This window comes from Melanotaenia boesemani, chromosome 4 (assembly GCF_017639745.1).
Source record: "Melanotaenia boesemani isolate fMelBoe1 chromosome 4, fMelBoe1.pri, whole genome shotgun sequence".
NCBI lineage: Eukaryota > Metazoa > Chordata > Actinopteri > Atheriniformes > Melanotaeniidae > Melanotaenia > Melanotaenia boesemani.
This window is the reverse complement of record NC_055685.1, coordinates 27,901,781-28,145,573: the sequence shown is the minus strand read 5'-3', so window position 1 is coordinate 28,145,573 and position 243,793 is coordinate 27,901,781. Positions and strand designations below refer to the sequence as shown.

At 38.8% G+C, this 243,793-nt stretch overlaps 5 protein-coding genes and 3 long non-coding RNA genes across 13 annotated transcripts; 4 read left to right on the top strand and 4 right to left on the bottom strand.

The window, feature by feature from the left end:
• The first annotated feature begins 378 nt into the window (after positions 1–378).
• Positions 379–2,555, top strand: si:dkey-246e1.3. The gene is made up of 3 exons (XM_041982248.1): positions 379–502; positions 591–687; positions 1,992–2,555. Exons 1-3 carry the CDS (start codon positions 397–399, stop codon positions 2,329–2,331), a joined length of 543 nt encoding a protein of 180 aa, XP_041838182.1. The 5' UTR covers positions 379–396; the 3' UTR covers positions 2,332–2,555.
• A 522-nt stretch (positions 2,556–3,077) lies between these two features.
• xpnpep1 (X-prolyl aminopeptidase (aminopeptidase P) 1, soluble) lies at positions 3,078–12,921 on the bottom strand. Of its 3 annotated transcripts, none has more exons than XM_041982180.1 (20): positions 12,791–12,921; positions 11,518–11,642; positions 11,144–11,207; positions 10,654–10,758; positions 10,291–10,383; positions 9,981–10,124; positions 9,705–9,800; positions 9,213–9,294; positions 8,376–8,586; positions 7,421–7,510; positions 7,266–7,316; positions 6,817–6,875; positions 6,115–6,192; positions 5,942–6,013; positions 5,729–5,789; positions 5,486–5,555; positions 4,437–4,610; positions 3,888–3,964; positions 3,611–3,709; positions 3,078–3,382 (listed from the first exon to the last, which is right to left on the bottom strand). In XM_041982180.1, the coding sequence occupies exons 2-20, from the start codon at positions 11,632–11,634 to the stop codon at positions 3,263–3,265; spliced, it is 1,863 nt and encodes a 620-aa protein (XP_041838114.1). In that variant the 5' UTR covers positions 11,635–11,642; positions 12,791–12,921; the 3' UTR covers positions 3,078–3,262. The 3 variants fall into 3 exon arrangements, with proteins under 3 accessions (XP_041838114.1, XP_041838115.1, XP_041838112.1); XM_041982181.1 differs by having other exon boundaries at positions 12,851–12,873; XM_041982178.1 differs by lacking the exon at positions 12,791–12,921 and adding an exon at positions 11,818–12,556.
• An 887-nt stretch (positions 12,922–13,808) lies between these two features.
• Positions 13,809–28,893, bottom strand: cusr (Copper-only SOD repeat protein). The gene is made up of 10 exons (XM_041982151.1): positions 28,692–28,893; positions 23,355–25,428; positions 22,607–22,706; positions 21,974–22,051; positions 21,301–21,405; positions 19,653–19,785; positions 19,392–19,506; positions 16,654–16,778; positions 15,406–15,486; positions 13,809–14,204 (listed from the first exon to the last, which is right to left on the bottom strand). Exons 1-10 carry the CDS (start codon positions 28,774–28,776, stop codon positions 14,113–14,115), a joined length of 2,988 nt encoding a protein of 995 aa, XP_041838085.1. The 5' UTR covers positions 28,777–28,893; the 3' UTR covers positions 13,809–14,112.
• Positions 28,894–33,969: 5,076 nt separating this feature from the next.
• add3a (adducin 3 (gamma) a) lies at positions 33,970–138,781 on the top strand. 3 transcript variants are annotated; one of them, XM_041982172.1, is made up of 16 exons: positions 33,970–34,129; positions 55,846–55,884; positions 109,617–109,861; positions 119,038–119,176; positions 119,780–119,931; positions 120,104–120,184; positions 124,494–124,643; positions 124,960–125,103; positions 126,200–126,298; positions 127,235–127,411; positions 128,884–129,135; positions 129,367–129,471; positions 129,765–129,851; positions 131,179–131,302; positions 133,446–133,538; positions 135,747–138,781. In XM_041982172.1, exons 3-16 carry the CDS (start codon positions 109,667–109,669, stop codon positions 135,986–135,988), a joined length of 2,040 nt encoding a protein of 679 aa, XP_041838106.1. In that variant the 5' UTR covers positions 33,970–34,129; positions 55,846–55,884; positions 109,617–109,666; the 3' UTR covers positions 135,989–138,781. The 3 variants fall into 3 exon arrangements, with proteins under 3 accessions (XP_041838106.1, XP_041838107.1, XP_041838108.1); XM_041982173.1 differs by lacking the exons at positions 33,970–34,129; positions 55,846–55,884 and adding an exon at positions 72,383–72,486; XM_041982174.1 differs by lacking the exons at positions 33,970–34,129; positions 55,846–55,884; positions 133,446–133,538 and adding an exon at positions 103,042–103,434.
• Positions 37,909–61,458, bottom strand: LOC121637910. Its single transcript, XR_006009962.1, has 3 exons — positions 61,384–61,458; positions 53,526–53,529; positions 37,909–37,921 (listed from the first exon to the last, which is right to left on the bottom strand). It is a non-coding gene; the product is annotated as an uncharacterized LOC121637910 (long non-coding RNA).
• Positions 138,782–138,958: 177 nt separating the features above from the next.
• On the top strand, positions 138,959–140,759 carry LOC121637909. The gene is made up of 2 exons (XR_006009961.1): positions 138,959–139,563; positions 139,595–140,759. It is a non-coding gene; the product is annotated as an uncharacterized LOC121637909 (long non-coding RNA).
• LOC121637916 lies at positions 139,287–157,282 on the bottom strand. Its single transcript, XR_006009968.1, has 3 exons — positions 157,193–157,282; positions 142,056–142,058; positions 139,287–139,299 (listed from the first exon to the last, which is right to left on the bottom strand). It is a non-coding gene; the product is annotated as an uncharacterized LOC121637916 (long non-coding RNA).
• A 13,065-nt stretch (positions 157,283–170,347) lies between these two features.
• mxi1 (max interactor 1, dimerization protein) lies at positions 170,348–197,534 on the top strand. Of its 2 annotated transcripts, none has more exons than XM_041982228.1 (6): positions 170,348–170,721; positions 173,028–173,130; positions 176,615–176,644; positions 190,963–191,077; positions 193,007–193,205; positions 193,672–197,534. In XM_041982228.1, exons 1-6 carry the CDS (start codon positions 170,373–170,375, stop codon positions 193,833–193,835), a joined length of 960 nt encoding a protein of 319 aa, XP_041838162.1. In that variant the 5' UTR covers positions 170,348–170,372; the 3' UTR covers positions 193,836–197,534. The 2 variants fall into 2 exon arrangements, with proteins under 2 accessions (XP_041838162.1, XP_041838163.1); XM_041982229.1 differs by lacking the exon at positions 170,348–170,721 and adding an exon at positions 172,357–172,813.
• The last annotated feature ends 46,259 nt before the right edge of the window (positions 197,535–243,793 follow it).

Genomic DNA, 243,793 nt, shown 5'->3' with positions numbered 1-243,793 from the left:
CAATACATATGAAATTAAAGATCTAGTATTTTCATTGCACACTATATTTTAAGTCTCTTGTTGTTAAAGCCCACTTGAAAGATAGAAGCATGCAAACTTGCTGGTTTTGGGTCACCACTCAGTTCTTATTACAAACAACATAAAAAGGCCCAACATCTCCCTCCCCTCAGTGTACCCCCAGAAAGCTGCACAGAATAATGAGCAGTAAACAAGGGAGGCAGCAGATAGGCAGAAAAGAGGGTGTCCAACTTGAACTAAGAACTGACAAAAGATGGAGGGTGTCTCCATGGCAACGGTCAAGCTGTTTGAGTCACATGGCCAGAATTTCTCTTGAAAACAGCAAGAAGAGGCTTGAAACAGCCTTTAGTGGATGTTTTGGATACCGATGGGAGCACCATGAGTGGATACCAGCAGGACCAAACTCAGATGGCGGACAGCCACCGTCTGAATGGAACCGCAACTCTGGAACTGCAAGACGGGGAGATGAACGGACCTCTGTTTGGTAGGTAATATTTGTACATGGGTTAATCTAGCAGTACAGTCATTATACAATTACAGAGCTCTTTATTTTCTTTTTTCCTGTTACCCAGAATCCAGAGTATTTAATATCGTCATCATTACCCTGGCCTTGTGTGTCCTTATTATCACTGGCCTGTACTGCGTTTCTGTTTGCTACAGCCGCACCAGGTGAGGATGAAACTTCACACATGCTTTGATATGGGACATGTAAAGTAGTTGGACTGTTACATTCACAATAAACCATAAACACCATCACAAACCATCACAATAAACCAGAATCAGCCACACAGCCCTGTGACTGATTCTCTGACAGAAAACAGAAATACTTGACATTAGTTCAAAGACTCAGAAACAGGAAGTGATGTGAAAATGCACAATGAGCAAAAAAAAACCAAAAAAAAACAGGTTAAGAGGGACTTTTTTCTGAGATTGTAGAAAGGTACATAAACAGCTTTTTTTTTTTTTATCAATAAACAGCAGAATAAGGCCATTTCTCTCTCTGGGCAAAGCAGGGAAAATGCACTCACAAGTTTTAATAAGTTTAGTAGTGAAATGCACTTTTTCCTGATCTACTTAAGTACTATAAACACCTCACATCTAGCACACATCATGCATCATTTTTAATACTGTTTGTTCTGTAGTAACTTTATTGATTTTGAAATTCCTTTATTATCAGCAAAGCTTGACCTTACATCCCTCTGATCTTCATTTATGAGCCAAAGCAGTCCCACACTGTTCAACTTCTTCTTTTATAGCTGTTTCATAAACCAGAAATAGAAAAAGTCAAACATTTGATGATGCTGTTTTTAGCCATTAGATTCTGAACTGTGGGATATCTTTCCAGAGGATATGAACACTGACCCTGAATTAAAAAAAAAAAAAAAAAAAAACACAACCAAAACACAGAAATTTCTTAAATAGAGAAAAAAGGGGAAAAAAAACAAGTCTCAGTATTTGGAAGAAACATAAAAAACATGATATACTACAGCAGAAAACCCAACATTTCAGGAAATGTAAAACAATTACAAAACACACAAGAAAATCCAAAATTTCAGAAATAAAACGAAGCAACAACTAAAATAAAAATTATTTGTTTCTAGTTGTGTTTTGCAAAATACTGATTGCCTCTGCTTTTATAAAAATGTGTTTTCCTTTTTTTAGTTGATGTTCTTCAATTTCATTGCATTTTTCATTTCCAAGTAAAGCCCAAGTTTATAGCACATTTAAAAGCACCCACAATAAAAACACTGAACAATCTCTAAAGCATCAATAAATACAAGTTAAAAATAAGGGTTGACCAGTTATTGATACTTTAAATAATTCATTCTCTAACATGGACTTATACATGTGTTTAAGAAAATATTTTAATGAGGGCTAGTTTCACAAAGTGACTAATTCAAATAAAGAGTGACATTATGTAAACTTAAATACCATCAATTCGTATGTTTTATTTTTGTTTGTTTTTCCATCAGGCAGTCAAAGAGAGCCCATGTATATGAGAGTGCTGTGACCCGTGGGGAGCCAGCAGACCCAGTGGCGGTCAAAGCCGTGAAGAGGTCAACCAGTTTCATCAACCCTCTCGCCTTCTTCAAGAAACCAGAGACAACCAAGGACAACTCCAGGATCTACTACATCTACAGTAACCCGCTGCCTGTAGGACTGAAGGAGGAAGAAGAGGAGGGCCGAAATAGGGCCAGATGTGAAATGGAGGAGCAGAGCACTCTGTCAACACCTCTGTCTCTGAGAGAGTATGCCAAAGACCCCTACAGCGGCCTTGTCCTGGACCCTCCGATATTTTACATGCAGCTTTAGAGGGCTGACGGGAAAAGTTGTAATGAGGTTAGTTAGGGACAGCTGTCTGTGTGGTCTGTGGTTTGACCGCTGAGGCTCTGGCTTTCAAAAGATATCAGCAAGTACAGCTTATTAAAGGGTAGTAAATCAGTTTTTCTGTTTTAAATCAGTTTGATGGTAGTGTCTTCTGTAGCTCTGGATGGGTCTGAAAATGAACTCTGATAAACAAACATAATGACAATATGTCAGTTAAATAATGCTGCATTCAAACTGAATTTATGTAAACCATATGTTTACTTGTGGGTAACTGAGGTTTCTCAACTGGACATCCACATTTTACATGATTCCTTAATTTGCTTACACAGTCAGTACAAAATCTTTCTTTTTATTCCTGCATGAGGCCTTACAGTGAACTTGTTTAACACATTTCTGCTGTAAAGTGCAAAACGTTGTCTGAATGCTGATTGCAAAGTAAACCTGAAGCCGGCCATGTTTTTATTTTCCCATTTGGAACAAAATCAATGAATGTCTGTTTTCATTGAAAATGTACAACGGAACTGGATTGCTTCCTTTCCAGTGCTGGCAGCAAAGGTGGACGCAGCTTTGAACACGGTTTAAATCATAGATGGTTTAATAGCTTTGCATTTAAGTATTCCATCAGATTTTATATTATAATTATTCTATTGATGGGAGAGATTTAAAAAAGCTTTTTGAATATATTACTAGGAAAGAAATTGTTTTTTGAGACAACAGAGAAAAAGTGTTTCACATTTAACCATCTTTATTAAAACTGCTAATGCTGTGAGTTTTACAAAAAGAAGCCGAGTGTGAGACACAGAAAGAGAGAGAAAGAGAGAGAGAGAGAGAGATAGAGAGAGAGGAGAAAAGTACAAATGATTATCACTGCAGAACAATCAGTAGGTAGTTCTGGACAATGTGACTGGATCAGTCTTCAGTTAATAGGCTGAGTTTCTCTGATCAACCACTGCAATGCATCCATCCTCCCCTGCCTCTCCAGCTCTGCTCCAACCACCTCCCGGCACTTCCTGTGGTACTCATTCACCCAGTCACGCTGCAGGAAAGAGAAAAGGAAAAAAGGTTGAAAGCTGTCAAACCATGAGAGGGATTATATTTAAGAGGTGAACAGTGTAACAAAAAGAATATTAAGAAGCACTCAAAGGCACAATTTAACTGTAAATAAACATGACTACGTTTGATGTGCTGGTGGATTTGAGGCAAGTAGAGACACATCTTACATTACTGAAAATATTAAAGATTAAAGTGGATGGGTATGTCTCACCTCCTTCTGCGTGAGCAGCTCTGTGTTCATCATTTTGACTTGGATAGGGACCAGAGTGAGAGGCTCAAACGTCACACTGCCTCTGTTTCTGTAGTTGTACTGCACACACACACACACAAGAATGAATCTTGAATGAATCTTTTAATACATTAATTAAATGACATAAAAAGATGTTTCACTCAATAACCAATTTTGGACTCTAAACAATCTTTACATGTATGTGATGCTTTTTAAATATTTATCATTAATACACATGCTTTGAAGCATGGATACCTACTTTGGGCTTAGCTGGTACAACAAGGACCACATTTTCAATACGAATGCCGAAAGATCCATCTTCATAGTACCCAGGCTCTGAACAGCAAATTAACACAGAGAGATGTGAGAAAGGAGCTTTTCTAGACCTACATTTATTTAATTTAAATGTAATAGCAAAGTGTGTCCAAACTTTTGACTGGTAACTTTTAAAGTGCTAATAAAACCACAAAAGGTTAACTATCTGGGACTAACTACCCAGTTAGTTAGAACTAAGGAACCCTCTAGTATCAAAGTCAGCACCTTAAATAACACGTCCAGCTACTCTCCACTTATGCTCTTAGGATTTCCAACACTCGGACGATTTCAAATGTTTTCATTTCTGAAAAGATGATGGTTTCCTCTCTAAGCTATTCTATTTCCAGAAGAACATTATGTAATGTTTGCAGCAGATGCAGTTTGTCTTTGTCTTTCGTGCAAAAGAACTACTTTAAATGGTTTTTCCTTTTCTGTCACACAGATTAAAACATGTTTCGATTCAGTAATGCTGCCTTGCAGCCTCTTGCCGTACCATCACTGACGATCATGCCAGCTTCCAGAGGTTCGTCTGCAAAGGTTTTATAGCTGATGCCGCAGGGTCCCTCATGGACGTTGAGGAAGCAACCCACGCCATGACCAGTACCATGAAGATAGTCCAATCCTGACTCCCACAGGGACGCACGAGCAAACGAATCCAAAAGGTGGCCTGGAAGAGGAAGGAAGATTCACAGCGGGAGGATAAAATAAAGCAAACCATCAGATTGAAACAGAGATGCACACAGAAATCTATTTAGAGGGACAAATTCAAAGGAGAAAGAATATGGCAATAAATACATTTCTAACATGAATGAATTAATTGGAAAATATTGAAGAATTAAAATATGTATAGAAATAAATAAATTAAAATGTAAATAGTAAGAAATGAATCCATCAACACATTAAACAGAACAATAAATGACAAAGTAAATAGGAGTGTGTATTTGTTAGTATTAAAACATATTTAATGAAACCAGATAAAATTTAATTTATTTATTATTATCAAAATAATTTTTATATTATTTTTGTTTAATTAATTTGGGTATTTTTCAGATTTGAAATGAAACCAATTTTACATGGTGAGCACCATCCAATGAGCTCCCTTTCAGCACCACATCATATTATTTAAATTATTTAACGCATTAAAGGAAAAAATACCATCTCCATTATCTTTTATTTTTATTTTTTTTTTTAAACCAAAACCAGATTTACTTGATGGTAGTGTCATATATTTATGAATATATGTAATCTTGTGTTTCTGTTGTTAAAAATCTTTTGTCCTTTATATATAAATATACTTCATCTCGTGTCACTGCTTAACTCCCTAACAGATTTCTAACAACTCAACATAAATCACAGCTGTGTAAACATAAAGAAAGAGAGAAGACCTCTCTTCATTACACAGAATACATAGTACAAGTACAGAAACTATGAATCACTTTCATGTTTTAATTCAATGTTTTTTTTTTTTTTTACTTGAGATTTGTGTTTAATTTTCAATATTCAGGCTTTAAAAATAATCTTCTATGATAAAGTTTTGGGTACCTTTTGTTCCATTGGGGAAAATGGCAGCACTGACCGCTATGTGTCCCTTCAGTACGTAAGTAAAGCACTCCTGCAGGAAAAGGACAGAATTTAACAAAATAAGTAAAGAGAATGTTAAAATAAATAATAAAGAAATGATAGTTAGATAAGTTGATGTCAAAAATATTAATAACTCAATAAATTTAAATAGTAAAACCCAAACTTGCAGTTAGATTTATATGTAAACTAAATAAATAAATGTACCTTCTCAAAAGCAGACGGCGTCCCAAAGTGCAGCGTTCGTGTGACGTCTGTGGTTCCATCGCTGCCAACACAGAATACATTTGTGTTGATTGATCACGAAAAAAACTTTCCTTTGTTGTCGTGTTTGTTTTACATCAATCATACCAACACATCCCTGGACATAACTGTTATACTGATTATCAATAATGCGCATACGTCACAGCAGATATTTACATGTACTGAGCTCCGGAGTCGATCAGGTAAACTTCATTCACTGTGAGGGTTCTGTTGGTTTCAGGCAGTGGTCTACAAAGAAAAAACAAAGAAAATGGGCCAAATGAACAAGTCATAAAGGCAAAAACAATAGAATTATGGCACAGTCACGTCTGTTCTATCTGCTAACTCACGTGTAATGTATGATTGCTCCATTTGGACCCACGCTGGATATTGTTGGAAAACTGAGGCCAACAAAATCTTTCTGTTGACTGAAAAAGACACATGAAGGGTCAAAAAGGTGAATCTTTTGCCTTTTTAGTGTTTTCTGAAGAGTTGAATAATACTGAAAATATCAATAAATGTGCCCAAACATGTGAAATTATGGAGCAACAAAAATACAAGTAAATTTATAGAATGTTAGAGAAAAAAGTGAGAAAGGAAAATGTAAAATATTAATGGGTGAGAAGGCTCGTTTTCCAAGGAAAACATGATTCTACAAAACAAAAGAGAAAATCATATTTAATTTTTTTTTTTTTTTTAAATATAATTCTGGTTACAAATTTTACTTAAACTTGTGTAATAAATGCAGTGATTCAGACTACGCTGTTTCACTCTCTCATCCAGTAGAGGGAGCTATAACTCCAGATCAGTGACTATGGCCGCGCTCCATCCCTCAAAGCAGCCATTCGCTAAACACTTATTCCAGTGAAGGGTCACAGGTGGCTGGAGCCTATCCCAGCTGCTATCAGGCGGGAGGAAGGGTAAACACCAGTCCATCACAGAAGAACACGTCATACAGCACCTCTCCAATTCAGCCTTTTTAAGCATTTAAGCTGGCATGAAGTTTAACTGTGTGTGTGTGTGTGTGTTAATAAAAAAAGAAAAGGACCCACCTGCGTAATTCTTCGGCCTTATCAGCAGTAGAGATCTCAGTCACGTTGCCTTTAGGAATCTAGAAAAACAACCGAAGCAGAGCCAAGTTAATGGGACCTAAAACAGCTGCCACACTCCAAAGCTTAAGTGCACGTTGAAAGCGTCTCCAACTAAACATAAAGTGTCAATTACATATGCACACACACACACACACAATTATAGCAGCCTGTAGAGTTTTTTCCTGGGACAACCTGTGTACAGTGATGGGAATGGAGGATAATTGTATTTGAAAAGGCTAAAACAAACTTATGTGTACTGTACATGAAGTATTACTACAGCATGGAGATCCTCAAAAAAATTTAAGTTAATGTGAGATTTAAAAATATAATCAAAAATGCTCATTTTTTGCCCAGTTTTTACTGAACTTGCATAAATATTGGACCTAAAAAGAAAGAAAAACAAAACATACCTCCTTTTCCAGCCAAGCGAAGAGCTCGCAAAGAGCAACTGCATCTTTGATCTGTTGGTAAAAGACCAGAGGAGCACGTTTGAGCTAAACAGGACACAATTTCTGATTAAATATCTTGGTGTGCACAGACTATTGCAAGGTCCAACTGTCCTTACATGAGCCATTTTCATGCCTTGAATCTCAGTAGGGTTCTTCACAGCCTTAGACAGACAGAGTGGAGTGTAGGGTATTGGACTCCTGTTGGTCTACAAAAACAAACAGAAGAAAAAGAAACACTGAGGGGGAAATGCTAATGTTAAAAAAGGCAGCATAATAAATGCACAGCCATTGCCAGGCAATATCTTGACTACAAATACCAGGAGAACACACGGAGACCATCAAAATGCCTGCTGTCCTTCAGTAAGGTTTCAGTGTAAAACTTAGGTGGTTCTTCTGGTAAAGATATGGATATTTTACTTCCTTTAGTTTAGAGTTGAGTCTAAATTAAATTAGTATTAAATCAATGTAGAGTTATTTATATCTTCTGATGAATAGGAATATAAATAAATAAATATAAAATAAAAGAAGAGTTTAAAGAACAAACAAATAACACTAAAAACTTCTGGAGGTGACCAACATCACCATAAAACTCCCCCAATGAGTTGCTTCAATTAAAACATTATTTTAAATAATGTGTTCTAATATTTTTGTTTAAGCTGATAAAGATTTATTTGCATGAAGTGACTGTTAAAAAATAAATATCAAATGTGTTTTTGAAAATAATTTTCCTCTTTGTGTAGAAGATGTGCTGTTATTTCTTTAAGACTTGTAGCTCAAGCCCAACCGTGCAGCTCACCTACAACCACTCAACCTGAATTCATGTTATTCCACAGAGATCCAACATCCAGCAATACGAGTTCAATCAATACAAAATAATCAGAATTTCCAACACACATATGATATGTCACTGGGGTATAAGGAAGTAGATACTGAGCATATGTTTCCTGCTCGGAGAGGAGAATGAAGGTCAGAAGGTTGTCATCAAATGTTACACCTTCTTTTGCTGGAAAAACAAAATGATAACCATCTTCTAAAAGCTGACTACGCATGGTTATGTTGCTGTTTCCGTACCTTGGGGATGACCTGTGTGAGCGCACAACTGGCCTTGTCACAGATCCACACTTTGTCCTTGTGGCCAAGTGCAGCACAGATCGCTTGGAGCTCAGTGTACACCGACTCGTACGGGAACGTCTGGATGCTGAGCTCAGGCTTACTGGGACAGTCTAGCTGCAGATGGTCTCGCAATGCAGGGTCACAAAGACGCTTTAGGTCCACAAAAAGCCTGCAGGGAGGGAGCGGGATTTGATTGGAGAAGCAAAAATGTGAATTCAAGTAAAAAAAAAAACTAATTATATCCATAAATTACCAGGTGAATACAGTTAAAGAGGGAACTGTTATTAGTGTGTTGACAGAAATGTATAGATTTATATCCAGTTTTCTTTCTTGCAAATTGTTTTTTTTCTTCATTATACACGCCCAGTTATGCTGGTGATTTTGTCACATTTGGATCTGAATATCATTTAGGTATCCCCAGGTAACAAGATTTTAGGATCTGAACAAACTTGCTTAACATGTCTTAGACAGCTTTTCTGAAAGTGAATCAAAGCAGTTAAAAAAAACCCAGAGCCATTACTGTCTTTTTTAACTGCATTATTTAAAACTATGCTGAAGGTTATGGGTGTTTTCATGATGATTCATAAGATTACACAAGGAATCGGATCAATATCATTTTATAAAAACTTGGTTTAACAAAAAAATTTTCCAATATCACTGCTTTAATTTTTTATCTATGGACGTTAGCCCTTTGAATACAATAATGTTGAATGTCCTCAGTCAACTGCATTAAATTAATAATAAAAATATATAGATTTTAGACCAGTATTCCTGTTGCATCACACCTGCCTTTACCTTATTGAATTCATTCCCACAATGGCGTATGCAAAGAAAACAGGGTTGTACTCGATGTCTGCACCACGGAGGTTAAAAAGCCCTGAAAAAAAAACATAATACATTCAATTGTATAAGCTAAACTGAAAGAAAAGGGAAACATTTCTTTGTCACATAATATTAATTCTCCTCACTCATGTTTTCATGCATCATGCTCATCTAAAGCCTATGTACTTACTGGTTTAAATATCACTCCTTTTTTTTGCAAAACTGTCATTGAACGCAACCCTTTTAATTACAATCTGCCCATTTTGTCTACATGCAACTTAATGACAATCAAAATCTGCATTTTTTGACAGATTCAAATCCTCAGTGGGAATAACTAGAAAGCATCCTGCTAAACAAGTTGGTCAAAAATGCAGGATTATCAAAATTGACCTGTGCAACAGTTGTGACATTAGCCACCGCTAACTAAAACAGCTAAAAGCAAATGTATCTGAAAACTGAACATACATGCAATCTCATCCAGCGCTGTGGCAACAAACCAGGCAATTTTCCTCTCTGTCATCTTGACTCGCAGTGTGTTGATCTTGTCCTGCCAGGAAATACCTAAAAGTGGTATGTATCAAACTTTCATACTCAAACGTATCAAATTTTATTCAGCCAGACAACAATAAACCAAGAGAACTAAACAGAAGTGAAATTAAAGGCAATGTTTTCATTGTTCTTTTCACAACATTCAACAGATGCCACAAATAAAATAATGGTGTGGCCATGCTTGGCACTGACCGGTGTAGTCTAACCCCAGGGTGCGGAGTTGTGTGCTTGGTCTTTCTGGCCGGTCCGTCCAGACAATATCGATCAGGTTGTCCTGCACCGCCACCAGCGAGTGGCCAGCACTGGTCAGTGCCTTGGACATGTTCTTCCACTGGTCTGAAACACAACATCACAAGATCACCACCACTGACACCTTGTATTGCTTTTTATTCACATTTGAAACCTGCAAAATAAACCAAGATTTTTATTCATCTTCTCACATGTTGTCTTCTTTTGCAGGATGTACTGTGTTCTCGGTCAATCTGAGAGGAAAATAACCTACCAGCAGCAATGATCCAGGGATCTACTCCCACTTTGGAATTTTCTGGTAAGACGCTGATCAGCCAGTCCTCCTGAGAGGGTGTCTCTTTCAGTCCTTTATAAAAATTATTTAAAAAAAAAATACTCCATCACATTATGAAGACATACATTTCTAATCTAAATCCGACTTATACTGTAACACTGTGGATTATGCAGTCATTAATTTTTGGATTATTTTTTACTGATCCCATATTTTACCGGGGTCAAAAAATGACATTTAAGATGTTTGTTTTCCATTATTAAATCCTTCAGAAACTATCTAATGAAACCTCCACAACATAAAGTTTAATCATGCACAACTAAAAAACACAAATGAGGACATTACCCATCTTCATAAGAGTCCAGTTGTTGTCCATCTGCTGGCTGGCCTGGAGGAAATATCGGCCATCAGTCCACATTGCAGCATGCTGCTCCGTGACGATGGCTGTACCTGAACATTGAAGCAAGAAAATGTGTTTAATCATTTTCTATCTGTTACATTGCCAACATATTTGCTGAGTCTATATAGGAACTTGGCTCTGTGAAGCAGCAACACTTAACACTACATCTGAAACTAAAGCAGCAAACAAACAGTCTGAGAACATTTACAAAGAAAGAAGGCAAGATGTGCACTACAGAAGGAGGCCTCTCATAATTTAGTATGAAAGTAATATTATCTCCTGCAATAAATTCATATATGATGAGATACACTTGGATGTGGGGGATATTTCTGAATACAATTTGGATGTCACAGCCAGTGTGGGACATTGTCCCAGGTTTTGTCATTAGATCTTGGTTTGTATATTGACTTAAATTGACACACTGGCAAAACATACCTGCAGAGCCATTGAATCCACAAATAAATTCACGCCTGCAGTCACACGGTGCAATGTATTCACTCTGACAAAGAAGAAATGAGAGGTCAGCTTCCTTTACAATCAGTGTGAAAAAACATCAAGTCACCACTTGTTTTTAACACCACCTTTGCTACTCTTTTTACACCATATCCCTAACAGATGAAGAAAGGGAGTGTGTGCAGGAAAAGGACTATAAGGTCTGGGGACGGTATTAATACACGAGAATTAAGAAAGGCAAAACATGAAGCTTTGTCTCTTGAAGATTGCGCCTGTGTGTTGTGTCTTTCTTTAGGGGCAGATTTAATTATTTAAACATACATGGTGTATTTGGTGTGTGTTTGAATTGAACTCACCTGATGTGCATCTCCAGATGGGATTATGTAGGCCTGTATAGGCTCTGCAAAGTATTTACAATTTTTCATGGCTTGTCGAAGAAGCCGAAGAAGCTCCCCTGTGATCTTTGGAGACATGGCTGCGTCTGCATGGACAAAGAACACAACCTATTTCATTTAGATGTTTGGTAATGCTGTAATGTGAAGGGAATCTATATAAACTTGACAAATACAGATCTAAAACTTTTTAATAAAAAATTTCACAAACAAACCTATAATCCACAAGTATATTAAATCACATCCTAATTATTATTATATTACCTGACTTTTGGGAAGTCATGTTGACTTCAGGTGACAGGAGTTTGAAGATGACTGACGAAAAGTCTACTTGTGACTATACGTGGCGCTCAAAGTCAGTCCACACCTGTATCTTTAACCTGCTGACTAAGCAGCTGTTACAACACTCATGGTTGAATATTAAAAGAAAAGTGATACTGATTAAACTCCGCATTTACGTCACCCATTCCGTCCGCAACAACCCCATAAAACAATTATCAGGTGAAACTGTGCAGCAGGAGTCAATATCATTAGTCTCATCCACTGACCAATCACGTCACAGTATTTAACATCGACGAGCTCTCCTATTGGCTAATGGCTGCCCAGACGATTGTTGTTTACAAGTTGGCATCAGATGAATGAGTTATATTTACTTGCTAGCTAGCTACTATTAAAGTGAATCATTTTTATGTTTTTAATAAGAAACTACAAAATAACAGAGCTTGACGTTAATTTCTACTGAAGCGTAGAACTGTCGCCCTAATAACAAAAATAATTGTGAGACTATCGCGTTAAAACTTGATACGTGCCACGTTTTTACAATAAAACTATCACGTTATTTCATGATAAGGTCCCTTTTCGTAGGAGTGAGCTCTACGCTTCCGTAGTTATCTTTTCTAAACAGGTATGACTTTTTTTCAACAGGCCAACAGTAACGCGGTGATTGATTGATTCGGTGTGTAGCCTAGTGGGTGTGGTAGCAAGCCGATAAGACAAAGTTAGTGGCTTTTCACCTACATTACCTAGGTGAAGACTTTTCTTACTGCATCGATCATGGACAGTAGGCTAGAGACACAGGCGTGGGCTGACCGACCGTGTGCTTCACTTCAAAACAGTCAACATCCCTCGGTACACGCTCCTTTGAGCCACAGGGAGACGAAACGTTTTACTTTCCAAACCATCGCTAGCTAATGAAAAAGTGCCCCTGCATACAGTCAGAGAAACACTGAATACAAACCCGCACGTTCGCCACTGAAATATGCCCCTTGGATCAAAAATCGAATCTCTTTTTGTTTACCAGCTTGGACCTTGTGTCAATTTACAAAACAGGAGGCTGCCATTTCGCTGTTGACGTCACTGGTCACATGACTGCAGTTTCTTCCAGTAGATGCGGAGGGATCCGGACTCGCCTCTTCCTCAATGTCTCAAGCACGGAAAATCGCAAAATAACAGAAAACATTTTTTAAATAGTAAATTTAAGACTCCTGTACATTATTCTTCTTTTTCATCTGCTGATATGTTCGTTTGTTTTTATTATATATATTTTTTATAAATGGCTTAAAAGTGATCACTTTGGGTCATTCTTTCTTTCTTGCTTGCTTGCTTCATTGTGTAGATTTGCATGTTCTGTCTGTGTCTGCATGGGTTTTCTCTAATGCGTTCCTACAGTCCATTGACATCCATGTTAGGGTGGTGATTCTGAATTGGCTTTTGGTGGAAGTATTACTTTGTATATTTTATGATAGCCCTCTGATGGACTGATGTCCAGAGACTCCATGCCTCAGTGAACCTGACCAGTATGAAGCCAGTATAAAAAAACATAGATAAAAGGGATCCCATATTTTGTGAATAATAAAGGGTGTTATTCTATTCTTAAACAGATTAAACATAAATATATTTCTTTTAAAAGTTACATAGAATTTCTCTGTTTCATCAGTGGACATATTCCTTTGTAATATTTTCAAATATATGCTTTCATAATTTACTATTTTTTCTGTTTTTATCATAGTAGATTTACCAATGCTGACAAATAGGAAACCAGGCTTTAGAATTTAAGTTCTTGCTGTACCATATGGAATTACTGTCCTAAAAAAGTTTTTAACTAGCTTGTTCATGTGCTGAGATATTTAAAAGACTCAAAACAATAATAAAATTCAATTGAATAAAAGAAGAAAGAAACACTTTTAATAAATATTTTATCAGCAGTTTCTTTAATTGAGTACTTACTCATAATTTACATGAAGTGATAATGCATACAACAAGAAGAAAAATGTCTGGAGTCTTAAAAACACACATTAAATTCCAAACAAATTAATAAACATAAGAACAATAGTTAAAAAAAGATTTTATAGAAAAAGAACACAATCAACAGGTGCTTGTCACATAAATTGGTAAACATAAAAAGTTTAATATAAATTTGGAAGATTTTTGTGTGTTCATTAATTTATTTTTACAGAGTATCATCATTATTTGCTTTAATGGGCAATATTTCATGAACATATTCACAGTTTTACAACAGGAGGATCAACTGATGGTGCACAGCATGGCTGAGCCTCTGAACTATAAAGACGTTATGGATGGCAGCAGGCAAGTGGCAGCAAACATCAAGCCTAGAAGGAAAGTTCTTGGCACGACCAGCAGCCCTGCATTTCCTGGGGGCATCAGATCAGACAGGTTATTCAAGATAGGACTAAAACTAAAACTGAAGAGTTTCTGGTTGAATATAAGGTACTTTTAGACACTAAGATTATCCAGACCCCCTCTAAAGATATTTAACTGGTAAAAAGTGCTCATGTAAGGTACTCTTAAGAACCAGAAATGGATTGTATTTTTATTTATTGTAAATTGGGACTTATATTATTATTGGATTTGCAACATACAAACTTGTGTGAAATTATATGAATTAAATGACAAATAATTCACGAGTCTCCTGATGGGAATTACGATGTTGAATCCAAAAAAACATACAAGCATGAATAATGCATGCATATTCTTATATTTCTTAAACAATGTGACCCCACACAAACTGCCTTATGAGGAATAAGTGGTTTAATGAAGCAAGTGCAATTCAAATTGAGTTGTAGTTACTGCTGTTTATTTAGATCTGGGATGTCCGTACAACTAAAGAGTGCTCGTTTAGAGAAGGCTCATATGATTCATTTTTAATGTTATAAACAAACAACATTGTTTAAGTTAAAGGGCATGCTGACTTTCCTTGCCTGGGTGTTAACAGTTCATGTTTAAATGTGAAATGATGTATGAGAGGTGGAGTAAAAGGAAACAGGAATCTCACACAAGAGTCAAAAGTACAATATTTATAAGATCAAATGCAACACATACCTTTAACTCTAGATTTGGGGAAATATTTATGTGCTTTCTTCTATATTATTCATACATTCCAACCTAAACAGAGTTTTGTTAGATGTTGTTTGTAGTTATTATTTTAAGCAATGAAAATATGTATGACCATGTCATTGATGGTGATTTTGGATTTTGAACTTATAAACTCAGACTGCAAATAGCACTCCAGCAGCTTGTACTGGGTGGAAAGGCATATAAATCTGCATTTGTTTTCTTTTTTTCCTACTATTGACCCAATCAAGATCAAAGCTGAAAAACAAATGTCAGTTAAGAAATAATATTATATTATATTATAATCAACTGACCAGCAGGTTTTTTGACAGTCTAGTGTAAATATCTGTAACAAGTCTCTATCTCTCCAAAACACTGTTGTCTGCTGAGTCATAAAAAGTCTAAACATTTTCTCACCAAACTGTGTCTAAATCTTGTCCTTCTTTAACTCAGTATATGAGCAGCTGACCATGATATGAGTACGTGATGGAGTAAACTTACTTGTACAGGAGGTAGACTCTTTGAATTTGCCCATCGTCTCATTGGTTTTCACACACCTCAGCATTTCCGTGCTGACATTCCCTTTAAGATACAATGTGGCAATTTTTAATTACAGGCTGACTGAGTCAGTACTTTCTGCAAATGCTGATGTTTTTCTATTTGCTAAAGTGGCAAGATAAAAGACTATTTGAACTTTTTATCTGTCAAAACCCTGATTACTCTCCCTTGTTGCACAGAAAGATGTGCAACTGTTTAAATGCTAGTATTTGAATTTCAAGCAGACTGAATATGAAGAACCTATAAAGTAGGAGCTTTTTAATTAAATCTACCTACATCAAAAGCTTTCAGATGCACTCTGCATGTGACTGATTGTACCTTTCTCTGTGTTCCTCTCATTTATAGGATCCTTCTGAGGTAACATTGCAGCAGTAGTACACTTTTCACCTTGTGGGAGGCGTCTGAGGATATAATTGCCTCCCCTGTGCTAAATTATGTGAAACCTTTCTATAGATACCTCTCTGTTTCCCCCCTGGGAAAGAGGAAGGGACAGAACGTGAGACGAGCAGACACTCAACTCTGGCATCAGGTTACTGAGCAATTTTTCAGGTTTTCTAAAGATTTTCAATGCCTGTAATTGTTCATTGTCCTGAGTCACAACTTGCCCAGTTCTGCACTAAAGGCCTGGAGGCATTTATAGACTTACAGCATAAAATGTGATACTTTTGTATTTTTTCAGACAGAAAAACTTTTATACGTTGGTGATTTCAACACAACCTGTTTTCTGACATTTATTTGTTTTTCTTCCCTTTCACCCATCCAAGTCTTTGTTGATATTTTCCTAGGAGTTTAGACTTACAACATTATATCTATTGTTATGGACAGGGATCCATAACAGTTAAATGATTTTTAAAAGACCTGAATATGAGACCTTCTATTCTGAGGTAAAATGAGTTAACACATGCCTCCAAACTTACGTCACTTAACCAAAGTAAATTCAGTGAATTAAGCTAAATTGTTGCCAGTAGTCCCACAATGCACAATGACCATAAAAAACTTTATTATAACTCCTCTGCATTGTAGTTGAGTTATGTTGTTGAGTTATGTTATATTACTATAAACAATGTAAACCACAAATAGAAAATGGAAGATGAATGCTAGCTTCTGTCTTCCTCAGTTCAACATTCTCATATTTCTTGTTGTTGTGAATTACATTGTGTTCATAAGGGATATAACTTTTTTCTGCTTTACCTGACACTGCAAAGTTGACTTGCTGGCATTTTCCACCTGCTACAGAACGGGGAGAGCCGGGCAAGATGGTAATTCTTGCCATTTCCATCTGCAGGACTTCGGCAACCCTCCGACGGAAGTCAAATCTGTACATAAAGAAACAAAGAGTTTGCATTGGCTTCACACAACAGAAAATACCTACGGATAACTACTCAAACCAAGATGATAGGGATTATGGTGGATCATTTGGCTCAGCTCAGCCATTAGAGCTGTTTTTTCTAGCAATAAAACAGCTCATCATTTACTGTTACTCAATTCTGCCATATTCAGCAATGATTTAAGCTGTAATTGGTGCCAATGTTATACATTACATTAAGTCTTAACTTCCAAGAATACTATTAAGTATCATTATATTTGGTATAAAAACACTATTGCACATACATTTTAAACTCCACCTGTCTCTACTCTTCAGACTGTCGGATCATGTCTGCTTCTTGTCTGCTATTGCACATGATTGGTTGCAAGTCACCCATATCACCACAGTCCGAGAAAATCACTTAAGCTAAAATTAAAATAATGTGTCAGCAGTTGTTATGCCTACTTTAAAACTTTTTAGATTGATGGCATAATTATCTTTCAACAATGTACAGTAGCATGCGCAGGGAGAATGATTTATTGTATGAATTTAATACTGGATGCATTACATGGTAATAACAATACATGTTGATTATATGTTGATAGTAATTTTTTTCATTACAATTTCAGTTCCTCTGAAACTGCTGTCTAATACCCCACTAACTGAGTATTGGGCAAGGCAAGGTTGTTTGTATAGTACAATTCAATGCAATGGTGATTCAAAGTAGGGCTGGGCAACACATCAAGATTTTCAAATATATCGAGACTTTATCAGACGCGATATAGAATGAGGGAATATTGTTTATATCGAGATTTTTTCTTTTGCATTTTGCACAGCTGTAGTTTTGTTATGGTCATTGAAAAGTATTTTTCATTAATTTTGTTTTAGGAGCATTTCATTTGCTATAAAGCTATGTTAATTTTCTGTCAACTGTTTTAATTTTAACGAGGTCTTGTTCACGAGTGAGGGAAGGATGGAGCGGGAGATCGACAGGCGGATTGGTGCGGCGTCTGCAATTATGCAGATGCTGCATCGGTCTGTCGTGGTGAAGAGGGAGCTGAGCCAAAAGACAAAGTTCTCGATTTACCGGTCGATCTACGTTCCTACCCTCACCTATGGTCACGAGCTGTGGTTAGTGACTGAAAGAATAACATCACAAATACAAGCGGCCGAAATTAATTTTCTCTGCTGGGTAGCCGGGCTCTCCCTTAGAGATAGGGCGAGAAGCTTGGTGATCCTGGAGGAGCTCAGAGTAGAGTCGCTGCTCCTCCGCATTGAGAGGAGCCAGATGAGGTGGCTAGGGCATCTGGTCAGGATGCCTCCTGGACGCCTCCCTGGTGAGGTGTTTCGGGCACGTCCCACCGGAAAGAGGCCCCGGGGAAGACCCAGGACACATTGCATGGACTACATCTCTTGGCTGGCCTGGGAAAGCCTTGGGATCCCCCTGGATGAGCTGGTGAATGTGGCCGGGGAGAGGGAAGTTTGGTTTTCCCTACTTAGGCAGCTGCCCCCGCGACCCGACTCCGGATAAGCGGCAGATAATGGATGGATGGATGGATGGATGGATGGATGGATGGATGGATACATGGATGTTTTAATTTTAGTTAAAGGCTGAAGGCTGTAAATTAGAACTGTCTCTTTGGTTACTTGACAAAAACAAATATATTGAGATATATATTGTATATCGTGATTCAGGTAAAAAAAAATATTAAGATATAAAATTTGGTTCATATCGTCCAGCACTAATTCAAAATGCTTTACAGAAAATAAGAAGCATAATTTAACGTTAAAAACAAAAGAAAAAGAAAAAAGAAAGAACATTGGATAAAACTGTATTAAAACATGATAAAGTTTTAAAATTCAAACTTAAAAGAAACAGATGCAGACTTTATTATAATAAAAATTATTGAATGCAGCAGAGAACAGGTGGGTCTTTAACCTAGATTTTAATAAACTGGGTGTTTCGGCTGATCTGAGGCTTTCTGGGAGTTTATTCCAGACATGTGGAGCATAGAAGCTGAATGCAGCTTCTCCATGTCTGGTTCTGACTCTGGGAACTGATAAGAAACTAGATCCAGATGACCTGAGGGGTCTGGTAGGTTCATACTGGGTAAAGAGGTCACTGATGTATTTTGGTCCTAAAACATTCAGAGCTTTTTAGACCAGCAGCAGAACTTTGAAGTCTATTCTCTGACGAACAGGCAGCCAGTGTAAAGACCTCAGAGCTGGACTGATGTGGTCCACTTTCTTGGTCTTAGTGAGGACTCGAGCAGCAGAGTTCTGAATAAGTTGCAGGTGTCTAATTGACTTTTAGGTAGACCTGTAAAAACACTGTTACAATAATCAAGCTGACTAAAGATGAAATCATGGACTAGTTTTTCCAGGTCCTGTTGAGAAATCAGATCTTTTGATATATTCTTAAGGTGATAGTAGGCTGATTTTGTAATTCCCTTCATGTGTTTTTCAAAGTTAAGGTCTGAGTTCATCAATACACCCAGATTTCTGGCCTGGTTGGTGGTTTGTAGGTGTATAGACTGAAGCTCTGTAGTGACCTTTAATGGACAGGTCCACTTAAGATGAGATTGAGATAAAAATTGAATCATGCATTTTTCATTATACTCACCGGTTGAAATTAGTCACACTGGGAAACAGCTGCTCTGCTGACGGGGATTCTGGGAGGATTGTAGCACATGCTGTGGTGTTGTTGCCATTTTTTAACACGAGCGATCTGTGAACAACTAAAAACACAGAACAGACAAACTATCAACTACAAGCTTAAAACATAAGGACTTCTTCTTTTTGTTTAGTGGAGGAAGGAATGAGGCTTAACTGGAGTTGATAAAGTTTTATTCAATCTTTACCACTGCCATTCACCTGTATTTACCTGTGTTGTCTCCAGAGAGCTGGATAATGCTGTCAGTGTAAAGATGTCTTTCAGTGAGGCTGACAGCGCCATGTCGTGTTGATATTTCACCCACAACACAACTCAGGGGGGTTTCTAATGAACAACTGGAGCTCTGAGGAGAGAAAGACAAGAAAGTGTGTTCTAAATCCATAAATCATAATATTGGTCTAATAATTATAACTGCTCATGCATGTCATCTGATCAGGGGTGTGCTCCATGAGTTAGAAATATGAGCTCAAAGAATAATTTATATTTTCCGTTTATACAGAATTAAAATTGAGTTCCAGATTTGTTCATGTAGCAATGAAGCATATTGATGGAATAAGCAGTATTGCCACAGTATACATAATATCTATAATGAATTGATTAACTGAATGATTTAAAAAAAAAACAAAAAAAAAACATTTAAAAAAATCACAACTGGTCACATAAAAAGTCAACAAAAGTCTTGTTTATACCCATAGAAGTTTCCATACCTTGAACAGGTTTTCTCTTATATTAACTCTAGTGCATACGCTAGATGACAATTTATAATCATAAAATCAAAAATTTATTTGGATTACAACATATTCTTCTTGATAAAAGCTAATAAAAGATCATTTTTCCTATTTTTCAACACTGTTGTGACTCTTTTAGACAGTGTACTTAGTTAATCTGATCCTGCCTTTCTTAAAGGTATTTGAAGTCAAGCAGCTGCAATCCAAGTTTTAGCACTTTGCAAGTATTTACTTTGGCTCAGTTGTACAGAACCTGAGTAAATGAAACGTAAAACAGTACAAAATGTATGAAAAAACAATAAAACTTAATAATGATAGGATTAAAGTAGCATGTAAAAAGTACTTTGATTGTGCTTTACTCCATTACACCTATTGCGAATATTTAAAAAGGACATTTTTTAAGGTTTTTATCTTAGCTACCTTCCACTCTCATATCCATTGTCAGTATTTCTTCATTAGATAATATATTGGCTTGGATGGCATTAACCTTGAGGCTTGTTCTCAAATGAAGCAAGACATCTAATATCAAATAACATTTTAAGGGTTTAACATCCTAGATATAAAGTCTTCTCCATCACTTGGAGTCTGTCCTCATTGTGTGTGTACTGCACACCACATCACTCCAGTGTATGTTGGTTATAGAGTGCTTTCAAGATCGACACATAAATGCTGCCTTTTACTTCTTTCAGTCCCAGGAGGCTCCATAGCACAAAAAAAACTTTTACACAGTAAACAAAAACAATCAAACAGACAAAAAAAAAAAAAAACAAACAAAAAAAAAAACTTAGAAAGCAAGCCAGAAAAGCACTTTGTAAATGCAGTCCATTAATATACAAATAAAACAGAACGATAACCAGTTAGAAGAAAAGTCACATGCTACAGATTCACAACTGAGAACTAATATGCCAAAATATTTAAGACTAAAATGTGAATCAGCTACCATCATACGTTTCTTCTGTTTATTTAAAATTTTACCACAATATCAATATTTTTTTTCTCTGCTGTTTGGCTCATTTCTTTTTAATACTTTATGTTATGGCATCCCAATGGGAAATTTGTATCTATAGATGTATCAACATCTTTCAGAAAAACCAGCAACAACAAAACCAAATGACAACAGCTGGTCTCACCACTGATTCCATGTTGAAGGGATTAAATGTGCTTCCCACATCATTGCACAGGCTGTCATTGGCATCCACTCTGTTGTTTGTGATGAACAAGGATACCGCAGATATCTGCAAGCCAGTGTAAAATACAAGTATGAGCATGAATGTTTTTCTGCATCCTTAAATGTGATTATTGGTTTGTCCCACATGGAAATGCTAAGACAATCACATAATAACAGAGATCATTTTCACAATCCTCATCTTACTGTATTTAGTAATAAATATTTATTTTGTTAGATGTAAATTAATATTTGGGTTCTCAAATCAGTTTGTACCATAATAATTTGTCTCTTTGTGTGATAATGAAACTACTTCATGCCACCAGCTTGTCACTTAAATGCTGTGTTTCTATGTGAGGTACTCTCTTACTTCCTGATTATTTTCCGTGTTATTCTCCATTATATTTTCCTCCCTGCACACTTAGCTAATCAGTTGTGTCATCTATCACATGAAATTTCATCATAGGTTTTCTTTCCAGGTTTCGCTGCCACATGCAACATGAAAATTAATCTTGATTTGAAGTTAATGACGACCCATCTCTGATTTATTATTTTGTCACTGTTTTCCTTTTTTATATTTTAAGATTCCTTTGTGTCAATAATCATTCTTTTATTATGCTGTCTGGAGCTGCACTTACATTTTCACTTGCAGATGACTGGAGATTCACCTCAAGTGAAACATCACTTCTACTTCCATCAGGAAACATCTGCTGGCGCTGGAAGTAGGAAAAATCAAAGTGTTTAATGTTGCTAGGAAAATAAGGCAGACTGAGCTGAATGCTTGTTGTCAAACCCTTGTAGTAGTTTCAAACATTCTTTTATGAGTCTCTTCCTTAGTTTGCCTGAGCAAAATTAGTCATATTGTTGACCGGCAACAAATTAGTATGTTTTTTTCTCATTGATGGTTTGTAAGATATTTTATAAGCTCACAATCTTTCATCCATAGATGTGGAGCAGGGCTCAGTATGGGGGCGTCTGGAGGGGAGCTGACAGAGACAGCTGTTCCTATGGAGAGCCTCATAGATCAGGGAGCATGCATGTACCATTAGCAAGCAGATGAATGCTAAGCTAAGCTGATGATTTCTTCCCTTCTTCCTACAGCCATCATACTGTCTGCCCAGCAAAAATACGCTGTCATGTTTTTGTGGCAGCTTGGTTTCAAATTAGTTAGCAAGAAAGACTCGATTCATGTGCAATTCATCTACAACATTGTATACAGTATGCAGGATATAATTCAGTGATTGTGCGAAGTGAATAAATTGGTTGGTTACCAGCCAGACCGTCCCAGTCACCCCACCACTGAAAACAGCTTTAGCAGTGGTCCATTGACCATCAGGATTGGTTTCTGCTGAGATGTCAGCACACCTTATTCTGGAGAGAAAACACAAATACACACAGACATACAGACTCAAGATGAGCAAACACATCCAAATCCTGCAGATTTAACACTAATGGATTTTTCCATCACCCCATTTTTGCTGAGTCACTGTCTCTGAATGAAGAATATTATATGTGTCTTACAACACAAAACGTTGGGAGGACTTGACTTAATCTGTGATACTCTACACTGTTGCCCTGGATAGACTCACAATGTCTGCAGCTGTTAAACTGCTCAGGTTCAGGCGTGGCCATTTGCTTTATACATTTCCTTCTATTTTGTAAGATGTATTGTTAAAAAGACAAAAGCTCCCACTTTTGTTTTGGAAGAGTATTGTTTGTGAACTATTTTATTGCCTTTCCACTTTCATTTTGACAAATTGTTATCTTTGTTTATTTCTTTCTAACATAAAAAATAACGTGATTTAAAATTAATATGCCTCTAAGTAGTCTGAACTGATTTCACCTGAAACCTTCCGCTCAATCTGAAATGACAAACAATGTGAAAGCATTTGGCACTCTTTTTGTTTGAGGTTTTCAGGTGGTTGTCTATGTCTATGTATACACACACATTTGTATATGTATATGTATATGTATATACAGTATGTGTGTGTTTGTGTGTATGTGTGTGCGCATTCTCACCTAGATCCATTGGCATGATGAACTACCAGAGACCTTCCCACAATGCTGTAGGGTCCAGTAAGTGACATGTCTGAGTCCTCGTAGACTGCTTTAAAGTCATTTCTTCCAGTAAGCATTCCAAACTTTCCACTGATGTCTCCTATCTCATACTGGTCCACAGTGCCTTCTCCAGGTGAGGGGGACTTTGATGTGTTCCACATTAATGGGTTGAAGTGGCCTAGGATGTCTGCATTTGAGCAGGGTTCAGTGCTGCCAGATTTGAGGGGCAACATGTGAACATGGTAACCTCCAGATGAGGAATGCAGGTTTATCAGGTCTACATTTATAGTTATGGGGCCTTGTGGGACAACTTGGGAGAATTTTACCTGACCACTGCACGACCCGGGACCAAACCAGTTTCTTAAGCTAGCTTTGGTGGCTCGAACCATAGTCACATTAGCACAAGCAATCCTTGGCTCTCCCTTTGCTGATTCATGGATGACCACAGAACGGCCAATAATGCCTGGCATGAGCAACCAAGAGGTCACATCAGTGAAAAACTTTTTTGCATCCACTCCTCCTACTCTAGTATCAATATTAATGGTACTGTGTTTGCCTGAGAGGTCTCCTGCCTCACAACACAAGGGACTAGATGGGCTGCACTGCATGGCATAGCTGCTGTCACTTGTGCTGATGTTATAGGGGTTCCAATGACTTCCTGTTGTGCTGCAGCGCCCTTTATCATCATCCCTCTCCGAGCTAATGGGGTACATGTGAACATGCCAGTTGTGGTTTCTGGTTGGTGACATTGTTGAATTTCCGTATGACAGATCTACAAAAATGGATACATCTGACAGAGGATTGTTCACCAGCTGGGTAAACCTGATCTCACCAACAACCAGGCCCTGAAATATCGCTCTGCCTGTCATCACTTCACCGGGATAACCAATGCGGGCGCATACAAACCTTGCACCATCTGGTTGGTGAATCACAACCGAGCGGCCTACAATGCTGTTTTGTCCAAACAGAGGGAGATTGAAGTCAGTGAACGAGACATTCACCTCATTTCTATCTGCCAGAGACATATGCTTGGCACTGAGGTCACCCATTTCATACTTGTCATGCGATGAGCCAGGCACTTTTGGATATGCTAAGTCATTTTTGTTGATTGCAAATGGATTCCAGTGGCCCCCCACATTATCATTTGAACACAGGTTTGACCTGACTGCAGGGACAGGATATTCATGGACATGGTAAGGGCCAACTCTGCTTTGTAAGTTTGCAAGATTCATGCTAAACGTTGTCACATCAAAAGGAGAAGCCTGATGAAAACTGAAGTAACCTTTGATTCCTCTCATGTTCACAACAGCTCCCACCAGTTTCTCAGATACGTTATATATCTGAGCGCACATGTAACTTGATCTGATGCTGAAGAGAAGAAACCTATATGTCTCATTAACGGTATCAAGGTCTAAACGAGACTTCTGAAGATGAATTGGATGTCCAACCTTTATGACACCCAGACTTGTCAAGGCTGAGGGCTCTAAGTGTTTAAGAAGAGCATTACAGCTTGCAGCTGTACTTGTTGATCCATAGAGAGTGATGTTGGTTTGTGAGACACTTGTCTGACCGACTGTCATTACATCAGCAAGAATCCTGGGGTTGGTATTCTCTTGGTTCAAACGTATATAGATGTTACCTACAATGGATTCTGTGAACCTGGCCTGTTGAGTCAGTGTCGTCTGACCTTGACTTACAGTTGTGCATACTTTGGTCCCATTACATGTCTGCAAAGACAGAGAGAAATCATCCAGGTTTGCTCTGTGTTTGTAAAGGTGTGGCGTGTTTATGGTGGATATTGAGGTAGGATCTGCCGTGAACGTGAAGATGCTTGAGCCGATGTTTGCTTCTGAACAGGGCTGGGCAAAGTGGCCGTACATAACAGGGAACTCGCTTAGGGAAAAGTTAACTGCCCCACAGGATCCAGCACCAGACACTTGGACAGTGGTTGTTTGGGATATAGAATCAAACTGCACCTCCCCTATGACCCCTCCCATGTTCAGAGACGCCAGAAACGAAGCACATGAAATAGAATCTGAAAAGAAAAACAAGGAGGAGCCAAACTGTCAATGAACACGGCTGATATTGAATAAGATAAGAATTTGAGTTTCTGCATATTTGCAGATTTCCTCAGAACTCTTGTGCAAGTTGAAAACTGGCCCACAGCTGATTTCCAAAGTAGCATACACTTATGCTTGTACCTACATGTATGTTAATGAGTTTTTAACAAGTCAGGGAGTTTCTCAGATGAATGTGATAACAGCTTTTTTTTGTCAAACATTCATGAAGAAAGTAATAAAAAGCATGCACCACAAAATCTAAACTGTACTGTTTTACATATATGTTACTTATAAACATTATTCCTATAGGCTTGTCTTTTGTTTCCACTCAGAAATCACACTTGAGCACATGACAAATGACCATTTATTCTCTACTACAAAATAAATGTCTATGCAGTAATGCTCTTATAGGTATTCACATCAGTTTACTCATATTTGTATTTGCACTACCCTCTTTGATAAATATTTTTTACAAATTACAGAGTAAGACAGCCTCCAGAATGGCTTTTTTTTCTTTTGTAAACTCAACTGACAAACAAGCAGCTCTCAATTAAACACTAGATTCACATTGCCAAGGCAGTATCACTAACACCTCAGCTATCTGGCCTAAGGAGAAACATCCAGGCTTTAGACGACATAAAACTCGCTCATTTTGCCCAAACAAAGAAAAACATAGTGATATAAAAGACTATAAAACAAATGACACACAGGTACAGAAATGCAGCTTTCAAAACTTTTGTGACCAAAAGGAAACTACTTCACGTGAGTTGAGTTTTCGATGAAACAGATGCTGCTTCAGTAAAACAACTCTGCTATATGCGACAGTTGAGTTGTTTATTTCTAAAGTAATCAACAGACTTTTCTTTGTGTTCAGGATCAGACGTTCCCAATTTTGTTATCATTGTTTAGCTTCATACTGTGAGATGCTAATACCTTGAGACATACAACACACATTACCTTTACATTACTCTTCATTAACCATTACTTATTGTTAGCATTACTTGACCTGGTCATGCCAAGGGCAAGATATGCCTCATATTTTCTTTTTTGGTAGCTGAAATCTCTGTTGTTAATCTCTATTTGCTTTTTGGTACTTTCACAAATGTGTTCATGTTTTGCCAGCAATGCAAAACCCAGAAGTTTTATTTAGCCTAGCTTTGTGGTTCAGTGGAACTCATCCAAATATTCCAACTTTGACAGCCAAATTCATTTTGGCCTTTGTGGCTGTAAAAGATAAAAGAAAACTTGTATGAAAAAACTTTAAGATATTAAATGAACCACTTTCCAAGTGTCACTTTAAAATATAAGGTTTTAGGTTTTAGCAAAAAAATAACAGAAAATTGGTTCACTCGCTGAGAACAAGCTTTTGACAAGTATTTAAAGCAAAGTTGCAGTAACAACTAGGTGTGGTGGGATTTCAAGCGCAAGTTAAATAAAAAGGTCAGAAATGAGCACACAACAAAGACCCATTGGACATAACAAAGGAATTTAAAAAGCTATTTTATATATATTTAAAAAGGATTATAGCAGACCTACAAAAGATAAAGCAATGAAAGTGAACACAAAAAGAGCATCAAGAAAATCAAAAACAGCATTTTCAATCTCAGTAATTGAAAGTTATTTTCCCAGGAACCTTTAGAAAAGTGTCAAATCAATTACAAGAAAAAATGATAAACCACATAATAATAATAAAATAGAAGAATAGGAAAATACAGAAGCAGTTCAAAGTGAATTCCCATGGCTTGTTTTAACCAGTTATAACTGATTCTTTTATTTATTTGGTGTGAATGTTTTATTTTTGCTAAAAATTTGTGACCATTGGCAGATAAAAGAAAAATGACACCATGGATGATTTGTTGCTACAGGGGTCTTGTGTTGGTGCAACAATCTTTTCCTATTTTAGCTCCAAAAACCTTTTGGTTTATAAACCTAGAAAGGAAACTGCATTGTGTAAATAACCAAGTAGCTGCAGTAGCTGATGAATCCTCTCAACTGATTCTCCACAGTTTAAAGTGCAGCATGGCCTCCTTTCCACTCCACATACTGTTCAGAGGCAGTTGTTATATTTCATCAACTTCTTAACATTATATTTTACTATTTGCATTCTATAGCTGTAGTCTGCAAACAAAATGCTAGTCATAATCTGGTGCAAACAACCTGAAATCTGATGCTACTACTAAATCCCATCTGATCATTTAATGTTTTATGGTATCTTGTGCAAAACTTTATTAAAGTGTGTGAACAGGATTTCTGCTGGTGCAAACTACAAATAAACCACCTCAACTTGTCTAATAATATTGACAAAATATATTCATATTGCCTACAACATGGCACAGTTGCTTAAAAATAAAACAAATACTGTTAAAATGGGGTTGCACCTCATAGTTCCTGTTCTTGCTAAAAATATTCTAGCTGCAACTTACCATCTGCAGAACATTTAAGGTGTGAATGAAAATGGAAATTGTGGAAATTTTACTTTCACCTCATGACTACCCACCTGGATAACTATCATTTATATGGTGGCAAGCATTGTGGTGTAATGATTGAGTTTTTTCTTTTTTTTATAGTAGAATTTCAACTTCAGGAAAATAAAATGAAAATCAATTTTTAGTCAAGAATTTATGGCTATGTTTTAATACAGTGGAGGACTGAGGACTGGGATTAAATTAAAAGAAAACCAGATATTTGAAGCTCAGATGTTGCTGTCAAAGAAGACAACCCCCATTCATGAGAACAGAGGCTTAGCAGCTCCTGTGTTGTTTTGGTATAATGTTATTTTCCAGTATTTCCCAAATCTCTTGATTGGTTGTGCAAAACAAGAGTCAATAACAAGTGCTGACAAATCCAGAGGTTTATGAATAATTGCTTTTTATGCAGCTGCAACATGTTAGAAATGGTGTTCTATGTTATATTACAAATAAGTTTCAAACCTTTTCTCAATTTACTAGAGTCACAGGGAAAGATGCGCCCTGCTTGGCTTTCATCAGGAAAACTGAGCCAATGATTTACGAGATGTCAGTTAAACATTATGGTAACCTGTTTGTTTTAAACCACAAGTTTCTGATTGTGACCAAAGTGAAAAATGACAGTCATTCTTAATAAACGATTAAATTGTTAACCAGAGTGGTAAAAACTCAGAGGGTTTAAAATCAAATTATAAACATTTTAGACAGTTGAGACCATAGCTTATGCATGGTGTCTGTGACTTGACAAGAAAACAACAACAAAAAATACTCACCAATTGCAAGAAGCAGAAGGGTAGCTGTGAGAAGGCACATGTTGGCAGATGTGTGCAAGACACACGGCAAAAATAAAAGGTGCATTTCAATCAGATTTCCTCTACAGTTATAAAAATCCTGAGTAGGGAGGAGGGAAACAAGTCAGCTGCAGCATAAGATGCTCAGAGGAGCAAAATGTCTAAGAGGTTGTGTGTTTGTGCCTGAGAGTGTCCTCCAACAGTAAAGCATGTGTGACGGGTTTTTAAGTAGTGTGCAGCCTCCCTGTCCCCCCCCCCCCCCCCCCCCCCCCCCCCCCCATTCTTCTGTGACTGCTTGTGATTGGCCAGCAGGGTAACAGTGTCACACATGTGGAAGAAAGGGGGTGAGAAGAAAAGAAATAGCCTGGATTTGGAGAGGTGATTACAACCTGCTCAGCTGAAATGGAATCTTTCAAGAAAAGCAGGTGTTGATCGGAGAGTTTATCTTCTCCTTTCCTATTATTCTCTCTCTGTAGCGAGTTCTGATAACTCCTTGTAGTTAATATTCAGATTGGATCAAGAAAAATCAAACTTCTTCTGTTGGTTGAGCTGAAGATGAACTTATATCCTCTAGATTTACTTATTAGCTTCATCTTGGCCAGATACAATTAGACTTCAACAACAGCAGGTTTAAAATGACAAACACCAGAAAATACAACATTTTTAAATCAAATAATTCAACTCCCTCTAAATACACCTGTTAGAAAATCAGACTGATAAACACCCAATGACCAATGAAGATCTTGAGCAAAAGAAGCATAAATAAAACATTACATGTTTACAACTGAAAATAATTAAACTGTAAAAAATTTGCTAAATGAAAAGAAGCAATCAGAGTTCTCCTGTTACATTAAAATAACCAACTTTTCAGTGGTGGCATAAATAAGCTGAGAGAAACAAAGAAGTTTAAAAGAATAGAAGTGGGCAACCAGAGGAATCTCTCAGGCTCACTATTTTCCAGCTGGTGGCCATGGTTCCTCATTTGATGTTTTTTTTTTTACCTCCTTTTAGACTTTACTCTGACTTGGCTTCCTCTTTGTCTTCACAAAGTATTTTTCAGCTGTGCTCATGACGAAGGTGAGGAGGTTTTAAAAAAAGAATGGGGGAAAATAGTAACTGCTCTAAGAATACCGGTGATTATATTGTCTGTTTGTGGTAGGCCACAATGCTATTCAGATGGTCCTGCAGGGCCTGTGAAGGGCTGAGGTCCTTCACGTGGCATGTGTTGCTGCATGACTTGTCCTTGTCACACAAAAAAGATTCATTGCTCTTTTAGATGATTGTTTTTTTATGAGTTGCTATCCATGTCACAGAGTACACTTTAAAAATGGATCCCTTTTCCGTCCTTGACACCGTTAATTATATTTCTGTGTTTTTTTTTAAGTCAACACATGCTTCTTCCATCAGAATGGATAATTTTAGTTGAGTGGATGTAAAAGTTTGGGACACCTGGCGCCATGCAGATTACTTTCCATGACATTACACTGGCATCCATATCCATGAGTTTTCAGATGAATATATCATAAAATATTTCATGTTTAAGCTTCTATGTTGATAGGTACCACCTCTCAGCTTACTGTACAATATTTGTGTGCTTTCCACTTACGTTTTTGAAGGAGCAGCCAAACGTGGTTCAAATCATGGCAAGATTTTTAATTGTAGTGTTGCGGTAATTTAGTTGCCTTATGCAAGTAAACAGACTTTCCACCAGTCCCCCCTCAACTACCACTAAATAAGGATAGATAAATAAATGAATAAATAAATGGACCAGGGCTTTTACCACATAGTCATCAAAAGAGACCATGTACTGACATTGTACTCAGATGTAAAAACCTTCTTTCTTCTGTTTCAGATCTGTGATTCATCTGGTTTTGAAATGTGGTTGTATGAAGGCTGAAGGGGATTTAGAGAGATTCCCAATAACAAAGACTTTTTGTGAATAGCTATGTTTGAACACATATTTAAAAAAAGAAAAGATCACACTAGGACCATTTCTCTGGTTCTGTCTGTAGTTCTACTTCTTGCATTTCTTTGTAACTGTGAGTTGCATGTTTGAAACAAAGATTCTTGTGGTTAGACTTGCGCAGAATTCTGTAAAAGTCTTACGCCTTTTAAAAATTTTCTTTAGACATTTTTTACTTTTTTGCTCCTTGTCATTCCAGTACTATTTTTAAATGAATAGGTGTGCTTGTGAATTGGTTTATAACAACTAACTCAGTATGTCTACACAACTGACATCTTAGCAATAAACCAACTGAAGAAACATTTGTTGAGTTGCATTGATGGGAAATACCAAAGTTATTACAGCGTGATATATATAAATTAGTAAGCAATGTGCAAATATTCAGCAAAGGCCCGAAACAGGTCCGGAGAGATACATCTGACCTTAAGTTTATCGATCCAATTTTCACAGAAGCCTCATCAGAAATGGTCTCCATTAAAAAAATGTTCCTGTCAAGAAGCCATTATTAAGTGAGCTAAACATGGAGAAAATGTTGAGATATACTAAATCAGTGGTACTCAAACTTTTTGAGCCACGAGCCCCAAGATAACATACGTTGGTGTTCACGACCCCAACCCCACACGATGACTTAGTGATTAATTGTGTGACGATCAAATAGGTCATCTTGGTGCCATCCTATAAATGTAAGGAGGATAAAGGGGTTTTTGGCAGTTTACCGCTGTGACAAGGTACTTACATGCCCAAATTCAGCTTCTCTTGTGTAGATAATGTCAAATTCGGATTAATAATATGGCTTGTGTACTAACTTTGCTGTTTATGAGTTAATGTATTAAAAAATTAAGGGGCTAATTTCAAAAACTTGTCTCTTCATTAATAGTTTATTTTGAAAGCCCTGGTAAAAATCCCAAATTTATTTGATAAATGTAGGCCTTTTTTTTTTTTTTTTAGAATTATCTGGTGACCCCCGTGAGGGTCCCGACCTCCAGTCTGAGAACCACCATGCTAAATGATACAAGAACTGGACTGAAAATCAGTGGCAACAGGTCTTATGGTGTAATGAATTCTAATGAAGTCCAGACCTCAACTTTTCTGAAGCAGTGTGGGATCATCTTGACAGAGAATGTAACAAAAGCCAGCTTACACCCAAAAAAGAGCTTTGGACAGACCTACATTGTGTTGAGCAGTCACGCTCTACATGCCTGTGTATATATATATATATATATATATATATATATATATATATATATATATATATATATATATATATATATATACACACACACAGGAGAACTAATAGGGAGCAGGTGGAGCAAGTAGCTAATTAAACCAGATATACAAATGAACAGGAAACAGAAAGCAAATCAGAATATACAAGAGAAAAACTCTACAAAATAAAAAAGACTGAATCTTGGCTACAGCTAAACAAACCCAAACCAGAAACCCACAAGGCATGACACACGGTAGCGGCATCTAGAAGGCATCATCAGTCATTATGTGGCTGATGATGATGGTGGCCTTCTTTTTTACCTGAGACTCCCCAAGTGAACTCAGATCTCTGAGTTTGACTCCAACTATCTTTGAAAAGCTCCTAACAATGTTATTTAGGCTGTTCCTATCCTAATAGAGAGTCCATAAAACCAAGAGACTTAGACATGTTAAAAGAGTCTAATTGTCTCAGTAAATAAATTTCCCGCTGACTTCTTTTGACCACAGACACGTTCACAGAAAAATTTCAATTAAGAGTCAATCACAGTACCCACATATTTATAGGACCCAAAAACCTGAGTGTCTTCTCCATGAATGATGCTTACTTTGTATTTACTGCTCTATGTTTAAAATCAACAATCATGTCTTTTTTTGCTTTTTTTTTTTTTTTGGTTGTCTATATCTAGACAATTATACCAGCCAGCAAATTTATTTAAAACTGTGCAGTCCTGTTTGGAGTAAACAACTTTCTAATTTCCCCTTCCTGTTAAATCACATTATTCAAAAAGAAAGCTCTCCCCTTAAAGAAGATCCAGTTACCTTTCTGCTGGTGCTAGGTGCAAACAAGCTGCTTTTGTATGTATTTATTCAGGCCCGAGGTTCTGCTGCTCTTGTGTGACACCCAGTGGCTTTCTAAGCTATTTCCTTCACACTTTCTGCACATAGTAGATGCTTTTATCAAAAGCAGTCTAGCAGTGAGGAACACACCAGAGCAATGTGGGGTTCAGAAACTTGCTTAAAGACACTGTTAGATGAACTCATGTTTGCTTAACACAGCTCAGTGCTCTAACCATTTGTTTCTGTTCTGTTAGACAACACACATTACAAAGATTATAACGATTATAACACACATTACAAAAATTATAATGATTAATGCTCACTCCACCCCAAAAGGAACATCTATTAGAGTGTCTGGGTGTCAATACACTGCAACATCAGTACAGAAACACCTGCTTGGAGTTGCAGAATGGAGAGTGAGTAACAGAGAAATATTCACAGTGCAATTTTAAAACCATACCTGGAATAAACCTTTTGTAAAGAGCTATCATTCAGAATTTAAGGCAGGGATTTCAAGGGCCGAGGACCACTGTCTTGCAAGTTTTAGATGTTTTCCTGCTCCAACACACCTGTTTAAATTAATCCAACAGCTTGTTGTCAAATTCTGCACAATGACCCATTCATTTGAGTCAGATGTATTAAAGCAGGAAAATGTCTAAAACCTAAGGTAGAGTAACCCTCAAGGATCAGAGTTTGACATCTGCTGATTAAAGAACTTTAGTTGATCTGTAGTTTTATTTTACTCGGGGACCTCCATGGCCACTAGATGGAGGCAGTGCGTGTAATGTGGCAAACGTTCAACCAGCTTCTCTGGCTGATTATGTTTGTTGATAGATACGTTATACACACCTGACTTTAGTGATACCACCTCAGTGTTGAAATGAAAGGAAGAACAACACACCTGTATGATATAGTCTATAGGTCGAGCAGCAACTCATGTTATAGAATATTTGTTGACTTATCTCAATAAAGTATGTTTACTTTCCCTTTGAAAACATTCCCATGTGGTAATGAAATAGCAACAATGCCAGTCTGTTTAAAGTGTCCAACAATATACTGTATTATTAACTGATTTAAGCATGAACCAGAATCCGGACAAACATAGATAATACACAACAACTCTATCACGTGTGCTCCCCGTCAAGCGAGGGATTTGCAAAATAGTGCGCCACCGCTTTTTGTGAATGATTCTCCTTCCTGCCACATAGTGAGCCACTGTTTCCGTGTGTGCCGGTATATGAGATCTCCACAGCATGTCTGCTGCCTGCACAGCCCGCTAGTAGCGGGTGAACTCCATCCATCGTGTCGACTGAACGTCAGTGAAAGTTGTCAGACTCGCCGTGTTGGAGCGGAACCATTGACTTCAAACAGCGGAGCAGAGACAGCAAAGGTCCAGGACACGAGGCGTCTGCAGGTAGCAGGAGGATTTTATTCATTTATACATAGATACATAGAGTATATAGTGTAGCCTATATAATGCGTGTGTTTGAGGTGAAGGGCTGTTAAAACTGCATTTTGACACTATAAATATTTTTTCTTTAACAATCATACTGAAAACATTTTCAGTATGATTGTCCTGAGACACAAAGATTTATCCACAGTACAGAAGTATTGAAAGGGGGAAAAATACTCTCTCATACTATCCAGCTCATCTTTTTATTATTCTTTTAAATGCAGGTTGTTTAATAATTTTAAAAATTGATTTTATCCGCTTTTATTATCATTGTTATTGTTATTATTATTATTTATTCCTATTACCAAGTGATGTCAAAGATCAGCATTGGCTGTAGCATGCACCTCTTGAAGATGATGGAATAACTTTGACTTATATTGACATAGTGCATCTTTATAGTGCCATAGAAATGTGCTCATTATATCCTATAGAGTACATCCAGATCACAAGTGTTGCTGATTTAGCAGGTTCTGTACTTTTTATGCTGTGATTTAAGGAAAAGTGTCATGGAAAACTATGCTTTGGGACTGGTCACACAGTGGCAAGCCGTGCAGGAAGCTTTAGTTTTTGGGAGTATTATATTCCCTTATAACAAAGCTTTTCAGAAATGTAGATGATGAAGTACCTCAAGCTGGTAAAAGTGTTTTGATAGCAGGCTCAGCCTTTTGTACATGCATCCTCTTCATTTTAACTAACCCTAACCCCCCTTCCACTCTTTTTTTTATCCCCCTCTTGTTTCATGTTGCTTCTTCACTGATGTTTTTGGACACCACGGTTGTTGCACTGGTTTAGAGAGTGTGTGTGTGTGTGTGTGTGTGTGTGTGTGTGTGTGTGTGTGTGTGTGTGTGTGTGTGTGTGTGTGTGTGTGTGTGTTTTAGCCAAAGAAATGCCTGTGAGCCAGGAAAACTGGTGCTAGAGTAGCACAAACGTTTTGCTGGTCTAGATCAAAGAACTACTTGCGTCAAAATCAGGGGGTGTGTTTAGGATGGCCAGTCAGACGGAGTGAAACAATCAGCTGAGGAAGTCAGCAAAAACAGCCGGCTGTTTTCTTAAGCATGTTCAAATGCTAAGACACCAGTTTGCAGGGAAAGTAAGAAAAACTCTGTAATTGCATGAGGAGACAAACTAACCCTACACCCTGGCCCTCAACAGAAATTCTATAGACTGTTAATGCAGTGGTGAGCATTAAGCAGTGTGTGCTGGCTGATATTTTTTGTAAAATGATGTACCTCATTCAAAACTTCTGGGACAAGTGAAAAGTTCCTAAAGTCTGAGTACTTTTGCCCTCCTTTCCTCTTATCAGAAATATGGCATTTTCCCCCCACCTTTAGTTTGCATCTCACTCCCACAACCTCCTCTGCGCCTCTGGCCATTAGTTATTCTTCAGTCTGTAATGGCTGTCAGATGAAATCCATTTCCCCACCAAAACGTGGCCACCTCAGCTGAAAAAGGGCCTGGACAAATATGATCATTTTTTCCAACAGAACTGCAATTTTTCACCTAATTATCCTCTTCTTTTTTTCTTTATTTTGCTCTGGTGAGCTCCATGAAAAAGCTGTCAGTGTTCACCATAAAGATCTAAAACCCAACACGATTTTCCCATCATTTTCTGATACACTCTGATAGAAGGGGCCCTAGTTCACAGTCCTTAAGAGACTTTAAGTAAGATATTTAACTCTGAATTGATGATGGAGCATATGGAAAACATGCTCTTTTTTTTTTTTTTTTTTTTTTTTTTTTTAATTCAACTGCCTTACGTCGGTTTTGATGTAAACTTTATTTTCTCTTTTGATTTTCCTCCCAAGTGTTTTGCAAGGTATTTGTGAATATTGAAAGTGATTGAAAGTTTTCTAGGTTTTTGTGATTATACTGCAACTTTGTCTTCTCTTCTTATGAGAACAACTGGGTTTTTATAAAAGGCTGAAACCACATCAAGTGGGTGTACAAAAAAAAAAAAACAGTGATGGAAACACGGCTGTTTCTCTTTCTTTTGGTCACTACCAACAGCGCGTGACCATAGGTGAGGGTAGGAACGTAGATCCACCAGTAAATCAAAAGCTTCGCCTTTTGGTTCAGCTCAAGGGGGATCCAGTACTCCATTCTTCCAGAGCACACCTGACAGAACTCCCTAGGGGACATGGTCCAACACCTTCTCCAAGTCCACAAAGCACATGTATGGCTAGGCGAATTCCCATGCCCCATCCAGGACAGACAAGGCAGAGGGTGTAGAGCTGGTCCACTGTTCCACAACTGGGACAAAAACCACACTGCTCCTCCTCAATCCGAGGTTTGACTATCCAACGGACCCTGAATAGACCTTACTAGGGAGGCTAAAGAGTGTGATCCCCCTGTAGTTGGACCATACTCTCCATTCTCCCCTTCTTGAGGACGGGGACCACCACCCCAGTCTGCTAGTCTAGAGGCATTGTCCTTGATGTCCATACGATGCATACCAACAAAGACAGCCTCACAGCATCCAGAGCCTGAAGGAACTCCAGATGGATCTCATCCACCCCGGGGCGCTGCCGCAGAGGAGCTTTTAAACCACCTCAGCAACCTCAGCACTGGGGATAGGAGAGCCCACCCCGGGTCCCCAGACTGCTTCCTCATTGGAAGATGTGTTGTTGGGATTACTATTACTATCATTTTTATTTGTTTATTTTTTTATACATTTTTTTTACAATATTTGCACCACATAGAGCTAGGCAAAAAGAAAAGCATGTGTTGGTGAGCCTGAAGCTATTTAAAATGGACACAGCCCAGTGAATTTGAACCTGTCCAGAGGACACAGATGACTTCATCATTACCTCACTCTGCTCTGTTAAAGGACTTATCAAAAACATGTGGCTCTGCTCTCCCAGCACACTGCATATTGATAGAGCCTTGGACTCCAGTGTTTTTCCTTTGTTACGGGACGTGTGTGTTTGCACACAAGTGGGTTTCATTTTATTATCTCGGATTTTCTTGTCTCTCTCACTGGGTTTCAACTTCAGTCATTCACTAGGCATGCATGGGCGAGTAACCTTGGGCTTGTTCTGAGGGCCGCTGAGTTGGACAGGATTAAACTCTATTCCTTATAGCTTGTTTATGTTTCTGCTTCACCTAAAGACTATTGCAAACTAATCAGTTGTAAATGTATTATTACTGTAATGGTACACAATCACACATTGAAGTTTGATATTTATGTTTTCTGGTACTTTTTTTTTTTTTTTTTTTTTGCTATGGTTCCCTTTAAGGAGTTTGGCAAAGCTGAGCGATCTCTTGTCTCAAGCTTCTTCTTTTTTTCATCCGCAGAGAACTGTGTGATGTAATACGTATGTGTTTATATTCCACAGTTGTTTGGTTGCCAGACCCAGGGGTCCCAGCGGGGTGGGGTTAGAATAACCCTATTATTGGCTGGATAAATTACTGAAACCATCTGACACCGTGTGGAGTACAGCTAACTTCTGTCCTGCTCGGGAAAGTCTGTATGTTCATGCTGTCATGAGTTCAAATGTATGTGGTTTTGCATTATCTGTGTTTGTGTGTGTGTGTGTACACAAGCCTTTCTTTCTCCATCCACCAGTGTCAGCAGTGGGTCTTCCCAAGCAGCTAAAAGGCTTTTGCATAGATATTAGAGTGAAGTAACCATGACAACGGGGTCAGGCTCTGACCATGGGAGAAGGAGAAGTGCCAGGTTTTGGGCCAAATGAGCTTCTGAGACAGCCAGCGGCTTTTTTGATCCCCTCTGGTCGTCACCTTATTAAAATGTCTCTCTAAGAGTCAAATGTTTCTCATCATGAATGTTTGGAGCTGACCTGGTAGCGTCGACCCCATCAGACATCAGTTCTTTAATCTTTTGGTGTGTTCGTGGTTGAGTGTATCTTATCTGAAATCATAGTTATTATCAAGTCACACACTTTATTAACTTGAGGTAACATGAGCTGAAAGTCAATGTGTTTCATATTAAAACTCAGGCAATCTGGTCTTTCAACGTCTGATGGTTGGGATTATACAATCAAAACAGTCTAAATTCTTTGTGAACTCAGATCCGTGAAGACTTTTATTTTTCATTAGTAACAAAAGTACTCAGTAAGTACAAGGAATGTTACTGACTTGGTATGTTTCTCTTTTTTTTATTTTGCCTGGGCTGTGTAAGTCACATAGAGAGTGTGCATCCATAAAGGGGAGGGGGATACCTCCTCATTACTGCGCCTTAGGGTCCGCATTAATATGGAGATTAGATGGGAATTCTTCCAGGTCACCAAATCTATTCAATTAACCAAGTGTCATCTCACATATTTACTGGCAGAGGAAAATGCAGCATGTACAGTTAGACATGAGACTCATTAGTCTACGTGAATTTATGTCATATGCGAGTCTGTGTGAGGTTAATTTATAGCCACAGTGTGTATGTGTGTTTCTGTGCATGTGTGTCGCTTCTATGAGTGGCTTCACATGCTCCAAGCTGTGTGGGGATCAGGAAAGGATGTACTGCTGCTATTTTAGATTGTGATGGAAAGCTCTATGTTTAAATGCACTTTTTTTATTTTGTTGCAGCTTTTCTTGTTGTGCCTTGTAAACTAGAAGTTGAAAAAAAATCTTGGCAAAGAGCTACAAAAACTTGTCTGGTGCAACAGCAAAAATGGTGATCTCCCATAAGGCTCACCAGGAATAGTTGTAAACACATCGTCAAAAGATGTGTGCAGAAAAGGAAGCTACTTTGGATCAAAATTAGCTAAAACATTCTTTATGGGAGTTGAAAACAACTTAAGACTGTCAGGCCAATAATAACCTTGTGCTCATGAAGGCAGCTGACTTCATTATTGGTGCAGTTGTTCACGTAAGCCTCTTTTCCACCAGTGGGTGCGGGTTGTGACGGGACATTCGGATAGCGATATGCCTCGGCTACGTAATAGCATGACACCATCACTCAGAAACATGGCGGTCATCCAACAGTTTGCATGCTTTCTACTTGGTGGTGCGTCATAACGCCATTTTTGAACTGAGATTTTATCAACAAAAAAAAAAAAAACTGTTGTTTCAAACTAGGAGCCATTCCTGCTTTTTTATGCCAGGTCGCATGTGAAGTGACTTTTTTTCTCAACCAATCAATAAACTGCAGTGTGTCAGACTCCACCCCTTTAGGATTGGGTCAATTAGACGAACCAAATCCAACAAAAAAACACTTGATCCTCCTTGTTTATGAAGTTTCTGACAGTTACCAAACCCTACACTTATCATTTTTAACATCAAATGTCCATAAACGAAGTTATTAAAGATGCTATTTTAAAAATCCAAATTTGGCATTAATTCAGCAAGAAAAGCTGATTTTGAACATATAGTTGCTATGTCACAGCTGTGAACATAATCCACCAAAAACCACTTGATCTTCTTGTTTATGAAGTTTCTAACAGTTATCAAGTCTTACATTAGGAGGATGGCTGCAGGATGACCCATTTGCACTCATTAGCTGTGCCACCCCTGTCATTACTGCGGGCCCCTCCTAGGGGGCGGGCCCACCAGTTTGGGAGTCACTGGCCTATCAGAACTTTATATTCAATGGGTGGTCTGTGGTCAACGTAATGTTCCGCTGCTCCTTCAGTTGTGGATGATGTGGTGGCTGAATTCCCCACCCTTCTTACCTGGTTTGCTGGTTGTAACCTCAACCACATCCAGCTCTACCGTTGCCCATTATTTATTTATTTATGTGTTTTTTAACTGTTGTGGTATTCTTTCTCCATGTTCTTAAGCTTATTGATTATTTGGTCCAACATTCTTATTTTTATTTTATTGAATTTTTTTACTGAAATGGTGTGTAATACAGCACGTGTGTGAATACTGACAGCCAATCAGCACATTGGTCTGCTGTTTGCCAGCTGATGACATCATGGTTCATGAAGAAGAGACATAATTTCTTTGGTTCCAGTTGAAAACAGTCTTTTCAGATCAACTTCTTTTGGTCTTAAAGTGCCAGCTGATTCAAATTTTGGTTCAGGACCCGACTTGGAGCCCTACTGGTGGGAAAGGGCTGTAAGTGGCTTTTCAGAGTGGTGAATTAAATTTGTGGTACATTAACATGATGTTAACGGAGTTTATTTATTTATTTATTAGTGCAGGAAGCTTTAAATGTTTAATTAAGCCATGCATGTATAAAATAATCCATATGATGAGTTTGATTAAATGAAACTCATTTTTTTTGTTTAAACATTATAACTTGCCTTCCTGTGGTGGAAATACTGTATGCTGTATACTAAAAACTGAACTAATAATGAACTTACTAACTTATTCATTATGTAAATTACTGTTTAATTGTCCTCCTGCTCAGGCGCAGGTTGCAGGTTGTTGCATAGCAGTTGGAGGTTGTCTTTACCGTATGTTCAAATGCAGTTTTTTCCTAGATGGTGCGGAAACCAGGAGGCACAGCAGAGGTCATGTTGACACTTTTTGTTTCTTGACGTGTAAAGGACTGAATAGAAATTTACAATGTGAAGAAATTAAACGATGAACATGGAGACAATAAAAAAGATAGTGTCAGGATAGCAACAGCTGAAAAAGTACAGACGGCATTTAAAACCCCTAAATCAAGCACAATTGTTTCTCGATGCCTCCCTAAATCACCTCTATATTGCATCTTTTGTACACTCAGTGTTATTTACAGTCGACGTGCACAAATGAAACTCAAGACAAACATTGAACATTTGAAGTAGCGATTACAAACATGAAAACATGTCATTTAAAGCAAGTATATTCTCTGCCTTACACAGCCCCTGCAAGTCCAGTAGGGATGCGGACGGGCTTAACTTATTGCTCCGCTGTTTTTATCACCCTGCTTTAAAAGTTCAACATAATTCTTTTTCTTCTTCTTCTAATGTGCTCACATAGAAGTACACAGCTGAGGCATCGAGTCCTGCTGTGACATTCAGCTCTAATGGTGCTTTGTTCATTCTCTTTTGTTTGGTCATAAATCACTTTGGTTACTGACCTTCTGTTTAATTAATGTTTAACTTTAGATGAGTCTTGGTAGAGGGACCCTCATTGGAATTTTACTTGCCGTTGACATAATTTAGATACTCAGGCACATTATTTAGATAAAATTAAATACCAACATACTTTCATGGTTGTTTGAGAAGTCGGTCATTTTTTGGTATATGTGGATGTATTGGTTTCTGTTCCCTCAAACCACTACATTTTAAAGTGGATGTAAAGTTACGTTACTATTGGTTGTTGATTGAAGGTAGTAGTTGTGTGCATCAGATCAGATCAAGCCCAAAATATATCAGTTTTAATAACAAATGATATTGTCACAAGTGTTGTGTTATACAGGTCAATAGTTTTTCTGTTTATATTATCAACATATTTCATACACATGCTGTCTCTTATTTAGAAAATGTGGTTTATTGTCCAATTGTGCAAAAAAAGATTTTATTAAAGATTAGTGGAAAGACGTCAGTTACAGTCATACAGCAAGAGGAAATGAAAATGTGTTTGTTTATGAACTTTTGTTGGCCTTGTGTGTCCAGGAAACACCCTTTATTGCCTTTGTGACCAAACAGCTACATTTACCACATCATCTGCCAGGCACACCCATGCCTCGGTTCCTGCTTACGCACACACACACACATACACACATGCACAGGTCTGTATGCTGTGCTGTATATAAATCACACACTGTGACAAATCCCAGTTGGCAGCACTGAGCTCAGCGGGCGGCTGAACCCTGGTGTCAGCGTGGGCTTGTACTGTGCTGCGCTCCTCTGTTGTCTCACCTCTAACTGGGTCAGCTTGTTTACTAAACAATGTTTCTCACCCACACTCACCCGACTCACATGCTGTGTCAGCATTTCTGAGACTTGATGTTTTGTCGTTTATTTGTTGCCCTGGCAAACTGAGTCAAGGTTTTAATCTGTTTATTTAGTCTTATTAGATATGTGAAGTGGAAGGGACACAAGACATGATGTGATTTTTTTAAGTGCCACCTTACAAAACAGTTCTTTATGTTTTGGTTGCTGTCAGGCTTGTTTTGATTTTATAGCGTGCTGATGTTCTTGGACTTATGATTATAAGATGTCATGTGTCAGTATGTGTGTGTATTACAATAAACAGAAAGCGGTAGGCGTGTAAGATTAATAGAATTGCTAAATTTTGTTATTGGTGCTAAGTTTTAAAAAAGCACAATTTAATTTATCCATTTTGGTTTAGGAAAAATGTTTCATATCTTTTAACAACGCATTATTTCTTGTTATGTATTATCCTAAATGAGTTTATTTTTGTGCCAGAAGCGGCAGACAGATGTTTTAAAAGGGCAAATACTTTCCAATTACTGTAATCTAACTCATAGCTTTTTGCAGGACATTACACATCTACAATCACCTCCTCCGTATACATTAATATTTTAAAGAGCAACATAAAATTACAAATAACCCCAGTAGTTTTACTTTTTTATCTTGTTGAGGTATGTGATGTCTAAAGCTGTTGTTTTCTTCTTGTGATTATATAAACAAAATAAAATGATTATTGAGCTACAATCTGCTTTGCAAATATGCTATTTTCAGTGACTTTCTCAGCGCACCATGAGGCCAAAGTCACAGAAAACTTTGGTTTTATAATTTCTTACATCTAGATCTTTGAAGAAAAATGTAAACCTTAACAGGGCCTCTCTTCTTCATGTTTCCAACCCCTTATTGGGGGATGGGCTCAGCTCGCTGTGGTTGTTTTCCTTGTAGCTTCTATGGAGGCTAGTCTCCTGCTAGCTGGGCTTCTCCTGCGCCCTCTGCACCTGTGCAATCTGCTCCCATTAAGGAAAAACTTAATGCGTTGTGGTTAAAAACACACTGTAGTCTTAGCTTTGCTCTTGACCAGACAACTTTCTAGCATCTGTTTTTTTTCTGCATTTGTTTATCTGTTTAAATATATTTGAACTTCTTAGCTTTTTCTTTCTCAACTTACTTAAGAAAATAATCAATAGCAGTCATGAATAATAATGACAGCAGATTAATAGCTTAAATAATTGTGACTGTGGACGTCCTAATCCAATCTCAAGTATTTGATTTGGGTTCTGATCAATGTGATTTGACTAATTTAATCAAGGTCACTGTTGACATCTCACTGTAAGGAGTTGGTAAAAAAAATATGTTTTTTGTTTTGTTTTTAGAAAAACTTGAAAAAATTACTTAGGACAATTATTTTTATTGGGCCTATTTTATTAATACATACCTTACAGAAGTCATTTCCCAACTGCTGTACATATAATAACAGGCAATTTATAATAAACACACAGCATGTAAATTTCTGACATGAATAAAGACATTACCACTCACTAATGTCATTTACTCGGCGTAGAATTGTCCCTTTTTGAATTTAGTAGCACTTTCTTAAAAGACATTTTTTAGGTAAATTCTTACATATTTTAATGACAGAAATCTTAACTTAATGTCTTCTTGTCGTGTAATTTACAGCTGGGTGCTTTAGTAAAACAAAGTGTCATTGAGACTTAAAATCAGCAGATCCCAAATAACTCCTACTGGTATCAGAAAATAAAAATTCCTAATACTGACGATCCTAGTTGTGATGCCAGTATTTTGCCACTTTGTGACATTGACATCAGCGTTATGTCTTGTTGAGGTGAAACAAACTTTGCGGCAGTCTTTCGTAAGAAAAATTAAAATGCTGCTTTTCAGTATGTCTGAAATTTGGTAGGTGTGGACATTTCAGCCATGCTGCATCCAATCGTAAAAGTATGTGTAGTGCAAATTTACTGAATGACTGAGCTTGAGCAGAAACTAATATTTGGTTACTCAAGGCAGGTAATAAATCCTGGTGACTTGATAAGATAAAGATGACAGTACCATGAAAATTTCATGCTTCACACTAGTTTATGGTCCCATCTGAAGATGCCTTCAAAAACATTAGCAGAGGAGAAGAGACGTCAAGCATTTATTGCTACAATTTAATGTATAATATTTGAGTCTGTGTCTTTAGTGGTTTGATGTGATATGAAGCTGTACCTCATATCGCCTTGTGTACTCACCCCGGTCTCATATTGAGGTCAGTGGTTCTGCAGGTCGACTGTATGTACATAAACTATGTCTGTTCACTGTGCTATTATTACTGTGCATCTTTGCTGGAGGGTTGATGCAGGCAGTCAGTGGTGCATGCTGTAAACTGTTCAGGGGCCTCATGGGTGTCATTGAGTATGTGTTAGTCTGCAGTCTGTGTGTGCATAGTACACATTTATGTCTCTTTGTATTTGAAATGTTAACATTCTAATGTGTGACTAAGTGTATTTTCCCCTTGGGTTTGTTTGAACTCCTGCATTTTATGTACAGTGTAAATATTCCTCTTCTTACAGTTAGAGCTTCTTTTAGTTGTAATCTTGGCTTCACATCTTGACTTCTTTTAGTTGTAATTTTGACATAAAGACTTTATTATAAAGACATAATTATGTTTTCAGTGGCGTACGTTTGTCCGTCTGTCTCACTGTTAGTAACATAACTCAAGAAGTCATAGACAGATTTCAATCAATTTTTCAGGAAATGTCAGAAATGGAATAAAGGAACATGTGATTATATTTTGGGAGTGATCCAAACCAGCGTCTGGATCCAGGATTCTTCACTATCGGGAGATAGGAATCATTTTGCCATTACAGCTGCTAACTCATCAGATAATGCCCACAATCATTGGCAAAAAACAAAACAAAACAAGTTACAACATGATAGAAGGTGATCCAGAAGGTTCAAAATATAGGGGGTACTGGGTTGGTTGTTGAAGTTGTTCTCAGGTGAGTGACCGACCATATGACTTGGCGGAGGTCTGTACTCTGAGTAATTGTAGTTACCATCTTCATTCTTTTTCATCATCTAAAATTCTCTAAGTAAAACTCCGAAGACTGAAAACCTGAGCAAATTAACATGTGTTATGTTGCAGCACAGGCACAGCACATAGTCTCTCCATCTGTTGGAGCTCCCTCAGGCCGCCACTCATCCCCCTCATCTTGTCCTCATATCAACATCTCTGTCATGATGAAGCAAAACCTGCAGTGCCTGAGCAGAAATGAACAAGCAGCAGCAGATTGCATCCTGTCACACCCAGTGTTCCCTGTGTGTTACACGTTTCAGTTATTTAAATAGCAATGTTGCATTACATCCTGTGTATTCATATGGCAACAAAGAAGTTCTTTAAAGTAAAGATCCACCCTGAAACGGTTAAGTAAAGGCAGGAAAGCAACACTTTGTGCAGTATATCTGCCACCCAGATTCGAACTTGTAGCCAGTGCTTCCTCTCACCATGTCAGCACACATTGATGCAGGACTGAGTTGCCTCCGTTGGAGTGTGTAAAATTCTGAGGCGTCACAATGGCGGGTTAACACAGATGTACTTTTTATTTTCTCTTCAGATGTATAGTTGACATGTGGAAAGAGTTTTAATTTCACTGTTAATTCCTGCTGGAGCTTTAAAGGTAACTTGCAATACACACTGCTGCTTTACAACTCATGCTTTAGTCAACAGAGAAGCTGAGTCCCCTTATTATGAGTGACCTTTTTTAAGAACAGATCACTTGATTTGGGCTTTTTTGTTTCAATCTCAAGATCTGGAAGAACTGACTCCAGCAGAGTTCAGCACTTTTTGAGGGATGAGCAAACATAGTGTTGGAATCAGTCTGATTCAGTGATTCTTTTCATTAACAAACTTGTTTAGACATAAACAATGTTGGTGTAAATCAGACATTATGCTGTGTAATATGTAAATAGGCATATGCATGGGAATATGCAAGGAAGTTTAATCAAATTACTTTTAGATCTGGTTTTACATAAATCATTTAAGCAGCAGAGTCACACAACAAATACACTTAATGCTTTATCAGTTCCCCTTCTGAGGGTTGGACGCCCACACACACATACACACACATGCAGAGTTTCCATTGAGGATGTGTCTGGTTGGAGTCAAGGAGAGATACACTGTCACATGTTTATGGTGATGTGTCACATGTCTTAGACCCTTGTCGCAGGATGGTGTATGGGAAGGCAATATTTCCTTTACCCCAACAGAGGAAATTACTGGATACAACATGTCTTTTGTTCTGTCTTTTTAGGATGGTTACTGAGACATTTTAGGTTGGAGATTAGACAAAAGCACAAACACACATAAGGCCATATGATATCCTACATACCATGTTTCTATACCCTACATAGGCTACGGTTACCATAGTGTTTTTCACGTACTTGTTTTTAACTTGCTCGAATGATGTCATTGGATTTAGCCTAAATGTGATGTTATGCTCTGGAACAAAATCTGTTTCATGACCTCTGGGACGTGATAGTTAGTGGGAAAAAATTACAGATTGGCTTGTGTTTTGAGTGTTTCTTGTAGGTTAGTTGTTTTTCCCATCAACTATGTTTCCATTATGGTCTAAAGTAGTGTCCATTTATTAATCAGACCTTTTCACATGCAGGAATGTTAACCATTTATTTTATGCACTTTAATTCACTGCAAATTGCTGCATAAGTTGGAGGAAGGAATGAAAAAAAAAAAGGTTTTTAAACCTTTGAGTCCTGTGTTTGTCTTTTAGGCCTTGGAAATGACATACCCATTATAAAATGTGTATATCTCTGCAGCCACAAGGTCTATTTGAATACTTTTGGAGGCTGCTGCCCTGCATTTTTTAGAGGTTTGAAGACTTGAAGACACTTGACTTAAATAACTCATTGACAGAATTGCATAGAACTTGATGAGCAGTTCAATTAATCTGAATCTGGTGTGCTGGAGTTGAAAAGAATTAAAACATGAAGGACAGATCTAAGATTGAGAGACACTGTTCTAAGGGTTGGATGAGAATATAGAAATCACTCTAATATCTGTCCATGAAATATCAAGTTGAAACCAACAACTTTTGTGTTTAGTGAATGGTGTAGCATTATCTTTGTTGTCATAGTACATGCACAATCAAATTATAATGTGGTTATTGTTGTGCAAAAGAACAGAAAATAAGTTTTAGTGTTGCACACAGTGCATAGGCTGCATATGTTATGTATGTGAGAAATCAAGTATTGGCAGTATTTAGTTACGATTCTGATATAGAAACAGTAGTTTAGCCTCTTTTAGCTTGTTTTTATTATTATCCAGCATCTGACTGAAGGCAGCACTTCAAGTGGAAAGTATCTTTTGTTGGGCTGGATCATTAAGGATGCACTGGGCTTTCTGGACACAACAGAAACTGTAGATATCTCCTAGGAAGCAATGTCTAATCACTGTCTCTGATTCCCTCTAACTAGTAAGTTTTGTCCTGTTTATTCCCTTTGACCAGAAAGAAAAGTGCAGCCCTTGCAGTGAAAGTAAGTGCAACTCTGGCTTGTGTGGCTTTCAGCAAGTTTACGCCAAGCTTTAAGTTTGCAGACTCAGAATGGTGACTGAACAAGAAGAATGTTACAGGATCAACAGTTGAACACGTTTTCAAGCTGTTATTATAAATGAATTATAACAATACTGTGTTAAAGTGTTTGATGAGGCTGTATCCAGGCTTGTTGTGTCATGTACTGCTTGATCTCATCCCTCAGCGAGGCTCTCTTCCTGTTACTACAGCTGTCTGATGGATCTGCTCAGAAAGGCTTTGTAAGGACAGGAAAATCAAACTAAGAAGAAGAGCAGAAAAAACAATAGTCTGCGTTTAATGTTTTTACTCTTAAATGTTTTTTTTTCTTTCAGGTGGGCAGAATATGATCAATGGACTAGATTGATTTTTTTGTCATGTCTTGTTAACACTAATGAAAAAAATGTATTAGTTCAACACTGAGTAGCTGCAGTAAGGCTCAAATTAGTGACCCGTTGGTCACAGTGTCGTCCTTCTACCGACATTTCTGCATGGCCTTGGTTTTCTCTGGAGCTCTGTGGTGGTGGTGCTCTCTAAACAGTTAATTTTCAGTTAATCCAAATTGGATTATCATATTTTTTTGGTCTGGGATGGAGAGGTTCCAGCTGGGCAGGGGTCTGTGTTTGTGTATTGATGCGCATGTCTCAGCAGGTGACCTTGTAATCCTAATAGAGATTTTTTTTTTCACAGCAGACAGTCCACTTTGGGATGGACCTGCTTTTGTGACTGGTCTACTGTCATGTTCATTGTGACACCCAGTGGAAGGGTTAAAGAGTCCTTATTGGGTCGAAAACAATTCTACACTTTCCTGCATCCACAATACCGAAGTGAGTGAAAAGCAGTAGAAAGATAGCAGTAGACTCACCACCATACATGCATACAGTGACAGCTCATTTTTAGGGGCTGGCACATACATGCATTGTCTCACTCACTGATTATCTGGAGATTTTACTCCGAGCCTGTGTGGAAATTTTCCACAAAGTTTAGGGCAAATGGTGTAGACATTTTCTTTCTACTGCTCAAGAACTTCTATAGAACATTTTAGGTGCAAAACAAATTGTGCATCTTCATGTTGCACAAACAAAAGGTATCAACTCTTTAAAGGCTGTAGTGTGTGCTTGTGTTTCTCTTTGAATAAATGATTTATTGAGCTATGTATAATAAACACCTCTTATATTTGACGGGGGCATTTCCTAATAGGACTCATTTTCAGGATTAGTTTCAGATGTTGGAGACCATGAGATCACTATGAGAAAAGGGACTGAAATAGGCCAATCTCATTAGAAATTTTAAAATATAATCTATTGTTCCCACAATATACTTTTAGGCAATTTTTTTGTGTGGATTAGCCTCATGTCATGATAGGATCCAGGAACGATGAGTATAAAACTTTGTGGTCTAGTTTATGTTTCTGACCCTGGCCAACATGTTTTTTTAAACTTTCAACAATTTCTTAGTTGAAGATTGCAGGGTTATTCACATCCACCACCCCAAACACACCTAACGAGGCATTTAAAAGTGATTGACAACAGTAACTGTTCAAGTCATCACATCACAAATGTGAACTTGTAGAAACGTCATCAGTAACACAACTATGCACAATAAAAGACTGAAGTTGTTAGTGTGTCATTTTGGAGCCTTGATTATAAATTTGTTAAGTATTTTTCCTTGGACGGATGTAGGCATATTAGATTTTGGGAAACTGCATTTGGAAAATTCTTTTTTTTTGCTGGGACGATGGGGAATAGGTGAGTTTGATTTTTTTTTTTTTTAAATGATTTGCACACAGCATATCATTATCGCAGACCCAGGCTCCACCAAGGTGGAGGTTCTGTTTTCGGTGGCATTGACTTGACTGTCTGTTTGCAACATAATTCAAAAAGTTATGGACAGATTTTGATTAAATTTTCAGGAAACCTCAGAAATGGAATAAGGAGCAAATGATTGGATTTTGTGGTGTGATCTAAATCACCAGGATATTTTTAAAGATTCTTCACTATTGGGAGGTAGTGATAATTTTGCCATTAGAGCTTCTAACTAAAAAATAACGCCCACAATTATTAGCAAAAAAATTACAATAGCTTTGCAGAGGTCTGTGCTCTCTGAGTGCTTTTAGTGGATTATGAAATTACTTGCATAACACATTTTTAATTTATTAAACTAGCTTTGCTTTAATCTTGTATTATGATAATTAGCAGCTCCAAATAATTCACTTCAGATTGTTTACTATAAACAACCTTTTGTGTACAGCAGGACTTTTCTTAAATTAGTATCTCCATCTGGTTGTTTGCACAAACTGTGTGCATGAATGTGCTTTTTTTCTGGACGTCACTCCTGAGCAGCTGTGTTTAGCCTTATTACGTATTACTGACCTGCCTGTGTCCTTACTGTCTGCAGTGATAATACTATAAGAAAGAGTCTTCAAACACACCTGGGGATTACATCAGGTGCTGTCACTGCAGGTTTGGCAGGCAGTCTGCTGTAGACCAGTTTCTGCTGCCAAGCAGGTTGGGAAATGATGAATCATGGGTTTGAAATCAGGTCCAACATTTAAGTATGGCTTATGAGCTAAACACAATTTTAGGTATATTGTATCCTATTATTTTTAAGTTATATGTTACTTGATAGTCAATTATTTGCTGATTTACACACGAGTTAGGTTAAGCAATTACATGGAACTAATCAAATCTACTTATGCAGTTTGTGAGGTTACATGACCTGAAATTTACTTCATGGGCAATAAATATCGTGACGGTGGAAGCCTGTACATAAATACTAAGAGAATGTACTATGATGCAGTGAAGAAGATGTCTTTGTTATGCTGCTGCTGCTTGCCTTTGTTTATACTGACCAAATAGAAGCAGTGTTGCAGAACATCATTGTGTGCTTGCAAATAGCACACTGGTGTACTGGGATCAACCCAGTCTGTGTTTAGAGCAGCATGTGCTCCCTTCAGCTCCACAGAAATTTAACTGTGACTATCTTAGCTGTTGGCTCGAAGGTTCAACTTTGACCCCCAGCCATTGAGCTTTATACCTTACAAACAGAACAAAAGGAGTAATGAAGGCAAACCAGTCCTGCCTTGAATAGGCAATGGGGGAAACACATTCTTCAAGCACTGTAACAACTCGGAATTTATTAAATATTAAATCCGACCTGTCAAGATCGATGTGCAGCCTTATTGGCTTATGATTACATAAACACTGCCCTGTGTGTATTTGATCAATTAGGTAAATGAGTGGATTTTTTACACCTTAGTAACATTTTACAAAATATCATCTGTCATTTTTTCTTGGAGACTAAACACAGTCCAACAGGCTGTCCTATCTGATGTCTGCTCTGAGACTGATGGTGAAGATAGACAAATTTAGCTCACCAGTGGTGTCTCTTCAGGTTAATCTGAGTTGTTTTGCTCTGTAGCAACAAGCTTTTGTTTTATGTGTCCTGATCTGTGGCTGTCTTCTTCTCTTTGTCACAGTGTAGACAAATAGGCTGAAATGAATGGCTCACCTGTCCTCTCATTTATAGCTTTAAATAAAAACAAGTCTAGAACCACCACATTGTCAAAGAATAATAGGCCTGAACAATATGGACATAACCGCTTTTACAGCATCTCACAAAACCTGATAGAACCTGATTAATGAGGTAGTTGTTCAGCTGTCAGAAAACTCAAAAGACAAGGCGAAGAGCCGACCCTTATCTTGTCCCTGACTTTAATCAACATAAATAAGTCAAAGGTCTGAGCAGTTAAAAAATAACACTTTGAATTTGTGCAGATTTTATGTAATGAGGTTAAAGGGGGCCATGCTGTGTTGCTGGACAGTCATATCTGCCAGATCACTAAGGCCACCGCAGTGGTCAGCAGAAACCGTTGTTATGTAACTGTGCTGGTTTTCTCATCTCTGCGTCTCCAACAGGCTAAATGAGTAGTTGTCAAGTGCAGATTGTGGCTTTGTTAATGACTTGAAGCAGAGTTCAGTCTGGTTAATTCAGTTCAAATAGTTATTTCTGCTGGCAGTGTGAACCTAAGCCACCAGCTATTGTGCAAGGGGGCAAAGTCCTTACAGTGTTGCCCAGAATCGTGTAAATCCATAGCAGTAGTGTCTGGCTTGACTTAATAAAAACTGTTCATAAGTTCAGAGGAAGTTGTAATAGAGAGATGGGACTAGTCTTAACTTTTTCTATATTGTTTGGTCAGCCTCATACAGGCGCTGGTGCTAGGCTGCTCCTTGTGCCAGTACATGGTTTGCTGGAGGTGCTAGCTGTTTATAAAATGGCGTTCTTTACCAAAAATCAGAGAACCAACATGGTACCATGTCTTTAAGTAACTGTATATGTCTGTCTGGACACCATTTTTGTTTTAAACAAGGCTCCCTCTAAGTTACGTTCATCTTCTTTAGAGGACAACAGTATAAGGAGACCATTTGTTTCTTCTGTGGTCCATATTGTCTGTCTCATTTTGGGACACATAGGCAAGAATATTACTGATAGTTCCTTTCATTCTCATGCCACCGAAACAGGTTAGTGTCATCCAAACACTGTTGTGCATCTGCATTTAAAGCTATTCTGTGCCATTGGTTTAATGTTAAATTGATTCTTGCTTTGTGGCTTCATTTGAATGCCAAAACATCTTAATTAATATTAATAAAAAAAAAATTTGTCCCTTTCAGTTTCATAATCATTAACTGTAAAAGAGATTTATAAAAAAGGGTGTTTCTTTAGGAATAAATATTCTATATTTTTCATTTAGTGCCAGGTAACTGGTTTGTGGCGACATTGTTTACATGGACACCTCTGTCAGACACTCCAGACACTTTTTTTAATCTTTGTTTATCATGAAGCAGTAAGGTTCACAAGAGGCTACAACGCTCTGGTCTCTGGTCAGCTGCTTATCATTTTCCATACAGGTAGTTTTGCTATTGGTTAACCTGACTGATAACTGTTCCTTTGGGTGTCGAAATACACAGAGCCATGAAACTGCCATGATCACCTTGACACCAGGTGTCACCTTGAGTATTATCACAAAGTATTATCACAGATGGTGCGTTAAGGCTCATGTGAGTTTTGGTCCATTCCACCTGGACATCAGCAAAGATTTATTAAATCTCATTGCAAACAAATGTGGTCTGAGGATGTGGTTACTTAGATAAACAAACTCACACCATAGCTGAGTCTTTGGTCTACATCTGTAATGATGCTGAAATCCATTTTAGTGGAATCCACTCAGCCAATGAAATCTGCAATATGCTTTAAGATAAATTTAAACTATGACTGAATAAACTTTTTGTTCAAGAGCTTTTTGCTTCTCACAGTTCTCATTATTCTACACCTGAGAACTGAAGGAAAATCCATTTCTCCACCCTCACTAGCACAAAACACCCACTCCTACCAGATTTAGCAGGTGGTTTTGATTCCTTTTCATTCAGCCAACCTGGAGAGACGCATGTTTCCACAACTGCTATGCCATCTGGAGCTTTTTAGGGTTTGTGGAACCCCTCGTTCACGCTCACACGTATCCTCGAGAGGGGGCCAACACATCGAGTCACTGTGCCCACACTCACATAATTTAAACCTTAAAAACTCCTCTGCAGAAATTTCTTAAACTGAAAATCCAGCTTTCACCTCAGGCAGGGATTGGCCGACTCTGTGGAAGGAGCCCAGATTTATTTATTTATTAGAAATTACACAACCTTCACTTTCAGTGTGAATGCACCGTCCCAATATTTCCACAGTGGGACCACCTCCTCCTTTCTGGTCCTTCAGCAGCGATTTACTCCTTTAAGTGTTTGAATGAGGATAAACCCATCTCCATGACAGTTAACATGAAGCAGTGTTAATGGTCGTGGGGGTTATTCTCTCACCAGATTGTTTTATTAATGTTTTGGATGTGCTGAGGTTTTGTAATATTTTTGATGTGTTATTCTGGGACAATCCCAAGACTCCCACTTACCCGTTATCATTATGATGGAATTATAATGGAATGATTCGTGGCACAGCACTCTCAGAAATAACACATCTCACATGACATCAATCAGCTTTTGAGTTCTCCTACGGTGAACCGTGCTCCCTGGTGTTGACACAGTTGGTGTTTGTGCAGATGACATTGATGGTTATCGAGGGCAAACTGAGTCCCTCAGGCCTCCGCTATAATACACAGGGAAGGCCCACTCTCCACTGTGGAAACTGCTGACCTTTGTGACTGAGAACACACACATAGAGGCATAAAGACTCACATGAGAATTTACCAGTGTAAATGTACACACATATGCATTATGAACTGAGCAGCATATAGAATCGTCTGGTGAGACCTAGTGTTAATTTTATCAGCCGTTTTTAAAATTAGTCTCAGTTTTAGTCCAGTTTCAATCGCACTTATTAGTTTTTATTACATTTAGTCAATTTCATCCTGTTTTTATTTAGTCAAGTTTTAGTCGACTATAAGTCGAGCATTTTAGTCTTTATTTTAGTCCAAGAATACATATTTTTATTTTATTTTTGGTCAACAAAAACTGTCAACATTTTAGTCTAGTTTTAGTCAAGACAATCATTTTACGCTTTTACTTTTTTTTTGTCAGCAGATAATATTGAACATTGTTAGTAGTATATTACATTGTTAGTTAGGAGTTAGTAGAACATTGTTAAATGAAGTTTAACATTGTTAAACTACATTTAACAATCCATTTAAAACTCATACTTAAAACATTCTATCCTATTTTATGCAGAAATAATTGCAGGCATTTTTATGTTTACACGCATTTATTTATATTAATATTAATGCAAATTCAAATCAAATGTCCTTGTGATGGTAACCTGAAGACCAAAACAGCATTTTATGTCACCAAATAAATAAATACCTTTTTTAGCTTGGAACCCCATTTTGATATCACAAAACTCTGGCGACCCCAAACATTCAAAACACAGAGAATTTTACTTACTTTTATACCACATTTAGGCTATTTCATGTATGAAAATGTAGGTTAAAGTTGTTTTGAACTAAGTGTGGCATATTATTTTATTTTATTTAGATGATTAGTTTTAGTACGTTTTAGTTTTTAGTTTGCATCCATGTGTAGCTGCTCAGGTGTTTTGTGTTCACTATAGTTTACTTGCAGCTCCTAGTTTAGCTCATACTTCTGTCTGCTTTAATTAAACTTGCAATCCAACTGAAAACATAGTTGCCCGACCAGTATAACTCAACTTCACACACACAATATTAACAAGTGGCTACTATCGCTACAATCTACGAAGCTAGAACGTTAGCCAGATGTTTGCGGTTGGTTTAACGGTATTGTTGGAACATTACAGCCGTTGGTTTAATATTACGTTATAAACACAGCTACCAAACTTTTTAACTTACCACCATGTCTTTGTGGGGAACTGCAACGTGTTTCTCCATGTTTGTTGTGTTTTTTTCCAGCTATATTTCCAGACCACATTCTTCCCTTTAACTAAAGTCAAGCATAAGGTTTTTTTTCTCCACTTCAATGTAGCGAAAATGGATGCATATATCCCGTCTTCTCTTTCTCTTGGGCCCCGTGCAAAGCATGGCCATTAATGTTTTACTTTTAACCTTGAATCTGTCCCCTGTGTTTGTAAACCTGCCCGCTGCAGGTTTGAAAGGGTGTATGTGTGTGTGAGTGGTGGAAGAGCCGAGGAGGCGGAGGAGATAGGATTTGACAAAATCATATCATATAATAATATAATTTTCGTCTCGTCTTTGTTCATGAACTAAAATGTCCATAGATTGTAGCCCAGTTTCGTAGTGAACTACATTTTCGTCTCGTCTTTATTAGTCCACGAAAATGCATTCTGATTTAGTCCCAGTTGTTACACTAGTGAGACCATAGAGATGCTTAACACTAAAACACATTTTAGACTTCCTCTGATGTGAAGCAGGACTGCTGAATACCAACATAAGAATGCTGGTTAGTAGCTTGGTGAAGACAATTAAAAGACACCTGAAGTATAGTTTTACCTTTATATTGGTTTTACCTAAACGCTTCACTTTCGATGCAAATCGCATTTTTTTTGGAGAAGAAGAAGTTAGTCTGTAGAATTATAGAGCACACTGAGACCTCAAGGACAATGAAAAGGCTTCAAGATGTAGACTTTATTATTAGAGCTGACTTCCTTTGGCTTTAGCTACATATTTCACTCAGACATAATTTGTGTTTCTTTGTACCTCAGGATGACAGACCTCAAAAACACACTGACTGAACAATATTTAAACTAAATACACGTCTGCTTCTAATTGTGTCTAATTGCTTAATCAAAGACCCCAGAAACCTGGAATCACAAAGTAATAATATGTTTGTGTCTGTTTTTCTCTTAGTTGAGGAGACGTCATCTACTTGAACGGTCCCGCAGAGAGGTAAGAATTTCAAACCTCAAACCTTTAATACACCTGTTGATTGTAAGAACAGCATAGCTCTGTTTTCAGTATTATTTTTACACCACAAGAAGCATAGTGGATGGGAATGAAATTAGGGTGGGGAGGGTGAGGGGGGTGAAATGCTGCACTGAATGAAATGGAAAGTTGTGGTCTGTTGTCCAGAAGCCTCTGCCCTCCTCTATGGTTTTACCAAGGACACAGAGTCTGCAGCAATGAGCACTTTCTTGACAACCTTGAAATAAATAACAGTTTTTGTGAGTGGTAAACTTACAAACTGCTTTGGGTTTTTATGTACACAAAGTTATTCTGTAATGGAACTACATTTTTTTTCCTCCGCAGTACTTTTGACCAGATAAACCATAAAGAGTTTGTACTTGTTAGTTTAGAATTTTGCCGCAGATGAAGTGCATGATGACAGGAAAGTATGCAAAGTGCTCTTTCTGTGCACCACGCTCTAAAGCAGCTTTGCTGTTCAGAAGGTTTTCCTATTCCTATTATTTGTTAAAACACCATTCATGTCTCGGAGCTGTTAAAGTAAACTTCACTGCCACTTTTAAAAGTTAAAGTGGGGCTTCTAATTATGTTTCCTCTGTCTATTACTTGCATTTAGTCCATTTTTGCATTTTCTTAACTGCCGAGTTTCTTTTGTTCATAAATTGAATAATGACATCTATCAGACACATTTCTAACAGATTACAGCAGAAAAGGGTGTAACAGAGGTAGATGTCTGGGACAAGGGTAGTTTATGTCCAAAACCAACTAAAACATTCCTGGATTGTTGAAATATTGCAGGAAATGCTATTATATATATAGAATAATGTCTCTCTCACCAGCAAGCTTTAATGATTGTGACACACGCGTGTAACAGGTGTTTCAGCTCCTATTTAAACTTTCCTTTCAAAAACTGTAGTTTTGTTCATTTTTGGAGACACGGCCTGAGGTTGGTGGGTCGGGGGATTGTTGTCTTTCTTTCCTTTCAACCCTTTATGGGCAGTTATGTTTGCTGTTAGCTTGCTGAGATAACCAATGAACCTCTCAACTTCTTAAATGAGATCTTAACTGTCCCTGAAAATTTCAACTTCTCCCTGCACAACTGACCTTCACTGTGCAGAATGAACAAGATTCAGAGAGTGATATTTGGACTGTTGGAGTGTATTGAGGTAAAAAATTGATTGTTTTTCTGTACTTTTTACTTGTAATCTGAGTTTATGACATGTATCTGTAAAGCTATTACAACTGGTATAGACGCTACTCATAGTCCCAGACACACCTTAAACAAGACATCAGAGCAACTGCAAACAATAATTTTCTGTAACACAACCAAAGTATGACTGGTTGAACACTTGAATGCAGCACCAGAACCCTCCACTACAAGATAAAGTTTTATAGACACTGGCCTTTGAAAATTTAACCAGAAACAGAAATGGACCCTCAGTTAAGCTTAGGGTTTATTGAGCCCATATATGTGACAAAGACATTGTAACATGATATTTGACTTGCCTGTCAGCATCTGGCTGGCTGTTACTTAAACCGAGTCCTCCACACAGAATAAAAGCCCTTCAAAGTATGTTGTCATTCAGATCTCCCCAGTCAGACTGTCCATTAGCAGGACATCAGAAGTCTTCAATATTAGTTTCAATATAATATGTTGAATACTTCTTTGAGGCCTGTTGCAGACTTATGATCGATTCATGGTTCTGTGTCTGCATTTTGTTGGTGCTTTGCAGACATTTGCCTGCATGTCTTAACCTGTTGTTGGGATATTTCTCTGAAATGTGCAGACCAGTCTGAGAGAGGGGCTGCTCTTGCTTGTGTTGGGACTGTTATTGGTTCTTTTGCTTTGCGCTGCCATGCTTAAGCTAACTTTCAGCTGATAAGCATTCAGCTAATGTGTCATCTCCAAGGTGTCAGCTTTTTGGAGGGTTTGCATGCAAGCTCATCTGCTCCAGTTGTACATACAAAAATGACCATACAGCTCAGATTGCTGCTTGATTTTCTGGCTGCTTGATCACATTGTGCTGTACTCCCATCAGCCACTACATTAAAACAACTGACATGTAAAGTAAATAACACTATTCAAACACTTACTCACCAGCCACCAAACCCCCCAGATACAGTACTGAACCAATCTGAAAGCATCTGGAGGAAGCTAATCCAATCCACTAAGGTCCCATTTCCCAAAGGACCTAAAAGATCTGTTGCTAACATTTTGGTGTCAGACACTTCAGGACACCCTCAAATCTTCGTTGTCACAACCTGATTTGTCAGAAGTCTTTTGGCGACATACACACATGGACAAAATTGTTGTTACCCTTCGGTTAATGAAAGAAAAACTTACAATGGTCACAGAAATAACTTCAATCTGACAAAAGTAAAATAAAAATTCTATGAAATTGAACCAATGAAAGTCAGACATTAATTTTCAACCATGCTTCAACAGAATTATTAAATAAAATAAACTCATGAAACAGGCCTGGACAAAAATGATGGTACCCTAAACTTAATAATTGGTTGCACAACATTTTGAGGCAATTACTGCAATCAAACATTTCCTGTAACTGTCAGTGAGACTTCTGGACCTCTCAGCAGGTATTTTGGCCCACTCCTCATAAGCAAACTGCTCCAGTTGTCTCAGGTTTGAAGGAAGCCTTTTCTAGACGGCATGTTTCAGCTCCTTTCAAAGATGCTCAATAGGATTCAGGTCAGGGCTCATAGAAGGCCACTTTAGAATAGTCCAGTGTTTTCCTCTTAGCCATTCTTGGGTGATTTTAGCTGTGTTTTGGGTCATTGTCCTGTTGCAAGACCCATGACCTGCGACTGAGACCAAGCTTCCTGACACTGGCCAGCACATTTCTCTCTAGAATCCCTTGATAGTCTTGATATTTCATTGTACCTGCACAGACTGAAGACACCTTGTGCCAGATGCAGCAAAGCAGCCCCAGAACATAACAGAGCCTCCTCCATGTTTCAGAGTAGGGACAGTGTTCTTTTCTTCATATGCTTCATTTTTCCGTCTGAAAACATAGAGCTAATGTGTCTTGGCAAAAAGTTCCATTTTTGTCTCATCTGTCCATAGGACATTCTCCCAGAACCTTTGTGGCTTGTCAACATGTAGTTTAGCAAATTCCAGTTTGGCTTTTTTAGGATTTGTTTTCAACAATGGTGTCCTCCTTAGTCGTCTCCCATTAAGTCCACTTTGGCTCAAACGACTGATGATACAATCTGACACTGATGTTCCTTCAGCTTGAAGTTCACCTTTAATCTCTTTAGAAGTTTTTCTGGGCTCTTTTGTTATTCGTTCGTATTATCCGTCTCTTTGATTTGTCATCACTTTTCCTGCTGCGGCCACGTCCAGGGAGGTTGGCTACAGTCCCATGGATCTTAAATTTCTGAATAATATGTGCAACTGTAGTCACAGGAACATCAAGCTGCTTGGAGACGGTCTTATAGCCTTTACCTTTAACATGCTTGTCTATAATTTTCTTTCTAATCTCCTGAGACAACTCTTTCCTTTGCTTCCTCTGGTCCATGTTGAGTGTGGTACACACCATGACACCAAACAGCACAATGACTACCTGTAGCCCTATATATAGGCCCACTGACTGATTACATGATTGTAGACACCTGTGATGCTAATTAGTGGACACACCTTGGATCACCATGTCTCTGAGAATATTGTCTCAACTGTTTTAGTATAAATATCCTCATCGGCTCCTCCACAGAATTCTTACTCAATCTGATGTCTTTGTGATTTGGACCCATTTTAAGTGCAAAAGGCAGCAATGCCATCTGGCTAAACTCCCAATGCTCCATTTCCAAATTACTCCACAATAGAAAGTGGATTAACAGCTGCTGATGTAATCCCTTAATGAGTTTCATAGTGCTTTCTGTGATTCTGTTTATCCTGTACTGATAGCAGAAATTTAGAATAATACACACTGATGAACTGAATTAATCATCTTGACTTTTGGCATTTGGTCATTTTATTGTGAAAAAATAAAAAAACATTGCTGTTTGTCACTTGAGAATTAAATCAGTCTGTTTGCTTTCCTCTCCTCCTCAAAATAGCATTATTTGAGTTTTAGCTAAAGGAACAGCTTTAGCTAGCAGTAAACACTGATACACAAGATGAACGTGTTAGCTTTTGGATTTTGGATTCTTAGAACCAAAAAACTGAAATTAGTTAGTTGCTAACTGTTTTTATTCCTGTTTCAAAATTCAGTGAGCTTCTTTTTAAATGTGAGACTGGTTAGAAGTGAACTGAGACTCGAAAGAGCAGTTTTGAATATTTTCCTAAGGTTACATCATTCTCTGTTGAATTATTCCAGTAAACCAGTCAAATCCTAGTCTGTTGGAAGGTGAAAGTGAAAGAAACAAACACTTGGCATCTCATAAAATAGTGATGTAACCAAGAAAAAGACACACACACACACACACACACACATATATATATATATATATATATATATATATATATATATATATATATATATATAGAACAACTGAGGTATGAAACCACTTGACTTGTAAACTGTTTATGGAAGGGAAATTGAAACTTTCCATCTATTTCTTTCTCTTTCTCCGAATGATTTTGCTGTCTTCTTTTTTCCTGTCCCAACTTTCCTTTTAACTGTTCTACTGCTGTCACAGCATAATCTCTTTACATCCTGCCTCCCTCTTTCAGTCTGTACCACTCTTTCCTGTCTTTTTCTTCCCTTTCATTAAAAGAATCTGTCCTGGACTCAGTAGAGGGACATCTCCTTCTCTTGCTGAAGTCTCTTCATCTTGTGCTGTTTTCATAGTGTAGGCCTGTGTGACAAGCTGCCACCATTTCTTACAAAGGGGACATCTTTCAAACAAATCTGTCTTCAGGTACCCTTTGAGCAGTTGCGTAACCATAATGAAATGAAGATAGACCAAGTGGCAACCTCTGCCGATAAAATGTGAAGCCTATGCAGAAGTGCAAAAAGTTGCAGTTCACCCCTCATCCACTAGGGGCTGGCTCCAAAACAGAGCAAATCCCCATAGACTCCCATGTTAAAAAGACCAACTTCACAGCAGAAATAAACATGTTTAAAGCCTGGTACAAAATCCATTTTAGGATGAATAGGTCAAGTTTACATTTATGACAAGTGTGAGGGGGGTGAATATTTTTCTAACTCATTGGTTTGGATGTTATTTAATCTTGAAATTTGGCATAATTAGGGGCGTGTCCTTTTGATTGACAAGTATCCAATATCCACGTCAAGCAGGGAGAGTGCAGTGCATCCGCGGTTTTTAGCCAGCTAACAGTGCGCCTTAACTTTAGCCTGCCTACCTCTGTTAGCTGGTTAGCTGCGGTTAACTCTAGGTTAGCTCTTAGCTACAGACAGCTCGTGTGTCAGTCATCCACCCCCACCTTCACAGTCCCCCTCTCATCTCCACCTCTTTGCCCATTTTTGGATTTTCCGTCTTTTATATACAGTTTATAATATAGACCCTATATTCTCAAACTGTGGTACATGTACCACCAGTGGTACGTGAGAGCCCTCTTGGTGGTACTTAGAGGAAAGTAATATAAATAAATATTTTTTAATAAAATTATTAAACTTTAAGGGTCGCGGGTAAGCTGGAGCCTATTCCAGCATTACCGGTGAGAGGCAGGTACACCTGGACAGGTTACCTGTCCATCGCAGGGCCAACACATAGGGGACAAACAACCACAACGGTGGGAGGAAGCTGTAGAACCTGGAGAGAATCCAGGCATACACGGGGAGAACATGCAGACTCCACACAGAAAGGCCACAAAGTTCAAACCTCCCCCTCCAGCTGAGATTCAAACCAGCGACCTTCTTGCTGTGAGGCTGTGGTGCTAACCACCACACCACCGTGCAGCCCAGTTCCTTTATGAACTGTCCATAGCTAATAGCTATATATGTTATAGCTTAATACTTTTGCTACTGTATGTTCAGGTTTTTCATGATGGTGGTACTTGGTGAGCTCGATATTTTCTCATGTGGTACATACTGTAAAAAGTTTGAGAACCACTGATATAGACAAATCCTACGGTCATTTTGCATGCTGTGCCATCTTGTGGCAGAGCCATTTTTGCAGCAGCAGCCTGGTATCTGCTGCTGTTTGCAGACACTGGCAGCAGAAAAGGTATTTTATCTGCCAGTCTTGAATTTTTTTTATCATGTTAGGCATTGGTTATGACAATAACCAGAACAGAGAAAGGAAAAACACGGAAAATAAGTCCACTCAACATTCCTCCCCATCTCAGTGCTGTAATAGAAATGGTGTATAGGCAGTTTAGGTGAGGTCTCCAACGTGGTTAATTTGGCACAGTTTGACACCGTCTGTTCTCAAAGTCCCCCAGTCCCTCTTACACTGAAAATGGAGAAATAGAAAAACAGTATTGATCAAATTAAGAAAATGATTTCTATTTCATATCCTTTTCAGTACAATATTATGCTTATCAGAATGATTTTCTGGGCTTTCATTGGTGGGTTTAAAACAAGAAAATAGCTGATGCAGAGGCATAAACTCACAAAAAACCATTACCCCAGTTAATTAAGTACAATACAGCTCCTGGCAGAGACTGCCCTAAATATTGATTTTAGTTTTCTTCAATGAAGCTTTTCTTCAGACCTCTGGAATTTTATAGAAATGTTTAAATTGGATTTTATGCTTTCAGCACACAAATCTTTCATCTTGATGCATTTAGATAAAAAAAAAAAAGTTGTCTATTCGTACAGTCAGTCTCCTTTGTGTTGTTGCATCCTGATTCAAACCTGTCCCTACCTTTCACCCCTGCTTTAAGTCACCAACATGTCAACACGTGTGCTTTGCTTGGTCCAGTCTTTAGAAAACTGGGGGATCTGCAGGACGAAGAAGTTCTTGATTTGTACAAATCTCTGTGGGCAGCTGTTGGTGGGCACATGCTGTGATGCGGAAACATAAACCTGTCTGCATTCAATCAAAGAGATGAATTTTATAGATGGAGAAGGGGAAAGTGGAGAAAGTCTGGTGTAAATCACAAAAGCCTGGACTCCTCTGACATGGATAATATTATAATGATGTTCCACTCTGTCCTCCTCTATAACTCAGGCTGGGTTTACCACAGGGATATTCTGGTAGAAAAAAGAAATTATTTTTCACATTTCTTCTGTGTTCTTTTTTATTGTTATTATTTATTTTTTTACAATTACTTTTATTTCTGTTAGTTTTTTTTTTCACTCTGACGGCTTTCAGTTGAACAGATTCTTTCTGAGCTTATGAGCTGATATTAATCAAAAACTGTTCTTTCCAAGAACTGACACACACTGATTTGTTGTTACAAACTGTTTTAATTACAATCGGAGAGGGTGTTTCCCTGATAAAAACCAGCTGAATTTGCAGTGACTCATGCATGACAGCAGGCTGGATGTTAGTTTGTGTGCTTTTTGTGTTCTGTACCTGATTGCTTATGTACTGATTTTGGTTTGTGTTTTACATCCAAATTTGACACAATTTGTTACTCTTTTTGTTCTGTTGAGAAAGTAGAAAGCATTCTGCTCTTGTTGAAAACAGCTGCACATCGTCTGCTTTGTGTGTGTGTGTGTGTGTGTGTGTGTGTGTTTCCCATGGTTTTATAGTGTATTCTTGTGTGTATGGGGCACATCCCAGTAAGGTGAAGACTGGTTGTGCTGTATATGTGAGCACATCGTAACCACATAAACATGAAAGACTTAGAAAGTACAAAAAATCTGCTGTAATTTCTCTCACAAACTTACAAACACACACATTTAACAAAAAATTTAACAGTGCAAGCATATGCAGTCAAACACAAAAAGTCAAATTCTGTTTTTTGCTCTTGTGGCCTTCGGGGCTTTTGTAGTGCGAAGAGGCAACAAATGACAGCTTTGTGTTTTGGGAGGCTGGGAAAGTGGAACCACAGTGACACACACACAAGCCTACACAGACACACACATGGAGTTTTGAAGCGTCAAAGCCAGTACTCAGTTCTGTCCTGCTCAATGGGCTGATTCATTAGAGCCTCATGACTCTAAAGGAGAAAATGTTGCATTAAAGGGAGGATGAGCAGTCGGGAGTGTTTCAGCTCAGCGCTCTGAGGCTGACATGACCCGACAGTCAGTCTTAAAGATGAAATGCATCATAAATTCTTACTTTATGTGGGCTGAGCCTCATTATATTATCTTTTTGGGAAGATGTGTTATTGAACGACATTAGTTTAGTCTTTTTAAATCATACACACACATTTCAAGCAGGTAATAAGGTAATACCCAAATACAACAAAACAAAGAAGTTACTTAAAAAACACATTTAATAACTTCTGCTTCTCAGAAAAGCAAAATGCAACTGTAAAAGCCCATTTATGCTCCCTTACGTACCTAAATAGGGAGGCCCATTTCAAACATTGTCATACGTCACTGTCCTCATGCTTCCATGTGTCTTTCGTGTTACCATGGTAATAAGTCAGTTTCTCCAATAGTGGGCAGTGCTGAGTTCAGAGATCTCCCGCGAGCCGACATCAGTTTCAGACACCTTTTGGCAGCGGTGATGCATCGCTATAAAGTTGTTTCCAATCACTAACACACCCTAAACACTCTTCAAAAGCTCACCCAACTTCTACAGTTGTTGTCCTCGTCTTCATTCTTCTGCTTTTTTGTTCTCTCCCTGATCTTCGTCTTCTTCTCTGGTTTGTTTCTTTCGCTGCTTTCATGTCAGCTATTCTGCACAGCACTGCCCCCACAATTTCCAGTGGTATGGCTTCATCTTCTGCAACAGATAGCTAAGCTCCGTGAAAACAGAATAAATTATGTGCGCAACTGACGCAGGAGACGGACGAAACTGTCCGTCCATCTGCGCATTCGTCTTTTGCCTCAAATATAAATGAGCCTCAACATTAGGCTCTGGTCTGCAAACACAAAGTTGTGAAGTGCACTTTCTCAGCCTCATGATGCTGCAGGGAAATAATGGCTGAATGTCTGTGCCTTCAAAAAACGTTGAAAGTGCATAGTTTTTAAAGTCAGGAAGTTAAGTTGTGTTGCTTTAATAAAACACAATGAGATAACAAAAAAATGCAACTACATTTAAGAAAACACAACAGATAAACCAGAAACACAAATACTCAGAACACACATCACAGTACTAAGACATTTTTTTATGTGTTTTCAAAAGTGCTGTGTGAGTGTGTGTGTGTGTGTGTGTGTGTGTGTGTGTGTGTGTGTGTGTGTGTGTGTGTGTGTGTGTGTGTGTGTTGTTTAGTTTTCTGATAATTGGTCGTGTATATGAAGTAGTGTTTGGCTGTAACACACATTTCACCTTTTTCCTTAAACTTTTTTTTTTTTCTTGATACTACTCAGGTAGTGCAGACTCAATGCCGTACTGCTCCATAAATGTCCAACCTCTGCTATATTCCTATCCTAAAATTGTGTTTTGCTCTTAATACGCAAAAGAAAGCAAGTTTATGTCATGCTATGTTGCATTTTTCTGTTTTTCTTTAGTTTTCTCTCTTTGTGGGCTGTATATTTATAACAGAAGATTTTGTGACTAGCATTGGTCATAAAAATACAGCAGATGTCATCCTTTCTTTTACTGGCTGGTTCATAAAGAATTTCCAAATTTGACAACCGCAATTATTACGGAGCCACAGAAGGATTCTAAAAGCTTCACTATTTTCATCGCTTTTTTTTATCTATAAAAAAAAAGAAAAGAAAATGTCCACATATATTCTTCCATCAGCTCAACCCAAATGCACTTAAAAATGATTCGATTTTACCAAAACATCAATAAAAGGATTTTAATATCATTATTAGAGAATCTGGCAAGTGGAAACATGTCTCGGAGTGGGTGTTGTAAGAAACCATGTTTGGCAGTGAACTGTGTTTGTCTGGATCTCCTCCTCCATGTCTCCTCTGGAGACATAGAGCCTTACAGTCCAGATCTCACAACCCAAATCCTCCATTGCTTCATGTCTTAACTGCTCCCTCTGGACCGCACTGGGAGATGAGGCTGAATGTTGATATTTTTTACAGCCTGTATTAAATGACTTAAGGGCTTTAGCATGAAGCTACCAAGTTATATATTTCAGTAGAATTCAGCTGCTTGATTTGCTAACAAATGCTTTGATTTGTCTTTAAAAAACTGGAGTATAACATTTAAAATGAAAACAGGCATTTTAGGTACCCTGTTAAGCTCCCATCTCTGACACAGTGTACGTTTGGACCATAATAAGCACCTCCTGACCTTGTGCCAGACATGAACTCATTAGTGAAACACTATTATTTACTGCTGTCACATGGTGTTGCAGTCAACATGGGGAATTAAAGAGGCCTCCCCCGATCTTCCATCCCACTTAGGCCAAGAGTCCCAGACCCCATTCTGGGAGGACAGGTCGCCTCAAGACACAAGTGGACTGAAATCCTGAATTCTGTGAACATAGAAAAATTCATCTGTGTTTTTACAGCAAGAAGCTTGGGGCCATTTGTCAGTTCACATTACAGCTAAGGTTGATATTTAATCATGAATTATTTATTTAGGGTGAAAATTGTGTCCTTGTCTGGAAATGTGAAACCTTATGAGGTTATGAACAAGTTTAATAATTGTAATGATATCTAAAAATGTCCTATTTTTTTCTGAAACAGTTTCACCAGCTCCCTGTTTATATGAAAAAAGAAAAAGTTGGGACACTGTGTAACATGTAGATAAAAACAGGATGCAATGATTTGCAGGTCATCGTACGAGGAGACTCTGAACAGTAGTTCTTGTTGCAAAGAGCGTCCCTTTTCAAGCTTGGAAATATTACAATTACATTATTATACAAAGGATACTGCAAATGTTTGATTTGCTGATACGTCCAGATTGTAAATTGTTTATTTTGGATGGGACAGTGCATGTTAATGAATGTAAAATACACTGCATTTAGAAGAATGTTAATTTCCATGCAAAGTCCCAGATATAAAAGAAAAGATTGACTATGATGAGACCAAAATTAGACATAAAAATAATATAAACCATAGACAATGCAATAGAAAAAACGGTTACAATTAAAATGCTTATAGCAAAGCAGTTACCACAAAGCAAAGACAGTGCTGACTAGGTTTAACCTGCCTTGACCCTTTAATGCAATATCTAATTTTTTCTTTTTATTTAATTAATAATAACAAGAATCAATGTTTTTAAGAACTGGTTGACCTAATTTGTTAATAATATAACAACAGTGAGACAACAAACCCTTAAGTTTGGCATTACATACCCAAACCAAATGGTAGAGATGGTGCAGGTTTGTTTCCATAAATGTTTAAGATTTATTATAGTCACTTAAAATTTATTTACAAAGCAGTACAGCAAGCAATTAAAGACACACTATGTAACTTTCCAACCTTTAAACTTCACATTCTGGAGTCATTTGATGGCAAAGTAACATCTAATATGTGCATTTCTGGAGCCGTCGCTGCCCAGCAGCATCCCAAGCCTGAGAAACCGCACTAAACAACTTTTTCTTCCAAGGTGCTGTGTGAGCTTGCAGCCGAGTTATGGCTTTACGTACTGCATCACGGACTAGAAAGGATATAAACAAACCAACCATTTTTAACACACATTGTTGCTGATTCAGCAAAGAAATAACATTATTGGAGGAAGAGAAGAATAGAAAGAGAGGAAGGGACAGAGAGAAGGATAAAACATGAGTCAAGATAAGACTGTCTTTTATTGTCTGGAGAGAACTCAGTACAGGTAGGATGCAAAATAGATGCTGAATTAAGCGTAGACAGAGGGCTCGTTACTGAGAAAATCTAGTGCATCTTTTAGGGCTTAAAATGCTTGAAATGTTTTAAAATACCCACAAGGCAGCTCCTGTCATAGAGCTCAGCCCATAAGTGCTTACTTCAAAGATTAAGTTTTTCATACAGAAAATTAAAATTTCCATAATGCTGCCTACTATTCAGTCATGTTTTAAGCTGTCTTTAAGAAGAAATGTAGGTGGAGCTATCTTTAATAACCACAGTCAAAGTATACCAGCTTATGCAGCGTTTACCAGATGCAACATTCTGTGCAAAGGTGGATTTTCTGACTCGTACTTTGCAATCCCCCCTGCTGACTGACCTAGTACTAGTTTTACCATTTTACTTTTTGTTTAGGTTCTTGCTTCTGTGTCCCATGTTGAAGCACCATAAAACAACATGTTCTCTGTGTCGCCCTGATTATCAACAGGTTTGAGTTCAGGTTTATGTTGGTATGTAGCACTTCATAATCTTCCTTGGGACATACAGTTTTAGGCAAATCTCATATCTTCCTCTATGGATGGCTGCACTCTTCATTTTCTGGGCAGTTTGTCAGCATATGGCTCATAGATCTACAGCGCAAACACAGTAAATCACTGTAATTGTCCTTGTCCTGCAGTAGGCGTTGCTGTTCTTTTCTCCAGTCATGCTTTATTTCTAGAGCTGGATGCCAGCCACTAAAGGACTGCAGGCTGTTGCAGGTGAATCCCAGCACCTCCTTTGGGTTTTTCAGGGGATTTTAGCTTACGTCAGCTTTTGCGTTGCTTTGTTATCTGCTCATGTTTGCAGAGTATAATGGGTTTATTCACTTACTCAGTTGAATAAACTCATATAGTTTGATTCTGGGTAGAGAAATTGTATTTTTTTAAATGCATGTATTCACATGCACATTTTGGTCTCAACATGCTGAAAAATTCTTGTTTTGTTCTTGTTACTGCTGCAGTTCTATGCATATTAAAGTAGGTCCTGGCTCTCAGTGTTTGTTTTGTGATGTTTTGTATTAGGGAATGATGCGGATAAGTCACTTGTAATAACGGAAAGACCCAATGATCACATCCAAGAAACTTTTTGGGCTTTATATGGAACAAATTTTAAATTAAATTAAACTTGACACAATATCAACATGAACAATATTCTCTGTAGGGAACAGTGGTGGGAAAAAAATCAGATAAGTGATCCCTGATTGAACTGCTGGCAGGGAAACGTCTCTCTAATTTAATCTGTTTGATGACACATTTTGACACTGACTGTGCATGTGAGGTGTGTTATAAATTCTGAAAATGCTAAGTTTGGAGACATGCATGTTAACACTCCTCTCTTGTTGAGTTTACAGATCTGAGTTGAGTAATATGATGTCGTCTGATAACACACTTTGTGCAGATCACATGTGCACACACAAAATTACAAACCAGCATAGATTTATAGTCATGTTAGAGCTCTCCCTGATTTACTTAATCCAAAGTATTGCCTGCAGACATGAGTGCTTAATACAGTCAGAATAAACTGTCTGGCCTTTTCCCAAGTTAACTGCTCTATCTGCTTTGTCTCTTCAGAGGGAAGTATTGTAGAAATTTACAACTTGCAAGCCTCCTCATAAATAATCTGAGCATGCATCCCTTTTTAACCCATGGAGACTGCCGAGCCGCTGCACATTTCACTCAAATATGTGCTAATGTTAGTCCAGGCATTCAGCTCCAGCTATGTAGCAGTAGGCCAGATGGTGAGGTTTATTCTGGGACAGGTATCTTCAGTCTAAGAATGCTGCAGAGGAACTGTGAGAATGGATGTGTGGCTTGTTTTTTATGTTAAAAAAAAAAATGAAATTCATAGAGAATAATGCAGTTTTGGAATTATTTTTCTTCTGTAAACATAAGCCATTAGCTGCCATCTACAAATTGCTTTTGACAAAATGTTCATCCCAGTTCAACTTGAACACATCACCACTTGCAGATAGTTTCCACTGCGGAAGATTTGCTGCTTTCAGGCTTGATGAGAGGTTGATCTTCTCCTCCTAGACATAGTTTGACAAACATAAAGCCACACTCACCACACAAACAAGCAGAGGAAGCAGGGAATCCCTGACACTAACAGCTGGGTTTACACTAGCTTGGCAGACCTGTGTCTCCCCATAATCCCTGCTTTCTCAGCTTGATTAATCGATTCTGAACTTATTTGGGCTCAGAAGGTTGACTTGATTCATGTGCAGGGTATAGACACTGGGTTGTATTTTTGTGTCTTATAATTACTGTCTGCCTTGTGTCTGTGCTAGTCAACCATAAAGTCATGCTTTGACTCCCCAAATGGAAGCATTTTCTTAGGAAGTGGCAATTAAAAATTCATTTAGAATTTACTTTTTGCTTTAGCTGACCTTAAATTATACAAACCATCAATTTTGTCTTTACATGAGGGCAGTTAAGTCAAGCTATGTACATTTCAGTTCTTTTTTACAGAGCTGGGGAAATCTGAGTTTCATGGATGATTTTCTTTTCAGCTTCAGTGATGAAAACCAATAAGTCTGTTTCTGACAGCATCTGTGAATGCACATAGGAGAGGTTTGTTTAGAGGGTAGAGTGCCTTAATGCCTCTGCAGTGGAACTTTATATGGAAAACCCAGCTGGTTTGAAGTCAGCGAGTGTGTCTTTCACATGCTAATCTCAAATAATCACCATGCCTGCTTTATAATTCTCTTCAGTTAGCAAACTGACTGAATCACAGAGATTTAAACACTGAACGCCCACGTTAATTCTCTCCATGTTAGCTCATTTATCAACCAAAGCTACCTTTATTTACGCGAGGTGGTATATCTCTGCCATTTGTTTCCTGGGCATTAATAAACAAACCGTCGCTGTGGCTGCCTCCCTTCACCCACTGTGGTTACATGCACAGCTGAGTCAAGCTAGAATCTTAGCTTTTTTAGACCTAGCCATTTAATCAGATCACTGTTGTTTGAGCATACATGTATGGGAGGGAAATCAAATCGTTCATTAAAGCAGTGTTTCCCAATCCAAGTCCTCGGGACCCGCTGCCCTGCATGTTTTTAAATGTAACCCTACTTTAACACCTGAATTAACTGAATGGCTTGTTAACAGGCTGCAAAGAACTGGATGAGGAAGTTCATTCATTTGAATCAGGTGTGTTGGAGTAGGAACACGTCTAAGATATGCAGAGCAGGGGGTCCCGAGGACCTGGATTGGGAAACACTGTATTAAAGCTTGTCTAAGGGCTTAGGGTTTGGTTTTCCACAGCCAGCAAGTCACTAAAAAGTCACATCAGTACTTTATTACTTTACATAAGTTTTACATGTTTGATTTGTCCTCCAGTTAATCAATCATCAATCAAAATTTCTTTCTATAGCACCTAACAAGCTGACCAAGGTGCTTAACATTGTAAAATGTATAAATACAAATACACATTAAAATAAAGGAAATATAATAGAAAGTAGTAATAGCACAAAATCAATTAAAACTAATAGATAACACGTAAAGTACTAAATATATGAAACATATTAAAACAAAATACTACCTGCCAAAGGCCTTTTTACATAAATAGGTCTTAAGTTTGGCCTTGAATAGAGGCAGATCAGTGTGGGGAAGAGAATTCCAAAATGTTGGACCTGCCACTGAAAAGAACCAATCCCCCATCGCTTTAACCTGGACCGAGGCACCTCTAACAGGTTTTGACCAGCAGAAGGTAAAGCTCTGCTGGGATGGTGGATTTTCAATAGTTCTGATAAGTAAGGGGGTGCGAAGCCATTCAGTGCTTTAAAAACAATAAGAACAATTTTTTCTGTATCCTGTACTGAACCGGGAGCCGGTGTAGTCTCAATTTCTGTACAGTTAATGCCTGAAAATCACCCGTCTAGTTTTAAAACGCTTTTATAAACAGTTGGTGTTTGTGAATGCTCTCTGCAGAGTTGATAGGAGTTTCCAAGTCATATCCAGTATAAATGAGCTTGATCATTATTATTTATTTAGACGTCTTATTTCTTAGGGTGCACTCAAACTTGTGCTGTTTAGTCCACCTCGAACAAACTCTGGTCCACTTCCATAAATATTACAGTTCATTTGGAGTAGTTTTCACTCATTCACATTCTGGTGTTTACGAAATGGACCAAATAAGTAAACACGTAAACTCTGGTCTGCTCATCAAAGACTTTGCAAACTTTATCATTTAACAATAAAGTTAGGTCTTAAAAACAAAGGAAGGAGTGGGTTAACAAGACAGTTTAAGGTGGCTAACGGGATTGAAGAAAAATGTGACACAGAAGGAATAAACTTAATTACTTTCATCTTTCATGCCAGTCTGAACACAGGCTTTGTGGTAACATTGTAGCCAATCATTACAGATTTTACAGATAGAGAAGTGGAAAAGGCTTCATTGAAGCACCCTCAGAACAAATGACCCTGTCACCTCTCCCCCATGTGTGAATGTGAATTTAAATCACCCTTCCCCCTTTCCCTCCTTCACCACAATCAGCATTAAATTCACTGTTGTCCCCCATTCTCTGCATGCCGACCGGTCAGTCCTCTGCAGCTCCTGCAGCAGATACGTTGCCTTTTCCAGCAGACGTAACAGAGTGGCTGTGGCTTTATGGGAAAGGAAAGCTAAAAGAGTAAAGAAAAAAAGAGATACAGTGGGAGGGGCGTGAAGAAAAGAGGGCAGCAACAGTTTTACTCTGCGTTCAGCCTCAATGGGAAAGGCGTGTTAGACCGAGAGTGAGCGGTGCGGGTAGAGAACTCGCTGCAGTGCAGGTGGATCACAGCTGTCTGGTGAACAGGAAGACTTGAAGGCAGCTCCCTGTTAGGCTGTCCTGCAGGTTTGTACAGCAGATTTATTGCAGTTGTTTCATGGTTTGCGCCTCTTTGTGCCTCTGTGTGAATGAATGCAAGCTGTGTTTCCCATTGTCAGGGCTGCTAAAAGCACCACTGTCCAGGCTTCCTTGCTGCTGTGCAGTTGTGGCATTTTATAGAGCTGCAGCAGCAGGAAAAGACTGATCTGTCCAACTAACTCCAACTTATGGCATGCATTTTTTGTGTTTACATTTTGATTTTCATTTTCTTAGTGCACAACAGTTCCCTCCACATAAAAACTTTAAAGACTGCTTTTCCTTTGCTAGTTTTGGCAAGTCCAGGTTGCTTAGTGAAATAGCAACGGTCCTTTTCCCTCCTTTCAGCTTGAGCTCTTTTTACTGTGGAGAAGAATAGAGCTGGGAGCTTTGAATGGGCCTGCGATGGCCTTCAATGTGCATATGAGAGGTGCCGCCCTCTCAAGTGTCAGCGTGCTTACTTGATAGGTGGCGGGGGGGTTATGTGCTCACTGTTTGCAGAGGGGGCTGGGTTTTATGCATCTGGCCCACACTGATAAGAGGTGTTACCTGTGTATGGTCTTGTGCATGTTATAAATTTTGTTCAAAGTTAAAGATTTCTAAAGTCGCTTGGCTCCCTTCCCAATCTTTAGCGCCTGAGGGAAAGAGGAAGTGATACAGTCAAGTGCTTCAGTGAATCTGTCTTTTCATAGGTATCTGTTTACTTCTCACCAGGCAGTGATAAAGGGCCATTTGGAGCTGCTTGTTTCTATTTTTGACCTTTGTTTTCTGGGTGTTCCTGTGAAAGGCCCCCTTTCATGGTTGAACTGACTGATGGGAAAGTCTGTGGTTTGTTTTGCCTGCCCTGAATTTTCTTCTGATAGTAACTCTGCTTTATTAGATTTAAAGTGTATTGCTTGAAGTGTTTTGCATGACCAGGCATTGCATTCTGTGCCTCGAGGTTATGGATGATCTCTACTTGTTTTCCTCTTAAAAAAAACAGGAAACCTGCCCAGAAGTCTGTACACCATTTTATCTCAAGCTGGTCTGATTTCAGCATTTTGCAGCCAATGTTCCCCCTCTGCAGTGCAGTCGATCTGACAGTGAGCTCTAACAATCTGTAAGAAGGAGTTTTGGGGCCAAGTTGATTTTTTTATGCTGCCGTTGTTTTCTACTGTCACTGAACCCTTTATTTATATAATCATCACAATATTAGAAAATGATATTTCATATCTTCTGTTTTCCTATAATTGTGCAGCGTGAACTTTGGCTTGTCTTAGTGCCCCATAGTGCTGCTTCTTCTTTTTAAAAGAACTTTTAATCACTGTTTCCTTTTCTTTTTCATTTATCTTTGGCTGATGAATGAGGAGGTTAGATCTTGTACCTTTTCAAAAAAGATTTTTGATTTGTTAAACGAACAAGAAATTGATCATTTGCCATTTTATTCATTGATTTTGATTCTAATTGATAACGAGTCAATGGTTGTTTTTGGGTAAAACCCACCTTCAACAAACAATTTATGTGAGGCTTTGTTGCAACAGCTTATCTGTGTTGATTTTCTTTTGACACCACCACGAGCAAAAGATCAGTAGACAAAGGACAATGATGGAGCTATAGATAAGTTTTTAAAATTTGTACCTGCTACTTTTTGAGACCAAAAGCTAAATAAATGCTGGCCTTGCATTATTTGTGCTAGTTGGGCCACTGAAATACTTTTTCAGCATGTTGATACAAGTGAATATCTGTCCATAAAAAATTCCTTCACTGTTATCACTCACTTTAGTAATATTTCCATGAACAACATAAAAGCAAGGTAAATCTTTTCCACTGTTTTCTCACAAGTCTCCAAGACTTGGTCTCACTCCACACAAAGTATTCCAGGTTTCTGGACAGAGCTTCTTTTTTTTCTACTTCTCGTGACATATGTGACATTAATTGAAATCAGTTGATTTAGAATTTGTTGTTGTTTTTTCTATCTTTGTGGTAAATCCGTGACCACCAGCCAGACACACAATTACAGACTTTCACTGTATGAAGTCACAACTCCCCTTTGAGAATCAACTCAAAGTGGGTACATTGTGCTTGCTGCCATGGTGACTGCTTCGGTCCTTTAACAAGTCTTGAATCATCTCATCAAATATTTGTCTAGAGAAGCAATAAAACACGACCCCTCTGCTACAGGCTTTGTTTGGTCTCCTCTGAGGTTTTTCTCATTGTTTCAGGAATGACTTTGAGTGCCGGGCCCTTGAAGGAAAATGTTGCTGCTTCAGGCCGAATGTTTTGTGGTCTTGCTGGCCTTGATTTCCTCTTCTGTGGCATTTTTCTCTCCTTGTGAATTTAACTCTGCATGCCTGCTCTTAGGTCAAGGTTTTGTGATTTGTCTTTGTGGAAAATTAAGACGGATAAGACTTCACCCCACGCTGAGACTGAGGAGGTGGAGGGAGATTCTGTGCTGGTGAAGTATTATCCTGCCATCTCAATCAGCCTCAGTGACCCAAGCACCTCTTCAGTTTCCTCTTCTTATGTTTGTATTTATGAGGGTTGATGTGTGTGTGTGTGTGTGTGTGAGAGAGAGAGGGAGGGACCTTATGTGAATGATTGTGTCTAGAAAGGGGTCCCTCTTTGTTAAAAGTCTGGGTGAAAGTGCTTTTTAAATAACTTTTAATATGCAGCGTGTATGTGTGTGTTAGCACGGCTCGCCTTGTAATGATTATGTCATACAGTATGGTTTTCAGCTGTCTCAGTTAGCTCAACTTAATTTTCCTTTCAGAAAAAGTCCTCCCCAACCACAATCTGTGGTTGCATGTGTGTGTATATACACAGGTTGTTGTCAGTTATCAGTGGGATAAAGCTGCACACCTGGATCTTATGGCTGCTAGACCTGCTAGATGAAAATCTGATTCTGGGAAATGAAAGCTCTGAAGCCCTTTTTTTGGTCTTTTTTGATCATTGTGATTTGGGTCTGATTGGACGTTGCATTCCAATGCTAAGTTAAACCAAATGTATTTGGGCTGGGTTCCACAGAGAGGGGCTTATATGTGAGCTGACAAAATGGGTGCACGTATTTCAGCTTTAATGCAGGGGACATGCGAGGCTGATTGCCTCAACTAAACTACCTGTAAACACTTTTTTCCTTGCAGAGAGCAAGAACCTTTTTGAACTTATGAGCTGATATGCGGGTATTTTTTGTAATATTTTGTAAGCAGTGTGGTCCATTAAAATTGATATTTACATGGACAGAGCCAACTGATCCTCAATTTCCTCCAGGCTTACACTCTGATGCTTTTTTGTACATGCCCTTGTTGATTCACTTTCTGTCCGAATTTAAAAGTTACAGGCGTGTCACTTTATCAAATTGACAATGTGTGGTTTGCTGTTTTAATGTACCACTGCACTCTTTGAGAGATGGACTAAGCAGAAAACTGTGGTCCTTTTGGGTGTTGTATGTAAAGTTTTTTTTTTCCCCCAATAAGCTTATTTCTAGACCTTGTCATATATTCTTCTAGCAATGTTTTTAGTTTTTAGCTTCAGTTTGCATCAGTGATTTCAATGTTCAAGCATATCTTTGCTAAAACTTTTACACAGTCTGTCTTTATAACCCATGTCTCTTTTCTCCTCCCTTTCTTCTTCATTGGTGTTGGTATTAATTGGCTCCTCTTTTTAGGGTAAGCTGTGCTTACTGTATGTTGCAAACAGTCATACCATACTTTCACACAGTTTTAATAGTCACATTTTGGAGCTGGGTTGCTATTTCACATTCAGTTATGATGGAAGCACTGGTATACTTTCTTGGAATATAGTATCAGTTTATTGGCTTGCAGCAAGTTGAAGCTCATAGCTTGAAACCAGTATGTGATGAACTTCTTCCAGCACTTTTTATTGACTCCTCTTGTGAGGTCAAAGTTGAGTGTCTGGAGTTTAGAGACTTGTTTTCACCAGGCGGTTCATTCTAACATGAAAGAGGAACCTGTCTTAACTTACTATAAGTGCCTAATTAACTGTTGATCTATTTTTCTGTGCATCTTATCTCTGTGCTCAAGTAGTTGGATTGTAACATCATACTTAAGATTACAAGACTGAAGAGTTTTGCTCATGTTGCATTGCAGTCATGAACTTGATCTTCAACTGCAGCATTCGAGTTCAAATGAATTTAAAGGGACAGATTTACTAGTGAGACTTTTGAGTTGCACAAATGTAAGTCAGAGGATTGTAGCTGAGAAATAACTGGGACATGTGGGAAAATCCATGCACACCTGCAAGATGGGTTTTTTAATATATGTGCAGTAGAAGATCAGTCATAAAGATAAATACTTAGAACAGGAAGAACAGGAAAGGAGGATGTGCAATAAAAATGGTCAGTGTGCAGTCTGCAGTCTATTTTGTAATCTGTTCAAGGGTCATATGCACAGCTATACTCTGCAGCTCACTTTCTTTTAAATAATACACACTTACCGTTCATAATGTCTCACGTGTGAAATCTTAAGCTGATAGAAGCTTGCAGGGAAAACAAAAAGACATGTGATACACTGATTTTGCCTGACTACACCTGGGCCTGATGTCTGTGGTTCAGTCAAAAATGATAAACTAGTCTACTTGTCTCAAAGTTGTGCTTATCGGGAAACGGTGTAATTACATGCTTTCATCTTGTCGTAGCTAACAGGCTTGATACCTGATAGGAGGAAGTTCTTGCTGGAAATAATAGTTCTAAGACCTTGGTGAACTGAGAGTAAACACACTGCTAAGGTGTTCGTTGCTGTATTTAAGCTCATATCCACAAAAATAAGTGTGAAAGTGAATATATACTTTTTATTAACAATGAAAAAAAATGCATCTGGGATAACCATTTAATTTCTGACACAAGTATTCCTCTGTTTTTATTACCAGGTGCATCGTTATCCATTTCCGGATGCAAATACCTTTTTTTTTTGGTACATTTTTGGAGAAAATGTAAAAGCCATTTAGAGTCCATCAATTGGTAATCATCTTACATCTCTCATCTGAACTCAGGTGGATATTTTTATATATTTTGGAAAGTAACAAATCTATTCACAAGACATATTGAAGACTGAAACTGTTCACTGCTTTGCTGAAGCAGCAGTGGTGTTGGAAACAAAAAGCTGCTCCTCTGTTAGATATAAGCGTTTAAATATCAGGACATGAATTGTCTTCTGATTGTAAAATTAGGTAAATACAACCTCAAGTAAAGAAGACAGTATTTATTTCAAGCTTACGTAACAAAAGCTGAACCAAAATGCAGAGCAGTTGTGAAAAGTGAATCCTTTTCTGTTTTTTTCTCAAGTTGTGGTTAGTGGGGAAAAACGGCAGCGAACAGTCTGGAAGGTGTTTTATGAGGTTTTTATTGCAGGTTTAACGCGCCGTTGACTTTCACTGTAATTGATTATAAATGCCAGATGATAAGTGCTAATTTCTTCATTTTTGTCTCAAATAGTCGATGGAAGCATCTCCTGAATTTCTTCTTTTGAACAAAAAGATAAATATACAAAAAAAAGAGCTGCAGAAAGGAGGTTTGTGCTCCATGTCACAGAAAACCATTGCTGATGAGCTGGTAGCTTTCCAGATATTCCGTTTGTACCAGGATTTGCAGCATAGTGGGAAAACAACAGACATTGTTATTTCTACATTACTGGAAAGAATATCAACCAACCCTTGGATTTTACAATCATTTCCCAGGGACTAACTTCAGATCCCCCGAAAACAGAGACCTGAACACTAAGATCATGGGAAGCTTCTCTGCTCTGGCACGTTGACTCTGCTGTTTTCTGTTCATGCTTCTTTCTTTCTATCCTTCTTTTTAACTAAAGCTGGGAGTCATTTCTGAAATCAGGATGAGGTTTATCATTTTCAGAAGTAGATATATGAGTAGACCTCAGAGAGTAGGGACTCCAGTCTGACATACCACACTTCCCAGTGAAGGGAATTACATCAGATTGGAGGAGAAGATCTCAGCGCTGGAACCAACTGTGGTTTCGATGTGTGGCTTTAACCAAGCCTAATTATTAAAGCAGAGAGTGTGTTAACCACAACCACAGGCTTTTTTAAAAGTGTCTCAACTAAAATAGGAATGCAAAACAGGTGACAGTGGTTGTCTGTGGTAGAAATGTGCAAGACATGCATGGAGAAATTAGTAATATAGTGTTGCAGTTCAGTTTAATTTTCACATTGCATTGTAAGATATGAAAAGTAAAGAAACTCCACATCACCTGTACTGTCTCTAAAGGCACAGAAGAGAAATTCTCAGTGAACATTTTAGTTTCAGTTTCAAGGTTAATGTGCTGTGTTTTTATTAGGTCTCATCCTCTGGGAATCCTATTTTCCTTGAAGTTGAGCCTCAGCTGTGAGAATGAGCTTCTTTCCTCTTGTCTCTTGAGTTTGTTGTTGGAACTGGATCAGTGGTAGGAAATCATCTGTCCTGTCACAGCCCTTACTCATCCTGACCTATTCATCATAAGCTCATTCACCAGCAGAAGAAAAGATTTTAGGACTGAAAACTAAAACTAAAAAAAAAAAAGGAAAATGAGGAAAAAAAGAAGTATATATTAATCAAATGAAAGTGATTGTTCAGTATACTGGGCTTTTGGTTGGTTTGAGGTACAAAGATCCAGCATTACAAGTTGGGAGAAGTTTTCACACCCTGCATTTCAGAGCCTACTAATCATTGAGGGTCTGCAGTTGGAAAACACACCCCAGATTCCTTGTGCATGAGAAAAGATGGGGACCAGAGAGGGAAAAGAGGGGTGAAACCAAATCCAAATGAATGTTTGAGCTTCCTGAGTTTGTGCAAGCTGGAGCAACATATGAATTTCAAGGGTCAGAGGTTACGACTGTGTAGATGAACCGATGAGAAGTGCAGGTTCAAAAATGTGTGTGGGAATTAGAATAAGCCATACAGAAAAGACTAGTTTTGCATAGACTTGGGGGAAACTAGAGAGTGAGCAGGAAGGGGTGGATAGGTGGGAGATGTTATGAGTATCTGTTGTTTTCCCCTTGTATTGTAATTTCCTCTGCGGCCAGTCCCAGATCGAGAGGAAAGAACAACATGACTTAGGAGATCTGAAATCTAAACAGCGGTCCTGCCAGTGGGCTGGGTGCTCCCCACTGCTTATACATCGGTAATAAAACACATTGTGTGATGTTTGTAATGTGCTCCTAATGATGGTGAAGAACAGGCCACACAAGAGGAAAACACACACATGTAACACAGACTTAGTGTTCAGAACAATCTGTGTAAAGAAGCAGTTTAAAAAAAGAGGAAAAAGACAGTCTGGAGTTAAATTGGACAGTTTATTTCATGCATGAGCTGAATAGTTCGTTTCCCACTCAGTTTAAATTTCAGTATTTAGTCTGTCAGCAGCAGTTCCTCAGATTCATGGCCTCGCTTTGGGCTTTGACAGAGACCTCCATCAACCCCTGTCTCCCCTCAGGTCAGGTCTCTGAGGTGTGACCTGACAGTCTGGGGTCATGGCCTCATTAAAATACACTCTCAACTGGGATTTTATCACCAGTTTCTCCTGGACACCAAACACTGCAGAGCTGTGGTCTTCTCCAGTCACACAGTAACTCATAAACAAATCATAGATGGATGCATATCCACCGGAGACCTTCCAGCACTGGATAGAAATCAGATATGACACGTTACTTTATGTCCGGGTTACCTGCAGCATGTTCAACACAACTGTGACAGCAGCTCCTCCTCTTTTCTTAGTTAAAGGCTGCCACTGGAAACCTTTCCTGTCAAGGTGTAGAAGCACAAGCTTGTTGGTTTCTGTGATTGTTGTAGATTGCATAAAACAAAATTCTGTTGGTGCATAAAGTTACTTTATGGCAGCAGCTGAAGGTTGAAACTTACCACTGATAAACTTCTAGTCATTCAACTGCCAAATTTCAGAAGCTGGACTGAAGACAAAATGGTTCCTGGTTGAAATCTTGGCATGCTTTCTGGCTTCTTCCTACAGTCCAATAGCATCCATACTAGCTCAACCAGTGATTCTTAATTAACCGTAGGAGTGAGTGTGCAAATGCATGTGTCTGTCTTGACCTTGTTATGGACTGCTGACCCATCCAGAGTGCTTCTTGTCTACTTGCAACTGAGTAAGGCTCCAGCTCACTGCAACCCTCAATATTATACAGCATGTAAAGGAAATACATAAATAACTCTTTACTCAGAGACTGTGAAGGCCCTCACATTGCTCAGGATTGTTTTGTTTCGTTTATAGCCAGATAAAGATAATTAGAGATAGTTGGGGATAACGAGACAAAGAGAGACTTTTCCTGTAGTTTTTCTACTGCAAATGCTGAGCCAATAACATCAGAGCAGTGACAGCTAAAGAGAAACATGGACATATTTACAAATATATATTCACAATTTCCTTTTTTTTCATCATTACTATGCCTCATATGATTTCATTCTTTTTTGTCTCGGGGCTGTGTGAGCGCAGAAATCTGACCTGGTTTGTGCCATTTCAGTATGAGACCTTAGATTGGCTTTGCATGTATCTGATACATGCCTTTACGTCATGACTGAAGGAGCTCATGTTGGATTACATGCTTCTTTTTTCTCATACATATGGGCTGGGTTTCTTTCTCGTAAACCTGCTTCACAACAAAAGCTTGAGATATAAATTTCACCGTCCTCTGAAACTAAATGTCACCCACAAATTTGCTGCAAATGCTTCCATTTCAGAATTATTTAAATAAAACTTCCCAGGTTTCACAGATATGTTTTCTTTTGTTTTTGAAATAAATGATGCAAAAAGTTATCAGGTGCACATGTGTGAAGTTTTAATTGGCAGTCAGGTTCACATGAAAGTTTGACACAAGCTATAAGATGTTAGGTACAACTCAAACACAGGCATTACTGGTACAAGCTCTTTGTGAACATGTGAAAGAAAGCTTTCATCTTTATATTCCAGCTGATGCAGCATAGTGCACACAGTTTCATTTTTTGTCTCTTTCATAGTTAAGGGTGGACGAGACTTTTTCGTATACAACTTCAGTCCTACATTTTAAGTTCATAGCTCCGCACATTTGATGTCCCAGTCGTCTGGCCTCTTTCACTGCTTCAAAGGATACCTCTTTGCTCCAGCGCACAAAACTTGTCATCACAGCCGCTAAACTGGCTCATTCAGAGTTAGCTGCTTCCCCTCACACTGCTTGGAGTTTGGCAGGTAATCTAGCCAGAGATATGGAAGTCATTAAAATTCCTCAGGAACATGTGGATGCTTGTTTATTTTTCCGCCCACGCGGGAGAGTGGAGACCTGCCAGGACGCTGCACTGTCCTTCTCTCAACAAGAAAGTTTGAGAGAGGAGGAGGAGCTGGTGGAGGACAGAGGAGGTGAAAGACAGATTAGGGCAGAGGAGAGGACAGATGGGTGGAGGGACCGAGGGATGGAGGAAGAGCGGAAGTGGTTTGCAGGGGGGAATAGGGGTATGATGCATGGGTTGTCGGAGAGAGGAGGAGGCCGAGGGGAACATCCTCCACTGGACTCCGAACAAAGAATTGCACAAATGAACGTTAAGGTTTCAGTGAGCCGTACAGGATGAGGATTAGAGATGGATGGATTCACACACAGGCTGGAGGCAGGAGGAGAAACAAAGAAGGATGCAGAAACTAAAGTGACAGCAGAGAAGCAGAAAGCGTCAGGCTCAGGAAAAAGAGTAAAGTAATATGTTTTGAATGCAGCTCTTTTAGGTGCATTTTCACTTTTTGTATAAAATCTACAGAAGAAAAAAACCCTCATATATATATATATATATATATATATATATATATATATATATATATATATATATATATATATATAAAATAAAAATAATAATACATCTTATTTGTGGGCACCTTTTTTGACACTCAAGGTCACCTTACAGGATGTTTTTTTAGAATTGAGAAAATGCAAATAAATGATTATATATATTATATGTTATAAATGCACAGGCTTTTATCAGAGACATCTGAAGGTTATCAAATGCACTAAAGACCAAGAATCTTGAGCCAGCTTATCATTTTTTTATATTTAACTCCCAAAGAGCCAGACTTTCTTGGAATCTTTTAAAGTGGTCTGAAATAATTATATTCTGAATGACCTTTTTGAAAGTCTTTCAAAGTTTTCCTGAACATTGGTTGCAATTTCATTCAATTTCGGTCTAGTTTTTTCTTTTTTGCTTGACTATTTAAAGTGAAACATGGGATTTATTTTGGTTTGTGAAGCCACATAACTGACCTATGAATAATTCATGCTTTAAAAAGTGCAGCTATCTCAAGGGAGGAGCCACTGTTGGCAAATATTTGCTTTAGGCCGCTTGTTATAAATACACAAAATTTGTTCCTATTTCTGTAGTGGTATCTGTAAAAAATAAAACACTGAAGAAAACACAGTTTGAAAGGCATAAAAATGTGTTTGTTGCACCAATAAGGTGGTTCCCAAATGAGAAGCTTTTTGGACATATTAAAGCAGCTGACTGGACAATCATATATTTTCCCTCTGTAACTCCTGTACACCACGGATCCTCAGCTCCAGTCCTCAAAGCCCACTGTCTTGTAGACTTTTGATGTTTCCCTGCTGCAACACGCCTGACTCAAATTAATGGCTCAATAGCAGACTTGTGCAGAGCTTGTCAGAGATCCATTAAATTTGAATTAATGTGTTGCAGCAAGGAAACATCTAATACGTGCAGGTTAGTGAGCCTTAGAGGACCAGCGTTGGGTCCTGACATTGCTATGTATCCAGTACCCTCTGTTAAAGCCATAGAGTGTAGCTGGCTGTTAATAAGAGACTGCAGATGGTGTCTCATTTTCGGTGACGAGTTACTTCCTCTGTGCTCGACATGGCCAGACTTTGCCTTCCCACTGGCCATAAATCTCTAATGCTTTTATAATAATTGTGGAAAGATCCCTTCACTCTTGTCTTTAAACCCCAGATCCGAGACGGGCCCTCTTTGCTAGTGGGCGTCTTTTGTGATTCGTTAAACAGATAGGAGGACTTGAAAAGCTTGTTGGTGCAGAGCGTTACCCCCAAGGGAACAACAAATGTGAAAACTGTGATATAAAAACAGAAATAATAGGCCTGCCTGTTACTGCCTCAACTCTTCTTTTTCCTGTCGATGATACTCTAACTGGCTACTGCTGTGGTGAGCCTGCCATCCATCTGTCCATGTTTTTGTCTCATTAACAAAGATATTTTTACAAGAAGACTTTAAAAACATCACAGGAATGAGGGATTATCCTGCTGCTGTCGGTCATTAATTAGGAAGACTCAGGGAAATTAGGGAATTGTGGAATTTCTTGCTGCATATCTTTAGTGTCACTTTCTACAGCTGAAGTGTGATTTCTTTTTCACCGCCAGTACCGCCCTCATCATGAGTCGGGAGAAGGTGATCACAGCAACAGCCCTTCAGTGAGGTCACCCTCCATCTCTCGCTGTCTCTCACACAAGAAAGTGGCTGTCTGTCTTCTTCGTTTGATCATTTCTAATTCAAACTGACTGCCCTGAGGATCCCTCGAAGTGATCCTTTCATTTACCTTCTTATTTGACAAATCAGAGGATAATTAAGATGAAACATAAGAGTCACAACTCCCTTTTGCCTAAAAGCTACCTCTGAGATGGCAGTTGCCTTTAGCATGAATCCAAGTGTGGATCTACATGACTGTGATGCCAATTTAAATCCTTACTCAGGATGTCTGTGAAGCTTACATGGCATTAGGACTGTGGAGCAACGGCATTCCTTCATACCAGAGGTGAAGACTGTCTCTGAAGACAGATTGTTGGATCTGAGATCAAGTTAGTATCTGTCATACAAAAAGTCCTACATGCTAAAGTTGTTAAATAACAGTCAGCCAGTGCAGAGAGGAGTAATTCTATTAATTGATTTATTGTGCTTTTAAAGTTAATGCGTTCAACATTGCAGTCCAGTTGTATTTATTTCCCAAGGCCACAGTGTCAGACTGATCGCTTTCTGGAATCTGCTGTCCATGTGTGGCAAAATGCACCAGAACCTTTCAGAGTTGTTTTTTATGATCGATGGAGCAGCAAGTTGTTTTCATTCTCTGGGCTAAAACCAGGTAAAGTGATTGATCACTTAAAACTTTTCTTTTATAAGTTCATTAATGGTTTCAGCTCCTGCATTTTATAAATCTGCTTACATATTTGGTTATAGTCATTTTGTCTGAATTTATATTGGATAGAGTTTCTTGCATCAAGGAGTTGTGAGCTGAGCCTGTTAATGCTGATCCAAAGTGACACACTGTAGTTCCTGGTAACCATTAGCTGGCAGGAGTTTTTCTTAAATTAATGTCTGAGTAATCCTTATCCTAGCTGGAAAATTATTAGACGTCTAAGTCTCAAGGTTTTAAAGATAATCCTTCATGCTTTATTATCTCCCATCAGTTGTGTAATCTCTTTTACCTCTGTTGCTCCCGTTCTGCCTTTTCAAAGTTCTTTCAGTCATTATAATAGCTGTGTTTAGATCAAGTGGTTTTCATTCAGTCTTTCTTCAGATGTGTGTGTGTGTGTGTGTGTGTTTGAAGATGTCAAGATGGAAAAAAAGGGAAGATGGTTTTGAGAATGGCAACATCAAATTTAGCTCCTCTATACTGAATAAATCAGTGCCACAACAAAGCTATGTTTAATATCTCCCAGATTAGAGACATCATTTTCAAGTTTCCTAAATGTCTATGACACAGCCGGTTCCTGTGGAGGCAGCGTCTATTCGCTTTTAGGGAAATGGCAGTTTAACAGCAAATTTCCTTTTTCCACTCAGCTGTGCCAGTTGTCACACGGTTCATCTTTGCTTTAAAGTTTTCCTTCCTGATTGCATCACTAGATCTCGGTCTCCATGGCGGCTGTGAGTCACGTAGCACACTGTTTGTTAGGAACAATAAGAAACGCTCTTCCCTCGGTGTCCTATAACCCCTTCCTGACTGGGATGGATGGTACTTTGTGCATCGACTGGTGTATGTCAGGAAACAGCTGGACCTTCTGTGAGGTCACCTGTACTTTTGAGAAGTACTTCATCCCTGACATTGGAAATAATTATAGGACCATTGTCACAATGACACATAAATTAGGTGCATCTGTCCATTTCTTCACTATTCAGGGTTAAAAACAGTGAGATGTACATATATGCAGTTGTTAGTGTAGAGTTCTAATCTGCTTGACAATACAATAATTAAATAAGTCACCACTAACCGTGCACACTTTAATATCCTCAACCAGTCCTGGCGCCAGGACAGAATACCAGAGCGGGCAATTGATCGCTGTGGACAGGCCCCATGAGGACAAATTCCAGTTTAATAATTCAATATTTGACCCATGTCAAGGCAGATTAGGTATAGAATACAAAAAAAAAAAAAAGTTATTTTTTTCTCTGTTGAAAGAAAGAAAACTTTTGCTGACATTTAAAATCGGATCAGATGTAACATGACAGATTTAACAGAAAATAGATCATTTAATTTATGAATAACAAAGACAATCTAGTCATTTCAACCAATAATAAGACTTTAGAAAATCAATGACTGTCTAAGGTCAAGGTCAGTTAATCAAAAAACATAAAAAGCAACATTATGTGAGAGACGTTCGGCTCCATGGATCAAATTTTACACAAAACAACATAAATGCTCAGCGCAGATATTACCGCAATCAGGCCACTACACAAACCTCCACATCCCAGCCAAAGAGGAACCGTGGTGGAACACTCAGTAAGCTGCTAACCTGCACAAGTTTGCATGAGTTCATCTTAAAGAAAGACAACTAGAGCTCAATCAGACTGATCCTGTTTCATTTTGTGCACTCATGTAAAACATCAGGAAACATCTGCAGCAGGCATAAACTGAACATGCTAAACATTGCGACTTACTACACGAGTCAGACCGAGTTTAATGCTTCAGAGAAAAAGAAGAAGACGGGACACATGCACCTGTGGTTGCTATGGTTACCATCTTGCCAGGTCTCGTCACATTGCTGGAATCATCCAAACTGCTGGAAGTGGTGGATTCTTGCTGTGACAGCTGACACATGTTCCTTTCTTCACGCTATCATTGGATCGCTTTCTTATGTCGATTGTCCAAAGGTATCAGTCTGCTACGACTTCACCGAAGCTAGTTAATGATTTCGCACCAGATATCGTGATAACTAAAATAGCGCATTATGTTATATAAGTTATAATTATTTGATGATTACACATACACATGGATACACACACACACACACACACACACACACACACACACACACACACACACACACACACACACACACACACACACACACACACACACACACAGACAGACACACACACCCACAACTTGCAAATATTACAAGAGATAAGTTTTCGCAATAAAAAAAAAGCACATATGGGAACTGATTCTACTTTTGATAATTTAGTACTACTATAAAAATAACTTAAATAATTATAAATGAAATGATATTGAAAAGTACATAAAATAAAAAAGGCTGAATGGGAGGGCCGGACCTGTGAATGGGCCGGCCTTGCCCGCCCCACTGGAGCTTGCTCGTAGCGCCGGGTCTGTCCTCAACCTGGTATTCATAAACATCTGAACCAAACCATGTACATTCATTTCAACTGTGGTCATATGTGAGTAAGAGTGAGGTAAAAATGTAAAAAGACTGTTGAATATGTGCCAAGGGATCCTGATCTAGGAAAAAATGTCATCAAGCAGCAAAACATGGCAGCACAAGTTGTCACATGATCTACATCTGCCTACAGACAAATGGAAACATGAACAGAAGCTGTAGTCGTTACACATCTTTTGGCACTGTGAATTAAGGTAGTTATTATAAGTTCCATGAGTTTTGGATTGTTTATAAAGATAGCTGAGGCACAATTCATTAAAATGGCAGCTAGTTGGATGTGGTGATGTTTTCTAAGACCTAAAAGTACAACTGTGTAACTGAAAACATCATATGAAGTGCTTGGAGCGTCATGTGATAGATGGAAGATTGAAATTTTCCTCACTTGATTTTAATTCTGAGAAACTGTAGTTTTATAGTGTTCATTCATACAGTAACACTGAAGTCTCTGACATGTCATATGAATGCTTAACTTTATTTCATTGCTTATTATTTGCTCAGGTGTTCCTATTTTTGCTCAATAAAAGTCAATGTTGTTGAGGATGGTGAATAATGTTCTTTTGGAGAGATGAAGGAAGGGATAATGATGAATGGAAATTTCATCCCACAAGTATTTCTCTCCTTCTCTGGTCATCGCAAGTCTGTATAGACTAGTGAAGCCCCCTGTTATGATTGTGGTGCAGAAAAAATCAGATAATTGTTCTTATGTAGGTTCTTGTGGAGTTTTTGCAGCTGAGGCAATTATAAATATAAAAATTCAGTGCTACATTATCAGCATGAAATCCGTTTGAAGTTGGAGAATTCCAGTTAATAAAAAGTAGTGCTCTGCAATAAAGCATGGCTGCAATCAAGATGTGGACAGTTGCACTTGATTCTGCAGCACAAGCCCTGACACACTTGAATCCAGCAGAAAGTGGCGACTTCTGGCTCTGTGCCGCTGCCCTCTGCTGGACCCTGCATCCTGACAGGAAGTTTGTCCATCTTACACACACAAACACTCGCATGTGTGATTGCAAAAGAGGAAGAGCGAGATACTGAAGCGCTGCAGGCTACTCATGTGGGTGGCCAGAAAATAACAGTGATACAAAGACGGTGAAGTAAAGGGATGAATAGAATTAATTACACAAACCACAAATGGGAAAAATTACACCAGGAAGTTTGGGAATGCCAGAAGCACAACATGTGGATTCAGTGGAGGCTGGTGGTAGAAGCAAAACGTTTTAAGCCTGAATAAGCTTGAGCTGGCCACCACCATAACCCACAAGAATAAAAATTCTCATGCCTATTAAAAAGTGATTTCATCAGAATTTGGGAGAAATACATTTCTAAACTGTAATAATAGAAAACAATAATTACTTTTACTTAAGTACAGCAAAAAAATAGTAAAAAATTCTGACTAAAAGTTCAAACATAATATTGTGGCATACAAACCATGAACCATTGCACTTATCACGATGTTTATTGTTCTATGTCTCTATCACGATGTCAGAAAACAAGCACTTACTTAAACTGATGATCTTCAGGATGTGAAAAGATATGTTGAAACAGAACATTTAGATTACTAAAATGACAGCAATGACGATGACGGTCAACAGAAAATATCTCCCCAAGCTCACCCTGTCTCAATGCTCCAGACCCAAACCCGACACAGGTGAGAGTACTCATTAATGAAGCCAACACACCCACAATGCCACCCACCATCACTGGTGATGTCGCCACGCATGTGCACACGTACATTATATGGAAAAATAAATAACCCGACATATGGCTCCTAAACATAATCCATTCGACTCCTGGTTACTGTTTTTTGTTTTTCAAATAACATTATCACCTCATGATTGTATGGCTCTATGGCGCAGTATTATGCCATTTTTAATAGATTAAATTATAAATAAATAAGTAAATAAATGTAGCACTTTACAAAACCACATTTTAAAATGCTGACATTTCTTTTATCACTTTTGTTGAGATTCTGAATCAGTCAGCTGAGAAGATAAAGTTAAAATTAAAATAAAAACGAGAAGGCAGAGCTTCTCATGATTCAATTCAGTTACAGAGTTGCTGTGTGATTACAAACTAATTAATGATGCACTTTTATTTATATATATATATATATTTTTTTTTTTTTTTTTTTTTTTTTTTTTTCATTTTTTATTCAGAACTGGTTTTGTTTTGTTTTTTTTTGTTGTTTTTTGTTAATGTGTGTCTCGTTGCTGCTCTCAAAGCCACGTACTCGTAAGAATCCATAACTAATTAATTTCAATGTTTTATATTAGTGAAACACGTAGTTGAGATGTCACTAGTTAACCAGAAGTTTGCTTTTCCCAGCATATTTCCAGAGACAGGAGGGAGGGGGAGCATGTAGACACAGCATGTCCTCTACTGGGAAGCAGCATTTCAAAACCTGAGGTGAAACATCACAAAAATTGATCACACCAGGTGTAAATAAATGGAGAGTTACAGCATGAGTTTTGACCTGCTGTCATCATTTTCCTGTTGCCAGTGTTAACGCTGCAGCTTAATGTCAGTTTGTCTGAGCAGCAAACAAACGCTGGCCGTTGTGGGTTGGCATTCCCAAAGCAAGCTCAGTAGAGTAGGTGCAACAGATTTGTGTGGATGTGGACATAATTTTAATGTCAGTCTTATTCTATTAATTCATTTCCTACTTAGAGTTGCAGGTGAGGGTGGGAACCAATTCCAGCTATATAATCAGGCAAGATTTATCTTCCCCAGATTCAAACCAAAAACTTTCTTTCTGAGAGATGACAACACTTTGTAATCCATAGTAAAACTTCAAACTTATAATTTGTTCTGACCTTTGAAATGATTTTTTTTCAGATTTTTTTTTTTTTCTTTGAGTCATTTCAGGATTTTGAAGTTATTTTCTTACTATCCATATGAGCACAGACACAGTTAAACTTATGAGAGCCACCTGCCAGAGTTCTTCCAAAGACTAAATTCTCTTATCTTCTGCCATGTTGGTGTTTTTGGGTACAGAGATTCAGTGTATCAACTGCTGACAAGACCTTCTGGATGTCATCAGCATCACATGATGCCACTTTCTTTTTCCGTGATGAATGCTTTGTATGATTTTGTGTTGGAAACCCAGAGGCTCAAGCCTGACAGGCCCGGAAACATGAATGGACTCACTGACATACACACACATACAATCCGAGGCTCTTTTTCCTCTGACAGGTTATTGAGCGGTCAGCTGTGATAGAAGGGGTCACAGCGCAGTGACAGTGAGCGTGACAAGCGTTCTTCATGTTTGTTTTCCTGTTGTGGTGGAGAGAGAACACCATAACTGAGCTCAAGTCAATAAACAAGTAGACATCAATGTTGTAGTTTTGGGAGCTTTAGAGAATTAAAGAAAATTGTAACTTTATCAGTTAAACTTAATGTGACATTTTTAAATGCTATAATAGCGAAATCCATGTAACACATCTAATAAAAGCTCACCCTTTAAAACAGGCACAGGACATGCAATGACTTCTTTGTGGATGCTGGATGTCCACTTTTCAGGCTCTCATGTGGTATCTAAACATGTGGGAGCATGCATGTAGGCATTAGTAAATCCACTCAGGTGAAAAGTAACTTTGACCATGTTGAAACAAATTTGTTTTGATTGCAAATCCACTATCTAACCTTATTAATTCTGCCTCATTCATAGCACTATATGCAGAAACATACTTGGCAAAATGGGAAAATGCCAAAAGGCGAAGTGGTCAAAGGATTCATTTTCAACCATCAAAACATCTAAATGCCATTGCTTTTTTTTTTTTTTTTTTTAAATCTGCGGATGTGGGCGTCTTCAACCTTGATTGACCCGGGAAGTTACTGAGCTTCAATAGCCGGCCTTGACTTTGATACAAAGCTGCACATCTATTGTTGAAGTGCTCCCTTGTCTCTTTCTGGATGTCAAAGTTGAATGGAAATGCCTGTTGGGAGGCTGGTTGTGCAGTCTCTGTGTGCTCTGTGACTCCAACCTGTTTGGTTGGGAAACATAAAAAGGCTTGTGGGATACTGGTGGGATGAGGGAGTTTCACAATTCCTCAGCCATCTTGTGAAATCAAGGCTTTCCAAATGAGTCAACAAGAAAAGATTGTTTCAGATGTGAAGCTTAGAAGTTTGTTCGAGAAATGATGAAGATGGCTGCAGGACTATAATAGTGAAAGTAAATTTTAACACAACTTGGGCTCCTCTGGGGAAAGTAGTGAATATGTTTTTGTTTACACTATAATAGAAATACATAGTGAACACACTTAGGGAGACATAAAGTGAAGCACTCTCAAGGAGCCCTTATCCTATGTTATGTCTGTTTTTGCTTCTATGTCTTGGTTTCTCCCTCTTTCCTGCTGGGGTGGGGTCACCACTTGTATGGACTGTTTGTTTGGGGTTGCTATAGAAACTTCTGACTGTGCAGCTGTGTCCTCAAATGTGTATGTTTTTGATCATGCTGGTACGATGGGTCTACAGTTCTGTTTCACACTTAATGATCTCATCCAGACATGGACATCCGTCTGATTCCTCGGATTGTGCAATAGATGGTTCCAGGACTCACAAACTCATACACACATACACACTAGATCTCTTACCCTGCTGACACCCCGTCAGTGTTTTTTCATTCAATGCATGACCACAGCTGAGTCATTGGTTGCCTAGCAACACCAGCACGATATTTGTCAACAAAAACCGTGAATGATTCTTTGATAATTTTATCTCATCTGCTAGATTAATGCATTATTACCTCTACTTTAACAGAATTCTTTATCAGAAGTCATTTTAGAAAAGAGGAAATGAAAGTTCATGAACTCACAATGAACCCTCGAACTTAACTTTTTTTATATGTTTTGCAGTATAGTAGTGTTGTTACAAACCCTTCCTACTTCCAGCCGATCTCTTGGGGTCAAATGCTTGATGTTCTGCAGCTGCTGACCTCAGGTGGTGCAGCCCAGCTGTTGATGTGCATTTATTGTAGCTTAAAGTCAAGTCAGTGATAAGAATCTTTCTGTGTGTGTATATGTGTGTTTGTGTGGAAAATAATAGTGCTTTCACTGCGGGGGAAAGTCCTGCTTCAGTTCACAAGAATCTCAATGATCTATTTCCCCCTGAGGCACAAACGTACATATCCTTATTAAAGGCCTATTTACTGATCTGCCATGTGACTGCAGCTCTCTATGAAAACACTGTTTAGACTGGATAAAAGGAGCATTCAGCAGCACTGCGTCGGTGCGTTTATGAAGTGATGGATCACCACTGCTGATTTCACTTCATATTTCTTCGATTGTCAATATTTGATCATACTACGTTTGCATAGCATAGCTTTGTTAAGCAGAAAGAAATAAATCCATCACAGCTGCACACACACGATCACATATTTTATCTAAAAGGGCTTTTCCAGATCCACCTGTCCTTTAAAAATCTGATTCAAGGAGTGGACTTTTCATTTTGTAAATGAATAAATCGCTTGATTTAAGTGCTTCTTAAAAACATCTTGTGAAAAGTTGCCAGGGATTACACCCGACATGCATCAACTCAAGCTTCGCCACACAGAAATCCCCTCAAAGCTGATGATTTACCCATCTGCCCCCACACACTGGAAAAGTGTTGCTCACCTGCTGCAGACACACATTCATATTGGAGCAGAAACCATTTGCCTTGGAAATGAACCAGCAAGCTCTGCAGGCTGATGACCTTGTTTCCTTGTCTGTTCTCACTTGTCTGTTTTGGGACATCAACGGCAAAATTCCCTTTTTTCTTAAAAGCATCCGACTTGTTAATTTATCCCCTCTGTTCCAGCATAAAATATGCTCAGTTTCTGTACTGACACAATCTGCACAGTGCTTCACTCTGCAGCTGGTGCCTCTGAGACTGCCAGTTCAAAAAATAGCTCAATTATCTGTTGGAAATTTAGGACAGGGTTATATTCTTATCTTCTAATGAACTGTTTCAGAAAAAGTCAGTTTTGCTTTAAGCAAAAAAATTGTGGTTCTCTTCCATAAAAACTCAGTGAGGATTTAGTGAACTGGCAGCTTTCTTGACACACACTTGTTTAGAATTGTTTGTCAGATAGTCAAACAAACCTTTTCACAGTCGCGACTGGGGGCGTAGTGTCTGACCGTTTCTGACCAATTCTGTAACTTTATGAAACTCTGTGAATGTGCCAGCTCAATCAAGTGCACTTCTGTGACTCAGATGAATGAGCAGCATGAAAAATCTAACTTACACAGAGTTAACGCACCCCTGATTAAAACATTTAGCCTGTGTGTAACATGAACCTGGTTCATAGTGGAGCTCAGGCTTCGAGTGCAGAGATTTACTTTAGTGCAAGCTTGTGATTTGAATCCTAAACAGCTACCATGAAAGAAACATCTAAATTTAAGTGTAGCACAAATCAGAAAGTAAAAGAAAACAGTGACGCCAAGCTAAAAGAAGCCTCATAGTTCTCCCAGTCTGTCCCAAACAAGCATTGATGTCAGCAAGATCTTTGAGAAAATGTCAAGCAACTAACACCAGGTCTAATTCAGATGTGGTGTAAAAGCTGATCATGTTGCATAGCAATGGAGCAGTCCAGCAGCTACCGCCTGACTATGTCGCCAGACTACGTCGCCTGTGTGTGGTAGTGTGGACATACGGTAGCAGTTAGCAGCTGAGAGGACAGGAGTTGTTTTTTGTTTGTGTGGTTGAAGCAACTGGGGCCTGTTAAACTGTGTCTATGGCTCCGTCATTACCAGCTGTAATTACAGGGTGATTAGAAGCCAGGAGTATGTTTGTGCCTCTGTGCGTGTGTGTGTGTGTGTGTGTGTGTGTGTGTGTGTGCATTCTCATCAGGATTTATTCTTGTTTCATTTGGGTTTATTTGTGTGTAATCCTTTTTGTATTATCCCTAATTGCTCAGCCATCAGTGTTTACAGGGTAAACCTGTTAAGCTTAAATGTAACAAAAGAGGCAGAAATGACTTCGGTCCGATTATTGGCAAACCATCAGGTACAGTAAATATTACAGGGAGCTGAACAAATGCAGCAGCAGGACTTCAGTATGTGACTTCAGTGAGAATGAATCAGTGTTTTTAAAATTGGGCATCTTTTCCACAGAACTTATATATAAATTGTCTCACTTTTAATGTAAGGAAATATGTTTCTTCATGGATCATGGGAAGTTTTAATGGAAGATAGGGAGCCTGTTACTTCAGTCTAGTTTTTTTCCATCCTAATTATAAATTTAATCATAATGTTTATTTAATGCACCCTTACACTTTTCCTTCGAAAATGTATTCAATGACTCATTACTGACTGTTATAGTCAAGCAAGTAGGTTATTAGCGTGTTAGTTAACTTGATTTTAATGCAAACACACTGCAGTTTTGAAGGTCATTGCTTGCACATTTGCATGAAAGTGGCTGAACCCATCTTTCCAGCTTTTAATCAGCTTTGATTTTTTTTGTTTCCAGCAGCACTTTCACTGCAGCAGTACCTCCATGTCACCAACAGTTAGTCATTTCATAATTATGCAAATTACAGCCAGAAGTGTTTTACCGACCTGCTTCTCATTATATAAAATGTGCTTTAAACCTTCAAGTTGAGGTTAGATTTCTACAAACCTGCAGTATGCCTTCTGTTGTATTTGCTGCAGTTGTTTAAAGATTACCTTTTATATATTATATAAATATATTCCTTTGGCTGACTATTTCCTGTTCTGTTTACATCTTTTTGCTGTTATTTGATTTATTGTATATCACTATGGTGTGGCACATTATAGGAGTTTATACTACAAACCTTTCAGGTTTCACTCTTGTTTCAGAGTTTTGGTCTAAAACGTAACAAAAAAGTTCTGTTGACAATCATTTTAATGCCATTCTTAGGCCTTTAGATTTCTGCCTTCAGTCTCAAGTTGAGTAAAAAAATATAGATTGCTGTAATGCAAACTCTAGAAACATATAACACCCATTGTATATTCTCATAAAATCAATCTATTAACTTGAGATCAGACAAAAAAGAAAACTTTTGGAGACGGTGATATAATTGTGAATGTCCTCCTACGCTATTAACTGAAGGAGTGCATGGTATTCAATGAGAAGCTGCAAAGGTGTGTACGTGTGGGAGGTCATCTGATAAAGTTGCCATTGCTATGGAGATGACTACAATATGCTGGTATGGCACACTGTTTAGAACTGGTTTAAGGCTTCTGTGATTAATTGTTTAATAGTTTGCTTTCAATTCAGAGCCTAAATGCCTTTTTTTTTTATATGCTGAAGGAACAATGTGTGATGCTGCATCATTTGAGAATCTGAGCTTTAACACAAGCAAAATAATGAAAGTGCAAATAAATTGTGGGGTTAATTTTTTTCACCCGTAGATTTTAGAATCTGATTATGTTTTAAATATCTGATAAACAGCATGTACTTTAACTAAATGCCAATGAACTGCTTTGCTGCTATTGTTTAACTTGACCTGAAATATGGGCAGTGACTTCCCATCATCACTTCCAGGTCATATTTAATCTTTTTCACAAGAGGAAGCAAACTCCTTAAAATACACACACAGGCACGCTGCCTCCTGTCTCACCCTTCTCAGCTTCTCTAGATTTTTTTTTTATTTGTTTCTGAACCTGGAGGCAGAGGCGGACCTCCCTGTTCACGCTGCGGTGCATCCAGGCATTGGCATGTTTTGATTCTGCTCTTTACAGCCACTCAGACAGTGACAGCATTGTTCCTTACAAATCCCCCAGGAAGTGACTGTGAACGCATCACACTGTGTTAAACATTAGCTGCTCTCTAAATGCCTCTTTACTACTCAATTGTGGATTAGTGGCTACTTAGGATAACTCCCATGTAAGTGTAATACTAGATGGGCTGTTCAGAGCCGGATAAACAAAAGAGTGAAGCGTCACAGGTTTCTGTGTGTCACTGTGGGTGTTCATATGCGTGTTTGTACGTCAGGTGATATACGTTTTCAGGCCTGCAGGTTTAAGAAAATCAGAGACAAGGCTTGTTGCTTTCCAACACTTTCAACCATTATCGTGACGAGAAAGAAACTGATCCTGTTGTTTACTACAGTTGTGCTGCTTGATTCATCATAACCATAGGGAAATATTTTACTTCCACCTGCTGCTGTTGCAAGATGTAAACATGATGTCACATATAAGCCAACAAGCTGTCACTAAGACCTAGTTTAGAGGCTGTCGTGTGGTTTGTTCTGTGCTCATGGGGAGCAACTTGACCTTCCTGTAATCTGGGAAAATGGTTTTTGAAGCGAAAGTAGTCCAAACAAACTTCGTTCAAATAAATGTCAGTGGTTTAGCTCCGCAACCCTTAACTGAGCAGGGTCTATTTTCTTAAATTTACACATTTGTGAAATTCCCACATCATTTTTTTCTGTTCTTTGGACAAAGCTGAGGTCCCAAAATGAGCTCAAGTGTTTAAACATTCCAGGCAAATTGGTGTCACTGAATGTGCCCCTTCGATTCTCTGCTGTTACTCTCCCGCATTTGGTGGGAAACATTGACTGATAGCAGCACTGTGGCTGTAAATAGATAACTTGCATCAGCCCAGCAGACGGTCTGGCCCTTCCCAGGTTGTGTTTTGTTTTTGTCCCTCAGCTTATCACAGGGGCCAAGGAGTAGGATGACTTCAACAGTAATTGCCTAAATGATTTCTTAGAAGTACTGTGGTGTGCAAAAGACTCATTAATTTGACTTGATAATAGTTGTGTAGGATCGTGCAAACATTTGAATGTGCGATATTAGCGTGACCTTGTCTGAAATGTGTCACAAGTCACACTAAAGTAAAACAGTAATTTTGGCTCCCACAGGGCTGTAATCAACAGTTGTTAAGAGACAAGCCTGCCATTATCAACCAGTCAGATATAGATGCATGGACTTTAGCCCTTTTGTGCATTCATATGGGCATTAAACAGAATAGTTTGTTTGGATGTTCTGGGGTTTGATCATTTTAAGATGGATATTTGTGATTTACTTTATTTTCATGTGGGTGTTTGGAACACTCCAAATAGTGCAAAATGGTATGTACTCTTCATATCATAATCTGTGTTTGGGCTTGTTTAGAAGTGACAACTTTAGGCATTGTGTGTGAAATTGTAGCCCTGATTGAGGCCTAGCAACGACAGCTGGGAATGGTATGTGTGTGCGTGTATATGACCAAAGTAGGAATGTCATCCCACCATTCCAGGATGTTTTTTTTTTTTTTTGTCCCCAATACCAGCCTGTATTATTTAAGATGAGTATTTGCCAATACTGGCTCTTACTCTGATCTAGGGTTGGTCATCCAGAGTGATGAATCCCTCCACCTTCTCTGTAATCCTTTTTGCCTCGTCACACAGAATCTTTTTTTTTTCCCCTCTCTCTCTCTTTAAAGGTTCCTCCTGCATGCGTTGCTTTGTTGGAGCCGTAGCCGAGTTAGCTCAGTGAACTCACTGTATTCAGTCAAGTGTTTAAACATTAGGTGTCTAAATAGGTTGGTATTTTTGAATGAAGCTCTCTCTCTGCCTTGTGAAATGCTTGAATTGCAGACAGTTTTATAAGAAGCTGGTGGACTGCTCATGTTTTCCACTTTGAAATATTTCCATTCAGCAGCCGTGTTAGCAAGTTCCTGCCGCAATTATTTAGGGCATCCATATAATGAAACGGTAGGCGCTGGACTTGAGGTGTACTCAAAGACCCCGTCACCAATCAAACACCTTGATCAAGACCCCACTCTGATACTTGAGATTGGATCAGGACATCTGATCCAGAGGAGAAAGCACCATGAGTCTTCTCTGTACTTGGTATATTCACTGCACTGTGCAGCTTGTCTTTCATTGCTCACAGTCAGTGCTGTACATTTTTCTGATCATCTTACCTCCACTCAAACTGGTGAAGCTTATGTGCAAGATCTGCTTCGTCAGCATTTGCTTGGACTGAATTATGTCGTGTGCTCTTCTAAGACTAATTTTTGTTTATATCACTTCAAGAGTTTTCTTTAAACGAGTGATTCTTGGCACAAAAATCAAGCTGTCAAGAGAAAAAGGCTATTTTTCCTAATTATTGTACATAATCTAATAGACCATCTGTACAAGTAATTTGTAAGAACATATTATTATGCCACATTGTGTAGAGGTCATAGTTTATTGGAGAAGAGAGTAAGTCATGTGGTGCTCGTAAGATCATAGCCCTTGTTTATTGGTGCAAACCAGCTGGAGCCCATGGAGCAAACACTCCATTGATTTTTTCCCCACATGCATGTGATCTATTCTGGGTTTCAGCTTCTTTTTGCATTCCTACCCAGACATTATTTAAAAAGGCCTACAGTCTCTGTGTATGGTAGACACTCCTTTTTTGTAACTCCTTTGGAACCTTTTTCAGGATAGATACCCAAAATTTAATTTAAAATGTGAATTTAGGTCATGTACAGTTTGGGTTTAACATGGCTGAAGTCAATGTTGTGCCCTAATAAAGGCACCTAGGGGGTATTCCAAGAAGCTGGTTTACGGGTTTAGCTGGCTATGTTAACCTAGACCAAAAGGTAATCTTGGATTTTCTGTTCCAAAATGGCTAATCTACATAAGTTAATATGGAAACACATGCTGTGAACATAGCCTGGTCGGGAGTGGGTTTTGTTCAGGCTATGCCCAACATATCTTCAACATAATGATTTGAGGGGAAGTCACCATATGTGTGATCAAATCTGTCAACCACTTTGATTTTAAGAAATGAACAAACAATTCCATCGCATGCTTTATTTCCTGAAGAGACACACTTTGTTATGCAATGTCATAACTTATGTTAGCCTATGTCTAAATAGATTTCTTATCTTCAGTTTTAAATATTCCATTTCCAGGTCCGCCTTAGCCATGATATTATTTTCACCATTTCCCAGGCTTTAAGATCCACATAGGCTGTTTACACTAACTAAAAATGTGGCTATAACTTAAAGTTACCAGTATGTTACTGGAAATCAGTAGCCTCTGCCTAGCTAGCAGTCTCTCACAGTTTTCTTGGAATACCTCGTATTCATTCATGTTATGCTCTTACACTGGGCCATTACACTTCCTGTAACTTATACCACTGCTCTCGCCTGCCATTGTACCAGCGTCTATTTTAGAAATATAGTCACACCTCATCTCTCGAGAATGATGTAAGCGCAAACACTATTGTTCACATTGCAAATGTTTATTGGGCCACTACATACCTTGACTGCTTCTAGAAAAACTGCCTTTTATAAATGTGATGATCAAAAACAACAACAAAAAAGAATAAATGAATAAAAAAAATAATAATAATAAATGTGATGATCACAAGGCTGTGAATGAATACCTCAGATGTCACAGCCACTGTGGTCATACTCACAGACAATGGACTCTGAACAAACTGGTCAAATCCCTTGGTAATACAAAAACAATCTGAAAAACTATGACATATAAGATAGATAATAATTATTCAAATTATGAGGCTTTATACTGTACAATAAATCTAACAGATACAGAATTGTTAGTCACTAATTCCCTTTTATTGCAGTTGTTGCCAGAGAGAAAAACTTTACATACATAAATACGGGCATCAATCTCGACTAATTCACCTTATCACCCGTATTATTCATTTCTTAACATGATATACATCATTTAGGAGAATTTGTTTGCACTCAAACAAGCACAGACTTTCTCCCCTTTCTATTTTGGCATGTCAAAAATCAAAGATCACACTTTAACAGTCGTATAAGCTGCTTGAGCTGATAAGAGGAAATTGGGTTTCAAATGTCACAAAACAATGCAGGGTTTTGAAACAGTTTTGTTTTGGCAAGTTTTCCACCGCACCCTGGATGATCAGATGAGCTTGGCATGGTGCTCGCAGCCGTCTGGGTACAGTTTAAACAAAAACTTCTTATCACGCCAGTAAACATGCACTAAAGCTCTTTTATCTCACAGAACCTTCAGCTAAAAACCACTGGCATGCAAACCTTGAGGGTTTTTTTATTTTTATTTTTTCTTCTCTTTTTTGTATAAATTGGACAGTTTATGACAGTTTTGATCAAGAAGTAAGATACTGGAGTAACATAATTTTACAAAACCATTCAAATCTAAATCACACAACAGCACTGTGACTTGAAAATGACCAGGAAGGTAGGACTTACTGTACTGTGCAAAACTTTGTCTGCAATAAAAAGAAAGTAGAACAGTTATGCCTTGAATACTTATATTAAACAGTTAACTTTGTTTTGAGGATGGTTTTATGCTGAATGGCTCAATTCCACTTCTCCAACTTGTCCTTACCAACGAACCTCTATATCTCTGTTTTGCATTTTTTAATGGGTTGTGTAAGTTACTGTAGTTGACCCATAAATTCATTATTACATTTGCCTGTAAAGTTTTAAGCGCGATAAAGAAATGCGAGAGATCCACATGCAGTTTACAATTCTTGCAGACTGATGCCATCATGGTGTTATAAACAACATGACTGGTCTGACAAGTTGTTGACATTTTGCTGGCTGCTTGGATTGTTTGTTTCTTTCTGCATGTATGACTCACAAGCTGGATCGCATCCAACTGTTACAAGAGGAAATGTGTGCCTTGTGTTTCACTTGTGGTATACTCATCTGTGACTCAGTGACATTGGGGTGGTGTGGGGGTGAGATTGTGGTCTATGTTTATGAATTGCAAGATGGTGAGCTTTTATTCCTTTATAGTTTGAAATCAGATAGCCCTTCATATTAGAATAAGCATATTTCTTCCCTATACACACATACTGCTGATCTGAACTCTGAGCCGTATGTTGCTTGCGATGCAAATCATAATTTCAGAAATCTAAGTCAAATGGAAGTGAAGGTGGATTTTTCTCATTTTCTTGTCTATAATTCTGCTTTAATTACTTCCTTATCTTCTTGTCTTGTCAATTATTTTTTGTCATTTTTGTGTCCTCTCTGCATTGAGATTGAAAGTGTGTCCTAGTTGAGTTCAGATGTCTAGGGGTTTAGTTCACGAGTGACTGTGTTGTGTCTGTAGTGATGTCGGCTTTTCATAGGTCTGTTGTGGTGATGAAGGAGAAGAGTCAAAGGCAAAGCTCTCAAATTAACCGGTTGATCTAAATTCCTTCCCTCATCTATCGTCATGAGCCGTGGGTAGTAACCGAAAGAACGAGATTGTCGACATAAGCGACCAAAATGAGTTTCCTCCGCAGGGTGGCTGGGCTCTCCTTTAGTGATAGGATGAGAAGCTCGGTCATCCAGGAGGGGCTCAGAGTAGATCTGCTGCTCATCGGCATCAAGAGGAGACACATGAGGTGGCTCAGGCGTCTAGTTAGGATTCTTCCGGGATGCCTTTCTGGTGAGGTGTTCTTGGCACATCCGACTTGGGTGGAGGCCCCAGGGAAGACCCAGGACACACTTGAGGCACTATGTCTCTCAGCTGGCCTGAGAGCGCATCAGGATCTCCTCATATGAGCTGGAAAAGTGGTCAGGGAGAGGAAAGTGTGGGCTTACCTTTCTAAGTTGTTACCATGTGACCTAATCTTGGATATGCAGTAATGGATGGATGGATGGATGGATGGATGGATGGATGGATGGATGGATGGATGGATTTTTTTGTCATTACATAGACAGTAAAGAACAAAGAAAAAAAAAAAAATACAAAAACATGTACCAGAACTAAATTCCAAACCGAAGTACAGGCTCAGGTTTGTGAATTCTAATGTTAACATTAGAATTCTTGCTCTTGCTTTATTTGTTGTGACCTTTTCAAGCGTTCCAGCAGGACGACCAGTAGCTCCAAATGCTGGCCTAATTTCTTAACCTTTCAAATCCCGACCCATTTAAAAATGGTAAGAAAAGTGTTACAAAAAGTAAGAAATAATGTTTTTTTTTGTTTGTTTGTTTTTGTTTTTGTTTTTTAAAGATAATTACCATTTATTACCATGTGCTTTGTTCAAATTATTATAGTATGGTTTTCTGCATCCTGGTATCTATTAGGGGGCAGAAGTATCAGATCGTGTTCAACAGGATTTGGAGCAAAGTTTTTACCATAAAGCGATGCAAAATGTCTCAAAAACTGTGTGTATCAAATATGTCACGTTTCTCTTATACGTTTGCTATTTGTGTGGATCTGCTCACTCACACCATGTATCCTCTTGTTTTGCTGCAGTCAGTTGTGTGATAAATTGTTGGCTTCATTTAGCCAGCATCAAAAACTTAACAATATAGAAAACAAAACTGCTAGAACAGAAGACATTTTATCATTTCATGCACTTATTTGAACTGTGTTTTAACAGTACTAATCTCAGTGTTTGAGCAGTGGCTCAGTTTTGGGTAGACTGTGGTAAATACAGATTTAAGTCTGTACCTAACAATGGAGGTGGCAAATAACATGATAATGAATCGGCTCATGGAGTTTTGCTTTGGGCAAGGCTCTAGATTGCAATGCACTGTTACATGGCTAACTCTGATCTCCGACCTGAGATCATTAAATGGTGTCAGTTCTATTAAGAATCTTACCAACAATGTTTTTATGTGAAGCATTTTACATTTGTGTTTGTCACAGAGCCAGATCATATTGAATCAGTGGGACAGACAGGCAGTAAAAGCATGCAGTTGTTTCTGCTGTAGCAGGTTGTGTGGCTGCAGTAACACTGCTGCCAGCCGAACTCATAAACGCTGACCTTTAGTACAGTCCCGCAGAAGGGGTGGCAGGGTGTGAGAGAGACATAAAGAGACAGACAGAGATTGTGGAATGTGGGAGATGAACCAGAAAGTGAATGGATCAAAGAAAAAAAGAGATGAAAAAAAGAGTAGACCAGACGGAGAGAAAGAGAGCAGGCAACAGAAGAGGAGGAGGGGTGATTAGTGTGTGAGCCTGAGCTCTGATTGGTCTAACAGTCTGTATGTGTGTGCGTGTGTGTGTGTGTGTGTACCTTTAGGGCAGTGGGCGGGGGATTAAGCTTGCATCACGTGGTCCCTTTAGCTTCTTTTCCACACAAATACACACCCTCATTCGCAGAGGACACGCACTCACACACGCATATCCTCTCACAAACACACTCACAGCTGTTGATACTTCTCTCTCTGATGAGCAGCAGGGCGGTCGAGGAGTGGAGTCCGTAGGAATCGGGAGGGAAAATTCGATGTGTGTTGGCAGCTCTGGAGCATCTGAATGGAAATTTTTTATGGACAAGTGGAAAGACTTGTTTTCTGATCGCTACCCGGCTCTCACTTTTAGTTGTTGGTTTCCCGCTTTTCCTCTTGGACTCGTCTCGCCCGGCTTCTCTGTTGGAATTTGAGTGCAGACAGCAGCAGTGAACAACAGACATGAGTTTTGCCTGTGACGCCTACTACTACTGCCTTTTCTCTCCCATTCACTGACCAAGGAGGGAGTACAAGGTTGGTTGGGCTTGGGTTATATATATTTTTTGTGTCTGTTTATGCTTTTAATTGGATGCACTGACCCCCCCCAAAAGAAAACCACACACGCAAACACACACACTTAGCCCCCTTTCCCCATTCATTCCAGAAAGAACATTCCCACTGTTAGTGTGTGTGCTCCTACCAGTTTACCAGTTGCGTGAGCATGACCCCAAAGATCACTAGACCTAAACTGGACTGTAGTTTTAAGGGAACAGGGAGCTGAATGGGCACACACTCTTGGAGGACAAACACTCCTGCTTTATAAACATGCTTGGCAACGGTACTACTGTGTGTGTGTGTGAGAGCGAGAGCGAGAGCACCAGAAAAGATTAGCACTGGTTATTAACTCTAATTTGCGAAACCTGTGGTTGTCCGTGAAATAAGACACATGGCAGTACTTTAAGATCACTTTAGCTTCTCTAATTGATTTTTTTTTTCTTCAAAATTAATACTCAATATATTAGAAAGAATGCTTGTTGAACATCGCAACACGATTTGTTCATGTTGCAACCTGCACACAAAACTAAATTAAAAGATTTTGCAAGAACGCAGCAACCCCAACTTTAAATCAGACATAGCCTTTCATCAATGCCGCCCACCGACGCACCGGTGGGATCCAAAAGAGCTTTCCTCGTCTTGCAGTAAAGCTGCTGGAAGATCATGTAAGCTGCTGAGCATTTGGCTCACACACTCCTTTAGTTTCACTGCTAAAACTGTCATACCGACCTGTTTAGATAGAGAGAACACCTACTCGTCTGTTTGTGTGCATACATAAAAAAGATTAATCCTCAAGTTCCTTGTTTGCATGCGTGCGTGCTCATTTTGCCTTTGGCAGCATGTATGGATATAATTAGCAGTGTACAGATTCTTTCCTGGTATTGTTGTTATTGGGGCTGTAACACAACCCAAAAGGTGGTTTGTCTATTTTTAGGGGTGGCAGAAACACTGGCAGGCTGGCTTTGAAGATATGAGGAGTATGCGAGTGCCGTGGTTGGTGTCGGCTGATATCTTACTTTGCGCGTTTGGCCATGTGTGCTGTCTTTGGGACTTTAGCTTTCTAACTTTGGATAGGTATTTTGTACACAGGGCAGAGAAACAAAGGCAATCAATGGAGGGGAAATGATAGACAGAGAGAAAGAGATATGGACACAAGAATGACAGGACCAGACAGAGAAAGGCAGCAGCAGATACTGTACGTAGCCTAGTTGGATGTAGGTTTCCAGATTAGCCAGCTGTCATCAGATGAAGGTGGAGAGTTGTGTGTTGTCTGAGTCACCAGCTTTTATCTTGTGGCTCTCATGCTCCAAATGTCGCAGGAGCACTGAGGCATGATGGGTGAACACCTTGTTGTAGAGATATACAGTAAGACCCCATAATAGAAACTAAAGGAGGGACGAATTCTGGAAGTTAAAAATAAGCAGAGCAGAAAACTGGCCAGCCTCTGTAGAGTCAAAGTGTTGTGAAGACTTTCACTTTCCTGTTTTTGTTTTCCTTTCCCTTTAACCTTTCTTAACCGTCTGTAGTCGATAAAACAAGGAAAGTTGTCCTTTACTGCTGTGAACTAGCGAAAAGAGTCCAGAAACAGTCCAAACTGAGCTTTTTTTAAAAGGATAAAGTTAAAGACAACCATATTCTGATACTAACCTATTTTAGACGTCACCCTGAATAAGACACTGCCATGTAAAGAGCACGTTCAGCAACCAATAATCGAACTAAGCTACATGGAGTTTCTCCCCTGTATATCATGTATCCACCTTAACAGCACAATTAAGACTGACTGGAGTTTTCATAGACACACGCTGCTGCTTTAGCACATTTTTTGTCTCCACTATTCTCAGTCTGGCTTATCATTAGAAACTCTGGGCTTTTTTTTTTTAAAGACCTAGACACTTCGTATTGAGCTTGTTGTTATGGATTGTGGATGCTTGTTTCTGTCACAAGATATGGCAACACAAGCTGTAACAGCAGAACTGTGTAGAACCAGATAGCTGCAGTTTAAACAAAATTACACTTCTGGGTGGAGACGGGAGCTTTGTGCACTGACATATGTAGGAGTGTGAATGAAATATACAGTATATTACTCATGTAAACATCAATCAGAGCAATTCCCCATTCAGAAGTACATCAATAGTGCACGTACACAGCTGATCTCATATTGTTTTGTCAAATTTTGACATCAAATCAACCTTCATGCAGAGATTTTAACTGACAAAATCTGTAAGCAAACGACAAGATTATGATTGGAAAACTTTCTCTCTGTAGTCTGGTGGTGTTGGAGTGGGCTTTGGTTCTAGGTTTGGAATATCAATGGGCTGTGTTGGACAAAGTAAAGTTTTGAATGCATCTGCCATCACTCGATGAGGATATTCTTTTATAATGTATCTCCATATAAACAATGACAAGAAACCAATTATTTACCATTATCCAGATTTCTGCTGGCTACACTGGAAGTTGTGTAACATTTTCTGTTCGCTGGAGTGGTCCCAGAATGACCTCCACGTCTGTGGTTGTTAGTCGTTGTACTTGTTGAGTGTTTATAAGCCAGTTTACTGCAACACAGATCTTCTCCCTAGGCTCTAGTTTGTTGGCCAACAAAATGCAACACCTTTGCAAATTGTGTTTTTAGATCAGAGGAATCTTTTCATAGTTCCTGTAACTACAGAGTGCCCTGTTTTCTTTAAAATTATATTGACTGAAATGACTCTAATCATAGTATATAGCCTCTTTTTCAGCTCCTACCACAGTGCAGGCATGCTCCTAACACAAAACACACGCAACTGTGTAGAGATAAGTAAATAAAATGGAAGGTTGCAAGGAATTACCATTACGAAATAACTCTGTAAACTTTCTTACTACTTAAGCAGCATAAAATACTCCTCCAGTTTCTAACCTTTAAAAAAGTCCACTGAGATATTTACCTTTTTCAAAATGTCGGATTAAGGTAAGACTGTTGTCTCTTTGTTGGCCTGCTGTCTTTGTAAGAACTGGAGGTGAAATAAGGGGTCATCTCTGTGCATCACGAGCATCAGAGCAGGCATAAGAGGTACTCATAGAGCTAAACTGCAAACAAAGAGTCAACAAAGTGGATAATGTTGCACTAAAGGCACCACTTTGATTCCACAACGTTATTATGCTATTTAAGAGAACACAATGCTGATATTTAGCTATGACCACTCTATCAGAACAGTAAGCAATAGTCAGCTACTGTGGAGTATCAAGGGAACACTATGTTTTTACCTGATGATTAATTCTAGTAGCTAGTTGAAACTGCTGGCCAAAACAGAGTTAATCCATCTGTGCTATAAATCATTGATTAGTTGCATGGAACTCTGTAAACAGCCGTTTATAGATCAGAAACTTTCATGGACAGCTCATGTCTGCTTGGGCAGCTGAACATGTCTGAGAGCAACGGATCACTGAGGGCCACAGGGTTAGAGGTTGCAGTAACCTTGCCCGAAGCTGCTGTCAGTCTAGCACCCTTCAGTAAATATAACTTGCCTCGTCTATCAGACACACATTTGAGGATGATCAATCAATTGCTATTCAACAAGGTTCTCCGATGTCAAAAAGCAGCTATAGCTCTAATTTCCAGCTGGGCATTGAGTAAAATGTAGACCACAGTGGATCTGGCAGTGTTTATAAACTGCAGTGTGTTATGCTCAAAAAGTGAGCAGACTGCCGTGAAGCATTATATTTTAATTATAAAGCTCTCAAATCAATAAACACACACACCCACAGCCAGTGTCCACCTGAACCTCCCAACTCAGGGATCTCTCTAGATGTGGACAGGGTGAGCTGGTTGAGGATCAGGACAATGATCCATTGACAGAAACGGTGGGAGATTGAGTATGGGGGATGGAAGTTGATGTATGAGTGTGGGTCAGTGGGGGGGCTACTTTATTTCAGTGAAGCTCCAGCTGTTGCATTCAGCCATTGAGGATTCCACTTGTGCAGCACATTTCAGGCATAACCTTCCTTCAGTTGTCAATCACACGTTTCCTTTGCATTGTGTGTACTGAATGTTCCATTAATGTTAAAGTTTTTGGTCGATAGCAGACTAGCAATTAACAGAACAAACACTGCTTAGTACAACAAATAAATCCTCAAAGCTGCCTTCTTTCTTCTGGCATACCTTAATTCTGTATCGTAATCCTGCTGTCTTCATTAACCCATCATTTTGTGCTTTTGAATGAGAGCTTAGTTAATTCCAGCTTGTCCTGTGTCCCAACAACCCTGTAAGCAGAACGGTGCAGGCAGGAGGATGAAATCTGTATCAGGTTACATAACTCGGTGCTCTCCAGCTGCCTTCAATTAAAGAAAATTTTTTGGCGGCTTTCATTTGTTTCCATAGCATAAATCTCAGCTTTGGTAGAGGAATCAAGTTGTGAGTAAAATGTTTCCTGTGTTGCCAATGGATTTTTAGAGATAACATGTAAGACATACTGGCTACACCCGGAGGCGCCTCCTTCATATGTGCAGGTTCACTCAAATATTACAACAATGGCTTAATGGCTTTGACTGTTTCTCCATAGCTTGCCACATCTAAAACACTTCTTAAAGGGTGTGCAGTTAAGTTCCCAAAAAGAAGATTAAGGTGGGGAAACCATTTGATGATTAGATTAGGCAAAGCATTTAAAAAATATATACGGTCGTCCATTGAAGAGGATTTCTTTAAAGTGGTCAATTTAAACTCAACCTGTTGACATATTTGGCCTTGCAATGAACATGCTGAATGTCAGAATTCTTACATAGTTAGGATGAGTGTCAGCAGTGCTGTAAACATGTAGCCTTAACACAGTGAAGAAATGGAGTCTTGAAAGTAAAGGCCTCTGAAAGCCCTACACCTGGGAGGATTTCTTTGAACTTTGTTTTGCCTGAGTCGGACTCCTCTGCTGTATACACCGAGCTGTGTGTTATTCCCCTAATCTCAACCATCTGTAAAAGTGGCATTTGACCGGAATGAGCAGCTTAGTGGCATCTGTCAAACCAAATCAACCCCCAACTCTCTTCTTCACACCATACTGAGTTGACAACCATGATGGGGGTTGAAAGGGGAGAAAAGTCACCGCTGTCAGGGAAACTGCTAACTTCTGACACTCCCTGCTGTCAGATGACCACTCGGCTTTCAAAGACAGAAATAAGCGGGATCCCTTTCTTGAACTCTTTCTTGTTCTTATTCTACTGCAAACCAAGCAACCATCTGCTGGCGATTCCATAGGCCCCACCTCTTCCTAATACACCTCCAGCTTATCGTTCGCTGCTACAGTAGCAGCTATGCATGTTGCAAAAGCTCGTAGAAGCGCCAGGATTTTTATTTTTCTTTATTCACAAAGAAGGTCATTTTTAAGGTCTCGTGTGTATACCTTTTTTGCTTTATTGGATTTTCCTTTGGCATGTCAACAAAGCAAGTTGCATTTGCTTTTTAAGCTGCAGCAATTCCCGTATCCTGCAAAATGCTTGTTGTCATGCCAGGTGACCTACAAATGGACATGGGAGAAAAACAACTTTACCCCAGCAGTCAAGGTCTGCACGTCCTCCTCATACTGTTTTGGGTGGACTGCCAGAATGAGCAGGACGACGCCTGTATGCACTTGTGACTCGTGTGCGCAGCAACACTGCTGTCAGGACGATTCTGTTATTTACATGAACCCGAAGAATAGCACGTCTCTGAGGTCCAATAAGAGGTCTGTCCCCTTCCTGTTTTGACAAGAATGGGGGATTATGTGCATGTCATATGGCAACGACAGACAAGTCTTTAGTTTATCTGACAGTAAGTCAGAGTATCTGGTGCCTCCTGTGTCTCTTTAGTTTTAATAAGAGGATTCTTATTATTAGAGAATTAAAACTGTATAATCAACAGAATTTCTCCTGTAAACAGTGTATAGTTGAAAAAGGGTGTTTCTGAAAGTTGTATGTAAAACATGGGCATTATAAAACTTAAACTCAGGAACATACACCCTATAAAACATGACATATTTCTTCTTTTAGTCTGTTTTTCATCCTGATGGCTGTGTATATTGTAATCATTGGTGTTTGTACATGCTTTTATGCTCTTTTCCCCAAACTCTGCATGTTGAAAGAAACTGAGCGCAGTTTATTTGTACAGTAAATCTTGCCGTTAAACGTACTCTAACATGTTCCCGTCTTTTGCTCCTCAGGTGAGAGTCAGAGCGGCAGCCACAGAGCAAACGAGCGAGGCGAAGCAGGCATGAGTGCGGACAACCATCAGGGGGTGGTGACCACTCCTCCCCCACCTACTGGAAGGACCAAGGAGCGCTATTTTGACCGAGTCAACGTCAACGATCCAGAGTACATCAGGGCCAGAAACATGTCGCCTGATCTCCGGCAAGACTTCAACGTTCTGGAGCAGAAGAAACGCGTCACACAGATACTACAGAGTCCCGTAAGTAAGAAGAGAAAACAGTTTTAGCCTCCATAGAGAAGATTCATACAGAGTTGGCATGGAGCATTTGTTTTGTTTGTTTGTTCTCTCTCTCTCTTTCTTTTGTCAGATTTAGCTGATTGTTTTCCACCTGTTCTTAAAACAAACCAGCAGGTCTTGCATACAGCCTTAGTTACAGATTGTCTTCTCAGATACTGTAGAGGATTCCCCTGAATGTTTTTTGTTTATACAGGACATAGACTGTTCTGATGTGATGTGATAGACTTGAGATCCTGAGACGTATTTTGTTGCAGAGGAACCTGAAGGCTGCAGAGTGGAGCAGTGAGGACACCTTTTTTATTATTAAGGAAACGGGTTTAAATCCTTCCTATGGCTTAGATGTTTCTTATGTGAGATTTGTATGCCCTGCCCATGTCTGTGTTTGGTTTTATTGGATGCTTTAGATTCCTTAGCTGAAATGGCGACATGCTGGCAGGTATAACTATTACAGAAAAACTATTTATCTCTCTTGCCCTTGATACAGTGGTTGCAATTTATAGTTCATGCTGGATGGGGCTCTGATGAACAGAGCAGTGATTTTTGCAGTATTCAAATCCCCTGTGAGATGCTCTCTCAGAGATGTCAGAAGCTTTATGGAGAACCTTCTGCTAGTAAACTTTTCACCTTACTGGATAATAGTTTGGGTAATTGGTTCCCATTTTTTCTCTCCTGTCAGTTATTCTTCCATAATCAAGGGATTTCTCAAGACGTTACAGCAGTAAGTGATCACGTGCACCCTTGTGTAAGCGGTTGTGTTGATATTGTGACACTAACCACAGAATCACAGCAGTCAGCAGCTCGCCAGAGCCCAGACCTAACCACCAGCTACCACGCCCTCGCGCAGACTTATTGGTGAAACTCTCTAATTGCCCCTCCAGGCCAGGAGCACTCATGTTGGGTCAGGCTTTGTTGAAGTAAACAGCTCTATGTGTGCAGATTTCAGCAAACAGAAATATATTTGTTATTTGATTTTGCCCGCCAGCCTGGATTATTAACACTAATGGCGGATCTATTAGTCAAATGCTGAGATGTACAGATACAGTACAGGTGTGAGTTTTCACTCCAGTGGATGTAGGTAAACCCGTATATTTGCCTTTCTGTTGCACAATGATCACTTAAAAATGTGATATTTGCAACTACAAAGCTGTGATAGAAGCAGCCTAGTTAAAAAAAATCGGTTCAAATCTCATCTCATGGACAGTGCACTTTTGTTCTACTCTGGTGTCTGTGTGTTGCCCTTTGAACAGCTGTTTCACTATGTATGAAGTCTTTGCAAACACAGCGAATGTATTTGTTCTGCTGTGTTGACTTAAAGCCAGTCTCTCACTGATGTACTCTGAATTACTTTAGAGTGACGTTTACAAAATAGTTATTGACTCGAGAACAGATTTGGTACAGAGGTTATGTAAAACGTAAAACGTCCCCTCAAGAAGTGTAATGCAAGCCTGGCTGTCAGTGTGCGATTGATATTAGGGGTGTAGATGCTAGATGGTTTGACATGTTCTTTTTTTAAGTTTAAAATGTGACACACATTCTGCACATGCCCAGTGTGGTTTCCTTTGGTATGCTCTGCTTCGTGCCAGATGCCTGGAAGCACGCTGCTGCTGATGCAGGTTTCCACTCAGGTTATGTTTGTGATCACAACTACAGAAAAGTGTCTGAGTGCATTTAAGGGCAATGTTCAAAGAGGGTAGATTGCCCACAGAGCTTTGAATCATTATTGACTGTCTGGCCGGACATCCATCATCGATATTTTATGTTTTATGTCTGGAAAAGCTGGCACCAGTCCGTCCTGATCTGCAGAGGCGATGAGTGTGAATAAAGTGAGCCTTTATACTACTGTTAGGGTTGTTAAATGAGGTGATTGGCTCAGTAGTTTGGCTATTTTGTGATGCTCATAAGCATGCAGGCTGTTGATTTATACTTTGATTTAAGGTCATATTATGTCAGAATCATGTTTAGAGCTTAATCAAAAATTAATACATTGATATCCTGCAGCTACTTTTTTTTTTTTTTTTTTTTTTTTTTTTTTTATTCAGCAGCTGGATGAGGTTGCCCACCGACCTTATGAACTCATGCACCCCCACTCTGCATGTCTCTGCCTGTTGCTCTACTTGTGTGTTAGGCTTGTTTTGTATAATATTCCCGCCTGATGTGGTTTTGAACGTGAGCCAAACGGCTCTCAGGCTGCAGTGACAGGTGGCTCCCTGCAGTGTTGGCAGCCCTCACATGAAGACAGTTGGCCTTGTATTTCTAATATTCAGCCACCGGTTTGATACGGTATTATCTCCATTCCTCTCACCATCTTTCTCAGTTTCTCTCAAATACAGAATAAAAGTAAATAAATAAATCACCAGCTGGGTTTCCACACATGTGCCCCACCTTCCCTTCTTTGCTTTCTTTCATCTCTCCTTCATCCATCCTTTCTCTGTTTGTTTTCATTCCAGTGTTATGGGTCTAGCGGCTGCTCCAGATTACACGTTTCAGTCACTCAGATGGGAGGTTGTATTTAAAGCCAGACTAATATAGACCAGGCGGGATTGAATCAACTCAGCTGACTTCATTCACTCCTCTCATTCATGCAGCTGTGTTTACCTTTTAAAGTCAAAACACCACAGCTAAACCCTGAACCATTTCATTTCTTTTTTAATCCACCAAACAGTACTGAGACTAACCCTGTTTGTACGCTACAGCTCTATGCATACAGTAAATGTGTGCTTCTTTCCAGCCGCGTTAGACCAGAGTACCTTCTTTAACCTGCCTGCTTTTGGTGAATTTCAAACATCTTTTTTTTTGTTGTTTTATTCTTAAGGTAATTTCTGTTTTTCCATTAAGACCACCTTTGTGGTCTTTTTTTTGGTTAAACTGGTCTTGTGGACAGATGCTCTAATCTCTGCTGTGACCTCCTTGGTCTGTAAGTTTTGCTGGTCTGAGTTTGTTGCGGTGCCTCATTCTTTCTGTGTTTTTGTTAAGGAATTTAATAGTGCTCTGTGAGATATTAACTTTTGTCTGATTTTTATTTATAAATCAATTCCAAGGGCATGGGTTGCATTTTGACATTGGTAGGAAGATCAAAGTTAAAGTGGTAGATTCTTATTTACAATATAATGTAATTTAGAGTGGACAGAAAATCAAAATCTAATTCTGTTTAGGGAAGTTTCTTTTGTTTGTTTACCTATCCTAAATACAGTTTAATGTTTTCTGTAATGTTTTGATTTGAAAGCGTCTGTTCCAAGGCATCATCTTCCTTGTATTTGTGATAATTTTGGAAAATGAAAAATCTGTGATCCTTTTCACTCATTGCAGTTACATAGAATTTTTTATTTTAGAAGGAACTGTTTTACATCATTATGTTTCTCATTTTAATTGAAACCATCTTGAAATTATGGTGTTTTTTTTGTGTGTGTTTTGTTTAGTTTTTTTTTTTTTTGCAGGGATCTATACAAAACAAAAATGTATTTTTTAGACTGTACAATAATATGAGAAGGTCATAAACACTTCAGTATATCATATTAATATTGCCAGTGGTGCACTCTGGCATTAGCGCTAGCTAGAGGCGCTAGCCCTTTCAACAAAGGGAGTGACAACAGGAAAGGCTAGTCATGTTAGGAAGAAACAAAAGAGTAGAGCCAATAGTATTGGGTGAAACTGGTTATATGGTGGCACTTAAAGCAGTTATTGTTTGTTGCAGACAAAGTAGAGAGAGCACTGATCTCTAAGCTGTTCACGTGACTAAAATGGTAGGAACAACTCAGGGCTTGCTGCATATTAGTAAGGCCATTGCCAACCATCCCTACCCAGTTCTGTACCCATGTCCAACTGTAATCTGTTCCTCACTATAACTTTTTCCCTGAACTGTTTGCAGATTTTTACATAGTAATTCCCCCCCTTACCAAATATATGTATAATCTATAAATAAATATAGTTACTTCATGGCATTTTTTTTATGTTTTTTTTATGATATACAACAGACTGAAATTTGCTCTCACTCTCAAGTGGATATCAATGGCATTTCATACACAAGAAAATTCCCGAACAGATCTTTGGCTGTAGTTCTAATTCTTATGAAGACATGAAGATGTTTGTGTAAAATTCTGCAGTAAGCCCCCCGGTCTTTCTATCTGTTGGTACATGTTTCCATGACTGTTGCTGCTGGAAAAAAAGAACAGACTCGGAGGTCAAAAGTCATCAGAAGCAGAAGATTAAATCAGATAAAATTAAATTTGAGTTGCACTTCCACATGCTGCTTCTATTTTAAGTGTCTTTGCTCACCCTGCCATTATTGTTTTTTCCTATTCTTCCCCTTCGTCTGTCACATGTTCAATTTGTGACCCAGTTTGTTCATCTGTGGAAGTGATTTACCGATGCCAAGTGGTGAATTTACTCTGCTTCATTTGCACTTATCCTGTGGTTTTCAAAGGAAGTATACCCGCACACACACTTCCAGAGAGCAAAAGTGGATAATTTATGATGCTTTGGTGGGTTCTGCCGAGGAACCCTCCTTCGTGTGAGGCAAGTGTCAGGAGTGTACTTGATTATGTTTTCCCTCATTCTTTTTAAAATCCTTCAGGTCTCATTCGATAAAACATTAGTGGTTTAACTTGCTCCTGACAGCCTTTTTTAAAAGCGACACATTTCCTCTCAGAGCCAGGTTTTTGCAGCTGTGTTTCAGTTTCCCATTTTACGATATCTCTAAGGTGTTGAACTTACCAGAGCCTTCAGCTCAAAGTCAGAGAGTAACACGGATTTTTATTATAAAATTTGCTTTGTGTATGCTGTGCAATCTCAAAAGATTTAGGAAAAATACTAAAATAATACTTAGTGTGCTTTATTTTAAGTCAGCATGCCTGAAGACAAGCCACAACTGTTTGTACCGGGAGTAAATAAGATGGTTTGTCATACATTAAGGGAATCCAGTCATGCTTCACAGTCATCCTCAAGCTTTCTTTTTATTTACTAAGTCCTGCAGTAAGTGTAAAACGAACGTCTATGCTTTGTGGAGGTGCATCCTCAGAGAAAAAGGCAGAGAGTTTATGCAGAGTGGTGAGACGCTGCAGCTGCAGTCAGGGACCAGTTTCCCTGACGCACTGTGAGGTGAAACACAGGGGATCGATAGCCTTGGCAAGTTTGCAGACAGGCTCTTCTCTGCTTTGTACCACAGTCACGTTGGTGGCTTGAAAGAGCGGCATTGTGCTGACATAACTGGAGAGGCTGTGTCTGAAATTACAGGCTTCACCTGGCAAGAGTGTGCTTGCGTTTGCCTTTTAGGAGGTGGTGTGTGTGTGTTTGTCTTTGTGTGTGTGAGCATGGCATCTCTAAATCTTTCTAAGAGATTTTTATGTCTTACTCTGTTTAAAGAGTTTCACTCATAACCAACAAATTACGTTTTCAGTTTTTATTCTTTTTAACCAGCTGAGATGAGGCCAGTTATCACCGCCTGCAGATAGTTTTTTAGTAAGAATGTAATCCTACCCTGCTGCAAGGATTTACTCCCAAAACCGAAAACTTTCATGATTATAAGAAAATAGCGCTTTACCTCTGAGTTCGATATTCTATGTCTTCCTCTTTCTGTTGTCTCAGTTAGTTTAACCTTAACCTGTTTTATAAAACACCTAGATGACTTTGCAGCAATGAGACATCACAATTTTATTTCACATGAAGATGCTATTTTTTGTGTGTGACTTAATTCTGAAACCATCGAGAGCGACACAGGCTGCTTTGAGGACACGTGTGCAGACGTGCAGGTTTGGCTTGGTTCCAGCCAGCTCATAAAAAAGTGCTGAGTTTCTTACCCACAGGATGACTTACAGCAGTTTCAGTTTCACCTGTATCTGTAGCAGTCATGTCAGATGTTTTGGAATTGCAACAAGAATAGGAAACTTTTGTTGTTGTCCTTTGGAGAGAGTGACTCAGATGATCTGAAACAACAACCAAGAAGTTGGGAAGTGGTGATAAATATTCCTCTTTGGAAGATGTTGGCATCATAGCTGTTTTTCAGACCACTCAGACTCTCTCAAGCAACGAAACTGCAACGATTTCTCCAAGAAAACCAGCTATTCTGAATTAAGAAGATTCAAAACACTCTGTGTTTATTGTCCCTTAGGTGGACCAGCTATTGATTTCTGTAAATCATCTTTTTAATTGTACATAACCAGTCTCATTTCAAAGCTTCAAGCCTTCCCCAAAGGACCTGGCAGAGCTTCAATATGAATGCTCAGCAATTCTGATTTGAAAAGATTAGCCTTTGCAATGTTGGCGCAGTCATGGATGCATATCCTCATTTCTTTGACTGGATAAGATTTTTTTAATTTATTTTTCAAGTCTAGTCTTTTAGAAGACCTGCTTAGCTTTGTGGTCTCTTGATAATTTCATTCTGGCAGGGCACTAGATGGTGACCTATTAACTTTTACCTGATTTTATATCTTTGGGTTGAAGTAGCAGATGTGATTAAAAGTTGTGCAATCACGCTACAGCGGCTAAAAAACACACTCGACAATTTTCTTTTCTTCATTGCTGCAGATGTGGGGAGTTTTCCCTGGAATATTAATGATACGATCCACTTTAGATCCCTGGATTAATCTGTTTAGATGACGGGAAATAAAATCCCTGCTGTCATAATCTTCTTGGAAATGCACACAAATTGTAGAGCAGATGCATGCGAGTGAGTATTTATTTATTTTTTACATGCCTGTTGTTACACATATCATATGGTTTATGATGAGTTATGTTAAAATATGCAGCTCGTCCAGAAGCCCAGGTTCTGTAGAAGTTTGCAATGTGAAAGCAACACTTTTAGTTGATTTTGCACATGTTAAAGGAAACAGCTGATCACGCTATAGCAATTATAATCAATTATAATCAGTATAAGTGGAAGAGGTTACTTGTAGAGAGGAGTACAATGATAAATATTCTCCTGTTTCTGTGGTTCATTGATTTGGTTTTCTGGGCCTTCGCTGTTATTGTTTCACCTCAGATTTGGTGGTATCAGAGCAACATTTCTAGCCACAGGCGGTTGTTCTCTGTCAGGTAAAGCTGTGGCTCATTCAGCTGCTAAAAAGCCACAACTCTCCCTCAGATTGTGAAAATGTAAAACCATCACAAGTGTCATGATCAAGTGTGGCGTAACATTTTTTTTTTTTTCCAAATGAATGCTTTTGTATCTGCTGTAGCCCCAATTTGCAAAGAGAGAGAAGCCACCCTCAGTTTGAAGCCAGTGAGAACTCTCTAGCACACACTGACAAACAAAGACCTTTCTGGTTGAGTCAGGAGTGACTGCGCTCATGCTCTGGCTCCAATATAATGTGCTTTTAGCTATGTGGCTCCAATGACAGTTTGACAGTCTATGAAGCACTGATACTCAGCAACAATAACCAAAAACAAAACAGCAAAAAAATAAAAATCCTGAACTGCCACAGTCAGATATCCGCAACAAACGGGTTGTCAGAGCAACTCCACCACCAGGGACAGAAAAATGTCTGGCTGGAGTTCAGAACCAGCAGTGCTCCAGGACTGTATGTGTCCTGACATGGCGGGCTGCTCCAGTTTTAACAAAACATACCCACATGGGCACAAAACCACAAACCGATCTCCATTTGCCCTACACTAATGGACCCGTCTCATGAGGGTGACTGCAGGGATGCGGGGGAAGAGGGAAAGAGGAAGTTGTCTGTCAGGGATGTTTTTATGCAAAGATGCATCTCCACTGAGAGCATGATGGCTGCTGCTTAAGCACCGAGATTAAATAAAGGCATAAATATTGGATGTTGCAGTGTTAGAAACGTTATCGCATGGAAACTGTGCTATGACCTGTTTTCTCTTTTGCACTGGGTTGAGTCGGTTGTGACTTTTACATTGCCGGTTTAAAGGCAAGCTCATGTTCCATCTGAATTAATGAGGTAATGCTAATATAGGCCTAATATACATAGATGAACTATTGTTTTTATTATCTATTCTGCTTGGAGCCATTTGAATCAACAGGTTGTTTATAGATAACTTTATTAACCCCCAAGGGGAAATTGGGTTGTCATAGCAGTCTGGTATAGTACACAAAAATACACAAAAAACACAATAAGATTACATTTTGAAAGTAGAAAAATAGAATAGATAACACCCATTTCTTTTTCTATAGCCTAACGAACAACCTGTGATAATGGCACATATGTCACTTTGACCCTAAGCTACATGTTTCAGTAATGATTTAAAAGGGAGATGAAAATGTATGTGTCCGTTATTGGTGAATGGGCAACACGTAGCACTGACAAGGATTTTTTAGTTTAAGTTTGCAGTATGTATTTGTTAAAGTGTATGACGATGCATTGCACTGGTCACAGCTTTAATTACATAAGCAGGTGGATAAAGGCCGGTGCTCCCCCTGAGAGCTTTATGAAGATTATTTGGCGATACACTAAATCCGTTGCTGTTCCCCTATGCAGCCTGGATTTAAAATTATCAGACTGAAGTTTATGCTGTTCCTCTGCTAGGAGGTCTTTTAATGATTGCCTAAAAGTTTGTTTCATGCTTTGCATCACAAGGAGGGCAAAATAAAATCATACACGATACATATTCATTGTAACAGCTGTGTTTGTTTTTAAGCTATTGTGTGCTACCATGTTAGCATATTATGTCTGTGGATACAGCAGAGATGACTGCGGTCTGAACATGAGGATTAGCTACAAACACATTCAGCCAATTGCATTGCAAGGAGTGGGCTAACTACACAGCCAATCCCGACACAGCTTGTTTTGTGGCCAACCAATCTTGATCCAGCTTCGTGGATTGCTCTTAAGACAAGTCAGATTGACACCCAAGGAGGATGTCTAATCTATGATTAACACATCTCCCTTAATTTTCTTGTCATCACTCCCACTTGTGGTGTCTCTCTGAATGCTCCCACATCATTTATGGTTTCATCTTTCTGTAAACTCTAATGCCAGGTTGAATCTTTCCTCCTACTTTTATCATCTCATTGTGTCTTTCAGTTGCATAATTTTGGTGAATGAGTCATTTAATACCTGTTTTGAAGCATCCTGTTTTAAAGTTAGCCTTTCAAAAGATTTTCATTTATAGCAGGGTGATATTTTTTAAAAAGTTGTGAAAAGGTTATTCCCTCTCTCAACTTTTCCTCTCTCTTTTCTCAGGCTTTCAAGGAGGAGTTGGAGAGTCTGATTCAGGAGCAGCAGCGAAAAGGGAACAACCCAACTGGACTGCTGGCCCTTAGGCAGATCGCAGACTTCTTCATGGCCAGCTCAGTGGCTGGGTTCAACACTTCCCCTCTCAGTGAGTGCTTTCTGTGCTGTGGCCAGTTACCCCGGACAACCAGACTCATCAGATTCAGCAGAATGTGTCGCCCTTGCCAATAGTGCAACCACTGTAGGACTGCCCCCACCCATCAAAAGCACATGAAGCATAAGTCTTGCAGGATGACTTTTTGTGCTTGAGGCCAATAACACTCGTAGACAACCGAACTCCAGACTCCGGAAGAGCCGTGAATATTTTACTGGGTTTTGATCCTTTCTGTCCAGCAGTCCATATGTGAAGTCTGTTTCCAATCAGAGCCTTGGAATGCACAACTAATCCAGAATTAGACGTCAAAGACAATACCAGTTCATTTTATCTTCCTTTAAAGATACCCACACTGAAGTTCTCAGTGGGGTTGACGCAAAACAAATTGATCGACAGACTTGTTTCATCACAGTGTAATTTAGGGTTTTTATGTGGAGCCAGATGAGTCAGATGGATTATTAGATAAAAATCCAGATGTTGGATGCAGATGTCTGGTCTTGAGTGGCTGTCACTGATGCTGTTAATACAAACTGATCTGCGAGCAGTGTTTATGTATATATTATCACTTATCACTTTGATTTCACTCTGGTCATTCAGGTCTGGGGATGGTCACTCCCATTAATGACTTGTACGGCGTGGAATCTGCCACGATGGTGAAAGGCGAGAAGCTGACACGCTGTAAACTGGCCAGCCTCTACAGACTGGTGGATCTGTTCAGCTGGGCACACTTTTCCAACTCCTACATCACAGTAAGATGAATGCAAATGGAATAAAGATAAATAAATGTTCACTGCTCAGTTTAGATGGAGTTGATCAGTTTTCATTAAATATTTCTTTGGATTGATTGCATTTTAATTCTGAAGCAGTTTCCTTTCCGTGCACATTAAAGAAGAAAAAAAATATCTTTTTGGTTTTTCTTAGGGCCGAGTCAGTAAAGAACAAGACCACATACTCATCATCCCCAGAGGTTTATCATTTGCTGAGGCTTCTGCATCAAACCTGGTAAGAAACATGAACATCTGCAGTCTGGTACAAACATGGTTACTTACTAACAGTTGAAATGAGCTGTATCAGTCCATGATTTGCTGATGCTTTTTCACTAGGCTTCATCTGCTTTTGGCTTAATTTTTCTGCCTTTGAGAAATAGATTACTTGATTTCAGTCTTTCATTTCCTCAAATGTTCATCTATATCTCGGTGCAGTTGGATGTATTTGTCATGCTCTGTTAGTGGCTCCTTTCATATTAACAGTAACAACCTACCTACTGTTGGAATATTGTTTGAGTTTATTCTCTTTTTAGTTTCGATTTAAGAACTACATGTTATGTCTGACACTGCTGGACATGGCAAGTCAGTACCGTCAGGTTTAAATTGTCGCTTGGCAATAGGGCTGGGCGATATGAACCAAATTTTATATCGATATTTTTTACCTGAAACACGATATATATCTCAATATATTTTTTTTGAAAAGTAACCAAAGAGACGGTTCTAATTTACAGCCTTGAGTGCTAAATACACTTTTATTAAGGATCAGCAGCACATGTGCATTAAAACAGTTAACTGAAATGAAAGTAGCTTTTTTTTAATGACCATAACAAAATGACAGCTGTGCAAAATGCAAAAGAAAAGATGCTTTTAACTCAAAACAAGCTATGTCAATATAAACAATATTCCCTCATTATATATCGCGTCTGATAAAGTCTCAATATATTTGAAAATCTCTATATATTGCCCAGCCCTACTTGGTACCTGCATTTCTATTTTCAACTGTTTGTGTCTGTTTCTCTTTGATTATCTGACTGACTTTGACCAGTTTATTTGAGCTTATTTCAATTTACAAAGACTAAAACAGCTTTTTCTGTGTTAACTACCGTATCTTTGGGATTTTGCTCTAGTACATTGTCAGCAACGTCTGTGCAAATGTACACCAGTGTAAAGTAATGCATCATTTGACTGGAGGTGTAGGTAGACAGCTGAACATACTTGCACTGCTGACTTCCTTGTGTGACCTGTAGGAGTGGTTAGCAGGGAGCCATTTAAATTTCTGCTATGGTTCAGTTCTAGTAAAGCTTTTTTTGTATGTATGGGCAATTTTAACTCATACTTGATATGTTCTTTGTTATTTGGTAGGCCTTTTTCTGGCTGTGTGGATTGACTTTCATTTTTGTTGAGCTGCTTTTGAAGAAACATCTCTCAAAAATGTTTTCAAAGCAAATGTAACATAATTCACTCTTGTGCAGATCAGGCCATGTGTAAAAGCCTTGAGAATATAAATCTTGGAAAGCAATGTTTTGGTTTTGTAAAACCTTGTTTTTTAGATCTTTTTTTTTTTGCCCTCCAGTAGCCTAATTGTAAGTAAATATTGTTTACCAGATATCCCCATAAAACATCCCAACTGTTATAATTCAGGCTTTATTGTATTAAATTTGCCTGATTTATTTTGAAGCCAAACATGTATACTTGATAAAGTTTCTGAGACCTATTGCATCACCATATGGTAAAAACCTTGCTTAAAATCGTTGTATACAATCTGATACCTGTGTTATGCTTCCTGGTGGATCTTTTACATTACAATAATTCTGACATGTCACATGGTGCCATACATGTTTTTTTTTCTTTTAACAATTTGTTAAAGGGCCAAACAAAGACTTGAAAAACTTGAGCTATTATCTCGCTCATCTTCACATCCCCAGAAAGTCCCAGTTAGCCTATAGTAATCTTCTTTAAAATAACATTTCTAGACAGTGAATCCCAGATTATTAATGACATAGTTTAATAACAAAGGTATTTCTTCCTCACATTGACTATAAAATGAAAAGGGATCTATGTTGTTTAAGATGAAAGAAAGCAGCACCAGTTCAAGCTAGCTAACACATCTTTAGGTAAAACATTAGTTCACTGCTCATATTTACATGCTCAAATCTGTGATATTGTGTAACTTTAAATTACTTAATTAAAGCAAAGGTCGTTTTGCTTTTAATTTCCACTGTAACTGAAAGAAAAGTGGAGTTTTTATTCACAAGAGAGAAAGTAGCCTGTTCTAATAAAAGGTATTAGCTTTAGCTAGCAGTTAAACAGCAACTTAGTACAGCAATTTGGTTAAATTAAATATGGAGCCTCTAGATTTAGTTAAAAGCTGTGAGAAAATATCATAGACCTTGTCCCTGATGAGTACCATATAGTATGTATTTTTTTCAACTTTAAATAATAGACACAATTTATTAGAAAAAAATGTAATTGGTTCTTTTGAAGACCTCACAACTGCATCACAAGGAGTGCAAAATAAAAACATAAAAACATGCTTAAAGAAGAATTAAAATACTGAAGCCTGGCACTTTGAAATTTCAAAACTGAGTTTTAGTTTGTATCTTGTTGCCTGTCTGTCACTGCTGTCTTTATCTTTCTCACTGATCTTTCCTTCTTCTTTTGATCTGTTGAGGTCTCTAGTTACATGGTTGAGTTCAAGTGTTTAGAGAAGCATGGAGATTGATTAGGAGGAAGTCATCCAGAATAAAGACTCTGGAGGTTGCATTGGGGTCTTATATTTGTTGCAGCTGAAAGACGGCTGGAGTGTAGTTCACTTTGGTCCATTTCCAGCTGCCTCTTCCTTCGTGTGTGTTTGAGGCCTGAAACAGGAAATAATAATAACAGTTTGAGATCAGTACTTTTGGTGCTTTTTTTTTGTTTGTTTGTTTTGTTTTTTCTTCAGTTTGAGGTTATTTCAAAGTTTCGGATTTCATGTTTTCATCATATGTGTAATGATAGAAAGTGACTTTACAGGGTCAGAAGTCAGGTTGTTCCATTTGCTTAAACTTGAATTATCCTGGAAGGTATTCGTGGATTTCATATCAAGGGTTCAGCTGTCCAAATGTGTCCTTCAGGCCGCACATTTCATATCAGCATCTTGTAACCTTCTTACTCTCACTGGCATCACATTTCAGATTATTTCTGACATGTCCTTTGCCTTTTTTTTTTTTAATTTTATAATTAGAAGCACCAGTACACCCCCGCTGAACTGCTGTTTGACTGGCAGACTGCAATTTGAAGGACGTGACAGAGAGAACCAATGCAGCACTGGACATCTGATGTAACCCAATTTATGTTTGATTACATGCCAGCTGGCTGTGGCTACATGTAGACTATAATGACAGTGGTTACTTATGCTTGGCTGGTACCATTCACTTCCCTCTGCAGGATGGAAGATCAATAGAAAGTTATGTGGTCAAACAACTGTTAAAAGACAGTGTAATTTAGGACATGTCCTTGGATTTTTAGCCTGTTTTGACCCAAAGATCCTCAGCAAATGATGGACTTTACACTGTCCTTTTCAAATTTTGGCAAATTCATTCTTTTTTTTATTATTATTCCAAAGATCTTTTTTTTATGTTTTTGCAGCCAGTTTGGCCTTGCAAAAAGAGTTAGGATATTTGGGCCATATAGTCCTTTGCTAAATGATGTACACTTAAAGACACAGACCCCAACATCGTTAGTCACTGCAGCAGTCTCACATTGTGACATCAACATGCTTGATTTGTACGCAGTGTTATACATTAGCATCAAACTGCATGATGAATGCCCTTTCCTGTTCTGGTGGACTTCGTATTATAAAGAGAAATGTGAGCCGGGAGGCTCTGGGTTATGTCATGGAGGAACATGTGGTTACAGTGATGTATAGGGTTTGCAGGCAAAGCTGTTTTCAGTTTGTTATTCATCTCCATAAAGTTTTGTCATTGCTCTCCTATAGTTTCTAGATTGAAGTCTCTCTCTAGATATCTATCTCCATTTAGACTTTTTTTCCATTCCTCCATCTCCCTTCCCCAAGGTTTCCTACCTCTAGCTTTGCCTCTAAATCTCGTCTCTCCTGTCATATAATCTAATAACTGCTAACTGGCTAGTAATGAAGTTGCCGAAGTAAAGGACATCTTGTCCACTCCCTGATGATATTATGTTTCCTGGTAACGCTACGAATGGACAGAGAGCAGATTTTGTTGATGATGTGATTTCTGTCATCACGCTTTTTAATTTTGATTTGTGTTAATGTCTGCCTGGTTGATGTTGCAGGGTTATTAACTGTGCTTATGTTAAAGGGGTAGATGTAGGTTTGTATCATTCTCTATCACCAGGGCATACGTCATTTCACTGATCTGGGCCTGGTTAGTGTTACAGTGTTTGCCTCTGCTCTCCTACAGCCTCTTTGCTTTCCTCCCATGATGCCTCTGCCAAGCTCGTGTAGCCTGAGTTTAGGTGTCTTTAGTCCAGTTCAGCCAAAAATTTGGGGTAAATAAGGAAGGACTCTGTTCTCATCCCCTCAGGTGAAGGTGAACATCATCGGGGATGTGATCGAACAGGGCTCCACCAACCTAAAGGTCGACCCAGCGGGTTTCAGCCCCCATGCTGCAATCTACTCAATGCGTCCGGACATCCGCTGCATCATACATGTGCACACTCCTGCCACTGCAGCTGTAAGTTCACTTTACAACAGACTGTGCCATACCTGACTGCTAAGGTGGTTGAATCTGAAGAGTGCAATCCTATCATATGTAAAGATTGGCACCTCGACTGTAAGGGTGTAGTTGTGTCTGAATGGCTGCACAGTGCAAAAATAAGCATGAAAAAAGAGGCCCTTCTCTGCAGTGATGAAAGTCTGTCCTCACATTGAAGCATCCAAGGATATTTCAGCTGCAGAGTCTGATGAATAAAACAACTGTAATACACCTTTCATTACTCTTATCACTCACAAATCTTGGCTGCTCTCTTTTCGTTTTACTCCGGCTGTAGGTCTCATCTATGAAATGCGGCATATTACCCATTTCCCAGGAGGCTCTGATCTTGGGTGATATCGCCTACTATAACTATCAAGGCAGCCTGGATGACCAGGAGGAGCGTATAGAGCTGCAGAAGGCATTGGGGCCAACAGCAAAGGTAGGAGGACCAAGAAATCTCTGCAGCATCCAAGGTCTACAGTTACTATTTTAGAAATGAATAATTTTTCATTGACCAGCAATAAAGAGATTGATTTACTGCCACATGTTTTGTTTTTTATTTGCAATTGAAAGGCAGCAAGGAAAACTCAACAAGCTACAGCTTTCAGGATATAACAGCTTCTTAAAGACCTGTAGCTGTGCTTCTGACACATGATTTATTTGATGCCTTGGGCAGGTCGTGTTAACAGGAAAGGGTTCATCTGTGTTGCTTGTTATAATAGGGGACTGTGAAAGTACTGGTGGTAATATGTCCCACTTTGTTTCTACGTATCATTGATATGTCAGAGAGCTTGGCTTTGACACTAGCTTAACACCAAAAATAGTTCTCAACCCTGATGTTACCATCAACATCGCTTTGATTTCACTCCTTATACATGCAGAAAACCTGAAAGCAAACACGGCTGGCTGTGTTTCCCACGGTGCTCTCAGTTGCGGTTGGTTAGCGTTTGTTAAATTTGACTCTTATCTGTCGTCAAACCTTTAAAACCACAACAATGTTTTAAACACAGAAGAACTGAACCACAATTGCATCTTAAATTGATTGTTTCTATTTGAATTTAACAGTTTCCTGACATTTTTCCTCATCACTACTCTTAATGTGACCTAAAGAAGTGAAAAGATTTTCTCTAACATTATAAAAACAGGCATTTTGAGTATTTTAAATATAATATTAATACAGTAAAAAGTCTTTAATCTAAGAAGACACAGAAGTAATATAAGCTGGGGTTCTACTTATATGATTTGGTCCAAACACAGAAAAAATATTCAAATGTAATGGACCTTAAACAGGGAAGTATTAGTGTATCCAGTTAAAAAACAAAATGAGCTGTTTTTGGGTTTAGTCATATTTCTGTGATTCTTTATCCCTGGGTTTGAGTGTGAGCATGTATGTCTCTCTGTGTGGAGAAAGTGAGTTAAAGGAATAAATGGTTGTTTTTGTGTTTACATAATCTTAAAAACAAGCCCCTTAACAACCCTTGTTTGAGCTTACGGAGCTGATTTCCTTGATGATTATCTGTGTTTGTGTGTTGCAGGTTTTGGTGTTGAGAAATCATGGCGTGGTTGCTCTTGGGGAGACCATCGAAGAGGCCTTTCACTACATCTATAATGCCCATTATGCATGTGAAATCCAGGTACAGGCAGGCACAGAGCCAGCTGCACAATCAGCTTCTCTTTACTTTCATTAGACCTGCAGGACGGCAGCTTTCCCACTAAATCTAATCTCTCCACAGCTGCTTTAACATTTCCCTATTCTGACCATTTTAACAACACTGTATGTTACTTATAATCTCCTGCCGTGTGGAAATGTTGACAAAACACAGTTTTATAAACGGGCTACTGTGTATTTGTTAAGGGGAAGAAACCATCTTATGCACTTTTTTTTTTATGTTGTTCCAAAGCAGCATTTTGAGAAAAAAATTGTGTTTTTTTTTTTTTTTTAACATCTTCTCACAAAGATACTGAGAAAGAAGTGGTGTTACCAAAAAGTCTACAACAAGCAGGAGAAGTTACAAATCATTGATTAAACATTCATTTCTGGCTCCTATTAAATGTCATGCCGATATTGAATACATCGATCCAGATAATATTAGCTTATAAGTCTTCTACTTTGTATTTTTGTGTGTTCACTTGTTAACATGGTGGATTTGATACGAAAATTTGTTTACCCTTTCTATAACATAGCATACTAAATCTCCTGATTGACTCGCCTGTCAAGCAAAGAAAACATTAATCCACCCTACAAAGCCCAGCTTAATATCTATAAATAAATCCCATAGACATGTTTGTTGTTTGTCATGCACCATATATTCTGAACTGGGGTGAAATTAGGTTGAGGGGTTTCTCATTTTTGGCTTTGTGAAGTGATGTTTTTCCTCAGCAAGGAAAAGACTCATACATCCGTTCGTGCTAACTCTCCTCTAAGTGTATGACCTAATGTCACAGATGTCTACTGAGAACAAAAAATGGCCTTTTTGTCCATTTTGTGTTGCATAAGCAATCAATCCTCAATAGACACTCAGTCTTCCTCTCTCCCAACTTTGTTTTTTTTTTTTTTCGTCTTTTTTTAGGTGAATGCCATTTCATGTGCTGGAGGGGTGGACAACCTCATAGTCCTTGACCAGGAGAAATATAAATCAAGAGTATTCGCTGTGGCCACGGCAGCGGCCGTCAACATGGCTGGTCAATACAAGTGGAAGATCGGAGAGCTGGAGTTTGAGTCTCTGATGAGGATGCTGGATAACCTGGTGAGTCTGTAGGCATCACAAGTGATGATACCGCTTGTTAATCAGACATAATCTGACATGAGATGAAGACTTAATCTTGTAGAATTGGTATCAGAAGCCAATATTGGAATTACCTGCTTAGAATTACCTGGTTGACAGGTTGCTTTCATCATAACTAGTCTTTAAGGTGTTATTTTTGGTGTTTTCTTTACGAAATTCACGTGAATATGAATTGTCTAAGAAGGATCATTTCTATCAACCAGCTAATCCCAGCTGAATATCACGTATATTAGGTGTTAAAATCAGATCAATTACCTGATTGGACATTTTTGTTTGCAGGCTAAGAGCAGATGTGGACAAAGCGAGAGAAATTAATAAGAAAAGGGCGCCACCTACAGCAAACTAAGCTGCATTTTACAGTAACTGAAAATGCATAGAAAATGGCTTAGTGTTAGAAGTTAAACTGATGCAGGATTCTTCAGAAACAGATACAGAAAATACTTAAAGAAAAAGCCATCATTTTATTAGTTGAAAAGTTGCTTTTTTTGCCCTCTGAGATTCTGTTTATGACCAGTAAGTACAAGAGATTTGGTGGTTGAAGAATCCTCCCTCTGTTATTTACTGAGTTTATTAATGCCGTCTGTCCTCCCATCACCACCACTCCTGTCTACACTCCTTTCATCTCTTCATCTCTCCCACCATTTCCCCTCTTTAACGCTCCATTTTCATGTCTCTCTTCCTTTCAAACCATTCATCTTTTCAAACACACACTTAATACATTTTGTATTTAGATACACCCTTAGTTTTCATACAAGACCCAGGCGCTGTGGTGAGCACCAGGGGGAAGAAAATAAAGTAGATCCACTTTGATCTCGACAGCCAGTAAAGAGATTCAGCAAGTTTCCTGCTGGGAATGTGTTGAAATGTCTGAACACATTGCGGGATGTTTTCCGGAAAACATCTTGCCAGCTCAGTTGGATGATAAAGTCAAGTTAAAAGGTCAGGCGTCGACCACAGATGAACACAAAAGCTGTGTGTGGAAAGTTGGGTGAAAAACAGCAGCAAAGCCAAGAGAGGGGAAATGGAAACGTGAGAAAAAAGAAGGGATGAGGATACAGCAAAGTGTAAGGAAGAGGGGGATTGAGGAGAGGGATGTGAGGGAAAATGGTCTGACAGGAAATGGCTCTACGACTCTGTCCTCTGCTGCCAGAAACCCTGCAGTCATCTTTCTGTTTTCCATCTCGCTAACTGTGAGAGTGGCATGCAAAACAGCATTTCAGGAAGAAAAAGCTGCACCATAAATGCTCGTTTCTCTCACCCATTTGTCTATTCATTTCATGTTTATTTGAAAATGAGCTGTGACCCATAATCATTTCATGATCTTCGTGAATTAAAATTATATGCTGCAGCCGCAGTAATGGACTACACAAGACCTTCATGAATTCAAATCTTTTCATACAATTTAAAAAGATGTATCTTTATTCTCACATCAGGGTTACAGGACAGGCTATGCCTACAGACACCCTATCGTGCGGGAGAAGCCAAGGCACAAGAGCGAAGTGGAGATTCCCGCTACTGTCACAGCGTTCATGTTTGAGGAGGACGGTGACGCCACACGGCTGCCCTTCAAGTTCCTGCAGCAGCGGCAGCAGAGGGAGAAGACGCGCTGGCTCAACTCACCCAACAGCTACACCAAGGTCAGCGTGGAGGGTGGAGAGGAGCGCTACAACAGCCGGGCAACCACGGTGAGTGCTTGGTGTGTCTATGCTGATGTAAACAGGGATATGAAAGAAATGTCTTTCTCATAACAACACATTTCACCCTCTGTTTAAAAAAAAAAAAAAAACAATAAAAAAACACTACACTGCCATCTAGTGGCTGAACAGAAAACTGCAACAGTTTAGTTTTATTAATCTGAGCTGTTTAGCTTTTGGCTCTGCAGTGAACATCAGCTCTCAATTCTCTTATCATTGCAGTGGATGAAGGCAGATGAAACAGGAACTCCAATCCGGATCGAAGACCCTAACCAGTTTGTTCCTCTAAACACAGACCCCAGTGAGGTGCTGCAGAAGAGGAACAAAGTGAGTGCAACACTTTTGCTTTTGATCACCATCAGAGATCACCGCTGGCTACTAAAAGCCAGATTAGCATTGGACTAGCCAGATTGTGATTTGTGTTGATAAGATGAACTTTTAAATTCAGTTTTTCTCTCTCAGCATCAACGTCAATAATCATGACTACTGTATGTTTTTATGAACATGACTGGCATGACAGCAGCTCTTTTTTTCTTGAATTCTTTGGAGCTTAGTTTAAAATCTTTCTGTTACTGTTGATGCTTGCTGATGGCATCATTGTGTGTTTTGTCCTGTCACAGATCAGGGAGCAGAACCGGTTTGATGTGATGACATCAGGGCCACGCTCACAGCACCTTGCAGGCATCCCTGTTGATGAACCACGACGGGTGAGGATTCCCTGTAGAAAAACACATTTTTTACCAAAATATCTGAATAATGCAGATTTTATATCTTAAAGTTAAACATCATATGGTTGACGAGAAACATGATGAGAAACAAGGACAATTTTCCTGTTAAAGGGAAGTAATGACATTCACCTAATGAAAAGAAGAAGGGTCAAGCCAAACATATTTATTCCCTTTTCTTTTGTTGTATGTGTCAGGAGAACCTGAACTTCAACAGCATCAGTTCAGATGGATTTTGACATCATATTTATGTTTCAGGAATGCCGGACTCAAAACTGTTCATGTTGTTTTTGAGTCTTTTAGTAACACAAAAAATAGCAGCATTAAAATTTCCCTAATTTCTTGTTTATTGAGCCGTAATGTTGTAAATAAGCAGTTTCGTGTGTAATTTGCCAGACTGTCGGCCTAATTAGACATCTGCTCAGGTTATGGGAATGTAGAGCTGTAATGAAAACTGACCCATTTTCTCTGATGATGAAAAATACGCAGCCACTATTGCACGTTGAAAGTGTTAGACTTAGTGTTTGGGGGGGTTCTAACTGCACTCAGCAGTCAGAACACCACTAGGTGGAGGCATGTGAGCATGTTTGCAAAGACTAAATAAGTTGTATTAAAGCAACAGGAGAAAGAAACATGGTTATTATAAATCTAAAGGATAATGAAGGTTTTTGTTAAAAGATAAGTAAATAAAATCTGAATGAGAGATTTTTGTAGCTCATGGTTTTGTGGTTCGTGTTTTGTCTTTAAGGATCTGGGACAGGTAAAAGTTTCGGTAAATATTCATTATCCTTTGGCTCCTATTTGCAGCGATTCTTATTCAAGTGTCCTGCCTTTTTTTTTTTTTTTTTTTTTTTAGAAATTTTTTTATCATATATATTACAGAAAACTGCATGTAATGATGTTTTGATTGAGACTGACTTTCATTTTTGCTGTAGTTGCACCAATTTTATTTCACTTTTACACGTTTTACAGATATTTTTTTTTTTGGTTAAAGTGTTATCATTTTTGTCGGAGCATGGTTGTCTTCATAACATTTTATACATGATATTGTAAGTACGTTGAGTGTGCATGAGTGTGCCTTGTTTTCTGCAGTTTGATAGAAAGAGTGGATCTGGTGATTAGATGTGCTCTTTTTTATCTTCATATGAAGAGTTGAAGTTACGCCACAGTGTATCATCATCATCACTCTCAGTCACAATCGGTGTTTCTGCCTTTTATCTTAACATTCCTGCCTTAACATCAGTGTGTGTGTGTTTGTGTGTGTGTGTCTAGCCTCCCATGCTCACCTCTCTCCCTGCCTCCTTCCCAGCCATACGTGCCCACAGAGGAGGAGCAGATGGCGCCCCTTCCTCCCAACCCGTTCAGTGAGCTGTCGGAGAAGTACCTGGAGGAGTATCGCAAGAACGTGGAGAGAAGGCAACTGGGCCTCAGTGGTACGACAGATACGCACTCAACGTGCAAACTCATACAAACACCAGCAGTCAGAAGAAATCAAATCCTACAAATCTGTGAAGGTTCATTTTACAGCAAAATATTGGCAGGCTTAAAATAAATTGAATCAATAATCAACATGCAAGCCGCAATTTCAGAGCACACAGTGGGTGAATTACTTTGAGGAGGAGCAGTTAATTTTATAGTCGTGCTCAGTCATTGTGGACATGCTGAGATCATATTTAAACACAGATATTCCTTTCAGACCTCCTGTTTCCCTCTGATTAGCATTAGCATCATCTATATCTTGTTGTCAAGGTATGTGATCTTACATTTATATTGATAACCTATGTTGGTTGGGTTTGTCCCCACTGGGTCCACTGCTGCATTAATTGTTATTAATCTACACACACACACACACCACACACACAGAACAGTCAATGCTAATCATATTAGGGCTCAGTCCTGCTGTCTTTGAAAGAAGGATGTCGAAAAGAACATATAGACTTTGTAGGTCTGTGTGTGTGGAGTATGGGGGTTGGGAGGAGGTGGGGGTCTTACTCATTTTGCACAACTTCAGTCACACTGCAGATTTAAATGTTACTGTTTTATGTGGGTGTGAATATCAGCAAGGACATGTGTTCATGCATGTGTATGGATGAGTCAAAAATGGGCTTTACTGTACATGCATATAAAACATGGTGTGTGTGTTATTGTGTGTGTGTGTGTGTGAGGCCAGTATGACTAAGATGGCAGACCGAACTGACAGCAGGTCTTCACACCCAGCACATGATAAGAGCCCGTTGCTATGACACTGTTGCCCCCACAGCCCCATGAATCCCCGGCGACCCATCTGGATGCAAGCTGGAGTCCGTCTGGAGGGGCCTGATACATGCCTGGCCTACACACACAAATACAGACACACACACATACTCATAAGTTTACCATGTAATTAGTTGTGTCCAGTAAAAAAAAATAAATAATATATATATATATATATATATATATATATATATATATATAATGTGTGTGTGTGTATATATGTATATGTGTGTATGTATATGAATATGTGTTTTTTTTTTTTAACTGGACAGAACTTTGAAGTCCACACACCAGGTTTTTGTATAACCTCATTCTAAAAGTGCTTGGATGAGTTGTCAATGACTGTAATCAGCTGAATGTGTATCCTCAAATGTGGAAATGCATTACATGATGTGGGAATGTCACTGACTCACAATAATCATTGTTTGAACTAATGAAGCTGCTGCTACTAAGCTGGATTCTAACATTTACTGCTCTACAAAAATTATTGTAATCTGTTTCTAACACTGAATTTAAAAAAAATACAAAAGAAACTGAAAGACAAGTATTCAAATATCTTTCCTCCATTTACCAAAACTCCGGAAAGGAGAGAAAGGAAAGGACATGTAGCTTAGATTTCATAGGCATTGGCAGTGATTTAGAATCCATCCTGCCATAAGGGTGATATTGTTGTAATATTGCAATATCACAAAGAGACTTTCTGGAGTCTATAGTTATGTCTTACCATTAATTTAAATCATAATGGAGCAATTTATGCAAAAAATAAAAAAAAAATGCTTAAAGCTGTTAAGACTATTTGGCTGCAACATAAAGTACTTTGGAATAATGCTGTAGAAATAATTCAGTTCCACTGACACTCAATCTGCAGTTGTTTAAATTTGTAGTTTGAGTCGGTGCAGAGAAGCAGGAGCTGCTCTGGTGGTCCTGCATGTACTCATTAAGTTGCTGTTCGGAGCATCTGTCTCCACGCCGGGATGCTGAGCCTCAACAACATGATACAAAGGATGCTCAGCCACCCGCAGGACAAAAAAAAGATATAGGGATGGCACAACAAGAGTCTGATCAGCAGACCAGGATATTTGAAGTTTTGTGGGAAAACAGCTGTGCATGGCCTGATTCTAGCATGTGTGTGTTACCACTAATCTCTCAACCTCCCCTCCCTCCTGACCCTTTATCCCAAATCCCCCTCCAACCTCTCATCCTGCTCATTCCCGCTGTGGTCCCTCTACTTCAACTACCCCCCTGCCCCAAACACCACCACACTGCAATCCTCTCATCCACTCCTCACAACCCCCCCCCCCACCCCCCAACCCCTCCCTGCAGATGGCGAGCACGAGCTAACCTCTGACGACGGCTCCACTCTCTCTCAGTCTCTGTCTCTCACCCAGTCTCCACAAAGCACTCCAGCTAAAGAAGGTATCGCTCACACTGAGAGACAGAGGCTCATTTTCTGAAAGATCTTCACTGTTTATGCTCTGACATCAGATGTGTGTTGATATGACTGACACAAGCTCAGTATGCCGTATTTACACTAATTATTTATAACTTCATGATCTTTCAAACATGCATCTCTACATGAAATCTCTTTTGACCTCTGTGTCCTTTTTCATCATAAACACTATGTTTAATGTTGGTTATGAAAATATCACCATTCTTGAGAGGTACAGTCCTGCAGGTTTTAGATGTTTCCTTTGAGGACCAAAGTTTAAGATCCCTTCTCTAGAAAATTAGAATTAAGTGTTAAAAAAGATTTTATTTTATTTCATGAACATTGTCATACTTAGTTGAGATGAGATTGTATTTTATTGTCCACTTGCACGGAAAGTTGCACTACGGTTCCGTATCGACAATCATTCCAGACAAGACAATCAGAGCACAGCAGAGAAGTTTGCTGGGAGCTTTATAACAGATACTTGAGTTGTTGTTGGTTTTTTGTTTGTTTGTTTTTTTTTAAGAAATGCATATTTTTGTCCAAACCACGCTTCTTTTTTTTTTTTGACTTTTTTTTATGTTTGCCTAAACCTAACGACGTAGTGGCAGACATAATAATCTAAACACTAAAAGCCTCTAAATATAAATTACTACGTCCAAATATATTAATCATCACTGCATGGTCAACGCTAGATAGACGACTTCTGACCTATTCAGTTTTTTAATTTGGGTGATAAGAGTTTCGACAAAAAGCTCACACTTTGCACATCTGTTGAATAATTCACCTATCACTCAGAGCAGCCCCATCTATAACACTGAATAATTTACCTTTGAACATGTCATAACCCGTTTATTTCTGCTGTAAATTTGAGTATGTTGACAGGAAGATCAGCAGGGATCAGTGGAAAACAGCTCACTTTTCGAACCTGCATTTTTAACAGATTATCCTTGTTTTAGCTCTTATTCACAATTAAGTAATTTCATGACACAGAACTGTTTTTTTTCTTTTTCTGTCATTATATTAATCTAAACTAAACATTTTCTTAGAAGTAGCTCCATACTTGGATGTGACACCGGTGTTGATATTCTTATTTAACTTCTGGCACAAGATTAAATGGATGTCCTAAATTTTGGAACATCAGTACATATGTTCAGTTTATTTCCCTCAAGGGGAAATTATTGTCCCTCGAAAGTGGAGTTATCAAAAAATGAGTTAAAACATCATGAAACTCTTGGACTATTAACATGAGCATTCACTAACACCACAGGACAGTGTGTTGCTTCCTGCTGCTGTTTGGTTATACGACATTGTGTAATGCATATGTTCTTGCATCTGACATTCAAAGGTAGTTGACTTTCGGTCCAAGAAACACAGAGATCACAGAGTCCCCATTACGAGCTGTAAATAAATGACACTGGGATCGAGTTCCTGTCAGCTTCCTTCCAGCACAAACGTGCAAAACCACACAATAGCAATTATCCAATGACAGCACACTGAGTCAGGGGGCCCATTTTTTCTGACTCTACCATTATGAGGTCAACCAGTTGTGCTGAAACCAGGTCAGCTGTTATATGTGCTACTCTTTTAATGTCACCCTATATGTTCTGTTAGACTGAAAATAACCTGAGAAGCCCTGGCTGTTTTTGTGTAGTAATGTGATAGCGGTTGCCCTGGATTTTCTCTAACCTGCAGTTCCAGGCTCGAGAAGAGGATGTGACACTATCAGGCTTGTTACGTGAACAGTCATTACTGGAGATTGGGGTGGGTGGGGGGGGGGGTGTTTACTCTGATGCTGCTACTGCTGCTAAAAGCCTCATTTTGTTAACTTGAAAAGAGGGCAGACTCTAGGCTATCGGGTCACTGGGATTTTCTTTTTCTTTTCTTTTTTACATAGAGATATTATAAAATATGTAGAACACAGGGACAGTGTGAGAGTGGGTGGAGAGATAAGTATAGTAGAAATTAAATGGAAACGGTGTGTTTAGTACATCCAATAACAGAGCTGCACAATTTCCTCTTTTAAATAAGTTGACTGATGCAAAAAAAAACATTAACATCTGTTAAATATAATCCAGTATGAGATTCTATTCCAGCTAAAAAATAAATTGGTTTGAGGATCTAAAACTGAATAGTTTTTGCAGAGATAGACATCTTTGTCTCAACAGCATCTTCCTCCTCCCTCCTTCCCTCAGAAAACCACACAGGCCTGATGAATGGCAAGGACAACCACGACGAGGAGCTGTCAAAGCGCGTCAGTCAGCTGACCACCAGCGTGGAGAGCGTGGAGATCACCGTTCGCCCGGGAGAGAAGATTGAGGAGACGCTGTCCCTCGAGAGCTCCCCTTCCAAGTCACCCAGCACCAAGAAGAAGAAGAAGTTCCGCACCCCGTCCTTCCTGAAGAAAAACAAAAAGAAAGATAAGACGGAGGCCTGAGAGGAGCAGCAGCAGCAGCGGGGGCCGAGGGAGGCAGGAAAAAGCACCTGCTTGAAGAAGAAAGAGGGGTCGAGGGGATGCCCCCCCACACCCTCCCTTTCTGTGTAATGTCTTTGTTATTGTTTTGTCTGTGTTGCTAATGTCTTTTTATGTCTCGTTTTCAGTTTTATTTTATTTTTTTTAATAAGAGGTTTTATGTGCAAAAGGCAGAATGATTTAACAGATAAAACAAAAAAAATCTATTGGTTTGTTTAAAAAAAAAAAAAAGAAAAAGAAGAAAAAAGGTTTTTCTTTTTGCAAAGAGACGTGAACGTTTGAGAAAATTTTTAAGGGGTCGGTGTGTGGGTCCACCGATTTAAAAACTGGAGCAGATGAGGGGTGACGAAGACAGACGTCGGTCACTCATGCAGTACTCTAACAGGGCTCCTTTGGAGTGTCATTTAAGGCCATTTAGATCCTGAATAACTGGCTCCTCCTCCTCCTCGGTTTTATTTTTACTTTTCTTTTTCTTTCTCAGGTGGAAAACTTAAATTGGAGCCTGTTTGTTTATTCCTTGCTTCACAATCCAATTCTCTGAAAGGACTGGATTGCTGCGTGAGCGTTTGAAAACTGCACAACTTAATATTTCTAGGATTTTTTTTTGTGTGTGTGTGTGTGTGAGTGTGTGCGTTTTGTTGTGTTTTCCCTAAATCTGCATAGGGAGCTGAGAGGCCACATAAAATTTCAAGTCACACTGGAGAACTGGTCTTGAGGGGGAACAACATCCAGAGGGTTTTGTGATTTATTTAGAGTGAGAGAAGTTTTCTCTCCATCTGGCTCTCTCACATTGTTCAAAGCTACTTTAGTGCCGGCTTCTGAAACAGGCTTTCTTTTCATCAGCTACAGACGTTTGGGTGGGGGGGGGGGGGGTAGACAAGGAGATGGTGAGGATGAAGGTTGGCAGTCTGTCACAACAACTATCTTATTTATGTAGCATTTTTATATCTCACCCTCTTCATCTCAGTGTTTTTTTTGTCTGCCAAATTTACTGGAAGTAAAGGCAACTGTACATTGCTGTATGTTTCTAGTTAGTCATCTCATGAATTTTAAATCAAATTCAGTACTAGTCAGCCCTGTTTTTTTACTCATTTTTAAGATTTTCCAGAGAATTCAAATGTTACGCATGTTTTCTCTTTTAGTGAGAGCTGAAATTAATTTGGTTATGTTTTGTAGTGATGCCTGATAGCTCAACTTGTATCCTAATCCTCAGAGCACAAAGTTACTATATAATACAAATATATGAAAACTGGATTTGTTGGCTTTAGATGTTTTTTTTTTTAACTATATATTTTCTAATTTTGTCATGCAGCACTTTTCTTGTGGTATATTACACATTGTTTTGTCGCAGGTGATTTCACCAGTGAAGGAGATTGTGAGGTATTGGGTAGAAGATGTGCAAGTAGCAAAGTAAGGCAAGGTGTTTAAAGAAGGTTAGGACCAAGAAAGTGAGTCAAACAAATGGAAGAGAGATAATCTCATTGGTGTCGCATGCGAAAAATAGTTTTGTATTTCTCAGTAAGTTTTTATTTTTCTTAAAGGCTACATCAGACGATCAGCAGTCGCCAGCTAAATTGAGAATCATTGGTAGTGGAAAGTGGAGTTGGAACATCTGTTGTGTGTGTGTGTGTGTGTTATTTCCCCCCCTTTTTTTAAGCCATATTGTAATTTTCTTGCATCGCTTTATAAGACAAAGGCTGCAATTCTCATTTGCCTGCTAAGGCGTCATCATCCCAGTCAAGACTGCTGTTAAATCACCCCATTGACTGCATCAGCACCCCTCAGGCTCCAAAATCTCAACTTAACCCACATTTACCACAGCTATGCTTTCTTGCTTCTTATGACATTAATTCTCTCCAATAACTGAAACAGTCTTACTGTAGGAGGTCACATAAAACATTTTTTTTTTATTCAAACGCAATCTAATAAGTCATTTTTTGCAAAGCTTCCTCTCATGTAATATCTCTAGTAAACACAATCATGTTGCAACAGTCAGATGACCCACAGCTGAACTCTACTCAAAGTGTGATGGGTTGCCACATTACCCCCCCACCCTCGCAGTTTAACTAGATGTACCAATATCCCAGCGAGCAATGTGAAGTATTGGATTTGGAGGGATGGTGGGAGGGTGCAGGGACGCATCTTTAACTTGTGTTAAACGATAGCTTTTTGGCTCTGGGCAAAAGAGCTGAGGTCACACAACTGAAAGATGGAAAAGGTAGGAGCTTGGAAATGGAAGTGCATTTGTGTGCGTAGCAGAGAAGGGGTAAGGGGAATGGACAACCTGAGACTAACACACCATGTTTTTTATCACTCAGACTGTCGTTTTTGTTTTTTTTATTCCATAGCATTGCTTCTTCTGGACATGTCTACTTTTTTCATCCTCCATTTGTATCACCGTACACCTTTTTCTTTTTAGTGTGCAGAAAACACTAGGCTTCTTTTTTTTTTTTTTATTAACCATTTTATGAGTAAAAATTGTTCCCAGATGAACTGAATGTGCATTGCATCCTTTTTATTTTCTCCTCTTTTGTTTCTGACTGTTAGCACCTTGCTTTACTATTGCCTCTCTATCCACCTTTTTTCTGCTCAAAAATAAATAAATAAAATAAAAAACAAGTTTTGCTTTGGCTTGCCAGAGTGAGCCATGCTACTTTGTGACCTGTGAAAATCCTATATAAATGGTTATCTAATGGAGTTGCTTTTAGATGTATTGCTAACCTGTGTAAATTCACAAATAAAACTGTATTTTAAGAAGTGGAAGCTCATTTTTTCATCTTTGTGCATCAAATTTCATATCATTCAAGTTCAGTTCAACATAATCCATACAGTTGTTTACTTTGCCACCATCAATATGAATTAAGGCATCACATCAGCATGTTGAGGGACCTCAGCTGAAATGCATTATTTTACAGGAAATCAGCATGAAAAACATTGACTGGTGCCTTCAAAGTCTTTATGATTTCAGCGTGAAAATGTATTTAGTGTATGTGTGTATAGTCGAACTGAAATGATGGCTGATTCTATGCAAGTGTGAATGTGATCGCAACAAGCACAGGAAATGCAGAAAGACTGACGTAAAGTGAACACTTGCTGATACAGCGAGATATACAGCATTTTATTTACCATTTTGGCTTGTGAAAAAGGTAAAAGACCTCTAGAAATGAAAAATAATGCCATGTAAGATCTTCTCAGAGGGTGCACAACAGCACTAATTTCTGGAAATTTACCCACTTTTTCAGCATGAAAGTTTTTTTTTTGTTTTTTTCTGTTTACTCAGGAACTTCTGTTTGAAAGCAGTTTTTAAACCAGGGGCTTTAGCTTTATGGTATCGGCCTTACTGACTTGTTCAGCATTTATTAGGCCCAACAGGGGATACCCCCAAACTAGGACTTAAGGTGGGCTTAAGTTCATGAAATATATACGAGTATGTCAATGATCATGCCTCTTATTAGTGTGGTTTACAGATAACGTGCACGATAACTGTAAAAGTCTTCTCGTCCTATTTAGCATTGTATTCCTCTGCTCGGCTCACAAAGGTAGACAGATTTTTTTTTTTTTTTTTTTTAGAGAGACAGACAAAAGATGTTTGCCACGAAAACAAATAATAAAGGCCTTAAAAAGCTTGGAGCATGATTCTATACCTTTTTCCTCATTCAGTGAATCATTCTTATATGTTTATTTGGCCCCGCCCATATCTCCCAACAACTGCCTGCTCTATTTACTCCAGCTTAGTTTATGCTGAGGTAGGATGCGAGTAAAATTAGTGGAATTCTACTTGATAGAGTCAAAAACCACAAAAGAAGCTGCTGCTATAAGTTTTCATTGCTCTATCTACAATCTCTTATCTAATCAAAATGTCTGCCTCACACTTCAGACGTCTGTCCCACAGTGGTGCAAGCCTGTCGCAACGCATCTCGAACTGTCCAGTACAGAAGCACCCGAGCAGCCATTGTGCCTTTACTGCACTTAAACTGTAAGATGCAAACCAATATATGCAAAATGCACACAAACAACAATATTATGACACTAATTGATTCTACGTCACATATTTAACTATCCTCCATTTGAATAAGTATTTACATCTTTTACACATTTTTGTGTAAAACTTGCATCACTGTCCTCACTTTTTTGCTGTAACCTGTACGTTTTCATACTTTTTGATGCTAACCTGTTACAAATATTACTGCTGGTCCACTGTGGACTTTCAGTAATTTCTAATGATGTCTCTTTTTTTATTATTAAAACGTAAAATAATCCCCCACCCCCTGCATTTCTCTGGGTTTATATAACTAACTTAAGATCCCACATACTGTATCATAATTGTATGCTTTAAGTTGGGTTTGGTTTGCACTATGTTTACACATAAATGCTTGCATGTTTATATATTTTAAAAGCTACTTAATTTACTATTGTTTTAAGGATGGAGGTTTATAATATAAAGACTTTAAATGCATCTTTGTCTCCAGAAGCAAAATAAGAAGCCAAAAAAGGAGTGTGTTGATGAGAGAATGCAATGAAGGAAATTAGATTAGCCCTATTTCTTTCTTTCTTCTTTTTTTTTTTATACATCTCCAGTTGTTATCTAGGAGAATTTCTGTTGTACATACTGCTAGCTTACATCTATAATACTTAAAACACTGTTATCCTGTCATTGCGTCAGTGAATGTAATATCAGTATACAGCACTTTACTTGATAATTCTCCTGTTATAAACAATAAAACTGTATGAGCTATTCTGTGAGACCTCATTTTCTTTCGTTGGAAAGGGAGGACTGGAAGGAAAGTGGGGAACTATCATTTTGAGAAAAAAAATAGGCTCAGGGAATGCTCTTGATCAGTAATAACTTAAATATTAATGAAATCAAATCATAAAAAACAACAGTAGAACTTATGGCTATGTTTAATAGTGAAAGTAAAAACATTTCCACACAAAGAATGTGAAGGGAGCTCACATTGTTGGCCAATTTCAGATTTTTTGTAAAATGTAACCTGTGATTGTGTTAAATCAATATATATATATATATATACATATATATATATGTATATATATGTGTGTGTGTGTGTATGTATATAATCTGTAAAAGATATCAAAACGGCCTTTTAGACAGTAAAAATTTTATCTTTTGTGGCTAGTTTAAACTTTAATGTGAATGTGTTCCTGAGCTATAAGACTCCCATTTAGGTTGGTTATTTTTTTGGCTCATTTAGGCTCATTCATTCAGACCAAAATTGTGCTGCTTTTTTTACAAATTACGTAAACATCATAAGACAAAAGTCAAAGCACACATTCCTGATCAAGATGCACATTTTGGTAGAACTTTTGTGGGCATTGAGTTGAAGCTGCAGGTGGAGTTACACGGCAAAAATCGGGACGGAAACTGAAAAAGCTGAATAGTAATATGTGTTCCTTAATGCTTGCAGCATTGGCACCCTTAATGATTGTTTAGGTTAATTTTGATATTTTGTCTGTAATGTTTAACTTAGTTTAGAACTAAGTTTTGGCCTGTAGGCCTGTACTGCAAATCTACATAAAAACACATGCACACACACAAACACATTATACACAAAGCCATCCTGTTGCATCATGTTCAGTACAAATAAAGAGGTGAAGAGGGTTTTTTTCTGCTGCTGTCCAGACTGCACCATGCTGCGAGTGTCAAAACAATAAATCCACTTGTGTCCAGATGGATGAGCTGATGGGGGAGTGTGGAAACTATGATAGGCCTTTTTTTGGTGGTGGTGGACGGGGGGGTGGTTATCCCCTTCTCCACACACACCCATGTATACACACAAAAGCACTTCTCCCCACCAGGAGACACACGGCTAGACATCCCACCACATAAGCTTCACTGTTCACCAGTCTGCAGTGATGCCCAGATGCCACTGTGATGACTAAGGGCCAAATAAACAGCATAAGGGGTCAGTTACGTCTGAGTGCAAATGCACACCCCATGGGACCACCTACACAGACACACACCCATGCCAAGTCATCATATGGTGGTGAATTTTTTTTTATATTTTCAAGGTACATTCTCCTTCCCTAGCAAGTTAGCAACATACAAGCCAAAAAGGCCCATGTTGTAGGAGTTTTGGATATTGCCATTACTCACTTCAACTTAGTTCTCCCTCTGAATGGAAGTAAAATTTCAGTGCAGTCTCAAGGCTCCGGAAACATATGTTACCTTTGCAATCTGGAACACGTAGATTTTTTATATTGAACAGCTAATAGTATTGCACAGCAAAACAATGCTGAGCATCTTTCATCTTGGTGCTCAGTCCTTTCTCTTCCAACAGGAAACCAAGTGTGGTTTTTCAAGCATGTACATTTAAATCTCCAGAGCCACAATAGTCATATACAATAGCTTGAGGTTAGAGAAATAAGCCTATAATTCATATGTCGGTAGTCTGAATTACAGAATTAGCTGGGAAGTTCAAACTTTGCATTTATAATAGAAAGAATTATCACAAATTATTTTATACAGACATGAGCATCAGGCTAATGACTGAAAACATTTAAAAAGACACGAAATACATGTTTGTGTTTTGAAAGAAAAAAAAAGAATATGCAGACACAAGTAAGTACTATTTGCTTCTAATTCTTTTGTAACTTTACTTAAGCTGATGTCATATCACACTGATAAAGAGTTGTTTTGTAGTTATGCAGCAACTTAACTGTTTAATTGTGTTTTTGTGTGTTTTTCCACTCACACTCATTTGCTTTGTTTCACTCGTTCACTTTTTCCATTCTGAACTGAACAAGGGGGGGTTGATAGCTAGTGTAGCTGACAGTGTTAAAGCGTCATGTCCACGTCCTGCCAGACCGCTAAGTGCTCCAGTATGCTTATCAGTGAATCCTTCAGTTTGCCTGTCTTCCATTTTTTCCTAAAGATATAGTGGATAGAGGGTTTTATTCTAAAGCTTTTTGTCTTCAAATTTGGCTTGTAGGTCCTGTGGAAATGAACCTAAACAGGTTGAAAAATAAAATGTAAAAAAATGAATAAAGAGAAATACTAGAGGAAAAGAAGAAGGAAAAGAGGATGCATACTTTAGACCTGTCTTCTCCACCTATTCACCTAAAACCTCTGTTTTGAATTATCCCACTATTAAGAGATCCATGTGACAACTTTGGCAATTGATGGGAGGAATTAGTTTCATAGATTGTATTTAGCCACAGTATCATTTGTTCTCCCTGCTATTGATTCGCTGTTATAGGTTATATATAGTCCACTTTGTTATATGCTCCTCCTACTGTACAATGAGACCAGTATCCTCTCCCATCTGGAAATCCAATCTTCCAGAAGAGATCAATAGTATTTTATTTCCCCTTGTCAATGATTCAAGCACATAGTAGCGTGAACTGGACTTTTGCTCAGTGCTTAGTAAAAATTCTGCATTTATTTGATACCACACACATTTGCTGACCTCTGTGCATATTGATGAGTGTCAGTTCAATGTCCCCTCGCTGACCTGATAATTCGCTGCTGTTGTGATCTTTTGTAAGGATCAATGTTCTTCTACAAAGACAATGATGTAAGCTTGTGTTTGTGCATCTTCAGCAGAAAAAGAACGAAGTCGGGCTAGTTTCTGTGATCTATAGTCCCTTGTCAACCACAAACACACTACATAACTTCCTTATCACCAGAGCCCAGGGATTTTAAGGAAGGAAGGCATGAAGAAGGGCTTACAATGTCTTGATCTAAGCTTGGTTTGAGAGGGATGAACTGAAAACTACTCTAAACTAAACTGGGCCACACTGCTGAATTGGACTGAAGTAGGTTAAAGGAGGCTACTCTGTGCTGGGTTTGATTGCCCAGGGCATGACTCCAGTCAATCAAATTGATCTGAGGAGGGCTGGAATAGACTGAATGAAGCTGAACTGGATTTGGATGCACTGGACTAGACAAGCTTTAGTTGTCAACCGTGATGTGAATATCCTATAGTTTGATCAGGGCACAGAGCCTCATGACTACATGGCATGAAATTAAACTAAAATTCTACTGAAATTAATAACTCAAGATAAAAGTATGTAACATGAGTTTGTGTATCTCTTATCAGCATTTTCATGACCTTTTGTGTAGCAGTTCTTTTCATTAGTCGTGATCCTACATTGATACTGTCTCCTTACTTGGCTGAGGAGTGTTTGATTCCCCAGAATTAAAGGGTGGGGAATTTGTAATGAGCTTGCTGTTGTGAAAGTAACTTACAGTATGTAGGAGCCAAACACACACACACACACACACACACACAAAAGCACGGCTCAGAATTGTCACTGGGTTTTAGCTGAAGAAAGAATAAAGCATAGAGGCAAACTCTTTGCCTTGAGATCAAATTAATTAAAATGCTGAATAGTTTTTGGAAATCAGTGATACTGCATCCTGCACCATAAAACCTGCATTATGAAGGACTTCTATCCAGCTGACTTCCAATGGTTTGATCGAACGTGGCACCATAGCCACGAACAGATGCAGAACACGACTTAATCCAGATCATTAGGAAAACGGTGGTTTTGTGATCAGCCTGAAACTCTTTGTTAAAAGAGATGTTTAATGTCTTGACAGAGTGGTGTCTCAGGCTGGGGGAGGTGTTCTCCCTTAATCTGTGTTTGGTCTCAAGTACTCTTTTAGAAAGAAGCACATTCACCAACTGCTTAATGTACTTTTTTTGCCACATCTGAACTTCCTACATGGTTAACGCAACATTTTCTGAATAGTCACCAAACTAATCTTCGAGTCAAATCTTGAGACTACAGTTTTTCACGTCCTCTTTCTCTCTGTTTATTTTTACCTATGGCTTTATTTACTCTACTACAGTCCTTTTTTGGTTAAGGTAAATCAGTATCTAGTATTTAGTCAAGGTTAGGAAAAACATAATGGTAAATTGGTAATGTAAATTCAAAAAATATATTTGTTTGCAAAAAGCTTTTCAATGATTTTAAATTAACCTGGCTTATATGGTGCTTTTCATCTGTTGACCACTCAAAACTCTTTCCCACTACATGTCACATTCACGCAGCACTTCTGTTGTTAATATACTAAATGCTTTTAACCTATCACGTGCATATATACCACGATAGACACATCGAGGGGCAACGTGCGGTTTAATGTCTTGCCCAAGGAAACTTCAGCATGTAGTCAGGGGAAGCCTGGGATCAATCCATAACTGCTCTTCGTCCTGAGCTACCACTGTCCCTATCAATTCATGTTTATGCAAATCGCCACAACAATCCCAAATGAAGCCAAATGTGTCATGTTGTAGAACAGAGGCACAGACATCTGACTTTGGCAGCACAGTAGGGATAAGGGGTAATGAGAGCATAACATGCCATTGCTATAGTTTAAAATTACGCTTATTGAACTGAGCCGTTCATCCAGCAGTGCTTCTGACAAGTAAGCCGAGGGAGCGCCATCATGCATGCATACGTATGTCCTCACAGCAACCACATCCCCCGTTATGCATTTTGCTGTCAATTTTCATGTTACCATGGCAATGCATGGTGCAACTGTTACATTACCAGCACAGGAAACATATCCAAAACTAAGACACTGCATTCAGAAAATATGCAGCAGGCTCCCGACCAAAGCAGTGGGTTTGGACTAAGAGTGGGATGTAGCTAAAGAGTCCAAGCACTAAACTGACCTGCCTGCAGTCCAGATCTGTCAGCCCCTGAAAACACAGAGTATGACATATCCAACAACAGAGATGTTGAGCATCTGTAATCGTATCAATAATAAAGAAGATGTGAAAACATTTTACTTTCCATAATACAGGACCTGTTGTTAAAGATCAGATCATGTATTACGCTGGAAAACATGCTTTTCCCCATTTTTTTCTGAATATATTGTTGGAATCAAATTTAAAATGAATATCTAACAATGACTCATATCTGTTTGTTTATATTTTCGATCAGATGTAAGCCTTAAATGATTTATGAATATGCAGTTTATTTTTATTGGAATTTTCAGATTTAAAGATCTGGGTTTTTTCACACATTGCTGCTTTAATACTTCTTCTATTCTTTTTCTTAGCCAAAAACTTGTTGAATTTAAGTGAAATGTAACTATAATGCATGTCTTCTATGCAGATGCTATCGTCAGATTAGTCAAAGCTGTTTTTGGATTTTTATTTCATGTTTTTTTTTGTTTTGTTTTGTTTTTTTCCTTTTTTTTTAAGTTAAGTGAAACACCCCTTGTCTTTCACTGAAAACTCTAGAATTGCAGCAATTTCCCACCTCCTGCCAGATGAATAATGTTTACATGTGTGGCATGTAAGTGTTTTATGAGCATCCTCTCTGTGTTGCAAGCAGGGTCAAAAGGCATCCTGAAAAGAGAGTGACATACATGTTGCTGACAATGCCTTAATAGACAGAGTGCATTGTTTTCTTTTTCATTCCTTTTTTCTTCCATCTCTCCTATTTTCTTCCTTGTTGCCACACCCCAATGAAGAAAGGGGGATGGGCGAGCAGGATAGCTAAGACAGATGCCCTAGCTCTTATACAAAAGAGGTGCATCTGCCATAAAGGGGTCAATAGGTGCAGTCCAGCTACTGTGAGTTGTGTCTCATGGCCTGATCCTCCTCCTTTGTGTCAGCTGCTATCTCTACAATGGAACGCTAATGGGCGGCTTGGTTTTCCTTAAGTGACACTGATTAATGGCTGAGAATGTAGACACAGATCCTTCTCCTTCTTATCAGTATGAGCCCTTATTTATCTAGCCTTGATGTTTGGAGTGAAGCGTGCCTTAAAATATTTGGACTTTTTGGAGGTTGAGTTAAAGTTCTTTAAAGTGCTGAAAAAGAAATGTCTTGCCAAATCAAAACTGCTGTAATAGATTTTTGCAACTTCGTGACTACAGTGAGCCAAACTCTTTAGTGTTATAGAGCAGAAACACCTTTACTTTACTTTATTACAATTTTTTTTCCAGTGATGAAAGTGTGTTGCTGTGCACCATTGCATGCACAACAGCTACTCAGTATATCTTTCAGGAGTTGTGTCTAACTTGTTGCATAATCCGTGACAAGGTATTACCTTTGCAGAAATTTAAAAGATGGTAAGTATTTGTGCTTTTCCAGGCATTTCATTCAGTTTTATAGTCTTATAGTGGATGTTATGGGTACATCAGACAGCCACCATGAATGTAGACACACAGAAATACGGATGTCCTGTACTTTAGAAAACAGCAACAAACTCTAATCTAAAAGGAACAAAGCCTTAAATTCACCATATATAGTGTTTACCCAGATCACAATGAAATGTTTGTGGTTTGGGTTACATTTGATGGTGAAAATTTATTCATTTTGTAGCTCCATTCAGATTTGTGGTTTCCTCAGCTCTCTGTTTGAAATCCTCCCTGATTCTCCAACAAAAGAGCATGCTCACTGCTGCATGTAAGACACTAAAAACCCCTACATATACCTTAAATGCTCCACTATTTATCAGCTAGTTTTTAACTTTGTTATTTCTTAGTAGGTAAGTTGTGTAAAAGTTATCGGAAGCAGACAACTGGCTGATTACATTCAAAGTTGTACAAGCTGGTAAAATTCTGGGTTATAGGACTAAAAGCTGAAAAATGAACCAGTGAACCAAAAGCAGCCCCATAAAGTTTAGGGAAAGACAAGTAAAAATGATACATGTGTCTATCACTCCAAGTATCAACTTCCAATTTACAAAGTTGTCAGATCAGCTGTTATTTCAACAATATTCACAATTGCAAATGTAGTTATCCTATGTGTCTTTATTGCCATGTTTTAAATAAACTAACTTTTTAAAGCAACATTAATTTATTTTAAGGACAGAATTTCTCAGTCTGTCTAAAAGGAAAATAAAGAAAGAGATTCAATTAGAGCAATTTGTGGTCAAAATAACAACAACAACAAAGATTTGAAAGCACATTAGAGCAGCAGGATGCCGTAAAGGTCATGCACTTCCTTCAATTACTGACTTGCCTTTTTTGGAGCTAAATATATTTTTTTAAGGTGTTTTGTATAAGTAAAGAATAACTTAAAAGTGCATTCATGTTGTTCATTTCAGTGAATGCCAGCGGCATGACACACCTGCAAAGATCTATTATGTTAGCCTCATAATGCTATTCAGCAGCACTTGAGATGCGTGTTATGTACACACAGACAGCACACCGTCTCCCCCGGGAGCCGCCACTCATTTTGTCTGGCCTGTATACCTCTTTTGTCTCTCCATTTTTCTCTCTCTGCACTCCTGCATTCTTATCCTCTCCCACCCACTTGTCCCAAAACCTGATATTAAAAAAGGATTACCGAAAAACAACATGGGTAATTTCCTGCCGTCCTGAGAGCTTTCCCCTGTTGAGAAAACTCTCTCTTCCTCCTACCTTCCTTCTCTGTCTCTGTCTGTACCCTGCCAGGAGAGATTTGGAGGGTTGACAAAAACAATAAAGGGGAGGGTAAAGTAGGTGTAGCAGGACGGTAAAAGTCCATTTCTTTCTGTCTGCCTCACTCAGCCCCTCCATCCTCTGCCAGAAGAGATTTGGAGGGCAACAACAACAACAGAGGGGGTTACCAAAGGGAGGAGGAGAGGGGGACAGAAGTGTGACTCCTCAGTGACCAAATCTCTGCCAAGGAGGAAAAGGAGGGGGTAGATGGACTGAGAATATGAAGGGAAAGAAAAGGTGAGGCAGGTGGAAGGGAGACTGCTCCAAAAGTTGGATCAAAACTTTCTACATCTTCATTTTATCAAAGGAATTAGGAGGAGGCTCAGTTATGTACTTAAAAGCTTTAAAAGCTTGACACCAAACTATTATCTTTTCTTAAACTAAACCAATTTGTTTTGGAACCTTTAACGTAACCGAGTCACATTGTTGCCTAAACCTAACTAAAGCTATGTTCACACTGCAGGCAAAATAGACTCAAATCCGACTTTTTTTTGCCCACATGTGACTCATGTCTGTTCTTTTTATGACAGTCTGAATATAACAAAAATCCCATTTTTCCAAACCGGACCTAAGCCTCTTTCATATGTGGTACGAAATCAGATACATATTTTTTTTTCAAAGCAACCTCAGTCTGAATGATCATATCACATTTCATCCACCTCTTACGTCGTTGAAATAAGACAGACGTTACAATTCTGCCTCTGAGGAAGTGGGACGGCATGAATGTAAACAATGGACAGAGGACCGAACCTGCTGCATTAACGCAATTCAGAATTACAGAATGAGAAGAAAAATGTTAATTGGAAAACAAAAAACAAACAACAACAACAAAAAAAAAAACAAAAAAACAAAAAAAACAAACATGTTTTGAGGAATCTACTAAAGTTTTGGATCTTTTGACCTATCTTCACAGTAATATGGGAATGGTTTAAGTAAGTAAGTAAGTAAATGTTGATTTATATAGCACCTTTCGAGATAAAAATCACAAAATGCTTAACAATAAAACAGAACACAAAATAACAATAACACAGAGAAAATAAAAACAAATAAAACTAAGTAAAAGCAAGTTTAAAAAGATGATCAAAGGGTTGGTTTGCACGTTGTCCCTCCCCTAGAGCCCTGTTCGCCATAGGTGACCCTACCGGCAGCATAAAGCCTCTGACAAAATAGCTTCTAGGATCATCAGGATGTACAAACCCCTCCATCAGGAGGGGCACATGGAAATGCAATTTTGCTTAAAGTTTGTTTCAGCAAACAAGCTTTAGAAAGACACCTTCCAGGGTGAAGTTTTTCAGATGTTAGTGTGTGGACAGCATCATGTTGCGTGGCTTGTATCACAGTATGTACTGGTAACTCCTTTGTTTATATGCCAATGGTAGACATAGCCAAATTGTGCTCACACTAATCTTTTTAACAAGACTTTTGTCATGTTAGCATACAAATACACTGTATTTTGCCAAATATGCTGAAGAACGAAGGCATCACAATGCATTTTTGAAGACACTACTTTGTTAAACAACATTCATTTGCCTGAAGAAGTCTTATATTTTTTTCAGCCTACCGATTGGCCAGTGTGGCTTCAGAGACACAGTATGTTCCCACCATTTGGTTTGGCATGTTCATGACAAAATTTTAATTGTTTCAGTGAGCTTTCATCTGGACAGACTTTGTTATAAACAGTGCCATGTAGATGTAATTATTTTTTCCCCCTTTGGAAAACTTGTGAAAGTGAAAAACTAATTTCTGAAATACTTGTGTGTTTGTGGACATGACCTCAGAAGTGAAATAGAAGTGGATACTAAACTTGCTTTCCATGATTGAAAGAACTGTGCCTGCTTGTGCCATCCACATGGTGGATGGTTTGTTAAAGGACAAACTTGAGAGGGTATTTCCCGCTAACCTTCTGAAGGGATCATAGTTTAAAACACTACTAAGGGTCACTTTTAAGAGCAAACTATCTGGTCAGTTTCATTGGACTACTTGTGCTTCTGATAGCAAAGGATTTTTCTTTTTTTTTTTTTTGAAGATAAGGGAAGGAAAGTAGAATGCTTTCTGAAATGAGCAGCCAGTTACCAAGACTATCCCAGTAATCAACATCTAGTCAGTCAGACTACAATAAACACAAATTACTTAATAACAATAGTGTGTAGAAATATGTGACATGTGAACTGCATTATATTGAGCAAATAATATCAATCATGTTTGATGGAAAGTGTCATGCTTCCCACAAATGAAATTATCTTTATGTGCTAAGATTAAAATTTATTTTTGCATTTTAAAATAGACATGTTTGATGTGGGATCATACATGAGCTTTCAACTCACATTCACCAAATCCAAGTCTTTTTTAGCCTTTCACACCAGATGTGAGCAGATGTGATCCACATTAAACACAGGTGTGGCACATGGTCACGGGTCAGTTAAGAACTTGACCTGTTCATACCAGCATTAACTAGCCTGTGTCACTGCTCTGTTCTGATGGTGGTGCAAGATTTTGAAATCCTTTTTAGGTTTTTAGTTGTTTTTGTCTGGTCTTTCATGGAAATATGTACGTTTTTCCACTGTCAGATTATTGTAGTTAATAGGTGGAAAGCAGGTTTCACGTGAAAAAGTTGCATTACAGCCCTCTGTATCTGGTTAGAAGACAGTTCCCCTCTTGAAAACATGTTTTTAGTTGAAAATGTAGAGTAGTAAGGGAGGAGAGAATTTGAAAGGGGGAGGGTACAGACTGTAGAGAGGAGGCTGCTGGTTCATCCTCTGTCATGTTTTCCTGCCTCTATGCTGCTATTAAAGAATCACACTGACCTCGATTCACTGGTTACTAACGAGGGCTCTGCCACCATGCACTGTAATGCTACACTCTGGGACGCTACGCACACATGCACACACAGTATTACACAACTGCAACAGAAAACCCTGTCTTATGAACTTCTGCTCCTTCAGTTGTGTTACAGTGTATTCAGACACTCACCCGCTTACACAATCTGTCTTTTATCCCTGCCATTCTACAATACACTCTTACATGCTCACAAACACGTCGTCCACAGACTGTATGGTACATACTCAGAATTGCAAATAGTCTGGAAGTTCATATGCATAAATGTTTGATTTGTAAGCCCATGTTCTTCACTTGCAACAGACATAAAACACACTTCTATGGTTGTGAGGACACTCATAATTCTTATAATTATTCTGACTCACAGGCAAACATTCACACAATATAAGGCACAACACATCTCTCCTTTGTTTGACAAACAATGTTTAGTCCCGTCTTCTGTGTCTTTATGATACTTGCAAAATCTTCCCTCCCTCCCATCTTCCTCCATTGACACAAAAACATCTTCTATACTTTCTGTACAATGTATGGAGCAGCCACCAAAGTGCTTACATACTTCCCACTACCCTTTATAATGCACACATTGTGGTCAAATCCCCCTGTATGAGGAGTGGGCTGAAAAGCATCTCACTGTGCCGGAGGTCCCTCCAGATAAGCCAGTGTAAGCCTTTCAGTATCACAACATAGTCTCCCTCTTTTACAAGACAGGATATGGGTCATTGGGTCAAAGGGACTAAGCGCTGTGTATTAAATAGGAATTATGAATTTGTCCCCTCTCTCCTCTTCCCTATCTACCACAGATAATCATCTGCAGATTATCCCTCATTGAATCCTGCCCTTAATCAAACTCCTCTTAGGGAAAGACGACAATGTATGTAGACATGTTCTGGTGTAGCCTAAACATAATTGAGAACTCTGCTAATCAGTCCACCAGTAGACATTAGAGATCTTCAGAAGCATGACAAGTTATCAGATATGACTTAAAATAACAAAACTAGTAGCCGACTCTGGGTGAAGTTAGGGATGTGTGACAGTGCCAAGAACATGATTACACATGCAAGCAGCCTTCTTTAAGATAAAAACAGAAGTATTCAGAGATAAGTTGAAGGGACTGATAACTTTGTCTGTCATACCACTTTTCCTCTTTTTAAACCTCTCTGGCTGCCAACTTATGGCATTTTGTCATACATTTCAAAATTTTAAGCCCTTAGTTTCAATCACTTTGATTGTCTTTTGAATAAATAGGTCAACATGTTGGTTATTATTTTTATTTGCTGTCTTGTCATGGGGTTACCACACGCCCTGCATCTGTACACTAGCTAAAGCCAGCTCGGCTTAGCTGAACATAATGAGGGGAACCAGAGCAAACAGCAAGCCTGGATCTCTGTAAAGCTCACTAATATGTCATATCTCATTTGCCTAATCCAGCACAGAAATATCTAGATGTATATTTGAATTTACAGGCTTAAATTTTTAATATGCTAACACAGTTAAGCTAAGGTTACTATCTGATGTTACTAGCAACTTGTAACTTAGTTACAAGTTATGGCTACCTTAGATTTTCAGGATTAATAAATTATTTTATTTTATTTTATTTCAAACCTAACAAGCTGCTAGCTAATACTTCATAACTGTCATAATAGTGGGGGGGGGGGGGGGGGGGGGGCGGGTAAACGAAAGAAAGTAAATGAAAGAGAAAAGGAGCGAAGAAAAGAAAAAAGAAAAAAAGAGAAAAGAAACCACCAGATATAAGGTAACAGCATCAGCTGTTCAATGTTGGCAGGAAAAAAAAGACAGACAACCGGCTGCTACACCTGTAAGGAAACAAACAAACAAAAAAATCACACCTGCAACATCTTTAAATAAACAAAACTGGCATCAGAAGTACCTATAAAAAGACAGGCAAGCTGCATGCAAAAAAATCAATAATCACAACAACAAAAACATCAGCAACACAAAGAAAAACATTAAAATAACTAGCTGTTGGTAATCAAACCCACAGCGTGACAGAGTGACTGGATCAGCTTGCAGGTTAGTAACTAACAGGAATGAATAGTGATCAGTGATTGTGCAAATTCAACCGGGCCACCACAAAGATCAATGTAAGCACACGGAGCCTGGGATCCAGGAGATCAATTGCCCCCAAGAGCACATATGCCAGCCAGCCCACCACCAGGATGACCACGCATTTGCCCAGAGGGTGGCAGAGGAAGGCCCCAGTTAGAGCGCCCTATCGCCGACCCCACCAGGTATCGGTCCCCCAAAAGACAGAGCACAGGGCCCATGGCTTCAGGAGCTCAAGAGCATCCCATCCCCCAAGGGAGAATACTCGATTCTGATTGGCTTTAGGGTGTCCGTTAAAAAGTGTTATACCTATAAAAAAGTCTGGGTAAAATAGCCTTATTGTTAAAAATTATTGCGCTGGAATATTTAATAACATAAAGCAATCATCTCACTTTCCTCCACTGATTAGAGGTGTGTCCCAATTCACCCTTTGCGTCAGACGGTTCACGCCTCTGTGTCGTCCATTAATTTCTGATAATGGACACCTCGTCGGGCATTATCCCTTATATTGTCTACCCTTTATGAAACCTGTTTAGTCGGGATGTATAATGGAGGGAGTTATCTTTTCTAATCCTCTAGAAAATGCTTTGCTGATTATTTTGAGATCTACATTTCTAAGTGATATTGTGCAATTGCTGGATGGCAGTGTAGGGTCTTTGCGTGGTTTTACCAAGAGGCTAGTGTTGCCAGAGTTCATATTTGGTGGTAATTTATTTTTTTTCTTCATTTCTGATATGAATTGTATGAAATGTAGGTGCCAGTGTATTCCAAAATTCTTTATAGAACTCTGCTGGAAAACCATCAGGGCCTGGAACTTTATTACTGGGCATGTCCTAGAGGGCTCTGTGGAGTTCTTCTACTGAGCGAGGTAATTCCAAAGCCATTCGAGTAGCTAAATATTGGCCCTGCGATGGACTGGGGACCTGTCCAGGGTGTGCTGCTTCTCGCCTGTAAATTGCTGGGATAGGCTCCAGCTTCCCACAACCCTTAACTAGGTTAAGTGGTAGAGAAAATGGATGGATGGATAGTTAAATATTTCCCAGACTTTTTACCATGTTCAGTTTTCCAATCAAAGTCTTTGCACTTGGAACTGTGTTTTCTCATCAATGATTTTATTTTTATTCTTTTGCCCTCTCTTTCGTTTTCTTATACTGAAAGATCTAATTTCCTGCTTTCCACACAATACTTGTTGATGTTCCTAAGAAGATAAGAAAAGAGTTTAAAAAAAGGACAGACTTTCACTGGAGGGATGAGACAGGATGCAAGACGGACTGACAGAAAATATGTGTCTAATTTTGGTGAGACGTGCTGTTGTGATCTTTAAGAATATGATGGATGGATGGATGGATGGATGGATGGATGGATAGATGGATAGACAGACAGACAGACACTAAGTACTTTATTAATCCTATGAGGGAAATTTTTCTGTTATAGCAGATAGGCAGCAGTATATCTATACTTTTGTTGTTTTTTTATTCACAGGTCCTAAAGTTCAATTCCATGTACTTTGTTTTTTCCCTTACTTTTTTTTATATCAAAATAATTAATATGGTAGGTTTATGTTATAATAGAAGCCACACAAAAAGAGGAGCCTGCTCTCTTCTCAAAAGCTAAACAGCTGATCTGCAGTTGGATCCTTGCTGCACACTAACATGTCTCACCACATAAGGAACTTATCAAGTGGAATTAACATGTTAAGTATGTTGTACTCATGAAGCTGTCTCTTAAGATGACAAACGGCGAAGATTGCAATATTAGGGTTACTGGTATCTTTTACAGCCAAATAAAAAAACTGAACACAGATTCAGAAAACTTTAATCCATTTGCAGCTTACCACAGACATCAGTCAACATTTAAGTGCAATGTGTAGACATGAATCTGGACCCAGAATACATGAAGCTGTTGGAAGACACAACAAATAAATACATTAAATAATTGACAATAAATACCAATACAGACTAAAAGACCTAACAGTTCAGCTAATATAAAACAGTGACAGAATAAATGTCATGTACAATGACGGCTGTCAGAGTTTAGAAGTGTGGTCTATTTAACTCAAACTGTTTTCATGCCCAGGTTGACTCAGTCTTCAATCTTTCCCCGCTCTGCTTTGACATTCCTCCCACCTTCATATCAGTGCATATGACCTGGTGAGGTGGAAGGGTCGTGGGCCAGTGGTGAGGGGGCATTGGGGTGTTGAGGGGGTGGGTTCAGGTTCTCTAAGCCCTGCTTCTTTCAAGCAAGGCCCCCCTGTTTTCCATCTCTTTCAGTGGGGAACTGAAATGAACTCCATGGGAGGGCATGGCGCTCCGTTGCAGGCGTCTGCTTGCACCCCCACCCCACCCCAAAACTGAGAAGGGCCAGCCAGCCATCTGCGTCCTTTGTCTAAGAAGGAGGATAGCTACCCCACTTCTTTTCTACACACCCCTACAAGCAGGACAGCATTCCAAACAGGGGCAGACTTAAAGATCTTATACTGGGTACAGGATAACTGATCTTTTTATCCTTTTCCATAAGGAAAAGAAAGAAAGAAAGAAAGAAAGAAAGAAAGAAAGACATTTAGTTTTCCTTTGTAGCTGGCTGTAACTCTTTCCCTCATTAAATATGATATATAAACTTTTCCCTCTTCTTTTTTCCCCCTCTCAGTTTCTCCCATCACTCCAGCACACAAAGAAAGGCAGTGTTTGCCTGGGAGTTGCCGATTGACTTGCCGAAATTGTTCCCATAGCTCATTGTCTCTGCCCAGACATTTTGGGGCAAAGTACCCACCCTCCCTCAAGATGATGTTTGAATGGTTCAGTGAACCACCAATCCAAGTTACTTTTACCAACCAGTGGGTTAGGTTTTGTGATGCTTTATAATCAAACATATGATCCAAAGGCAAAAACTGAAAGAAAGAAAATGCTTCCTTGGGGACAGCCATGGCTAAACTCATTTTAATGTCCGGCAGAAGGAGCAGAACAAACAAAATGTTCAAAGAAAGTGACATCTGACATGTAATCGGCCATGGATACTAAAGCCCATTCCAGTTTTTTTTTTTACCTTTCTGGGAAGAAAATATCCCAGAGGAAAAGTTCATGACCAGAGGGCTGAACAATACACGTCAAATCACCATTGAGAGGCAAGAACAGTAGGACATGAATAGAGGAGAGCTGTTTGCTTTTGATAAAGTGCAGATGTCCAGTAGGGAGACGTATCAAAACTGCAAAAAAAAAAAAAAAAAAAAAAAGCCCAACTTGATCACTTGGCTCAGCAAAAGCGACTCCCTATGTTTTGTGTTTAGCTCATAAAGATTTGCAGTTCTCACGCATGAGTGCTTAAAGTTTTACACATGTGCTTGTGTGACACAACCTCAACCTGGCTGTAAAGTTCTCACTTACTAGCGCATGCACTCAGTAACCCCCCATCCAGCCCCATTGTTTGTAGAGAGCAGCTTGGTGAATGGAAGACCTAGTTTAGCTGTAGAGGTTAGAGGACCCTCTCTGCTGCTCTTTCCCTTTGGCTCCTATTGTTTGGCTGGGTCTCTGCCTTGCTCGAGGCCCATCCTGGACCTATTTACCCAGAAACAACCAACTGCTAAGGTCACCCTGTTTTAACCAGGTGTCATAGGGAGAACAGAAAAATTCATAAAGGCAACATGCTGTTATCTAAATGGTGTATCCAAATACTGCCTTCAGAGTTGTTTATTTATTTGTCTGTGTCTAATTGTGCTAAACCTAAAGAGCTGAAGCCTAGATGAAGAAGCATATAACAGGCAAAGAAAGAATCCATTTACTTCTGGTTGGACATAGAGCACTTTAAGTAAATTTGTAGTTATCTTAGCCGAGTACCACTCTAGCTTTGCATAAGAATTTAGATTTAAAAACTTTTGTTTTTATGGACCCCCTTGAAAATGAGATGTTGCATCTCAAGGGGCTATCCATTAAATAAAATTTCAAATTTTTAAATTTTAAAAAGATTCAAAATGAGCCAGCTAAGACATGTTGCCAAAGCTATTTTGTGTTGCAGATATGTACTGAGGTTAGCATGCTAACATGTTTGCACTAGTGCAGCTTCTGGTTCAGTTAGCAGGATCTGGTACCTGTGTTGACAGATGACACATAATTCTGTAGAATAGGGGTTCAGTCTATTATATAATGTTAGCAAGTGAAGCAAGATAACTTTATATAAAAAATAAATTAAGATTTCTAAAAGATAGCAGTTGTATCAATTGGTATGAAATATGAAAGACCTGTAAAACTATGGACTGGTTATTGATTTAAGGAATGTCCTCTGTGGCTTCTACATGAATTTTTTTTTTTTCTCAGTATGCCATAGTTTGTTTGCCCATAACATGGTTACATACAAAAAGTCAGATTTGTAACTTTGCCAAAACAAACACACAATGAAACTCTACGTGTATGTAAAGGCTGCAGCTCTAACACATGATGTTCATACACTTTTTGACATAACAAAACAAACAAACAAACAAAAAAATATATAAACATTACATACATTTTTTGTTATATAGTTTTGTTTTTGTTATAAGTAGTCAGGTATTGGACCAGTAAAGTATTACAACAGAAAAAGCTTTTGGCAGTCATTGCAGAGAAGCTTTAATACTTTCCTCTTAATGCTGTAGCATGAAAGCGTTTTCCTGCAGTAGGATTATCTTAATTTGCCTTATTTTAGGCTTAATTGTAGCATTTATTAGACTGGTAAGGGCTTCCTTTTTGCATTTACATGCAATACCAATCTTTCAGTTAACTTACGCTACCCCCTCTCCATTTAGTCTCCTGTCTACAAGCATCAGACCGAATGCTGGGTACCTGCAGCAGGCCAAAATCAGGCAGTTTATCCAGTAAATTTACATATGAACTGGTGGGTAGATATCTTCAGTACTGTAGTGATGTCTGAAACTGTCTTCTAGACTGAATTTCATATCTACTGAGTTAATATGGAAACACAACAATGACTATGTCATAGCAACAGTGGTTTCAATTTTTCAGAAAAATAATATAAACATGAGTAACCTTTTCTAGTATTTTCTACACACTGCACTTTTTTATACATTGTATTGATTATAGGGATGGGCATTTTAGGCTAATTTTCAAGTTGACTAGTCAGGCCAATCAAAATCAATTAGTCAATGAGATGTGATGTCATCAATAAATGAAATGAAAAATACTTTATCTCGAAAGGGAAAATGTCACATGTATGAGATCTTGTTTGCATAATGTGTGTCTAATACACGTTTTTTTTACATATTTTATTTTTAATATTCTGTGGATCTAGTGTCATTTATTTACAGTAGGTAGGTAGATGAGAAAGAGGGTCAGGGAGATGCCAGGATTGAACCTGGTCTGGCTGTGTTTAAGGGGCAGATGCTATGCAAGGCGAGCTAAACACCGCACCCACAGGAACATTCAGCTCCAAAACAAATTCCTGCTCCTGAAGCGCAGCATTTCTGTGAGGGTTTAGTGCCTTCACTATCTGAGAAAACTCAGACAGAAATAATTGTTCAACTTTCTGAGGTGAGGTGATTCCTCCTGGGCTGAAGCTGCAGCTAGCTTCGTGGTTAACTCCCTTCACCCTTTACAGCAGACATGGGACTCTGCTGTAAAGAGAAGAGCTGTGTGGTGTTGTCTAAACTGGTAGCAAAAACATTCACCTCTGCATCGATGTGCCGACTAGGAAGGCATCGTGGTTAGCCATGAAAATTCTCAATATCCTACACCTTCACCAATATTTTCCAACAACACACTATTAACTCCTAACATTAACCTGAGAAAGGTCACTACAAAATAAATAAAAGAAAGCAATAACATAGGAACAAAGGAATAATAATAGGTCAAGGGCAGTAGAGCAAGGCAGGAAGTGTAAAGAAAAAATTGTCAGTCTCAAAATGTCAAGTTTTTGTATGAAGGCCTGTATTTTAAAGCTTTTCTTCCTAAAAAATAAGCACATTTAAGCATTTATAGACAAATGAGCAAAAGCAAAATGACAAAGTTTTACATCATCACTTTTTTCTTGTTCTGCTATGAGATCACGTTGCCAAACGTGACACATTGGAGGTTGCATATTCAAAACCCCCACTGTGTATCCTGAAGCAACAGTATGTGACGCGTTGGTGGTGACAAATTTGAACAAGGAATTTTTTAAACGTTACTGATCAATGAAGTGTGAACAGAGTCAATCAGAGCTGCCTGCCATGGTTGAAAATATTTGTATATCTCATCTACCCCCACTCTCCTTGACAGCTAACTCTCAATGTTGCCATCACTGATATTCAGAATTCAGAAACTTTCTGTTTTTTTTTTCAGCTGCATTTGGACAACAAATAACATGATGTTGCCCTGTTCAGATATAACTTAACCCTTAGGGAAAATAAGAATATTGTCTGGGGAGGATCCTCATTAAGATAGATCTGTGCTTAGTGGTGACACTTGATCTTAATCTCCATGGTTACCAAAGAAAACAACCACAATGCTGCAGTCTCAGGTTTAATTCCATTACTGGGCTTTTATCTGTGTTCTTCAGTCTATCTTGTTTATATGTCTGTTTTAGGCCAAAAATTGAGCAACACAGTAAATATGATACATACTGCATGTTTCCTCTGATCATATCTTCCATGACCCAGGCATCCCTTGATGCCCAGTTTGTGGCAAGAAGGGTTTTTTTTTGTTTTGCTGACAGCAGCACTGAAATATTAGACTTATAAGGATTTAAAGCTGCAGTCTTGCGTTAAGGGATCTGCTTGTGCAGGGCCTTGTGTGCATCATTGTGAATGTGCATGTATAAATCTGAGGCAGCGTTGCTATGGAGCATGTTAAAATGTCTGGTGTGTATAATTGTACCTAATACATTTTCCTTTTGGTTTAAATGACAGTCCCTAGCCGTTTTCACCCACACACATACACAAAAGGGCTCTAAACAGGGCATTTAAGCTGTCAGGGTGATGAGCGCTTGGTGGGAGTTCGGCTCCACATGATGATGTTGGAGGGAGGCCTCTGAGGTCCACGTTCCCTCACTTCCATGATGAATCATTGGCTATTATAGTCCTCTACGCATTACCAGAGGGGCAGCAGATCTGGGAGATGTAGCTGTTGATTACAAATATTTTTTCTGAAAACAGTCATAAAGGGCACACCCATGTACATTTGTGTTCTACAGTTAATTCATTAAACAAACTGCTCAGAGGACTGACTTTCTTTCTTAAAGTGCTAATGTGTAAAACTTGATAAGATGCTTTTAAGGAATATGGGCCAGCAAGGTTTATTGGGTAAGAATTTTATCAGCTGAGTCGTATTAGATGAACCGGACATAACAAGATGATCGGTATTAAAAAGGTTCATGAACTTTCTTGTATGACTGCAGGGGAAAGTTTGTTGAGTTAATTGGATTAGACTCATGCCTGGTCACATACAATCAGACCAGACTTATTTAGGTAAGCTTAAGTACATTTCACCAGAAGCCATACAAACAAATACTGTTTTTTGTTGTTTTATGTAACTTTGCAACTCATTTATTTTGCCATGTTTCTGTTTGAGAGAGATATTTGCTAAAGTTATTTAATTCAGTTTCTTATGTCTGTCTTCATGTAATTATATGCATTGTGTTGTAGTAGTTTTTGTTTTGTACCAGCCACTTTGTTAATAATTTATCTATTCTTTTAAACTCTGAAGAGCCTGCAGAGTCATTTAATCTGCGCAGTCCTTTCTTTCTAACTATTCTTAATAACAAGGCTCACCTTTACATAATGTTGCTTCCAGCCCTGCAGCCTACTTGGAAGTCTACTTTTCCATCACTTTCTTTGTTTGACAAAATAACAAAGCAGCTGTAAACTGGCAGCTTCTCAAATTTTTTGCTAATTTTACAAGTAATCATCAGCCTTTGCTACTTTGCTTTACTGCTGTGGTATTTTACAGTTAAAGACATTATTGGAAGGTTTAAACTGTCTCATATTCATGTTGCTAATGTGGTGACCAACATGAGCAGTTTAGTTGTTACACAAAGCAGCTGAAAGGGAAAATAAATTAGACATTTGCAGTTTAAAACCCCTTGACAATCTGGTTTAATACAGCCGTGCTTAAGTTTAGTCTTTTATCCAACAGAATACTCACTAGCATGCAAACATACATACACACACATACACGACACCTCCAGGCAGCATGCCCCCTCCTGCTGGGCCCCGTCTTATCCTAATGGGATTGCCATGGTGGAAGTCTCTCAATAATGAAAATAATGAAATCAGTAAAGACCCAAGGAAAGGCTACCACTCCTTTCACAGGCAGAATCTCCAGCCAGACTACAGACAGTCGGCCCTGACAACCCCCCCCTCCTTCTACCGCTTAGAAAACAGACAAAACTCACATGGGGCAATGGAGGGTAGGGAGACAAGGAGATTCACAGACCAATGGGGGAAGGAAGGTGAAGGAGTGAGTGAGACAGGAAACAGTGAAACACAGTGTGTTAAAATGTCAGCATCTACTGATCATTTACTGAAACTATCTTCTTTTATTCTTTTTGCCACCGTATGAGGTACAGCACATTTAGTCTCCAAACAACATTGCCTTGCATGACTCTCAACCTGAGAACTGTCTATTTTTTTGCTTGCAAATTGAGATAGAAATACCACAGGTATTCAGCCCAAAATAAAAAGGGTTTAGCAGACCTGGCAGAGAAATAAACAACTCAAAGGAGAATTGTGGGATGTGCGAGGAGAAGAATAGAGGAGTTCCTCTGAGACAGGAAATGGGAGCAGTGACAACAGGAAGCCGGTGTGAAAAAGATAGAGGGCGTATTCCCACAGCATCTTTGTTTGTCTTGTTGCTTTCGTCCTCATCTCTGGCTCCTCTTCTCACCTCTCCTTCAGCTTTTTTGAAAGCACATCATCATCTGGTGTCTCCAGGGGACTGAGGCTGCTCATCTAAACAGATGAGAGCAACATGTGTTAGGTGTGCTTTCATTGGTGTGAAATGAGTAATAACATGTTGCTTGTGTTTTGACAGTGGGTGTTCTTTGGAAGGATCTTAATAATATTTATTACTTTCAAATGAAAGCAACAAGATTAGAAGTTTGCTGAGTGGTATTTTAATGTAAGAACTGATAACCATGAAACCACAAAATGACAAGTAGAAGTTCTTTGAAGCCTTAAGTTGGAGCTAATCTCTTCCTACTGGACATTTTCACTAATTTAATCATATAGTTTTCTGTTTATTTTAAATACCACCTATTTATGTGCTCTCCATTTCATTGTTTTGTTTTACCCAAGTACACAGTTTTTATAGACTCCTTTATTTTATTTTATTGAACTTTTTTTTACATCATTTTCTTCAAGTCTTTCATCTGTGTTTTATTCTTATTGCCCTTATCAGTTCTTATTGTTTATAAGTTTGTTTAATCATGTTTTTACTTTTTAACTCCAGTGTCCAGGGGGGGTACTGTGGTGACTGCCTTTATCTGGGTGTCTGGGGGTCCTGCACTGCTCTGTGGCCATGGTGTGGACCCTGGCCTCCCCTTACCTGGCTGGTTCCTGTGGTGGTGCCCTCTGTGGTCATGGGTGTGGTGGCTTCTGGTGTCACTGGATCCCCAAGATATTGTTTCCTCACAGCAGCGTCAAGCCAGATGTTTTCATTTTACTGAAATTTACTTACATTCAGTGAAGAGACAGTAACTAGTGATGGGAGTTCATGTTTGTACAGAATGTCTGGTCAGAACTAAACAAATCTTGAGTCTTGTGTTCTAGTAATCTGGGATTAGTTTTCTACTCTCAGTGTTCAACAATTAAGTCTGACATAGCTTTAGTTTCCTAATAGATTCATGGATCCACAATAGAAAGTGTGCAAAGACTGCAAAGGCTCATGGGAAAAGTATATTCAGCAGGAATGTAACATTTTTTATGATGCTACCCTATAAATTTGAGTTATGTCCTTTATTTCCTGTGAATGTTTAGAATATTATGTTGGGGTGATCAGTTCTGTTTAAATGTTAAAGCTGGCACTATGAGTTTGGTGGCCAATACAGGGAGAGATGCTCACCAACACCAGAGAATCTTATTTACATGTGTCACTGCAAGTAGAAATGATGCTGGATATGAACTTATTAGCTGGTCTTGGATAAACCTAATTCAATCACTTGTTATTTGTGAGGAATTTAGCTGGTGAAGAATGAGGAGCACAGGTGGCTTCAAAGGGAACAGGTTTTAATAACCCCCCCCCCCCCCCCCAAAAAAAAAAAAAATAGTCAAACAAAATATCAGGGCCCTTAAAAGAGGTCAAATGAACAAAACTAAACCAAAGTCATATTGGTAATTCAGAATAACCGTACTAATTGTTAACAAGTAACACAAATGAAATCAAACTAATCTAACAAAGAAACAAAGGATTAACAAATACTAACAAATAAACTAAGCAACAAAACAGAACCTAACAGTTAGTTTACTTATTTATTTAAAAAGGGATTTACAAAAAACTACTCAAATTCAAAAGAACATATCCAAATGTTTAAAGAATATAAATAAATGATCTCCCTTCTGGAGGGAGCATGCTCATGGCACTTCCTGTCCTTTGGCTTTCGCGCTCACTCCTGCCCCCCAGCCTTCACATCGGGCCCCCAGCACCAGTAAAAGAAAAAAAAAAGAACAAATGAAGCAAATAAGCAAAAAATTTAACAAAGCTGAAAATAAAATGGTGCCCAAACTAATAAAAAAACAAAATCATTTCAACCAAGTTTAAACCAAATATGTAAACAAAATAGTATAAAATGATAAAGTAACAAGACTGAAATGTATTGTGTGTGGACGTTACCGCCTTCATTTGTGTGACCATTGGTGCTTACTATTTGAGGCAAATCATTTTATTTTATTTAACTTTTCTATTATTTCTTCAGTGTAGTGTAATTCTGTGAATACAACAGGGCATATACAATAAAAGTATTTGGATTAACAGACATGTCCTTAAATGCAACAGGGCATATATTGTTAAAGTACCAATGTTTTAGTTTTTTCTTAGAGTTACAACACATTCTGGTTGCAAGACTTCACTGCAAATCCATCCGGCTGTCCCTGTAATCTCGCTCAAGCTACAAAAATGAGTTCATCTTTCTTTGTCAGGACTCCCTGTACACAACGTCTCATTACTGGCCCAGTTCATCAGCTCTTTGAACCTGCTGCCTCTCTCTGTCATGCACACCCTCTCTTTCTGATCTTACTCTGCTCTTTAATTTACAGAGGAGACACACTGCCCCGAAGCCTTCCAGGCTAATTTGGCAACGCCCCACATCAGAGACACAGAGTAGAGGCAGGATGCAGAAGGAAGGGTTGTTTTAATATTGCAGGGGAGTAAGGTGCCACACCTCCAGTAGAGCTGCAGAGGCACAGAGACAGAAGTCTGCAACCCCCGTGGATAAATGACAGCTTAGCATCTGAACTATTTTCTCATTGATGTGTTGTATATTGTCCTGCTGAGAGAGGACATGTTCAATACATGTGTTTTCCCGACACTACCTGCTTGTCAGGCTTTCTCCTTAAATGGGCAAGAACATGTGACACTGTGTGTTTTGTGTGCTGCTTTTATGTGATCTCTTAAGCTCTTAATAAGTATTTACACTTCTGACTTAACTATATTTCACTAAGCACTGCCTGTTTTCATGACTGTTTGTGTGTGTGTGTGTGTGTGTGTGTGTATGTGTGTGTTGTCGTCTTTTCCATGCCTAAGGTAGTATGGGTGTAATAGCTTGCAAATATGACTGTGTTCATTTATGTTATTCATGTCTTATCAAATCGCACTGTCATGTTTGTGTGTTGTAACTAAGTTTTGCTTCACTTATGCACATATAAAAAGTTTTTCTGACACCTGTATATTTATCTATGTCTTATTGTGGGTGTGCGCATGTGCTTGCTTTCAGCTTTCCCGATTTGACTATTGTCACCAGATGTCAGTGCCTGGGAACAGAAGCAAACAATGGTCACTAAGAGCCAAAAGGCAATTTGCCTGGGGAGGGGCAACAGGTTTACGTTTCACCCGGCAGTCTTTTCATCAGCATATTTGTGAGGGAGTGGGTGCTGTGGGTGTTTCGAGTGTGTTCTCCCTCAACAGGACACTGAAGTGGTAGTTTAAAAAGTGGAGAAAATATACACAAGGGAGAGTGTTCTGACAGGAAGTGAGAAAAAAGAATTGAGAGGCGCAGTTGTAGCTGCATCAGCAATGCTAATTAGAGGAACAGGGTGGGGTGAAGCTGTATAATGTGTTGTTTTGATACTGTATCGGAAGGGAAGGCTGAGAATATCCTGCAATGGTGATAATACCCCAGAAAGCATTTCCCCAGCGGCTGCACAGTTCAAGACAAACAAAAGAAAAGCCTGCCTGCAATCTTGATGGAAGACAGATTCGTATCTGGGCTGGAAAGCCCTGACAAAGCAGAGAGCCACACAGCTTGTGGCCTTTGGGAAAGTGAGCACACTGACAGTGTCAACATGAGGTCAATAGAAGAGGATCCAACCAAAAAAAGAAAGAAAAGAAGAAAATGCTTTGTCACTTTCACCCAGTCATTTTCTTTGGACAGGAGATCACTCTGATGGACGGCACCAATTTGAAACAGGCCCCAGCAGTGAGTTTTGCAAATAAGATCTAGCTAAAATGCACAGCTATTATTGGTGTAACTGGGAAAACTCAACCAGGGATTTGCAGATTTGTGTATGTTAGTGTAAAGAACCCACCACAGCAGGCTCATATGTAAGCCATCAATTACAGTAATTGATCTGTGGAGGAGAAAAACAGTAAGCATGACTTGTATTTAGTGTTTGTGTGATCAGGCTTGACCTCCCATGGAGAGCAAATACCTATTGTTTCTCATGAGAAGAGGACATAAAGGCTCAGAGTGAGGAGCTCTTTCAGACGTCTTGTTTACCGCACTGGTGAACAGAGGCAAAAACAAAAGAGAAGGGCTGATTTAAGGTTGTGCCCCTCTGCAGCTGACACCCACATAGTTTGTCTTTATTAGCTTTTATTTAATAATGCTGATAGTATTGTTCATTTTCACTAATGATATATTTTTTTAAACATGATTCCCTTTGCTGTTAAAAAACGTTTGCTTTTTTACTCGTCCAGCTTGAAGCAACAGCAAAGCTTGCAGGCAAAAGGCCGACTTTATGAATGAGAAGCAAAAGGGTGCTTCTGGTGAAAGCTAAACATACAGAGGTTTGAAAGGTCGGGAACATGAATGGGCATCCTTTGAACAACTGGGCGTCATTGCTGGGACAAAAGTGTTTCTATGGACAGTCCTGCGTGTTTATTGTACAAAAATTCGTCTCACTTCAGTCTCAACGATTACTTTTTCTTTATACTCTTTTTAGTAATTTTCCCTCCCCTTTGTATCATACCATGCCACTTTTTTCTTTCCATTTTACTCCCACTCAGCCATCCTGAGTGCCAAGCTCTGCATGGTGACGTTGTGTAATTACCCGTGAACAAGCTTCAGCTGAAGTGGTCCTCTGAGAATGATATTAATCAGTGATATTTATGAAAATGTCAGTGAGTTTTCAGGAGAAAGGGCGACAGAGAACCATTAAAACAAAGCATTCTTATTGTGATAACATCTTTACCATTACTGTGTTTGTGCCTTAAAGATTTGGGAGTTTCATTTTGCAGGGAACTAATATGGCTTCAGTCTACCGAGGCTTAGAAAATTAAACTGACCCAGGGATGACACAAAATGGCCAAAACAAACTTCAAAATTTGTCCCTTGGTAAAATCCAAATAAATGATTGTAAATCATGTGGGGACCATAAACATCTGAACCAAAAATCATGATTAGTTTTCAACACTTTGTGTTTCCAAGCGTAAATGTGCAAGTAACCAGTAGGCGCAGTGAGGTGATCAATTTAACCGGATGTAAGATCACAAGGTTGACAGTGGTAAACATGACACAAAGTTTCAAACACAAAACATCTACAAAACCACTGTAGAAAAGTTTGTTTGTTTTTTCTGCCATGATCTCAAAATCAACCAAATACTAATCTCCTCAGTTATCACCATGTTTATCGTTTTGATAACACCCTACAAATTCATCAGTGCTTTTAGGTCCAAGTTCTCTAACACACCCCCCCCTCTGGTTTCATAGTACACGAACACGTTTGTGAAAATAAATGCTTACATTGTATTCAGTGGCTGATGCAAAAGTGGGGTTAAAAACCAAGTATCTTCTCAGCCTAACTCCAGATTAGGTTAAAGAGACACAAACACGTGGTAAGGGTCAAAATTGATATATGTGGTTATGTTTGCATGTAATGAAATAAATGGTTAGGTGTAAAAATATATGCCAAAAACGATTCATTCTTCCATGTAAAAATGTTTATGGATAGCAAGAATCTCATGTGGGAACTCCCTTACATAAAACAACAGCCTAAACATACAGTATATTGCCCTTTCACACTTTCTGTGACATTATTATGATTTGAACAAGTGTAAACATACATGACACTTTTTCTTGTGAGACAGGGTTGTTTTTGCTCCTTGGGGTTTGAAAAATATCTATTTTCTTTTGCAAGAGTTGACCTTTGTGTCTGTCTCTCCTCTGGATGTCTGAGCTGGTTCACTGCAGCTTGTTTTGACGCGGACATTGCCTGAAAGTAAAGAATCATGGGGGCAGCCTTTAATCAAAGGGATGGTGTGAAGAGGATTAGTTTGACTTGACTATGTGTCTGTAGGACATCTGTACCCCTGAGCAGTAGTCTCATAAATCTTTACCTTCACACTGTTTCCAGCATTGCCTCCTGGGACACATGACTCATGCTTTGAGAGTTCCTTAATTCTCCCTCCCTGCAGAAAGTGACCTGACTGACCCGACTTGTGACCCTTCTTTTGGAAGAAAATACTATAATAAAGTCTTAAAAGCTTCTCATGCTATACTTTTCATACTGACGCATTAACTGTGCATTACCCTAAAGACGTATGCACTGCAGGAGGGGGACAAAAAAGCAACCTAAAAATGCTTAGCCTATAAAAATTCACCCAGTGACCTAAAAGAGGGGAATCTGGGCTAAATTTCAAAACTTTTTTTCATGTGCAGCTTTCAGTCTAAAATGGAGTACTCTTAAATGGGTTTACTTCCTCTGCAGCTACCCCTCACTGATGTTGAAGAGGTGGAAAGATAGAGTAGGGGAAGGGGAAGGGGAAGGAGGGACCTTCAGAGATCCCCCCCCCCCCCGTGCATTGGCCTTGAAAGTTTCTATTGCTGTGAACTTTACATCAAATGATCATGGGCTGCCCTGTGGCTCTTTGAAGCAGCAAAGTGGGTTGGGGTGGGGTGGGGAGTATCAGAACTGAATACAGGCCAGCGCCTCAACATGTTCCAGCTCAAAACAAACTGGGATGCAGCAGCTTTTCTAAAGGTCCCCAGAAAATGGCACAAGATCAGGGCTAAAAACTGATTTCACAGTTACCTTTTCTATTACACACAGGTGGATCCTCTGATGCATACCCTATGTTACATACAGGTATTTAAGCTCCTCACGCTCAAAAATCTGTTAGGGCTTGTGTGTGTTTTATGTTATCTTCATATGTTGTCTGACAGATCTAAAATATCAAAAATGCAATTTCTCAGCCAATTCATTTACTACTTGTGCTACATCAGCAAGCTTTTGGTGATTTAAAAACGTGATAGTAAGCTTAATTTTAAGTAACTTTAAAAATGATCTATGGGAGTTCACGTTAAATTGCTCCAACAGGATGCAAGAGATACATCACATCTCAACTGTAAACATTCATTGTGATCAAGTGTTTACTGAGAAACAAGCAACGAGATACTTGTAAGAAGGCAGGAGGGTACAGACAAAGAAAAATTAGACTTGAGTTAAAAACAATTATATAAAAGCATTTTTTTCACTTAGTGTTGTCAATATCTGTCTAATGTACTGTAATTAGCTGTTTTGGTTGCTCTTTACTTATGTTTAGCCATTACTACTACTTAGTTGGGGTGACACAATAGTTTTTCTAGGCAGGCATCTAAGGACTCACTTACATGTTGACTTTCTCCTGTAAAAACACTTGATGACATTCTCGATGTGTAACAGGCTAAGGAATTACTCACTTAGAAATGTGCCAGCTAGCAGTCTGCGAGGCTGAAACTTATTATGTGAACTGTTCCGTTTATATCAATAAAGCTTTAATCATGAACTGCTTGTAAATTCACCCTAAATTGTATAGTAATAATATAGAAATCTCGAGTTGAATATGTTGAGAAATGGTGACATCCCAACACTAACAACAAATGGTCTGCGGCATCTAGAGTCATTTCAGTTAAACGTGGCAGGTTGTAACGAATAACTTGTTGTAAACAATATTAAATACTGAGCCATGTTACGCTAACATTACCACAATGCTGCTGATGCTGTCAAATAATGAGAGCAGAAACATAACCAACACACACACACACACACACACACACACACACACACACACACACACACACACACACACACACACACACACACACACACACACACACAAAAATGGTGAGATATTTTAGAAATATTAGGCTACTAGCTGACATTGTCCAAAAGTGTAAATACAAACTCTGGCCTTTGGGATAGTTTTTTAAAGTGATGAAATCATTTAATTATTTAGACAAAACTTAAAATAATCAAATTATCTCATTCAATTTTACTTTATTTCTCTTCCCAAGTCACTAACCACATGCTTGCATTATGTAGGAAAGACTACACTGGATCATGATAGACCACCTAATGTACCATCTCAATGTAAAATAAAATATTGTGTTTACATGACTGTGTTACATTGCTTAAAATGACGGCTCGATAATATTACTAAGGTTTGTGCTTTTATTACTAACAGCTTTGTTATGGCTCTTTCGACTTTTGTTACATTAAGCTGATATATAAATATGATTATTCTTCCTTTGGTATTTTATGACACCTGAATGTAACGTAAAACCGCGGGCACAAGGACCACGCGGACTCCTCGGGCACAGAGGGGCCGGGCTCTCGTTTTCCCATGCACCAGCATCCACTGACATTGGCCCCTGCTCTACATTAAACACCCTGCATTCATGGAAAAAAAAAAGAAAAGAAACGACAAACCATCTAACAAGAGCACTGTCCACTGGCCGCTGCCGCACTGCTTACTGCGCTCAGCACGTCGCCAGAAACCGCTGAAACTAAGAGGAAAAATGGCCAAAACTGAGAGGCAAAGAAGAAGTTTGAGGAGTGAGGAGTTCTTCTTTGATTCCGAGGCGTCTCTCTTGGATCAGCAAGATTTCGAGATGTCTAGTTGTTCTTTAAATGACGTCTTCAACTCCAAAGACTCCCAAATGGAGCAGATCAACACTTTTCTGAAAAATGTACAAGTTTTGCTGGAGGCTGCTAGATTTCTTGAGAGCGCCGAACGGAAGGACGGAAGTGAGTTTTTGGTGCTGCGTTTGATCCTTTGCATTTTTTTAAAAATCTGAATTACAGAAAAACAAGACTTCATTGTCAACAGATTCAGACAACAAAGGGCTGAGTTCATTCAACTAAGCACCCCTGCTTGCAAGAAGCACAGCCTATGACAGGGCACCAAAAAATTATGGGTGATGTATAGGGTATTGCGCTCATAGGAGAGGATAAAACTGCAATTTTTAATTGATTTATGGACTATTTTTATATGCATTTTATATGCATCTTCGTGTTGGACACCACTTTGCGCTTTCACAACGCCAACGAGAAATGTGTATGTTTTCCTCTTGCAGCACAGATAAAGCACGACATAGCTTAATGATTAGGTGTACGAGTGTGGATGTTGGTTCCCAGTGCGTTATAATAAATTTGATCACATTGCGGCGTCCTCCTGCTCAGTTTAGGATGATGTCATTGTGCCCCCGCAGGCTCGATCGAAAAACACTGTTCTATATAGATTTTAAAAAAAGCAGTGGGCACAAATACTAAATCTGACTTTCATCAAAACACATTGAAGAGCGATATGGCTGTTAAATGTGCAACATTATCTTCTGCAAGGAATTATGCTACAATAAATAAGTTATAGGACTTATTCCAGATGACAAATCCATTAAAATGCAACTGGATTCTGGCATAGATTTTATTTAGAGCCAGGTCATTGAAGAATTGCATTGGGAAAGTCGATTCCTCATTACTGTCATTAATGTTGCACATATTTCAGTCGACCAATCGTGATTTACTGAGACCAATAAATAAGCTGTTTCACTTTCGGACTTTGTGCTTATGCAGGGCCTTTATTTTGTAAAAAAGTCGACCACGTGAGCAGACGCTAGCATTGAAAGTGCTTATGTGTGATTTCGCAGCTTATAATGTAACGTGGGGAATTTAATGAGATCGCAGGAGGCAACTCTCGTCTCAATTGTTTGCTTCCTGCTATTTGGAGGCGTGTCGCCTTGGTTTCCACATGGCGCAAACTTACTCTGCGGTTGGTCGAGGGGCGAGCTCAACCCTCGTTGCCTGTCAAAGTCATTCACCAATCAGTCTTCCGCTCGTGAGCTACGTCATGTGTTGCTGGGCCTGGCTTCAACTGGCAAATATCCTCCCACAGTCCTAGTTAATCATGGGAGTTGTAGTTTTTTTCCTTTAAGAGCGAAGTCTGGCAAGATGACTCGACGAAATGGAATAAACATTTCAGTTTAACCAGAGTACAGAATTAACAAACGCTTCAGTCTGTTCATTTGAAAATGATTTTTTCCCACATTGTGTTCATTATAGTCATAAACAATAACATATTTAAGCTCCTAAATCAGATAGTAAAAACTTACTGTTAATACTGGCTGTTCCTATAGTTGTGCAACATCAATATTTGAACAGGTATTTATTAATTAAATTGACGTGTGTTAATATTAATAGTGTATTAAACAATTACTGAGTATGTCCTGTTTGAGAAAGCCAGATCTTAAATATTAAAGGAATGAAGATTGTTTTTAAGTGATCCACAAGTGCAATGACACACTCCGTTTCCCAGAATGCATCCCATTTAAACCAGCCTCTCCTCCGTAATGTTCCCGCCTCCCAGCTGAGCAGCCAGGTAAACAAACAGGAGAGCAGAGGAAACGAGCAGGCACACTGCTGGCGCTCCCTCGGCGAAATTTTAGTTTATTTGTTTTGGTTTTTATATTTTTCTCTTTTTTATACAAATTTGATATATTTCCTAGAAAATTTTAATACGCCGATACACTGGTTTTAACATTTCTACCAACGAAGTCTTGCAAGGATTGGCTGTAGCTTGCTAGCTTCCAACGCTGGGCTTCTTTCCATTACTTTTCGCCAAATGCTCAGATAGTAAAAGTAGTGGACACGATAATATCACGTCGTGTACTGATGTCCTGTCTTCCCTTTATTCAAAATTGACGGTTCGTTCCTGTTGTTTACGAAGCTAAATTTGAACTGCAACACTCACGGCAGCCAACCTCAGGAAAAATGACGGCTGTTCAGCTAATAAATATTCAACGGTTATTGGAGGCAGCGGAATATATAGAAAGAAGAGAAAGAGGTGATTATGTTTTCAACTGTCGCATTTAACAGCAACAATGTCGTGTTTACCAAATTCTCAAAATTTGATGCTTTAAGGACCAAACAAAAAAGGGAAGTGTTTGTGAGAGGATTTTTTACTCTTTCTTGTCACCTAACGATCAAGGCAACAGGGTTAAGAAAAAGTGACAAAACGTTCCCATGGTTTTGCTTAACCCCCAGTTTTCTTTCAACAGAGTGTGAACACGGATATGCGTCGACTTTCCCGTCAAATCAGAGCACAAATTATCAGAGACAAAGAAAATTTCGAAATAAGAAGTTCAGCAGTAACCACAACAGGTAAGAAAATAGTCTCTTTCAATTTGTATTCCATGGAAAATAGTATGTTTTTAAATTTTATTAAAAGGTAATTCGTTGGTGATTATGGATGCCAATATACAGACAGATTTTTACACGTGAGTAAGTTGGACGAGTTTACCGCAGACATCATGTGATTGCTACCAGTATGTTTGGTACACAGGCGAGCTGTCATCAAATGCTGCCCTGATTCATTTACACTGCGTCAAGATTGCCATTTTATGTACAGATACATTTGATTTGAATTGTATACAATAGTTCTCAAATACCAAGGTGAACATCTGGCTATTGTTTTAATGGTTTGGGTCATGGAGGAGTTTCATCAGCTGCTTGTAAGATGTACTACGACGGTCCAGGTTAGGAATCTATGTGAAAGTAGGGGCTTTAAAATTACATATTGCATTAGTCATGAACTATCATCATACCGCGAAAGGAAATGTTACTGCAAAGATGATGTCAGTTGTGGTTTGATTGGACAGATAACACTTCTATCTTGTTACACTGTTGGATAGACCATTAGTTTCTCTTTCCCCTAAGAGCAAGCGTTTCTCTTTATGGGTGGTGGTGTTTGCAGGAAACCAAAGGTGAAACATCAGATATATTATGTCTGCTCTGCTGTTCAGCTTGATGTAAGACTTTCTAAAAATGCTTCATTACCTGGCACACAGAATGAAAGGAACTTGTATGTAGTGGTAGAAGTAGAGAGGATTTCCCATGCTGAGACCTGCTGTTATTGTGTTTTCCCTTGGTGCTAGGCTGCTTACTTTAATCTGTCCATTGACAGTCATACATCAAACACAAGTTCCTCTCTAGCTCTCCCAGAGCCTTTTAATATTAATGTAAGAGAAGGGCCACAAAAAGGAACTGCGCATTACTCATCATAAGCACTGAACGTTGCCTTGTTCTGCATGGCAACAGCCATGATCAGATAAACTAAGTCTGCAACTCTATTTAAAGTGCTTTGTATGAATTGGGTATAAAAGGAAAAATATATATAAGCATACATCAAGACATCATGTTTTTGAAGACTTAGATGTTTAAAGTAATGTAAATCTGATGAGCATCGTGGCCCTTTAAATCGGTATCAGAAGGGGAACAACTTTTACAACAGGGCTATGGAAAAGCAGAAATTACAGCAGGAACTACAGAGAAAAGATGTGGTCCCGAAAGCACTAGAGATTAGATTGCTCAGAAATAATGTTGTTAGTATTATTCTCTCTGTAGGCCAGTTCACAACTCACCCTATTTCACACATTTAGTATCCAGCACCGTTTCAGATGTGCATATTGTGATGTGACTCATTTTATTCCCACTTGAATTGCACACCTCGCAGACTAACAAAAACAGCATTATTTGGATATCACTGCTGATGTCAGGGTTGCATTTTGGAGGAGCATTTTCAGTGTCAGTAAGGATTAACCTTAATTCATCTTTCCTATATATACTTGTGGGTAATCAGTACAGGAGAGACATTTTTCTAATTTGTGGTAAATGTGAGCTATTTGACCATGTTGCAATGTACAGTTCTCAAAGACATAAAGGTGTCATGCACTATAAGAGAGGTCTTAGAGTAGCATGTACAACTGTATCACCTTCTGTTTCCACATATTTAATAAATAAAATAATACTAATATTGTGAATGACAGTATGGACATACTGTAGCTACACCTCAGTGGCACACCTTTGTTTATTCCTCACCGACAAGCACAGTATTGACTTTCCAAGTGATTGTTTAGCAGTTTTCTAAAAGGCACATCAACATGAAAATTTAATTCACACACTTTGGTCTGTTACTTGCTTGCTCCAGTTATAGCTGCCTTCTCAGTAGCACATTGAGGCTTAAAGCGATGGGCTTATCTGACTCTGTCCTCTTCTGCCTACCGTTTATAGCAGGGATGTTTTATCTGGTTGACCCACTCTGTGTGTGCGCATACATGCACACATTCATGTACACTTGCAATGACAGCAGGAGGAAGCTGTTACGTGAGGCCTTGAGCCAGTTTATAATCTGTATTGTATTGTTGTCACACTCCAGACTTGCAGATATCTGATTCAGGGGGCAGGGAAAGGATTTGTGATGGTAAATGCTGATGAAAAACCAACCTTACTTGGACTGGATTCTCCTAATTGTTTGCTATACTAACACAAACTGGCTCAATTTTGAACCATCAGTTCAGTTTCTGACTTGAAGGCAGAATCTAAACAGCTGAGGCACAAGTTTAGATCAAACAGTTGTGTTTTTTTTTTTTGTTGTTGTTGTTTGTTCTTTTTTTTGGGTTGGCTGCAAGACCAGGTTGTGAACACAGCCAGCAACAACAACTATGGGACTCTAGTATATGCAAGCCAAAACCAGTCAAGAGTGCACATGTGAGCACTTAAGCACTTATAGATTTCAGGAAACCAGCTTACATGTGAGCCATGTGTTCTGCCATGGCAGTGGCTACTCTTTTCATGTTAAATAACATATACCACCACAGATCACTCATTATGCAGTCTTGCATACCCAGCCACAAGAATAACAATGCTTTCTCATGTTAATATATAGTGTCTTTGTGATGTGACTCATATAATATAAATAATTAAACTTAAAAAAATAATAATTTGCCATCATATAGGAGCAAGTTGCAAAACTGAACATGGTGATGGACAGTTGTTTTTTTTTCCTCTGTTCGTCTCTTATTTCTTGTACTCTTCACCCTGCCTGCATCTACATTTACGTCAGTTTGTAAAGCTTGGTGTTTAAAAGAAAACTAAATCAGAAAACATATAAATACTGCAGTATTGATTTTCCACCAAATGATGACACATTTTATTAGATTGCATCCATCAGCCCTGTGGCCCTTCAGATGATGTGGGGTGCTGTTTGTGTTGAAGAGAACTTCTTGTTCCCATTTGCCACACAAAGACTCTCTCAGGCACCAGCTGATTCACTTTACATTATTAACAGAGCACTGAACCCCAGCTGCTTGTGTGTATGTGCATGCTTATACCTACCCATCAGCATATAGACACACATACACACACACACGGTGCTTTTAATACTGTGTAGACATGTGACTGCAGCACCGCACACATCCTCGCAGAGTTATGTTGTGTATTATTGAGGAAGAGGCTATAGAATGCCAGAGTACATCCCTGGATGCCATGTTGACATTTGTTGGTTTTAAAAAAAAAAAAGTGATAAAAGCGTTAGTGTGCTGGACTTAAAAATGGATTTGTTTGGGATTAGCTGATAAACCCATGAATCAGTTTAGACATCCCAGTTCACCGTGTGCCTTTGAGCCCATGTTTGTTCATTTCTCATACTTATTGTCTTTATTTTACAATAGTTTACTCATGTAATGTGCTCTGACTTTTCTTGTAAATATGCACTAGATTTATATTTGTCTTGTCCAGTGTTCAAAGGAGTGCATTGTCATTTTATTTGACAGCTTCTTTTTCTTTTTTTGTTTGTTCTTTTTTACAGGTCCACACATAATGAGCTGGAAAAGAACAGGTAAGTTAATGATGATTTTTATACAGGTCTTCACATTTATATCACTGATTACACATTCACAACACACCCTTGTATGTAAACAAGTCTTTTATGTCCTACTCTTAATTTGCTCAGCAGGGTTTTTGCACTCTTCACATAAACATACACTCTTTAACAAGCCATTAAAACTGTTTGCCAGAGGTTGCCAAACCATGTCCATCCCCCTTGTTTTCCCACTCTTTCTCACTCTTTGCAACCTTTTATACAGACATTGAGTATGCAGTAGTTTGGTTACATCTGTGAACCTGTGTGTGTGATGAAAGTGTCATTATCGGTGTCTGCATGCAACTCAACATTTGAGACCACACAGGCGAGTAGATGTATACACTATTTCACCACCTCGAGTCCTAATCTCATCATGCTGTCACGCACGTGTCTTATTGAGTTTTTCTTGCCGCTCGGGCAAAAACAACAAAAGTGCTTCTCTCTTGGTTGTCAGGTGTTCATCATCCTGTTTCCTTGTGAGAATGAGCTAAAAAACCACTCCCACCAGTTGTGCTATTAAATACGGCTGGATGGATGTAATTACAACCAGTGCTGTCAGTGTCTGACCTCAAAGCTTGTGGGCTTTTGAGTTGCATCTGCAGGCAAGACTTCACACAGACAAAAGTTAAAAATCAAAAAGTAAGCGCTTGTTTCGATGCAGAGATTAAACATTACAAAATGTAGTAGCAACAAAGCCAATCCTATATCTGAAAAAATATTCTTTTGGTGGTTTTCACAGCCAAATATGGTTCTATATAAAGTTTTATCTTGGTATTTTAGATGATATCAACAATGTAAGAAGTGGAATACTCTGAGACCTTCATTTGTGATGGTTATCACCGCATCCTCTGAAGAGGGCAAGAGTTATTTTCGAAGAAGCCTTTATCAGATTGAAATTGCCACCCACGTAGGATGCGTGCTGCTTTTTATTTCCTGTGACTTTGCCAACTAGAAGAGCCAATCTGTAAAGGGTTTTTTTTTTGTAAGCCATAAAGAGGAGTGGTTTATTTAAAGGATTTATGGTAAATAGAATAAAAAGCTTTCCTTCCATTTCGTTGTCTCAAAATGTGTGGGTACAATGAAGGGATGTAGGAGGCTGAATCAATTCATTGTAATTACATATCACCTCAGCCTGCTTTTCTCACCATGCTCCTTGGCAGACTCCTCTGAAAGGATGGGAACATTGGAAGGAGATCCAGTGAGTTAAATATAGACAAGAGTTGTTGTGTCATCTTGGTGCTCATATGCATAGCCAGCCAAGGCCAGCCGTTCAGCTGACTGGCCTCAGCAGATTGCAGCACAAATGCGGAGTTGCATTTTTCAGCAATCCACCCACACAAATGCATGTCAGGAAAAATAAGGTGCCAGCTCATTTATGTGTTCCTATAACAAATTATGAAGACCATGTTTGAGGCTCCATTCCAAATTATTTGTTGTATAGCGTGTTACTATGGCCATTTATGGCGTATAGCCATCACTGCCAATCAGAGCAAAGCCTGCAGATAGCAGATCTGAAAGGATCATTGGGGACTGGCTAAGAGTGGTGGCACAGACTGAAGGAAGGCTACTCCAGAGTTTTTCGCCATTAGATTAAAATCCATTTGAAAAGTAGTAATTACTGAGCAAAATGTACAATTAGACTCCAAATGTTTGCCTACTTATTTGCGCATTTAACGATATTGTATTAGATTTTTTATCACGATTATATTTCCACCCACTGAGACCTGCAAAATCACTTAAATAGAGCTACAGCTAAGCAGAGAGGGTTGTGAACAGACAGACCCATGCCACTTTACCTTTCCAAATCCACATAATTACTAGGATTCTTTTCCCTTTTGACTTTTTGAGCTTGATACAGGGAAATGATGTTGTTGCATAGCAATTAAGATTTCTGTTGGCTAAAAAAAGATGGATAAATGTACACTGTAATCCATCTTTTAAGAAGTGCATTTAAAGTCAGAATCATTTTATAATCCCCCCATTTTGCCAGCAGCTAATCCAATTCCCTTGCCCTACTGTAAGTTATACATATCAGACATAGTTGCTCACCCAATTGTGTCAGACTTGTATGGTGATTCTACAGCAGCAACAGTCATTCATTTTTTCTGCCAAACAGAACAAACTAAAACTTATTTCAATACTTATCAGCCCGTTCTATCTATAGCCAGTCATACGTTTGGGCTTGCGTGGCTAGCACAGGTTTTGATAACCTCTGTAACATGTAGCCTCGTTGTGACAGCAGAGATCTTGGGAGGAGGTGAGTCACTGAAAGGAGAAAAAAATGTATAAATACATGCACACACACATACACATTCCAGATACTCAGCCTCTGCGGTGGGACCAGATAACATGGTGGCTCTGCTGCTTTGATCTTGGACTTCCTAACAGCGTTATTTAACTTCCACATGTCACTACTAAATTACACTGCCTTAGCAGGGTTTAACAGGAGAAAGCTTGCAGGCCTACAACTCTACCACTTTGATCTCATACCCTCCTGCCTCTTAGTTTAATTATGTTTATAATAAATACCAAGCCCTATTTGTTGATCCTTGTATGCTATGTAGAGATGTGTGTTAATGGCAACATTTTTTGATAGCTCAGTTTTTAGTCTGTACATGCCTGTTGTTACCTGACTGTATTTATGGATAATCAATACAAGCTTTTACTTAAATCTGCAAGAACCTTTGTCATTTTTGTTCATTCTCTACTGCCATTTGTTCATTTGAATGCTTTTGTACCATCATCAGTATTATTCCAATTATTGTGGCAAGTTATGCCTTGGTATTGGGTGCAGTATTACTGTGTCTACTTGATTCTATAGGAGGAGCTGATCAAACAGTGCAAGTTAAACACATTTCATTGTTTGCATGTGGAATATTAAAAAGGCCGACTTGGCTGGCATTGTCCTCCTTTGATGGCATGTAGGAGCATCGTTGATCCAGTATGAAGTTTTTCTTTATATTTGGAAGCTTTTGATGGGGGTATTTTGAGTTTTATTTGGCTATTAAAGCAAAGGTTACAGTATATGATGTTCCAGTGTAAAAAGAAACAGGTTTTTCTTTTATAAAAATAATATTACTTGGATAATCTGAAGTGGTAAGAGTTTTCTTTTCCTATAACCCCATCCGGTAGTTTTTACAGTTTTCATCCACAAAAATAAATGTGTACAGAAGTGCACCTAGTTTGTCATTAAATAATACTCGGCGCTAACACCAAATTTGAAATGGCAAATATATTTGTTGGATATAAAATGTTTTGTGTATTTATTCTCTGTAACCAGTGGACCAGAAACTCAGAAGTGTCCTTTCAGCCTTGGGCTTGGTTAAGCAGTTAAACGTGAACAAGCTTGGGTTACTTTTCCTGGGTGTGCTGATGCTTCTTGAAGAAAGCAAATCTGCTTCTCCAGTCTTTCCGTTGCCTGCTCAGTGAGTGCAGCCTATTCTCAGGCTCTGCTGCAGGGCCTAAAACTGGAACCATTTGTTCTGACCAACGTGACAACTTATAAGCTTTTCTTGGCACATAAAAGCAGCTTAAGGGACTCGATCTTTGGTCTGGTGAGCCCAGCTAGAGCATGCACACGTGCTGGAGCGTTTCAGCTTCCCTCTCCGATATTATACGGTGCTTGTTAAAGGCCTGGCTTGGCTTTGGCTTAGCTAGCAATAGTCTCAGAGGGCATGGAAGTAATTGACAGAGTAATGTTATGAGTAGAGGGATCGGTCAAACACACCTGAATAATGGAAGCCTTGAGCTGCACGCAAGCCCAATCTATTCTCCCCATTTGCATACTGGGAGCATTTCCGCTCTGTAATTACCACAATGAGGGATGAGCCAGTGTCATGGTAGGATATTGACACCTGCCACCTCCAGTCAGGTTGTGGGTTTAGCTGCCTCTTCTCTCAACTAGTGTTGCAGAGCCCCAACTATAATAAGGAGGTATTACTCTGTTTTTGAAGCAGTGTAGTAAACTACACCTCCTGTAGCTGTTTCACGCAGTTGATAACTTTATATAGTAGTTGTGAATAAGAATGTTACTGTATATGGAGTAATAGCCTATAACTGCACCAGTCCTATTTGTCTGAATCAGCTATGTTTGCATAATTTCTGCAGTAAATGCTTTATCAAAGGTGAGGCTAGAAAATGTGCTGACAAAGCACCTTGTGGGAACTTGAGTGGAAGGAGTGCACACCTGTACAATCTTGCATATCCTGACATCCCCACTGGCCCTCTGTCAAATGGTAGAGGACAGTGTAAAACAAAAGGTCACTCTTGCTCTACCTCAGAAACCATCCCCACGCAGATGTTATGTACACAAAGTTAAAGAATGACCCACAGAGGGGATGGGATGTTGCCACTTAATGGCTCACCCATCGCTCACGTCTTGCTCTGATAACCCTTGTCTCAGATCGCTGTGGCGCCTTCCTGTTGTGTCCTTATCATGCAAAAGTGTACATGTACAGCCATTTGCAGAAGGACAGTGTAACTTATATGGCCAATAAAACTGGAGGAGCATGCAAAATTACTCAGCAGATATAAAATGTTAAACTGAATGTTCAGCTTGTTTTAGTTTCCATTTTGCATGTAGTTGTTTATAACAATCGGTTTTGGTTGGGACTGCTACCGTGTTCAGCAAAAAGGCCAGTTCCTCCTACACGGGGTGTGTGACCTGTCCAACCTGTTCCATTAAAGACACTGTGTCCTGCTTGTTTGCAAGTACATTGCACTGAAAGGATCAGGATGTGGTTGCTTGCTATTCCAGGAAGAAATCCCCCTATTTGTTTTCTTTCCTAATTCCTGGAGCAATTTGTTACATTACCTGCCATGCTAATTTAATTTCTGGGAAAAAAAGGAAGATAGAAGGGGAGAAAATAAAGTGCTTGTAGAAGATGCAGGACACTCTCAATTAGGCTAAATCTGACTATGGTGTCTATTTTTAGCTGCACAGCTGAGGAAATGGGGGAAACACCACTGCCTTTTGACCAATCACGGAGGTTATCTTTTCGCCAATGAGATCAGTGAGCTGAAGCAGCAGGCAAGAGAAGTCTCCACCCCTTTCTCTCACAGCTACCTCACGTACTTCCCCATCATCAAAGAATCCACTGAATGCCATTATTTGATATTTCAATGATTCTAACCGAGGTGTAGTACTCGGTGGATATACCTGCCACCAACAGCGATAAGTGATTAAATGAGAAAGTGAGTGTCTGCATCTGTTCATACACATTTCTGTTTGCGCATTGACGATTATTGTGGAATATTTTCATTAAACTCTTAACCTCACTGTCTGGCCATATAAATATATAAACAGCTGTAAAAAAAAAAAAAAAAATAAAAGATAAAAGGTCCAATGCTGACAGTACAACCCTCTAACTTACAGACATACACATCCCTTCCTCCAACCTGCCTGCAGAGCCAACATCTGGCTGGATCTCCCTGGCTTTAAACTAGGCTCACTTTTGGAGCCAGGCCACATTGGAGTTTTAATCCTAAGCTTCTGCCCTCACCCATCCACTCACAGAAGGTTAGAGGGCAAAGTAAGGGCTCAAGATATGCTAACAATGTGTGTATTTGAATTCAGGAAGAAGGCATACATCAGTAATTGCATGTGCATCATTAAAGGTGATGCCCCAACATGAGTTAGACAAATAAAGGGGGGTGTTTGTATTTTGTGCTAAGTAGATAATCCAGCCATATTAGCTATATTATGAGTGGGATTTGCTACATAATTTGTCTCACTTTTAGATAGTGGGATGATTGTGTACCTAAAAGCATGTCCCCCCATCTCTGTGTATGTTCCAAGTCATCTCCCTCCCCCCATCCCCCTCGTCCTGGCTCATTTTCCATCACCATCCCTTTCGTTTACTCCATCGCATTGTCTCTCCATCTTTCTTCAGCTCTTTATTCCAACCTTTGTCAGTGGAGCAGATTAAAAGGCAGTGTGCACGTGTGAAATAATCCGTGCGTTAGTGATGGGTTTCAGCCCCAGAGTCTCTCAGCCCAGCCCAGCTCCAGCAAACTCCGTACGTGTGTGTGTATGTGTGTGAGCATGTGTTTGTGTCAGTGGTGGCTGCTTGCGGAGGGCAAATTACTGCAATATTCTTTCATCCCTTTTTCTCTGTCATTTTACTTCATGTTTGTCTGAAGTTTTCCATCTTAGCTCAGTCTACCCCCACCCCTCCTTTGCACTGTTGCCATGTGTCAGGAACACAGCCTCAGTGGGTTTCACGTGACAGCAGCGTTGTTCTACATAGTAATTAACTGTGTTGGACGTTATTTACTACTTGTGGCCTTTGGGATTGGTTTGTTGAGTTCTTGCAGATCCACATTGATTTTTGAACTCTCATTTGCATTTTATTGCTTTCATTTTCTGGTGTGGTTTTAACCACGAGTCCAAAGGAATTTTTACTATGAGCTTACTGCCTGTTGGAAAACACTGGATCTCTTTTTTTGGGATTGAGGTCACAACTGCCTAAATGTTCAGAAAATCTCATTCTCAGTCAACCACATTCACCAATGGATTTTCACCCCTTCAGCATTCCTTTTCTTGGTCCCTGCTCCAACCAGACAATTGATCCGCATGCAGCATAGGTCCCATGAAATTCTAAGACATGTTAATAATTGTTTATTATCAAATACTGCTTTGTTTTCACATTCTTTTTCATCAAATTTAAGATTGGGTTGTCAGTTTGGGGCGGTGCTGTAAAACTGTTAGATGATGATCGAGCCTCTTAGAATATGAGGCACCAGCTGCCACAAAGGGCAACATCCATGCATTAACCTTTTTTTTCTGTTCTGAAGAGCGGCAGGCGGATAACTGTTATTGTAAAACAGAGTCAAAGTTTTGCCTTGTCTCATGCAGACCTGCACTTACTGCCAACTCAACAATAAACCATCACCATCCACTAATTAAACATGAAGCAGCTTAGTGAAAACTCAGATGCTTTCACTGTGAAAATGGTCAACAAAAGCATATCATTAGTAGTTAACAGAAGGCATGCATTTGTTGTCATGTAACATGTTTATGTTGGGATATGAGGTGGAAACTTGGTGTAAACCGTGCAGATTTTTTGTCATTTGCCGTTACTAAACCCAGTGGAAAGTGCTTGCGTTTGTGTCCATGGCTAGTTTCTGGGCAGATTACACAAACAGAACACTCCTTCCTCCCCCACTCTATATGTCTCACTCTCTCTATCTCACTCTGATTCTCTCTACATCTACCCCATCTGTCCATGTTTCATAGAGTAGATGAGGAAGGAGTCGGATCAGGGGGAAAAAAAAGAAAAAACACAAGCAAAGCTAACCTACAGTTGCTATAGGGCAAAGATTCGTCTAATCTTGTATGTGAAATGTGCCAAACAAGCTAATGGGCGAAGTAAAATTCACCACATTAGTCTCAAATTATCATTGTCTTGGTAACAAGTATTACCGAGCGTGTTAAATGTTAAAGCTACATAGATTTTAACAGTTATTTACAGTCCAGTGACTAATAATGATAAAACATGTCACATAACAATTATGAGCTAATACTTAAACCAGCTATTAAATTATAACTTATCATTGCAAAGTTTTCCACATGAAAGTAAACTAAAAGTAATGACTTTCTGATAGAGATGTCAACATTTGATCTTGGCTCCTTCTGCATTTTTCATTTCATCAACTTGTTATTTATAGCTAGGATAATAAAGCCGTATCTGGCTGAAACACACAAGAGGGCTCCAGTTTTGCAGCCAGCCTGGTGCCTCTTTGATGACTTTTCCATCAACTAACCTAGTGAGTAGTGGCTTCCCCTGTGGAAAAAAAATCTATTTAGTCAGGTGCCATTTTCTGTATGGGCAAACATGTGACCTTACTGGAGCCTGACAGGAGTCATGTGAAAGAGCAGAGCGTTGCTGTCGGGCAAAAAACTCCCTATGTCCAAAATTCGTGATTTTTGTTTTCCTTCATAAATCTGTACTATTGGTCACTCTTTATGTCTGTCTGTTGTTTTACAAATATTTAACCAAAGGTATATGATGTAAAACACAATACCAAGTTTGATGACATTATGTCCAGTTATTACAAAATCATACAGTTTTTTTCATTTTTTGAAAAAAAAAAATGAAAAAAATGACAGTTTTGGAGATAGGTTTGCGCCCGACAGCAGCGAGAAAAGAGGTATAACTGTACTACAACATAGAATGGGAGAAAGACACAAAAAACAAACTCCTAGATGAGACATTGCTGTTAGACAAAGGCCAGTTCTCCCCATTTGTGTTAGTACAGACCCAGTAAAGCAAAGGTGGCGAGTAAATACATCAAATGTCATATTTATTGACACAAATTTGACTGAAAGTAAATCAAACTTGTTTCAATAAAACAAGTGGGAGTATCATAATCTGTCCCTGATATAATCGCTTCAGTTGCCACAGTCAGATCAGAGCGTCATGGAGGATGAACATATGTGTTAGCAAGTGGCTTAAGACCTGCCCCTCTCCATGTATATTACATGTTACCATCTGCAGTGTGGATCCAAAGCTCCACGTGTGCACAATGTATGAACAGGGAGGGGAAGCCTTCTTTTAATGGTGAGCTAATGGATTTGTAAAGTATTGGAAAATAACAGTAATTCCTAATGCACTGAAAGGGAAAAATCCCCTCAGTACCCACATTTTCTAATTGATTAAATTGCCTCCCTCTATACAGTGAGATAATTAGTTGTCGATTAGATGTAGAGCTCAGTGGACAGAGCTTAGTCTGCTTTAAATGAGACTTTGCATAACATGATACTCTAATCACTCCAATAATCTTTGACCTCACTGTGAATCTTGATTTTTGGCTTCTTCAGATGAGTCCTAATGCTGCTGCAGATGGAGTTAGGCAGAGGAGGAGATGTAGATTTCCCTTACAAATTCACCCCACCCCCTCCATCTCTCTCTAATAAGGCTTGTCTAATGATGTCTTAATTTCTTTTCTTATGTCAGTTTAAGAGATTTATCAGAGATGCTATCATTGATGATGTGTAATTAGTATAATAACTGGGTAAAGGGGCACATTTCCAATCTCGACATGTATTAGAAGTAGGTCAAAGTGTGTGTGTGTGTGTGTGTGTGTAGTTAAAAGGGTTTTGGAGAGTGGGGGATTTGTCAAAGAGAAGCGTATTGACTGGTATCAGGGCTGGAAATCTAACCCTGTCCTTTAAAAGCATGTCCAGTAATTATGTCAGACATCTTGGATGGCTTGAGAAGCGATCCATTATTTATGTCTTCACAAGTTTTGTATTTAGGGCAGCTATATATTTTTTTTCCTTCACAGATCACGTTTCGACTGTGCTGGTTTTGTCGTGCAGTTCAGTGGGGTGAGGGGTGGGGGAACATGGGTTGCCGTGTCATAGCTGTTTTCAAATGGTTTTGTTTATTTGCCATTTATTTTAGGCACTTACCAAGAACAGTCAAAGACAGGATTACCATATCAGGATATTAGCATGTTACCAGTGAGGAATGGAGGAAATCCTTGGTCTCTTACAAACCTCAAGAACAGGGATGCAGCAAATATTCTTGGTAGCAGACAGATAAAAGTCCTAACTTTCAATTTATAACCTTAACTGGCATTGTGGTGTCTGCGTCGAGTCAGTTTTAAATGAAAATACAAAAGCTGTTTGTATTGGTTTTCTGGCTTTTGTTCATGATATTCTCACATTTCTCTTGTACATTGTTCCACCACATTCACTGTGATATCTCCAAGAGACTGCAGCTCTTTCTTCTTTTTTGTCATTTGGGTGATGTGAGAATGACAGCTTTATTTCATTTATTTCACATCACATTAGGTAATAGTGTTTTTTTTTTTTTTTTTCTTTTTTTTTACGTTTTCATTCTGCTATTTCATCATTGTGTATTTCACAATATTCAGAATGCACACAACGGTGTGTACCTTTCAGTGGCCCTCTAAAGGCTTCTGCACTCTGCATTGTGTGCATAGATGACGCAAGAACAATGGGAGGTGAGTGCTGAGCTGTTGTGCATAGGATGTGCGTAGGTTCTGTAAGAGTTATGGTGGGCAGCTCTTCCATACCAGCAGGGAGAGCTTCAAAGGGCATCTCTCAGAAAGACTCAGCTTCAATCACGCTGAAAACAGTTTGATGCATTTCAGCAGCAAGTGAAATGGCAGTGCAGAAATAACAGCATAAATTTGGTATGATTATACTAACCTATCACTTAGAATAATCTTGGAATTGGCTAACTTTTTCCCTTTGGTTTAGCATGTTTGAATGGATTTTGGGAGCTGTGAATTAGGAAGTATGTTGCATTTGACTTAAATGGAACTGAAAGCATAAAAAGAGATTTGGAGAAAAGAACCATGATGTGCATGTGATTCATGAGCAGTCTGGTTCAGAGAGAAGGGTAGATATGGAGGAAAGGTGTGGTGCAGAGACCCAGGGCTGGCTGGCTACTTGCTCACATGTCAGAGCCAAAAGGCAGAGCTGCCTGCCTGTGTACCCATCTGGGGTCCATCAGGAACACAAGTCATAGGAACACACACACACACACACACACACACACACACACACACACACACACACACACACACACATAATTTCAAGCTAGACCAAGACACACACGTGTACTTACATTAGTAGAGTGAGTAGAGTAGAAGCGCTCCATTGTCTCAGGAGGAAAGGGAAGGCTGGCTGTTTTCCAACCTTTTCTTAGGGATACAGACGAGGAGTGCATGTCACAGTAGTTTCCAATTTTCTGAGCTGAATATTGATAAATCAACTGATTGTTTCAGCTGTATTGGTACAGACAGCTGGGTATTTGGATTCAGAACAAAACATTAAATTAGATCATTTCTTCATAAAATTTTGTGGTTAAAAATAAAGTTTGTAAAGCTGTCAAATAAATGTAGTGAAGAAAAATAATGCAATACTGTCCATAGATGTTTGCTGTTAAAGAGAGCAATAGTATTTCACAGATGACCGTTTGCCTCCGTATACCCACATGTTGCAAAAAGGAGAGAATGGTGCTGTTATTTGTTTAGATTCTCAGGCATCAGAGAGCTGTTTTGCCTATGCTGTTTTAATGACAGTGAGGAATTTGATATCCCTGCTGTGCGTGACAGTTTGGAGCAAAGGTGCTGGTAGCAACTGGCTGTGTGTTGTGTTGTGTAATCCGCCACAGATGGAGAGTTCCTCATTCAGGCAACCTGCTGCTCGCCATGCCATTCATTAGAGACTGGACACTGGAGCTGCGTAGTGCAAAGCATTTCTCAGCTACCTATCTGGGATTTGGTTGGGCATTGCATTTGATTGATTTTAAATATATTTTATCTGATTGAACTTGTTCATATCTCAGCTAATAAGTTGTTTTGTGCTCTTCTCAGCACCTGCGTATTAGTTAGTGGAAAACTCTGTAATAGCTCATCTTGATTTATTTAGTAAGACGTTTGACCCCTTTAAAAAAAAAAAAAAAAAAAGACAAGCTCATAGTGGTGTTGACTCCCCATCAGCTGCATTAAAAGCCATCCAGTAAAACCACCTGTGATCCAGTGATGTCACATCCTTTAACCAGGTGTACTTAACCAATCCCTGGCCTTAGCAAATGAGGACACGAAGTTATGAGGGCTCACAGTAAATCCATAGCTGTTTATGTAACTAGCATCAGTCTTTTCTAAGAACTCTGAAAACAGCAGGATCTGTTGCCGCTTACGCAGCTTCAAGAGGGCGGAGGCAAAAACAGATTTTTTGCCTGCAGCATGCAGGTATTTATGGTCACAAGCTGCCACTCATATTTTAAGCCATGCGTGGCTTAAGCTTTTTTGGCTGTGAGTCTACATGATAAACAAGCCTTTTCAGGGATTAAGGACCCATGTTGGTGGGCATCACCAGGAGCTAATAACCTCTAGCCCCTTAGTGAAGCAGTTTTACCTCATTCGTACTGACACCGTGGGGGGGGTCACAATCTGTAGGTCAACATTCTTCTGCTTAATTGCCATTTCAACTAAAGAAACTTGCATCGTAAGAAAGAGAAAATAAAGACTACAACATTTAAAGGTTATTTATCTTTGGGGAAAAAATAATTTGTGGATTTTCTGTTTGGATAGTTTTAGAGATTATACAGGTGGCATTGACTGACATGGAAAACATAGAGATTTACAGTTTGATGGTCAGTTTCCTGGCTATCCAATGTGAATGCTGTGAGTTTCAACAATGAACTCTTTTTTTCTGTCTTTCACAGTCACACACTGCTCGTTGGACACTCCCTCTAATGCTTTGTGAAACTTCTTTGCCATCTGTAATTATCAGAGTGCAACACAGTAGAGTGTGTCATTTACATTAGAGATTAGATAAAATGCCATCACGCATCTTGCATGTCTCTCCATCAATAAGAGATACAGTCAGGGTTTCTGAATGCTGCCAACAAGAAGAGATCAGACAGCTCTTCAGATTGCTCTGAAACAAGCAGAGGGATGTTTATGGTTTTACACCGGTGGTGATCAACAAGCCTGACTACTGACACCTCATACAGCACTCACTTGTTATGGTGTAGGTACTAAGAGCCATAATGAAATATTTCTGTCATTTCCAGGAGTAGAAATGTGGTTGCACTCTGTGGTGCCTATGCAGTTTCTGTAACTGCTCCCTCTGAACATTTCTCATGTCAGGGTGAAGGGAGGATGAAGAACAGGAGACCTAAAGTGCCTGTAAATGGGGGTTATCTGGGGTTGTCTGCCAAGATGGGGGTTTTAATCTCAAATGAGAGTCTCTGGTGTCTGGAGTTAGTTCATTTTATGCCCGATAAGCCAGATGCAAAGGCAGACAGGCCCATACAGGATCACTGTGTCCTGCTCCTCCCTCACATCTCTCTTAATCAGGCTATTTGTTGAAAAAATGTTCATATTTGTGACTAAGGAATAAGTAGTTAATGGCTGAGGTCCCCTTGAAGTGTCTACATGTATGAGAGGTGAGGGTTTGAAACTACAAGTTTAATGTTTGTGTAATGTCAAATATTGTGATAAATTATTTATTGAAATGTATGCTGTGCTGAAACATTCCACATGTATTGCTAATGGCAAACATGACACATCGCAGTTAAATGCACTCAGCATTGCGTTTCCTCAGAGCTAATTATTCTGGTTACAGTGTTGAGCATAATGGTAAAAAAATGTAATTACTGATAAACACTGTGCCATGTTGTCTGGCATCTCCCAGGTGTGGCTGTGGGCATCCTCCCTCATGCTGTTAAAAGTAGGTTTTGAATAGGTGGTGATTGATATCTGTGTTATGTGCAGATGAAAGGTAGATAGACATTTTGGAGATGACGAGAAAAGGTGGTTTGAATAGAAGTGATTAAACACATGGAGGACCTGAGCCAGACTGATAGGCATCACACAGACATGCCGGAATAAAAGCTCTTTGTGTGTGTTTGTATGTGTGTGTGTGTGTGTGTGTGTGTGTGTGTGTCTTGGTACTTCCAAACTTGTAGCACTACAGTCTTTTCAGGGTTTTTATTTACTCTACAGCCATGCAGCACTTGTTCACATACAATAACCCATACGGTACTTGTGTAATCACCAGAATGGCTTGCGCTTATGTTCTTATCAGCACCATCCGTGCATAGCTTACCCGCTATGTTCTAGTTAGCACTCGCACGTATCATACCAGTCTTAAAGCAGCAGAGCTTATCAGAGAGCTGACCAGCCCGGCATGTGGAGAGAATTCCTGCTCCAGTCTTCTGGGCTCCTTTCCCGAGAGATCATTCCTAAGTCTGGGTCACTCCACCAGCTCTTAAAGTCTCTCCACTCCCTACAGGCTAGCTGTAAGGGCAGCCCCGACTAATGGAGTGCTGATTGTGTTAAAGCTACAATTATCTTCCTTTACCTCTTAACTCAGGTCCATTAGCAGGGTAGCTCGTACCTGGTGTCTGTCTCCAGTCACAGAATAAGGTACTGTCAGGATGATGGAGCATATGAGCTGAGCAGGATCCAGGAAATACCATTACACCACCACAATCAGCCCTCCTTCTCCTACCAGGTAGAACTTGTTTGTAATGTAGACGAGAAGAGTAACCAAAGCTGGGTACAAGGAGTGCATTCAGAAGATAATATATTACCTTGAGGCTTTATGTTAAACATGAATCAGATGTGACCTTTTGTCTTGTTGACCTGAAAACTGGAAATTCTATTTTCAGGGCTGTAATGGACTGCACTATAGATGTGTTTAACCTCAATTAAAATGACCACATGACCTGCACACTCTGAGCAACAAGCCTCTAAACTATTATCCAATCATTATGTGTTTCTATTTCTTTGTCTTACCTTAATAGACGAGCTCATCTGAGGCTGTGTCTGGAGCGGTTGAAGACCCTCATACCTCTGGGACCTGACTGCACTCGCCACACCACCCTGGGCCTACTCACCAAAGCCAAAGCACATATAAAGGTACATATGCTTAAGCTAAGGTACAACACAGACCATGTTGATATGCTGCTTAGTTTATTTTATATGTACATAGAGCTAACATACTTGATCACGCTGTCAGGTGTACTTTGGAATTAGGCTTATTTATTGAGATGTGAGCTCTGTTAGGTTAGACTCCACTCTGCTTATACACTTTGTATATTTAGCTATTGTGTCCCTTTGAGTTATTCCACTTCCTGTAGCCTCACCTGGGCCATGATGGCACCATCTTTCTGATGCAAAGAACAAAAATGTTGTCATAACCATGGATGAGCCACCACTATAGTGATGGTGACATTCAAGTCTTGTAACCGGTGATACACTGCTGCTGGACTTGAACACAGAAAAAAATATATTTATTTTATTTTTTTAAGAGCAAAAATCACCAATACAATGTTATTGTTAGAAGTCCATTAAACAGTGTAAATGGCAATACATTAACTCATATTTTCTTTTTTCTTTTTTGTTCTACTTTCAGGGGTCAGATACCTCCAAACTCCCTGAAATTTAAACCCTGCTTAAATGATGTTTAATAACACACTGATAGGCTATTAGTATCAGTATTTTGCAGATAAAATTCTGCAAAAATTTATACTTTTACAGAAAAGAAATTGTCTTTCTTTTGACCTGTGCTATTGGTTGCACACGCCTTAAGTCTTTTGTAAGATTTAATTTATTTGTGTTGCTACAGATGTAAAGATTTACATGGCTGTTGACTGAAGTTTGCTCATTTTATATCAGTTTTGCTAGACCGGCTGCTTCCGTCACAATCCTTTTAATAGTAATTTAGTAAATGAATGTATTCATAATGAATACCAGAAGGTCAGGTTGAGGTGCACCTGCTGTGTGGTAAAATTGCCAGGGAAAGATCTAGCTTTACATCTTTTTCTACTATTTAGAGTAAAGAATTTAGCCAATTCGCATGACTCCAGCCCAATCCTATTAGAGGCCTTCCGTGTTAGTAGATTGATATTATACCTTTCTTAAGTAAGCATACTGTATATCATGCTTTTGTTCATCATATTGTGGAAAACCTGAACTTTGCTAGTTAGGGGTCATTGCTGGCATGGTAATCAAGATTTGAGGGCTGCATAGACTGCCGAGACATTCTGCGGCACACTTTTCTATCCACTGTAAAAACAGGCATGTGACTGCTTCAGGCTGAGCAGTCTGCATGTGAAAAGCCTGGTTTAGCACCATTCACGTGACAGAGGCAGAGGGAAAAGTATAAAGCCGATATTGTTCCTTCCCACTACCACCACTCTGCACTTCTGCTGCTGTCAACTGAAGTCTCTCGGTTGCTTATTGATGGCCCATTGTTTTGGTCTGTTGCTGGGAGTCACGCTCGTTAGTGTTGGCGGCCGTGACATAAGGCTACAAGGTTAGAGCACAACGCTGCTGTGTCAGGCACTGCCATTGCTGTTGCTTGTATTGTAATGGTGCAAGGCATAAAAGGAGGCTTCAAGTTCAGAAGTCAAAGCAGTGTAAACAAAACAAGTGAGGAAAATCATTCAGGGGCATAAAGGCTGGCAGGAGAGAGACATGAGGACACAAGTAGTTAAGTGGCTGAATTCATGGAAAAGTACTGGGGACCAATTTTGAGTCTTTTGCTGGATGTTGTCCCACCTTTCTGTGTCTTAACTATCTAATGAGACAAGCTACGAGCACTCTAAATATAGGTGTTATAGGGCGGTAGGAGGGTTTGAGTCTTGAATGTTTCTTTCTGTGTTGAGTCTGCATGTTCTCTCATTCCTGCAAAGGTTTCAGAAACAAAAACATGTTCTAAATAAACAATTTCTCCTCTTATTGACTGTGAAATATGGAAACGAAACAATAGCTGTTAAAATCCTTTCTGCATGGTGTTTAATTTCTTCATTATTAGAGTTAGCATTTCCTCTTTCTCCAATCCAGAAACTTGAAGAGGCGGACAGGAAGAGCCAGTACCAGTTGGAGTCTCTGGAGCGCGAGCAAAGGCACCTCCAACGCCAGCTGGAGCTTCTGAGGGGAGGCAGTGACGATGCAGTCCAGAGCAACCTGGGGGAGGGAGAGAGGATACGCATGGACAGCGTGGGTTCCACCCTCTGCTCCGATCGCTCTGACTCTGATCAAGGTGAGCAAGCTCCCCACTTCCCACTGCTCTCCAGTTAATTCTACAACACGGAGGATGGTTGGGTCCGAAGTCTTCTGGACATGTAAAGTGGAAGGAGGTTAACTGGATAAATATCAAAAATTGGGGTTGACCAGTCTGTTATGATGTAACAGGTTGTGTTTGTTTTGTACTGCAAAGAAAACATTGCTGTACTCTCACAGTAAGATGAATTTACAGTATGTCCACTGATAGATGTTAACGCTGCTGTCTGGTCTTCAGGTGCCATATGTGATGTGATAAATGGAAGTAACTGTAATCTCAACACTTATAGCATCACACAACAAATTAAAAGAAAATTTCCAGCCATAAATAACAGAGCACACAACATTTCTCTTTGTGATCAAAGAATTAATTTAAAAAACCAATAATTTCTCTTTTTTCCCCCACAATCTTTATCATCTATTCAACTTTCCACCTTCTCTTGCAGAAGAGATTGAGGTTGACGTGGAAAGCACAGAGTTCTCCCATGGAGACCTGGACAGTGTGAGCACGGCCAGCACCAGCGACCTGGACGACCACAGCAGCCTGCAGAGCATGGCCAGTGATGAGGGCTACTCCTCCTGCAGTGTCAAACTTGCCTTCTCCTCCTAGAGCCCCACGCCACCACTACCACCAACCACTCCTGCCAAACCTGCCTGCCCTCCCATCTGTTCATCCATCCAGCCATGCCATCACCTGCAATGATGGGCACGCCCCCAGCTAACGGGTGTTCCCACTGCACCGCCTCACCTTCCGATCTAAGCCTTTTAGTTTCTGTCCATCCCCTCCACCCACGCTATTGAACCTACTGTTGGAGGAGCTCCACTGAGAGTCCTCCTTGCCTCTGAACTTTGAGCCACCCCGACCAACACTGGTACCAGGGACTCGGACACAGTGATGCAAGACTGAGTTAGTTTGAAGCATATTTTAAAGGGAGATCGGACACTTTGAATACACATCATCTTGATTTTTAAATCCACAACAAAAATGAGTAGTTGATTTTACTTCTGTCATTTCATTGATCCATGACATTAATTTTTAGAAGATCAGTGAGCCCCAATTTAGCTCAAAATGCACTTAAATTCTCATCATATTCAAGAAATTTAGAGTTTCTATTTGGTTATCTTTATTGTGGGTGTGTGTTGAGTTATTCCCGATGTATCTCAGCTAAACATTCTGGTGTTGGGCCCAGATCAACCACATGGGTCATCTTTACCATATCAGCACAGCTATAGCTTGGCCCCAAATCTTTCCAGCCCTGAATCTGATCCCTGTCTTATTTGTTCATGACCTCCACTCGACACAGCAGAAGCTTGGACTCTTGAATTGGTGCTATTGAAACAAATCAACCAACGGGGAAGCAGTCAGATCCACCACCACTGAGCTTTTAAAGCAAACAGGGTGTCTGTGTGCTTGTTTTCCGCCAGACATGGAGAAAAATGGCCACGAAAGAGGAGGAACAAATACTAAAAAAAAATAACAAAAAAATATATTCCTGTCGAATGTGGGTTCTTAGTGCATTTTCAGAGTGGAAATTGTAACTTTGTATGTGTTTTGTTTTGGTTTCTTTCCCCTCGACAAGCAGCTACAACAAGCCATCCCACACTTGCCTACTTTAGAGTAGTCTATAGAAAAGGCACAAATCAAGATGTAAACACACTCAAAAAACAGCAGCAGCAACAAAGAGAAAAGGTCCAAACAGCTACAAACTTTGGAATAAAAATCTATCCTTTATCCAGCAGTAACAAGCAATAAGTCGTAGTCGTTGTGTCGTTAGTTTGAACACTTTTCTGTTCCTTTTTTTCCCCCTCTCCTGTTAAGACTCACGTGTGACCGTCCAAAACGGGGGAAAAAAGCAAGTTACTATATTTTTTTTTTTTTTTTTTTTTGTACATACAAATAGTTTAACAAATAAAAATTTAAAAAATAATTTTAATAAAAGTTAGAGCTTGTGGATAGAAGTATTGCCTCTGATGCTGTTTAAATTGTGTTTATTGTGCATTTATTTTTAGATTTTCTTTTTTTTTTTTGGTAACACACCATTTCTTTGCTGGTTAAAATATTCAAAAACCCATGTTATTTAACAGCAGAGCAGCTTCCCATCCCGTAGGACTCTTGTTGGAGGTTGCAGATTTTCTTTGGCACTGTTTTTATTTATTAGACTTTTTCCCCCTCCTGTTTGGATAACTCAGAAATGGGGGTAAAAAAGCTGCATGAGGCATTCCACTGGTGGTCAGGTGTTTATGAAGAGTGACAAGAAGAAAACGGGTTGTATGATGTCAAAGATCTCCATCTCCACTGGCATTAAGAATTGCACTTCAACCACAGTTTTCTTTATTTTTTTATTCCATCGTCACGTCTCGCTGTAATTCATTCATTCGTGTGTGAAAGGATGAAAAACAAGAACACCACTTTAAATATTTATTTTTCCATCCCTAAAGAGCACAAGAAATGGGAAAAAGTTAACTTATTTTAGTTTTGTCTTATTTTACTTATTCTTGATGCATATTCCTCATTCCCTATTTTAAGAATTGTATATTTTATGGGTTATTGTGTTTTATTTTCTTCATGGGGGAGGGGGGGGGGGGGGGGGGATTTTAAAAAATGTAGCCATTTAGTTTGCATTTTCTGATGTTTTATTCAATGGACACTTGAAATGTAATTGGCCCCTAAGCTGCTCCTAGTGCTGAGTCTCGCCTGTTTAGAGTCACCAGCCTTGTCCAGAGCTGACTCCCCCAATCCACGACAAATACAGATCCAAACCGAGCGCCGCCTGCTCTTACAAGGTTCTCCATCGTGTTTTGGGTCTGCCCCGAGGCAGGGAGGGGGGTGTTGGCTCTGCTCAAGACTCACCAAAACCCACGACTTTACTGGCAAATACTGAGCCAGCTACTACACAATTAAAAGGGGTCTAAAGCTCCACTTTCCTCTATTAGGAGGATTGTAGTCTCTATTAGACTTGTGTTTTAGTTGACAAAATGTGTCTTACATTTACAAAGGCCTCAACTGAGGATTTAAAGAAAATTTAAACACAACAGAACAAACCTTTGGTTTATTTCTGAAGGACATCGCTAAGGTGTAGAGTTTGACTTGTAAGCTCTTTGCAGAGATCTGTTGAGGTTGTTGGGCTTTGGCAATGAATCAGGAAGTCACCGCTTCTGGTGCTTGAATATTTTAAAAAGAAAACAAATGCCAAAAACACCTCAGAACACCTCAGTGTCCTCTCTTTATCTCTCTCTGAGGGACAGTTTACATTTATTCTGCCCCAGTTAAGTTATTAACCTTCATCTTATTGTTGCTTTGTTTTCTTCTTCATATATTTGTTTTATGAACGTGCACTGCTGACAGGATAAGGGTCCCCACGTTTGCAAACAGATGTGTTTCACTCCCCTGTTCAGACCTGAATTGTATGCTTGAGTTTAAACCTGTGTGACATGTTGTACTGCACTGGGACAATCTGAGTCTTTGTAAACTATCTGTGCTCTGAAAGTGTTCAGAAATGAATTGACACCAACTTTTATGAGCTGGTTTGACTGAAGCAGGTCTGTCCTTTCTCATGTGTGTGTACAGTATGTATGTATGTATGTATGTGTGTGTGTGTGCGCATCTTCATTTTCTTACTAAGGCCGAGCTTTAGAAAGGTACCTGATCCAGGACCAGTCTTCACAGACCTTTTCAGACTGCCGTGCAGTGAATATCAGGCTTCAGAGGAATGTTTCTCATAAGATGACAAAGCTGTCCAGCTGCAGCTGTAAAGTTGCACTGAGAATTTAGTCAGCACTGGTCCTGGATCAGTTGACTGGAAGATCTGAACATTTCTGGCTATGCTGCAGATTTTAAACTGGTAACCACAGAGCTGTATATTTAACCTTTCTGTTCAAAGTTTAGACTTTTGGTAGGGGTTGAGTTGTTGTTTTGCAGCTTAGCCAGAAGTGAAGCAACCTGATGAGGTCAATGTTGCAGTGTTGCCTGTAAACTGCACCCCAGCAGGCTGATTTGAGCAAATGGGTCTGTGAAGATGGTTCAGCCTAATTCAGTAAGCAAGTCCTGCGTGCAGTAGGGTCCTTCCTGATGTTCTGAACCAGTGGCCATCCTTTGTATATAAAAAGAAAAAAAAAAAAAAAAAAAAAGCTCTCCGATGGTGGTGATACTAGCTGTGTAAGTTGAAGATGCAATACTTATAATAAAAACACCAAGATTTTCAAACCTGAAGGACTGAAGTGGCTGTTAATACCATGTCTCCATTCTGAATGTACTGTAAAGCAATGGCTCACACCGACTACGATGAATAAAGGTTGTGACTTCAAAACATCGTGTATGAAAAACCATTAAAGTTTTTTTTTGGTTTTTTTTAAATGCTGGGCTGTTTGCTCACCTTATTGCCACACACAAATGTTAAACCAGTGGTTTCTTTACATTATTTAGACCACTTCTGTTGCTTAAACAAACCTGAGGAGTATAAAGATGAGCAGCAAAGGGAACTGAATGGGATATACTTGAAATTATGTATTCCAGCTCTCTGTAATTGTCATTTTAGACCTAAAAAGGTGAAAGTAAATCAGACAACACAAAATACCAGAGGTCACAAGTTTATATTACATCTTAAAGACAAAAAAAAAAAAAAAATACTCAAGACTGCCTGAGCTTAAATGAAGTCTTATAGCTTAAATATTTCTAAACAACAACATAACATCTGTCAGTGGATGAGGAGCTGCTTATTCATTTATCATCTTGCATCATTTTCTTTATGGTTGATGGCAACTGAGCCAAAGAGATACTTATGAAAGCTGTAAAATGTGGCACACTTGTGCCGTATCATAGAGTATTTTAATATTTTTAAATGTGTTAAGCTGCTGTTCATGGTATACCCTCTGTTTCTGTTCCTGTTAGATAGCGCTCAGTCTGCAGAATCGGTCACAAATTTTGACTGTGGAGGCAAAGTTAAGAACAGAACAGGAACACCAGAGGGTACTTTTCAGTTCGAAAACCTCGTCATTAACCGCAGAAAGTCCGGGTTGCAGCAGACTCCCCGGTCTGTCGCACAGATTGTGTTTTTTGCAACAGCATGTGACAACAGGGACCGTGAAACTACCTGATGCAGAAGTGACGCTCTAAAAATCCACAGTATGCTGTCCACTTCAATCATTATTATGTTTTTGAGGTTTGAGTTTTAGGTGGTGAAAAATGTGTTTTTCTGAGGACCCCGTTCTCATTCTGAGTAGCTTTCAGCTTAGATTGTATCCCATCAGGCCTTCTGATTCACCAAACTGAGAGCCCCCTGACTTCTGTTTAACTGAACACACAAGCACACTCACGCCCAAAAACAGAAATATCCCTTTTAGACCAACTTTTCACTATCCATTGAAGTCTTAAAATTCACCAAAAAAATATCTTTAAAAAGAAAGAAAACAAGTAAATCAATTACTTTCTCCAGTTCAGGGTCATATGAAGGGGGGTTTGAGCCTACCTCAGCTGCCACCAGGCAAAGGAAAGGGTCCGTGCTGGATGGGTTGCCAGTCCATCACAGAGACAAACAGCCATATTTAGAATCACCAGTTAATCTTGACATGCCAGTTTTTTTGTATTGTGGGAGGAAGAACCTAGACATCTTACATGCAGAGGGGATACTTGCAAACTCTACTTGGAAAGTGCCAAACTGAGATTTAAAGTGGGAATCTTCCAGCTGTGAGAGGACAGCACTAACCACCACACCACCACCACCATGCGGCTATAGTATGATTATCTTTGCCATCAAGAGGAATTTATTTCAGCACTGTGCACGTTGTTTTGAGACGACTCCCAGCACTCTACATGTGCTGTAAATCTGTTTAAGATTAGATGAAGTGCATGTGATCATTCATCCTGTTTAACACTTGAACAGACCAGATGTGCATGTACTTAATGTGTTATTGTTCTTTTAAGGTTAGTTTGTGAAAATAAGATTTAGAAGCTCATTTCTTCCAGATGTACAAAAGCACCGTGTAACACTGCAGAGGACGTGTGAGAACAGAAACAATGACTTTTTCATGTCAGAAGGAACTCACTGTGACATCAGACTATCTGGGTTTTATTGCTGCTACACGTCACTTGTTCCAGATATGATGACACTTGAAAACTCTGACTGTCCATGTGGGGTGTCTAATATCTAAAAGTGAAAAAACAAGCTGGGAGCAAGGTGCTTTATGTTTAAAATCTACATTTAATGTACATTAATTTGACCATAAAAGCTGTTACAGCAGCTCATACTGAATCTAAATTAATATTTTTGGCAAATCTACATGTTTGTGGTTTCAGTGATCACCACATATGCATTAATGAGTAATTAATGGAGTGAATCATGTCCATGATCAGACTCATGTTCAGACTGAATGTGCTCACTGCAGCTGTTGAGATATAAAATAGTGTCTCTAAAGCATTTAATTATTACCCAAGTGTGAGAAATTTCCCTTAATGCAGTGAAATGCTGCCACCTAGTGGACAAAAGCTGTCAGTAGTTTCAATTAATTAGTAACTTTCTATTTTGATCACAAAAGCAAAATTACAAAACTGTAAAAATAAATAAGTAAAACATTTATTAACTACTGTATTTGTTTTTTTTTATTCTCAGCATCATTTTTGCCCTTTCTCTGTAGTCAGTGGAAAGTTATTACCACCCAGTACCAAACAGTTGTTAAATTTGATCAAGTCCCACTCTAGCAGGAATTACTCCCCTGGAAATTTATTTTCATTCATTAAAATTGTTCTGTTTAGCTTTTTCACCCCCCCTCAAAAAAATAAAATAAAATAAAATAAAATAAAATAATAAATAAATAAATAATAACAATATCATGGCCTTAGATATTAAATTAGCCATCATTAGGGGACCTCAAAGTGTTAAAATCTGCCAAAGTTGAGTACTGCCACTTTAAAATGAGTTGGATAGGACTAATTTTTGCTAATCTGGCCCAGCCACCATCAGATTATACTGTTTGCCATGTGCCTCTTTTACTATATAATGGCCAGAAATAACACTGAGGTAATCACGCCAGAAAGCAACTGAAGCAGAAAGTGAACCACAAAGAAAGATGAAATATACAAGGCTACACGCAGGTGGAACAGCTGCAGCCCATATTCTTAATAGTGGGATCATTACTTAAAAACTGCTGGTACTGAGTGTATCTCCTGGATAAATGCTTAAAGCATCAGAATTTTTATTAGTTTTATAGTAAAACCCAGGTTTTCTGGGCCAAATCTACCAAACAGCTGCCTGTGGACCCCTGTCCTCTCTGAGGGTTTTTAAATAGAGCAACTACAATGTTTCTAGATAAACAGAAATCTACTTCAGCTTTAGTTTACCACCTCTGGGTGACTTTAGAACTAATTAGGTGCCATCACATAACACACCAAGTATCTTCTGTTTCTTTCTTCTGTCTTTTCCACATAGTTTGTGTTAAAATCTGCAGCTTTCAAATAGTTAAACAAGACTTTAACCCCATGATGCCCTTCAGTTCTTTGTTTATTTTATTGTTTTATCAAAATAACAAACTTTATTTATCTTTTTGCTTTAATGCACTATTTTTATGTATTTATTATTATTTAATTCTTATTAATTATTTAATGTTTAACTGTATTTTATTTTAATGCTGTCATATTTCTTTTTTGTTGTTGTTATTTTCCTGATATTTAAATTTTTATTTATTTATTTATTATAAATTACCTTAGGCATTACAGAGTTAATGCCAGACTGGACCTTGTCTTTTATCTAGAAATATAAGTTCTACACATCCACCTCAGCTGAGGCTCACAGGGACAGCAGAGTGAGGATGTATACATTTAGAAAAAAAAACATACAAGCAAACAAACAAACAAAAAATAATAAAACAGAAAAACAGAAAAATAGATAGAAGAAATCAGTTTCTAAACAGGGCGAACATTTATAATCTGATGCCGGATGGTGAAAACTGTGAAGTATGTATATGGAGGGAAGTATTGACTTGCAGAAAGCAGGTTTGGTCATTAAGAACTGGACCCAGGTGTGAAAGACAAACTGGAAAACTAACTGGAATGAACTCAGAAAAACTGTTTTAATACTGAAACAAGACGTTATGTCTAATTAAAATATTACCAAATATTCAGAACTCTTCATTATCATCTTCAGACAGAAAAGCTGACTGAACATAATAAAAATTGTATTTCTATATGTAATAATCTCAGGCTATCAAAATAAGCAGCATGAATAAAAATGTTGCACCACTAGGGGGCAGTAGATGCTTTCAAATCACCACTGACATGCAGGGAATCAGGCAGACTGGACCTTGTCTTTAATGAAATCAAGGTCTGGATCGATCAACTAAATCTAAAATGATAAAATCCAGATCAGAATAATTTCCATATGCAGTTATATTTAGTGATGCCTCACAAGTTGAATGTTCTTGAAATATAATGTTAAGAAAAGCTGTTAATCAAACACATATTGCTCTTTTAAGAGGAGAAGAGCATGAATACTGCATTAAAACCCTGAACAAAGTGGTGGGTGATCAGGCGTTAAATATAAGAGCCAAAATGAAGAGTAAATTAACCCCAGGAAGGCTCAGAAGACACACAGTTAATTTTTTGTGTCCTCATCCAAGTTTGGATGTGAATGAGCTGCTCCTGCAGGAGAAATCTCTCAGCAGAGTGATCGCATGTCGATAAAGTGTTTGCTTGCAGCTGCTTTTTGCTGATAAAGGTGGCACAACACAACCAACTGTTAACTTCGTAACCTTTCACACTGTTTCTTTGCTTTTACAACTTCTCTTTTTGGTGTCATGCTTCTTGTTCCTTTAAACCTCCTTTTTATAGCTGTAGTTAAATGGTGCTTAGGGTGTTGACAAATTAAGCAGCTTTCAGGCTTTTTGATTATCAGACTGTAACTTTTAAATATTAGAAAGTTAATTGTCTTACAGTCAGAAATAAAATTAAAGCCGCAAGCGGCATCCATCGGGTCCGAGCGGCCTGGACCCCGCCACCCGATGTTGCCATGACAACAGGTGTTGTAATGCGTTAAGGACCCAACCTTTATGAATCCTGTCAAGTTTGGTGCTGTTCCCAGGTATTCCTATGGAGATATGAGCAAACCGTGTTTCATGGCGTGAAGGTCATTTTCCGTCGGTTGCCACGGAAACACGCTTTCTGCTATTAGAAAGATTTGAGGAGCGTTTGATCCCCAACTTGTCAGGACGCTTCCCACCAAGTTTGGAGTCAGTCGCACGAATCCCCTCAGACTAGTTCGTTCAAATGACAGTGAAATCCAAGATGGCGGGCAGTCTGTTGCCATGGCAACAGGTGTTCTATTGACATCAATGCTGGAGTTGGGGTGTCACAAGTATGAATCCTGTCAAGTTTGGTGCAGATCCCACGTATTCCTATGGAGATATAAGCAAACCGTGTTTCATGGCGAGGGCATTCTTCCGTCGGTTGCCACGGTTACATGCTTGTTCCTATTAGAAAGATTTGAGGAGCGTTTGGTCCCCAACTTGTCAGGAAGCTTCCCACCAAGTTTGGAGTCAGTCGCACGAATCCCCTCAGACTAGTTCGTTCAAATGACAGTGAAATCCAAGATGGCGGGCAGTCCGTTGCCATGGCAACAGGTGTTCTATTGACATCAATGCTGGACTTGGGGTGTCACAAGTATGAATCCTGTCAAGTTTGGTGCAGATTCCACGTATTCCTATGGACATATAAGCAAACCGTGTTTCACGGCGAGAAGGCTTTTTCTGTCGGTTGCCACGGTAACACGGTTTCTGCTATTAGAAAGTTTTCAGGAGCGTTTGGTCCCCAACTTGTCAGGAAGCTTCCCACCAAGTTTGGAGTCAGTCGCACTAATCCCCTCAGACTAGTTCGCTCAAATGGCAGAGAAAACCAAGATGGCGGTCACCCAGTTGCCATGGCAACAGGTGTTCGATTGAGTTCTTTGCTGGACTTGGGGTGTCACACGTATGAATACTGTCAAGTTTGGTGCAGATCGCACGTATTTCTATGGAGATATGAGCAAACCGTGTTTCATGGCGAGAAGGCGTTTTTCCGTCGGTTGCCACGGTAACATGCTTTCTGCTATTAGAGAGTTTTGAGGAGCGTTTGGTCCCCAACTTGTCAGGAAGCTTCCCACCAAGTTTGGAGTCTGTCGCACGAATCCCCTCAGACTAGTTCGTTCAAATACGATGTGTGTAAAGTGCAAAAAATGGCAAAAAAATGGCCGCACACGCCAAGATGGCGGGCGCCCTGTTGCCATGGCGACAGGTTTTACATTGAGTTTTTTGGTCAACTCGGGGTGGTGCACGTGTGTGCCGAGTTTCGTCTTCCTACGTTGAAGTAGACTTCCGGGGCCCCATTCATGTGGTGATTTTTGGTGACTCTAGGTGGCGCTGTTGAGCCAATTTTGCATTGAAGTGTATGCGGACCTTATAATATCCGAGTTACGCCGGACGTGACGTCTGTGCCAAGTTTCACAACTTTTCATGGGTGTTTAGGGGGTCAAATGTGGCGTCGAAATGCTTAGAAGAAAAATAAACATAGCAGAAACAATAGGGCCTTGCCATACTTTGTATGGCTCGGACCCTAATAAGAGTGGAATGCCTGCAAGTCTTAACTGACTGCACTCGAATCTTATGAGAAGCTGTAATGTTTTGTCAAACCACTAGACTGCACAGATACACTTCAAACCATAACTCAGAGAAAACTGATTAATGACACAGAAAACTGCAAATCCACAGCAAAACAAAGGAAAAAAAGAAAGAAAAGAAAAAGCAGCTGTGATAGAGTGGGTGTGAAGAGTTGTCAAATTATAATTGGAAGTGTTAATTATAGAAATATGGCTAAAAATCAGGCTACCGACACCATCGTACATGGAAAACCACCCAGCCAGTGCGTCTGTCACCAGACAATGGACATCCATTTACAAGAGCTGAATGACTTTTAAAAAAATAATATTGCTTTCACTAAAAAATGTAGCCGCAGATATTTAATCACAGAGAGACTAACACAATCTTTCTAGAGGACAATGATCTCTTCCATCTTCCCACTGCTTCTCAAAAATATATTAAAAATCAACTGTGATGCTCTATCAGTTCATGTTTAAGGGTCACCAGATTGGAAAAAGTGTAAAAAATTAAGAAACGTAGGAACAGTTTACAGACATACTCCTGGGCTGAACCTAAACATGAGCTGCAGGCCCTCCACATTATGAATTTTTACTTATGTTGGTGATGTGGCTGTCCTAGAAATGTCATCAATAATAGCTGTTGGCTTTCCCCTGAACTGCTGCAGCCGCTGCAGGTAAATGTGCTCCGTAAGATATTTATTTATTTAATTTTTTGTTTTTAACTTTCCAAACAGAACTGTCAGCAGTAATGAAAAACATATCATGACTCAGTCGGTGCAGCACTTAAATCTAGACCGTGCATCAGATTTCAGGCTACGCTTTCTGCATTACGTGTACTAATTTTAGTGTCAGTTCATGGTGCAAATCAGCCCTCAGTCAGTGGCTGATTACACCAAAGTCATCAGGTGAAATCAACAAACTGCTGCTGCTGTAATATTTCAAAAAAGGGAAAAAAAGGGTGTATTTCTGTGTCTGGGAACTGGGTATAAAGTCAAAGTAAGCAAACATAGAAGTGCTTCTTTTTCACATCACGGTCGGTTGTGCTTCAGTCGAGGTTGCCTTTCCATCATCACCAAATACTGGAGATGTCCCATTTGAAAGAATGTCTGCTCCTTTCCTTCCTTTGTGACTCATCCTCAGGACCACATCTTCATACTGAAGCTGCTGTTCAACCCCCCACCTAAATCTTCTTGCAGGGGAGCAAACCCATACATCCAATTACTGCACTGACAGGGCTGTGGGAGTCTACAGGGGTTTAAGAAAAGGGAAAATTAAGCAGGGCAGTGGGGCTGTGTGTGTGGGGAAATGTAACAGGAAAAGGAGGGAGTATGGGGTTCCTCCAGTGATGTGCATGAGTCACCATCCCCGCGGCGACTGGGCTGCTGACATCACAGCGGTCTTATCAGAGGAGGAAAGTAATTCCCAACAAATGTCCTTCACTGCTGAAGGATGAGGGAGGTGGGCATCCAATGAATTACGCATCACACCTCATGTAGTCAAACCTGACGTGTGTTGTTATTCTGAAGTAAGCAGGCAGGTGTATATGGTGTGTGTGTGTGAGGGAGAAAGAGAGAGAGAGAGCAGTGTGACAGACAGTGAGAGTAATTACATTTGCAGGGAGAAGGACAGGTTTGGAGGCTGGTCGACGTCATGCCCTAACCAGGCTCCAGGGCCTGCAATCATAACAAGCCTTCTCTGTGTGTGTGTCTGCTGTGGGTTTAGTCAGGCTGTCAAGAAAAGGAGACCCCGCAGGCAGTTAGGTCTCTCCCTCAACTCACATAGTCCAGCTTTTTCAGACCCTGGCAGACACAATGAGAAAAGCCTGGATGGAAATTTGTAGGCTGTGACCCGTCAAGTCAGCCAGACAAAACAGAAATGTTTGAGCGTTTTCTGACGAGGCTGTTGTTTACCAGCTCATTCTGCAGGATGAAAAGAAGCTTTGACGCATGATGGTGATGGTTGTAGATCGCTAAACTGAGGCTTAGGCAGCTGGAGTCAGAAAAGTCCACAGATCATCCAGTGCTCTCACTGGGACAAACTTTACTTCATACTGGCATAAAAATCTGAACAAAATATTAAACCTGTCATGCAGTTTTGTCGGCTCCTCTATATTCTGTTGGACAGCGTGTGGCCTGAAGAAATAAATTGTGTGTAAAGTACGGGATGTATTTCATGAACAAATGCTATTTTTGTAATCTGAGCATTACAACTGTTCCTATAACCCATTTGCAAGCCCATAAATACATTTCCTGTTGAGCAGGTGGAGAAGCCCAAGGAGACAGGTGGACTCATTCGAAGCAAGCTGTTCTTACATTTTGATGGAAGGCTGTAAACCACTGCTGAACATATACATCAAAGAAAATAAAAAGGACGTTTCTGCATCATGCAGATTTATTTATATGCAGCTATGTTTATATGTGTCTTTAGTAAAATGAGTGTTCTCTGTTTCTGTGACTGCAGAAGCTGTTAACGCTTCTTGCCCGTAAAGGATCAGACCACTAGATTCTTTTAGGAGAAAATAAACATTTCTTTATTTTTTAAATGGGAACCTTCGTACTGCAGGTTGATCCATGGAAACAGCACATCAAAGCCTTTTATTTAGCATCAGCAATTCAGCAGATAATTCAGAAACTTATTGGCTTTTACGTTATCTGAAAACCCGTCTGAGCATCTTCCAAACTGGGATTATCGAAAGCACAACTAATCAGACCAGTCACTGGTTTACTAACAGCAGAAGTGGTTGTGCATCCCTTTCTGACATGTTGCCAGTCTAAATAAGACATTTCTGTGAATTCTTGTTACCCTGTTATTCTTCTTTGTGGATTTAATTAAAAATGGCTTTACCAACGTGATGACTGAAGACCCTTTAAGTGCTTTTAATGAACAATTAAGTAAAACTGCAACCATTTTTTTTTATTTAATCCCAGCAAAGAGTTTATAACAAATGTTTCTCAGGGGCCTGTTTGCCACTGTGCTGTGTGGTGGATCATCTGGAGAATTATGATAATGTGTCAAGTGGAGAAGATTCAGGATGGCTGTACCATCCCAGGATGTTAGTAAGTCTGGCTTTTTAGGGGAAGAATGGATGAATGGATGAGGGAGGAGAATGGATGGATAAGAGTTGGGTCAAGAGAATGAGACAAAATAAGTTGGAGAAGTGAGAATTTGAAGGAAGAGGTGTGGTTGAGGCGTGGTCCTGCTCTTCAACCAAAGTTAACCTGTTGAGTTCATTTGCTAAAATGAGCTATTTTTTTCCTGGAAAATTACTTATCTGACTGAATTAATGCTAATTTAACTTTTTTTTTTGTGAGATATTCAACTAAGCATTTTTTTTCATTTGTTTGTTTGATACTGAGATTTTTGGGGGTATTTTTTCCAATATTCAAATCCCATGTCTCAACATTCAACATGACGTCACATTATGACATGACCTTATATTGTGTTTAATAAAATATAGGGTATGGATTATTCACAATGTATTCAGTTCTGTTGTCTTATATCTGAACAGCTTAAAACGTTTTATTTGAAAATTGGGTTTTAAACAGAAAAGGGGGGTTGTTATTGATGTTAAGACAGCAATTTGGCTTGACCAAATTAACTAAATACAATACTAGAATGAGACAAAAAGATGTCCTGATCAAATTACCATGTTGTTGATTTGTGTCACAGCTAAAAAAATTGTATGGCATGAAAACCCTGTATGTAAAAAAAAAAATAGGAAAATTCCAAACATAACAGCAAAACACAGTACATATAGAGTGGTGTAAAAAAGGTGACGGCCTGTGGTTTAACCACACCTGAATTGGATCTGAAACATCTGAAACAAACACTTTTCCCACCACTGTATGTACGGTTTTCTCATAAAACCTCATAACTTTGCACAAAGCCAAGCTTTCCAGCTGCTTCTTCTTCTTTACATGTGAGACGAATGCAAATGAATCAAAATTAGCAGCAGCATGAGACAAACATGTTTTCTATGACCAACAGCCGGCGTTGGATGCCTTTCTTTCTGCCTCTCAGTGAGACACATAAGCAGCAGTGACGAATCTCGGCCCTGTGTGGGTGAATGTCCTCCCTCCTGCTCCAAACTCCCCTCTACCCTGTCTGTTTCGCTGAGCACTTTCTCTTTAGTGATGAATTTTGCAAAGTAGCACTTTGCTGATGGAGTGATGTGTTATTTCCACTGTCCTGCTTTAGCCATACACACCCATTACACTTCTACATAGACAACCACTCACACTTTGGTAGCACACACACTTTTCCATTGCGCTGACTTGGTCACGATGTCACACAGACAGGCTGCCTTTGTTAGACACTTGAGCTATGGTGGGAGTATTTATGTAAGGGCTTAAATGTTTACTCTTTTTTTGCATTTTAGTTTTTAACTGTATTCTAAACTCTCTTTCGCTTCATCATCATAGCATTGTCTGTCGGTGCTCGTAGCCTCTGGAGAGGCAACAGCTTTTGGAGGACGGCAGCAGAGATCCATCAACCTTGTCTTACTTATCCTTGACCGCGTCCCCCCTCTTCTCATTGATACATCACTCTTCTTCCTCTCTAAATGAACTGGTGACAGTGAACAGTAAGCAGGAGCATGTGGAGCACATTTCTAATAGCAAGGCCACAGCACTCATAATACAATTGAATGAAAAAGAAGTCTGTGAACATGTTTTTGTGTTTTAAACATGAGGCAGCTTAGTAGGATAGTTATTATGGACAGTTACAATAAACTGATTATTTTTTTTTATTCTTCAAATATACAGATGAGACGGCCCCGGTGGCCCACATCAGGAATGAAAGCTTCCTACCTGCATGCTACTGATGAGGCTGAATGGGTCACACTTATCACCATAATGGCTTGAAGGAAAGCAGATGTCTACATAATCACATCATATAGGCCAGCGTTGTCTTGTTGCAGGGTTATTACTGCAAAGACTCACTGTTACAGGCATGTGGCTGATTCCTGTAGTTCATATGTTGCGCTAACTTTCCAGGTGCTCCTCCTCCTCCTGTTAAGTGGTGGCCTCTTCCAGCCAATCAATGCATGAGAGGGGCCTATAAAAAGCACTGAGAATCTGCACGTCTGGGTCTTTTGATCACTTAATACTGCACCATGTTTCTGTTGTGTAAGCCTAGGTCTTCGGTTGTTAGGGTTTATTTTTATTATATTTAGTTTTCCAGATTGGGCTCGTAGGGGAAAACTGCTATTTTGTTTTCCTTGGGGATGATTTTTTCTGGTTTATGTTGAGGTTAGGATAATTCAGAAATAGGCTTTTATTATTTTGTGTATTTAGTTTGGTTAGTTGTTCTTTTAATGTTTAGTTAGCGGCGTTTTGTTTGCTATGTTGGCTTTGGCTCTCCCTGATGCTATTGGCATTTTAACTGCCATACAAACATTAAATGTAATGTAAACTGAAGTGTGTCAACTCATTAGCATCTTCTGGAGTTATTACTCCCTTCTTCTCCTGGACCTGCCTTAGGGACATAACACACACCATCAGTCAGGTAAAAATAAACAGTTTCACAAGTGACATTAGAAGTGTAAGAGGAGGTGAATCACACCAGAGAGGAAAATATAACTATTGAACATTTTCTCAGCCTCTGACAAGAAATTGGTTTGTTGTTTTTTAAAATAAATTTTTATTGTCTAATCTGTATATTTTCTGATCTGTCAAGAAAACTTTTTGTATCCAACCGTTAAATGCCAACATTTAATGTGATGAAATACTTGTTTCAGTTATTGTTTCACAAGAAGTGGTGACACTGTCTGAATTATTTCCAGAGTCAGAAAAAATAAATTAGGGCCAATTAAGTTTTGGTGACTATTTCATGTTATGCTGCAAGTGCCGGCTTTTCCGCTTTCATTAAACAGGTTTTCTCACTAATGTCTTCTCCCTGCTGTTGTCACATTAAGGTAACTACATTGATGCTTTTACCAGTCTTTTAATTAATCATCCATTTGTATTATTATTTTATTTTTTTTTTTTGCATTTATTTAAGTAGACACATTTTTATTCTGCAGAACCACTTCTCAAAAAAGCAAAACCATCTGGGTCAGTCCTGTCCTCATCTTGATCTCCTTTAATGTTGGAATATCCTCTATCACAGACCTCATCAAATAAAATCGGCCCTTATCTTCCATATGTGTGTGGTTTCAGTGTGTACCAGGTGGGAATTGCAGAAGCTAAGAGATATCAAAAGACAGAGCCAGCAAAGAAAGAGAACGGAGCCAGCTGGAGCAGCTGCCCTGGAGATGTCTCAGATGGTAATCATCCACACTAATGTTGTTGAGTCAGACTCTCAGGGCTTGGTAGGTGATGTCTGCAGCCACATGCCTGATTGGAAGATGAGCAAGCATCATGTCACATAGTCTATCTGCCACACTGAAGGAACGCAGCATTCATATGTATATTCATTTTCAAACAGAGGCTGTCATCTTTGAATAAAGGGAGATTTAATAAATATAAAGTGAAAGACGCTAAAGGTAAATTAAGAGGATTAATATCTTGGCCAATATTGTAAACAATAGGTGGTTTGAACATGTATGTGACAGAGCTGCTGCTTCACACCTGCTGCAGCTGATTCACCAGTAGCTCACCTGGTTTGTTTTTATGAAAGCAGATTTATGAATGTAGCTCAGTTTGGTGCACACTGAGTGAGCACAGGGTGGTCTGAGAACAACAGCAAAGATGTCAGCACTGAGGCGGGATTGCATCATGGAAAGTGTCAGCGGCACATCATCCACAGGCGTGTGATGTGGGTCTATGTGCGTGTGTGATTCAGTTACGCATGTTAGGAGACATCATTCTTTTACGTAGTTACATTGCAGGGCATCCCTTTTTTGGGGGGAAAGATAGGTAAACCTTTCTGCACTGGTCCTGGTGCTGATGGAACTGGGCCAGTGCACTAGAGCAAAGGTTTGGGTAACATCAGGATTGCGATTGGAAGGAAAGCTATTATGTATTCTGCCCCAGTCATCTTGAAGAGGCAGCAAAATAACTTGAACTTACACAGTTTAGTATCTGAATTTAAGTTTGCTCTGTTAAATTAGGAATTTACTATTTGTTTATGTGTCTTTATTATCTTATTTTGTTTGTTTTTATTGCTTAATGTTTTTTTAAGTTCATGTTATCTGTTTTATAGTAATTTCCATGTTGTTTTGTAATTTTGCTGATGGTCTTTGTGTTGTCTTCTTGGTTGGGGCGCCACTGTTAAAGAGGTTATTACCTCATTTAGTTTGTATCCCTGGCAAAATAAAGGTTGAGTCAAACGAAAAAATGAATAAATAAAAATCTCATTAGCACCTACGTTGCATGAGATGTGGGAACAGCTGTTTGATAGTCACTGACACCAGATGGAGGTGATGTCTTTGGAGCAAGAACCAGGCAGGAGGTCTGGTCTGGTTCATGGGCTCATATTGTGAATGTGACTCAGGATTAGATGTACATGCCGGCTGATACCTGTGGGGCCTGAAGCTCTGCCTTGGTGGAGACTCCAGCTGTCTTCTCAGTTGTCCTGTAACCATTATCAGGTGGGGATGGTTGCTTGTCAAAGGTGAGAAGGAGCACAGCAGGGTAGGTTAAGTATGTTAGCTTTGTTGGGTATGTCTGAAGGAAGTAAATGGAAGTCAGTGTAATAGTCTCTGAAGCCATGGATACCGAATGTGTGTGTGTGTGCGTGTGATAGAGAAAGAAAACTTTTCAAATAAAAAGGGGTAGAGCACAAAATAAATAAATAAATAAAAATAGAGAAAAGGGAGCTTCTGAGTCACCCCTGTTTGTGGTATGAATGACATGTCTTGTCTAAGTCATTCTGTTTCACTCTTTGTCATTATTTCTCTGTATCTCCTGCAGTTGCTTGTCTGACTCCCAGACCACCCAAAACAGAGGAAAAAATGTCTTAAACAATCTTACCATGAGCTGTTTAATGTAGGAATAATAAAATAAATGTGCATCTTACAAAACATACGGTCCTACTAGCTGGGATTACTACAAATTTAATGTTTATAAGGGGGACTGATGGCTGCTAAAAAATAATAATCTGCTCAAAATAAGTAATATTTTAAACAAAAACTAAATATTAATCAATTTTTTTAATTAGTTGGTTTAAGTAGTTGACTGCCATTGTGGGTCTGATTGATATTTATGTGAGATCGGTGAATGTTTTGTACAACAAAGTTTAAAATATCCCGAGTGCTACCCAAAAATGCAGTCAGAGCCATTAAACCATCCCCTTCTTGTTCACTTTACTACTTCAATTTTTTTAAACTTTAAGCCAGCAGCCTGCAAAGCAGTTTCTCAAATAAACCTCTGAGCTCAAGCTGAGATAATTACAGTAGAATTTCCTCGGTTTCCGTTTTCTTTCCTGTAAAAATTGACCTGCGCACATGTTTACAGACTAAATGTTTCTCTTTATTATTGCACATGACAAATACATCTTTTTGTCCACTTTTCAACATCTGTTTACTTTCTAGATAAATTATTTTGATCCAGCTGCAATAATCTCACACACGTGTAATTTTTAATTGTAAATGCATTTTTACATACTACATATAGCAATAGGTTATTGTTACAGCCAAATGCAAATAAAACCAGCATCAAACAAGAGATCTTTTGCTATGTGGTCGTCAGTTCACTGTATCATGTTATATTGTAAATTTGTACCAGCAATTGTAATTAACTGAAAGGAATTTTTAAAAAGCAGAAATTCTTCATGTACATAAAAAAAACAATAACACAGATGTTTTCACATATTACATATATAGAGTTTGAGGTTTGAGCTGCAGGAATTCACCTGTTGTAGAGGTACTTTAAAGTCTTTATCTGCAGGCTCTTGCATTCATCCTGTTTGTAAAGATATCTACCTTAATTATCAGATTTATCACAGTTGTTGTTCTTGTTTAAGAATATATTTACCCAGCAGATGACTATATGATGATAGAGACGATGCTCATGTGAGAATAATGACTAACTCTTCTTCTCTGAGTCTAATCTTCTAGGATTAGCTATAATACTGGAGCAAATGAGGGCAAATTGCTACATCAGTGGCACTAAGAACACCCCCACAACACTGCATCTTACAGTAGAAGTTAAAAACTGTGTTGATGAAATTCAAACTTAGTGTGTCATCTACCACAGCCTTGAGTTCGAAGATGTGTGTGTGTGGCATTCACACTTTTTTCTCTTTTTTTTTGTTGGAAAGCAAGTGCATTTATTTATGTGATTATCATTGTGTCTAGTCGTTGGATCCTGCGTGGGTTTGCCTTTGTGTGAAAGCGTATCACACACATTCCTTTGTTATTTCTTTCCTCCTCAGCTCTAAGCATCCTCCAGCCAGCCCTGCTTCCCTAAAACAACAACAGCAACAATAACATGGGTAAAGCTGCAACCAGTCTAATTAGATATGAGACTGTGACAGTGTAAGATCTGGTACGCCTGACACTCTGCGTCATTCACACCTTATCATATCACACACTAATGAGAACTCTCCGTGGTGACTGCATCCATGATGATGAAGCAGTCACGTTTTCACTACTTCGTCTGCCTCTCATGTCCATGTCCTGCTCACTATTTGCCTTGATTCTTGTGGTGCTTTGGGCCTCGTTGACTGGTCAACAGGAAATGAGGAAGGGTGAATCACACAGGGAACGCAGTCATGTCATCTACATACATCTCAATACAGCATTTGTGGCAGAGCTTAATGTGTTTTCTAAGAAGTCTCCACTACTTCAGATTAAGTAGAGTAGTAGAGAGTGATTTCTTGTTATCAGCTCTTTTGTGTATCACTTATTTATGCGACACCAATTCCAAAGACGATGGAATGCTGTAAAAAATGTAAATAAAAACACAAAGAAATGCCTTGGAAATCTTATAAACCAATTCTTGATTCCCAATGAAACATAGTAAAGATGTCAAAAGTTAAAAATGTGACATTTTATATTTCTTGTTGTTGGAGCTGTGTGTCTCATGGGCTGTGTATACCATTGTGAAGCATCTCCTCTTTTTAACAACAGTTTCAAAGTTATCTGGGAACTGAGGAGACCTACTGGACATTTGGGAGTGGAACATTTTTTTTTATAGTTTTGTGATTTGGATTTTATTATGTGCCAGCTGTTTTCAGTTTGTGAAAGTCTGAAACAGGTCACTCCAGTATCTAGACTCTTGCAATGCTATGATGCCATGTGGTTTAACTTTAGCTTTGTTTAGCTGACATATGAAAATATTTGCTTTGATCTGAAACAGTGAAATAAGATTATTGTCCACACGTTTGATACGTAGCAGTTTCATAGTTCAGGTTTAAATATTTTGAGATTAAAAATCTCCTGTGACAGAAACTGCAACCAGTGACTATTATTATGAGCTATAGATAGAATTTATAATTTCCCTTATGAACCAATGAAGTATTTATCATTTAGTATTTATTTATCAGTTGACAAACATGTATTTTACAGTCTGTCATGATATTGTGTCATCAGTTTGCACCATCCTGGTCAAATAATTATCCACCTTCCTCATTCAGTTGATCCATTTACATATAGCAATTTATTACATGGTCTTAAATATACATGGAATTTAAAATGATGTCATGTTATGTTTTGAGTTTCAATGTTTAGCTCACAAACAGAAATCACTATTCCTGGGTTATCGCTTGCAAAGCATGTTGGAGGTTGACTGTACTTACAGTACTTTCACTTGAGTTAATGATGCTTTATCACATGTGTACATGTGTAAAATCAGCAGGATTTTATAACATACAGCGGGTCTTTTAACAACATGTTGTACATTTTGTGATGCCAAATAGTTGTGACACATTGTGTATCGAACACTCACATCTTATTTTGTTTATTAATTGAATTATTTAGCTTTTCTAAACTATGTTTGTACTGGGACTTTAAAATGGCAATCAGCTTTGCCAACAGCCTTAAGAAATACATTAAACTCATGACCTCAATGGCTTTATACTGCTGTCAGTTTTATATCCATATCAAGACTTATTTTTGCATTTTTAGATCATTCAGAATAGACGACACCAGCTCAGTTTCTTTATTTTTCTTTTTTCTTTTTTTTTTATGATGCTTTAATAAGTTGTGTTAGTCAGAGCCCTGCCCTGACAGAAACATTTCTTGGTTCGAGATCAGAATTCGTGCTGTTCTTCATTTTGCTTTCCTGGCCAAGAGGTGAAAAAAGGGTGAAAAAGCCCAGTGGACATGCATTTAGTTGTATGGTTATCTTGGAGGGACAGCTGAGTGGGTCGCATCCACTTACGTCAAGCCAATTTAGGGTGGAGGGTCACTTTGCCACCCTAGCCTCCAGCAGCTTGCCTCCTTCATTTGCTGTTTGAAAACAGCTAACAAAGAAACGCAACTGCAGCTCAGTGTGGCTGCATGCGTACGCATGGACATGCATGTGAGTGGTTTCACAAAGAGCCTGAGTCACCAGTTAATTATATATTAAAGTCTTTTTCTCTATGTGTGCTACTTCTCGTTTTTCTTTTGCTCTTTTTTCTGTTTCCTTATTTTATTTCTCTGAATGTGTGTTAATCCCTCACAAGCTTTTCTCCTCCATCTGTCTCTTTCTTTATTTTGTTTGCGTTAGTGACTGCAGGATTATGTCTCATTCTTAATGTTTCAATGTCTGGAAGGATATGCATGTTTAAATGGATTAAGACATATGAATGAAGTATGAAAGGGAGTACAACCCACTGCCATGAAATTTTACTGACAAAAAAGATGGATAAACACAATCATTTGTAATATTAATTTATGTAAGTCTGTAGATTTTCACATATCTGTGCAAGCAAATACAGAATTTTCTTTAAAACAATACCAACTGATAAAAGTGGCTTATCAAAGATGCGATATTCCTCTGTGGATCAAGAGGATAACATTGTCATTTATATTTGTATGACTATTTGAAAAACTTGATTTCAGAACAGAGAGCATGATGCCTGACGTCACCATGACATGTTTTGAGGACATCAATGACAAACAAAACTGCCTCTAGACTGAAGATAGGAGGCAGGGCTTTAATGGTTTACTGCACTTGTCATTGTAATTGGTTTTATAAACTAAACGCCTGCAGGCAGGTGTACTGTAATGATGTCACTGATGACTTTGCGTCAAGCAAACTGGAGCAGACAAAGGAGGCAGTGATGCTGTCTGATTCTGAATGGTGGTGAGTGGCTGCAGGGCTGCAGCAGCTGGTGATCTGAGCCACAGTTGGACATTGTTGATATAATGACCGTGTATATCTCAAAGATTCCAATCTGAGATTATCCATCATTTAAATAAAATGTGTACTTCCTACACTGATAAATTATTTGTTGGACTTTTGCATGACAATATGTCCCCACTTTGTTTAAACCTTTAATGTAGCTTGTTTAAATACTAAGATAATATTTCATTTTGGAATAAAACCTAAACTACCTCTGGCAACATCTTCTGGTAAATCATTGAGGAACAAAGTGTGACATTGGCAAAAAATGTTTTTATGTTTGTGTCACAGTTGTTTACAGGTGATTTCTGAGAAGTTAAAACAAGCTATTTACTAGTTGCACAACCAGTGTATTATATCTGCAGTGTGTTTACTGTTTCGGGCAGTGTTTTTAATTAATAGCAATACATTAGAAATAATTTTTAAAGGTCCCATATTATACACTTTATTCCCAATCTGAGACCATTCATTAATATCTAAATGAAATATTTCCGCCATGGTATGGACAAATCGACCCTCAGTTTGAGTGCAGCGGCTTCTCTTCACCTCCCTCTTTTTAGCAGCTTCAGAAATGTGCCGTTTATGGTGGGCGGAACCCTGGTGGAGCAGCTCAGCTGTTGGCTCCGCCCATCGCATCGCCCGTCATGAGGTGATTGACAGGTTAATATATTTTCAAGCTATCAGACTAATAAGTCCGAAACGATAAAATAACTGCCAGCTCTTACCTCTCCAGCTGTGTCACGGACAGTTGGTATTGAACCTGGCTTCAGCTTCAAACGGTTGGCGAAGCCTGCTTTCCATGCCCCCATGTTGTGGAAACAGTCCTCTTTGAAATGCTGGCCACAGACATGCAAAACCTTTGGAAGTTTTCCGGGTACATTTCCTCCAAAAATAAAATTAATCCACTCAGTCCTCGTGGGTTCAGTGGATGGAAGTAAAAAAACGTTTTCGTGTTCATTTATGCAGCCACAAACAGAACAGTGCTTCTGTCGCTTAGCCATGTCCGCTAACGAGGGTTGCCGAAGAGGGAAAAACACTGGGCGCTAGGTGATTTTTAGAGGGCGGGCTTTGAGAGCCGGTAAGCGGGTCCATCGCTCTGTGGGGAGTGGTTATTGTCCCTTATGACGTCATAACGTACACGCTTTCAAACAAGCTCATTTCAGCGCTTACTTCCCTAGAGGTGGAGCAGGGGGGAGAGAGAGCGCCTGAAAGAGTTTCACACTTACGGGTCTCCTACACATGCGGGGGGACCAGTATGACTGTTCCAAAACCATTAAAAAGTGAATTTTGCATAATATGGGACCTTTAAAGCTTTATTTTGATATATATATATCAAAATAAAGCTGTGTGTGTGTGTGTGTGTGTGTGTGTGTGTGTGTGTGTGTGTGTGTGTGTGTGTGTCACCATATAAAGCGGCATCTAGAAAACTGTAAAGTATTCGTGTGTGACTTTGGGAATAAGCGTGTGGGGAAGCCGACTCCTGCAGTGCCATTTTTGATGTGCGTCATTCAAGAACCTTTTGAAGACTCAGTTAATGTGGTGTCAGCGAGGTAAGTAAAACATCCATGTGAACACATTCACATAAGCTCATCACACAGCTAAGTATTCATTTTAAAGCAGAATCTGCTTCAGACAACTATGTTTATATGATTCATCCAGTTATTCTAAAAAAGCACTGTGTTTATGTGTATGTTTTTCTAAGTACAGTTTCTTTGACCAACTCAGCTTAACACAGTTTTGCGTAATGATATACCTCCATACGTAAGCCAGGAGCTCAAAATAACATCCCATCCTTCATCTCCCACTGTGGGACCTAACTTTCCTTAAAGGCCGTCTGGGGGCTTGTGGGAGGTTGTGAAGAAGCGGTGGTGATGATTCTAGCTTTAACAGAGCTTTTACAAGGAGAGGCTGAGATAACAAAACTGTCTCCCCAGCTGGAGACAACTATATCAGGGCTTGAGTCATCAAAAGACCCAAGGGAAAGGGCTGGTTCCTTGGGTCTTTCAGGCCAGATTTTCACTGTTGCCTAAGATGGCCCTGAAGAGGAATGGCATCATAAAATGAGGGTAAGTGTTTGACACACAATGCCTGTGCTTTGTTCAGAAGTTATTGCTTGGGCACAGTTACAACTATGACTTATGGCTTATGACTTACATCATATCATAAGTGAAAAGAAATAGTTTCTTTAAGTCTTTTGGATGTTTGGTTTTTAGATTTAGAGAGGAACAAGTTTATATAAACGTTTTATTTTTGGTCCTGTGATCGTTCTGTCTCCAATGACTATGTTTAGACTCCGAAACTTAATCCTCCATCATCCACTCGCTTTTACTTCTGTAGGTGTGTGTTGTCCATGACATTCTCTAGATTTTTTTTCTCTTTCCTAGACATGTGAGGTGTGTTTCTTTATCACCCTTTGTCTTATAAGGTCTTTTTTCATTGATACTTTTCATTCTTTAAAATCTGGATGCCTTATAAAAAGAACAGAAATCAAATAATTTGGTTTGATTTTAATTTTTATTTTTAAGTTATTTGATTTCAGTGACATGAGCTTCAGTTTTCAAAGTGAATGGGTCTAACCCGCCAAAATCAGCAGATTTATAGGTGTCCAGACTAAGGAACTTAACCAGTACCTCAGAGACATAGGCTGAATGGAGAAAGGGTGCTATCCTGAAGCAGGTGACAGGAGTGTTCAGTTTGTGGAAGGAGATGTATTTGCATCTGAACAACCTGCTTTAGCAAAGTGTTTGTCATAGTAAAGCACGTGTTTACTTTTATTTTCAAATGTTTTAATTGTTTTCCTTTATTTTTAAGTAGTGTGATTGGTGAGTAGCTACTTTTTTTTAATTATAAATCCCCTGTATATGCAGGGTCATTGAGTCAGATTTACATTCTGGAAAACATCTTCAACCAAAATGTTGTTTCACAAGAACTTTTGCTCAACATCACCGGTCCTGTTATGTGACACAGTGCAAATCACCTTAACCAAGCAATACAAACACAGGTGACTCACAAGGTAAGCCCACTCCTTAACCCTTCAATGCCTGACGCAAGAAAAAATGGGGAGAAAAGTCTAACTTTTTAAATCTTTATTTGGCCCTTTAACAAAATGTAAAACATAAAAATTTAAAATATATTTTATATATTTACCATTTATTACTGTGTGATGTCAAAATTGTTGTGGTGCAAAGTATCCACCAGGGGACAGAAGACAAGTATTACAACTTGCCTGTGTACAACAGGGTTTTGACAAGTTTTTACCATAAGGTAATGCAAAAGGGCTCTGAAACTGTATGTATCAAATATTACACACACACAGCATTAAAGGGTTAAAACTGCACATCCACAATTTATGGGATGATTTTATATGTGTTTGATTGGCTAACTTCATTTAATACATGTTACATCACATGCACTCGTGTCCTAGACTGATCTAGGAAACATTTTTAGACAGTAGGTTCAACATCAGTTAACTGTGTTAGTGGCTGTTCGACGACTTTAAGGAAATGTAATTTTACGTAAATCTTAGTGAATGCATCTTTGGAGTAGCTATTGGGAAGAAAACATGTCCTGACTGAGTCACAGATCTGAGCCTCACCCCTAGCAGCACTCCTTCTTTTTCTTTATCATTTCTGCCTGTAGGGCATGAAAGTGAACACCTCATGTGAAACTGAACCAACAACCTTACTATGGGGAATTAGATGAACCCCAGTCTCTTTTTCTTATTACTATCCCAAATTTTTCTGTCATTCTTGATTCATAAATCAGTAACTGGCTGTAGGGTTTCAAACATATTCCCTGGGCAGTAGAAAGAAGGACCATTAGATGGCCGTTCCTGTTCTTAATATTTTATTGCTGCTGTCTTTTATTTTATTTTTAGTTGTTTTTTTTTTTACAGTTACTTGGCAATATGAATTGTATTTAGTATAGTATGTCTTAACAGGTTGTAGTTTTGTCTGAATATTTAATACAGGTTGCACTTGAAATTGAGACCTCATGTCTCCAAAAGATTTACCTGTATAAATAAAGGTGAAATAAAAAAAAAATCAAATTTCAAACAGAAAATTTGCTATTTATATGTAGTTAGTTAATTTTTTATGCTACTTTTCTTTTGTTAGAAGAGCTCTGGACACATTATAATATTTTGTTTTACTGTACCTGAATGCTAAAAGATTAAAGATGGAGTTAGCATAACATTAGCTTAGCCTACCATTAAGCTTTACTGCTACACAGCTGGAGCCACTTGAACATTAGGTTAGCTTAGCCAAAAGCAATAATGCTAAATAGTAAAACTAGCGCCCACATACTAGCACTAGTGTTTTTTTTTTTTTTTTTTTTAGATTAAAATCCGTTACAGTTTTCTACAACAGACAACACCTGCTTTCTATTTTAAGCCCTTTAAAGAGAAAGTGACTAATCTGTGTCATGTCACTGCACCACACCCTGTCTTCTTCTTGTCAACCCACACCCTGTGTTTTTGTTAGCTACTTTTCTGTTCAACCCAAATACATTTTCTGATTTCAGTCACAAAGACAGTTGGCTGAAACATAAAAACATGTTTCCTGTAAAACTGTAAATCCACTTCAGCAGCTGTAACACCCATCAGCATTTCTCCCCTGATAGGACCATTTGTTACTGCATGCTTTGTTTTGATCACACTTGCCGACACCAGCCCCTATTACCATCATCCCCACAGATCCCATCTAGTACAGATCCCATCTAGTTTAACAGCCAGGAGGTCTGTGTACGCATACAGCACACAGACCTCCTGCCCAGTAGCTATGTGATGCGAGCTGAGCTCTTGGCTCAGGGTTACAGCCTGCTCGGAGGAAGCAGAAGCCAAAGGAATGGAGGAGCAGATTGGTCAAGATTATTCACTGTTGTCTGACTCTGAGGCAGGCCTGTTTGTGCAGGATGCTGGTGGGTAAACAGGGGCAGACAGTGTTAGGCCCAGATACCATGTACCATGTCTGTTTCCTTCCCCCCAGGATCCAGACAATTTGACAGGGAGTGTTCAGAATGAGATAAGGCATGCAAATCAAGTCAGTTACAGAAAGTTACACAACTGAATAACGAGACAAGAACAAAACAAAAAGGATTACAATAGATATATTCATTTAAGAAAATTGAATTATACAGAAATCAACACAAGTAAAATTTTATGCAACAATGTTTGACAACACTCAAGCAGGGGAATTCCTGTACTTTTAGACCTCAAGACAAAATATTCCTGTTAAGTGCATCATATTTAAAGACCAACTACATAATTTTCTAAACATTAAAACTCATAATCCGGGACTCGTTTGATGATGCAGTGACATCTATTTTGTGCATTTCCGAAGCCATCTCGAGGCTGAGAAACCACACTAAACAACTTTTTCTTCAGAGTGGAAGTGGAAATAACCACAGATTTTAACATGCACCATGGCTGATTCAGCAAAGACAGACATTATGCAGGAAGAAGGGAAAAGAAAGAGAGAAAGGGACAGAGCAATAGATAAGTGAAGAGTCGAGCTAAGACTGTCTTTTACTGGCTGGAGAGAGCTCACAGTATAGGCAGGATGCAAGATGGATGCTGAATTAACTGTCGATAGGGGGCACATCACTGAGAAAACCTGAAAAAGTTCTGTAGTGTGTCTTTAAAATCAAGCTACCTTGTGTTTAAAATGTAATACTAATTTGTAGCTAACTACATAAACATTTTCCATTATGATACAGGAACATTTTTAATGTACACTACATGTAAAGTCACAAATTATTAATGCAAAATAGCAAAAAAATGGCAGCAAAATGTAAACTGGCTTAATTTGCAATATTTCTACTATATTTGCCTTTCCAATAAATGTTAAGCTTGTTGAAGCAAATCACTGTTTAATGCTTGCAGTTACAGTGCAACACATTTGGATAGTGCTCACTTAGTGGCTAATTTGGCCATCTAAAACAAAGAATGAGCATCTGCATTCACTTTATTATTGTTCACTAATCAGTTGTCCAGTCAGTGGAGACTGGGCCCAAGCGAGTCTAAACAGAGCATACCAGGAAGTGAGCAGAGGAGCTGCAACGATGTACAGTATAGAAAAATATGTGTTTTTATATTTCAGGTAAACGTTCAGAAGATATATTATTTATTTTGTTAATTATAGGACTCAGAACTGAAACATCATGGTAACAGGTTGTTTGCATGTCATGCAGGTGTGATACATTAAATGAATATTAATTTTACAATATTCAATTTCACTGCTGGAGGGAAAGAGCATTATTAGAAGAACTTGTCAAGACAAAAGCTAAAGGCAAATAATATGCTATTCTATGTGAATGCTGCTGAGACTTTCTGGCCCAATCTGCTTAGAAACTGAAATTATTTTTAACACTCTTCAACAGTCAAAGGAGAAGTGACACAGAAAGCAAATCTGGCTCAGGAAACTACTGTCTTTCCCAATCATAGATCAGCAATGACATGCTTGTGTTTCACTCCATGCTACATAAATGTGGGTGTAATAACAAAGAAGCTTAAGTGACTCAAGCACCAGCCACATTAAAAAAATTCAAAAAGTTTCCATTCACGGATCAATTTTCTCACCTTGCATGAAGCAACAAGCTGCATATACCTAATCTGTTAATCTCACTGGTCTCGTTTGCTCGCAGTAGCCTCACAAACATGATCTGGCAGACAGTTTTGTTGTCACAGTCACCTGAGCTTTCAGACAGGTTATGAACAAAGAATTTCCCTTTCTTTCATAGACTGGACATTTTTACATTAATGTCTATAACATGTTGATAAGACAATTAAAATGCTAAATAATACGTTTTAGAAAGAAAGAAAAAAGAAAGAAATCCCTCCCCTGATCCAAAGATGCCTGCAAGCCCCAACTCCCCACCCATCTGACAAAAGATGAGTGATTTCCTGTTATAGAGGAAATTCAGCGTCACTTGCAGTGAGGACAGGAAGAGTACATTGACCAACAGGAAACTGTTCCCTTCAGCATGCTAAACATTGTTTAGAGGAATGTTTAGATAACCTTTCTAATCTGCTCTGTGGTACTGCTGAATCCACAGTTTTATTTTACACCCATAAAGTCCTGAACTTGTTGGTCCTATCAGTCCATGTACATATATAAAAAGATTCAGAAACGTTTTCATTGCCTTCATTTTTCTTTGTTTTACCCACAAAGAAGAATGCACTTACCTGCACTTCTCCGAGTTCGACCAGGGAAGCCACTTTGTCAAAAGATGTGCTCAAGTTTTAAAATGTATTTGGATTAGTTTAATGTACACAAGGACATTTGTCCAAATAGTAGCACATTTATAGTAACTATACTGAATATTCTTCATTTGCTTCACAACCTGTTGCAACAACTCATTTAACTTCAGATTTTCTTTCTGACAGAACTAATAATTGGGCCAAAAAGCATTTGTGCTTTTTTTGTTTTTTAACTTTGTCTGTGTTTGGGTGAGTCTGAACCTCATATTTCTACCAACCTGTCTGTGTACTGATGTCTTTTATTATGAACATTCAAACTGGATGTGGAGTTTGAAGATGTGAACCAACCAGTCTGTCCACACCTACAAACATCTTTATTAGGGTATTATCCTGACTTCCATTCATTGTGGAAAGTTGAACTCTCACCTAAACTTAACCTTAGTTCACACATTATCCCTGACCCTGGCCAGGATCCCCAAAAAAGGCCTCATAACTACAAGGGCTTTACTTTCCTCTTTGACTGTACCTCTAATAACTAAAAAAAAAAACGTGTTTGCTCATAAATAGTTCCACACTTATATACTGTGGTGTGAAAGTACACCTACACATTAAAGCAACACTACATTAGTGTCTGACTTTAAAACTCTGTGCTTGTGACTTGTGACACTGATGTTTATTATGCACATTTTTGGAGCCATCATTACCCTCCAGCATCTTGGGGCTCAGAAACCACAACTTGTTTTTTTTTTCCAGCCTGGGGCATCACATGACGATTGTGTTAGCATCACATGATGGTTCTGCATCACACCACCAACTGGATATCAACACACTAACTAGTTTTGAACACACAACATGGTTAATTCAGCAACAGGAAATAATCAGGAAGCAGGGAAAAGAAAGAGAGAAAGGAAAAGAGCAAGAGATGAAATGAAATGAAAATACTGTGTACTATTAATCCCAGAGGGAATTTGCAATGTAGTAGATTTTTTTTCTAAAGATAATAAAAAGGAAAAAGAAGAGACATATTTAAGATTTAGATAAGACAATAGTCAACATCAGACTGACTTTTATAAGCTGTGTAGAACATCTGAATTTGAAGTTAATGATAGATATTTACTGTCATTAAATATTAGTTTGAATATTTAGTTTGAAGCTCTTTACTTAATTGATTTAATTTCCCATACCTTGCAGTGCTATTTAATACACCTTGGCACTGTAAGATCAAATTATGTTTGTATTAATATCTGTTTCTTTTCTTTGAGTTATCTGGGGTTCAGTTCAACTTCCTGGTGCAGCAAAGGTCTGACCAAGGGCTGAAGACTTTGATAAGCTCCTTCCAGCTTCCTCGGACTATACCACAGTGTCATAGGGGTGTTTGGAGATTTATGTTTAGATTTCTAGTTGGTTAAAAATGTAGTAGCCATTTTATTTCCCTCTTTGTGTTACTTTTGGTTCCCCTGTTTGATTGTTGAGGAGGTCCGTTTGTTTATGTTCATTCACTCATTTGTTTGAGTTCTATTTAGTTCTGAGTAATTATATTTAGTTGGCCTCTTTCATCACTTTGTTCAGTAAAACTTTTGATTGATTTGGCAACAGTTTACAAATTTGGGGGGACAAATAAAAAACCCAGTTTTGTACAAAACAACCTGTGTCCTGCTGCCTTACTGTTTGCTCCCTGACATCTACACTAGACATAAGGTTAATTAATCAATATGGCTACACTGATAAAAAAAAACACAACTAAAAAAAACAAAAAAACAAAACAAAACTGATGTTGTTGGCTGACCACATTCATAAACTTTGGGTGAGCAAGAATGAAAAGAGGTATAAGAGTGTTAAATATTGCTTTTTGTAAATGTGTGCAAAAGTTTTCATTCAGTAAAGATCATCAGATGCTGGTCATGGTTAGTTTGCACTTTAATAAAAAAACAGCATTACCAGTACACACCTGTTTTTTGTGCAGGGGAATTTACAATCAAAACAGAAACCACCCGCCTTCTTTTAGGGAAAGTACATGATATACTGATTAAGCTAAGAGAATAGGAAAAAAAGCTAAATTTCCATCACTACTGTTGATCACCATCATGGCCAACATAAGTGTCCAAAGCCTTAAAAAACTTAATACTTAAAATATAACATAAGCTACTAAAAAATAATAATAAAAATAAATAAAAAAGAGCCTTAAGTCACAGATAAACCACTTTACCTTCCCCCTCTCTACTGTACACTTGGATGGTGACACAGCGCTGTCCCATTTCCACACAACCCCTCCTTTCAGGTTAAAAACAAAGCAATCGGCTTAGTGGACTCTCTCCGTGACCTCACAGGTCAAAGCCACCGAGGTCATAAGCATCATTACCACTCTGACGATGGAAGCTGCTAATAAGACTGTGAATGCAGGTGGGTGGTGACAGCTGGTGACTCACTGGGCGATGCCTGACACCCACAGCCAGATGAGATGGATGTAAGCAGCCAGAAAGCTGCAGTGGACTGGAGCGTTTGTATGTAGAGAGGGAGACAGAGAGATAGCCAGTTAATTAAAGAAATTGTGACGTCAGGTGCAACTGGCTCAAAGCAAGGGAAGCGAACAGCAGATGAAGCTTATTTAGAAAAGTAGGAGGTGAGATGTGGGGATGGTGGGGGAGTGTGTTAGGAAGAGTCAAGGCTATTTGAGTTGACATTTATCAGGTTTGAAGCAGGAGTGATGGGTGCAACTAAGTGCAAGTTTAGTGGATGAGTCAAAAGGCAAGGTTAATGGCATTAAAACTATGTCAAATAAGCTTTTAAAGTATCAGCTGTCACTGAGAACAAGTGTTGTTGGGGTGGGGGTGGTCACTTCTCTGACTCATTCATTATGTTCATCCAGCTTCTGTAGCTGGTAGCTGTTTCTTTGAGTCACCTCCTTCACATATTAGTTAGGGATGGGCATTTAAAGTGATTTATCAAGTCGACTTGTCAGGCCAATCAAAACTGACTAATCGATAAGATGTGACGTCATTAATAATGAAATGAAAAGTACTTTATCTCAAAAGGGAAACTGTGTTTGTATACTGTGTTTGTTCCATATACAAGTGTTTTTTATTTTGTTTATTTTTAAAATTCTGTGGGCTCTAGTGTCATTTATTGTACAGTAGGTAGATGAGAAAGTGGTACCCCTTCAAATGTCCACTAGGTTCATGAAGCTCGAAAAAGCTCAGGTTTTTCACTCAAAGAGTCGGTGCAATCATTTCATACCACCTGCGATACTTTGATACATCTTGTAGGGTCTTTTAATCTTCCTTATGAGTTTATTTATGCGCAATGCAGAAGACGGATACACAGACTGACAGACAGTTTTGTCAGTCTTCTGCATCGGCTACTCACTTTATTTGGTCTGTTTTCAATGTGCCTAGCTATATGTTGCTTGATGCAAAAGACAGAGCTAAATCACCAGAAATCCCGGGGGCAGTGTTGAGCTAACACGCAACCAGCGAAAGGAACAAACCAGAGAAGATGAAGAGGAACAGGAAGAAGATGATGCAGAACCGCCAAATATTAACCACCCGAATAACTTCTTCTTCTTCATGGTTTTCTTCTTTTGGTGTTTTTGGACAGTTTTAAACAACTTTATAGCGGTGCATTACCACCACCAACTGGGGTCAAAACTCGAAAGTGAACTCTGAACTGGCCACTTGTTGATGAACTGACTTATTACCCATGAAAAAGTAAAAGACATGTGGAAGCATGAGAGCGGGGACGTACAACGAAACGTCTTCTGCATTGAGCATAAATGGGCCTTTAAATGCAGACTGAGCAAGCCCATTTATTTACATCTTTTTCCATGACCCGCCCCTGCATAACTGAAATAAATCATTTCTACCACTTGTCAGCTAGGAAGGGGGTGGAATCTAAAATTTTGAGTGGGCTGACCCAGTGTTAGTTGGGGCTGCTGATCTACTTAGTTTAATGGACCAGTAAGATGAATAAATAAACTGTGAGGCCTAAACATGTCGGCCCACAGGGAAAATACCCGGTATGCCCGATCCCCGCTTGCAAGCCACCTTATTAGGTCCACCTGTTCAATTGCTTTTTAACAATTATAGCTAATGAGCCAATAACATTACAACAACTCATTTGCATTCAGTCATGTACACATGGTCAAGCAAACTTGGATGAGTTGGGCATTTAAATGACTTTGAACATGGCATTGTTGGTGCCAGATGGTTTGGTCCAAAACTGCTTATTTACTGGGATTCTCACGTGCAGCCATCTCTAGGGTTTACAGAGAATGGTCTAAACAAGAGAAAGTATACAGTAAAGGCCTATTTATGCTCCTTTATGTATGTAAATAGCGACGTCCATTTCAAACATTGCCATACGCCACCGTCCTCACACTTACATGTGTGTTTTAGGTTTTCTGTTAAAATTGAGTCTATTACCTACATGCACAAATTTAGGCTATACTATGAAAGACTAAAGTGACTAAGCTGTTAGGTTGGGATTAGAGTGAGCATAGCAGTATCAGTTATTGGCCAGTTCAGTTGTAAATAAAATGTGAGCCTTTTAATAAATTGCCAAAAATTCCAATACCGTGCGTCCTTAATGATAATGTTACATGGTCAGTGGCGTATTGTGGGAAGTTTGGGCAAATGTTTATGTTGTAAGCATAAAACCTTTCATTTAAATGTTACAAAAATCACTTTGTATTACAGCTTTAGCGGCTTTCTGTGTGCCCAGTAGTGGCTCAGACTATGCTTTAAATGTGCCTGTGCAGAGCACAGATTTGGCTGGTGCACTGGCAGGCACATTGGCCAGATGAGAAGAAATGAGCAGAACTGTGATCTTTTATGCAGTTGTCTCTGTTCATGCAGCTTTTAGCTGTATAAAAAAAATTGTTGGTTTAATGCAAGACTAGTTTTCAGTTTTTCTCTTACAAGCAGTCAGTGAATGTCTTCAATCTAGAACAGGATTACTGTTGTAGAGCTTACAGTGAGATAAATGCACTAGGAATGATTGCATCTGGCATAATTATTAGTTATTATGGCTAATGCAATTGCAAATGCATTACTAGCCAGGAATGCTAACTTTAAAAAGATAGTTTCAAAATGTCCATTTTAAATCTTATATCAGGTAGATGGTGGACTTAAATCTAGAGTAGTGTCGCAATTGTAGAACTTGAAATGAGTTATATAACCTTGAAATAAGGAGAATCACATTGGAAGGGTAAATAAATGTGTTACTTTTGAGAGGAAAATACTAGTTTTGAGCAAAACACAAACTTATTATGTGACAAAAAACATTCACAATATTCGTAAAAATAACGTTAAAAATGAGTTATTCCAGCTGGCATATATTATTTCAAGGAATCAGAACCAAGACAAATTCTGGCTTATTTTAAGCAAAAACATCTTACTTTTATCTATTTATTTATTTTTACTTATTTCTGGACGGCTGATTTTTCCAGTGAATGTTTGCATTTAGTCTTTCTTCAAAAGATTGAAAAATTTCTACAGTTGTTGAGCTCGGCTTCTTTCTTCTTTCTTCTTCTGCGTTTTTGTTCCCTTCCCGATTCTCTTCTTCTTCTCTGGTTTCTTTCTTTCCAACACCTTGCTGAATCAATGGTATGAAGAATGAAGGCACTTCTGAAGGCAAAAGGAGGTCCAGACCAATATTTCCAATGAAGTGGCCTTTGAAAACGTATCATTTAGGAATATATGGTATTAGAAAAATCTTAGATGTGTGGTATGGTTTAATACTCTGACTACAATATACCTTGTTATAAATATGTAGTGTTAAGGTGAGTAGTTCACCCTGCAAAAACTGCTTAAGAAGGATTCACAGAACACAACTAAAATCTGTGGTCGAAAGTTTCCTGAAACAAATCTAATAAGAAATGAATGTGCTGGGAACACGGTCTCCATCAGAGGTCTTTGAATGGCATACAAAGGACCTACTCAGGATTAAGCATGTTATAGTTGATCCGTGTATATGCAAAAATGAGGCCAGTGTTGTTTGAGCTTTTAATCAGATTAATTCAGAGCGACCATTTCCAGTTCACTAACACATATAAGTTTGGTTTCATGAAAATAAAACTTCCCAAATATACTCACAGCTGCAATCTACAGCAAATGAGTGGAAATATTGTTTTTTGTTTTTTTGTAGAAAATTTTGATTAGATTATGTTATCTTCTCTTATTGGTTTACTAACTATGGTGTTTAGCTGTTAGAGTTACAGTTATTTTACAGTAAAGTGGTGTTGTATGTCTATGGTATATTTACAGTCATTTTTTTAAGTTTGTTTTTTATGCTTTTCTTGTGTGTGATATATAAGAAAGAACCAAATCCAAATGTTAAAGTAAATATATTTAAAATGTGGAAATGACACATTAAACACATCACTGTGTCTGACCTGTTGAATATCTGGATAAAGGCAAATAAATTTGAGTGTGCTTGCCTGTTTTACATTTAGTCTGTGTATTGTTTTTTTTTGTGCTTGCTTCACAAATTTATCCTAACACAGCATCATGTGGGAAACATGAGCGAAACTGTGACACATGACAGCTGTTCACAGGCAACAGGTGTTATTGTTTCTAAAATTCTGCTTCTATTTAAAGATAAAAAGCTGAACGGCTGTCCCGCTCTTTGCTTTTAGGTCAATTTTAGCTAATTCATTTTTTTTTTAAAAATGAAAATATAATTTCTGGGTGTTTGCAGACAGCTCAGAGTACGTAACATATATTTTGAGCATCAGATTTCTTTGTAGGCAGTTTTCTAAACCACTGTTAAAAACCAATTAGTACAAACTGCAACACCAAGGATCAGTGTTTGCCTTCGCCTTAAAGATCCTCTCTAGGAATTCCACTCGAAGGGGAAATTGCCCCTGCCAGCATCACTCCCCGCCCGGCTCCTTTCAGATGGGAGACGTCTGCTTGCCTTGTACCCTTTCATCAGAGGTACTTCATGATTACAGGTTTCAGGTCCCATCACTGATTGAATTCAGGTAGAATGGCTCATTTCCACTGAAGCCTTCTCTAATGAATAGACATCAAGGAGCCTTCTCTATCAAGACTCCAAACTTTACATTTATGGTGGAACAAACAAAGAAGAAAGATAACCTGGCTCACAGTATAACTGCCTCCATTCAGAGAATGGGAGGAAGCACACAGAGAAATACTCAGTTAGTGGCAGTGGTAGATAAAATGGCCATTAGTGTGCCCGTGTGGCTTGACTTTCAGGATACAGGAAATTACCTTTTTCGATCCTTTTCTTTTTTCTTTTATGAGCCACATTGATTTTTATGGCATGAAAGTAAACACAGATGAAGATTTGCTTGCTGTATGAGTGGCCCAGTAGAGCAGAAAAACAAATTACTACAGCTGACCAGTCACTGTGGCTGCTGGAGCCGCATTTAGATACTAATCTTTAATCCTGATGGAACAAAAGACCCAGAATCACACTTAAATGTATTTCTCAATTAGACCTTCATGTGACATTATAATAATGTGTGTCAGAGGGAATAGGATGAGAGAAAATAGATTATTTAAAGTAAAGTGATAGAAACTACCCTGCGCTCATGCAATATTAGCAAGAAACAAGTTTCACAACATGCTTCCTTTTCAACAACAATGTCGTAACTTTCTCTTTATTTTACCCTCTGCACAAACTTGCCATTTCATCTTGTATTTTCTAAAGAAATTTTATGACCTTCATTCCCCAGAGAGAGAAAAAAATTGACAGAACATGTCCAAACAGTGTTAATACAGTTTCTAAAGTCTTACATAATAACATTAAGACTTTTGGAACTAATTTGTGACACGTTAACACGTGTTAATGTTGGATTTAATCTTGGCCTCAAATGAGGCTGCCAAAGCCACATTTCTGTCCTTTCTCATTATTCTTGTTTTGAAACCACATAATACTAGTGTTAGCTTGTCAGAATCTATTTATTTGTAACTTTTGCAGGACGGATCAAAAACCTTCTCCTTAAATCATGATAATGGGGAAACAATCAAGAGGTGAATCATAGGTTTGACTGTTTTTTAACTTTTTTTTTTAGTATTAGTTAGTTTGCGTATTAGTTTTTCTGAGTTACTCAGAAACAATTATTAATCTTCCGCAGGCTGACTCACCCAGAACGCTTTGATCACTATCTCAGTAACTGTCATGAGCCATATTGTTCAGCGGAAAAGGTTTTTCCTTCTGACATTTACACTTTTCTGTCATAAAATCCCATGACAGTTTTTGACATTCACTCATTCAAACACTCAGGCTCACACACTAACACTGGCAGAGCCACTGCACTGAGCTGCCATCAGCAGCAACTTTTCCATGTTTTGCTTAAAGATCCTTTGTCATGTGGAAATATAAGTCCAAGCACCAACCCTAAAAGTAGAAAGCATCGTCCAACACCTAAACCAGAGCAAAGATTAACTTACAGTCACATGGAAAGAAAATACACCCTCTTTCCATGCTAAGGTTTTGTTTACAGGATCAGAACATAATAAGAAATCATCTGGTCCTCATTAAGTCTTCATATTAGGTGAATACAACCTCAGATTAACAACAAAACATGTCATATTGCAGTGACATTTTTTCATGTACCAAAAAATTTGCCAAAATGTAGAAGCAGCGTGTAAAATAACTGCATACATAGATGAGGCATGTTTTACAAATGAAGCTAATATAATGCACTTGATTAACTAATCATCAGCTGGAGTGAACACTTTTATTAAAAGCTGGTCTGCAGGATTCAGGTGTTTGATAACACAAAGCTAAGAAACAAAGACATCTGCAATGATCTTTGTCAACAACTGTTGCTGCCCTTTAACAAGGGAAGGGCTATGAGACCTTTTTTAACTATTTGGAGTCCATTATTGTACAGTGAGAAAAATATTCAGTAGAAAACATTCAACACAGTTAACTATCTGTCAGGGATGGAGGTCCCAGCAAGTTTACGTCAACGTCAAACCAAGTAATTCTCAGAGAAATAACAAAAATCCAAGAGCAACATCTTTGACTCCATAGGCTAAGTTAACATGTTCATGACGGCACAAACAGGAAGAGCCTAAATAAGCAAGGATTGTTTGGAAGTGTTCCCAGGAGAAAGCATCTTCTCTTTTAACAAAGGATACCAACATGCTTAAATATTCTGCCCCCTAGGGCTTTACATTCTCTTTGTGTAAACAAATTTTGCCTTGTTTGAACAAATCGACTGAATTTCCTACATAAATCAATTTAAAGCTTCTAAACAACAATAAAGATCCTGCTAGAAGAACATCATCCTTCTGGATATCATGAGCTTACTGCATGCTTGCATGAAAATGACCACATCTTACTGATCAGCTAATGAATGAGGGAGTGATTACGAAGATCATTGTGATTTTATTTCACTGTAGTGTACAATTGATTACAATGAGTGATGAAGACAGAACACTTGGGCAACAGCGAGCATAGACTGATAACATCTTTTAATTATCTGTCATGTCTGAGCAGAGCTGGTAATCTTGTTTTGTGTAGGATGTGACTACTTGACAACTGGGATTCTTTTGCTTCTCTATTATATGGCTTTCCTCCTGTACTCCTCCTTATACCACTCCAACCCAGCCTACATGCAAGCCTTATCAAGAAGCCGCAGTTCCACATAATCGGGGCAGTGGTTCTTCCAGATAAAACAAGTTTTACATTCAGTCTGATAGCTCCATGAGAAGGAAGGGGGTGGTAAACACATCCTGCAATAAGGGATGCATAACCTTCGACTCGAGAAAAAAAAAAAAAGAAAACACAAGAAATTAAGAGACAAGGGAGGGAGAGTCTTCACCTCCCTCTGTCACTGATTGAAGGAAGTTCAGTTGAGACAAGCAATGTATGAGTCACCAGCCCAGCCCCCACCTTATCTCCACTGAGAGGTTCTTGAAGAGTGATAAATAAAGAGGAAATGTCAGAGCCCAGCTGCGTACCTGCAAATCCCACCACCAGCTTCACTGTACTGCGAACACACTTCTGTATAACTGCTATAAAAATACATTTAATGTCTGTGTGCGGGGGGAAAATAAGTGTTTGTTACACTGCCAATTTTGCAAGTTTTCCCACTTGCAAAAAATGGAGAGGTATGTAATTTTTGTTGTAGGTACACGTCAAATGTGAGAGACAGAAAAAAATGACATTATATGGTTTCTAAGTAATTATTTTACATTTAATTGTATTAAATACATACTTCATACAATAGAAAATAGAACTTAATTATGGGTACAGAAACCTTTGTTTGTAATTACAGAGGTCAGACATTTTTTACTTCTAGACCAGGTTTGTGCACACTGCAGCAGGGATTTTGACCCACTCCTCCATACAGATCTCCTGATCGTGCAGGTTTCGGGGCTGTTGCTGGGCAACATGGAGTTTCAGCTCTCTCCAAAGATTTTCTGTTGTTTTCAGGTCTGGAGACCGGCTAGGCCGCTTCAGGACCCTGAAATGCTCCTTTTGGTGCCACTCCTTAGTTGCCCGTGCTGTATTTTTCAGGTCATTGTCATACTGAAAGAACCAGCCATGACCCATTTTCAGTGCTCCTACTGATGGAAGGAGGTTGTTGCCCAAAATCTCGGTTTACATGGCTCCATCCATCCTTCCCTCATTACGGTGCAGCCGTACTGTCCCCTTTCCAGAAAAGCACCCACAAAGCATGAAGTTTCCACCGCCATGCTTAACAGTTGGGATGGTGCTCGTGAGATTGTACTCATCGTTCTTCTTCCTCCAAACATGGCGAGTGGAGTTTTACACCAAAAAGTTCTATTTTGGTCTCATCTGACCACATGACCTTCTCCCATACCTCCTCTTGATCATCTAGATGGTCAAAGGGAAACTTGAGAGGGGCCTGGACATGTGCTGGCTTGAGCAGGAGGACCTTGCGCACACTGCAGGATTTTAATCCATGACAGAGTAGTGTGTTACCAATGGTAGCTTTTGAGAGTGTGGTTCCAGCTCTCTTTAGGTCATTGACAAATCTTCCTGTTTAGTTCTGGGCTGATCCTTCACCTTTCTCATGATCACTAATAATCCACCAGGCAAGATTTTGCATGGAGCCCCGGTCCGACGAGGGATTTTGAGTTTATTCCAGTCTGATTAAATGAGTGGACAGCTGTCTTTGCTTGATCAGAATTCTATCAGAACTTTTACCAAGTTCTTCCACGTCTGATCTCAAGCCATTTCTCTTGTCCAGAGCTGCCTATTGCCCCACACGTGTTAATGTTTTGGTTGTGTTTACCCACAATGCCGTGCTCTGAAACAACATTGCACTTTGTTCCGTCGTCCGCTTCCTGTATTTGGTCAGCTTGAATCACACCAAGAGCTGCGTTTGTAGGCAGACTGAGTCCACTTCTTTGTTTTAAATCAGAATTTGTTTGAGCATTCACAATGGCACAAACAAAGCTCACTTTCCAAGCAAACAGACTGGGATTTGAATCTGAAAGGTTAGTGTGAATGCACCCTTAACGACAAACTAACGGGTCAGTGAGAATTCTTGGTAGCTGGTGTCAAACACGTATTTCATGCAATAAAAATTTGTAAATTATTTTAAAATCAAACAAAAATTTTCTGGATTAAACTTTTGGATTCTGTCACTTACATTGACGTGTACCTACAATGAAAATTACAGACTTTCTTTCTCCACTATCCAAGTGTGAAAACTTGCTAAATTGGCTGTGTATCAAATACTTATTTTCCTCACTAAATGTTCAGGCGCAAAGCAATAGAACTATATAGGCGTTGTCCACACATTAAAAACCTGTCATAATGCACTACAAAAGATAGTACCTTGTTATCATTATTATATCATTGTTGCAAACATCACTATTTTCGTACTGCTGATAGTGTCATTCATGCTGCTAAAATATTTCCAAAGTTGTCTTTATTGTGATAATAATAATAATAATAATTATTATTATTATTATTATTATTATTATTATTCTTTGCTTCTGTAAAATCATATAAGTCATTACTTGTTGTTTCTGGATGATGACCTGTTTTTATTGTATAAATGATGATTAGATATGGAAAAGTAGATGCAGCATCTTGTTGCTGCTAATGGAGACCCTAATAAAGGAAGAAGATGAGGTTATCGTGACATGCTCATATTCTTTTCCTTTTTCTTCTCCTTTTTTTCCTTCACAGCAGGTACAAATTTTACCATATCTTTTATTGAGGAAATTTATCAATTAGATTTGTACCAAGTTTTGTCCATTCAACATTGTCAAATTCATAATGCATGCCTTTATAAATGTGACTGCTGCTTCATAACAAGATGTATAGCCTTTTATTAACCCCTTACGATGCAGATGCACGGTCCCGGTACATGACTATTAATCAACAACATTGCAGCCATGTGTGCAAGCCCCTCCGTCATGAATGCCCACAATACAGTATACACATCAAATGAAAGCTCAAAGTCTCATCTTTCCGATGATATAAACCATTTTGACACGCAACAACCACAGCGCTAACACTAAAGCCTTTTTTACAGAAAAGCAGAAAGTTTAAATGTTGACTTTCCTTACCTTTGAGGGCTCTATATAGGTCAAACATCAAAATTTCCCAACTAGAGAGTGTTACCTTTACAAAGAGCCCAAGCCTGTACTTACAATCCTGAGGGTGCAATAACAGCAGTAATTCTAATTTGAAGAGGTCATATTACAGGCGTTTTTGCCAAAATGACCCTGCTTGATAAGGGGTTAATGCCACATCTCAACTCAAAATGCAACACCTAAATTACCCATAATGCAATCTTGTTACACCAATGATTACTTATGTAGCTTTGAGCCATTAGCCTCAAACAGAGAAATGGAGCATGCTACAGATCTCTCTTTTAGACACAGTCTACATGTAATACTGTGTTATTTTCTTTCACAGTGGAGGTGCAGAGCCACAGCTGTCACCTCTGTCACTGTTATCACAGTAATGTTTATTCTCATTTTCTATGACGCGATCACTCCCCAGCCACCACCCACTCCCAGCCTTCCTACCTTCCTATCTATTTCATCTTTCCATCCCTGCCTCAGTCTTTCCGTCTACTGAGTGAACAAGTGTGTGTGAGTCTGAGTGTATTTGAGTTTGTGTGTGATTAAATAGGAGAAGTACAATCTGTAAGGTCCCAGTGAGTTTAATTCCAGCTGAGTGGATTTGGATTTGTGCCTCCCACACAGGTGAAGAGAGGGGCGGAGGGGGAGGAAGAAGAGAGTGGGGAGAAAGGCTGAGCAACAAGGGGGAAGAGATGAGGATGGGAGTAAAGTGCAGAAAGAGAAGGAAGATAGACAGACAGACAGACAGACAGACAGACAGAGTGGGGGAGGGAAAGTGGATGCTGGAGTGACTCCTAAAATCTGGTGTTGTATGAAAATGTAAATCTCTAATCTCAGTGAATCTGCACAGGGGATGATTTCTGACAGGATTTCCTGTAAAGGCCACATATTTGTTGCCATGTTGATCCAAATGTCTAATGCTAACTCTGTTATGTTTGATTGTGAAGTAAGACTCCACTGTAGGATAACACCTTAGGCTATATGGCTGCAAGGTAGCATTTTAACTCTATGGTCAAACTTCTGTCTTCGTTACATTATAATCCTATTATTCTGTATTGCACCACTCCCAGTATTTTTCCCCAAACAGCGCAACTCTGGGTAATTAGGATTTGTTTTAGCTTAAAATGGCCCAAATAATTCTTTGCAGTGATACTAAATTGTGTCTGAAACACAAACAGATCAGTCTTGTTTACTGGAAACTGTCATTTACTGTGAATAAATGACACACTGAGTCATCTAGTCTGTCTCGCTCACAGTTTAAACTCCAAAATGCTTTGTAATTTGGCTACTTTGCACATAATTTCAATTTCAAATAAGCTGTACGAGAGAATATGTCATGTCCCAGCAGTCGTATTGAACCTCACACATTGCACATATAAACATGTTAGGCACACACACAGCTGCAGTGACATATATTTAATTGCAGGAAGATATTGTTGTCTACAAGAAAACATACATCCTTGAATAACAAAAGGCCTGCTGGCTAAAATCCCAGAAATGCTTAGCAGAAGCAGAAGACTGTTTCCTGACAGTTCAGTTTACAGGCAACACAGGTTTTGGAAAGTTCTATGTGGTAAAAACAACACCTGTGTCCAAACACTTTCAAGTGAATTCCACTCATGCATCACTTCCCTAAAGCTGGCTCTCCAAATATGTGGCTCCGTAAAAGTACCTTGCATTTTTGGCCTTGTCAGTGTTTGGGGACTCTGTCAAGGAAGAAGCTCTTTACAGGGTGCAATATTGGCAGCTTTCATGAGCAGCTATTTAATTTCCATTCATATAAGCCAGTGTTATACAACACAAAATGCATAGTGCATGTTTAGTTTTACTCTGCAGGACTCTCAGGTTGGTGATCTAAAAGCTGCCACGCCTGCAGATGCTTGGAAGGATATTTACGGCTTCTCAGTAACTAACACCCTCAGGGATTTTTCAGCACTGGCTTTGTGTTTATTTACCTCCTGAGTTCCTCATTCCCTTTTCTGACCCACTCGACTCAGCAGAAGTGCAGATGGATTACAATATAGTGACATTCATTTATATATTTATAGACACTTCAATGGTTAGGAAGTAAAGTCAAAGAGGAAGACTTTGCAGAGAATCATTTTATAGAAAGTGGACGTTAGAATAATGGAGAGCAGGCAGACAGAAGAAGAAGGGAACTGTTTTTTATCAGCTGACATTTGTATTGTTAACTTGATAGACAGTGAGGCTTTGGTAATTCTTTTCTGCATAGAGGAAAGGAAAGGCAACTAATTTAGCAAACGATAAAAAAAAATAAAATAAAAGTTGCATGTTTTTTGCCATGTTGATCCAGATTTTTTATCTAAAGGGATATCATAATTATCTATTTCATGATGGTATGTCCACCTTTATGTCAGCTGGAGCGATCACGCTTGCAGTTACTCATTTATTCATGTCATTATCTCAAGATCACAGAATTATTGTTCTTTTATCTAAAGGTAACAATGCTTGCTTTGGTTTATATCATTATCCTTGTTTTTCTTTTAACTTTTCTTGTCCGGCATCATGACAACAGAAAGATGGTTTCACTGCCTTGTTGTGCTGAACAAATTTGCTTTATCAAGGAAGCCTTCAAAGAGGATATAAGGCTCCCACTGATACTTGATAATACTTTCATTTTGGATTTTGTTACTTTTTAATGCTTGACCTGACATTGGGAAACAAGGGAAGAGGGAGTGTGAGTAGAAAAGAGGGAGTGAGGAGAAGGGAAAGGAGACTGGGGCAACCTATCTAATTACATTTGAGAAATCAACTTTTCATTTTCTTGAGATAGCAGCATCGAGTAAGTCTATGAAAATTAGTTTTGTTTTCTCCAGATCACAAGATGATCAATGTGAGCTTAAAAGTAAATTGTTCAGACTTTACAACAGTGACTTAAAGCATACAAGTGTAAACAATAGTAGTGTAAAAGATTCTGTTATCTTGAAAAAACAACCCTTGTTATCTTGAGATAACAAGACAGTTAACTCAGTTATCACGAGATCATGACTTCAGACATTTTACATTGAAAGTAAAGCTCTCTTTACTTTCAGTAGCGTTAACATAACAAGCATTGCTGCTTTTAGGTTATATCTTGAAGGAATAATTCAGTTGTTTGTTGTTGTTTTTGGTTTGTTTTATGTGTATAGTCCAGTCAATATGAGGCTTTCCACCAACATTTCCAGAAATTCTTTACCCAAATTTTATTTACTAGGGTAAAAAAATTTCTGGTAATGTACATGTTTTGCATTTCCACCACACCACTAAGTGGGGGAAAATTTATTCTTAAGCTGATACCACTTGTTGGTACGCACTTGATCCTACTTCAGGTGTTCTGCTCTCTTGGCTTCTTATGATATTGTTTCAGTTTCTTTAACTTTCCCAGAATATGTTTCTGTGTGTGCCTTGTATTCAGCTCGGCCAGCTTGTCGACTACTCTGCCATACACTGTCATTTTAAGTTCCTAAGTTAAAGTTGTCCATCCTTTTCTCATTACTCCCATTTTAAATGATCAAAACACAGAGTTAAGCTGGTAGAATTACAATAAACACGTTTGCAGCCACACACCTGCATAAACATACCTGCATAATGAACAGAAGTGCAAGACGTTGCTAATATGTTCCACCACCCGCCTATAGCCCTGCCCCTCAAGAATTCCAAGAAATCTAAAAAGTCCTGCACCAGTACTAGGTGCTTTTTCTGGGAATGTTTAGGGGTGAGGGTAAGTTTTATTTTTTACCTTGGTAATGTGTTAAAATGTTTTGTGAAATTCCAGCTAAATGGAAAAAGTTCCTGTAGTGAATAGGGACTACTATCTTACCAGTAAAATGTCAGAGCACACTCACTTAAGAGAATTTAGTGGTTTTCTCACAGGGAAGCTAATGCTAAATGGTACACAGAAGTCTGCATAAACACCTTTTTTTTTCTTTCTTTCTTTTTTTACCCTGTGAAATAATTCAAACCTTGGGAATTTTCTTAGTAGTTCAAGCAAACGATGTGTTGTGGATTTTTGTGTTGTGTCATTTCTGCATCAGACTGTTACAGTGACTGGGTCTGTGGATTGAAAAAACATGGTGTTACGCTTCAGACACGACTCAGCTTTGAGACGGCCCACAGACTGTGTTGCTACAAGGAAGTTCTGCAGCTGAGAAAATCAAATGACAAAGTAAACAACAGTCTGATGCAGACGTGGTGCAGTCTAAAAGGTCATGATACGCTGTAGCTCTCACTCAACCCATTAATGAACTGTTTAGGTTTAAGTAACTGTTATCAAAGGTCCAAATTAGGAAACCTTCTGATTCTTCAAATTTAGTGTGCTCTGACTGCTGTCCACTAAAGATAAGGGACAGTAAAATTAAATGCACAGCTGGGTCAAACTGTGGTTTGAGTTTCATCTGACCATTTAGTAGAACAGCACTTAATGTGCAAGGATATATGCACAGAAAGGCGATCAAGCTATTTACTGTGCATCCAGTTCAGTGACGCTGTGGACAATTTGAGGAAACATTCAAGATTTTGTGTTGCTTCGAACTTCTCTCTCCAGAGATCATCATCCATGCAAGCCGAACAGATATTGTTCATAAGTCACTTGAATGATGATTTTGTCAGATAATGTTGTAAAAAGCAGGGTTTCATTAGTTCAGAACAGTCTGGATATGGAGTCTTAAAATACTGCTTTTCTGTCAGACGATTAGCCAAGTCATTTAGAAATAGAAACATATTTAAATAATAATAATAACTTAAATAAAAAGAAAGAAAACAGTTTTATTGGGAATTCAGTTGCATTAAGGTCCATTTATTTTTCTTTACTGTTTTCACAAAATGATTCAAACTTTGCAAACTGGAGCATTTGCCGAGCATCTAGGCTCTTTTGCGTCAAGTTGAGCACAATGCTTCTTCCAGCGTAATCATTACTTTGTATAAAAACCCATCGGGTCATATTTAGGAGGAAGGACAGCCTCTTTTAGGTCACTTCTATCTGTAATCCTACTCTGACACGGTGCAGTGCATAAGCATAGCAGTTCCTTTTTAGAGCCAATGGTCAGATAACACTGATTACAGACCAAAACAGGAAATAACTACGTGATTATGTTTAATGATTTATGGTTTCATATCATGTTCCTGTTAATATTTATTATATTTTCTAGGAATAAGTATCTCATCTATGTGTATTTAAGCAGAGATTGAGGACAAAGAGTGCAGGGTAGCATGAGTCTGGATCTTTCTGGAGCTCTGCACATTTAGCAGCATCCAGAGATGACTGTGTAAGTGTGAGCGCAAAGCAGGAGAAGCGAATGTAGTCTGTTTTCCTTAATTATTATCTGTCATGGTAACTTTCACAGATCGGCATGCAGACACGTGTTATTTTAAGAGATGTGATAAACTGTAGGTTCTGTGAATCTCCTCTTCAATAACTAGGTCATGCTATGATTCATAGCAAAAGTACAATACAGAATGTAATTCTGTTTCACTTAGAGTTACAACATCCAGATAACCACAAACTCCCCGTTTTGTGGGACATCTGGATACAAAATGACAACGTGGGTTAGAAACACAGCAAAGTGACAAGAAACACAATGAATTCCCAGTAATCCTGTATCTCAGCAGTCATAAACGCTACAAACAAAATTTGTCTCCAGCTGAGGCTTCAACTATTTCAGTTCAAGAGAAATTTCACACAGGGTTGGTTTGAATTTTGGACAAGCAAAAGAGGAGGTGAACTGTGTTTCTGTCCAATCTGCCAAACTGGCTCTACATCTCTCCCTCTCAGTTCCTCATATTGCACAAGAGTTTGGCTTGGCTTTTCAGTCATGACATGACAGTGAGCAGTGGGTGGAAATGGTGAGTCAAGCCTTGCATCTGAGTGTGTGTTCAGCATGTGTCATGTGGGCCATCATATCATGACTTGAACAAAGGAATTTCGAACATTCCTTTTCCATTATGGATTTAGCAGGCCCAAGTTTAGTGGGTGTGATTTGACTTGTTTGTGTGGTTACTCATCACACTGAAGTTTGATGTTGATGACTTTAATCATAATTTACACAACCACGAACAAGTGACAACATGCCATCAACAATTTACTGAGAAATTCATCATCGTCCTTGTTTCCTTACTGGACACAATTCTGACATGTTTCAAAGATACTGCAGTTAATATTTGCTGACTATAACCTTATGCTGTCATTTAGCTTTTGTTTGTTTTTGATAAATAAAAACAGTTTCAGTAAAATGTTTTCTCATCCAAACACAAGATCTGTGATGTATCAAACTAATGCAACAATTAAAACCAAAGGAAAATAAACTATACTTAAGAATCTGCTTTGTTTTTTTTAAGTTTCTACTGAAAATATTTTATACTGTTTTCCAAAATTGTGTCTACATTTAATTTTTCATGAAGAACATGATATCCCTAGATGTGCTTCTTCCAGCGTAATCATTACGAAAATTTTCCCTGGTGAAATTTATACCTAAGATAGGAATGAGCTCAGCTGGCACCGGTAGACCGGTCAACCTCGTGCTGTTTTTCTTCTGTGTCAAAAATTCTCAAAAACTTTCATCAAGTCTCAAACAAGTCACCACTGCTGATCACTGGCTTTGGTTCAGGTCTGGGCCATCTAAAATCCATCAACATTTCCTCTGTCTTGGTGGTGTTGAGGTGCTGTTGTTTAGAGCCACACAGTACCACAAAGTCCTGGATCAGTTTCCTGTACGCTTCCTGTTCACTCCTGATACAGCCCACAACCGCAGTGCCTGCTGTGAACAGCCTTTACATGTGGCAGGACTCCAAATTATATTGAAAGTCTGATGTGTACAGAGTCAACTGGACTGGAGAGAGCATGGTCCCCTGCGGCACTCTCAGACTGTTGATTACAGTGTGAGACTTGCAGGCCCCCCAGTCACCAAAGCCAGCCCGAGATGTAAGCAAAGCTACCACTTTCAAGTGTTTGAAATGTCAAGATATCTTGATTTAGTGAATAAATTAATTAAAAAAAACACACACACAGCTAATTGATTTTAAATTAAAATGGTAAACACACAAAAAAATGTATTTTAAATTATTTTATTGATGGTTGTCATGCAAAAAAATACTAGTTTAATCAATTCCTGCTGCCTCTTTTTGATGGTGAACGCACTTTTTAGTGCCACAGAGCACTATGAAATCTTTTAGGTAGTCAAACATAAGAAGTCAAGGACAGTTTTACTGGTTGTTTACTCTAAATGTGTCTTATCTGCTGATGTTTTCATTTCCTTTCAAATATAAATTCAGTAGCTACGCCACACACATACATCACACTGCATGTTAAAAAGTGCAGATTAATAATAGACCATTTTTCTGAATTTTCTTCCTCATTATGGTGAAAAACCACAAAAAAAAGTGATGCCAGTGTGAGATCAGCCAACTACGAAAACTGCAGATGAATGGGTGTGTTGCATTTACAGTGTAGAAAATAATCAAGTACTAGTAAAAGTTAATAGAGCAAAAAAACAAAATTATTTCACTGTAATATTTAGTGTTGTGCATTGCATGCGTGTCCCGAGCCAGACCTCCTTCTACCTCTGCCCCCCCACCCCCCACTCGCCTCATCAAATGTACTTTCCACCATTTTTCGGAACTTGTCGAGTACGGACGAAAGTAATTTATGACGTAATAAAACCACAAGCAAGATAACTTTTTTTTGCTGCATTTTCTATACTGTTTTGTCCGTAAATGAAACATCTAATGTAGTGTGTCACCATTAGCATCAAACGGTGTCCGTTTGCCGCTAACGGCATACAGTTTAGAGTAACCATTGTTTCTTTAGATGTAATGTATCCTGGTTGTCTTTAGGTGAATGTCTCATTACACTCTCTGTCATTTTGCTTCAAAAATACGTGCTGCCATTGTTCACTAGCCTTGTATTAGGAGGGAGGACCAGGCACTCCAAGAGGGGGGAGGAGGCCGTGATTCACATGAATGTACACCAGCTCACCACCAGACTGGCTCGTAAACACGGGGCT

Bases quoted from the DNA above. Each gene is read 5' to 3' on its own strand.
- mxi1 (XM_041982228.1), top strand. From the start codon at position 170,373: ATGGAAAAAAAAAAGAAAAGAAACGACAAACCATCTAACAAGAGCACT. The intron at 170,722-173,027 runs GTGAGTTTTTGG...TTCTTTCAACAG, and splicing joins CGCCGAACGGAAGGACGGAA to AGTGTGAACACGGATATGCG. The intron at 173,131-176,614 runs GTAAGAAAATAG...TCTTTTTTACAG, and splicing joins TTCAGCAGTAACCACAACAG to GTCCACACATAATGAGCTGG.
- xpnpep1 (XM_041982178.1), bottom strand. The intron at 10,125-10,290 runs GTAGGTTATTTT...GTTGTGTTTCAG, and splicing joins TCCCTGGATCATTGCTGCTG to ACCAGTGGAAGAACATGTCC. The intron at 8,587-9,212 runs GTAAAGGCAGGT...CCCTCCCTGCAG, and splicing joins GTGGGAATGAATTCAATAAG to GCTTTTTGTGGACCTAAAGC.
- cusr (XM_041982151.1), bottom strand. From the start codon at position 28,776: ATGCACCTTTTATTTTTGCCGTGTGTCTTGCACACATCTGCCAACATG. The intron at 16,779-19,391 runs GTGAGTATAATG...CTTTATGTACAG, and splicing joins AGTGTGACTAATTTCAACCG to ATTTGACTTCCGTCGGAGGG. The intron at 14,205-15,405 runs GTAAGTTTACTC...TGATGCCCCCAG, and splicing joins AGAGTCTACCTCCTGTACAA to GAAATGCAGGGCTGCTGGTC.
- add3a (XM_041982172.1), top strand. From the start codon at position 109,667: ATGAGTGCGGACAACCATCAGGGGGTGGTGACCACTCCTCCCCCACCT. The intron at 119,177-119,779 runs GTGAGTGCTTTC...CTGGTCATTCAG, and splicing joins GTTCAACACTTCCCCTCTCA to GTCTGGGGATGGTCACTCCC. The intron at 125,104-126,199 runs GTAGGAGGACCA...TGTGTGTTGCAG, and splicing joins CATTGGGGCCAACAGCAAAG to GTTTTGGTGTTGAGAAATCA.
- si:dkey-246e1.3 (XM_041982248.1), top strand. From the start codon at position 397: ATGAGTGGATACCAGCAGGACCAAACTCAGATGGCGGACAGCCACCGT. The intron at 503-590 runs GTAGGTAATATT...CCTGTTACCCAG, and splicing joins GATGAACGGACCTCTGTTTG to AATCCAGAGTATTTAATATC. The intron at 688-1,991 runs GTGAGGATGAAA...TTTTTCCATCAG, and splicing joins GTTTGCTACAGCCGCACCAG to GCAGTCAAAGAGAGCCCATG.